Below are 288,358 nucleotides of genomic sequence, written 5' to 3'. Positions count from 1 at the left end.
ACTATATGTTTACTAACTGGAATTTAATTTAAACCTTAAAAAAATAGCTTTCTAAATAGTTATTAGAAATGATTATAAGCTCTTGATTTTGTGTTATTGTGTACATAGCAACAATGAAAATATTAGTGCTAAGAATTTGGCTGTAGATTTTCTTGGAAGCAATGATAAATTCTTAGTGTAATATTTACACTGTATTTAACTCTAGTGTTTTTGGCTTTTCTTTGTAGATAAGCAAGTTAACTAGAAATAACAATATAGTTTTTATTTTCTCTTCTATATCTTTTTTTAAAGTTTATTTTTGGCACAACAGTATTCATTATTTTTTCACCACACCCAGTGCTCCATGCAATCCGTGCCCTCTATAATACCCACCACCTGGTACCCCAACCTCCCACTCACCCGCCAATTCAAACCCCTTAGATTGTTTTTTAGAGTCCATAGTCTCTCATGGTTCACCTCCCCTTCCAACTTCCCCCAACTCCCTTCTCCTCTCTAACTCCCCATGTCCTCCATGCTATTTGTTATGCTCCACAAATAAGTGAAACCATATGATATTTGACTCTCTTTGCTTGACTGATTTCACTCAGCATAATCTCTTCCAGTCCCGTCCATGTTGCTACAAAAGTTGGGTATTCATCCTTTCTGATGGAGGCATAATACTCCATAGTGTATATGGACCACATCTTCCTTATCCATTCATCCGTTGAAGGGCATCTTGGTTCTTTCCACAGTTTGGCAACCGTGGCCATTGCTGCTATAAACATTGGGGGTACAGATAGCCTTTCTTTTCACTACATCTGTATCTTTGGGGTAAATACCCAGGAGTGCAATTGCAGGGTCATAGGGAAGTTCTATTTTTAATTTCTTGAGGAATCTCCACACTGTTCTCCAAAGAGGCTGCACCAACTTGCATTCCCACGAAGAGTGTAAGAGGGTTCCCCTTTCTCCATATACCCTCCAACACATGTTGTTTTTTCTCTTGTTAATTTTGGCCATTCTAACTGGTTTAAGGTGATATCTCAATATGGTTTTAATTTGAATCTCCCTGATGGCTAGTGATGATGAACGTTTTTTCATGTGTCTGATAGCCATTTGTATGTCTTCATTGCAGAAGTCTCTGTTCATATCTTCTGCCCATTTTTTGATATGCTTGTCTGTTTTGTGTGTGTTGAGTTTGAGGAGTTCATTATAGATCCTGGATATCAACCTTTTGTCTGTACTGTCATTTGCAAATATCTTCTCCCATTCCGTGGGTTGCCTCTTTGTTTTTCTGACTGTTTCCTTTGCTGTGCAGAAGCTTTTGATTTTGATGAAGTCCCAAAAGTTTATTTTGGCTTTTGTTTCCTTTGCCTTTGGAGACATATCTTGAAAGAAGTTGCTGTGGCTGATACTGAAGAGATTACTGCCTATGTTCTCCTCTAGGATTCTGATGGATTCCTGTCTCACGTTGAGGTCTTTTATCCATTTTGAGTTTATCTTTGTGTACAGTGTAAGAGAATGGTCGAGTTTCATTCTTCTACATATAGCTGCCCAGTTTTCCCAGCACCATTTATTGAAGAGACTGTCTTTTTTCCACTTTATATTTTTTCCTGCTTTGTTGAAGATTATTTGCCCATAGAGTTGAGGGTCCATATCTGGGCTCTCTACTCTGTTCCACTGGTCTGTGTGTCTGTTTTTATGCCAGTACCATGCTGTCTTGGTGATATCTTAATGAAATTAATTTTTAAAAAAGAGTCCTCCAAGTAATTTTAAAATCCTGCTTATTTTATTTGACATGTACATATTTAAAGGTATGTGTCTTAGATATGTTTAAAAGTATATGAAAATAACATATAAATTTTTGTGTTTTAGGAAAATTCACGAATTGTGAGGGTCAAAGTTATAGCTGGAATAGGCCTTGCCAAAAAGGATATCTTGGGAGCTAGGTAAGTATGTTAAGTTGGCTTGTAATTTCAAACTGCACTGATTGATAATTTTTTTTGGAACTTTGATGAGATGAATAATTGAATAATATTATTGGTAAATTATTGTGCAAAATGGAATAATTATATTTCCAACTGGTGTTTCCAATAAATTCCTGTGGCAATGGTGGGGGTTACCACATGGCAATGGTGGGGATTCTGGAAGGAATAGACCAAGAGAGTAGATTCCCAATCTGTGTCTGCTTGTCTGCTGACCTGAATCACACATGTGATAGCAGATTCAAAGCAACTTGGCTAAAGACAAAAGATCTGAATAGAGATAACAGTTGCTGTCTAAGAAACATGGTTGTGGTTCTTATCTAGAGAAGATAATTAATTGGATGATAAAATAAAACCAATAATCATTAGAGAAAAATTGCAGACTCCACAGTCTCTACAACTTGTAACGTCCAGGATATAATCCAAAATTATTTGATCTATAAAGAATAGGAAAATGGAACACATTCTCAGTAGAAAAAGAAAAGATGCTCAAATACATGTTTATACCTGATATTATACCACTAAAGATTAGAAATCTCAAGAATGAGATAGAAACTATAAAAAGTGAAAATTCTAGAACTGGAAATTATAATATTTGAAATTATAAGTCAGGTAGAATTAACAGCAGAATTCAGACAAAGAGGAAAACTTAATTGAACTAAAAACTAGATCAATAGAAATTATTTCTTAATAAACAAATGAGAGACATGGAACACCTGGGTGGGTCAGTCACTTAAGTGTCCAACTCTTGATCTTGGCTCAGGTCTTGATCTCAGGGTGGGGAGATCTCTGTCTTGTTTCTCTTCCCCAGTTCCTCCCATTTCTGAGATCTATAAGTAACAAACCTTGTGCTTCACCTCCTTTATGTGAGTCTATTAAAAGCACCTTCAATCAAAATGACCCTGGGCTTTCACTTCCCCAGAGTGGGAGCTCAGATGCTGAGGGAGCTTCCTGTCTAACCCCATGTGGGTGGTTTATTCCTCTTCGCTCAGTAGATCCTAATCTGCATATTCTTAATTTAATACACTAGCTCCAGGTCCTCAACACAGCTATGGACCTGTTTACTAAACTGAGTAAATGTTTAGTAGAGTGGTTCAATATTAAATGTAAGTAGAATAAAAAATTAAGGGTGTGTCTTATAATATCTATGTAAACCACTAAAAGTAATGTAAAGAATTATTGATAAAAAGCCAACAGACATTTTTAGATGAAATTCCCAAAAAAGTGAAATAATTAAATAAAAGCCTAGGAATGGAAGAATAAATGATCTAAATGATCCAAAAACAAAGGGAGGGGGGAAGAAGAAGAAGAATAGAAAAAGAATAAAAGAAGAAGGAGAAGAATAGAAAACCTGTTATAGATTGGTAGACCTAAATCTAATTGTACCAATAATAGTATTAAACATTTATGGACAAAGGTAAATATGAGGCAGAGGTTGTTAGAATAGATTGAAAAGCAAGACCCAATTGCATGTTGTTTATAAAAGATACATTTAAAAGAGACACAGTTAAGGAGAAATAAAATGGACCCAAAGAAATATGCCATGCAGACAGTAAGAATAAGAAGATGAAGTGGATTTATTAATATCTGATAAAATAGATTTCAACACCAGAAAGTATTTGCAGACATGGTATAACAACAAAAGAGTAACCAGGAGGCCATAACAATCATAAATCACAAATAAATTATAAAACAGTCACAAGAATGGACCTATGAATAGAGCTGGAAAATATATGAAATAACACTGGACAGAATTAAAAGGATAAATTAAAAAATTTCACAATCATAGTGGGGACATCAACACCTCTCTCAGCAATAGATGAAACAACTAGATTAGAAAATCAACAAAAGCACAAATTTGGACAATATTATGAACAACTTCAACATAAGGAACACTGTTTCTAACAATTGCACGTATACACTCTTTTCAAGTGGATGTTGTACATTCACCAGCATGGCCCATAAATGTATTATTTTTCTATTTCTGCAAGACTGATTACCGTAAAATTAGCTTAAAAGATCAAAAACTTATTATCTCAGTTTCTGTGGGTCAAAGCCCTTGCATGGTTTAGCTTTGTTGTCTGCTTCAGGGTCTCAAATAACTGCAGTCAAAGTATTGGCTAAGGGTATGGCCTCATCTGAGGCTTCTTTGGGGAAGAATCCACTTTCAAACTCATGTAGTTATTGATAGCATTCAGTTCCTTTCAGCTGCCAGATTGAGGGCTTCATTTTTGCTGGCTATCAGCCAGAGGCCACCCTAAGTTCCTTACTTAGGAACTTCATAACTTAGGAAGGTCATATGTATGACCTTCGTATGGCAGCTTGCAAGCTAACAACTTGCTTTTTCAAAGCTAGCAAAGGAGGGCATCTCTAAGCATAGATGGGTTACAGTCTTACATATAATCAACATACATTTTGTCACTTTTGCCATAATGTTTTGGTTAGAATACATAGGTCTTTCCCACATTTAAGAGGAGGATAACTCAAAGGGCATAAACATTAGGAGGTGGGGATAGTAGGAGCTGTCCTAGAGTCAGTCAGCCATAATATTGGGCCATAAAACAATAAATCAAAAAACTGCAAAATTCCCATTATTTTCAAATGCATATGGTACATTTCCCAACACACACCATTTTAGAACAAGTCTCAGGAATTTTGAAAACATTGAGATTACATAGAGGAAATGTTCTCTGATAACAGTGGAATTAAATTATAGGTAAATAATGTTATGATATTTAGAAAACCCCCAAATATTTGGAAGTAAAACAGTATTCTTCTAAATAATCTATGGGTCAAAGAAAAAACCACAAGAGAAATTAGGAAACATTTTGAACAGAATGAAAATGAAAATACAGCAATATCAAAATTTGGGGGATGTAGCTCGAGTAATATTTAGAGGAAAATATATAGTTTTAAAGTGCCTAACTTAGAAAAGGAGAAAAATCTAATGAATGATTTGAGTTATGATCTTAAAAAATTTGAGAAAGAGCATATTAAGTCCAAAGAAAGTAGAAGGAGGAAAATAATAAAGGTAACAGCAGAAATTAGTGAAGTAGAAAGTGCATAATGGTAGAAAGTAATCATTGCAGTCAAAAGCTTTTTTTGAAGGGGTCAATAAAAATTTTAAACTTCTAGCTAGACTGATCAAGAACAAAAGAGAAAAGGCACAAATTACCATAATAGGAATGAAAACAGAAGCATTGCTAGAGATCCTATGGAACAGAAAAAACAAAAAGGGAACCCTGTGCACAACCTCATACCTATAAGGAATTGTACACAACTTAGATGAAGTAGACAAAATCCTTGAAAGAGAGAAATTACCAAAATTAACCACAGAAGAAATAGAAAGTTTGAATAGCACTGTATTGAATAATATATAACAATATATGACAAGGTGGGCATTTTTCTAGGAATGTAAGGTTTATGCAACATTTTAAAAAAGAATCTATCAGGGTAGGATATAGTGGAAGTGCCTTCTTTTCCAGCCTCTTTGGTCTCAGCAACAGAAACAGGATGACAAAGGAAATGTCATCATTTAGAAAGCATCACAGTAAGATGTACTTGATATGCCACCACTGGAGCTCTAAGGCCTGCTACCTTCAGAGTCAACCTTTGGCAAATGTGGCTATCCTGTCAAGCAGAAGAGAAAGTATAACTAGCCAAGGCTAAGAGACGAAATACCACTGGGACCCGTTGAATGAGGCACCCAGAAATTGTATACCACAGACAGATTCCATGAAGAACAACAAGTAATCTCTGCTGGGGCCTCCAGTTATCCTAAGGATTTCAACAGTTAGTCACACAATAATAAATGTTCTGGTTTAAAAAAAAAAAAAATCAATCAGGGGCACCTGGGTGACTTATTTGGTTAAGCATCTGGCTCAGGTTAGGATCTCAGGGTCCTGGGATTGAGCCCCACATTGGGCTCCTTGCTCCGTCGGGAGCCTGTTTCTTCCTCTCTCTTCACCCCCACCCCCACTCATGCCCTCTCTTTCAAATAAATAAATAAATAAAATCTATTGATGTAATTCATCGTATTAATACAGTAAGAAAAAAAGACCATAGTATTACTTCAATAGATACAGAAAGTACATTTGACAAAATCCAACACCTGTTCATGTTAAAAAAAAAATCTCAGCAAGCTAAGAGTAAAATGTAAGATTGATTTAACATCCAAAGAGTAATCAAGTTCATCATATTAATAGAATGCAATTCATCATATTAATAGAATAAATGAAAAAATCATGATCATTTCAGTGGAAGCAAAAAAACCATCTGACAGAATTCAGCACACATTCATGATAGAAACTCCTAACAGACTAGGGACAGATGGGAATATTCTAAACCTGATTAAGGTTATTGTGAAAAAACCAATAGCTAACATCATTCTCAGTGGTGGCAGTCTGAATGCTTTCTACTTAAATTCAGGAATAAGACAAGGTTTTGTACTCTTATAGTCAATGCAACACTGTATTGGATGTCCTAGCTGTATAATGTGGCAAAGGAGAAGAAATTAAAGTAATTCATACTGAAAAGAAAGAAAACTGTCTTTATTTGCAGTTGACATGATCAAGTACATGGAAAGCCCTAAAGAGTCTACAAAAAATCTAGACCTAATAAGGTATAAGACCACAGGATACAAACTCAATGTACCAAAACTGATTATATTTTTATATACTATCAATGACCAATTGGAAAATAATTTTTTAAAAAATATCCATTTAAAATAGCATAAAAACAAAACTCAGTGGGGCACCTGGGTGGCTCAGTTGGTTAAGGATCCATCTCTTGATCTCAGCTCAGGTCTTAATCTCAGGGTTGTGAGTTCAAGCTCCACGTTGGGCTCCACACTGGGCATGGATTCTACTAAAACAACAAAAACAAAACAAAACAACAAGGACAAAAACCCTAAAAATATATTTAACAAAAGATTTGCATGAAAACTCTAAAACATTGCTGAGGGAAATCAAAGCTTTAAATCAATGGATAAATATGCTTGTGTTCATGAATTGGAAGATTCACTTTTCTTAGAGTTTTTTTTAATCTTTCTTCAAATTGATTAGATTTGGCACAATCCCAGTCAAAATCCCAGCATGTGTTTTTGGAGAAATTGATAAACTGATTCCATTATTTTTATAGAAAGTCAAAGGGCATGGAGTGAGCCAAAGCAGTTTCATAAAAGAAGAACAAAATTGAAGTTATGCTACTGAAACAGAGTGGCATTAGCATAAGAATAGATGTATTGTTCAGTGGAATAGAAGAAAAGAGTATAGAAACACATGCACACACACACACACACAGACGAATACATGGCTGGTTGTTTTTCACCAAAATGTGTTAAGGTAATTCAAGAGAAGGATAGTCATCGGTACTGGAACAACAGGTTGTCTCTATGGAACAAAATTAATCTCGTTCCTTACCACACATCATATAGAAAATTAATAAGAGCTAAAATTCTAAAACTTCTACATGGACACGTAGGAGAAAAATCTGTGCTCTACTGGGTTATGCAAAGATTTCTTGAATGGGACTTAAAAAATATGAACTATAAAGGAAGAAAAATGTTGAAATGGACTCATCTGGATTAAAAACTTTTATTTGCAAGACACAGGTAATGATAAGAAAAGGCAAGCCACAGATTGGGAGATAATATTTTCAAAACATATATTTGATAGAAGCCTTTAATTCATGATATATAAAGACTTCTTACAACTCCAAATAATGTATAAAATAGCTAATTAAAAAATGGACAAAACCCTTCTCAGACCTTTTAGTTATGAGTCAGAATAATAAGAAGTTGCTCTTAAAGTTTTTAAAACCATAGATGAGATTGTAAAGGGAAAACTTTGAGAACAAAAAGCCAATGGCAATACTTTGGGGAATGTCACTATTTAACTGGTAGTTGCTGGGGAGGAGCCTAAGAGAGAGACTGAGTGGGAACAGTTGGAATAGTATGAGAACAACCAGAAAGGGGGTGTGTCGTGAAAGCAAATGAGATTAGTTTCAAAGAGGAAGTAATCAGTATCAAAAATAGAGAGGACCAACAAAATAAGTGTCTGGAAGGTGTTAATTGCTTTAGCAAATTGGTGACTTTTAGAGAGCAGTTTCAGAGGAATAGGTAGGAAGGAAAGAGATAGAAACCAAATTCTAGGGCTTTCAAGAGCAGAGGGAGTTGAGGGAATGAAGAAAGGGAGCGGTTGGCTGTGTGGCTGAGAACATGGCCTTGGGAGCCAGGTGCTTGAGTGTCAGTCCTCGTCCTCGCACTTAATGCTTTCTGATCTGCAATAAGTTGGCTGACCTATCTCTCTGTACAAAAATAAAGACAGTAACCATGCCTACCTCATAAGTAGTTATAAGGATTCCAAGAGTTAATATTTATAAACTGTTCAGAAACAGTTTATATATTACTCTGTGCCTGGCACAGAGTGATTGCTATGTAAGGATTAGTCATTATTGTTATTAATATTATTGCAGATTATTTTCCTGGAAAGTTTGAAATTGGAAGAAAGACAATCTAGCTCACTCTGCTGGAGGAAGGAGAGGGAGTTAAGGCGTGGGGTGCGGTTTAAAAATGTGTTTATATGATTAGAAAAACCTAGGTCAGAAGAAATCAGACAATATGAAAGGAGAAGTGAAAACAGATGATAAAAGATTTCAGAGCAGGTGGGAGGAACATGCACAAAGAGGAACTGGCCTCAACCAGGGAGCGCATTGCCTGAGTCAATGAAGTTATGGTAAATACCAGCATGTATTTATGGTCTGATTTGCCAGCATGTAAAGTGGTCTGATGGCTTTGATTTTTGCCAATTAAAGTAAGAGGTAAGGTTGTATGAAGAAATGGGAGGAGAAGCTGGTGGAGGAGACTCATGAGTATTTAGGATCCTCAGAGGAATTGGAGAAATTTGACCATGGACAAGTAAAGTGTCTCTAGTCTTTTGCTTTGCAAAGTTAAATATCACAAGATTTTTCTTTTCCATGTCTCTTTGTAGAAAGAGTTACATTATTTTCAACTGAAAACACTTTGTCTTATTTTAATAAAAAAAAGAAAAAAGAAAAAGTTTACACCCAAGAGGTAACTTGGAACAGCCTGAGATCTTGCAGAGCTAATCTTGAGAATCATTAAATTGACCATCTTAACCCAAAAGAAGAAAGAATGTAATAAAAAAGGAACAAATTTTTAAAAATCTAAAAAGGTTGGAAATCATTAAATTAGATTAAAAGGTTTTCTTTCCAATTCTTTGTCTTTTTCACTAACACGGTACTTTAGCTTTTTAACAAGATGCAGAAATTACTATAATTATTTACTCCTGCTTAAGGAACCCTTCTGTTTAAGCATAGGAAATAATTATAGAAATTGCTAACAAGGAAAAATCTGTGATTTTTATAGTTTGAGCAATTTGAGTTTGGGAATAAGCAACAATTATTATTTTTTTATTTTAACAGTGATCCTTATGTGAGAGTGACGTTATATGATCCAATGAATGGAGTTTTTACAAGTGTGCAAACAAAAACCATTAAAAAGGTTAGACTTAGCAGTATTCAAAACATTTTTAAATATTTTGAAATTTTTATATGACAAAATATAAAAAAATTAGTTATACTATGTTTATTGTCTTTTAGACTTTGAATCCAAAATGGAATGAAGAAATATTATTCAGAGTAAGTATGTATTTAACTTCAGTAAAACAGAAAAAAAAATTTTCTCAGTAGGTTAGAATGATGAGTTACCATTTATAACATTCTAAAATGTATCTTATTAGAATTTCTCTAGACTTATAAAAATTTAAAAAGAGTTAAATCTAGGTATCCCCTTGATGTCATAGTCCTGGAATCACTTATCTTAAAAAAAAATGTATATAAGGTAACAAAGAGGTAAAAGACAATTTTAAACCTGGAATTATCTTACTCTACTTTAATTCTGATTTAGAGATTATATGGTAGTCTTATTCCAATTTAGCAGATTTCGATGTTTTCTCCTAAAGATCATACAATATTTGTGTCTCCCTGGTCATTTATTAAGCAGGCTGATCTGGACGAGAGATGGTGAGGGCCTACCACTGAATAGATGCATTTCTTCTTATACATCCTTCATTCACATTCCTGCCTTGGTTCGCCCTCAGCCTTCCTCCCTATAGCATAAGAGCAAACTCCAAATCAGCAGTTACTTCGGACTCCTCAGGAGGGCCCTCAAGTTGACAGTGCCTCCTTGTACTTGTTTGTCAGAGTCCTTGCTGATGCTGGAATCAACACCCTCCCAGCAGCGATAGAGAGGCATAACAGTCATCTCCCCTTCTCTGCTGGATCATTCCCATTTGTACATTCTGTCCTTTAAATGTCCTGCCTTGACCTCACAGTCCTCTTTAGCTGTGACTTACTTCTCTGTTCACCCGAATAATCAGTGTTCCTGAAAGAGTTGCCTTCCCCCATCATGTCTGCTTCTCTGATGCTTTCCTTAACCTACTCTAGTCTAACCCACACCCACATCATTGCAATAAAACTGCTCTTACTGAGGTGGCCGCTGACCTCTGTGTTGCCACATTCCTCTAATCTCATCCTAGTTACACGCTCAGCAGTGGTTGACCTAGCTGACCATGCCTGAAACACCAGCCTCTCCCGAGGCTTGCATGGTGCCACATCGGACTTCAGTCAGGAAAATGGAAGTCTCTCTTCTGTATTCCACATTTGGAGATTTTAAAAATTCATTTTGTTTTGTTTTAATAAAATGAATTGGAAGGGAAGGAATTGTTGAAGCAAATCTGAGAAGCTGTTACTGAAGATCCAGCCAATAGCACCAACTAGAGCGCTTCTGGTTTTTCTTATGTAGAGAAGGAGCTCTCCCTTACCCTATTTAGTATGGCATGAAAACAGCATTTTAAATCAGTTTGGAAATTTTGGGTTCTTGAGGAAATGGTATTGAGTCAACTGGATAGTCATATGGGGATAAATGAAGCAAAATTTCTTGCTTACTTTCACCAGAATAAATTCCAGATTTGGTAACCTCTGGTTTTGATTGCTTCTTTGGCACAAGTATTACTTAGGAGAGAATTCTAAAATTCCCAAATGATTGAGTGTTTTATTTATTTATACTTTTATTGTTATTTTACTTACTTTATTGTGTTTTTCTTAGAAATATATGTGTTTTTGATGTATTGAAGTTTTTTTTTATACCTCTTACTCTTTTTTCTTTCTAGTATTATCGGCTTTTACATGTCAAATAATGTTTAGCTGTAATAGGGATGGATGTTTATTTGTCTTGTTTCCAATTTTAATGGGAATTAATCTAGTAGCTTTTCTCCATTAAACATAGCTTTTTTTTTTATCATATTAAGGAGGTATTCAGCTATTGCTATTTTTTTCAAGACTCAAAAAAAATTGGACACTTCTAGTTTTAGCCGTGATGTAGTAATAGGGCACCAAACTTAACCTGATTCTATAAACAACTGTAAAGGTGTGAAGGATGTTAGCAGAATCCAGAGTCTCACAAAATAATATTCAACGTGAGTCTAAAATTATCTTACCTACAACAAATCACAGAAATGTGGCCAGTTCTCCAAAGAAGACAATCGATGGATGTCAATAACAAGATGAAGCAGACTTTGGAATTTAGTAGTAGAACAGCTACCAAATTAAAACAGCTGTTAGGACCATTACAGTTACGCTCCATGATGTAAACACTCTTGAAATGAATGGGAAGATAGATATTCTCAGTTGAGAACAAGAACTATAAAAAAAGAATGAAATAGAGATATTAGATTTTAAGAATATAATATCTGAAATTTAAAAAAATCACTGAATGAGCTCAATAGCGAAGTGAAGATAACAGTGAAAAGCATTAGTGAAATTGAAGATAAGCAATAGAAATTATCTAATCTGAAGAACAGAAAATAAAGATCGGAAAAAAAAAATTAGTAGAGCCTGAGGGTTGTGTGGACAATATTAATAGAGCTTACTATTTTGGGTCATTGAAGTCTCAGAAGGAGAAAAAGACATTGGTGGAAAAAGTACTTGAAGGGATAATGGCCCCAAATATCTCCAAATTTGGTAAAGGAAATGTTTTTACAGAGTAAAGAAATTCAGCAAAGCAGAGAGTATATGCAAAGAAAACCATGCTCAGACACATCATAATCAACCTGCTGGAACCAAAGATAATGAAGAAATTTTGAAGGCAGCCTGGAAAAATGGTTTAAGTAGCTGAAGGCTTCTCTTCAGACATCATGATGAAACAACATAATGAAGATAGCAAAGGAGGAAAGAACAATCCAATCAGAATTCTATAGTTAAGAAAAGTATCCTTCGGGAATGATAATGTAATAAAGGAATTCAAAACTGAGGAAAAATAAGAGAATCTATTGCTAGTAGACATACTTGAAAGAAAATGCTAAAGGAACATTTTTAGGCCAAAGGTAAATGGTATCAGAGGTAAATTTAACTTCAGAAATGAAGAAAAAGCAACAGAGAGTAACTATCAGTGATTATAATATATTATTTTCTCCTGTTGAGTAACTTAAAATATTTATGACCATTGAAAGCAAAAATTCTAACATTGGTGTGATTTATGTAGGCATAATACATATTACAACCATAACATAGAAGAGTGAGGATAAAACAACCTTTTTGGTTTTAGGGCTTCTATGTATTACTTAAAGTGGCTGGATATTCACTTTAAGTAGTCCACAAAAAGTTAAATAGCTATATTATAATCCTTAGTGCAGCCACTATAAAGTGAAAGAGAGATATAGCCAAAAAGGCAGGACAAATAAACAGAGCAAATTCATCAAGAACCTACAGACATAAAATGAATAATAAGGGATGCTCTGAACAACTTTGTGCCCATAAATTCATTAACTTAGATGAAATCAACCAATTCCCTTTAAAGATATATACTTTAAGAAAATAAAAAGTACCTGAAAAGTTCGATAACTCTTAGTGAAAATGCACTTGAAAATAGTTACAAACTTTCCAGTAAAGAAACCTTCAGGCCCAGGTGATTTCATTGCTGAATTCTGTCACACACACTTAAGGAATAAATAATTCTAATTCTACACAATGTCTTGCCAAAAATAGAGGAAAGAACATGTCCCAGTTCATTCATTAGGCCAGCATTACCTGATACCAAAACCAGTCAAAATATTTTATAAGAAAATAAAACCGTAGCCATTTTGTGGTAAGTTTACTAAATTAGGTCCCTTCCATCCTGAAAGGGCCAGTAATTTGTTCTCTGATTACTTCTGGGTGTGGATTTGCCTTTCTAGTCTGAAGAACCTCAGCCAGCACAACTGTCTGGGGGTTACAGATGCACGTTTTATAGGGCTAGAAATCCCCACAACATTTTCAACCATCCAGAGACCCAATTCATAGTGAAAGAGGTACCGGCATGAACTCTTGCCACATCATCCAGAAACAAGAGCCTCATAGGACACTGGAATGGCCTCCTGAAGGCACAACTGAAGCACCAATACGGAGGCAACAGTCTGCAAAGATGGGGAGCGAGTTCATTCACTAAACCAGAAACTGCAATATGAAGCTGTGTTTGCAGCAGAAATTATACATGGGCCTGAGAATAAAGGAGTAGAAGTAGGAGTGGCCCCATCTGTCATCATTTTCAAAGACCCACCGGAGGACTATATGGTTCCCAACCCTGGAAATTTGGGCTTTACTGAGTTAGAGGTCTGAGTTCCCAAAGGGAGCACACTCAGTCCAGGGGACAGAGTGAGTCTCATCAAACCACAGTCTTCGGCTGTTGCCAGGTCACACTCTGGACTCCTTGTGTTCGGTAACCAGCATGCAACTGGGGTTATTAGTTGGTTGAACTTGCATGCATAGTCAATGTCCAAAGTCTGTCTGGATTCTGCAGGGACCAGACTGGAGAATTAAATGAACTTATTGTAGGAACAACCCTCATATCCTTTAGGGCTTTGGCAGTGGTACTAATCTTTGACATTCCCACCAGGTTGCAGGATTTTTGTTTGATTTTTAAACAGCTTATTGAGATATAATTCACATAACATACAATGTACCCCCCCCCCCCAGAGGGTACCATTCTGTGGTTTTGAGTATAGACACAGCATTGTGCAAGCATCAACAAAATTAACTTTTAGAACGTTTTCATTAGCCTGGGAAAAAACCTCATATTCACCGGCTGTCACTCTCCATTTTTCCCCAGCACCTGCCCCTCTTCCCAGGGAACTACCAGTCTACTTTCTGTGTCTTAGATTTCCCTTTTTGGCCATTTAATATAAATTATTTCATATAGTATGTGGTCTTTTGTGTCTGCTTTCTTTCACTTGGCATAATGTTTCCAAGGTTCAGCCGTGTTATATCATGTATCAGTACTTCATTTCTTTTTATTGCCAAATAATATTCCATTGTATGGATAACCGCATTTTATATATCCATGCATCAGTTGACAGACGTCTAGGTTGTTTCTGCTTTTTAACTATTATGAATAATATGTGGACATATATTTTCTTTTGGAAGCATATACCTAGAAGTAGGATTGCTGGGTCATATGAGGAATTGCTGAACTGTTTTCCAAAGTGGCTGTCCCACTTTATATTCTCACCACCAGTATATGCATTTTGACTTTTCCACATCCTTGACAACACTTGTTATTATCTTTCTCTTTATTTCAGCCCTCCTAGTGGGTGTGAAATGGTATCTCATTATGGTGTTGATTTGCATTTCTATGATGGCTAATGATGTTGAACATCTTTTCATGAGTTTATTGGTCACTTGTATATCTTCTTTGGAGAAATGTCTGCTTAGATTCCTTGCCCATTTTGTAATTGGATTATTTGTCTTTTGTTTCTGAGTTGTCATAGTTCTTTATATTTCTAAATACAAGTCCCTGTCAGACACACAATTTGCAAAGATTTTCTGCCATTCTGTGGGTTGTGTGTTTTGATTTTATTGATGGTATTCTTTGAAGCACAAAAGTTTTTAATTTTGAGGATGTTCAGTTTATTTTTTCTTTTACTGCTTGTGCTTTTGTTGTCCTATCTGATCAATGTTGTTTTAGATTTATTACCTTGAGCAGAGAGAGGACAGTTTCAGAGGCCTGGACTTTGGCTTTCTTACTTTGATGGCTCTTATCCCACAAGCCATGGATTCAACATGGTGGTGGAGGTGAGAGGGTCCAAGTTCCAGTTTGTGAATTCCAATGTTACACTGGAAAACCAGGGAAATTACTACTGGGTGCATTCACAGAACCAGTGGCCTTGGTACAAGCTGAATATCAGGCAGGGCATTTCCCCAGGACACCACTAGAGAAACTTTTAGGAATTGAGCCACACCTTATGCCAAGGACAATACGTGTCCCACATTCTGTTCAGGATAGGGAGCTCCTTGACAGCAGGTAAGTATGACCTGCTAAAAGCTGACCACACATACCATCTGGTTAGTTTAGGTCCTCTAAGAAACAGGCACTTAGATGGGAATAGATGCACAAGAGGTTTATTGGACAAGCACTGGGGAAGGTTAATGAGGGAGGACACGCAGTTGGGAAGAGCCTTCGTATCATGATGCAGGCCTAACACTTGCAGGGAGGGGGAAATTGATTGGTAAGTAGAGCCCCACATTGCAACACAGTTCTGAAAAGGTCTTATCCAGGCTGACGGAGAGCCTCCCAGGAAAGATTGTCTATTAAGGAAATTCTGTGTTGGGCATGAATGACCAGGCTCTAGATCCTTGCTATGCCCAGTCTTTGGGAGTAGGCCAGGAGAACAAAATGGGTAGATTTAAAGGTGCATGGTCACCAGAGGCTGTCAATCAGTTATGTAGGTTCTCTTGAAAGAGATCTAGGAGGCTCAACTCTGGCTGATAGAATTGTGATACTTAAGGGTGCATACTGTAATCCTCAGAGTGGACACTAAAAATTAAAAGGTAAAATGCCAATAAAGGAAAGAAAATGGAATACCAAGAAATACTTGATTAATTATTTTTTTAAAAAGATAAAAGGGAATAAAGATAAATAGGATAGAAATAGAAAGGTGATTGTCATAAAGCCAACCATCTCAGTAAGCACCCCCCCATAAAAAGTACCTCCATTCAACAATATGCTCTTAACAGTAGACACACGTTGAATATAGACATAGACAGGTACAGAAAAAGATGTATCCTTTTAGCACAAAGCAAACCCTTGCCCCTCCCCAAAAAAGTCCTGGTGAGGGTGTATTAACATTATATAATTAGGCTTTAGGATAAAACATATTACTAGAGATAAAGAAGGACATTTCAGGAACATAAAAGGATTTAGTCATCAGGGAGACACAACTGATAAAAGAGCTTCAAAATTATAAAGCAAAAATTGACAGATATAGGGAATAAATTCAGAATAGTTGGAAGATTTTATCACTCCTCTCTCAATAGTCAAATAACTGGACAAAAATGTCAGTAAAGACATAAAAGCTTTGAGCAACACTATCAATCAACCCTCTTGGCATATATAGAAGACTACAGCTAATATCTGAAGAATATACATTCTTTTTTTTTTTTTTTTTAACTGTTAAAACCCTTTATTTTTATTTTTTTTTTCTTATTTATATTTTTATCCCCCAGTCTGTGGATGTTATCAGTTATAGTCTGTGAATGGGACATTCACAGCACTCATGGGCCATCCCCATATCCATAATCCCACCCCCTTCTATGGGACATTCACCAAGATGGGCCATATATTGGGCCATAAAACAAGTCTGAATACATTTAGAAGGCTTAAGATTCAACGTGTTCTCTGAAAATAGAGTTCAGTAATACATATGTACCTGGGAAATCCACAAATATTTGGAAGTTAAGCAACATTTTTTAAAATATTTTATTTATTTAATTGACAGAGCAAAACCTGGGGTGGAGGGTGGGCAGCAGGAGAGATAAGGGGAAGCAGACTCCATGGTGGGCCGGGACCCTGAGGCAGGACTCTATCCCGAGACCCTGGGATCACCACCTGAGCTGAAGGCAGGTGCTTAACTGAGCCACCTAAGTGCCCCAGGCAACAGATTTTAAATAAGCTACGGATCAAATAGGAAATCATAAGGAAAATTACAAGGTATTTTAACTGATTATTCAAGTGTAACATTATCCGATTATGGAATGAGCTAATTCAGTGCTTGGAAACAAATTTACACATTTAAGTGCTTATGTACAAAAGAAAAAAGATTTAAAGTAGTGATCTTAGTCTGTCTTAGGAAAAAAAAAAAGGTAGAGAGAAAGAAATAAGAATAGAAGTCAATGAAATAGAAAATGGATAAAAAGTCAAGAAAATAAAGGAAACCAAAAGTGGTTCTTTGAAAAGATTAATAAAATTGATATGCTATAGGTAGCACAAAAAAAGAGAGAAAACACAAATGACCACTATCAAGAATGAAAGGCACAGAGGTGCCTGGGTGGTTCAGTTGGTTAAGCGACTGACTCTTGGTTTCAGCTCAGGTCATTAGATCAAGCCCCACCTCATTCTCCCAGTTCAGCTGGGAGTCTGCTTGAGATTCTCTTTCTTCCTCTCCCTCTGCCCCTTCCCCTACTCTCTCTTTCCCTTTAAAATAAATAAATAAATCCTTAAAAACAGAATGGACATTCCATCCCACAGACAATAATAATAAAATATGGACAACTTTATGGCAACAATTTTTAACTTAGCTAAAATAGACAAATTCTTGGGACGCCTGGGTGGCTCAGTTGGTTGGACAACTGCCTTCGGCTCAGGTCATGATCCCGGAGTCCCGGGATCAAGTCCCACATCAGGCTCCCAGCTCCATGGGGAGTCTACTTCGCTCTCTGACCTTCTCCTCGCTCATGCTCTCTCTCACTGTCTCTTTCTCAAATAAATAAATAAAATCTTAAAAAATAAAATAAAATAGACAAATTCTTTAAAAGCCAAAAATATATCAAAGCCAGTATGAGTAGAAAGAGAAAATATGGATATCTGTTAGAGGAATTTAAATCATAATTAAAATTCAGAATTTTTTAAAATTTAAAATTGGAATTAAAGATCTCATTATTTTTAATGATCTTGATTTCCTTCTAGAAATAATAATTTTTTTAATTTTTTATTTTTTTTATAAACATATAATCTATTTTTATCCCCAGGGGTACAGGTCTGTGAATCGCCAGGTTTACACACTTCACAGCACTCACCATAGCACATACCTTCCCCAGTGTCCATAACCCCACCCCCCTCTCCCAACTCCCCTTCTCCCAGCAACCCTCAGTTTGTTTTGTGAGATTAAGAGTCTTTTATGGTTTGTCTCCCTCCCAATCCCATCTTGTTTCATTTATTCTTCTCCTACCCCCTTAACCCCCCATGTTGCATCTCCACTTCCTCATATCAGGGAGATCATATGATAGTTGTCTTTCTCTGCTTGACTTAGAAATAATAATTTTTAATAATTTTTTTAATAATAATAATTTCTTTCTAGGTGCTTGAAAATAAGTACTACTTTTGAATGACAGATGTTAACACAAAAATAAGAAAGAAGGCCATTTGTAAATGATAGAGCAGCTTAGTGTCTTTTACTGTCTTTTACTCATTATTTCTTTTACCATAATTTCACTATTACCAAATGTTCTAGCGAGCATTGCTTTACTCTGGGATCATAGGCTGCACATTTGTTTCCATCAGAACTTTGCAAATTTATTGCAACAACAACTAGATAAATCTGTGTTTAGATCAGTGCTAATTCATCACAGCTAGAATGGAACTGAAAACACATGGTGGTTTAGTATTTTCTGTACAAAGGACTCTATTATGTGTGGTCCCCTATTTTCCTCTTTGTCATTTATATCATTATTTATACATAGCACAAAATGTTTTTAATTGAATGTATTCACATAAAATATCTATAGAGATAATATATTACAGTCAAAACTTGGGTTTTGGGCATTTAACCAAGTGGAAATTGTGGCCAAAAGTTGAAGGGAGCCTTTATGTCTTTGAGAAAACACAAAGCCCAAAGAAAGTTTTTGCAGAGAATTGTTATCGGTAGATTAACAAACAGGAAAGGCTCCAAATTAAAGTTAATGCTTCACAGAAAATTATAGTAAAATCTGCATTTATAATTCGTTGCTCAGATGAGACTAAGGGAGGCAAGTTATGGGCAGGAAGACAGACTCTGTGAATGAGCACAGTTCCTGAGCATCTGGAAAGACAGTTCACTCCATTCCTCATATTTCCTTGGTGCTTGGTTTCTATCCTTAGTAATCATGCAGCACAGTATACAGTGGACCCCTGAACAGCACAGGTTTGAACTCCATGGGTCTACTTACATGCAGATTTTTTAAATAAATATGGTATAATACTATAAATGCATTTCTCTTATGATTTCCTTTTTTTTAAAAAAAATATTTCATTTATTTGACAGAGATCACAAGTAGGCAGAGAGGCAGGCAGAGAGAGAGGGGGAAGCAGGCTCCCTGCTGAGCAGAGAACCTGATGCGGGGCTCGATCCCAGGATCCTGGGATCACGACCTGAGCCGGAGGCAGAAGCTTTAACTCGCTGAGTCACCCAGGCACCCCTCCTTAAGATTTTCTTAATAACATTTTCTTTCCTTCAGCTTTTTTTTTTTTTTTTGAGATTTTATTTATTTATTTGACAGAGATAGACAATGAGAGAGGGAACACAAGCAGGCAGACTGGAGAGGGAGAAGCAGCCTTCACGCAGAGCAGGTCTCTGCGTGAGACCTATGTGGGACTCTCAATCCCAGGACTCAAACCCAGAAATAATGAATGACCTGAGCTGAAGGTAGACGCGTAATGAGTGAGCCACCCAGGTGTCCCTTTCCTTCAGCTACTTTTAAGAATACAGTATTTAATACATATAACATACACAGTAAACAACAAGTACATTTATTACCTTGATTTATGTTTATGTTATCCATAAGACTTCTGGTCAACAGTAGGCCATCAGCAGTTAAGTTTTATGCTTTATATGCTGATTTTCAACTGCACCCCTGACCTTCAAGTTGTTCAAGGGCCAGTTGCATTAACATAATGTGTATATGTTCACACATGTTCTGTAGGGAAATGTGGATCTCAAAATGTGGGAACACAGGGTCCTTCCTGTTGTGTGTATTGCACCATACTAGGTGAACTCTCTGTCTTTTTGAGTCTGAGGAGTCCCTTTCTGAGCATATTACTTGTTTGTTAGAGTGTCCTTTTCAACGTAGTAAAATTTTCTTTTTTTCTACCTGTCTGGTAGAGACCCTGGTTCTGGAAATCTGACAAATAAAAAAATTGTACATATTTCGTATATAATTATATATACATATATATAATAAGTATTATATATATTTTTAAGAGAAATAAAAATCACCCATAATTTAATTACCATAAAACCATCGCTGTGCAGTCTTCTGGTATTCTTTCCTGTGTGTTTTTTATCCATATATTTATACTCCTCCCACCTCTACAAACACACAAAAATTTGGTGTGATAGTTCTCTGTATTTGTTTCCAGGCACTTTCTGATGCTTGCTAGTGAGATGGGCACAGTCCCTCAACAAAGATCACTGTCTCCTATGGACCCCCATGAACATGTCAAAATAAATGCTGGTGTACTGAGCATTATGAAAGGGGAAACACCAGATGCTATGGAGCGAATATCAGGGAGATATTATGAATTTAGGGTATAAGGTCAGAGAGAGAATAGGGAATTTAGCCCCTCTGAGGAGGTGTACCCTTTAGGATGCTCTTGGGTTCAAGTAAAAGACTTGAAGTAACAACTAATATTGGCTTAAGCAATAAGCACATTTATTATCTCTAAACATAAGAATTAGACCTAGAGGAGTGGGGGTAACCGCAGCAGCTGAGCAGAGTCCTGTGTGGTCCAGCTTCTCTGGGACTCTCTTGGCTTTCTGTCCAGGTGACAGAATGCTTGCAGCAGTTCCGAAAGTCACAGCCTCACACAATGATGTCCATAGGTAGAAAAAGGAGAGTTCTCCCCCAATGTGTCTTTTGAAAAAGGGAAACACCCTTTCCAAAATTTCTCCCAGGAGACATTGATTCTTATCTCTTGGGCTGGAATTGTGTCATGTACTATTTCTCACTCCATTTTTGGTAAGGGGAATGGAATTCTGAGGCTTAGAAGAATCAAGATTCAGCCCCTGGGGGTGGAGAGTGACCATCTATCCCTGACACATATTGTCATCTACTATTTGAATAAAAACAGAATTCTGTTAGCTAGGAAGAAGTGGGGGACCCCCCATTAATAAAGCACTAAGTAAATTATGCTACATATAGTGAAATCCTCATTAGCTATTTGAAAAGAAATAGATGTATATGTATTAACAGAGCATTAGTTTCAAATTGTACTCATGGAGGAGCAAAGGCACAGAACATTGTATGTGTATGATGCACCTATTTGTGTAAAAACAGAAACAAAAAATGCTTTCTCATATGCTGGTATTTGCATAAAATACTTCTGGAAAGACATAAAAACTGCAGTATTTTCTCTGAGGACAAGGATAAGAGAGAGACTTATCATTCATTGTGTATCTTTTTTACTGTTTGGATTCCCCCCCCCCGCCATGAGTATGTATCTATAATTTATTTTTATATTTGTTGATGAAAGTAACTATATAGAGAAGGCGTGTTACATAAAACATGTAAATAAAAATGCCAAGATACTTTCAATTTATATAATGCTTTATTCTTATAAAATTGTCTTTCTGGGGCACCTGGATGGCTCAGTCAATTAAGCATCTGACTCCTGATTTCGGCTCAAGTTGATCTCAGGGTTGTGAGATTGAGCCCTGTGTCGAGCTCCGCGCTGGGCATGAAGCCTGATTAAGATTATTTCTCTTTTTTTCCCTCTGTCCTCCCACCCCCTCTCATACGCTCACTCTTAAAATAAATGAATAAAAATACCATTAACTTTTACACATCCATTTAATTTTTACAGTTTTATTTTAAAATGTACTTGCAACATATGTCCACACAAAAACTTGTACATGAATGTTCTTAGCACCATTCATCATTATAGTCAAAAAGTAGAAACAACCCAAATGTCTATCAACAGATGAATGGATACACAAAATAGGGTTTATACATACAATGGGATATTTTTTATCTCTAAGAAGAAATGAAGTACTGATACCAGCTACAACATGGGTGAACCACAAAAAAGTAGCAAGAAGCCAATTACAAAAGACCACATGTTATACGATTCTATTAAATGTCTGGAATCGATGAATCGATAGAGACAAAAAGTAAATTGGAAGTTGCCGGAGACTGGTGAGGTTGAGGGGAGATTAGGAGCAACTGCTAAAGGGCATGGGGTTTCTTTCTAAGGTGATGAAAATGCTCTAAGATCGTGACAGTAGTTGCGTACTCTATGAAAATACTAAAAACTATTAAATTGTACACTTTCAGTGGGTCAGTCATATGGTATGTGAACTATACTATATCTCAATAAAGCTACTTTCTGATATGTACCTGCATTGTGTTTTGTTTTTTTTTTTTCTGCATCCACCAGCAGAATTTCCAGGAACATTACTTCAGATTCTTTATGGACATTATAGAATAAATTGACATTTATATATATTATATATTCTATAATTCTAATTATATATTCTATAATTATAGAATAAATTGACACTTTGTTCTTCTTTGAATATTTAGTTAGTCCTCTGGCAATTTTTTTCTCTAGTATTTTATGCATTTATAGACTTACATACTTATTTTTTTTCCAAAAATTCTATCACCAGCACTTTAGTTTTTGTTTCTTCTGCTTTCACCTTCCCTATAAATAATGACCCTATAAACTCTTTTTTGTATGTATGACCATAGCTTTACTTCTATTTTTAATACATGTTTAAGAATTATCTCGTCAGGGGTGCCTGGGTGGTTCAGTGGGTTAAAGCCTCTGCCTTTCGGCTCAGGTCATGATCCCAGAGTCCTGGGATCGAGCCCTGCATCGGGCTCTCTGCTCAGTGGGGAGCCTGCTTCCTCCTCTCTCTCTGCCTGCCTCTCTGCCTGCTTGTGATCTCTCTCTGTCAAATAAATAAATAAAATCTTTAAAAAAAAAAGAATTATCTTGTAAAAATTCACACACAGTATAGAGATAGTATAAAGTATCATGAGAAATGACAGAGTCTAGTGCCCCACTTCCCCCTTTCTATTCCTGTTTCCCAGGAAAAAAAAAACACTTTCTGTTTCTGTTTGTTATTCTGGCCATTATTCCCATATTGCTGAATAAGCTCACGCATCCATATCCCAAGCTGCCTTCAAGCTATGACAGAGAAGTAAATAGCCAACTTATGTTTGGCCAATGGTTTGGCCACTCATGGGGCTCTAGGTTGAAAATAATTTTTCCTCAGGAACTTGAAGGCATGACTTCACGGTAACATTGTTGAGCATCGTGTTGCTGTTGAGAAGTCTGATTCTTGTTCTTTTGGGTTTGATTCTTTTCTCTTCCTCTGAAATGTTTCATAATTATCATAGTGTTTTAAAAATTTCACAGTGATGTGCCTTATGTGTACAGTTTTAAATTCCTTGTGTTGGGCCTTTGGTAAGCATTTCCGTTTAAAGACTGTTTCCCTTCAGCTCTGAAGACTTGTGCAAGTAATTTCTGTAATCATTTTCTTTCTTCCATATTATCATTTGAGGATTCCAAGTGGTTGGATGCAGAGTCACCTAGACTGATTCTTTCTCAGCCAGAATTCTTCATGGGAATCCGAGAACACACAGAAAATGCCTTGAGTGATTGTTTTTTCACACCTTTCAAGAACAGTCTTATTCAGTACCATGTTAAATGCAGAGAGAAATTAATAGATAACATACAGTGAGTGTCTTAGGAAGGGGGTCAGCAAACTTTAAACTTTTTATTTTATTTATTTGAGAGAAAGAGCATGAGCAGGGGAGGTGGGGCAGAGGCAAAGCAAGAAGCAGGCTTCCTGTTGAGCAGGGAGGCCCATGTGGGTCTCGATCCCAGGAGTCTGGGATCATGACCTGAGCCAAAGGCAGGCGCTTAACCGACTGAGCCACCCAGGCACCTCTAGCAAACTTTTTTTTTTTTTTAAGACTTTATTTATTTATTTGACAGAGAGAGATCACAAGTAGGCAGAGAGGCAGGCAGAGAGAGAGAGAGGAGGAAGCAGGCTCCCTGCTGAGCAGAGAGCCCAATGTGGGACTTGATCCCAGGACCCTGAGATCATGACCCGAGCCGAAGGCAGCAGCTTAACCCACTGAGCCACCCAGGCACCCTCTAGCAAACTTTTAAAAAAGACAGATAGGAAGTACTTTAGATTTATGGACCTGGAGGCAAAAATTGAGGCTATTATGTAGCTACTTATATATCCATTTAAAATGTAGTCGTTTTAAGTTTTTTTTTTTTTTTTTTTTTTTTTTTTTTTAATTCTTACCTCCTGGGCTGTTTAAAAAAAAAAAAAGCAGGTGGCTGGCTGGATTTGGCCTACAGCCAGAGTTTTCTCAACTTCTCCTTTAGGGCATTAGGGTTCCCTTCTTTCACTGAATTCTGAGGATTCAGAAAATCCTCTTTTTTACTTTCTCTCATACTTCTCAGCTTAGCTTTTTGTTCTACATTTTGAGATTTTTTAAAAATTTACTTTCAGCTGTTTATATTTGAATTGAACAGTCATTTTTACTTCCAGTGCCTCTTTGTTCTCTAGTTGTTCCCTTTTTATACTATCCTGTTTTTTGCTTTATGGATTCAAAACTTTCCCAAATATTTCTCATTACAGGTTTTTTTTTTTTTAAGTGTTTCCTTTTGCTCCATAAATCATCTGTTTTTTCCCTTTAAGCACAGTTTTTGTGTTTACACATCTGTGATCTCTGATACTCTAATCATACTTAACAGAGATACAATAGAAAAATCTCATGTTCCATATATGCAAGGCATAAACGTTCAACAATTCCATGCTACATTTTTAGTGTCCATTTATGTTTTATATATTATAACTGGTGGTTGCATTTTTTGTAAAACCTCTAGCTGAAATCAGATGCAAAGAGAAACTCTCTGATGATGCGTGTGTGTCTGTGTGTGGACCACCCAGAGGTGTGGTCCTACACGAGCATTCTCTCATTGGGATCACGGCATTGCTTTGAGTTCCCAGCTTCTTCTGTGCTGCTTACTGCCTTCATCCCTACTTCATCTGTCTGCTGGGGAGTTACTGAAATAGTCCACTTGCTGATGATCCTCATATTATCTTTGCTGTCCTGGTTTTACACCTCTTACAGACTCACTTACTATTCCTTCAGTGGGATCTCAGGAGGGAGAGGATAAATCTTCATGTTCAGGCGGCTGTTTTGAGTTGATATTCTCACCACACGTGTTAAAAGTGTATTGTTGCATTTACTGTGTGCCTCTCATATACAGGAAACAACACGATAAGTCTCCTACGGTGTTTGTAATTCAGTGGGGAAATAGCACATCTTCCCTATTAACTTTGATAAAAGGAAGATTGTAGTCAGTGTTGTAATAAGCTGAAGACAGAGGAGTCGAAGTGACTGGGGAGGTAAGGCTTTAAGGAGAAGCTGACATCTGAACTAAGGCTTGAACATAAAGCAGAGAAGGTGTTTCAAGGGGAGAGACCTTAGCATGTACTGAAGTGGAGATCCGAAGTCCAATGAGTGGGGAGTCATCTTTTCCCAGTGTGATCAGAATGTAGTATGTATGTATATTTGGGTTGGCAGGGGGACTGTCATAAGAGGTGAGGCTGGAAAGGCAAACTGGACTCAGATCATGAAGGATCAGTCCATCCTCAGTCATTGGGATGTCCTTCTTTAGGCCATTGGGAACGACTTTTGAGTAAGGCAGTAAAGATGGCCTAAACAGTCTTTTAGGTAAATCAATCCAGTTATAGTAGGAAGGATAAACTTAAAAGAGAATAGTTGGGGTAGCAAATCCTGTTAGGAAGGTTAATTAAATGCTAAACCAGGACAGCAGAGGCCGGATTAAATCAGACCTTCTACCTGTTTTCTAACCAATATTTGTCAGACTTCTACTGTGTCTGCCAGGTACTTTGATGAACCTTGAGACTTTTTTTTTCCTCAAAATGTTTTTTATGGTCTTTTTTCCCTTCGTATTCTCACTGGGACCATCTTGGGCAAAGCTCTCATACACACTTCATGCTCGAGTCCCTAGAGCCACAGTCTCTGTGGACTCCAGGGTTTCTCTCCAGCCTAATTTGTTTTGTGTATCACTGACAAAATAATATTTATGTATGACCCACATCATGTCATTTTTCCTTTAAAAGCTTCATTTTCTTCCCTACCAGCCAAATCACAACTCCTTTTCTGGATTTCAGTACCCTCAGCCTGGCTCTAGCCTAACTAATCCAAAAATTTGCCATTTTCTAATACAAAAATGTTATCAGTTTGATGTCCTTAGAGCTTGCTCATTCTGCCCCCATGTCTTTCCTCATGTCATCTCCCTGCTGGGAAATATTCTCTGTATTTTCTTCAAATTCTTCCATTGTTAAATTTCAGCTCAAAGTTCATCCCCTCCCCAAATTCCTCTATTTCTTCTTAGAAAAGATGATTGTCTTACACTGCTTTTCTATTTCCATGGTGTCTCATCTTTGACTGGGGCTTCCGTCCCCATAGTTTGCTCCATGGCCACAATGTGACTGTACGAGAGCCAGCCGTCCTGACCAAGTCAGGAAGAGAAACGCAAGGGGCAGCGGTAACATCTCTCTCTTCCAGCTGAGTTAGCCCCACTTAAAGAGCTCTCCCAGAAGCCCATTCAATGACTTTCAATAGGTTGGCCTCCTTGGTTGTCCCTGGAAAAAAGGGAATCATTTTTAGATAGACATATTCAGAGTGTCCATGTTGAACAAGGGCACTAATTACAGAGAACACAATACATAAAATAGAACGGAACATTCGATACTTTGATCTAGGTGATGATGACACAGCATGTGTATATAAAAAACTCATCAGGCTGTGGCCAACAGACACATGAAAAGCTGCTCAGCATCACTAATCATCAGGGAAATGCACATCAAAACCACAGTGAAATATCATCTCACACCTGTCAGAATGGCTAAGTAAAAAACACAAGAAACAACAAGTGCTGGCAAGGATGTGGAAAAAAGGAACCCTTGTGGGAATGTAAACTGGTGCAGCCATTGTGGAAAATAGTGTGGTTCCTCAAAGTGAAAATAGAATAACTATATGATCCAGCGATTTTACTACCCAAAGAATATGAAAATACTAATTCTAAAAGACATACGCACCCCTGTTTACTGCAGCACTATTTGCAATAGTCAAATTAATGGAAGCAACCCAACTGTCCATGAATAGATAAAGAAGATTGGTACACACACACACACACACACACACACACACACTAGACTATTAGTCCACTATTAAAAAAAAAAATGAAATCTTGCCATTTACAACAACTTGGGTGGAACTAGAGGGTATAATGCTAAGTGAAATAAATGAATCAGAAAGACAAATACCATATGATTTCATGCATAGGTGCAATTTAAGAAACAAAACAAATGAACAAAGAAAGAAAAAGAGAAAAATAGACTTTTAAATACAGAAAACAAACTGATGGGTACCAGAGGGGAGACGAGTAGGGGGATGGGTGACAGGTGAATTGTATTAAGGAGGGCACTTGTCATGATGAGCCCCGGGTGATGTATGGAAGTGTTGAATCACTGTATTATACGCCTAAAACTCTCTGTGCTGGGCACCTGGGTGGCTCAGTGGGTTAAGCCTCTGCTTTTGGCTCAGGTTGTGATCCCAGGGTTCTGGGACTGAACCCCACATCGGGCTCTCTGCTTAGCAGGGAGCTGCTTCCCCCTCTCTCTGCCTGCCTCTCTGCCTACTTGTGATCTCTGTCTGTCAAATGAAAAAAATTAAAAAAAAAAATCTCTTAACACTCTATGTTAATTATACTGGAATTAATGTTTTTTTTTTTTTTTAAAGATTTTATTTATTTATTTGACAGACAGAGATCACAAGTAGGCAGAGAGGCAGGCAGAGAGAGAGGAAGGGAAGCAGGCTCCCTGCTGAGCAGAGAGCCCGATGCGGGGCTCGATCTCAGGACCCTGAGATCATGACCTGAGCCGAAGGCAGAGGCCTTAACCCTCTGAGCCACCCAGGCGCCCCTGGAATTAATGTTTTAAAATAGAATACATGAGGAAAAATGAGCTAAATATTAAGAAAATAATAAAAATAGAAACATAATTGGAAAAAATTATAAGGATAAAGAGAATCCAAATAAACTGAATAAAGTTTATTGAAGGCAGTAAAGATGTTTCTTGTATGTTGCAGCCTAATATAAAAAAATACAGCTTTTTTATAGATTTAGTATTTTATTTATTTTTTTTTAAAGATTTTATTTATTTATTTGACAGAGAGAAATCACAAGTAGGCAGAGAGGCAGGCAGAGAGAGAGGAGGAAGCAGGCTCCCTGCTGAGCAGAGAGCCCGATGTGGGACTCGATCCCAGGACCCTGAGATCATGACCTGAGCCGAAGGCAGCGGCTTAACCCACTGAGCCACCCAGGCGCCCCAATACAGCTTTTTTAAACTTGGCATTGGATTACTTAGATATCTGGCTCTATATCAGGCTATGGAAAATATCAATAAATAAAAAAATAAAGACTGCATTTACTTTTAATAATTCTGTCATCACTAGTATGTATTTTGTATATTTTAATCCCCTTTTAAGAGATGTTTATTCCAATTGCATCTTCACTGTAAACAATAAGTGTTATAGATTGAAACTATAGTTCTATGTAATGCTTTTCTCCGATGAAATACTTTTTTATGTTAATACAATTACTTGTTTTCTTTTTGTATCATTTACTTCATATGTTTTGTTTTATCTTATTTTATTTTATTTTTACTTTGAGAGGCCATAAAACTTAGTAATTAAGAGCATGGATTTTGAAATTACTCAGGCTAGATTAAAAGTTCTACCTCTTGATTGTTCTGAAACCTAAAAAATAAGAAAAAAAAGTCATCAGGTCAATCAGTCTGTGTATGTAAGGTTAGTAAACTTTATTTATTTATTTAATTTAGGAAAATTAATGCCTCTCTCCCCCAGAGTTGTACAGTATGGTGACCTGGGCATATTGTCACAGGTAAAATTAGGATTGTGTTCTTAGAAGGACATATGGGAGAGTGGACATTGGCTTAGGTATGTAAATGTCTTTGTCACATGTTAGACCTTTTGCTGAAGGTTAATACTTTTAATATGGAAACCAAAATTGAGGGGCTTGGAAGGTTTTTTTGTTTTTTGTAAACTAAAGTTTTAAAATATCACAGTGTGTAATGTAATATATCGTAGGGGAAAAGTCAGTTTAAATGTGGGAATTTTTTATATGTCATCTTAACCTGTGGTATAAAAAATTGTTAAAGATTTTCTTTGTATTGGATATTTAGTAGATAGTAGCTTGATGTTGAAATATTTCAGCAAATGTGAAAGTATCAGCTTTGAAAAAAAAATACTGCATGCTAATTTTTACTCATCCTGTTAGTGAAAACTCAGTGTATACCTTTTGAGTGCTTGTGTCCTTTATATAGTAGGAGCAACAAATAGTTATATCAAGTCACTACTAAAAAGGATTCAGAAAACTAGTTTCCATAAAATCAGTATCCACTTTGGGTAGTTCTAACTTGATATATAAGAAGTCAGTAAATAAAATTTATCATAAGAAGTTAAAATACAATTTGTATTTTTAAATGCTTGCAAATATTTAAATAATATTTTGAAATTTTCTTTTATCCTATTTTAGAAAAAAAATGTAAAAATAAGCACGCAAATCCACTCTGTTGTTATGGTAGAACTATCAGAAAATGGGTGCAATAGGATTGCCCTGCCTTTGTATGACGTGTCTCCTGTAATTTAAAATACACCGTAAATAGAAGGAATTAGGAAATGGCAACATCTTAGGCATTAATTTCTCAGAGTCTAGGTTGATTGATGTTCACTTGTTTTTAAAGAAACTTTGTGTTTTTCTTACTCAGGTACATCCTCAGCAGCACCGGCTTCTTTTTGAAGTATTTGATGAAAATCGGTTGGTAAGTTATATTGTACTGGTGGCGAGAAACAGGAAGCAAGGGTCTATCTCAGTAGAGCGGCGCCTCGTGGGCTGGGAATCCGTGACGTGAGAGGCGACTTAAGGGGGTTATGGAGGCTCTGTGCGAAATGGAGAGATGGATGCAACTTTTCCCCTCTTTCCTGGTGCTGCTGTGTACCCTTCCACTTTCCCCCCAGGTACCTCTCTTTCTGTCACTTCGGCACAGATTGCAGTCTTACTCAAGGAAAGCTGGCCTCTTTGTCTCACCTTCCCTCACACTCATGCTCTGTGCTGTGGTGGGTATAACCAGGCTCAGGGAGCCCTCTCCCTGAGCAGATTTGCCTCATTCCCTCTCCCCACCTCCACTCTTCTACAAGGAAGACTGTCTGTCCCCTTCACACTGATAAAGTCTTCTAAAGAACAGCCGGCTCTTACCTAGGGGGATAAAAAGACAAAAGTAAGCGTGATTTTATTTTTATGAAAAGATAGTTCTAATTCCCGATTTCCTAAAGACTCTGTTTAAGTCCTATTGTTTTCCTAATTTTGTCTCTTAGGAATGCTATTTCAGATCTTCTTAGCATCGTACGTGTATATTTTAAACCTGTAAGATTGGAACATGAAGGTGTGAGAACAGTGTTATATATTCAAGGCATATCAGTTATTAAGAGACAATCATTCATTTTTTAGCTAAGAAAGAAACCAGATTTTTAAATTTGTTTTTAGTGTCAGACTTCACAACATATTTTTCCCCCTCAAGAAGCGATAACTATAGTAGTAATGGAAGATACTGCAAATGAAATCTATTAGCAATCGTAATAAGCCAAAGGGCTTCTTTATTGCCAAAAGACACTTCATCACTAACTGCAGTCAAACTTTTTAAGGCTGATTGACATGACAGATGTTGACATTTGGTTATCAGAATGGTCAGGTGCAGAGTTTTTTGTTTTCTGTTTGCATTTTTGCCTTTTCTATAGACTAGAGATTTTTTCCACCTCTGTCTCTACAGATCTTCTAGATGGGACCAGGTGAAATTTAGTATTTGTGTTTTTTAAATCATGAAATACACAAACAAGTGCATATAATATAAATCCTTACTTTATTTTTATTTTTTAAAAGATTTTATTTATTTATTTATTTATTTTTGAGAGTGAGTGAGTGAAAGAGAGAGAGAGAAAGGGAGGGAGCAGGGGCAGAGGGAAAGGGAGAAGCAGACTCCCTGCTGAGCAGGGAGCCCAATGCAGGGCTCCAACCCAGGACCCTGAGATTATGACCTGAGCCAAAGGCAGAGGCTTAGCCTATTGCACCACCCAGGCACCCCTAAATCCTTATTTTAAACAATAAGACAATCTGCACACTTATTACTCAACTTAAGAACTAGAACATTACCAAAATCTACAACCCCGCTTTGCCCTCCCCAGTAGCATCTCCTTGTCTTCCCCCACAAGTAGTGGCCACTGTCTGGAATATTGTGCTTATCATTGCTTTAAAAAAAAAAACTTGTTTATCATATATATATATATATATATCTGAGTAGAGTTTCCTTTGTATATTTTTGAATTTATTAAAATACCATCACTCTGAATCCATTCCTCTGTGACATGTTAACATGTGCCATTTAACATGTGCCAACTGTGTTGGATACTCTGCTATGCATTAGAAATACAGCTTTTCTCAAAAAGCAAGAAATAGAACAGGGTGACGTATGTCATACTAATCCTCTGACTTGTTGTTAGTCCTTGCAGGTATTTGAAATCTACATATCACCTGAGATGTTTTAGAAACTCTAGCCATTCGTAGAGTAACAGGCTTGCTTGTATAGCAGTTAATGTCCTGTACTACTATAAATGTCATTCATGTTTATTCCCCTATAGCATTCACAACTAAATTAAGAACACATCCTTTTCCTAGCCAATTCTCTTCGGAAATGTATGGTGAAGGGCACAGATAAAATTTTAAGCAGAAACAATTTCTTGTCCTCTGGAAAATATTTGTAATATACGTGTTAATTTGTTTTGGAAAAAAAAAAAGAGTAGGCTTATATCCCTCTTGTTCAGTCCATTTTAAGACCTACGGGTTATAAGCCAGCAGTTTGGGGATGGTGATGATGATAGTAATGGGACATTTCTGAACGTTGTGCCTTGAAATGAAGTCTACCCACCAATACGAAAGTCCGTGCTTCTTTGTCACTGACCTAAGAGATACACCTGCATACATTCAGCCTCTGAAGCTTCAGGAGATGTCTATATTCTGTATTCTGAATGGAGATAACTATGCTTCTCAGGTTTAGTGGTTGTATTGGTCAGGGTTTTCCTGAGAAACTGAACCAATAGGAGGAGATACACACACACAGAGGCAGAATGAGAGAAAGAGAGAGAGATCTTTTTCAAGGAATTGGTTCATGTGATTGTGGAAGTTGGCAAGTCTGAAATCTGTGAATTGGGGTGAGCAGGTTGAATATTCCGATAAGAGTTGATGTCACAGCCTTGAATCTGAGACCTGTAGGGCAGGCCAGCAAGCTGGAAACTCAGGCAGTTGTAATCTTGATGTATGTAATCTTGAAGTGGAATTGCTTCTTCTTCAGCAAATCTGCCTTTGCTCTTAAGGCCTTTAGTTGTTAAAGAGGATGACCACGTGATGGAGGGTCATCTGCTTTACTCAAAATCTACCGATTTAAATGTTAATCACATCTGAAAAAATACCTTCCTAGCAACATCTAGACTGCCGTTTGTCCAAAAAACTGGGCTAAAGAGCCTAGCCAAGTTGACACGTACAATCAATCATCACAGTGGACTTCGGCCTTCAGACTTCCAGTCAGTGATGAGGGTTATCCAGAGTCGGTCGATCATCGCATTGTTTTCTATGTAGATCATCAATAACCAAACTCCTCAGAATGTGGGGCCCTGAGCTTCAGTCTGATCCTCACATATTATTCATTTCATTCCAGAAGGTGAAATTCTTCAGGACTTGCATAGATTCCTCCCAGATGAGGGCCGTCACTGCTCTCCAGCTCTTCTCCACTTAAGTTTGGGGTTACGCTCCTCTTTTGGAATATCTGACTAAGGGGCTGCATTTTGCCGCCAGTTCTCCACTTACCTGCTGTGATGGTGGGACAGATCCCATGCAGTCCCAGCCCAGAGCCAGCGACACACCCTGTTGAGCCTCTCTAACGGTTGAAACTCAGACTGGCAGGCTGAGAAGTGCATGTGATTCTCTCACCTTCTTCTTCCTTGGCTGAAACCCTCTGAAAACTTTCAATCATCATTGAAAGTTGGCAGCTGCGGTCCTTTTTGATATTTCTTCAGAAGTGATAGCTGGATCAACTTAAAAAAAAAAATCCTGAAAGAAAGCTTTAGGCAGTCAGAGTAAGTGTGGTGACCATCCATCCATCCATCCATCCATCCAGATTTCTCTCTGGTGCTACTTTGTGCTTACTCGGTGCCCAGCACGAACCCAGGAAGATCAGAAGAAAAGTATAGTTATGGTCCTGGCACTCTGCAAGCTTGAAATCTAGTTGGGGTGCTTGAGACTGAAGCTTCTAGTGAAGCTTACCAAAGAGAAAACATTTATCTAGCCAAATACCTGAGGCTCAGTTATATCAACAACCAGAGGAGCTTTGCCTGTTAACTAGATGTTTTAGGCCACAGGCATGAGCAGTTAGATCTCATTAATTAGCCTCTTAGATGTGTTCCCTTCTTTGAGTTATGAGACCCCTAACTTAGTTGAGGAAGAAAAGCTAAAGTCATTTGAAGACAAGGTGAAAAGATGGAAACCCTTTCTTCTATAAAGAGAGAGGATTATAAGGGAATACTTACTGAAGTCTGTAAAATCCAAAAGGAGGTAGGTTATATAAAACCAAAATTACATAATAATTTTATTGCTAAGTTTACAATTATTGTACATATTCTGAAATATAGTACTATATCATCCTAGTCAGAAACATAATTTCATAAATTCCATATTTCTATTTCATCATATTCTAATTGATTAAAAATACTGTTTAGAAAATTATGATTGAGAACAGATCTATCTTAAGGCGTTTTCTTTTTTAAACAAAGTACAAGTATATGTTTTACATATTTACTTTTACTTAGAAAAAAAATCTTACTTAGAAAAATACAACTTGGGTGTAGTACCATGTGGTGTAAACAACTGAACTATTTTACTTTTTACTTTCCTATGAATGAGCCAGTATATATTTATTACTGGAGTTCCAGCTATAAAATTCAGGTAAGGGGTTTAAATATACCCTAGAGTATTATTTAAAAATAAATTTGTTTCTTTCAAATAGAATACCAACCTTGGTCTATGACATTTAGGGGAGAAATTAAAATATTAAACTTTTATTACCTAGTAAACTGAAAATAAAGTAAAGGTTAAATAAATACAAAGCAGAAAAAATATATATACAAAATCACAACCTCTAGGAGGACAAACCGTCTACTGTTCTCTACTGTGGGAGCTTTATCAGCAGTAGTAAGTAATTCCACCTCTAGGGCAAGCTAGTATTCAAAAATGTAAACAAGTATGTACTTTGTTTATATAAAGAAATGTGCCGCGCGGTTTGGTTTGTATTCTTTATAAATATCAAACAGCTAAGTGGATTGTTTCAACACACCAGTAGGGGCCAGCAAAGAGCTCTTAGAATTTTCAGAACAGAATTGGCATTGAGATATGTTTATTTGATGTGTTAAATCCTTTTTTGACTTCTTTACTTACCATACCACTCTCTTAAGTGAATGAATTGCAGAGACAGTGGAATAAAATATCTGGTGTGCTCAAACTATATTGGGGTATAGTTTTTCTGTCTAATCTGCATATATTTTTAATGGAATGTTTGCCTAGGCTATTTCTTGGCAGAGTTTTAATAGTCAAAATATAAATGGCATCATTTAAAGACTGTACTACTTGGCTGGAAAAGGCCTTAAAATTACAGGAGAAAATGCTTGGTGACAGCTTCTCTTAAAACTTTTCTTTCTCAGACCTATGCTCAATTTTTCAATAGTATTACTAGGCTAATTTTGTATTTCTATCCTTAAGCTTTCACTTTTCATAAGTAGTGTTTTGGAAGCTAAACTATTTATCTATCTGATTTAATGCGTCTGTTTTAATTCACCCCAAAGTTTTGGTACTTCCGAATTTATACGTCTGTTGAATTCACACATTAAAAAACAAAAACAAAAACAAAAACAGAATATATGCCTTTCTGCACTAACTAACTTGACGAGATTCCTAGTTTGGCTGTTCTTTGGAAATTCAATCCTTGATTTGATACTCAATTACATGGGGTTTCATTTCTACCAACTTCCTGTAATTCTATCCCTCTGGGTAAAAATATTAGTGGTCAAACTGCTGGGGAAAGTATAGGCGCTGTGATTCACATGGTTAAATGTTCATTTAGTAGAGCAGAAGTGAAAAAAACACTGTTTCAACTTGAAATGCTAGAAGATTGTTGTTCTTGTGTTACTCATTCATGCAAATTGGAGAAGGTATAATTGAAACAAGGTTGGCAGTGTTTGAGGCAGTGCGCTGCAGCTGAGCTCAGCTGAAAGGTCGCTGGAAATCAAGTGCTTTGTAAGTGAAGGCATTTTGACTACAAGCAATTCAAAATATGTGGAAACGTCAGTCCCAGGAATGGGTCGTCTTTTTCTTTCTATGATATCTGGTATCTAAGGTTTTACTTAGGAGAAAAACTGCTACTTCAGAGCTCTTTCAGGCACCACAAATGATTTTTTTCCTCTGATGCAGCCCAGCTGCCGCTAGCCTGTCTACCAACAGAGATCTTTGTTATGACTTTCAGCCCTTAACATGTTTGGAAATGAGAACAAATGGCACAAAGCTTACGATTGCACTTTGCAGCCCGAAGAAGCAATACTTACCCTTTGTCAGAAAGCTCCGGAGATGACTTGGAGAGCAGTGTTCACATGTGCTTCAAGAGACCAAGCCGGATTTCAACGTCTAACGTTGTGCAAATGAAGCTGACTCCTAGACCGACGGCACGAGCTCCGTTGATGCAGGGAAGCATTAAGACTCAGGAAAGACCATCTGTGCCTTCACCTGAAAATGTTAATAAAAAGAGCAGCTGTCTGCAGATTTCACTACAGCCAACAAGGTACAGTGGATGTCTCCAGCCTAGTAGTGTCTTAGCTGATGGGGAGGATGCTTCGTGGACGTGTGTCTTGAGGGACGGCATGGAGCACAGTGCTGTGGCTGAGAACGAACTGAACCCTGTGAGTGATGGTGACCTTGTGAGCAGTCCTGCCCTTCGCAGCCGTAGCCTTAGCAACTTTTCCACCAGTGAGAATGGGTCTTCCAGCAGCAACGGTAGTGATTACGGGTCCTGCACCAGTATCACGAGCAGTGGTTCCTACACAAACAGTACCATCAGCGACAGCAGTGGTTCTCCTTTTCCACCAACGGATGATCCTTTTTTGGGTGGAAATGTCCCTTCCGACGGCACCTCCAATAGAAGTGTGCCAAACAGGAACACGACTCCATGTGAAATTTTCTCAAGAAGCCCAAGTACTGTTCCTTTTGTCCAGGATGACTCGGAGTGTGGACTAGAAATTATGAAATTGCCAGTGAGCAGGAACTCAAAAATTCCACTAAAACGTTGTTCATCTTTAGTCATTTTTCCTCGGAGTCCCTCAAATACCCCACCAACTTCTCCCACAAGTACAGAGATTCTTCCAAGCAAAGGATCCTATCAGACCTCACACCAGTTTATCATTTCTCCTAGTGAAATTGCCCACAGCGAGGATGGGACTAGTGCTAAAGGATTTCTTTCCACAGCTGTCAATGGGCTTCGGTTATCGAAAACAATGTGTACTCCCGGGGAAGGAAGAGACATACGAGCACTTCACAGGAAGGGCTCATTACAAAAGAGAATTGCTGTTGCACGTAATAGTCCTAATCAACCTGCCTGTGAAAAGTCACCTGAAGGATATTCCTGTGTCTCTGTGCACTTCACCCAACAAAAAGCAACGACATTAGATTGTGAAACAGCAAATGGTGATTGTAAACCAGAGATGTCAGAAATGAAGCTTCCTTCTGATTCAGAGTGCATTAAGCTTATGCACAGGACATCTGCACATTTACCATCCTCTCAAAACATAGATTACCAAATAAATATCAATGGACAGTTGGAAAGACCAAATTTACAGATAAACAAAAACCATGCTGTTTTACAAAGAAGTATTTCATTGGGAGGAACTTACCCAAATGTTTCCTGTTTATCCAGCCTTAAACACAATTGTTCCAAGGGGGGACCATCACAGTTACTCATAAAGTTTGCATCTGGAAATGAAGATAAAGTTGATAATCTATCAAGAGACAGTAACAGAGATTTCACAAATGAACTATCTAATTCTTTAAAACATTCTTATGAGGTAAGTTTCCTTTGGTCTTTGGGTCTTGGTAAATGTTCATTTATACCAGAAAAGCTTTATGAAATATTTGGTTAAAATTTATTATGACTTAGCTAGCAAGTGTTTTATAGTCATAATCTTTGTATTGCAAATCTGAAGGACCCCCAATAGTTTATCAATCTGTTATTTTACCAGTATTGGAATATGTATTGAAAAGAAAGAAGAAATCTTTCCAAAGTGATTTAAGGCATGAAACATTTCTGTAGCACAAAAACAAGCTTTAAGTAATAACTTATTTCATAACATTTTTACCTTGGTATATTTTTTTCTTTAAGGAACATAGCATTTTTATGTCTAACTCCAGATTTTATTCCTCTTTCAAAAATCTTCATTCAGTATTCACCCCCTTTAATCATTGTGAAATAAGGTAAAATATAGAATGCTTATTTAAAATATTAAACAATAAAAAACCTACATAAAAATGTTGTCCCAAATGAACGCGAAGAAAATGTTTCTCTAAAATATGTGTATTTAGTAGAACATTGATAAAAACGATTATTCTGCATGTTTAAAGCAGAGGAAAAATAAATGGCATTTGCATTTGTATATACCCTTAACCACAGGAATTTTGTTTCCACCCAATTTTCCTTTAGCTACCAGTTAAGACTGCTTCTAAAATGTAACTCGGTCTTTCAACAATATTGAATTAGAAATTTTATATTTTTTGAATTTGGTTTCAATTGCTAGGTGTTTCCCATACTCTTCTAGTTACCTTAGTAATTTGTTATTTTGATAATTTTGTTTATTAGTCATTTAACTCTAATCATCTTAACCAAAATAGTTTTTTTATGTAATTGAGTCTTTCCCAAGTATTTGAACTTAACTAGATTTTCCAAAGTATTTGAACTTAAGTAGATTTTAAAATTTCTGTATTTGGAAGGTCTTGCCAGATTCCAGGAAATTAAAATTTTTTTCTGGCTCAACCAATTCTAGATGACAGTACATAATAGTTTAGGGGGAAAAAAACATCTTATCTGTTTATCTGTGTTTATATAACTCAGTATCTATATTTAAAATTTTTTTTTTTTTTACTTCTGGACAAGTGGCTTTAGGTAAATAAAATATTAAGTAATTGATAGTTTTCTCTCTTTTCAAATTTCATAAATGTAATTATTGTTGCCTAATACCCAGGTGTTAATATCAGCAACTACTTTACTGAAGATGAATAAAGATCAGATTTCACATTCTGATTGATATTTTAGGATAATTTTATTTATAAGACTTTTAAAGAAACTAGTTTTTAGAGAATGATAATCCATGGAACTGTTTTGCCTCCTGAAAGAAAACAATGAAGTGACATTATAAAGAAACATATTAATAATTTGCTAATTGAATTACATGTACCTTGTAAACTTATCTTACATTTAAGGAAATAAATCTGAAAGGAATAATTAAACTAGAAATATTTATAGATAAATGTATTTATAGACATAGCCTTAAAATAGTTGATTTTGTGGTAATATTATAGCTTGTTGTTAATGCTAGTAAAAAGAGGTATTTTTAATGTTTTTTCATAAAGTGTGACTAAATGCCTTTTGCATAGCAAAAAAAAATACACACTTTTATTGTTTTTTATTTAATGTAGGTAAGCTAACTTAAAGATTTTTTTTGTGACAGCCAAATGTCTAGCTTTGTGCACATTCTGTTTTTTGGGAGATTATTGGATTTTAAATAGTTCAGAAATGTGTAAGCTTCTGGAGAGCTTTAATTTGTTCCTCCATTTAATGTTTATTAAGCAACTCTACATAAAAGTATTGGTAAGCAATGCTGTAACCACTAAATTCAACATAAACTAGATCTAAATTGATCTAATTGATTGGTAAAGGCTTATTTTAAAAGGAAAATGCGAATGTTGTTTTTCCTAAACTTAGCAGTGGCAACAATACAGGGATTTTAGAAATAATCCTGTGTTTATCAATAATTATATATTAATCTAATTATAGTGGTGTATTGTAACTCATTTATAAATAAACAGCTCCCAAAATATTTCCCATGACTCCAGTTAGTCTGGGTTAGTATTCTGATATGCTGAGTCTGGATTCACATTTAACAAGTTGATATTAGAGTAGCATTTAGTAATGTCAGCTATCTGTACCAAGCAGCCGTGAAATTAAATCACTGCTTTGGTCAGGGACCCTGGTTTTTAAAGCCCTGAGAGTCTAGAAATTCTTTTCTTATGTGTTTAGCTACCAGTCTCCAGCAGCATAATATCCCGTTTCTAGCTCTCTATAGTAACCACTCATTAATGGCTAATGTTTTAAAATCTAGTGAGAACTTTCACCTGTATCTGCAACAGGGCTCTGTTCTGTGTTTACAACTTAGAATGAAAATGGGACTTTGTAGTCTGTGTGATAATGTTTATTTTATTTATTTGCTATCAAAGAACATAACAATAACTGGCATATGTTTCTTATATACACTTGCTGAAATACAATATTACTTTTGTAAAGGCTTGGGTAATGACATTTGACATGAAAGTAGCTAGTTGATGTTTTAACATTGTCTGTAATATTTTGTCAGCTCAGTCAAGAAATAGTTTTTATCTAGTTATAAAAATGACTCTTCAGTTTTCTAAACTCTATGGACAGTTTACTCAGTTGTTACTTTATTTTCTCCTGTCTATTGTTCTCTAAATCACCTATGTTGTTAGGATGCTCAGAGATTTTGTTATCCTATTATTTAAAGTACCTCAGCAGGGTGCCTGAGTGGCTCAGTGAGTTAAAGCCTCTGCCTTTGGCTCAGGTCTTGATCCCAGAGTCCTGGGATTGAGCCCCGCATCAGGCTCTCTGCTCAGCGGGGAGCCTGATTTCCCCTCTCCCTGCCTGCCTCTCTGCCTACTTGTGATCTCTGTCTGTCAAATAAATAAATAAAATCTAAAAAAAAATAAAATAAAATAAAGTACTTCAGCATTGTGCACAAGTTTGTACATGTCTTCCATTCTTCACATAGATGCACATTTTTATCCAAAAGTTTGGCTTTCCATTTTTTCTTTATGTTACAGATCTTTTCTTCATTTCCTGTTGCTTCATCCTGGGTGGGTAAATTGTTTAAGCCTGGTGTGGTAGAACTTTAAAAAACCCTTTCTCAATTATTTCAAAAGCCTTTAATACTAATCTCAAGATGACACATTTTAATTATTTACTTAGTTGTTCTTCTAAAATAAGTGTTTTAAATATGTATTTGTTTTAGTGTTCCATTATTTTCACAGTTCTGTTAATTTTAGCAGACTATTTAGAGACATTTGGTTAAATTTATTTTAAACAACACTTAATCTTTCCTATAAAAACTAATATAGTTTATAAATATTGACTCTAAAACTGTGATGCAACAATGTGAATGACCCATTTTAGAAATTTGTAAGAGATGTACACTTGTGAATGCATATCTCTTAGAACTGAGGAACTAGAATATTTTTTAAAAATTTTTTAGAAGATTTTACTTAGTCATTTGTTTGACAGAGAGAAAGAGATCACAAGTAGCAGAGAGGCAGGGGGGAAGCAGGCTCCCTGCTGAGCAGAGAGCCTGATGTGGGGCTCAATCCCAGGACCCTGAGATCAGGACCTGAGCCGAAGGCAGAGGCTTTAACCCATGAACCACCCAGGCACCCCCTAGAGGAACCAGATTATTAATCTCAGAGTGGTTCAGGGAGCTGAGTTGTTTGCTTCAGAAAACTTCCAGTTTCTCTGTAGATATGATTTCTTTAATTCATTCATCTGGCACACATTTGAGTGCCTACTGTTTGCCAGACACCGACCCAAGCCCTGGGAACAAAAGATAATAAAATACGGTCTCCTTGGGGGAGCTCCCATGCTAGTAATAGAGATATGCTGGTAAACACACAGAAATTCAGTCTAACGGGTGTGTATGAGAAGGTGAGAAAGGTGCAAGAGTACTCTTCTGGTGGAGAGGACCTGGTTGATAGAGGGAGACTTCACGGAGGTGGTGACATTTGAGCTGAGTCTCGGTAGGTGAGTTGGAGTTCACCAGGCAGAGAAAGCAAAGAGGGTGTTCTGGAGTAGAGATTCTCAGTTTCGGCCCTGTTGACATTTGGACTGGATACTTTTTCTTGTGGGAGTGCCGTCTGGTGCCTTAGGATGCCCAGCAGCATCTCTGGCCTCCACTTCTTAGATGCCCGTAGCACCCCTCTCTTCTAGTTGTGACAATCAGAAAATGTTGCCAAAGGTCCCCTAGGGGCAAAATTGATTCCTGTTGAGAATCATTGCTCCAGGCAGAAGCAGCGGCACGTGCAAGGCTAGCTGCTAGGGGATGTCATGAACTAAGAGAGAGGATCCAGGAGAAGGGCGGATTGAGAGGACAACGGAGAAATCCTGCGGTATTAGGTTCATGTATTGAGAGGGCGCCCCTGGGTGCTAGTGGAGATACAAGATCAGGGCTCCGGAGAGAAGCAAGGGCTGGAAATGTAGCTCGGGAGTGACAAGTAGAGTCAGGGCCTTATCTAAGGGTGAACCAAAAAGCATAAACGTGAGATGGGAGGGGGTGGTAAATCAGAATTCTGGGAACCACAGACTATGGGGGACAGCAGAAGAAGAGATGATCAGGAGACTAAGAAGAGCCACTGGAGAGGCAGAGAGGCCAGGAGGGCAGGAAGCCCAGAAGTCAAGGGAAGGTACAATTCAAGGAAGGCAGCATGCAGGACCACAGAACCCACGCGTCTGTGGCGGTTAAAAGGTCTGTGGGGACTTCAGCAACAGTGTGATCAGGGGTAGAGCGTGAAAGCCGGGCTGAAGAGAGAATGAAACAGGTGAGGAAGAGAAATATCAGTGTTCTAAAACAGGCATGAGTCAGTGTGGGCACGATATATACTGAACGGTTGGTATACAGAAGACATGGTGTTGGGTGGATATAAATGCACAAATTCTCTGTCCATGGGACTATTGCAACCTAGTCTCTAGGGGAAGACGGGGCTTCTAGTTCTCCATTCTTTTGCCTTTGAACTATAGTATAAGCAAGTATGAGCAGTGAAACCAGATCTGGAGATTCAGTAATCTGAAATTAAAGAAACAACATGTTAGGAGTGCAAACTTGACGCTGCCTGAGTAGTCCCAGCTCACTTTGAACAGTATCATTCTTAACTTTCTCCTCCTCTCTCCACCACCAAAAAGGGGATAAAACAAAAACAGAGCCTCCCCATAGGAAGCAAGTCAGGGTTACAAGGACGGTGGCTACAAACTACTCAGAAAATAGACGTCTCTGTCTTTCTGTCATGGGCTTCTTCTGGGATATGGAGCCCACCGTGTACTAGCTGTTGTGAGGCCTCCCCCTTCTAGACCCACGGTCCCTTTGCATTTGGGTGACAGTGAACAAGATAGACCAGGAGAGGACAGAACCAGGAGGCTGTTTGGGCAGAAGGGGCTGGGCACAGTCCCTGTGTGGGGCTGTGTTGAGGTCAGCAGGGTGGTTAGTAGGCGTGAATGAGTGCTAAGAAAGGGAACCAGTGATCTTGTCAACATGTCCAGGAAATACCTGAAGTATTGCTCAAGTGTGTGATTCTGTATTCTTTGTTTGCCCTGTGTGAGACTGGAAGACTATAGTCAGATGAAGACAGACACTTAGCAATGGAAGAAAGCATTTCAAGACAAGAGATGAGCCAATCTGTCCGGACATGGGAGCAGTTGTTGAAAAGCAATTTTACGAACCCTGGGATTTCACAAAGCTTCTTAGGTAGAACTAGAGCAGATCTGAGAACTTGAAAGGGCAAGTGGGTAGCTTGTTTTTATACCTTGCAGTTCAATTCTAGGGCTAGTAACACAAAGAACATCTTGACCAAGAGAATCCATGATCTTTCTAGTTAGGACCTAGATTTCTGTGGGGGTGGGAAGGAGGGGGAACATCAGGCTTTCTCTTGATTCAGGTGTGTTACAAAACCACCATACTGTGAAACATTGTGTAATATGCCTTAATAGAAAAAAATATTACAAAAAAATTATATCAAGGATATTGGTGGTACAATAGACAATCTCTTTAAGTTCAGTTGTTTGTTAAATACAGAAACATTCTGGGTGCCTGGGTGGCTCACTGGGTTAAAGCCTCTGCCTTCGGCTGAGGTCATGATCCCAGGGTCTTGGGATCGAGCCCTGCATTGGGCTCTCTGCTTGGCAGCAAGCCTGCTTCCCTTCCTCTGTCTCTGCCTGCCTCTCTGTTTACTTGTGATCTCTGTCTGTCAAATAAGTAGTAAATTAAAAATCTAAAAAAAAAAAAATTAAAAAAAATAAATACAGAAACATTCTTTACTGATTTTTTGTCTTTTGTCCCTCTTACAAAAGCTGAGTGTGTGACATTTTATGATATAGCTAAAATAATATTATCCAGGACTACTTCCTTTTTTCCCCTTTTTCTCTCAAATTTTTGTTGGCAAGCTGCCCTCTAATGTTTTGAAGATTGCAACTGGAAAATTCCTTAAGTTGTCAATTGGGCCAGTAATTCTCAAATTTTCATGCCCATGCACGTCTCCGGAGATCTTATTAAAAGGCAGATTCTGGTTCTATAGGTCTGGGATGTCTGAGAGTTCCATGTTTTTAACAAGCTCTGAAGTCATATCAATGCTGCTAATTTCTCAAACACACTTTGATGATATTCTTTTATGAGAACAATTTATAGTTGAAGTATCTGATGAGTCTTTCTCCCACTTTTACATACAGCAGAGCTACAGATATACTGTAGCCAGGGCCAAAATAATTTGCAATGGATTTTAAGTCTACTTAGGCATTAGACTCATTATTGATTGAGACCATGTAATATAGAAGAAGAGGTTGTTTGGACCAAGAAACATTCAAGGGCAAGATTGCCTACCTGCTTTATAAAAGAACTTTAATATGACTCTTGCAGAATTCTATTAAATTTTCCAGGATTACATTTTAGTTTCATTTAAGAATTTAAAAATATTAGTCTATAACATTTGTGGTTCTACTTAAGGAAAGCTCTTAAATTTATAACGGCTCTAATTCTGGTCTATGTTCTTTTTAAAACTGTTGCCTACATTAGTTTTTTTCCCCCGCTCTCAGCATGAGATTTGAAAAATTCACAATTGAAATATTATATATTTCTTAAATATTTTGGCTTTTTCAAGCGATATCGTCTATCTCCTTTATGAACATTTTGAATCTTTTCAATATACTTTCCTATAGCAGCACCAATTAGGGTACTACCAAGAATTTTTAAATCTTGCACTGGTTTGTGTAATGAATTGAAAAACCATATATAATCAGTGCTTACTTATTAACTATCCTTTTGATAGTTCTATAAGGAGAAAATTTAGAAATTCATTACATACAACTTTGTTATGCTTCTTAAAAGTATTTATTACTTCTCAAATATAAAGCAGGACATGAAAACTTAGGACTGTCCTCCCATTGGAGCATTTTAAGAAATCTTGGTAGCTGGTTTTTGTAGACTTTGTAGCTGCTTGTGGCTTAGCCTAAATTCAGGGAGCCTAATAAGATCTTAAACATTTCAGGTAAGAAGTGGGGAAACAGAAGTATAGCAAAAAAATAGTTAAAGATGGGGAGGTAGAAATAGATAGGCAAGCAAGCAGACAAGGAATTGTAAATTTTCTAGACTTAATCATGGGTAAACTTTTCTGGGTTCTACTTTACTGGGATGTAAGTCCCTGAATCGGGGACTTTTTGTCTTACTCATTGCTATATTCCCTGTACCTAGCTCAAAACTGACACTCAGTAAATATTTATTAAATTAATAACCAAAACAAAGGGACCCTTTAGAATGGTACAGATGACTGTAGAATCCTGATAGATGAGGGTGACCAGACAGCCTTGCTCAAACAGATCACCAAACTAGGATATTTAAGGGATGCCTGTAATGATGACTGGGAGCTACTTGACGCTTCAGCCTTCGCATGAAAGAGCAGCACTCTTAAATGAATACCTTGTCCCTGGGGTGGATGCCAATGGAATATTACGATCGTGACTCAAGGATTAGTTTCCACAGTGGAGTCTGATTCATAGCCTACATATTCCACTAACTGGTACCATAGAGCTATGTGTCTGGATGGAGGCTCAGATTAAGTTTTCTGAAAAGAAGATTGAATGGGCTAAAACTTTAAAGGGTATTTAAACAAAGGCCATTTGACCAGCTTTAAATTTATCATTGTTTAATAGAGTGACTTCATTCCAAACGATGTCAGAACTGGGTTCTCAGTCGTTCCTGGAGTTTCAAGTAACTGTTTCAGCCAAGAATGACCTTTACGTTTTTCATCAAGGCTGAAAGACAGAACCTTCTTAAAGAGTCATAGAGCTTAATGGAAACCAAAGTCATCTTCAAAGCAAATGAGTTTAACAAGTATTTATCAGAAATAGAATATGTGCCTGCTGTGAGTAGGAAATATAATTCCTGGCTTTGAAGAGTTTACAGTTTAGGTGAGAAGACAGCAGAATTTATTAAAAAAAAAAAATACAACTAGAGGACAATATAGTAGAGCATATAATAATGTCCATGTACCTACTTCAGGTAGGTGAGCACCTAAACTCTGAGATATGTGATTACCTATCTAATTTTTAACGAATTTAATTTTTTATCAAGATAACGTGCCTTTTTTAAAAAATAAGGTGTTACTTCTTTGAAAATTCCCTTTCTACCTTTTTCTCTTGTTCTTTCTTCCTAGAATTCCAGTGAGCCAAAGTATACATCTCTTGGATTGCTCCCATAATTTACTTTTCTCTCCCGTTTTCTGGTGGTTTTTGTTGTTGTTGTTTATTTGTTTGTTTGTTTTTGCCTCCTATTCTTCCAATTCTTTCTGGAAGATTTCCCCCCAAGTTACCACTTCTCTTTAATTTTAAATTTTGGTTATTTAAATTTCTAAAGTTCTTATTTTCTGGTGATTCCTATTCTTATTCTAGTTTCATAAATATAACCTCTTATTTCTTTGAAAATATTTTACTTCAGCTTTTTTTCTGTTTGTTTGTTTTCGGTTTTGTTTTTCTTTAAGGGTTGTTATGAATCCTGCATTGTCAATGGTTCTTATGGGTCATTTTGCTTATTGTTTTCTGTTTCTCTTTGTTATTGAACATTTTCCTTCAGGTGTCTGGTGAACCTTGGCTGTCTCTTCATATTTGAGAATGAGTCACTACTAAGTGATCTGGAGACTCTGTAATTGGGTGGGGCTTTTTAAACTGGTAGGCTTCATTGCTGGGAGACTTCTGACTGTTAGTATCTCAACGTTTTTTCTCAGAGTTCAGTTTGTTTCCTCCACAAAAGAAGCTTCCATGATTGCCAAGTTATGGTCCTTTTTTTTTTTTTTTAAACATAGGCTCCAACACAGGGCTTGAACTTGTGACCCTGAGATCAAGACCCGAGCTGAGATCAAGAGTTGGATGCTTAATCAACTGAGCCACTCAGGCTCCCCACCTAGTTATGTTCCCTAGCCATGATTAGTGATAAACTATGATGAAGGGGATTTCTTTAGATTCTTAAGCTGAGTTAGTTCAGTTTGGTAAACATCTTAAGAGTGATATTTACTTACCAAATCCTTAAGGTACTGTTAGTACCTCAATTAACTTACAGTAGGTGAGGTATCTGATTTTCATACCTATTGTCTGAATATACATTGTGTATATTCTAGAAGTGAAGATACACTTAGAAAGACTAAATTAAACATTCTTTGTAATAGAATATGTGATTTCCTTAACATATTTCCTAACCTTTTACATTCTTGGCAATCCATTTAAATGTAATACCCATGAATATCACCCTGTGGAAGAGAATAGACTATTAAAAATATGTTTGAGGAAAAGAAGAAAGAGGTAATGGTCATGGCCTCCTAGTGGAATATGATCTTGGATGCTTGCTGTCACTTGAACTTGAAACTTTAATTATGATTTTTTAAACTTTTTAATTTTTTATAATTTAAAAAATACTTAAATTTTTAAAATATTAAAAATAAAAATATTAAAAATTTAAAACCAAAACATTTTTTAAATTATGATTTTTTTTTTAACTAAGAAATCTTTTTAACCCTGTATCTGTGAGTCCAGGTCCTTTCTTATTGCCATTGTTGAGTGAAAATTAAGTGTGGGGATTATTATTTAAACATATTACTGGAGAACCAGTTTATCTTTCAAATATTTCTTTTTCTATTCTTTTGATTTGTGACCCAACATTTTTAGTTACTCTGTTCTTTCTGATTAATTTAATTTTATTTATTTTTAAAGATTTTATTTTATTTTATTTTATTTTATTTAAGATTTTATTTTAAAATAATCTCTACACCCTGCAGGAGGCACAAACTTACAACCCCAAGATCAAAGAGTCACGTGGTGCACCAAATGAGTCAGCCAGGTACCCCCTGATTAATTTTATTGATCAAATAACACATACAATATATTTCTACCTCCTTTAACACAGTTTATGAATTTTATTATGTTCTTTTTCTTCAGTAATTGTTATAAACTACCTACCTTTTGTTCAATTACATTTTAACTTTCATTATGGAAAATTTCAAACACACTGTGTGCCCCCAGTAAACTCCAGTTTCAGCTGTAATCAACATATTTCCAGTCATGTCATCCATCTTTCCCCTCCCTTTTTTCTCCTGGATTTTCTTTCTTTTTTCTTTTTTTCAGTAAATCCCATACATCATATAATTTTACCATAAATACTTCAGAATTCATCTGTAATGGATTAAGGACCTTTTAAATATATGAAAACTACAGTACAGTTTCACACTTAACAAAATTAACACTAGTTCTAAACTGTTTTGACTAGAACTCTACCTAAGTCATCGGGATCGTTTTATTAATGACATAGCTCAAGATGGTTACCTCTCCTTTAGCTTGTGTCTGCCTAAGTCTTCATCTCCTTTATGATGTTTATTTCACTTTGGGGCTGAGCATGTCTATTTACCATGGAATTTTCTGTTTCTTTAACCAGATAATTTTTGATAATATATTTGTTACCAATAAAATTGAGGCTTTCACTTTGGAACCTAAAACTAAAAGGTTATAGTTAGGACTTAGGACTGGAATTTATCACCTAAACTACACCTTACCTCAATTTTAAATCACTGCAAATCTGCATTTAGGGTTTAAACGTCTAGGATACCCACATTCTTCATCCCTGGGTAGAATGAAAATGTACACTATGATGAATTAGCTATATTAATTCCTCTTATTCCTCTTAATGCTTCTCTGAGTTTTAACTTCATATTTATGAAGTATGAAATTTATGAAACTTGGCAGAGTTACTTGAGGACTGAAAATTTCATGTCTGTTTGGCAGATAAATGGTGCTCAGTAAAAAGCAGCCATTATCTACCTTATAATTTGTGGTGAGACTACGTGAAGGTACATTGTAAACTGAAAAGTACCACATTGTGTAACATAATAATTGTTGTTTTATATGTATATAAAGTGAATCATATACACATTTAAGAATCCAGGTTAATAATTAAGTAATAGAAAGTGCATGAAAAGACCATATTAAAAAAACACCGTTAAAACAACAATAACAAAAACACTGTTGGGGGCACCTGGGTGGTGCAAGCAGTTAAGCATCTGACTCTTGGTTTTGGCTCAGGTCCTGATCTCAGGGTCCTGGGATTGAGCCACATGTTGGGCTCCACGCTCAGCACAGTCTGCTTCTCCTTCTCCCTCTGCCCCTCCCTCCTGCTTGCTCTCTCTAAAATAAATAATTAAAATCTTAAAAAAAATAATAAAAATGTAAAAAGCACAGTTCACCCTTGAACAATATAGGGGTTAAGGGTGCCACTCCCCCCATCAGTCACCGTGCAGTTGAAAATCTGCATATAACTTTTGATACCCCCAAAACTTTACTTATAATCTACTGTTGACTGTGGAAGTCTTGCTGATTGACAGCTAATTAACACATATTTTATATGTTATTTTTATATGTATTATATACTATATTCTTAAAGTAAGCCAGAGAAAAGTTGTTATTGAGAAAATCAGAAGGAAGAGAAAATACACTTATAGTATTGTACTGTATTTATAAAAAATATTCACATTTAAGTGGACCTGTGTAGTTCAAACCTGTGTTATTCAATGGTCAACTATAACACAAAAATACAGACTAGAAATCTGGGGAAGCACTTCTTCATAAGACTTGATCAAAGATCAAAATACATTTTTAAAGGAATATGGTTTTTCCAAAGCCTTATTACGAACTAAAACACAGCTCTTTTTTCTTAGACTCAATTTTGATATGCATATTCTTGGGGGAAAAACTACATCAATGCTAGATGTACAGAAGAAATACAGAAATAAATAAGAATTATACAGCAAATTCATGGCAGGAGATAAGTAGCAGCTAGAAAGTCCAATTTGTGGGCCACAAAGCTACTCTTTTTTTTTTTTTTTAAGATTTTATTTATTTATTTGACAGAGAGAGATCACAAGTAGGCAGAGAGGCAGGCAGAGAGAGAGAGGGAAGCAGGCTCCCTGCTGAGCAGAGAGCCCGATGCGGGCCTCAATCCCAGGACCCTGAGATCATGACCTGAGCCGAAGGCAGCGGCTTAACCCACTGAGCCACCCAGGCGCCCACAAAGCTACTCTTAATGTACAACTTACAGTTTTAAAGAAGCTGATCCTATCACCTTTTTTTTTTTTAATGCCACATTGAAAACAGTGATTTGGATACTATTTTAGTGACTTTATGTCATTGATAGAGTCAGCTTCTAGCCATAGATGATAGATTCTTTCTTTTCAGTTTGTAAACTAAAGAGTTCCAAATTGCCTCAGTTGGTGTTGTTTTTATTTAATGCACTTTATTTTTTGGAGCAATTTTAGATTCACAGCATAGTGAACAGAAGGCCAGGGTTTCCCATAACCTCCTACTCTGAAACATGTAGCCTCCCCCATTACCAACAGCCTGGGCCAGAGTGGAACATTTATTACAATTCATGAACCCGCACTGACACATTGTTACCCTCCAGAGTCCAGAGTTGAATTTAGTGTTCACTCTTGGTGGTGTACATGCTGTGGGTTTGGACAGATTATAATGGCATGTATCTGTGCACCATTACAGTACAATACAGAGTAGTTTCACTACTTTGCCTCTTCATCTTCCCTGGCAACCAGTGATCTTTCTTCTGCCTTTATGGTTTTGCCATTTCCAAAATGTCACATAATTGAAATCATACTGTAGGTAGTCTTTTCAGATTGGTTTCTTCCACTTAGTAATACTCATTTAAGTTCCTTCCATGTCTTTTCATGACTTGATAGCTTTTTTTCTTTTCTTTTTCTTTTCGTACCGAATAACCGTTCATTGTCTGAATGTACCTTAGTTTATTTACACACTCACCAATAGAAGGACATCGTGGTTGCTTCCAAGTTTTAGCAGTTGTGAGCAAAGCTGCTGTGAATGTCTGTGTGCAGGTTTTTATGTAGAGTTAAGTTCTCAGCTCTTTTGGGTAGATACCAAGTGCTGTAATTGCTGAGTCATATGATTCAAGTTTAGTTTTTAAAGAAACTGCCAGCTAACATTCTGAAGTGGCTGTACTATTTTGCAGTTCCATAGTCAGGGTATAAAAGTTCCTGTTGTTCCACATCTTTACCAGTGTTTGGTATTGCCAGTGTTCTACGTTTTGGCCATTCTAAATATGTGTGTAATGGTATCTCATTATTTTTGAAATTTGCATTTCAAAGCATATGATGTGGCACATCTTTTCATATGCTTATATGCCATGTCCATCTTCTTTGGTGAGGTGTCTGTTGAGGTCTTTGGCCCGTTTTTAAGTCAGGTGTGTTTTCTTATTGTCAGTTTATAAGCTTTCTTTATATATTTTGGATAGTAGTCCTTCACCAGATATGTCTTTTTCAAATATTTTCTCCCAGTCTGTAACTTGTGTTTTCATTCTCTTGACAGTGTCTTTAATAAAGTGTCAGTTTTAATTTTAATGAAATCCAACTTATCAATAATTTCTTTCATGGAACATCTCTTTGGTATTGTTTTTTTTTTTAAGATTTTATTTATTTATTGGACAGAGAGAGAGAGAGAGATCACAAGTAGGCAGAGCAGCAGGCAGAAAGAGAGGGGGAAGCAAGCTCCCTGCTGAGCAGAGAGCCCGATGTGGGGCTCTATCCCAGGATCCTGAGATCATGACCTGAGCCAAAGGCAGAGGTTTAACACACTGAGCCACCTAGGTGCCCCCCCCTTGCCTTTTTTTTTTTTTTTTTTTAATGTGAGTAGCCCATCATCCCAGCATCGTTTGCTGAAGAGACTTTCTTTTCTCCATTGTATTGTCTTTGCTTCTTTCTTTAAGGTCAGTTGACTTTTGGGGGATGGGGTAGCTAGGTGATGGGTATTAAGGAAGGCACTTATGAGCACAGGGTGTTATATTCACCTGATGAATCACTGAATTCTACCTGTGAAACTAATAATACACTATATGCTAATTAAATTGAATTTAAATAAATTAACAAAAAAGATCAGTTGACTATGTGGGTCTATTTCTGGGCTCTCTATCCTGTTTCATTGAACTCTGTCTGTTCTTTCACCGTTACCACGCTGTCTGGATTATCAGTTAAATAGAGAGGTGGTGTCATTCCTTAAATTTTGTTCTTGTTCTTTACTATTTTATTGACTGTTCTTTTGCCTCTCCAGTAAATTTTAGAATCAATTTTTTTTGAAATTCACAAAATAACTTGCTAGGATTTTGATTAGGATTGCATTAAACCATAAATCAAGTTGGAAAGAACCAACATCTTGAAAATATTGAGTCTTCCTATCTGTGAACATGGACTGTCTCTTGATCTTTTTAGTTTTTCTTCAAATTCATGCATCAGTTTTGTAGTTTTTCTTATAGATCTTATATTTTGTTAGGTTTATATTTAACTATTTCTGTTTGGGGGATGCTAAAGTAAATGATACTGTGGCTTTAATTTCAAGTTCTACTTGTTAATTGCTAGTATATGGGAAAGGAATCGACTTTTCTATATTAGTATTGTGACCTTGTGACTTTGTGAAAATTGCTCATTAGCTGCAGAAGTTTTTTGGTCAAGTTTTTTGGATTTCCTATAAGACAATAATATCATTTGCAAAGACAGTGTGATTTCTTTCTCAATCTGTATATTTTTTATTTCCTTTTCTTATTATATCAACCCGGACTCTCACTACAGTGCTGAAAGGAATGGTAAGAGGGGGCATCCTTGCCTTGTTCCTGATCTTAATGAGAAAGCTTCTAGTTTTTCACCACATTGTATAATGTCAGATGCAGGTTTTTTGTAGCTATTCCTTATCCAACTGAGGAAGTTCCCCTCTATTCGTAGTTTATTGAGCACTTTTATCGTAGATTGCTATTGGGTCTTGTAAAATGGCTTTTCTGCACCTATTGATATAATCTTATGATTTTTTTTCTTCTTCTGCCTATTGATGTGATGTATCATGATAACTGATTTTCAAACATTGAAATAATTTTCTACCTGGTCTAAATCCTACTTGGTTATGGTTATATTATTCTTTTCATACATTGTTGGATTCAATTTGCTATTGTTTTGTTGAAGATTTTTGTATCAATGTTCATGAGAGATAATGGTCTGTTGTTTTCCTTTCTTGTAATGTCTTTGTCTAGTTTTGGTTTTAGGGTAATTCTAGCTCCATGGAATGAATTAGGAAGTATCCCCTCTGCTTTTGTCTTCTGAAAGAGTTTATAGAGTATTGGTATAATTTCTTCCCTAAGTGTTTGGTAGAATTCACCAGTGAGCACATCTGGACCTGGTGCTTTCTGTTTTGGAGCATTATTAATTATCAATTCAATTTCTTTTATAGATATAGGCCTATTCAGAGAGTCTGTTAGTAGTCGTTTTAAGATATCACAGTTTGCATTAATAGCACAATTTTGATTTAAGTTAATTTTCATGTTTTATAATACTTGAAACATATCTTTATAAAAATCACATTATAACTTGGTTTTTATTTTATTTTGATCTTTAGGAATCAAATGATCTTCTATTATCTCTTTATTTTTTTAATGTCATTAACAAAAGATTACATTTACAAAAGATATCCCAGTGTGCCCATATAATTTTATATTCAAATGATTGGTTGGTAGTTATCAATAGGCTAAAAGCAAAGTTACTCAGCTATTATAATTTCATATTTATATAGTTTCTGTTTTGGGGATATTCATAAAAATTCAATTTTATATAGTTCATATAAATAATTTTATGCATCTGGTGGGGTTTAAAAAATATCCTTCTTATAGTTATCCTTCCCTTTACTGAAAGAAAGTATGTATTTGGCTCTTGGGATTTTTTTTTAACCTGCTAAAATTATTTTGGATATTATCCTGAATTAGCATTTAAAAAATTTATAAGACAGGTGGTGAAACTGCCGAAATATATTATACTGATAGAAGCCCATCAGATCTGCATACTCAATACAGGTAACGTAAGTTTTCCCAAGATTCACCAGGCTACAGGCACTAATGGAGACAAAATGATGGTTATAACCCAAGTTTCACTGATTAGGCCTTCTCGTCTGTCCACAAAAGATCCCTGGCAACTGTAAAGTACTCTTCACTATTTCTGGGGTTCCAAAGAGATGGCTACCATGCACTCTTGAACAAATCCAGTCCAGCTGAACACTGCTATTGCTAGCTTTGTATGTACAGGTATTGCCACTTTGGGGTACCACTGTGTCCCACTGGGCTCCTCCTTTTCTTAACGTGACTTATTTCCCAAAGGCATATTTACAATGTTTAACTCAACCTTTCCTTAGGTATGATAAACCAAACTGATTTTTTAAAAAAATGTAGTCATGATTCCAAATACAGTATGGTGAGCAGTATTTAAAGTAACTTTAAAGTAACTTTAAGCATTCTTAAAGTTATTCAGCTTTGGGGACATGTCTGAATTGCTGGGCAAGAACTAAAAGTAAAAGCTTAAAGCCAGAGAGTGTTGTTTTACTGAAAAATTTGCCAGAACTCCATAGTCCAATACAGTGGCCATTTACCACCTGTGGCTATGGAGATTGAAATTCATTGAAATGAAATCAAATTTTAAAATTCTGAACCTTATCGTAGTAGACATACTTCAAGTGCTCAGTGGCCACAAGTAGCTACTGGCTATTGCATTGAACAGCACAGATACACAGTACTTCCATTATTGCACAAAGTTCTATTGGACAGGGTTTCTCTAGAGCATTACATTCTGAGCCTCAAGCCATTGATACCCCTGTAACTTTGACTGTGCTCCAGTCTATTGAGGAAGGCACCTAAAGCTACACTTCTTGGTAGCTGTGATGGCAGAAGGAATGGAACCACATCTCAGTGACCTTATTTTTCTCCACTGGTACCTGCTATTTAAGTGAGGAAATTTAGGTTTTAAAGGAATCCATTGAGTTTTTATTTTCTTAAACAACAGTGACCCACATCCTTTCCTTTGGTCCTCTGTTTTCATTGATACATTATATTCATAAATTATTCATAAATTATTCATACAATTATACTCATAAATTGTATGAGTTTTTAACCCTCGTGGGGGTGTAACTTCAAAAACTTTATGGATCAGCTAAATTTACACTTGATCAAATGATCAGGTAATCAAATTGTAAGAATAATGAGTTTCTACTTCTGAAATATTTTCTAAAAACGTAAAAGAGATTATTTCAAAAGGTAGAAGATGTTAGAGAAATCATTTCTTTCTGCCAGTACATAAGTAGTCTTCTACCAAAGTTTACAAAAAATGAAGAAGAACAAGGAGGGAGGGGCACCTCGGTGGCTCAGTTGGTAAGGGTCTGCTTTTGGCTCAGGTCATGATCCCAGGGTCCTGGGATGGAGCCCCGCATCGGGCTCCCTGCTCGGCAGGAAGCCTGCTTCTCCCTCTCCCACTCTCCCTGCTTTTGTTCCCTCCCTCGCTGTGTCTCTCTGTCAAATAAATAAAATCTTAAAAAAAAAAAAATAGAACAAGGGGGAGGAGGAGAACAAGAAACATTGGGAATCATTTGATAATAAACTATTTTCTTTGTTGTTTAGAGATATTCTTGGGCCAGTTTCTTCAGGTCCTCTCTTAATATATTCATTTTACTAATAATAAATCTTTTGAAAGTATTTGCCAGTCACTGTACCTTGCTTCTGCTTATTAGTATTATTTGTCGATTAAGAAAAATACTACTGAAACTCTAGCAAGCTGATATTTTAAAGAATTTTTTTATTGTGAAATACAAAAGAAGACATCATCCCAACTTTTGATGGGCCAGTCTATGTGAGGAAGACAGGAGAATATGTAAAATGGTTTTAAATTAAGGATCAGAGAGTTGAAATGACTGTAGCCTCAAGGCTGCTTGCCTTGAGAGTTTGCAAGAGGTTCGCATCATTCAAGTAGTCAGAAAACTTTGATAAATCCTGAATTGTCACAGGTGTTCTCCAGACCTACTAATGCTAGCTGCTGTTTAATACAGTGAAGAAACATATGTAGATTTCAGATTCAGTTACCTCTAAAGGTGACTAACCTAAAATCTGGAGCAATTGGCCAATGAGCAAAATAACGACTTCCTGCTATGAGCCAGACCCTGGCAAGCCTCGCACAATGAGGCAAAGCTTAGGGATTATTTTTAATCTTCCCTTTAAGCATTCTTAAACATCCATAGGTTATATTTAAACTATTAAATGGGGTAGTTTCATCTGAATCCAAGTGTGGATTCCACCTCATGGATGTATTTTTTTAACTTGGTCATAGTATTAATAGGAAATTAGGGTTATAATCTCATGGAACTTGAATTACAGATTCATGCAAAATGTTTTATCTGTCAAGATTTATCAATTGTGTGCAGATTGCAAGTGGTGGATTCCATAGGCCAAGGGTGGGCGAGGGAATGGCTCATGGTCCCTAAAAGGCAGAAAAGGTCAGGAGCAGATGGGGAAGGCTAGAGACTGTGTAGGGAAGAGGTCATACTACCATTTCCTAAGGGAAACAGCCCCTTACAACTCAAAGAAAACTGGCTGAAAACCTTTTTCTGAGGCTGGAAATCCAGTAAATGATCCGGGAACATAGCCATAGTCAAAGCAGTGAAAAATACGGGCAGTATTCTGATCTGGAGCCCAAACGTTACCAAGTTATCACACTGGTGGCAGAAAACGAAATTCAGTTCCAGATTGAAGAAGGCAATCAAACTGTAGGGAGTCAAGCAGGCCATTTAACCCTTTGGATTTTTGCTCCAGCAAAGTTCAACCCTCTTGAAATGGGCAAGTGGGACTTTATCTATTGTCTGAAAAGGAAAATCTGAAACCATCTTCTCTGGGTGTTGTAGCATTTCCTGTCACATTGCTGATTTGGTTTCATAATGCTAGAACTATTAAGTAAGTTCTCCCCATATCATAGAGTACATCCTGTGGTCTCAATAGCTAGTTTTTATAAAGGAGGGAATAAGTGACATGAAGATGATATATTCTAGTAAGTCAGGCCATGTAAATTTTTTAAAGTAATTTAATAATTTTTTTTTTTTTTTTGGAGTAGAAGAGAACTGTTAATACAGATGTTAAAAGATCCAAGTAAAGTAGAAGTATAGAGGAGGAAATTAGCAATTTAATCTCATCAGGAAAAGCTTCATTAGAATGGCATTGAGCTGGGCCTCATACGGAGAATTCACACAGGCAGAGAGAGAAAAACCTTCCAGGAAACATAAGTGAGTTTGAGAGGGAGAAATAGAGGATTTGTTCAGCAAAAGCATAGCACTCTATGGGGGGTCTTCTATTAATAGACGAGGCTGCAAGGTAGATTGGAAATGCTGGGAAAGACCTAGCATTCCATGCTAAGGAATTTATAGTTCTTCCTCTGGACCAGTGTTTTTAAAATGTGTTCCTCCCCAGTCTGCAAGATAACCTCATATAAACCCATCCCATTGGGAAATAAGTTTGTATAGTACCACATGCTGTATTTCTTAGGCTGTCACAATGCACACTAGTGAAGTTCTAAAGTCCTACAGGAAATGAACTTTTGAGTTTTGTTTAACCAAATGTTTCCCAGGTCTGTGACCACCTTTGACCTCTTTTAGTATCCAGCAGATCTATGATTCTTAGGAACACACTGGGGAAATGATATTTATTCAATAGCAAGTCTTCGAAAGTTCTGAAAAGAACATTGTTATAATTAGGAAATAGATTTTTATTTTTGCAGTGTAAGCTAAAAGAAATGCAAGAAACTGACTCCTTTTGCTTCTTTTAGAGGAATTCTGTCTGTTATCTTGAAGTGTCTTAATTTACCTTGTGTGTTATCTCCAAACTGCCAAATCCATTTGGAAGTAGGCAGGATAGCAATAAATAAATTTAGATGCCCTGCTTATTCTTCTTTAGCTGTTATCATTGTTTATTCTTCCTGGTTTTCTTTAGAAATTAAACTGAACAGAGATGTGGTTCTCTCCATGTGACTACTGGATGACGTAGCATGAGTAACACTTGAGGACTTGTAAGAACTGTGAAAACCACTCGAGTGGACTAACTCAACTCAAATCCTTGGAAACTCTAGATTAAGGCTGGAAGCAGAAGCCTCTAGACTACTTCCCCAGGCACCCTGGCTTCCCTTGAGCCATTTTAAAGTGATGATTTTAATTCATCTCCTCCCACTTACTTGTTTTTAAATTAATATCAGAGATTTAGATTTAGAAATAAAGTCACTAGATCTTTCTCAACAGTAGAAGTCATCTACTTGTTTCTCATTTAGACTATAGAATTCTATCTGAGATTATTAGCTTCAGTCTCTTCAAAAGTTTACCCTTTTAAAAAAAAAAAAGATTTTATTTATTTATTTGTCAGACAGAGATCACAAGTAGGCAGAGAGGCAGGCAGAGAGAGAGGAGGAAGCAGACTCCCCGCGGAGCAGAAAGCCCCATGTGGGGCTCAATCCCAGGACCCTGGGAGCATGACCTGAGCCGAAGACATAGGCTTTAACCCACTGAGTCACCCAGGCGTCCCCAAAGTTTACCCTTTTTAAATTTCCTAATAGCTGGGCAGACAGTCCTAGAAAGAAAAAAGTAGTAACATAATTTATTGGAGCTCAGAAAGATGAATCTGTGTGTCTGTTTATTTTCAATCAAAAATCCATATTTTTTTTTTCTAGAAGGAAGAGCCTTGTCCCTTTTATCAGTTATCTAGTAGTAGGTATTTCCTGGTTAAACTATAACTTTATACGTTTAGTCCTCTTGTGATTTTCCTTTGCTTGGAAATATAAATTTGAAACAATGGAGAAAATTGATGAGCCTTTCGCCTTTTGTAAAGGGGACAGATAGTTGTAATAAATGCAAAACTTTCTTCTTATCTTCTATAGTTCTTTGGTTTAGAGGCAAGCAATATAAATTGCTTATAAAAGTATGTTGGAAATAAATAAATAAAATCTTAAAAAAAAAAAAAAGAGGGGCGCTGGGTGGCTCAGTTGGTTAAGCCTCTGCCTTCAGCTCAGGTCATGATTGCAGGGTCCTGGGATCAAGCCCCACACTGGGCTCCCTGCTCAACTGGGAGCCTGCTTCTTCCTCTCCCATTCCCCCTGCTTATGTTCCTTTTCTCACTATGTCTCTCTGTCAAATAAATAAATAAAATCTTTAAAAAAATAAAAAAATCTTAAAAAGTATGCTGGATATATTAAAGCTCAATTATGAAAATAATTATAAAATCCTGTTCAGGTTTGATAACACAGTCTGATTCCTGTTCTTGTCTGCTTTAAAGTCCTTCTTTAGCGTATTTTTTAAAAAATGGTTTTGTATTTGAAAATCCTCACAGTAAATTATAAGCTAAACTTTACAGCATGTGAAGATAGAGGAATGTATCCAGATAAATTGTCGTTTGTGATGTGTTATGTGGAGACCTCCACGGAAACTGAAATTCAGAGAATGGTTCAAACCGAAACTGATCTGGACAGTGGCCTCTCCTAACTTCTTACCCCCGCCTATTAGGTAAAAATCCCTTTAAAAATATGAGAGTTGCTAAAGGCTGTAGAACACGTGTAGCCAAATTTTCAAGCAGTATGAGGCTATTGTCAAAGAACAAGAACTGTGTGTGTCTTAGAGTTAAATCTAGCAGACAGGCTGGCTGGCCGGCTGGCTGAGCAGATTACAAGCATGGGACGTTGAATGTTTGCTTTAAGCAAAGACATCCAGTTTCCATAGCACTGTGATTTTATAGCCTAGATCAGATTATACTGTTTGTTTAGCTAACACCATTTCCCCCTCAACATACTAAAAAGATGGAATCAATAAATCTTGAGCTTCCAGAAAAACATTTAAAATAAGCAGGTCAGCGTGAGTCAGTGTGGAAGGAAGAAGGCAGAGGCTATACCCATGCAGCTCCAGTTGACAAGATCTGCACATGCTAGGAAATAGGAAAGCTCAAGTTAGAGTCATTTTTATGATCTTTTTAAAATTTATAACATCAAAGATATACGAATATATGTAGTATGGATTGTGGGGGAAAGGATGTTCATTAAAAATAAAAGTTAAAAAAATAATAATAATAGTTCTTTTTTTTTTTAAAGATTTTATTTATTTCTTTGACAGAGACAGATCAGAAGTAGGCAGAGAGGAAGGCAGAGAGAGGAGGAAGCAGGCTCCCTGCCGAGCAGAGAGCCCGATGCGGGACTCGATCCCAGGACCCCGAGATCATGACCTGAGCTGAAGGCAGAGGCTTTAACCCACTGAGCCACCCAGGTGCCCAATAATAGTTCTTTTTTAACAGAATTTTGGAAGCAGAAAATATATGGTCCCTCATTTTTTAAAAAATGCTATAAATGAGTTCGTTCTTAAAAGTTTTCCTTACTTGGATCGTCCTGGGTGGCTCAGTGCGTTAAGCCTCTGCCTTCAGCTCAGGTCATGATCTCAGGGTCCTGGGATTGAGCCCGCATCTAGCTCCCTGCTCAGCAGGGAATCTGCTTACTCCTCTCTGCCTGCCTTTCTGCCTACTTGGGATCTCTGTCAAATAGATAAATAAAAAATCTTAAAAAAAAAAATTTTTTACTTACTTTCCTCATATTCACATGAGCTTTGTCAAGATGTCAGTTTTTCATGTGTTCAAGAAAATATTTATCGTCTTAATGTAAATAATAGAATAAAAGTTTAAATTTACCTTATAGAAAGAGGTTTTAGGTTATTGTTTCAGCTTCAGAGCTTTTTACTCTCATCTTTTATGATCTGTGGAATATCTCTTGATCTCTTGACTTAATTTAAATATGATTAACAAGAGTTTGAACATTTTAATTCCTCCCTCTCTCTCTCCCTTTTCCTTCCTTTCTTCCTTTCTTTCTTTCAAGTAGGCTCCACACCCAGTGTAGAGCCCAATGCGAGGCTTGAACTCACAACCCTGAGATCAAGGCCTGAGCAGGCACCAAGAGTCAGATGCTTATCCAACTGAGCTACCCAGGCATCCCCAGTTTAAACATTTTTATAGCTATGAATTTATTTCTTTTTTTCTACCCACTTCAATTCATTTTTTTAGAGTTTCAGTGATCTACACAGAAGAGTCATGACATTCGCACATAGACAATTTGAATATAGCTGTATGAAGACAGGAGTTATTGGCACTGAGCAAGTTGTTGGCACTGTTGATTCAAATGCACACTTTTAATCTTGAATTTTTGATCTTTGAAAATTTATATGCGGTTTTGGCTCACTCTGGACACCGTTCCCTTCTGTAATAGCCAGTCAGTCACTGAGATCTGTTTCCACTTCAGATTAGTTCAGATTAATCTACTGTTATCTTTATTATTACACAGAATGAAAATTTTCTCAGGTATATATGCAATATAAAAAATAGAAGTTTATTCATTGAGGCATTGTTTATAACAGAAAAAAGATTAGAAACCATTGAATATCTTTCAATAGGGAACTAGTGAAATAAATTTTGGTATTCTATACAGTGGCATACTATATAGCCACAGGTAAAGTGTCTCTACACGATCTGATATCGGACAAAGCCCTAAAGATACTGTTGAAGAGAAAATAAAGTAAGATGCATAACAGTATGTCAAAGAAAACTCTGAATAGTTTCAGATCCAAACACACCAAACACACAAAAATAGCAACTACTGACTCTTGGAAAGACGGAGGGTAGAATTAGATAGTTGGGGGCTGGGAACCCTTTTCCTTTTAATTTTGTATCCTCTGCATGCTTTACCTTTGTCTTAAAATTACTTTAGAAGATCAGCTTGATTTAAAAAAAAAAAAGTGCTGATGGCTAAGTCTGCAAACTGAAACTATGATATATTTATATAAAGTTATTCATGTATAAAATTATTTTTATTCATGTATAAAATTTATTTTCATTAAAAAATATAATTGAAAGTAAAAGTTGGCTATTACAGCAAAAGAAACTTTGGCTATGTTGTTTAGCTTTGATTGCAAGGAAGTGAGTCTTCCTTTATTATTTTGCTTCATACATAGATTTGCCCTGGGAAATTATTTCTAACTTCAATTTAATGGAAACTTTTTAAAGGCAAGTATTCAGTATTCTTCAAAGCTGTGACACTTTGTTTTTAAATTTCTGATTTTTTGTAACATTGGGTTCTCTTAAAGCAGAAATTCAACTGCTATGCAGCCTTATCAAAGTTAATAATAGTCTGTCCTTCTAAACTTAGAGGCATCTATAATTGTAATTGAAGTTTTGTAAAAAGAGCAATTTGGATTTTTCTTTTTTTATATTCTAAAAATTGTTTTAAGAAACTGAAATTTGTATCTTTGAAATGTAAGAAAAAGTATTATTTACTGACAGAGCTGTGCCTAGTACAGATGGTCCTGCTTAAAATCACCTGCTGTTCTAAATTCTTACTCAGATTTCAGGTTTTTTTTTTTAAAGATTTTATTTATTTATTTGACAGACACAGATCTCAAGTAGGCAGAGAGGCAGGCAGAGAGAAAGGAGGAAGCAGGCTCCCTGCTGAGCAGAGAGCCTGATGTGAGGCTCCATCCCAGTACCCTGAGATCATGACCTGAGCCGAAGGCAGAGGCTTTAACCCACTGAGTCACCCAGGCACCCCAGATTTCAGGTGTATTAAAATTACTTATATTTTACTGAATGCAGATTTACTTTATAAAGTAAGCCACATACAGTTCAAATATAGGTAATAACTCTTGCAAGGAAATGCTTGATATTCAGAATTTGGAACAATTGGTTGGCTAGAGAAACATTAATGAACATCACAGACTGACTTGCTTTCATAGGAATGAATTCAAAACTATTACTTTTTCTTTGTAAATGGAAAAAGAACCCCTAATTGTCCTATATTTATAGCAACCATATGTCCCAGACTTTCCAGGATAATTCCCAGTTTCATATTCTCCATCTCTTCAGACCATGTATATTGACTTTTAGTTTGGAAAATTTATTCATTCTAATATTAGAAATATAGTTCTTTGGGACCTTTTCATTTAAGTAGAAGTTAAGAAACTCATTTCAGATCACTTATTTTGAAGAAGGAAGATGCCTTGCAAGAAGTTTTTAAAATTCCATATCAAAATTACTTGAGACAAGGAAATTTTCATTAAATGGGATTTTTGTTCTATGCTTTTGTTCACAAAATGCAGTCAGCAAACAAGGAACATGGAGCAATATATGGAACGAGATGGTTTCTTTCTGTTCCACAGGGACAGGCGCTGCTTCTGCAATGCACACTGAATCAGAAGGGAAGATTTCTAAGTTAAGAGACTTTGAGAAATAAGGAGCACAATAAGTACATGGAAAGCTGTCCAACGTCATTGCCTGTCAGGGAAATGCAGAAAGAATGAATGAGTTACTACTTCATACTGACTAAGAAAGCTGTATCAAAACGTTAGGTAATAGTAAGTGTTGTTAAAGATATGGAGAAATCAGGGCCCTCATACGGTGGTGGTGGAAATAGAAAATGGTATAGTTACTTCGGAAAGTATGGCAGTTCCTAAAAAGATTAAACGGAGTTACCACATGATCCAATGATTTTATTCCCAAAGTATATACCCAAGAGAAATGAAAACATGTCAGCACAAAAACTTGTACTTGAATGTTCATAGCAGCATTTTTTATAATAGCCAAAAAATGGGAACAGCCCAAATGTCAACCAGCTGATTAATAGACAAATAATATGATATATCCATGAAATATAATATTCAAATTCAAAAGGGAATGAAGTAGTGATACTTGCTACAATGTGAATGAACCTTGAAAACATTGTAAGGGAAAGATGCCAGTCATAAAGGATCATAGATTATGTGACTCCTTTTATATGAAGTGTCCAGTATAGGCAAATCCATTGAGACAGAAAGTAGACTGATGGTTTCTTAGGGCTAAGGCAGGGGCGGGGCGGATAGGGAGTGATAGCTAATACGTATGTATTTTCTTTGTGGAATGACAAAAGTGTTCTAAAATTGATTGTATACTTTAAGTGGGTAAATTGTATATTATAAGAATCTCAATAAAGGTGTTATTTGAAGAGGGAGGGTCTTTTACTCACTGTTGGAGACATTCTGTTCGATATCTTTAGCAATGGCTCTCAACCTGGGACAGCCACCCACGGGACATTTGACAATGGCAGGAGTCATGTTTGGTTGTCAAAGCTGGTGGAGGGGGGTGCTGACATCTAGTGGGTAGAGTCCAAGAGTGTTGCTAGGTCAGCCCCCACAACAATAAAATTATTTGGCTCATATTGTCAGTAGTGCTCAGGTTGAGAAATCCTGTTCAATATCTGTGTGGACTCCAGTGATGATTGACCACAACCATGTTTTTGAAGCCCTGAAAGATCATTAATTATCAATCAGGTAGATATTTTCTCTGTTCAGTTTACTAAGGGCAAGGCTATTCAGTAAGACAAAAACCAAAAAGAAAAATAAAGTGGTTTATTTTTTTATCTGGTAAATACTAAACTAAGTTAATTAGATCTTTCAGTTAACCAAAAAAACTTATTCCTCAGTCATTCTGGTTAGGATTTTACTATATTTTGTTGTATTTTACTTTCTCACCTATTTATAGCTTCTTAAAGCTCGGATTTACAGAGTGTGACATCTAGTTGCAATAAAAACAGGAAAAAAGAACCATACCATAGGACAGCCTTGAAGGTATAACTAAAAGCTAACTTGTCCATTTCAAAAATTATCATCTCAAGTTCTAAAATAGAAATACAGCCCTAAACTAACTAATTTACTAGGCTTCAGTCTCCAGGCATGCTCCTTTCATTGTATGAACCTGTTTGAAATGTCTACAGACTGTTTTATCAGAAGAGGAACAGGGGCCTCATTACAGAATCCAGCATTCCAAGTACAACAACTAACATTTATTGAATGCTTATTGCAAGCTGGGTATTATGCAAAGCATTCTGTGTATATTATCTTATTTCATTCTAACAAAATCCTATTAGACAGATCTGGTATTCCTGTTCTGGAAGCATCCTTCTTATAGCCATCCATCCTCCAGCTCCAGTATGCACTATTTTTTCTATAGATCTTACACTATTGTTATTCTGAAAGTTCCTTCCCCATCATTTGGGAAATCCTCTTTTCTCATCTCCTGTCTTGAATCTCCTGCATCTTCCCTTACTATGATGTACTCCCTTATTTTGGTGGAATGTGTCCTCTGTTACCTTACTAAGAACACCAGCATCTGAAAATCTCTTTATTTTATCTTCATTATTAAAGAAGATATTTTGGCTGGGTATCAAATTCAATGTAGGAAGTATTTTTCTCCCATTATTTAAAAGACATTATTCTCTTGTTTTCAGTTTTGTGTATAATCTGTTTTGTGTCTCTCTAGCTCTAAAAGCTTAGAATTTCTTTATATCTGATACCCTGAAATGTCACTCTGATATGCCTTACTGTGCATGTTTTTTCATGGATTTTGCCTAACACTCAGTGGGACCTTTCACTCTCAAAATTCATTTGTTTGAATTTAAGGGAAGTTTTTAAAAAATGCTTCTTCGAAGATAATTTCTTCCCTTTTCTTTTTTCTCTCTGGAATGCCTGTTATTTAGATGTGGAGTTAAATTTGTCCTGTAATTCCCTTATTTTGGCAAGAAGTCTTTTCTTTTGTCTTTTAGTTCTACTTTGTGAGAATTTTTTTAAACTCTATTTTCTAACTCTGTATCAAACCTTTGATTTCGGTTATATCTTTAATTCCCGACAGCTCTTTTTTTGTTCTCTAAGTGCTGCTTTTTTCATAACTTCCTATTCTGTTTGACAGATGCTTCATCTTTTACCTCTGAGAATGTTAATTATAGTTTTTCTGAAGGATTTCTCCTGTAGTCTGACATGATTCTGATTCCTCTGACTCACTTCTTTCTGTTTGTTTTATTTGGGTGAAGGCATTTAAGTCTCTGTTTTTCATGTTACAGACTGTCCTTAAATATTTAGTGGTCCCTAGCTGTTCATAATGTATAAGATTCCAGTGTTTATTGACTATTGACATGATGCACTGAGAAAAGTCCCAATATTACTTTTATGGTATTCTTGCAAAAAAATGCATAACCTAAATTCAACCATGAAGAAATATTACATGAACCCAAATTGATGAACATTCTATAACTGGACATTATTCTTCATAAGAGTCAAAAACATGAAAGACAAAAAGAGACTGAGGGTACTTTCCAGATTAAAGGGCATTAAGGAGACATGATAACTTAGTGCAGTGTGCAATCCTGAATTGGATTCTGGAGTAAAATTATTGGGATAATCAGTGAGATTTGAATAAGGTCTGTAGAATAGCTAATACCATTCCTGGTTTTTCATACAATTCAATAGTAAATGAACAATCTAATTCAAAAAACGAGCAGAGGATCTGAACGGACATTTTCCCAGACAAAACATACATATGGCCAACAGACCCATGGAGAGATGTTCAACACTATTCATCATCAAGGAAGTGCAGATGAAGACCACATCATATATCACCACACACCTGTCAGAAGGGCTAATATCAAAAAGACAAGAAATAACAAGTGCTGGTGAGGGTGTGTAGAAAAAGGAACCCTTTTGCTTTGTTTTTTTTTTTTTTTTTTTTTTTGTTTTTTTAAAGATTTTATTTATTTATTTGACAGAGAGAGATCACAAGTGGGCAGAGAGGCAGGCAGAGAGAGAGAGGAGGAAGCAGGCTCCCCGCTGAGCAGAGAGCCCGATGCGGGACTCGATCCCAGGACCCTGAGATCATGACCCGAGCCGAAGGCAGCGGCCTAACCCACTGAGCCACTCAGGCGCCACCTTTTGCTTTGTTAATGGGAATGTATATTGGTACAGCCAATATGGAAAGCTGTATGGCAGTTCTTCAAAAAATTAAAAACAAAATTACCGTATGATCCAGGAATTCCACTGCTGGGTACTTTTCCAAAGAAAATGACAACACTAACTTGAAAGTATATCTGTACCTCCATTGCACTGCAACATTATTTACAATAGCTAAACGGTGGAAACAACATAAGAGTCCATCAGTGGATGAGCAGATAAAGAAGATGGTTTTAATTGTATATATGGTTATATATATATATATATATATTTGGAATATTATTCAGCAAAAAATGAAATTTTATCATTTACAACAACATGGATGAACCCTGAGGGTATTATGCTAAGTGAAATAAGTCAGACAAATACCATATGATTTCATTTATTTGTGGAATCTAAAAAACAAAAAACAAACAAACTCTTGGATACAGAGATCAAATTGGTAGTTTCCAGAGGAAGGGGTTGGAGGTGAGTGAAATGGGTAAAGGGAGTCAAAAGGTATAAACTTACAGTTATAAGATAAATTAGTCATGAGAGTGTAATGTACACCATGGCAACTATAAAAAATACTGTATTGTGTATTTTAAAGCTGCTAAGAGAGCAAATCTTGTAAGTTCCGTCATAAGAGAAAAAAATATGTATGGTAATAGATGTTAAGTAAACTTATGTAGTGCTTATTTGCAATATATACAAATATTGATTCACTATGTTGTATAACTGAAAGTAATATAATGTATGTTTATTACACATTAACTTTAAAAAGACATGTAGACAGATACATGTAGGAAAACATCTGAAAGAAGTTTATTGAACAGTTAACCCTGCTTCCCTCTGGGAACTTGGATTGGAGGGACAAGGTTTTTCATAAGTTACTTTAAATACTTTGATAAATGTTATGGGTGACAGACACTGTTATGTACATAGGTTTTTATTTTTAACTAAAACCTTAAGAATAAAATGTTAAATATATGAAAGTGTTACTATTTCCTCTAAAAAATATTATTCCTGATTTTAATCATTGTGCTATGGTTATGTAAGATGTTAATGTTTGGGGAAGCTGACTACTGTTTTCTTCCAATTTTTTTTTCTCCTAGTCTCTCTCTTCCTCCCTCCCTTCTCTTTCTGGCACTCCAGTTACACACATATCAGACTGCATGAGATTTTTCCAGAAGTCTTCTTTATTTTTCACATTGTATAAATTCTCTTGGTGTACCTTAAAGTTCGTGGAACTTTTCTCCAGTCATATGTTAAGCCCATCCAGTGATCTTTAATTCAGATATTATATTTTTCAATCCTATATATATTTCAAAGTGTACATTTGATTCAATTTTATAGTTTCCATTTCACTACTGAAATTCCCCCTCCACTCATTCATTATGACTTTCTTTTCTTTTTTTTCTTTTAAGAATTTATTTATTTGTCAGAGAGAGAGAGAGAGAGCACCACACAAGCAGGCAGAGTGGCAGGCAGAGGTGGAGAGAGAAGCAGGCTCCCTGCGGAGCAAGGAACCCAATGCGGGACTCAGTCCCAGGACCCTGGGATCATGGCCTGAGCTGAAGGCAGTGGCTTAACCGACTGAGCCACCCAGGCGTCCCATGACTTTATTTTCTGTCTGCTAATTCCAAGATCCAGCTTATATTGCGGCCAATTTCTATTAATGACTTTTTCTTATGATACTGGATCACATTTTTCTGTTTCTTCACATATTTAGTAACTTTTTATTATATACTGGACAGTGTGTTTGGGAAATGATTGAGACAGTCAATTTTACCATCTTTCCAGGAAGAGTTGTCTTTTGTTCTAGCAATTTGTTAACTTAGCTGAAATCCAAATGCTATCTCAAGACCTTAGGTGAACAGCAACTGAAATCTATGCTCAGTGCTCCAGCTGCTGGCTTTCATATATAAAGTTCAGGAATCAGCTAAGAATTTGAGTGGAGTTTATGTATAGATTTGGAGGGACTTCTTTGGCTTCTGTCTTTCAGAGATTGTCCCCCTCACTTTCTAGTTAGGGTGTTAACCTCAAACTAGGTCTTCATACTCCCCAAATGAATAAGATGTCATATTTCTGCTTGAGTAATAATCATACCACCGTATGAACTGTCAAGTACTCTGAACTACTATCAGGTAAAAAGCCATAGAAATATGAATCCTACACAATACAGTTTCTTCTTTCAAAGATCAACTCCCCTCAGTTTCCACTTGCTTGTGGTAACTCTGTAGTGCTTTCAAACAGTTTTTATATTTTTTCAGAGTATATAATTATTATCTGCAAAAGGATCAGTCTAAAATACTCTATCCTGCCATTATCACAAATTGTACCATCTTCCATTTTATTTTCCTTTGATATCACGTAGGGTTAAACAACAAAAGACTTCTACATTTTTTGTGAATGATGACAGTAGCTCATCAATTTTTTTTCTTTTCTTTTTTTATTTAAAGATTTTATTTATTTATTTGTCAGAGAGAGAGAGAGAGAGCAAGCAGCACAAGCAGAGGGGCGATAGGCTGAGGGAGAAAGTGGCTCCACTCCTTGCTGAGCAGAGAGCCCTATGCGGGGCTCAATCCCAGGACTCTGGTATCATGACCTGAGCTGAAGGCAGATGCTTAACTGACTGAGCCACACAGGCGTCCCTCATCAATTTTTTTCTAAATACATACTACTAATCTTATTTTTTCTTCTTTTTCTTGTAGACAAGAGATGATTTCCTGGGTCAAGTCGATGTTCCTCTTTATCCATTACCGGTTGGTATAGATATCCATGATTTTAATATTTTTGTTTATTCTTTTTTTTTCTAATAAATACAGGTGCATAATATATAGTAAATGTGAATATTTTATTTATAAAATATATACTGCTATTATTTCTTGAGCATATTACTTTCTGAAAACTCATCTCAATTTTCCATTTTAATTTTATTTCCAAGATTCCCTTACCTGAACCAGAGTAAGAAATAGAGAGTTGCTGAGGTTGGTTGATGTTAGGAAAGCATGTCTGAGGAAAATAAGTTTGGAAATATTCTGTTGAATAAGTAGATTGGGGACAGCTTAGACTCACAGAAAGAACCTAGGACATTTCCAGCAATATGTGCATGAAACTGAATGTGGACCAAGCATATAACACCAATGAAGAAAGATAAGATTCAGGAAACATTTCATAACAAAGCACTGTTGGGCCAGGTTTCTGACATGGAGGTTGAGGGAAAAAAATAAACAGAAAGTAATGATAATACAGGTTGAATTTGGGAAGTCAATGAGGTGTCTCAAGTAGAAAAGGTAGGAAGAAAATCCATTTTGTTTTGAAAAGAGATCAGTTTGTTTTGGGCCGTAATGAATTTCAACAGAAAATAGGAAAAATGGAAGCCTAAAGTGGGCGGACGACAGAAATATAAAAAAATCAATTGTAGAGGAAGAGGCTGGAAGGATTGAGAGTTACCACGTCAGACTCACTGAGAATGATGGGCTGTCCATGTAAGCGAGATGAGAGCTTCAAAGGCCGGACCTTGAGCCTCGGTCAGTGTGGGTCAACTGGAGGAGAAGACAGACATGGAGAAACAGGAGAAAACAAACAAACAAACAATGTCATGAACTTAAGGAAAAGAATTCCAAGACCGAATGGGTAGTTAATGCAAAATGTAAGCGAGAGGTAAAGAGCATTAAAAGCAAAGGGTTGTTGAACTTTTTGTTTTATTATTATTATTATTATGTTAGGGGAGCTGTTGAACATGATAAGAAACAGTAATGCTTCTTTACTGTGTCAGTCTTTTGAGATATTTATTGGCTCTCCCTAGTCTTCAGAGATCATAAGCTTTTGATAATCTATTTAATCCAGTCTCACTTTCCAAGCCATTGACTTTTTTGTTTTCCTGGAATGGGCTGTATGCTCTAACCACGCCCACTTGCTGACACTGTACAGATTCCGTATTTCTTTGGGGCACCAACATGGCTAACCACTCTCCCTTGTTTCCCCTTCTTACCTCCATTGGCTCCTCAGTGCTCCTTCTCAGCTTGTTTGGTACTGAGGTGTGATGCTGCTGCAAGTCCCAGGGTGCAGGAAGGTGGAAGCCCGTCAAGCTACCCGCTATAACCATTTTATGATCTAAAGCCACATTTTTCTCACATCTAACTTCAGTACATGTTTTTAGTGTTGATAGATATCTCTTGAAAACCCACTGTTTTGTTCCAGACAGAAAATCCAAGAATGGAGAGACCGTATACATTTAAGGATTTTGTTCTTCACCCGAGAAGGTCAGTAAGTATAAAATAATAACATATTAATTTTTAAAATCTCATTATATCTTATAGTAGCCTCTTTGGAAATTCAAAGTTTAAACCTTTGTAAATAAGCTACTTCTAAATATGATTTTTTAAAAGCTTTACTGTTATTTCTGATTAAAAAGTAATATATGCACAGCACAAAATAATTCTGAAAATACAGGGAAGTATTTTTCATACTTCTTAGGAAAGACTTGTCCCCTAATATTTATCAGACTAAAAGGTGGAATTTTGTTACTGTTGTATTTGTTTTTATTTATTTGTTTGATTTATTTGTTTTATTTACGTATTTGTTTATATTGTTTTGTTATTTTAAAGTATATGTAATTTTATCATTTTTTATCATTGTTTATCATTTTATTGTTGTTTTATTTATTTGTTTATGTTGTCTTATTTGTTATCTTTAAGTGTGTATAATTTTATCATACTGTCCTTTTAAAAAATCACAAACATTAGTTCCACCAAGAGCAATATCCAACTTGACATACACAAAACCAATTTCAGAAAAACCTAACTACATCTTGCATATGTTAGTAAAAAATATTTCGGAAAACTGAAACATTTAGAGAAAATAACATGAGCAAAGACTTAGAATTTAAAACCTAAATACCATGTTCATAATTCCATTTTCCTAAACTGAATTATTTGGTTTAAAATTTTTAAGTTTTAAACTGTAAATAAAACTCCTTTTGATCATCTGTACCACATAGTCAAGTAAAATCTAGCGAAGTAACATATGGATTTACTGTCAAAAAAGTCACAGTCAGATTAACAAAGTATATCTGTTCATCTGTACAATATTTGCCCTTTTTTTTTTTAAACTAGAAAATACAATTGAAAGACACACTATGGGACCTTACTAAATTTTTTCATTTAAAGACATGTAATTGGGGCGCCTGGGTGGCTCAGGGGGTTAAAGCCTCTGCCTTCAGCTCAGGTCATGATCCCAGGGCCCTGGGATCGAGCCCCGCATCAGGGTCTCTGCTCAGTGGGGAGCCTGCTTCCCCCTCTCTCTGCCTGCCTCTCTGCCTACTTGTCATCTCTGTCAAATAAATGAAAATAAAATCTTAAAAAAAAAGACATGCAATTACTCTTTGTACTATAAATTATTAAGGCAAAATAAAAGGGACAGTACTATCTTAATATTTACTTTCTGCAAGAGATGTTATATATTTAACTGTAGAAGTCTTGGAATATAAATCTCTTTTCCTTCTTTAGTTTTAGACTGCTTGTGGTATCTGCATACCAAGAATAAATAAATATTTTTTTCTCTTATTTGATTTCCCTAGCAACCTGCTTTTCATTTTGTCACCTGCTTTCTTGTATCTTTATCTTTAAAAAATATAATTTACCTCTTCCGTCTACACTGGATTTCACTGCAAGTGCAGAAAAACTTTAAATCAGTAGAAAATGTACTGCTTTCTTGGATTTTCTGACCCCCATTGAATCCAAACCCACAGGCTTATTGTTTAGTTGAGAAGATGTGGAAGCACCTGGGTGGTGGCTCAGTTGGTTAAGTGGATGACTGGATTTTGGCTGGGGTGATGATCTCAGGGTCCAGAGGTCGAGCTCCAGGTTGGGCTCCCTGCTCAGCATGGAGCCTTGTTCCTCTCCCTCTGCTCCTCCCTGCCATTCTTCCTCCCCCCTCCCCCACTCTCTCTCTTTCTCTCACTCCAATAAATAAATAAAACCTTTTTAATAAACTCCTGGAACATACCATTATAGCGAAACTCTTGTAAAAACCATTATCTGAGCAAGTTTTCTGTATCCGTCTGTTGTGGCAACAAGTCAGTGTTCATTCCCCCTTAAAAAATGGAGACACAAGTCACATTAGTGGCCTTAGAAATAAGCATTGGGGATTCTATTGACCACTCAGGAAAGGTCCAGTTTCCAAATTCATGAGAACTGTACAAAGAACACCTGAGAGATGAGGTGGGGTGAGGAAGGGAGTAGCTCTTAAATAAAAAATAAAAGATGGGACTTTTTTTTTAATCAAGAAAGGAAAGGGGTAATGAGTTACATAGCTGATATCTATAAAAACCACCAAAATATCTATACAGAAAGTGAGGACAAGGAAAGACTTAAGTAAGTAGAATGCTAGAATCGGTGGGGGCAGTACCCAGACTTAAAATATTTTCAGTATTAACACCACACACGCAGCCTTTAGCTTGGACAACGCATTATTGAAAGAGGTGATACAAGATCCATTGTGGAAATCGAGTTGGTAAATTAATGTATGATAGATTCGAACAGCTGTCCAAGAAAGACAGCAGGCCTTGCACTCTACTCTTCTGTCATCCTCTGCAGTCTAACCAGATTAGTCTCTCCAGAGCATATCTCTGAGGATGCCTCTCCCGATCTCCCACATTTTCTGGCTTCACACTGTGTGCAAAGTAAAATAGACAGCTCTCTTGTTTCACACGGACCTCATCCTCTGAGTCATCCCTCCCTCCGTTGTGTATCCCGTGGGCCAGCCAAGCCGACAGTTGCCATTTCCTTCATTGATCACCTGCTTTCCCACCTGTTTCCTCATTTTTAGTCTTTTCTCTACTCATAGACTTTTCCCTTCACTGCCACAGGTCAAAATCCTCCCCATTCTGCTGGGACTCACTCAGATGCAACTGCTCCTTCACCTTCTCCCTGATCTGTCACTCACCCTTCCTTAGTATCTTATTTACTGAATAACTTTTATTTATATTTGTTACATTTTCTCCACCACTCACTCCTTTGCCTCTCGATATCTTCTGTCCTTGAGCTTGTCTTTGGGTCCGCTCTCGTAGCTAGTAGGTATTCAGTAAACTCTTGTTAATGGAATGCTTTTCTTCTTAAAGTTTTACGAATAATTATTTTCTTTTCTACAGTCACAAATCAAGAGTTAAAGGTTATCTGAGATTAAAAATGACTTATTTACCTAAAACCAGTGGCTCAGAAGAAGATAACACAGAACAGGCTGAGGAATTAGAGGTGAGATCTTATAAAATATTTGGTTCAATATTTGGTGAAAAGAAAATATCTCATTTCTTATTTTACTATACTCTGAAGAAAAAAATAACTTTATTCAATGCAGTTAATGTGTGCAATAAAAATGATTTACATGGACATTTGTTTATTTTACCCATTAAACATTTCTTCCTTCTAAGGACATTTCTGTAGAATGAATAGCCATTATTGAATGTGTTCTTAAAGGTTAGCAAATAGAGAATACAATGATTATAAATGAGAGCATTTATTATAATTAAGTCATTAACTTTCTGATTTTTTAGAGTTTTCTGAAACTATGTCCTATTCTCCTCCATAAAGTAAGAATACAGTTTACTCTTTGTAAGTCAAATATATGGAAACTTTGAGAAGACTTTACTAATTAGGAACGCTTTTATGAAATGTAATTCTGGCTACTTTTCCTCTCATGGCTGGGGTGAGGATGGATGGTCTCAGAGGAAAGGAGGGAATGGGGGAGGGAAAGAATGCATGTGATCTAATAAAATGCCGTATTTATCTGGGACAAAGAGAATTTAACAGTTTTCATGGATGACAGGACAAGTCAAGTATTTGGGCAGAGCTACATGCATCGAAAGTAAGGGAGGAAGAGGCAGAGAGCACGTATTTGGAGTAGAATTGGATGGGCATTTGGAGGCTGGAATTCTTGTCCAAAGCACTGCTACTAGTGAGCCAAGGGACAGTGTGAATTATTGAAGGTCTCTGAACTGCAGGCTCTTCTTTTGTAGAATGATAGTACTGTACCAGATGATCTCTTAGGGTTTCTTCTGGCAGAACAATTCATGATTTGAAAAGGGGACCCTAAAACACCTGCCTCTTGACATTCCCACTGAAGCAACATTTACTGAAGGCACACAGTATATTGGCACTAATTAGCTTTGAAGAGTTTTCTTGTCTGTGCCTTCTTCAACAGTCAAGCCTTTTTAGTTGAGGGTCTGATTAAGCTTCCAGAAGAACTGTAAAGGTGAGGGACCTCCCCTAGCACTGGGCAATACCTCACACACTCATATCTTTGAGAAAGAAAGCTTGAGAATAAGCCATGCTTTTGTAACAAAGCTTTCTGGGAATTTGTTAAGTAAGTTCCAACACAGGGCTTGAACTCAACCCTGAGATCAAGACCTGAGCTGAGATCAAGAGTCGGATGCTTAACTGACTGAGCCATCCAGGTGCCCCTCTAGGAATTTCTTAAATGCACTATTAAGATTTTACTTTATGTAAGGTTTTTTTTTTTTATTTAAGATTTTATTTATTTATTTGACAGAGAGAGATCACAAGTAGGCTGAGAGGCAGACAGAGAGAGGAGGAAGCAGGCTCCCCACTGAGCAGAGAGCCTGATGCGGGACTCGATCCCAGGACCCTGAGATCATGACCTGAGCTGAAGGCAGCGGCTTAACCCACTGAGCCACCCAGGCGCCCCTTTATGTAAGGTTTTATAGGTGAGATAAACACGACACCAGGTGAGGTAGGCACAAGGCAAGATTTATTAAAGGTGCCCTCCAGCAAAGTTTCAGGGCTCAGGAGAAGAGGAGCCAGGAAAGTCGTGCAGGGAGGAGGTGGGCACCCTCGGGCGAGGCTCCACGACTCTGGAAAGCGGAGTCAGGGAAGTCGCACTGGGAGGGAGTCGGTGGGGGTCTTTTATCAGGCCAAGGCAGGGCATGGGCTCACATCCATATATGGTAGTGTATTTGGTGGTCGGGAGGGTATGGGGTGGGGGGTCCTGATACTTCTATTTCCTGCATAGGTATCAGGTTACCTCTGGAGCCGTGACCTGGGCATATATCCCTTTGGCGGGAGAGTCAAGGGTTGAGGAATGGGGGGGAGGGTCTGGAAGACGGCGGCCCCGGAGGTCAGCGGTCATTTCTGTTGTTCCTCCTGCATTCCCAGAGCCACCGGCCCAACACTTTATGGGGAAATACATAATAATAGAAGGAAAGAAATTTTTTCTTTAATCACAGAATATAGTTAGCCCTTACTTTGGCAATCAAAAAACGTGGTATTATCCTTCCTTAAGTCTATATTTGCTTATTGGATTATATTTTCTTTTTTTGTTTGTTTTGTTTTTCTCTGATTTCTGATTTATCATATAATAATCAGTTTTTTAAAATTTTAGATATTTATGGGTCAAAGTTTCTCTGCCTGGCATTTTGGTGCACAGAGTATCTTGCATAATGGAATTCTGTTTGAAATGAAGGATACCTGCCATAAAGAAAGAAAATTCTTTATTTAGTAACTAAAAAAAGTTAACAGTATTTCATTATTTAGGAACCTGCTCCAAGTTTTGCCCACACACACATGTTATAGGTACCTCATTCACAGTTCAGTTTTTGTGGGTAGAGTTGCTTCACTTCATTTTGTGGTCTCAGGTCTCAATGTTTGCATTCCCTCAGAATGCAGCTTATAATTTTAGTAGTTGTAAGCATGTAGGAGTTTACTTATGAAAGGCCCTAGCAATGCAAACACATGAATCCATGCTTTTTATCTTCAGTGTAGCTAATGACCAGAGAAGTCTTGTCTTTGACATCCAGTTTATAACTGAATATATAAAATCCTACTCTTTAAAGAAAACAATTGTCATTTCCAAAAGAGACTCTCTCAGAGGCAACCTGTATTCCTTAGTACGTCAAAGTCTGGCTATCGTAAGTTATTATTTAACATTTGATTTTTGTACCCTTTGCAACTTTAGATTTAGTTGTATTATTTTGCAAGACTACCATTAATGTGTATTTTAGCTCTGAATGCTTTCTTTCTGTTCCTCTTTGACTCCATTAAGTTGTTGGCACTTGCATACTACAAGTTAGAAATTAAATAACATTCATTGATAATTAGAAAATTATTTTGTGAAGAATATTAGCTGATATATGTCTCAGTATATAAAAAATTAAAACTCAGTTTTTCTAAGCAATATTCAAAAGTACAACTGTACTTTCCAGAACTTGAAACAGGTTTTTAAAAATTAGGCCTCTAATTTAATTAATTTTTACCCTTCTCAAGTTTACCTAGATAGCATGCATTCACCAAGGAGACCTTTAAGAGAGAAATTTTTAAGAAGATTTTTTTTTAAAGATTTTTTAATTTATTTATTTGACAGATCACAAGTAGGCAGAGAGGCAGGCAAAGAGAGAGAGAGAGGAAGAAGCAGGCTCTCCGCGGAGCAGAGAGCCTGATGTGGGGCTCGATCCCAGGACCCTGGGATCATGACCTGAGTCGAAGGCAGAGGCTTTAGCCCACTGAGCCACCCAGGTGCCCCAAGAAGATTTTAAAGAAATAGTCTTGTGGTACCATTTTCCTTTTTTTTTATAATGATAATTTTTATAATCCTTTTAAAACAGATTAAAAGATTAAAACAGATTTAACCCTTTTAAAACAGATCCTTAAAACAGCAGTAAAAAAGGACCCTCTTACTAATAAATTTTACTAATCTACAGAAAAATTATCAAAGACCATAGTTTTAAAAACTTGGCCGTTTTTCAAGAGAGCAAAATATAAAAATTCAACTCGCATACTTTTAAAATTGAGACCAGAGAAATAACATTTGATTTAATATACACAAGGCTAATTTTTAAGTATGTAGATCCTGCATTATGATCATTTAAAGGAATGGAAAGGAGAGAGAGAAGGAAGGTAAACATGGCTAGATAGAGAAAGTAAGAGGATACAGGAAAAGGAGAGAAATAGAGCAATAAAAGAAAGCAAAATTAAAGAGATGTCAGTTCTGTAGAAAAGTCTGTAAAAAGGAAAAAAATAAGAGTAAGAAAGAAAGGGAGTGAATTTACTTCCCATCCAGATTCCTTTTTCCAGAAGAATTCGTTGTCTTTTCTCTCACCGCCACCCCCCCCCCCCAACCTCACCTTCTGTCCTGCCTCAGTCTAAAACTGATAGCTGATAACCCTCCCACCACACCAGCCAGAGACATCAGCCTTGCTGCAGAAACCGCTGTGCTGTTCTCCGGGCTGCTAGAAACATTCTCTTCCTTTCCAACTCTTCTCCCTGACCTTCCCTTTTCAGAGTTAACCTCCCACCTTCTAAGGTGAAAGGTAAAAGAGAAAAGAATTCTCTTCCACCTTCTAAGGCATCAACTGGCTGGCACACACAACTGTCCTTCAGCACTAGATCCCCACCCAGTGCCTCGAAAGAAAGTCTGTATATATTACATTATATTACATTACTTTTTTGCCTGTTATTATGGTACTAAATATTTTTCCCATTTTGTCATTTTTTCCCCCACTTTGATTTGATAGTTTTTGCCATGTACAAATTTGGAGGTTTTGTACTCAAATTTATCAATTTTCTCTTTTATCCTTAGCGGCTTGCCCAGTCTTGGAACATATTTTTTAAATCTCAAGTTTTGTTGTCATACATGTTGGTTTTACTTTGTAGCATTGAGACATGTTCAATCTGTAACATCCTGGTAGAAGGTCTGAGGCAGCACCCTACATAATTTTTTTAAAAAATTTCCCACAAATTTGAACTGAAGTCCTATAAATTTGAGTCTTTCTGGACTTTCTGATTCATTGTGTTGAACTGTCTGTGTGTGCAGTGGAGTATAATATATTTTACTCAGTAGGGTTAATTATTCCTTATTCTGTTTTTAGAACTGTGCTGGTTATTCTTGCTTGTTTGTGTGTCTATTTGAACTTGAGAATTGCCCGTTATTTATAAAAATCTGGAATGTAGGGGTGCTAGGTTGGCTCAGTCAGTTAAGCGTCCGACTCTAGACCTCAGCCCAGATCTTGATCTCAGGGTTGTGAATTCAAGCCCCAAGTTGGACTCCATATGCAGCCTGGAGCCTACTTTAAAAAAAAAAAAATCTGTAACGTAGTTTTATCTTAATCTTGGCCACTATACATACTAACTTGGGGAGAATTGACACCTTTGTTAAGACCGAGTCTTCCTATCCAAGATCATATTATGTCATTTCATTCAGCCAGTTCTCTTTTTATGTCTCTTTAGAAGAATTTTTAAGTTTTTTTCACTTATTTATTTCTGCTTTCCTAGCCGTATTGGTATTTAGTAGGACCTTTTACTGTTGCCTTTTCTGTTGGGAAGTTTCTTATGTAAAAACATGCCATGAACTCTTGCTACCCTTCCAAGTAATTCCTTGCCCTAACTACCCTAGTTTAAGCTTCACGTACCTCTGCCCCTCACTAGTATTAGAGGAAATTTCTAATGCCTTCCTGGCACTTAAAACAAATGAAATTTTATTTCTTTGACTATTTTATGACCTGATCAAAATGCCTTTCCATGATCCAGAAAGAGAAAAGTCAGATGTGAGAATCCTAATGGCTTTTCAGTTGCTAGAGAGTTCTTGTAGCGATTATTTCTAAATCCTTTGCCTTTCCCTGTCGTGCCCAGACATATCTGGGCTTCATCTAGTGTCTTTTTTTCAGGTCTCAGATAGTTACTGATTTCTACCATAACAAGGTGCTTTCTCTATGGGAAAGACAGTGCCTAATAAGACACAATTCTTGTCCTTCATTCATTTGCTTATAATTTAGAGAATAGCTCAAGGTTACATGAGTTTAAACTGTGTTTCTCAGTGCTTTTCATCATTGCTTGTTTATTTAAAATGTTTTCTGTCCTGGAGCAACTGGCTGGCTCTGTAGGTGGAGCCGGAGACTTGCTTTGGGGATTGCAAATTCAAGACCCACTTTGGGTACCGAGACTACAAAAGACTTTTTCCTTTTAAAACCTTTTTGAAGAAATGTTAAAGGTATCAAGCAAATTTAAGTGTTATCATTTTGCAGGGGAAAAAAAAATCGTTATTATCCTAAAATGTTTATATGATGATCTTAAAGGTTGACACTGTGCAAATTCTTCCTTGCATAATTTCTGGAACTGGATATGGTAAATCTCTTTTTAAATTTCCTCCAGCATAATTCATAAGGTTAAAAAAAAATCAAGCATAAACTTAATTGTTACCACTCTGTTTTTCAGCCTGGCTGGGTTGTTTTGGACCAACCAGATGCTGCTTGCCATTTGCAGCAGCAACAAGAACCTTCTCCTCTACCTCCAGGATGGGAAGAGAGGCAGGATATTCTTGGAAGGACCTACTATGTAAACCATGAATCTAGAAGAACACAGTGGAAAAGACCAACCCCTCAGTATGTGCTGGTGGCTTTCACATTTGTGATCTGAATACATTTTGACCACAAATTTTCATTCTGAGGGTGTGTCTCAAATGGATTCATAGTAGTATAGAGAGATCGATCAACGATAAAAATGTAAGGAGGATTTTTATGATCCGGGTCTTTAAAGATGCCCTGAGATCAATTTTTTTAAATGATTTGATAATATTCAAAATCATTTGAGTCATAAATGTCACCCTCTAATTGCTTCTTTATTTTAAATCGTTTTGTAGCCACAAAAAGATATGTTTTGTCTTTAGACTGTTTTAAAAAATCTTGGAAATTTTTTGTAGTTTGTTACTAAAACATAATAACGTGTTAATTTCTACAGTAGATCATTTTTAAATATAAATTACTTGTAAAATGTAAAGGACTAAATAACAAGGGTCTTTCGTTTTTACCAGTCTGGTCAATGCATACATAGTTTCCAATGCACACAGATCAAGGATAGAGTATCTTTGAGGTATTCTAATTTATGTCTTCTCAGTGACCTTTTTCTTTTATTATCATCAGACTGTATATTTATAAACATACATTTACAAATGTCCCATTACTTACATTTATTATCAAATACCCTTCCATTTCTCCTCCCTTATGGCCTTATGAAAGCTTTACTAGTCTTCTGCTTTTTGACAGACACTTAAAATTTTTCATATTCATCCATTAATTTCTAACTTTTGGCTTTTTATTTTGTGTCTGATACAGTCCAAGCACTTTTGTAGATATTTTCTGATCTCACATCTTTCCAGAGCAAATCAGTGATCCTGCTTCTTCGTGGCACAAAGGTGTCCATCTCTGTAGGGACCTGTACAGATCATAAAACTGAAGACACTAAAATTCTACAAAATTTCCTATTGCAGAGCTCAGTATTATAGAAAGCCTAACTTGAACAGAATCACATTTCTTTCACTATGGTTGATATCACATTCAGAGAGCCTAAATCAGGTATTTACGGAAAGAAAGGTCTGAAACATTCCTTTAGAATCATCTGTGAAAATTGTGCTTTCTTCAGCAGTAGCACATTAAGAATTGACCTTCCAACTACCCTGGGCTTATATGGCATTAAATAAATTACCAATAATTTTGTTATTAAATATTTGTATAAAATTCTTGATCTGATGGCCTGCTTATATTAAATGCAAATAGCTAGAATAATATAATAAACAGGGTAATGGGGTTCAGTCTGATCCACTCTAATGTGCCTAAACTCAGACATGTTTTTACTATTATCTTTTTTCAAGCCAGGCCTATTTCTGTTAATGATCAAAACCAGATACTATTTAATCTGGGATCTATTAAGTTTCTAATTACAATGTTTCTCACACGATATTTCATTTTGCTCTCTGAATTCATGCATGGGGAACTCTACTCTTAGCTTAAGATCAGTTGCAGAAAACATTACTCTCTGGTTCTGGAAGCTGTATATGTAACTCCTGAAGCTTCTTTTTTATAACCTCTCTAGAGCTACCTTAGATTTTACTCATATCGTAATAAGGCAAAATAATAACATAATGAAATTATTTATGAAATTCTCAGAAGTGCATTTATTCAACAAGTATTTTTGAGTGCCCTTACATGTCAAACATTACTGTAGGCACGGTGGTGAACTCAAATATCAAAGTCAGACGTGTTACACATTTTCACAAAACCTTCATTGCATGAGGTACTCCAAAGATACCAATGTGCCCATGACTTCATCTGTATGTGTTGAAATAGCCTTTGGCCCAAACCAGTGAATTCTGGTCTAAGATATTTTTTTAAATGATCACAGCCTCTTTGATGGTCATTTTAACGATCTTCAGACACAGGTGACAGTTCTTCTGTTCCTAATCCAGGGATAACCTAACGGATGCTGAGAACGGGAACATGCAACTGCAAGCCCAGCGTGCGTTTACCACCAGGCGGCAGATATCTGAGGAGACGGAGAGTGTGGATAATCGAGAGTCTTCCGAGGTAGAAAGATTTTTCTTGTTCTTGTCCATAGACACATGCTACAGCAATAGATTAAAGTATGTGTGGCTTAAGATTCTTCTGGTTTTTTTTTTAGAACTGGGAAATTATAAGAGAAGATGAAGCCACCATGTATAGCAATCAGGCCTTCCCTTCACCTCCAGCATCAAATAACTTGGATGTTCAGACTCCTCTTGCAGAAGAATTGAATGCCAGACTCACAATCTGTAGAAATTCAGCCACCGGCCAGCCAGTATCCAGCTCAGTAAGATGCTCTTAGATTTTGCTGTAGCTTCAGGATTTTATAATATATGTTTTATTTCACTGGGTAGCCAACATTTATAGGAAATTTTGTCTTTTATCACTGGTTTTATTGAGATGTAATTGACAGACCACATTGGATTGGTTTAAGGTATGCAACATAATGATGTGACATACATGTAGATTATAGCAAAATTATACCCACATTAAGTTCATTTAACATCCATCCCCTCACAGAGCTACAATTTTTTTTCTTCTAATGAGAGAAAAATTTTGTCTTAAATGGCATGTGATAATGTATTAGGGACTTTAGGACTTTACGGTACAGTCATTTTTTAAAATATCTCCACTCATAGTATGGAGCAGAATCATGGATAACCCACATGGTCACTAGTAAACAGCCGCTACATAAACCAGTGCCTTCCAGCCAAAGAGCCCCAGGAACACACCTGTCATTAAACATGTTGCGTTTGTTACTCATTTCAGCAAGGAGAACATATACTATGAGTGTCCTAGTAAGAGTATGTTAGAAAAGACTTGAAGGATTTGGGTTCATGTTAGGCAACTTTGAGGAGGGTTTAAGGAAGCAAGAGTGTGGAGCACCTGGGTGACTCAGCTGGTTAAGCATCTGACTCTTGACTCAGGTCTTAATCTCTGGTTCTGAGTTCAGGCCCTGTATTGGGCTCCATCCTGGGTGTGGACCCTACTTAAAAGGAAAAAAAAAAAAAAAGCAAAAAAAGCAGGGATGATTCAGTGATTGGGCGTCTCAAATCTTATGTATATCAAGGCTAAAATTGTAATTAGTAATAAAGCAGAAGTCACTCAGATTTGCCGGGATGGAGAGAGATTGTTATTTTGTGGCTTGGACAGTGTTCACATTTTTCTTGTGCGGCATGATGACAACGTGGTCTTGATTTGGTGTTGATCTGACTGATGAGTGCCAGGGCAAGTCCTGTGTGTCTGGGGAGACTTTGTTCCTCCTCGGTTATACCACACCTGTCACCAGCACACATGAGTGAGTAAGAGCTGATATACTTGGACTAAACAGGGAAGTAGATGGCATTCGATGAAATACTATGCTGCCATGAAAAGAGAGAAGTGACTTCGGGCTTGGGTGGGTTTTTTTTTTTAAGATTTTATTTATTTATTTATTTGAGAGTGCAAGAGAGAGAGTACAAGCTAGGGGTGAGAAGCAGAGGGAGAGGAGCATGAAGTTCGATCCCAGGACCTGAGATCATGACCGAAGGCAGGTACTTAACCGACTGATGCCCCTGTACCTTCTGAATTTCATACCGTGTGCTTATTAGTTTAAAAAATAATTTATTATTTTTAAAGTATTATATGATCATGGTTAAAAATTCAAGAAGTATTAAAATAAATTCAAGCAGTATATAAAATAAAAATTCAATCTTCTGTCTCATCTCTAACATGTGCTTCCTCAATTGCTATTCATGATTTGGCACATATTGTCCTAACCTTTTTTTTTTAAAGATTTTATTTTTATTTATTTACTTGACAGAGAGAGAGAGCAAGAGAGGGAGCACAAGCAAAGGGAACTGGAGAGTGAGAATCAGGTTCCCCATTGAGCAGCAAGCCCAATGCAGGGCTTGATCCCAGGATGCTGGGATCATGACCTGAGCCAAAGGCAGATGCTCAACAACTGAGCCACTCAGGCTCCCCATGTCCTAAATGTTTTCTATATATTTCTAAACATGTATGCACACACATACATATGTATATAATTTTTTTAACCTCAGATCATCTTTTGGTAACTTAACTCTTTTCACTTGTATCCTACATGTTGGACCATTTCAGTACATATAGATGTCCTCCTTTAAAATCAACAAAGACAAACCGTCAAACATCATTCTGTTGTGCAAGTAATTCTTAAGATATCTCACCAGTCTCCTACTGATAGATTTAGATTGTTTACAGTTCTTTGTTACTATAAACAATACTACAGTAGATATTTTGACTTAATTTATATGTATATGTTTTTGGTTTTGTTATTTAATAACATAAAAAAAATCGGTTAGTGATGACAGCATGCTTATAAAAGCACAGGGAAAAGGAGAAGGGACTTCTGGGGGACGAGTCATCTAGAATGTCCAGAGGGTGAGTGTTGAGGTGGGAAGTGCTGGAGCTGTGAGGGGTGGCCCAGTCCGGGAGCTCCTAGGCTCTGGGCGATGGATTTCATACTGTGACCCTGGTGACCCTGAGAGCTCACAGAAGGGCTCTGCACTCCAGAACGGTGTGACCGGGTCTGACTGTGGAGTGCTCCCTGGCCGCAGCGTGCCCCATGGAGGGCAGCTTTAAGGAAATCGGACTTGAAGCAGGGAAATCTGCAAGGAGGTTGCTGCCCTAACAGGCAAAGCAACAAATGATGAAAACTTGAAATTAAAAACAACAACAACAAAAAAAAAAAAAAAAAAAACCCAACTTGAACTAAAGTGCAAGCAGAACGTAGTTGAGAGCTAGGAAAGAAATGGAATGAGGAAGATCTGGTGACCGCCCTGCCTTTAAGGGACAGGAGAGGAGTCGGGGGATGGACTGGTACCTGACGGGAGCTGCTGCTGGACTCCAGCACTGCCCCCCAAAACAAGGAGCAGGATGGAGTGGGTATGGACAGGGCAAAGCCGAATGCAGTTTGGGGCACAATGAGGGGTATCCATTAGACATTCAAGAGAAAGTGTCCGTGGGGCTGCCAAGAGCCGGGGCGGAAGAGTGAGCCCCTGGGTGAAAGGTGCTGGCATTCTGGGGTGTGGAGAGCAGCTGGGTGCCCCTCCATGGTCACTCTTCCTCCTGCCCCATCAATCCCACCCCCATGGCCTTATCTGCCACTCAGACATAAATCAAAAACCTAAACCTATTGTTGCTCTTTTTTTTTTTTTTTAAATAAGAATCATTCCAGCAGAAGAGGCAGCTTACAAGCCTATACTTTTGAGGAACAGCCTACACTTCCTGTGGTGAGTTTTATTCTCTCCCCTCATTGTCAGTAAAAACAGGGAACTCAAGACTTTTTTTTTTTGAACACTGAATATGAACATTTGCCTGGCAGTGAGCCAATCCAGCACAGAATCTGGGTTCTTGGAGATGAACTTCAGGGGTAGGGGGTATGGGGTAGATAGGCTGGGGAGTAGCTAAGCCGGGGAGTATCTGGGCCAGGGAGTAGCTAGGCCGGGGAGTAGCTGGACAGGGAATAGCTGGGATGGGGAAAACGCGTCTCCTGTGGTAAGAAAGCAAGGCCTCCCGGTGACTGTGGACTATATGTGGGCTTGTCTGCTGAGGTCCTATGCTGGCTGGAGGTGGTTTGCTGGCAGCATTTGGGTTGAGACGGTGCTGTCCAGCAGCCTCAGCTCTGTACACAGGCATCGAGCAGCAGCATCTGCTCCATACATGAGGGGACTCAGTCCCCTGGGCAGGTGTGTTTGCCGGTGTTGGCAAGCTCAGGGGCCAGGTTGGATGGCGTTCTGCTCTCTCTTCCCGTCAGATTCATGTCCACGTCCACTGAGGCCTTCTGCGTCCTTTTCAATAGGGTTTCCAGCCGCAGCCTTGACTGGGGCCCAGACCTTAGCAGCCTCATGCCTGGACTCTTTACTTGCTTTTGGTTTTCCACCCTCCTCTCTTCCTGATGTAACTCTCATGACTTTGAGTTTATCTCTCCTTTACGCAGCCCAGACTTGTGTCTTATTCCCAGGCTCCCAGCCCCTTCAGCCTACCCTCCTTCTCACCCACCCACAGAACCCTCCTGCTGTCTTCCCCCCGTCCCTGCTTTTTCTTCCAAACAGGCTGTCCCCTTATCTGACAGTCTCCCTCCTCTGGCTCTATGTGCACACCATTTCCCCATGGAGAATGCCTCCTCACCTTTTTTCACCATTTGTAATTTTGAATGGCAGTCTATGCATTATTTTTGAAAAGTGGGGATTAGTTTTGCTTTTATGAAAGTTTCACATAGAGATGCGGGGGCTCAGAATTCCTTGAACCATTTGTGGCTCCTCCATCTAAAAAGATGGTGCTGTACCGAGAGAGGGACACAGTCCTGTGCTGAGGAAGAAGGGGGCAACCCACCCGTGCCATTGGCCTTGCCCGTCTGCGAGAGAGGAGATGGCATGGAAAGACGGCCCTCACCATCCTTTCTCTCCTGGTTGCGCTTGCCTGGCCTCCTCCATTAGGCTGGAGCCTGCCTAAGCAGAGATCTGTGGTTTTCTCCTACTGTGCTTTAGAATGTCCTCATACAAGGAAAATGTCACATTTTGGATTGACTCTCAGGCATTTATCCAAGAAGCAATTTTAAGTACACCAGATGAACACCAGAATCTAGAGATGATTTGTATTCATCTGTATATTACATGCACTTTAGTTTTTCTATGTACTAGAAAAGTTATTTCCATACCCTTCTCAATACATTGATTAGGCTTTTTTAACAGTTTTCTTTGAGGCATAATTTACATACTATAAAACCCCTTAATTTTTATGGGTACAAATACATGAATTTTAATAACTGTATACAGTTGTGCAAACATCTCCACAATCAAGTATAAGAACCCTTCAACCCTCCCAGAAAACTCCCTCCATCCAAGCACCTACTTTCAGCCCCAGATGACCACTAATTTACCTTCTAGAAGTTTCTAGAAGTTTCGTGTAAGTGGAACCATACAGGGTTGCAGTTTGACGTATCTGGCTCCTCTCCCTTCATATAACGTTTTTAGGATTTAGCCACGCTGGTGCATGTCTCAGTAGTTGATGATATTCTGTTGTGTAGATGTACCAACTCTATTTCTTTTATATACTCAACAGCTGTTGGGTGTCTGCAAAGCGGGGCAGCTTTAGTTCCATTATTTTGTAGACCAACAGCGCATCCTCTGTCAGCAATGTGCATCTACCTCTGTGTGTCTGTGGACAATGTAGCTGGTGAGCAGACCAGAGGTGCTGGTTTTTATGTGTAAGACACGGTGGAGAAATAGGCCAGACCTGGCGGAGTCTAATCTGGTTCAAAAGATGAAAGAAAGACCAAACCTCAACTGTTTTAAGTAAACCTGGGAATAACCAGACCTCTTTGTTCATTAGTAATAAATTCATAAGTAGCAACTCCCCAGCCCTTACAGAAGGAAGGCAGGGCTAACTTTTGACTCAGCACATACAGGTGATGAATTCTGTGGTTAGACCGCCCGGCTCAGGTCTCAGCTCTGTAGCTCTACATTAGCAATGAATCTGTTGGGCGATTACCCCAATTTTCTAAGCTTCAGTCTCCTTGTGAATAAACACGGGCTAGTAATAACAATGATTGCATTAAGATTTGTGCAGAGATTAAATGACATAATCTATGTGAAAATATTTAGTGTGTGGTTATTATTACTGTCATGTTTTATTCATGTTGGTATCGCTCACATCATTATGGTCTGTTCTGGTTTTTCTAAATGGGATGTGGTACACTTCATTTCATACACCTCAAAATATGATGTCAAAGTCTCTTCCTTTTATTTATTTTTTTAATTTTTTTTTCAGTGTTCCAAGATTCATTGTTTATGCACCACACCCCGTGCTCCATGCAATCCGTGCCTTCCTTAATACCCACCACCAGGCTCACCCAACCTCCCATCCCCCTCCCCTCCAAAATCCTCAGTTTGTTTCTCAGAGTCCACAGTCTCTCATGGTTTATCTCCCCCTCTGATCTCCCCCAACTCACTTCTCTTCCTTTTAAAGGGAGAGGGCAGTGAAAAGGGGAGGTGGTCCTTTTAAAACGATTGTTTCTTACTCGTATTCAGTTTTCCTGTTATTCTTCACTTCAGCTTTTGCCTACTTCATCTGGATTACCACCAGGTTGGGAAGAAAAACAAGATGAAAGAGGAAGATCATATTATGTGGATCACAATTCCAGAACAACCACCTGGACAAAGCCCATGGTCCAGGTACCATGCAGTCTACCTGTTAACTTACTTTCTTACGCAATGTACGCCATCGTATTCCTGTGGGAGCTGGTACAGCTATTTTGTGGTATACACGGGCTGTGGCTAGCATCTTCTAATCATTTGCTGACCTTGGGGCTCGCAGCTCCTACAGATCTCTCACGTGCATGATTACCACTTGCTATCATGTAAAACAAGTCCAACTGGGAATAACAGGATGGAGCAAATAATCTGGTCCATTGGGGGTTTTTTTTGTTATTTGAATGGTTAAGATCATTATTTCACGGAAAGATAATCTTAGTGATTAAGATCTGTTAAAGAGGGGCGCCTGGGTGGCTCAGTGGGTTAAAGCCTCTGCCTTCGGCTCAGGTCATGATCCCGAAGTCCTGGGATTGAGCCCCACATCGGGCTCTCTGCTCGGCAGGGAGCCTGCTTCCTTCTCTCTCTGCCTGCCTCTCTGCCTACTTGTAATCTCTGTCTGTCAAATAAATGAATAAAATTTAAAAAAAAAATCTGTTAAAGAAATTTGCCACAATGACACCTTGTGCTTGGTGACAACAAGTGTCTTTTGTGACATTTCCTTGGAAGTGTTTAGGAGAATGTTTAATTTATTTTATCACTGTTTCTCTGACTGAGAAGTTTTTTTTTTAACACTGGAAAGTACAGAGAACAATACAGCAAATACCCATCTTCTTAACACCCAGAATTTACCACCATTAACAAATTACCGTATCTGTTTCTAGATATTTTATTTTAAAAAAATAAAATCTTACAGGAGCACCCGGGTGGCTCAGCCAGATAAGTGTCTAACTTCAGCTCATGTCATGATCTCTGGGTTCTGGGATAGAGCCCCCCCCCCCCCAATTGGGCTCCTCACTCAGCAAGGAGTCTGGTTTTCCCTCTGCTCCTTCTCCCACTTACGCTCTCTCTGTCTCTCTCTCTCAAATAAATCAAATCTCTAAAAAATATAAAAAAATAAAATCATACAGATGAAACTAAATTCCTTTTAGCCAAGCACTTGCTTCCACTACCCAGAAAGAAGCACCGTCTTGTCTGTTGAATAGTCTTCCAGTCTTTTTTTTTTTTTTTTTTTTTTGCTTAAACGACTGAAACTAACTTTTCACAGTTGTGCAGGCTGGAAGGCTGAGCTCAGAGGGCAGCATTTTGGGTCCCTGAGGGCCCTCTTCTGGGCTGCGGACTTCCATCTTCTTGCAGTGACCTCCCATGGTTCTTCCAGGCTCTTTTATACACTTACATAGAGAGCTAAAACGATGCAGACGAGTGTTTATGTTCCTGTGCTTCAAGTTTTGCAAAGATGTCATGTTATATAATTCTAAATCTTTTTTTGTGTGTGTGTGCAACATTGTTTTAAAATCCTATCCATGTTGTCTCATATATGGATCCAGTGTGTTTCTTTTAACCACTGCCTAACATTTCATCAGATGAATATATTACATTTCAAGGATCCATTTCTGCAGTGGCTGCTTGTCACACATTTTGTTTGCCCAGCATCGGCAGTCTCTTCTGCGTGTGGAGAACTTCGCACTCTGTGCACGTCTGGGGCAAGCAGAGACAGCCTCCTCCAACTGGCACCGTGGCTGACCTTGCCACTGGGACACGGTCCCTGACTTTACCGCCTCCGCCCGGGATATCCGCAGCCAACTTGAACTGTTAGCCAGCGTCGTACCGCTCACGAATGAGCTGAGAAATCAGCTGAGAAAGTTCTTTTCAAAACAAAGTTTGACAAAACACTATCAGAAAAATGAATCTGCCTGTTGAGATCTATTTAGAAGGATGTGTTCCGTCTGCAGGTTAAGCTGCCTTTTAACCACAGCTCTTTGTGTGTTCTCTATCAAACATGACAACATGACTTACTCCATGTGCTAGGCCACAGCGGAGAGCAGTCAGCTGCCGTCAGGCCAGAGCTCGGCGTGCCCTCGACCCCAGGTTCGACCCCAGGTCCCCCCCGGCGACTCAGCGCAGCAGATGACCCAGCCGTCTGAAATGGAGCAAGGATTCCTTCCTAAAGGCTGGGAAGTCCGGCATGCGCCCAATGGGAGGCCTTTCTTCATTGACCACAACACCAAAACCACTACCTGGGTAACTTTAATACTCTCCTGTTTGAATTTAGAGCAATGATCTTAACTCTTAAGAGTTCCCTATAACCCTTAAATGTACATTAATATAACCTACATGTCCTTGTATTCATTTAAAGATACACTGAATTCATAATAGTATTATTTCTACTCAAGAAATATTTATGCCTATTTGTAATATGTTCAGGTATTGTCATGAAAGTATGTTTACTTCCTGTTTCATTTTTACCTCACTAGACATAAAACCTTAGGAAGATATTTGTTATAGTCTTTTACCTTTATATGTCACTTTGTAGTTCCAAAGTACTTTTGAATCCATATCTCATTTAATACCCAGAAAACCTTGGGGAGGCTAGGTAAAATAGTATTTTTATTTTAAGATAAGCCCTAAAGCTGTTTAGCAGTTGGTTCGCCACTAATAGAAAAGTTACTGAAAGTCAGCAACAGATGGCTAGATTTTGATTAATTAATTTATTTAAAAGACAAAAGTACCTTAATCAAACTAAAATGGTTTAATAAATTATTTAACAAAATAATATTAAAATAATAATATACAGAAGTGAACCCAAACAAATTGAATATTGTCCCTTTTCCCCCAACAATTTGAATTGGCTTTTATAACCTTTTTGAGCATACCTCCCTAGCTTTACAAAATGTTAATAAATCAACACCTTAACAGTTAAGTGCCAAGAAGCATGCCCAAGGCCTCAGAAATAGCACGTGGTCTAGTTTAATGTCCATTCATTTTGCAGTTTTTAGTTAGAGAACAGCCCCATGTAGTGACACAATCCCTGAAGAGTGGGGCAAAATTCTCTGAATGGTTTCTGTGAAGCAGATGATGAGTTAAAACTGATGGTACTCTGAGATCTGAGAAATGAATACTGTAGCTTGGGAATGATGGGTTTTAGACAGAGAAACTATTATTTCGCAAATGAAGCACATAAAATAAAAGTAGACTTTAAAAGAGAATGCTTTAAATACCAATTGGTGTTAGAAAATATAGTAATAGACGGACTTTCTTGATTTTTAAATTTGTGTGTGTTGTTGCTCACTTTATTTGCTCAACCAAAAAAAGGAAGATCCGAGACTGAAAATTCCGCCTCATCTGAGAGGAAAGACATCACTTGATTCTTCCAATGATCTGGGTCCCTTACCTGTAAGTTTATAGAATTGCTAGCAATCTAACTTGGCTCTCTCCAACTTTTTGTATTTTGGAATACAGTAGTTCCTCAACAAGTTTCAGTAAGCTATTATTATTATTAGTAGTAGTAGTAGTAGTAATTATGAGTTATTATTAAAGTGTAATGCCTTCTACTAAGAATGGAATAAGAAAATTAAGCGTATAACCAATGTCATTTTTCTACCCATACATCTAAAACCCTTTCCAAAAATAATTGAAATACATTCTTCATTATAGCCAGGATGGGAAGAAAGAACTCATACAGATGGAAGAATCTTCTACATAAATCACAGTATGTGCAATGTGATTTTTCATTACGTTATTTTTTGTAACATTGAACTTTGTGCAGGAGAATAAAGAACACCAATCTCTCTCCCTCTTCAGATATAAAAAGAACACAATGGGAAGATCCTCGGTTGCAGAATGTAGCAATAACTGGACCAGTAAGTCTCTGTATCAGTATGCTCCGACGGCATTGTCCTCTCACCCGTTTTGTCCAGGGTGAATGGTCAAAGGCATAATCCTACAGACCTTGAGAGGAAAGCACATCTGCATTTCTGTCCTCTCCCACCACCCCCACACCAGGTCTCAATAATATGAAAGGAGTATCTGTATAAGCTCATTATCTTGACCTCTGCAGTAGCCTCACGAGACTAGTGAGCCCTACAGTCAAATGCCAAGGCACTGGGCTGCTGGGCTCAGCTGGTACTTGCCATTGCCTGAAAAAGAATGTTGGCAATCCTCAGCAAATCAGAGAGGGGCCAAGAATGTACCAGGTCAGAAATTAGATGGCATGCAGTCAACTTCAGGGGCATGCTTGAACTTTTTGGTAGAAATTTCTGTAAATGCTGGTGTATAAAATACTCCTATTTAAGTATAAATATTATCATGTATGTTTATACTCCTTTTGAGTCAGGTGAAGTATAGGAAAAATAATTTTCTTCTTTATGTAGCTACTTGTTCTGTATTTTATTTTTGAGATTTTAATTGTTTTCTAATTCACAAAAAGAAGCGAAATGGAAAATCCAGTTCTTTTAGACTATTCTTTAGTCTCCATGTTTAGTCTTTTAAAATAATGGGTAAAAAAGGCAATTCCTCAGAGTTCAAGGAAAAAGTGCATTTTTCAAATTGTTCCCTTAATGGAGGAATCACTTTGAAAGTCTGTTTAGAAATGGAAATTTTCATTTCTAATATTTCTCTGCTTGGAAGAAATTTCCTGTTTCTGGCTTTTTGCATTTCAAGAACATTGCATGATGAAAATTACAGTCATGGGAATTGCTGAATACAATTTAATTTTAAACAGAGAAATTAAAAATTTTAAAGTTTTGTGTTTGTTTTTCTTCAAATTAAACTTTTATTTCCAAATATTCTCTTTTAATGTCTTTAACTTATGTTCATAAAATACCCAGAGGGGAACTTTTAAAATTGTTCCAGAATAAAAACAACCTAAACCTTCTTTATTTTTCCAAAATTTTCAACTCAAGGCAGTGCCCTACTCCAGGGATTACAAAAGAAAGTATGAGTTCTTCCGACGAAAGTTGAAGAAGCAGGTTAGTTATATTTACATTGAGTTCTTAGGAATGATTGTTACGTAGACTGAAAGTGTGGGAAATGCATTTTTAAAAGTAATAGAGAATTTCTCCTGTATTTTAACAACTTTGAATAGTTTCTTATAGGGAAAGGTGGCTTTTTTTTTTTTTAATTTTTTTGACTACTGGATGTTACATAGCATCAGAGACCACAGTTAGGTTGTGTCTTTCCTTGTTTTTCAACCTTATGCTATATAGAAAAATAGTATTAAAGTTTGCTTTTAATGCATCCTAATCTGGTTTCCTAGTGGGGTTTGTGGAGCTTAGGCTTGGTGGAATCTGAACAATCTCAGCTTATTCAATCCAGCCTCATCCCTGATTGTGTAGGACTCTCTGGATTCCTCTTCTGCGTGGACTCTTGTTTTCCAGTGGTAGTTATTCATGCTCCAACGCTTTTATAACATATCTGTGCCTAATTTGAAAATATGATTGTAATTGAAACAGTGCGCCTGTGTCTGTCTCCTTTTGCTTCTCAGATGTGTTCACTATAGTTTTTTTTTCCATCACCACAAATTTAATATTTGGAACTAAACTCATCATCTGCCCATCTATTTCATTTCTGTCGGTGATGACCACTTGGTGATGCCTTTCTAATTTGCGCACACTTTCCCCCTTTCCCCGCAGTTTAGGAATACTACCACTAGGTGGCTATATTGGGTTACACTTTCTTGCGTTCTAAGCCGGAAGGAAGCAGGCTTTTCCAAAGATTCAAGATGGTGGGTCTGCCACCCCAGAATATTTTCAACAAAATTTAACAAAATTTAACAAAAAATAAAATATAATGGTTTTTTAGTGCACATATTTTGTACCTTAATGAAAGCCTAAACTGTCAGCCACTTTTTAAAGCTCATCTTCAATAATAGCTTTGTGTTAAAATTGCTCTGGAAATCGGTTTTCTACTTCTTAAAGTTCTTTGGGATCTTAAGACTTTGCTGATCTGTTGGTCTGGTAAATATATTCACTCTTAATGAAAATATGCTGGTGGAATAGAAGCACTAGCTTCTCCATTTGCCATTCTGAACACTTACACACATTATAATATGTAATTGTTGATGTCTTCCCGGCAGCAGGAGATATGAAACAAAGCCTTCAGAGCACACAGAAACCACCATGAAAACAGTAATAGTTATTGAGTTCTTTCTGTGAACCAGACATGCTTCTTAGCAAGCTACATGTATTAATGTAATCTCTTAATGTATTAACTAAGGAGGGAACTATTATTATCATCTTCTATAGGTGAGGGTCTGAGGCACAGAGAGATTAGGTAATGTGATAGACTCCCATGGTTATTAGTGGCAAAGCCAGACAGGTGGTCTGGCTTCAGAGTCTCTGTTCTTAACCAAAAAGACATATATTGATGATTAAGAGAGAAACTGACCCAGAATGGAACAAAGGTATATAAAGAGAAAAATACATGAAATAATGTTTAAGAAACGTGGCGTTGCTCCAGAGAGAGCAAACTCGGGAGTATGGGGAAGAGGTAAGAACCTGCATTTTTAGTTTATCAAAAAGTCCCTAGTAGGATTTAAAAAAAAAAAAAAATCTGTATCTAGACACATTACAGCAAAAGAGCAGAACACCAAGACAGAATTAAAAACGTTTAAAAATCATTGCTACAAAGTCTTGAGTTGTCTTTGACCTTTTTCTCTGCCTTGTCTGTAGTATCTCATTTGTGAGGAATAAGGCGGGCTAATCCGTATGGAGCTCACCGCGAGCCAGATACAGAGGAAGCACATGAAATGCATTCTCCCCTGACGTTCTGTTTCAGAACGTCAGGGGACGTTACTGTCCCAATTTACAGATGAGGAAATTAAGCTTTAGAAAAGACACGTTAGTGGGGAGGCGCTGGGATCCTGACCCCACGGCTCCTGACCCCAGAATCCACACCCTGGGCCACTCTTCAGCCCAAACATGGAAGTCGCTTCTTCTGCCCTCTGCCTCCTCCATTGCCACTCCTCTCTGCAAGGTCTCTTTCAGGGTCCTTGACCAGCCTGCCTCTTGTTTCTCTTTAAAACCACCTGTTAGTCAATCCCTAGGAACAATTTGACCCTGTGGCTCCTGCTCAGCCGCTCTTCCCAGTCAGCATCCACGCTCCCTGCCCTCTGGCCCCAGACCACTCTCCCAGCTCCTCCAGTGGCTGCAGCTCCTTCCCTCCCTCCACACCCTCTTGCTTGTTGCATACATTAGACGCCCCTGCACTCTCTTCCCTTAGCCTGCTGCTCCTCAGTCCTTCGGTGCCTCTCCCTCAAGTCAGGACTTGTTCTTAAAGCCCCCTGGATCACCTCCCTTGCAGTTACTGGCTCAGTCTTTTAGGCCCCACAGAGCATTGCTTATAGCTTATCACTAGCAATTTGGTTACACTTGTAAGTCTCAGGATTGGTAATATTTACATTTGTTTCTCATCTACACACTGGATTATAAACTCCTTGAGGGAGGAATCGTATCTTAAACCACCATTCTTCCTCCCTTTTCTTCCCATCCCCATTACTGTAGCTCCCTAGCATGGAGCCTGAGCCAGAGCAGGTCCTGGTAAATGCTTGGCTGCCTGGGATGCCTCGTGTCTAGACTACAGTTGGTTTTCTCTGATCTTGGCTTTATTTACAATTACATAAGCAACAGAGGAAACTGCTTATATTGCTTATAAAAACTGTTTATGTTATCATGTTTCTGTAGGGCTTTCCATTTTCCCTAAATATACTAAGAATGCAATTGACATTTTTTTTTTCTTAGAAGGAACCCTCTCCTCTTTTGATGTGACGGAATTTTCTCTTACTGGTTTCCACTTGAACATTGCACACAAAGCACTCAAGAATAAAATATTCAGACATCTTTTATAAAATTTACGATATGATCTGTCTAAAAGCGTAGTTATCCGCATTTGTCCCATAAGCAAAGGATGTGCGAAATAAATTGAGACAGCAGAGACTGAGAACTCAGACTTCCTTAATTTTTGTCTTCACTTTCTTCACTCATAAAATGAGATTATATTGGTCGTTTCTTCCTCGTGTTGTTATGGGGAGTAAATGAGTTAACCTATTAAAATGTTGGGAATAGTGCCTGATACAGTCTGTAAATGTTAGTGCCTATAAATGAGCGCAGCAGGGTGGGCTCCGAGGAGGAAAGGTAGAGGTCAGAAAACCCCTGAACCCACAGGCAGACAAGAGAGCAGGCACTGGTTAGACTGTTGGGCACAGGATGGTCTTCCCTGGAACTTAATCTGTTAAGTACTGTTCATGCAATGCCTTTGCGTGAACATTATTGCCACTATCAATAACTGCTTCTTCCAGTATAGAAATCAGAAGCCTATATTATTATATGATTAGAGAAAAGGCATGAATTCTTTTATGCCATAGAGAAAATAATAGAGAACATCCCTAGTTACGTTTTCCCCCAATAAAGGGTCTTGGGCACAGGGTAGAACACGATGGTTTTTGTGACTATCTGGAGAAATAAATTTGCCTTTATGTCGAATTGATTTAAACCATAAGTCCCTCTTCTCTGGGTTTTCAGAATGACATTCCAAACAAATTTGAGATGAAACTTCGCCGTGCAACTGTCCTTGAGGACTCTTACAGGAGAATTATGGGTGTCAAGAGAGCAGATTTCCTCAAGGCTCGACTGTGGATCGAGTTTGATGGTGAAAAGGGATTGGATTACGGAGGAGTCGCCAGAGAATGGTTCTTCCTGATCTCAAAGGAAATGTTTAACCCTTATTATGGGTTGTTTGAATATTCTGCTACGTAAGTATTTTTACAATGGCTACACACAGAAAGAAAAAGTCACTGTTTTGAAAGTAACAAAGCTTCGTATGAAGCAAGGAAAGTGTACATTCCAGTGTGCCAGAAAAGGGAGACGATAACTAATGTTGTTTCAAAAATAACCTTTAAAAAAATTGTGGTAAAATATGCGTAACATAAAATTTACCATTTTAGCCATTTGAAGCCAGCGGCATTCAGTACAGTCACACTGTTGGGCAATTGCTCCCACCGTCCATCTCCAGAACTCTTTCATCATCACCTGAATCAGTACTCATGAAACGCTCACTCCTGTCCTCCCTATCATTCACCGTTCTGCCTGCTGTCTCTGTGAATCTGACCACACTAGGTACTTCGTATCAGTAGAATCCTATAGGATTTTTCCTTCTGTAACCGACTTACTCCATTCGCATAATGTCCTCAAGGTTCCTCCGTGGCACAGCAGATGTCAGAATTGTCTTCCTTTCTGAGGCTGAGTAATACCTCATTGTGCAAAGGGACACCCCGTTTTGTGTATCCATTCATCTGTTGTCAAACACCTGGGATGTTTCCACCTTTCAGCAGAAATGACTGTTTTTAAAACGTTAAATCCACTGTTGTCATGTGGTTCTAATCGAAGTAAAAATTCCAGGAAGAGGGAGCTAATTTGTAATTTTGTCATATTAAAATTTTTATATGAAATGTGGAGAGGAGCATTTAAATGTGGTTGTCTTTACAGGGATAATTATACCCTACAGATAAATCCAAACTCCGGATTGTGTAATGAGGATCACCTCTCCTACTTCAAGTTTATTGGCCGAGTAGCTGGAATGGCAGTTTATCACGGCAAACTGTTGGATGGTTAGTATTAAGCATAAAACATTTTTAAAGTATGATCTTACTTCTTCCAATTGGTAATCATTTTCAATATGTTTGATTTTTTGAAAGGTTTTTTCATCCGCCCATTTTACAAGATGATGCTACACAAACCAATAACACTTCATGATATGGAATCAGTGGTATGTCTTTTTCACTCGCAATGTAGAGAAAGCACAATTTAAGAAGCAACTGGATATTTTAAAGTTAGAATTTGATGATGAAAAAATGAACAAATGATAATGTTCCAAAATACAAATGGATATTTCCCCCAACATTCAAATACGAAAATTTTCTAACATCATAAAATTTTGAAAATTTTACAGTGGATATATGTGTATCCACCACCAAGATTCCATACCCGGGTTTCTTTCTGTACTTACTTTATTACCTACCTATCCATCAGCTCACCCATGTGTCCATCAATCCATCTTTTTTTTTTTTTTATGCACTTCAAAGAATATTACAGATATCAGTAAACTTCTCCCTAATTACTTCAATGTGCTATCAACATTTGGATTGTGATCTTTTATGATGAATGGCATATGTTTTCAAAATGACCGTCCAAAAGTGAGGCCTTGTGGTTAGGCCACTACAAAGAAACGGAAACCTAAGAATTAAATCCTGGACTATGGCTTTGCTGTGTGAACTGAAAAGCCTCATGTGTTGTATGTACATATGGATTCCAAGCTCTCTTCCTGGGGACCAAGGACATTCTTTATTCCTTCCTTGTGACATTATCAAGGTGGACAGTATAATTCCTTATGAATCATAAGATTTCACAGTTATTTGAGTTGGTTAATGGAGGTTCTGTATATAATTTGAGATTTTTCTTTAACTTGGGCCAGGTATAAATAACCACCTGCTTATAGCTACTTGAACATTTTATACCCAGTCTTAGCAGCCCGTACAAGAAACGCTCTAGGTGCTCCTGGGCATCCGTGGGAGTTAAGATTCATCTGGAAACTACTTTAGTTGACCCTTCAACTGGATGCAAAATCTGTATACCTCCACTGCCTCTACACAGAGCTAGGTTTCCAAATTGTTGGGCAAGTCCCACTCCACTGATTTATGCACTTTTACTCACACTTACTAGTCATCCTGCTCTTTTTATAATGCTTGTGTGTATATAAGAAAAGATGTCCTATTACTTTTCATCTTTGGTCCAAGTGTTCAGACTCTAGCATATTTTCTTTGCAGGTTCAGGTGTCTTTTTTGTGTACAGATTTTAAATATGCCATTTCCTCATCTAGGATAGTGAGTATTACAATTCTCTGAGATGGATTCTTGAAAATGATCCAACAGAATTGGACCTCAGGTTTGTCATAGATGAAGAGCTTTTTGGACAGGTTTGTAAACTTTGATTAATTAAAATGTACGTAAATTGTGAAACAAACGTTCCAACTTAAGTTTAGAAGTTAAATAATGCATATCCTTGACACATTTCTGTGCTCTATTTTTAGATTTATTTTCCAGTAACAAAAGCTGTCTCAGCAAGAATTTCTGCTTCCCTTGACATTTGACTCATTCCATGTTTATTTTAGTAAAACTAATATTTTAAATTTTCTTAGCTTGTGAATGGATTTAATTTAAAACACTGGGTTTCTGGTGTAACTATAATACATATATTTTTTTCCACTAAAATAACATATCAAGATATCATGCTTAATTTTAGACACATCAACATGAGTTGAAAATTGGTGGATCAGAAATAGTTGTCACCAATAAGAACAAAAAGGAATATATTTAGTAAGTATTTTGTTAGTAAGTATTTTATTACGTTTCGTATATACTTCACTGGAAATAATTTTGTCATTCTTTCTGGGAAGACTCTGTGTACCTCCTTTCTCTTTCTTCATAGCCAGAGTCTTAATGTTCTTTTTTCTCTTTCTATAACAATGCCATATTACCCACTTATATTCACTTTTTGCCTGGGCCTTACCTAGTCTTTATTTTTTGTTTCCAACTGGAATAAATAGACCTTAATTTTTTTCTTCACTCATGTGAAAAAGATGAATATTTTGTCTCTTTTTAGTCTTGTAATTCAGTGGCGATTTGTAAACCGAATCCAGAAGCAAATGGCCGCTTTTAAAGAGGTATTCATTTACTTTTGTTCATTCTTCTGTCATTTCAAAGTACAAGTCATAAGTTTCAAGTATTGGGGTTCATCATATCTGAGAATTAATAAATGACTTACTTTTTAAAACAGCTTTTAATTATATATTTTAAAAAATTCGCTTATTTGTCACAGAGAGAGAGATGAAGAGAGAGCACAAGCAGGGAGAGCAGGAGGCAGAGGGAGAAGCAGGCTCCCCACTGAGCAGGGAGCCTGATGTGGGGCTCAATCCCAGGACCCTGGGATCATGACCTGAGCCAAAGTCGGACACAACCTACTAAGCCACCCAGGCATCCCTATATTTTTATAATAAAAAAATATTTAAGTGAATAAGTGTTTGCTGTTAAAACTCAGTCATCCACGTGGCCCATACCGTTAATGTTGATGCTCCCCCTTCAGCCCCCGCTCCTCAGCTTTTCCCAGTCATGTCTCCTCCATCTTAAGTAATCTCAGGTGAACAAGGGTCCCCAGTGCCATAGGGAGAGTGGAACAGGCCATTTATTTTCCCACATGGGATCACACTATACATGCTGGTTTGTGACTTGGTTTCATTTCTTATCGAATATTTATTAGAGAACTTTACACGTCAAGTTGCATAACTGTCCTTCCATGTGGCTGCATTTTATTCATAATACAAACTCATAAGTTCTTTAAACTTCCCCCGTTGGTGGACACTTAGGCTATGGCCAGTTCACTCATTTCTTCTAAAATCTTCTGTTCAATATTTATCACGTACTTTTTCATTTCTTCGGTATTGAGCACTTGCTATAGATCTGGTGCTATGCAAGGCAGAAAGACATGAGTCCTGCTCTAGGGAGCAGAAAATCCAAAGAGTGACATGGACAGAGGCAGGCATGCAGTGCGTGGTAAGCACAGAGGAGAAATGGAAACCCGGGCAAGGAGAGGGTACAGGAAGGGCCAGGGAAGGCCTGGAGGGACTGGCCGGCTACACGGAAGCAGGCAGTGCAGTTCGAAGTGCTGGAGGTCAAACTGAGCTGAAGGGTGAGCAGGACCAGATTAAGAAGGACCTGTGTACTAAACTGGAAACAAAATGGAATTAGAGGTTTTTGCAGACGTCCAGTGAGGGGAAAGAAGGTGACAATAATATACGAGGACTCAGTTTACATTTTAGTCAGATCATCCTGGAAATGGTGTGTAGTGAGTTAGTGGTGCACAAGACTAGCAGCTGGGCTAGGCCGGAGGAAGCTACAGAGATCCAGGTGAGGAAAGGTCAGGGCAGGAACGAAGGTGGTGGTGGTGGTGGTGGTGGTGGTGGTGGGAAGACAGCTGTGTGTATCTGAATGGATTCAGCAGGGAGAGTTGTAGCTCGGGGTGCTTTAAGGGCTAGAGACTGGGGCGGGGGGGCAGCATGGATTTGGGGATCATCTGCCTATGTGTACTGGAGACGTGGACTCGGTAAGAAGGGAAATTGGAAAGAGTGGTAAGGACGGGAAAGTAGATGACCACTGTGAAGATGGGGGAGCACCAACATGGAAGGAGCAGACGGTAGAAAAGAAGACGTCAAAGGAAATCAGCCAATGCAGACAGAGACATGAGAGAGAAACCATCGGCAGCAGATGAAGTTTCAAGAACGGCCGTGTTTTCAGCCATCTCATAGTGCGGAGAAGACAGATGGGATACAGAACTAGACAGTGTTGATCAGAGTTCACTGCAAAGCTCTCTTTGCCTTTTTCCAGGACCGCTTGAAGGCAGCAAGGGCACAGAGGGCAGATGGTGGAGGATGGAGGCAGAGACAGGCCAGTAGGTGGGGTTTGGTCAGGAGTAAGAATAGCAGTGAAGAGAAGAAAGACAGGTTTGCTTTTTTGTTTTGTTTTTAAGGTAAATAGGTTTAAACAAATGTAAATGTAGAAAGAGTAAGCTAGGAAAGAGAAGGAGGTTCAGCGAGATGAGCCCCTTGGGGAAGCAGATGAAGCACAGAGAGAAAATGGCCCTTGTCCCCACTGCCATGGACAGGAGACCACAATGGACGTCACAGCCAACTGGTACTTGGGCATGCAGAAGGTTGAGGGAATTCCATCACCTCCTCTGTTTCTCTCTCAAGTAAAAGTTACCTGCTGTAAAGAAGAGATGACACAGAGGAGGGGGAAATGGCTGGGGAAATGTAGAGAGGTTTCAAAATGGCTGACTTGGGAATCAGTGGGAGAGAACAGATTATGGACACATACACGGTCTTGCCGATATTGAACTCTCGGTTGACCTAAGAACCCAAGACTGTGGTGGTAGGAATCTGTGTTCATGTGGGATTTCTCCAGCAGCCACCCAGAAGCTAACGTATAGGGCTGTTGAGAGCCGCTGCTAATTGGGTTTTTAAATACATTCTTTCCACTAGGGATTTTTTGAACTAATACCACAGGATCTCATCAAAATTTTCGATGAAAACGAACTAGAGGTAAGAAATACTCTTGTTTTCAAACGGGATTTTTGTGTCCATAATTTTTCTTGTCTACAGTTTGACATTTCTTACTGTGTAGCTTCTTATGTGTGGATTGGGAGATGTCGATGTGAATGACTGGAGAGAACACACGAAGTATAAGAACGGCTATAGTGTGAATCACCAAGTCATACAGTGGTTTTGGAAGGTAATTAAAAGCTTCTATGTCTGTAAATCCCTTTTCGACAGATTCGATCATACTTAAAACTAGTGCACTGCATAGTATATGTGTTTACCTTCTGGGTATGGCTCCAACCTCCATATGTATTTATAGATAAGTTACTGTTCAGAAAGTAGCAAATGGTGGGAACAGCCACAGTGGGCGCTCAGCCCCTTACCAATGTGGAAACTGTTGAAAAGAACTTGTAGTAACCTGTGGTGTGTTCCCTGGGACTCCTGCACGGCTCCTTAAATGTGACTTTCCATCTAATCAAGAAATGTGTATGTCACTCAATAATATCAGTAAATATAATTTTTAAAGAGCCATGAGTCATATCTAGGAAGATATTTTGGTCCCTTTATTAGGCTATGATCTCATTCTAGAGAGTTCCCATATAGCCTCAGAAATGAGGTTTTCAGGAACTTTGTAAGCCACCCACCAACACAAATTTAACTCACAGACACATGTACATGTAGTAACTGATCATGAAAACTCAAACTAAATTCTGATATCATATTTTTCAGGATAGTTCTGTTATTTTTTTCCCCCAGTGATATTCCTTAATGCTGTTTTTCTCTTACTCAGGCCGTTCTAATGATGGATTCAGAAAAAAGAATAAGATTACTTCAGTTTGTCACTGGTACCTCTCGAGTGCCCATGAATGGATTTGCTGAACTATATGGTAAGGTTTTCAACCATCATTAAAAAAATGGAGTGATGCCACTTGTCTTTTCCATTGATGATTAGTTGTCAAGCTTCTATCATTTAAACAAACACCAAGCTTAGTAAAAAAAAAAAAAAACTGACATTTTTAAATGATTGAATTAGATACGTGGAAGTAGGCCAGAATATATGTACATCTTGTAATTGGCTACCGGAGGAAAATACATGAAATGGCTTGAGTTACTTTCCATTCTTGAATTTTAAATGTAATTCCCACTACATATCCCATCACGGAAAAAGCACTGTTAGTAGGATGATGATTTAGGGCAACAGGCAACATCCCACAGAATGTTAGTTAAGTGTACAACAGAAAACAAAGAGTTCCATGGTAGAATACGTTTAGGACAAATACCAGACTAAACAAAATTGAGTAGATTTCTTTGAGACTTATTCAGAACCTTTTCTATGGAAAAAAAGGGGGAGGGTCCAAAACTTATTTGATCATGGACTCTGTACATATATATGAGTGCATGTGTGTGTGTGTGTGTGTGTGTGTGTGTGTTATTGGAGACTGGTGACAAGATAGATTCTTTCAATATTCAGAATAGTTACTATTGATGCAGTTTTCTATAAAGTGAAATTGGGCATATCCTAGCAAACTGTTTTCCAGTGGATATATCTCATAGCACTAGAGAGGTGTGTTTTGTAAAAAAAAAAAAAAAAGAAGAAGAAGAAGAAGAAGAAAGAAAAAAAAAAAAACCTTCAGTTTCTGATGTAGATCCACTCAAATCAGTTAATATCTTGTACTGGAATGACATCTACTTGCTTTTCAAGCTACTACAAAGAACAAATCTTTCAGGGAAGGCACAGCTCAGGTTGACGCCTCATGCAAGTTGGAGTCAGGAACAACTGTTGCCTCAGTAGCTGCTGAGCTGAATTTTTCATGCACGGAGAAAGCTGTTGCTGTCTGGTGGGATCGCTAGCCTTGTCGGTCTCCTTGGCAAACCTGGTCTTCTTAAGCTTCATGCATATTTTGCAAAATATGCAAAATATGTCAAGCAGTTGCCACCTCCCACCTAGAGTCCCCACGCACAGTGAGAAGAACAAGACAGGAGCTCTGCCTTGACCCATACACCCCTTCTTGATTAATTGTATTTCTTTGCATTTATCTTTTCAGTGGTTTTCCATGACTTCCCTTCCTTTTGCTTCTTCTATATTTTAGCCAGTTACAGTAGGGAATGTTCAAGGCAGGCCAGAAAGCCCTTTCCATGTCCAGCTCCACATCCTTCTAAGCAGTCCGGGCCTACAGCCATCCACTGACTGCATGAATCATTTGAAATTTGGGGGAAATATCTCACACACAGAGCCAGAGATGGCAGTATTAGAATATACTTCAAATTCTTACGCATTTTCAAAACAAAGTTGTTTCAAAATGTTAATATTATAATACTGTATTATCTAGCCAATAAAAAGGTGTAAGGTTTGTATCCGTTAACTTAAAGGAAGTTTTCATAGTGGATCATGTAGGTGAGTGAATCAAGAGGCGAGGAAACATATAATCCCATATACGGGAAACAATGGCAAAAATACTGAAATTTTAACTGTGAGCATAATCATGATGTGTGATGTGTGAAAAGCAGTGCTTTTTGAGAAAACTGTAATATTGAGAATATCCAGGATATTTAGTGCTGCTTCTGGCAATTACACTCCCACACATAATCAGATATGATTATAAGACTTGGGGAAGGTTCTACATCAGGTTGTCAGCACCAATTACCGGGGTGGTTAGAGAATGTTGAGAATTGGGGCAAGGAAGAGGTAAGTGAAAACTCCAAAGGAAAAAACAGCTTCTGAAAGTGTCTGTAATAAAAGAAAAATGTAGCGTGGATAACCTGATCACCTACGCATAAAATTCCGTATATATGCCCATGCACAAGACGATTCACAATAGAATGTTTACTCAGCTTTAATAATGGACTGTGAGGTGATTTTTATACCCTTCAGTATATTTTTCTCTGTTGCTTTAATTTTCTTGCAGTGAGATTAGATAATCAGAAAAAAAAAATTAAGGCTATTCTCAGTGGGACTGAAGAAAGAAAAATTCCTCGTTTTCTCTGTGTACCTATGAAGGAAGTGGTCACAGGGAAACACAGGGCTAGGAAACAGCAGAAGCCCACCGGCGGAGTGAGAGGGTGGCCACAGATCAGCTGATGGAGAGGAACCTTCCCTCTTGGGGCTGGACAATGAAGCCATCAAGGACAGGACAGCCTTCATTTCTTTTGAGTTTAAAGCAACTAGATTGGTTCGCTATACGTTTGAGATCTACATTGAGTTCTACATTCGAAAAAATGAGTTGTGAAATTCTAGGGACTTCTATAAAGAGTAAATGGAAGGAACTTTTCTTCCTTACAGGCTCAAATGGACCACAGTCATTTACAGTTGAACAGTGGGGTACCCCGGAAAAGCTGCCAAGAGCCCACACATGGTAAGCAGCTTTTTCGACCCTTAGAGAACAAGTTTTCAGAGAGTGAAACTCCTGTAACAGAGTCTAGGTACAGAAGGTCTAGCCTGCTCTGTGTTGTGTCAGTGACAGTGATGGAGGAGTTGGGGGAGAGGAGGCAGAAACAGCGATGCAGGAGCAGGTGTGTCTTTGCTGGCAGGCCTGGACTCAAAATCCAGGTAGCTGAACCTGGCTCATCTCAACTGTTGACCATGTGTTGCCCTCCATCACATGAAGGGGCCATCCCAAGAGAAGCTAGAACATTCCCTCTTGAAGGTTAAGATAACAGCGGACCCCAGGCATTTGGAAGTCAAGGTGGGAGTGAGGGGATCCCACCGAGAAGTCATGGGATGAGCCCATGCGTAGAGCCCAGTGCTGTTGCCTGCCTTCTCCGCTGGTGATATAATGCCTTCAAGAGTTGTAGGCAGAGCACATCAGGAATAGCAGTGGTCCTGTTGGCCACCATGCCACTTGCTTTGTCAGTGTCTGTCATAACCAGGTTCTCTCTGTTCTTTCAGCTTTAACCGCTTGGACTTGCCGCCCTATGAATCATTTGAAGAATTATGGGATAAACTTCAGATGGCAATTGAGAACACTCAGGGCTTTGATGGCGTCGATTAGATTCCAAATAACAATCTAGAGTGTTTCACTGCCACTTTTGGATAAGCAAAATCTTGACTTAAAATTTTCCAGGGCACTACTAAAACTTGGCCTTTGTTTCTTCCCAGATAGTGGGGAAAAAATCACATAAAAGCATTGGAAGAAACAGTATGACAACCTTCCCGTTATTTCATTCACTTAAACAATATGTTGCATTTACACGGCTGTTTCTTTCCATCTTTAGAGTTCCCACTCTAGGATTTAAGTCCCATGTGCCTGAAATAGTGAGTTTTGTCCGTGATATTTACCTCTTTTAAGTATTTGCCAGGCAGTTCTTTCTTAAACTACTGAAATTGTAACTGTGAAATATTTGTGACAAGTGTCACAATACATAAAGTGTCATGTGTGAAATGTTGGTTTTTGAGAAGGAAAACTGAAATTTGGAGAAGAATACTTTGATATTGATTAAACTACAATGTATTTCTTGCTGCCTACAGCTATTTATTATTTTGTAGACCTGCCTATTGCACCTTACTGCCAAGATTTTTGGGGAAAAAAACTTGGAAAGTGTGTTCCCTATCTTTGTAGTCCACTGACTCACTTGCAAAAACAAACAAAAAAAAGTTGTTTACTTCTTCATTTGTAAAAGCATTTGGCTTTTGTTAATATGTAGCTTTAGTAAACGAGGTGGTTTATAAGACATGTGAAGCGAATTCAGATTCACCAAGTGTGAAAAGTATTAATGTCTCCCTCTTGCCTGTATATCCTTTTGGTTCACTGGCATAGTCCTCTCTCCTTCCTGTTTAAGGTAAAAGAATTCCTTCTTCGGACATTACACTAAAGCTCTGCAGAGCAGTATTTCTATATATGCCTTGAGGAACTAAGTTAAATGTATAGTACTTGCCTTTACTAGTCATTCTTTACACTTGCACAATTATGTAGTAAATATATGTTTACAGGGTTTATTATGTTTACAGATTAAGCTAATTTCTGTAGTTGCATTTTTCTATTTTTAGTATCTCTTTAGTAAAAAAAAAACCAACAAATAATTTGTTAAAAATAACCAAAGAGTAGTTATAATGTGTAATTTGTATTAAAGTTATTACCATATTTCTTATGCTTTTTGAAAATACTGTTTACTATGAACACGATGTTTTACTATAAATCCAAAACTCTTTAGAAGAATGCTACAAGTAGAATCCTACTTGAACCAAATTGAAATACATAAAAATCACATGCAGGCATTCAGCAAATGTGTGCTGGATGCCTGCTGTCTGCGTATCCCTGCACGAGGCCCTGGGGTAAGAGCTGTCAGCTTCAAAGAAATCTAGCTCAGTTCTCACCTCAAGGAACTTACGGTCCTGTAAATTAATTTGTAAACAATCGAAAGTAGGGGTAAGCAGAAAGAGGCAAAAGAAAAGGTGTCCCATGCACATGCACAGGTAAAGTGTGCCAAGACTTGTATTTATATGTTTCATGCATATATTAGAATGATAACATAGAAAATGCTCTTGCAAAAAGTTAAAACTGTTTCTCAATACGATGTCTTGGCGGTTTAGGAATTATTGTAAATATATGTTATCAATCTTCTTATATACATGTGTATACTCGGAGAGTTGTAAAAAGTGCTTCTGGCTATTGGTTTAAGTTTGTGGGTGTAACACCATGGGTGCCTATAGACACCTGCTAAAGATCTCAAGTGGGACAGCAGCAGAACCACTTTCCAAACACCACATCTCCAGCACAGCCGAGGGAAAGTAATTGACAGATAAGTGTACCTTGTGTTTTACCTTCACCTGTGTTAATCAGCATTCAGGCATGGCCACAAGATACAGTACTAGTTTTATCACTTACCAACTGTTGAAACTGAAGCAACTTCCTTAACCTCTCTGGGCGCCTGTTCTTTCACCTGTCAAACGAGAACAATCATGCCCACCCTCGTTGTCAGGGAAGCTTGTTATAAGTTCCAGAGACACGCTTTGTAAAGTATGATAACAATCAGAAGATGCTTTGGCTGTCCATCAGATTTTGTCAAATCAGGTATGCACACTAGCTACACTCCCAAAGAGAATCTCTTTGTTTAAAAATAAATTGTCTGCTAATAGGCAAAAAAATAGGAACATCTCTGATATTGAATATGTGTGTGTGTGTGTGTGTGTTTATAGATACTATCAGAATTCATCTTCTCCACATCAGCAAAGTAATATTAATATGGGCCAATGCATTTTGAAATGTCCTCATTATAGAGAACTTAATGTGAAAACTGTTTTTGTTCGGACAGGATCGTAACCACGTAATTGTTTAAGTGTCATTTCTGTGAAATAGCAGAGCAGATCAGAGCTCAAGGCAAAATAAAGCTTTTTCAGCTGACTGATACTCACTTGGATGATCCTGTGACTCAGAACAAGGTGTTAATGAAACCAGACACTCCCCCCAGCTCCCAGCCACGGACCGTCATCCCCTTCGTCTCCAAGTGTGGGCTGGTGGTCTGGATGGAGCCTGTATCAAGCCACACAGCCTCTCATCCCAGATAAAAAAGTGTCTTAAATGCACTTGACAGCTGGAGAGTAAATCGGGTCATTTTCATATAGCAAGGATGTTTTATTTTTCTAGAAATTATAAGCACATAATTTTAGCCTATATTTTCTCTGTAATCAAACAAACTGTAACATAGACATGAAATTGTAAAACAAATGCAATGCATCCTAACCCAAATTTAAATATTTGTTTTCATTTTTTTATTTATAATACTGAAATTGTTCCACATAATTATCAAGTTAAACACAATTTGTTTTGATTATAAGTCATTTGACATTGTTAAAAATCTTCTCATATGGTGAATATATATATCAAGATTAATGTATCAAATTTATTGCATACTTTAAAGTATAAAGTCATTTTCAAAAATCTTGATACCACAAATAAAGTTCTATTCTAATAAAAACAAAAACGGATTCGTTTTTATTTTTGTTTCTTAAAGGTTCTCTCTTTTTAAAGATTTATTTATTGTAGAGAGAGCATGGAGGCAGGGTGGGGGGTAGTGAGAGAGGGAAAGAGACTGAGAGGAGCCAGATGCAGGGCTCAATCTCAGAACCCTGAGATCATGATTTGAGCTAAAGCCCAGTGTCAGTTGCTTAACTGATTGTGACACCCAGGACCCCCATGCCGACTCATTTTTAAATAGAAATGTTTCTAGGCCTGTATTCTGGGTGATATCTTCTGATCCAGTCCTTTGCAGCCATGTATGGAAGTCTCAAGACCATCTTGAATTTGTATCTAATGCATCGCCATGATTATTAAGCCATAATCCCAGATAATCTCTGCTTTACAAACAGGTCATATTCCGAACATCTGGTTGTTAGTGAAAGATCCAGAAGATAATATAATAACAAAGTTACAAATGGACTGGATTTCAGACTGGCTATTGCTCCATCAAGAGGCCAGCTTGTAGCCAAATCATTATTCATAAACTTGCTTCTACTAAAGAAGGAGTTCCAAGTACTAATTCAGAAGTAAGTATCTTTTCCTCCTTCCTCTAGGCACCTGGAAGTTTCACAGTTAGAAGGGAATCCCAAACTAATTCAAGCCAGCCCCAGGAAGGTTCCAGCCCCCTGTTTATGTTAAAAATCCAGACCACAGTTTTTAATCCTTGGGAGTCAGCCCACTTACCTCTCCACTTCTGCCCCTTCGGGGCAAACCAGCTCCGCAGAAATGAGCCCACACCACACCTCCCTGACTAGGAAGCCCTTGCTTTGCAGGCCATCAGGGACAGATGCATTCCTCTTTTTTTAAGATTTTATTTATTTATTTGACAGAGATCACAAGTAGGCAGAGGCAGGCAGAGAAAGAGGGGGAAGCAGGCTCCCTGCTGAGCAGAGAGCGAGATGTGGAGCTTGATCCCAGGACCCTGAGATCATGACCTGAGCTGAAGGCAGAGGTTTTAACCCACTGAGCCACCCAGGCGCCCCTGGACACATTGCTCTTATAAAGGACATTCAACTGAATGTTCGAATCTCAGGGCCTCACTACAAATAAAAGAGCTCGAGTAGACTGGTGTGTATTTTTCTTGACAGTTAAAGATTAACATTAAATTAGCTGCCTGTTTGTTTCTTCCAGACTCTTCATCTGCCAACCATCCTGTGTGGGCCCTCCATCCCACACCACTGCTTCGTTTCCAGGATGTAAATCTGATCAGGTTGCTCTGCTGAAGGACATCTGAGAGCTCCCCGGGACCAGAAGCCTGAAGCCCAGCCGGCTGGCATGAAATGCAGGCTGTTCTCGGCTCAGTGGAAGAGCTCCACCTTCCCTCCCAGCCCACCCTGTGCTCCCCCAAACTAGCCCCCTGGCTCTCCAGCCCCTGCTGGCTGCAGCCTCTTCTGCACCTGGGCTCCTGGCATCCTTCACCACTGTCCCCCCGAACCCCCCCCCCGCCTCCCCCACCGCCACCCTGTGTGCACCTGAGAGTCTGTCCTTTCAGACCAGGGAAAGGTGCTGAGGCCCCAGCGTTGGACTTAACGCTAGCATGAATAGTGCTATGTTTGCATCGTTCCCTCCTACAGATTTCTGGGCAGCTTGAGGACAACCTATCTTGTGTACATTTTTTTAATACGTGCATTTCCGAAAACAAATACTCGATGAATACGGTTTCTGTATACAACCCAGGCCCCATGTTCTGAGCACCGACAGTGTCCCTGGACTTGTGGGACAATATGCAGGAAGCTCTGTATGGAGGGGGACATGGGGGACTACATAAATACACTGCAGAGACCGAGCTTGATTGAGATCCTGCTGAGCATGGGGGGCTGCGGTAAACACTTGACGTGGATCCCACTGAATCTTCATAAAAACTCTGTGAGGCAGGTTTTATAGGCTCAAGAAGGACAAGCAATTCACCTGAGGCCACACAGCTTGTCAGTTCCATGGATTATGAACCACAACAAAATCAGGAAAGCTATGGGATCCAGCAAATTGCCATGCGGCGTAACAGATGACCACACACTTAGCACCTAAAATCAACACCCATTCATTATCTCAACCCAATAGGTCAGGAAGTCCCCATCGGCTCAGCAGGGGCTCTCTGCTTAGGCTCCTCCAAGGCCAAAATCAAGGTACCACCCAGCGGGGTCCCTATATGTTTCCATGATCCCTCAGGTTGTTTCCAGTATCCATTTCCTTGTGGCTATGGGTTTAAGATCCCCATTTTCTCACTGGCTGTCAGCTAGGGACCACTCTTAACTTCTAGATGCCACCTCCATCTTTAAGCCAGCAGTGAATGGTGTGTGGAATCCTCATGCTTGGGGTCCCCCTGATGTCCCTTTCTGCCACCGGGTAGAGAAAGTTCTCTACTTTTCAAGGCTCCCTTGAAGGAATGAAGCCCACCTGAATAATCTCCCCCTTTTGAAACGGACTATGCCATGAGCATAGCACCGTCAGGGAGTGTGAGATCTGCCATTCCCATTGCAGGGACTGGACACCAAACACTTGGAGGATATTACTGGAAATGCTGCCTCCCATACAAGGTAAAGAATAGCCAAAGCTTATGGAGATACAGCTTGAAAAACACTGAAATATATCTGATTTTACAGGGCACAGTTTAGTTTCCCATTCACGACTGAAGAAGTACCAGATAGATAAACGGATGCCAGTGTCCACTGGGAAGATTCAACTTTGGCAGCTGGAAATTCACAAATCAGTGTTCTCAGGTGAGACACTGGTTTCCTTTATTTTCAGTGGCATCAGGGTTGGATTGGCCTGAAATTAGATTCAGCTCATCCTGAGGAGCCTCCTTATTATATAAGAGAAATAAAAATTCATAGTTGATTTGTTTGAAGGGCTGGTATTCCCAGTAAAATCATGTTCAGGATGGTGAGGTAGGTACAAATGAGCACGGAGCTGAGAAGGGAAGAAAGGTGTTCATAGTCCAGAGCTGCTGATCACAGGGGGGCTTTTGGTCTCTGGAGAGAAGGGCAGGGGCGTCTGCAGACTCCGTGGTAACCAAAAGATCCTGTGCGGTCACCCACCTCTGGAGCACAGTTTTTTCCTCTTGGGAAGATAGCCGTGAGTCTGCGCAATTCCAATTTACATTCTCCTCCGAAAAATAACCAATGATTACGAAGGCAAACCCCGTGCCTTCCTGAGAGTTGTTTTTCTTTAACATGCATATTTTATAAATGAGAAACTCGGGCTTATTCTCTCAAACTAAGGAGAGGTGATGAGCACAGTAAACTAGGGATAATCTCAGTTTAAACAAATGGGATTTTCATTGACGCTAGACTTGAAAACACAGCCCAGATGAATGACTTTGTGAATACTCAGTTACTGGGCCTTAGCCCAAGTGTAGCATAAATATTCTTCCAGACTCGATGACAGCGAACTAGCTTATGTTTGACCCTCCAAAGACATGTCCAAGTTCTCAGGGATGAATGTGTAGCAACCAACTGGGTTTGCTTTCATAGGATTGCTGTTTATCGTAATGGCATAATGCTTGTGAAGGCGTGTTGATGTGTGATTTTTTAAGCTAGGAGGAATTCATAATGTTTTATTCTTGTCTACTTCTTAAAAAAAAAAAAATGTGAGGAGCAGAGAAAGAAAGCTCTATGAACTCAGTCACTGCTGGGACTCTGGAAATCTGTGGTTGTCCCCAGGACTCCATTTATATACCTGCCCCCTTGCCATCCGGGAACAACATGAATTGGAATTTGAGATTTATCATGAAGACCTCAAATTGCCAATTTAAGCATTGTCTGGACAGGAAAAAGGGAACATGCATCACATACTACAAGCCTTTGGAAAGTATATTTAAGACGTTTAAGAGCTCACCCGGAGCCAAGGTCTCATCTGCGCTATCCAGTAGAAACATAATGCAGGTGATGTGTAATTTAAATTTTCTAGTAGCACATTTTAAAAAGTAAAAAGAGATAAGTGAGTTTGATTGTAGTAATATATTTTATTTAACCCTATCTAGAGAGAGAAAAAGAGAGAGAGAATATTATCATTTCAGCACGCAAGCAATATAAAATTGCTGGTGAAATATTTTTCATTTTGGGGGGCTAAGTCTTTGGAATGCAGTATTCATAACATGTGCATAACAGCAGATCTCCATTTAGTCTGGCCACATTTCAAATAGCCGTATGTGGCTGCTGCTTCTCTACTGAACAGCACTGGAAGCAATGGGCCTAGGTCATGCTTCCACACAACGTAAGGGAATTGAGAAGCAGCTTGAAGTAGCTCACCCGGTAAGGTGCTAAATGAGCTCGTTTTCTCCAGGCAACTCCAGAGCCTTGGAAGAAGTTCCTCCAAGAGAGCTAAAGGCTGAAAACAAAGCAACATTCTAGACAGTTGCTCTGTGTCCATTCCCGATTTCATAGTTAGGAGCTTGAGGGTGGCGGTCTGGTTGAAAGGGGAACTATGTTCACACTGTGAGTGTACTGTTTCCACTTTGCCAGGGATGACTTGGGAGAAATCTGATGGGGACTTTGGGGCAGGAGACTAAATCCCCACATCACACTCGGAGACTGCTTTCTAGTGCTGACGTTATCCTCAGTGGTGCCCCATAGTGAAGGCCACGGAAGCTGGAGGCAGAAGCAAATATACAGGAATCATGGGAAACCAGCACCCACGGTGAAGCCCTACATCTGCGATCTTAGAAGAGCCTCACCAAGACCAGGACGGAGAAGAGAGTGGTTTATCAGGAAGAAACAGCCAGAAAGTTGGGGGTGGCAATAAGATTAGACAACTGGGAGGGTCAGGCCACTGCAGACAAGGGAACTCCACGGGGTCACGGGGGGTCACCTGGGAAAGAACTCCTCTGACATTGCAGGGGAGGCAGAGACTGTGGGAGAGACGTCTGTTTGTTTTTTCTGGTGCAAGGAGAAATAACAAAATGCGACCAGGAGGGCTAATAGGCTACAGATGGAGAACTTCTGGCTGAGAGCTCCGTCCAGCCGAAAGCTTTGAACTGGAACCAACCCTCTAATTTTCAGCAGCGCGTGTGGCCCATGAAACAGAAAGAGTGAAGTAAAACAAGAGACTCACCAGAGATAATTATGAGTTACTCCCAATGAGTAAAATAGCAGAGATTATATTGGACTGGAGAAATAGGGGCTTGATTGTAAAAGGCTAAGGAATCCCAATTTTATCCAGTCATCGATAGGGACGTTATTCAACAGGCCAGTAGCGTAGGATTCAGCATAAACGTAAGAGAGCTTGTTCTACCTACATAGGGGTAGCAAGACGTAGGGGCAGGTGCTGGTTGAGAGAACATTCCAGTGACACAGGAGAGAGACTACAGAATCTGAACCCAGGGTGGAGACGTGGGTATGGCGGGCAGTGGGAGGTAGAATTGTCCCCTGTTGTTGTGCAGGGAGGGACAAGAAGGGTAGACCGGAGTCTAGGCTGCACCTACTCTGATGTCCAGGTGGAGGCAACTGGGTGGGTCTCCTGCTCCAGGAACAGACTCAGGAGACCCATGAACTTTGCACATGGTGGTATCACAGGGGGCCCTTAGTCCTCGGCTGTGGGTCTGAAGGTGGGTAGAGATTTGGAGGTCAACAGCCAAAAAATTGTGAGCCTGTGAAGAGACCATATTACGTGTAAGGCAAGCCGGGAAAACGGATCCACATTACCAAATGCTGCTTCCGATAACTCTATTATACTTTGTAATTAATAGAATAAATAATTCCATTTGGATGATTGGGGGAAGACTATAAACAGTATAATCGGTAGTGTTTTTGTAGCCCAAACCCAGCTTTTAGATCTTTCTTCCTTCTCTGTTAGGTATTGCAGGACCCGTAAATATTGCCAACAGCTTTCTCCCCTGGGGGCTGATGCGTGCCCGACCCCCTCTCTTGCGCACGAGCGTGCACACCTGCAGCCTCTTGTTTGTCGATGATTGGGGCTCCCACTCCCAGTTTTCCCTGGGCCAGGCCAGATCTCAGCTCGCTGGCTCCCACCTGAGACCCTGCCGGTGCCTCCCCCTGCCGGGTCTGCTGCAGGGTAACATCCAGGTGCTGGCAGGCTAGAGCGGTGGCCCTCCAGCCTGGCCCCTGCGGATTAACTGCGCCACTGAGGAAAACTCTAGAAATGCACGAGGAAGCGTGAGTGGGTGGAGAAACTTAAACAGGCCGTAGGTCGGGCCCTGAGGAGGGAGGTGAGAACAGGTTCCGAGAACCTGGGGGAAATCTTGGGGGAGGGGAAGTGGAGGCTGAGCCAAGGAGCCTCGCAGAGCACAGGGAGGGTGAAGGGGGCAGGCGGCCCAACCGGGAGAGGAGCGGAGCCCGGAGCCCGGGTTGTCGCAAGAGCTACTTGGACGAAGCCTTGGCCACTCTGGGAGGGGGAGCGGGTAAGGCAGCAAGCTCTAGAGGGAGGCATGAAAGCCCCCCCTACCCATGGACCCCAGATGACCCTCAAGTAGGTGAGCGGCTACATCGGGTTTCCTCTGGGGACCCGCCTCCCCGGCAGGCGTGGTGAGGCTCGAGGGCCATCAGACATGTCCCCCCACACCCATTTGCTGATGTCTGAAATGATCTTAATACCAAGTAAGACCTTCCACTTCCCTACTTAGAAGACTGAAACGACAACCCAAAGGACGAACGATTCCTGACCCCAAATGAATGCGTAGTAGCACATAAGTGACTGAAACCAGACCTGTCCCAACGCTGACAGAGGTGGGGAAAAGGGACACCTCCCCTAGTTTGGAAAAGCGCCCTGAAATGAGACCTTGTGGTCCTAAAAGACCCTTATCCCCAGTCTCATCCATTTCTCCGGGGCAGTTTACCTGAAATCAATCTCAGACCCATAGAAACAGCAGGGGCAGAGCTCCTAGGCCGTGGTGGTGGTGGTGTTAGCCCAGTGTGGGCCACTCAGTTATTTCATCTGCCTGAGATTTCACTTGAGACTTTGGTGTAGACGTATTTCACAGATCTCTGTGCTGCAAAACACTTCCAAGTACTGAGTTCCTCAGAAAGCATTTATTATTCATGGGCATGAACTCAGAGAACAAACATGTGTACACCAAGAGGGACAGACATAAATGTGAGGTTTTCTTTAATTATCCTGGTTCCCTACTTAAATATAACAGGCACGACTCTTCTGTGAGTCTACAGAATCTTTTCCAGAGTGACAATAACTTTTTCCCTCTGACTCAACCTCTTTCTTCATCTTCTCGGCCTCTCTTGCCAGCACTGTGGGGATGGCCCCATTCCCAAGGCTGTTTGCTGGGTTACAGGGGCTTGGAAGTCTCTTCAACTGGTGGGACGCAGATCTTTTTCAGCCCTTTTAAAATGATCTAACATACATACGACTGTGGTCAACACAGCGACTTAGCCCCTGAGAGGATATTTTTTAATCCTTGACAAATGTTTGAAAGTTATCTAATTGTTCCCTCTCTTCCTAATTAGGACACTAGAAATTGTTGGAACCCAGAGTTCACTGAACCACTTTAGAGAGCCCCTTCCATTCAGATGGCACTTTTAATTCTCTTTATTGTATTTCTTGTTTATTGTCTGACTTTATTCAATGTCAGGAGAGTAGGTAGAGCAGGTGTCACGATTCTCACTTGATGGATCAAAAAGGTAAAACAAAACACAGCAAGGGTTTGCCTTTGGTCACAGAGTAAATTAGGAGCAGACTTGGATCTAGAAGTGAGGTCAGCCTCTTTGGGTGGTCCCCTGACCCAGGCTTGATATAATTTCAGGCCTGATGAGCTAGCTCCCCTGAATCTCACTACGCCTGACCTCCAGGTGAGTTTTGCAGGTACCTCCTCCCCCCCAGTATTGAGAGTATCAGTCACGGGTCCAGTACCTTCCTCTCTTCCAGACAGAACAGGTGTAGATAAAGGAGATGCAGGCCCTCTGTCCCTGTGCCAGAGGCTAAGGGGCGAGAAGAACGAACCAGATTTGCATTTTTTAATATCCCCTTCTTAGGCTTTCAAACTGGTACCAGTAGTAAATAATATTCTTAAAATAACAACTATCAGCAATGGATAAAATGTTCTAAATAGTTGAATATTACAACTGATTAGAAATCTAACATCTCCAGGTGTTTGGGCTTTACTATGGGGGGAGGGGCAGTGGGTAGGGAGGAAGGAGAGAGGCTTCCTAAGATCTCCCAGCAAGGGTGGCTGTGCCCTCAGATCTTGTTCTTTAGGTCTTGATCAGTTGTTTTCTGTCATTCTAGGTGCTCTGTGTTGAGAGTAAGAAGGTGTGAACTTTCGGGTCTACGTCCAATGCCTGGTTCTGTCATTACAAGGGCTTCACTGTCCTGGCTACCAAATTTCCTCTTTTTCCTCCTCCACGCTGTTCTGAAATTCTGTGTCTCAGGTCATTGACTCCATTGGTTATATCAGCCTTCCCCTCACCCCTCTTCAAGAGAGACACTCTTTCTCTTTCTCAAGAAATTTTATAGTTTAGGTGGGACAAATCTGGCTCCCCACAGAGCCCTGAGAGGAAGATCCAAGAAAGAAAATAATCCTGTATATCTGGTATTTCCTGCCTGCCCAAAGCATCCCTCTATAGCTGACATTGATAAAATTTCATCCAAGGCCTTGGTCAATCAGGCTACAGGGTTTTAAAACATCGCTTTCTATGTGAGACGTATTAGCACTTAAGACACTGGTCTTTTTTCTGCATAGAATGTGGCGTGTGCCGTCTCAGTTTTGCATGTCCTCATATTCCTAAGGATCCAGTACAGCCCCTCAAGTAATTGAAAAGCAATTTTAAAATAAAGTTTGACACTCCTGACAAACATAAAAGCATTCTTGAACAAATGGAAAGATACCTCCCGTTCTTGTACAGGATGACTCAACATTATAAAGATGTCCTTTTTCCTAAGTTAACTTAAAAATTGAATGCCGTATCAAAAAGCCTTTTTAGGCAAGTTGATATTGAATAAAGTTTGTATGGGAAAATAGAATGGCAAAAATAGCCAAAAAACACTTGAAAAAGCACAAGGGATGACTAGCCCTACCCGGCAATAGAATATACTATAAATCCTCTGTAATTTAAAGTCAGTAGAAGCTGTGGCTCTTGATCTTGGGATTGTGAGTTTGAGTCCCCGGTTGGGTTTAGAGATTACACAAAATCTCTCTTAAAACAACAACAACAAAAGTGTGGCAGTGCCACCAAGACCAATAGACCAGGGAAATAGAAAAGGAAGTCCCAAAACACACCCAAGTACATATGGAAATTTAGTAGACATTATAAAGGTGGCATCTCAGGGGTGCCTGGGCGGCTCAGGTGTCTGCCTTTGGCTTGGGTCATGATCTCAGGGTCCTGGGATTGAGTCCCTAGTCAGGGTCCCTACTTGGCAAGGAGTCTGCTTCTCCCTCTGCCTCACCCCCACATCCTGCTTATGCTGTCTCTCTCTCAAATAAATAATATAAATAATAAATAAAATCTTTAAAAGGCATTTCAAATCTTAGGGCAAAGATGGATATTTTAATAAACGGTGCTATTCATCATAGTCCCCCCCCCAAAAAAAGGTGGAAACCAAATGGTTTCTTTATATAATGAAATATTCAATAAAAAATTAACATTGATACATTCTACAACAATGAACCCTGAAAACAGCCTAAGTGAAAGAAGGCAGTCACAAAAAACCAGCATACTGTGATTCCTTTTATATGAAATGTCAAAATTAGGTAAAAACCTTAGGGTCAGAAAGGGGTAGTGGATGCCTGGGGTGGAGAAGAATAGGGAATAGATAGAAGGTTTGTTTTGGGGGTGATGAAAATGTCCTCAAGTGAGATTGTGTTGATGGCGGCAGAATTTTGTGGATCTGTTAAAACCATTGAATTGTATACTTGAAAGGCATGACTTCTCTGGTGTATGAATTCTATCTCAATAGAAATGCCAAATAAGGGACAAAGGACAATTGAACAATGGAGAAAGTTTTTTTTTCAGCTCTATGGGAAAAAAGTTAAGAGTCACTCAATGAGAGAAATGCAAGTTAACGCTGAGAAGCCACTTCTTACCTAGACGTTGGTAAAAACAACCAAGTATGAGGGTACACTGTGTGGGCTGTGGGAAGACAGGCACTCCCACATGGTGCTGGTTGGAATGCAAACTGTAGAGAATTAGGCAATACGTACCAGACGTGCCTACGCAATGTGACCCAGCAATACCACGCCTAGGAAACTATCCTGCAGGCATACTTCCAACAATGTGAAAATAGAGGTGCACAAGGTTACCCATTGCTGGGTACCCAGTTTTGCTGGTTACCCAGTATTGCTGGAAACTACAGACCTAAATGCTCATGCACCAGGGACTGGGCTATTACTCACCCAACAAGGAGAATGAAATCTTACCATTTGCAAGGGATGTGGATGGAACTCAAGTCTTGTGCTGATTGAAATAAGTCAGAGGAAAAACAAATACCATATGATTTCACTCTTATGTGGAATTTAAGAAACAAAACAGACAATCATAGGGGAAGGGGGGAAAAAAGAGGGAAGCAAACCATAAGAGGCTCTTAAGTATAGAGAACAAACTGAGGGTTGATGGAGGGAGGTGGCAGGGGGGGGCGGGGGATGGACTGGATGGTGATGGTAGTAAAGAAGACACCTGTGATGAGCACTGGGTGTTGTATGTGAGTGATAAATCTCTGAATTCTCCTGAAACCAATATTATACTGAATGTTAACAAGAATTTAAATAAAAACTTGAAAAAGAAAAAAAATGCTCACTCATAGGGGACTGATTGAATAAGCTACAGTTTGTCTACAAAATGGAATACTAAGCAACTCTCTACAAGAAGGAAGATCTCCATAAAAGTGATATGGAGTGATTTCCAGGATATACTGTTGAGTGACGTGCAAAAGAGCATCTATAGTATGCTGGCCTAAATGTAGAAAAGAAGGGATATAAGAAAAATATATGTAATTTTTTCCTTTGTACAAAAAAAGTACAGGAAAAATAAACCAGAAACTAAAGAGACAGGCTACTGTTGTGGGTTGAACCGCGGTCCTATCCTCTTTCCCCACAATCCTGGAAAGCTGTGCTGAAGTCCTAATCTCCAGTACATCAGAATGTGACCTTATTTGGAAACAGGGTCCTTGCGAATATAATTTGTTGAGATGTGGTCATATCAAGGTAGGGTGGGCCTTCAATCCAATGTGATGACTAGCATCCTTATAAGGAAGATGGCCCCGTGAGGAGAGAGACAGAAAGGGAGAACACCATGCGAGGGTGATGGCTGTGGTAAGGGTGATCTACCAGCCGAGGAGCAAAAAGATTGCTGACAAACCACCAGAAGCTAAGAAGTGGCCAGGAAGGATTCAGATGGATTACGGGACCGCAGCCCCTTTGACTTGGAACTTCTAGCCTCCAGAACTGTGAGATGATATGTTTCTGTCATTTTAAACCACTCAGTTTGTGGCACTTACAAAATGGCTGCCGTAAGACATATAGTTCCAGGGAGGGGGTGCTGCGAAAGGGCTTGAGAGAAGGGAGGAATGAGAATGGAGGAGTGGGGATGAGGAGGGAACAACATTCTCTGAATAAACCTTTTTATGAAGCTCTGGCTCAGAACCATACTAATGTTTCATATACCACAGGAAATTAAACATTTAAACTCAGCCAGGATGGGGGCGCCTGGGTGGCTCAGTCAGTTAAGCCTCTGCCTTTGCCTCAGGTCATGGTCGTAGGATCGAGCCCCGCATCGGGTTCCCTGGTCAGCAGGAAGTCTGCTTCTGCCTTTCCCTCTGTCCCACCCCACCTTCTCATTCTCTCTCTCAAATAATAAAATCTAAAAACAAACAAAAAACTTTAAAATGAACCAGGATATGCGAGAACCCAATGTGGCACCAAACAGTAAAGTATGAACCCAACCGAACTGAAAATGAACAATGTAACTACATGAAAGTGAGCAAGGAAGAAAAATGACCTAACAAAAATGACCTTGGCAAAAACAGTATTTTGATTGGAAACTATAAGTTTAAAGACACTGTGTATAAATAGTGTACTCTCGTTCCTATATGTGTTTCTGACTGTGGCACAGATTAGCTACTGGAGACCTGCTGGAGATACATACCAGCATTGAGCAAATAAATAAATACATTGTAGATGTTGAAGGTCAACAAATAAGTAAATACATTGTAGATGTTGAAAGTCACATTTCTCAAGGTCTGAGAAGGAAGTTACCAAAAAGAAAAGAGGAAGGCTGGAAGACGCTCTACCTTATTGTTTCGAATTTGGAGGAATTGTGATAAACTGTGTTTTGTGATGTATGTAAAGATAGATAGAGCCATTACTCTCCCATAAAAGGAGACAGGGCTCCTTGGAGAAATAGTTGAACCCAAAGCCAGGGCAGAGAAAATTAAAGATGAGCTGTACTTACAGAAATAAGTTGCTCAAAAACTGATAAGGCACAGGAGCCAACGTGAAGGTACCTCCTTTGGTGGAAGCTGGAACAAGTTGAGCGAGAAAATGATAGTATTGAATTATAACCCGTAGAATGAAATAAATTCCACGCATCTGTACTGATATAAGTAATTGAATAAAATACATGGATGGAAGCGTCTTCCTTACAGGAGAATTCCAATTAATATGAAAGAAATGAGAGAACTTGGACTTCGTGATTCGGCAAAGACCCATTGATGGATGCTAAAATGGGCAAAAGTTTAAAGAGCGATGCGAATTTGAAAAAGAAAAAAAATGTTCATTCATAGGGGACTGATTAAGCTATAGTTCACCTATAAAATGGAATACTAGGCAGCTCAATAAAAGAATGACTATGCAAATATTTGCGTGTCCTCAGAGTATCTCCCCTGTGATATTAATTACCAAGAAAAATTGTAACTTTGCTGTGGAGAAACCTGCAGACAGCACCTTAACCAAGTGACCAAGGTTGACCTCACCAGTGAGAAGAAGTCAGGTTGGTAGCCTGCAGCCTTGATACCAGGCACACTTGTGACTTTCTTGCCAAACACTTACAACTTCATTACAATAATGAGAAGACACCAGACAAACACAAATAGAGATGGTCTATAAAATAACTGGCTAGAGGCGCCTGGGTGGCTCAATCAGTTAAGCATCTCCCTTCGGCTCAGGTCATGATCCCAGGGTCCTGGGATTGAGCCCCACATCTGGCTCCAAGCTCAGCACTGTCTCCTCGTCCCTCTCCCCCTGCTCCTCTACCTGCACTCGCTTGCATGTGCTCTTTCTCTCATAAATAAATAACGTTTTTTTAAAAAACACTGTTTTTCTTCCATCTGCTATAAACAATATTCTTGGCTTCCTCTTGGCATCCCTACTTTGTCTTCCAGCTGGCTTCCTCTTCTTCCTTTCTCTTAATCCTATTCATCTGACTTTGAGTTTTGCATTTTGAAGATTCATAACGGTTACGTTTTGTTCTGAAACCATAATTTAGTCTCCCTTGTACTACCTATTGGTTACGCCCAGCAGCTGAAAACCAGTAAGCAACAATCATATTGTCATGACCAGGTAAATAGTGTTCATACTGATCTACATAGAGTAGATGCTATAATTAAAGTCCCTCTTTGGGTGCAGCTTTTTGTTTTCCTGGAATTTCTCATTAACTTTCTTTTTCGTTTCTTCCACTAATTATCATATTCCCAGTTATTTCAAAACTTCTAATAACTTAAGTATTCCATTAAGTTCCCATTTTCCTGGGGGTGTCTTTTCCGGGACTCCTGGCTTCCTGCTCCAGTCGATTTGCTCAAGGAATCTCTAGGGTCCCTTGACTCTCTCCTAGATTGGCCATAGTAATTCCTAGGTCTTACTTCTTCCTCAGTTTGATCCCTCCATTTCCAAAAGTATATATGAAAGTGAATTCATAAGAAAGGTTTTGACTGAAATCATTTCAGCTCTTACTTGCCTGAAAAAGCCTTCGCTTTAGCCTCATGTTCAAATGATAGTTTTATTGGATACACAAACGTTGATAATCTTTTTCCCCTAGAATTGTGAGGTCTTTGTCCCACTGTCTTCTGGGATTTACTTTGGCTATTGCCATTCTGACTCTTGACTTTTGATGGATATTCTGTTTTAGTCTCCTTTGAAGCATTTGGGTTCTTCTTCAGTCTTAGTATTGTGAACGTTGATGTTATATCTAGGTACAAATATATGAATCGATTTATTTGCCAGGCACTTAGTGGGCCATTTAAATTGCAATGTCACTCATTGGCATTGAATGTCATTCAGCATTAGATCTTTTTCTTAAATTCTTCCTTTCATAATTTCTTCCCTTCCATATTTTTGGCCCTTTTTTTCAGATACTCAGAAGATAGGAGCTTGGACCTCCTTGACCGGTCTTCTACGTCTTTTCTTTTTCTCTCTGATTGTGTGTGTGTGTGTGTGTGTGTGTGTGTGTGTGTGTGTGTGTGTCTTGGCATCTTATTTTTTGTGTGTGTCTTTGTGTATTGGTTTTATTTTACTTTCTGGGAGATTTCCTATATTTCTATGTTCTGAAACCTTTATTTCTGTGCTCTGTTAAATATCTATCTCAACAATCATGTTATTCATTTCCAAGACCTTTCTCTTGTATTTTTTCCTTTTTGAAATACACTCTGTTCTTGTTTTAAGGACATGATATCATCTCACATTTTTCTGAGGATATTATTTACAGATTTTTTTGAAGTCTGTTCCCTGAATTACCTTTGTTTCCTCTGGAGTCAATTTTTCTATTTGTTTAGCTTTTTCATTCATGTAATTTGAACCAACCATCTGGTGACCCTTGGATTTCTGTTCATGTTTAAGAATGAGGAATTAAGAAATTGTGTGACTGGGAGAGGCTTGTCATCCCGCTGATGACTGAGCAAGAAGCCAGCTGTCCAGAGGATGGTCCCAAAATGCTAGAATTGAGACGACTCTAAAGGTGCTCAACTTTGTTAGGAGAGAACTGCTAATTAAAAACAAAAATGTTAAGTATTTTTCCAAGAGAAAAATAACCTAGCTTCCAAGAGTTCTGCAGAGGAGAGAGGGGGAAATGGTGGGATAGGCAGGCCAGCTCACTTTCTTCTGGGCATGGCTTGGTGTGGTGACAATCCCCAGCCTGGGTTCACGCTCTGGTCCCTGCCCTGAGAACCTTGTGTGAGGCGCTGTCATATCACAGGACCCAGACTTCCTCTAACTGCAGGTCCCACTAGGACATCACCCCCAGTCTCTGCAAGCTCAGCTGGTAAAGGCCCATGCCAAGTGGTGTTCTCTGTGCAGCCCTAATCCCATAGAGCAGGGTGAGCTCTATAAATAGCAGCGGTGATTACAGAGTAACACTCCTTTTAAATGCTGGGACTTTATGGCTTTCCATTCAAAACAGTCCTGGCCCAGTGTTTAGTCTCTCTGGGGGGCAGCTGTAAAGGCCACCTTGTTTCACAGCTAAGGAGAGGTTACAAGGCAATTAAAATATTTTTGTCTCTTTTCTCTTTTGATGATTATTCCCATGCGGTGGCAGCTACTAGAGCAGTTCCTGCCTCCATTACCCACAGGGGAACTCGAGAACCTAGTGGCAGCCACAGGTCCTGACGCTGAGCTAGAATTAGAGTTTCAGTTTTAACCCTTCTGTTGGTTTTCAGAGATTGAGAAGTAAAACTCAGAAATGCTGGTGTCCCTAATAGTCCTAGCTAAGCAACTGTCACTTACTCTCCAGGGGTGCTTCTCCATTTAGGAATAGAGTAAATGCTTCTTGTACAGAGTAATCAGACGCTGTAAAGTCTGCATATGCTTCGGTCTGATAAATGCGGTAATTGCACAAATAAATGCACGTTCCAGCCACACAGAGATACTTGGGCAGAGACAATATTCCACGTCAATTAACTTTGAATGGTGATGAGCAACGATAATAATGTTGGTCATAAAAATTATCATCATATGGAAAGAACAGCTATCATGATCTTAAAATTGAGCCTGACATATACAGCCTCTTCTCAATGTTCACAAGTCTCCTTAACTCCTCAGGGCAGGCTAAGCAGAGGTCATTACCACTCATCATACAGATGAACACACATGGGCCTGGAGAAGTCCTGGCACTAGTCAGTGGCCAACGCCGTATTGGGCCCATCAGAAATCAACATCCTCCTTATAGTCCTTCCCCCTGAGGCCTGGTGGCCAGTGGGCAAAGGTCCATAACACAGTCCTTGCCACCCCTTCCAAGTATCTCTCTCAGAGTGAGGTGTTGGAGGCTGGGATCTGCACTGGCCTGAGGAATAGATGAGGGAGCAGGAAAGAGATGTTTTGGAATATGAAGGATTCTCCAATTCGACAGGAACAGATTCTACAAAACCCTGTTCCTTCTCTCCTCCAAAAGAGCAATTACGAAAAATATTTCCAGGAAGGAAAATATTATGCTAACTTAATACAGTTATGACTGCAGATCATTGAAGAAAAATGTCAGCACTGCTCCTGGTCCCCCGTGGAGGTGCTAAGGACTATGGGTGGTGATGCCAACAGAGTTGACATCTAAGACCAAAAGGATGGAGAGATGACCAGGTCCAGATCCCTTGTTTTACAGGTGGCAGCACTGAAGGGGTGGGGGTGAGGGGTGGGGCACAGTTAGTGAATTCTCCCAGTGATGGGAGATGGCATTAGGAAAGTAGCCAGCACAGAGCCAGGTACAAAGCAGGTACTTAAACATCAGTTAGGAAAGTGTTATGCTGCAGGCAACAGAGGGCTGGCTTTATAGGTGTGTTTTCCTCGCATAACAAGTCCGCGGTTGGGTGGTTGGGCCTGGGTGTTCCTGAGCCTAAATAAGAGAAGGAAGTCCTGTTCCTCAGGAGCCTATCTTCCCAGAGGCTGGGTGGGGTTCTGAGGACACAATGCACTGAGAGAAGGGAGACCTTTTGGAAATCATAAAACAAACCAAGCGTATTTAACTTAAAGGGGAGACCTGACCACTGTTGTGTAGATGACAACCTAGGTAGGTCCTATGCTGCCTAAGAGGTTAAAAATGGGATCAAGGAGGAATGCCTAGGTGGCTTAGTCAGTGGAGCATGTGACTTTGAATCTCAGGGGTCATGAGTTTGAGCCCCTGTTAGGGATAGAGATTATTTTTGAAAAAATGAGTCAGGGAGTGCAATTGTTGGAAGGCAAACTAATTCAACAGGGATAATTCTAATGATACGCACTTATTGAAAATACTGAGTTTTCTGGAGATATTCAAGTTGAGTAAGGAACTGGCGAGTAGTTTGTGTGTGGACAAGGTCAGGGCAGGGGGAGGAAGGAGGAAGGGGTACGATGCAGAGAAGGAGGGTTACAGCACTGGAGAAGAGATCTCCAAATTCCCTTTTGGAACAATTCATTTAACAAGTATCCACTTATTTCTATTTTGTTCCACACAGGAACCTTATTTTCCAAATAAGAAGCTGGCCTGACATTTGTGGAAAAGCTACCGGAGAGAACATGGTGTCTGATAAGTGTTATTTACTGACTGACTTCTCAGGAACCACTTACTTGCCTTCTGGAGATCCCATTCCACCACTCCCAGTGTCACCTTCCCCCTCCACACAACGGGCCTCTTTCCAGTCAGGTTACGAGGACCAGTGAACAGGGCAATATGCGTAGTTCAGTGGCAGCATTTTTTCCCAGATACACCGGAATCTGGGCTTAATAACTGTCCCATGTGATATCCAGGTGTCTGAAAGGCACTGGGAAGTACCAGAAAGGTAGTAGGCATTGATCTGCTGTCATTTGATTGGCTGTCATTTGAGACTCTCTGTCCCTCACTTCTTTCACCTGGAAAATGGGAGAGACTACCCTCTTCCTCATAGAGTTACTGTGAGCATGTAATGTGCTTTGTACGACAGTCAGCCCTTAGGATAGATTTAACAGATGTGGTTCATTTAGTTCCTCTGTCTTAGGTCTGCCCCTTGTTTTATGTCCCTATTTCCAGGTCCTGATTTCCTCGCCTGGGACTAGAACAAGCCCTATGATTTCTTCCAGCTCTGAACCTTCTGGGGCCCAAAACAAAATGGCTGCCTTGATCTCCAGCCTTCACCAGGGAGGTGGTCTCTGCCAGGAGGTGGCACCACTCATTCATGTTTCCAGCAGAGATGTGGGCTGACCATTTGTTAATCTCCCCTCAGCTTTGAAAAGGAGCCTGAAAACCGGCCTATTTAGCAGCTGCCTCCAAACTGACTTTTAAAATCATGGTGGTGATGTTTTCCGAATGTGACAGGATTTTCCACTCTTGTTCCTGGCACGTCAAAATCATCTTCCTTTGTACAGTCATCAGTATTTAGGAAAGGGGTAAAGAGAACTCTAATGAAGCCAACTTTGCCTTTGCTCAAAAGCAAAGCCGCAGATACTAAGGCCGTGCCATGGAATTGCACTCCCCATTGGCCATTTGCACGCTCTTCAGCGGGCACAAATGGCCACTTCTGCTGGCAATTGCCTAATTGCCACATAGGAGATCACAGATAGAATTTTGCAGCCTCAGATCTCTGGCAGCAGCCGGGCTGGAGCAGCCCAGAAAATGTGGTTTTCTAGTCTTCTTGGGTTACTGTGAACAGGATCAGTCTTGTGCAGGGTGAGCAGGACAGGAAAAGGACTTAACGCCAAGAGAGCCAAATTCCTAATTTTACCCAAGGCCAGTTATGGATATGTAAAGTGAATTTAAGATGAAAATTCCCTCACTCTCTTCTACCCTTTGATTTTTCTCAAGAGTGAAAGAAATGAAAGAAGGGAGGAAGGAGATGGAAAAGAGGAGACGGAGACAGGCAAAGAGAGACAGGTACATTGTTTTTGGTGAAATAGTTAACATTCAAAGAGTTATCTTGCCTTTTCCCTCCTCCGTAAATAAATTTAAGATTTAGAAAGTGAAGATAAAACCAGATTAACGGATCGTTGCTTCTAGCTTGTCCTATCTGTTTTATACATGTGAACTCAAAGCATTTATTTGGTTGGAGGCTGGAAAATTAGTGGGCTAAAATCAAATTATCCTGTGGATTGATTTTGACCTTTCGAATGTTACGTTGTCAAAATTTCTTCTCTGTACCAGCCTCAGCAGAAAATTTAGGATATCGGGCACCTGGGTGGCTCAGTGGGTGAAAGCCGCTGCCTTCGGCTCAGGTCATGGTCTCAGGGTCCTGGGATCGAGTCCCGCATCGGGCTCTCTGCTCAGCAGGGAGCCTGCTTCCCTCACTCTCTCTGCCTGCCTCTCCATCTGCTTGTGATTTCTCTCTGTCAAATAAATAAATAAAATCTTTAAAAAAAAAAAAAAAAAGAAAAAGAAAGAAAGAAAGAAAGAAAATTTAGGATGTATCCATTACGAAGAAGAAAAAAATTACTTTAAAACCCTATGTGGGGGGGGGGCACCTGGGTGGCTCAGTGGGTTAAAGCCTCTGCCTTCGGCTCAGGTCATGGTCTCAGGGTCCTGGGATCCAGCCCCGCATCAGGTTCTCTGCTCAGCAGGGAGCCTGCTTCTCTGCCTGCATCTCTGCCTATCTGTGATCTCTGTCTGTCAAATAAATAAAATCTTAAAAAAAAAAAAAAAAAACCCTATGTGGGGTGTCTGGGTGGCTCAGTGGGTTAAGCCTCTGCCTTCAGCTCAGGTCATGATCTCAGGGTCCTGGGATGGAGCCCGGCATCAGCCTCTTTGCTCCACAGGGAGCCTGCTTCTCCCTCTCTCTCTGCCTGCCTCTCTGCCTACTTGTTCTCTCTCTGTCAAATAAATAAATTTTTAAAAAATCTTTTAAAAAAAGACCCTATGCAAGATTTTTTTTTTTTAATCATCCAAAAAGACGATTTCTAGTTTATGGAGGAAAATAAGTGCCTAATTTCTTTGGAGGGGGATGAATGGTTCCAGCAAAATAGTTTCTTCCCTTGTCTCTTTTATTAGAGCTAAACCAATTATTTTAGATTGCTAGAGAAATCACATCACACACTGTCAAGTCTCGTTGATGGAGATGTAAATCTTGTTAGGTCGAGTAATTTTTCTTCATTACTAACTAACCAAGTACTTCATAAGTGGCTTTGGAGTTTACATTAAAAAAAAAAACCATCTTTTTGGTCTTTCAAGGTTTAAGAGGTGGAACAGGACCAGTGGGTTGTCAGAATGATGGCTCTGCCATGTCACGGAGATGTCACTGAGGACCATTGTTTCACTGGGTTGGGAAGGCAGGGGTTGCTTGGTAGGTCCCAGAACATTCCCTCCTGCTCTTGCCCCCACACCATCTGCACCGTGGGAGCAGGTGGCATGTGGGTGAGAGCGTGATCATGGTTTCATCTGTTGTTGCTTACGGAAAGAGAACTTGCCTGTTGAGCTTTTGGCTTTCTCCTGGTCTAATGAATGAGTCCTACTCTAAAATTATCCAGGCAACAATTATCCACCAACAAATGAACTCTATTAAAAGGTTCTGCTGCGGCTTTTTGAAAATGTCACCATAGCACGCCCAGTCCTTAGAAAATGCAATGCCTCTTCAGGCTTGCTTTAACACTTTGAGTGTGTGAATGCCTTTTGTGACAACGCATGAGAGGTGGAGAGTTTTCTGTTTTGAGAAGCAAACCCAGACAGATTTCTGACAAACTGGAAGGAGCTCCAGGTCTTATTCCCTTCTTTGAGACTTTCCCACAGTATGGAATAGGGATTAGGGGACCAATCCCACAGGCTTCTGTGAGAGGTAGCGCTTTACTAAGATGCATGTGAGGTGGGAAGGAACCAACATTTACTGGAAACACATTATGAAGGGAACATTTAACACATGATCTGAATTATCTCATTTAATCCTCCAGACAGCATATGAAGAAGGTTTTGTTATCCTGATCCTTAGATGAGGAAACAGCTTCATGAAGAGAGAAAGAGTGACTTGTTCTGAGTCACACTGCTTCTAGGTACTAGATGGGAAGTTGAAATCTAGGTTTGTCTGATCGACCCTGAGCTTTTTTGATAGTCCACGTGGGTTGGTTTGCTCTAGAAGTGTGGAATGTTCTTGTCCATCATTCTTTAGCGTTTACTCTGTGCTAAGCACTGCTTTAAGTTAGGACGCCGCGCACTGTGCTGACTGCGAAAAGAGAAACCGCCTGAACCTGGAGGAATGGGCTGGGGAAATGGGCACCAGGATGGGCCAAAGGAAACACCAAGAGCCCCAGGAGTGAGGCAGGGTGAGGTCGGAGGTGAGGAGGAGCAGGCAGCCTTGGTACCAGGGTTCCACCTGCACCAGAGCGTTGTTGCCGATGGACTGCGACAGAGCAGCCTGCAGTGCGGGAAGATGAGCCCTCCCCGTGCTTTCCTGCCCCAAATTGCCAAAGTCCCGGTAAACTATGGCCAGGAGACTGGGAGACAGTGCAAAGTCAGCCAGCTGAGGCAGGTTTTAGACTCACTTAAATGTCTTCATGGCCACATCCCCTCAAAACAGTGACGTTCTGGAGAGCTTAGCTTCTGCAGTTGAACCTGGCTTCACATCTCAGCTTCAACCGCCTTGCTATGTGACCTTGCACCCGAGTTTCTGCATCTTTCATAATAACTGTCTAACAGGGTTATCATAAGTATCCAATGAGATCATTCCCAAGATGTGCTTAGCATACTGCCGGCATGGTGTCAGCATTCTACACACATCTTGTCGAGGATTTTGCCTTCTTGGGGGCCCGTCTTCCCCTGACATTTCTGCACTAGACATTTCTGTCTACCTTCGGCCTGAGACCACACCCTGGGCTCTCTAACCTTCATCCGTCTGCTACTTGGTGGGGCTACCCTCCTAATTCTCCTCATGGCACCTCCAAAATTCCTTTTTTGTTTTTTAAATTATTGAGTTATAAGTGACATATGGCATTTCCCCAATCTTGAAAGAGGACTCACAGGCTGCTAGTCCCCAAAAGTAGGGACATGTATTTTGCATATTTTTGCACACCCCCTGTCCATCCTAGTGCCTGGCATAGAGGCGGTCCTCAAATATTTGCTGAATAAAGGCACAAATGTCTCCATTTCCTCATTATCCTCTCCCAGCTGATACTCTGCAACCCAGCTTCCGCTCTTGCCACTCTTCATAAACCTCTCCTTGCATAATGGCCCCCGACAGGATGACCAGAGCCAGGGCTTGTGTTTCCATCCTCTTCTGTCCGAGCTCTCTCCAGCCCATTCAAGTCTTTCGAATAGCCTTCCACTTTGCAGCGAAGAGTAAATGCACAACTGCTCCACGGGCACAGACCGGCTGCGCTCTCCAGCTCTGAGTCATGCACTCCGTCAGCAGGAGCCTTTGAAGTCCTCTGAGGTCACCTCTCTTTGATGGGGGTGAGTGACATAAGACAGTGAACATCCCAGAAGCCATCTTCCCTGATCTCAACAGCTGGAAACAATTTCTTCCTGCCCCGACATGCTGCACTAAGCTTTATCTGCGCTTCTCTAATGGAACTATCTCTTTCTATTTCGAGTTACGGTATTTATAACCATATCTGTGGCACCTGCTATGTGTGTACCCTTTGAGGGCAGGAACCGGGCTTTCTCTCATCCTCCTATCCTGCTCAGCCGCTAGCCTGGGGTCATACAAATGCACCAACTGAAAGAATTGTCAAAGGAAGAGGAGACCTTGGGTAACTATGAAAAGTCTGCCTGTGGAGAGTTTTGTCAAAAGCTTTTTCTCTCATGTTAGACTCAGTCAAGCCCCTCAGTGTACTCAGTGCTGGCCTGGGTATAGTAGAGGGATAAGATAGAGCAGAGAACTGGCTTGTAATCTAGGCGTGACAGGCAGAAATACATGCAGCACAGTTCAATAGCAATTCAAAAAAGCAAGAAAAAGAGCGACGAACAGTCTGGAAAGAACAAACGCATATTCAAAGCAGAATTCGTGAGTAGCGGCTGCACGCGCTCTGTGTGGGAGAGCACTGAACAGAGCTCAGAGGATGTGGCAGGGAGTTGGGGTGGTTTTCGAAGGGGGTCCGAATGATACTGAACTTTTTGATTACCCCCACTTAATTTTCCATAGTACAGGATATACATAGTACATCTATGTATAGATGTACTACATCTGTGTATAGATGTACTATGTATACCCTACGTAGTACACCTATGTACTACAAAGATGTACTATATCCATAGTACATCTCTGTACTATGGATATACAGAGATGTACTATGGATATACATAGTACATCTCACGCCCAGATGGCTCCAATGCAGTAGAATAGTCACGGGTAAGGGTCCCAGGTCAGCAGGACTTGAGTCTGGGTCCTGCATCTCTCACCGCAGCTTTGGTGGTCATTTTCTCTCTCTCACCCTAAATCCCTCCACTATGAAAGAGAAACAAAATGCCCACCTCTCAGGTGTCCTGTACTTATTTATCAAGCACTCACTGTGGGCAAGAAACTGTTCTGGATGTCAGGGATAGAGCAGGGAACAAAACACTATGTCCGCTGCCCTCATGGACCATGAAGAGGGAGATAGAGGTGAACTGCCAAGCACCATGCAGGGCCCCCAGCCATTGCTCTGTAAACGGTCAGCAGCAGGGTTAGCCCAAGCATCTGATGGGGCTGAGTTCTCAGTAAGTCGGCCCAATCTGGTTTCCAACCCACTTTCTGAAGCCTTCCCTGCCCTCACAACACGATCATTGCATGGTCTTCTATACACAGGGAACTCTTCTCTACACTTGCAACTGGCATCTAATCACAAACTGTTGTGATTTAAAAAAAAAAAAAATTTTATTTACTTAAGAAATAGAGCACAAGCAGGGGAAGAGGGAGAAGCAGGCTCTCCTCTGAGCAGGGAGCCCGATGCGGGACTCGATCCCAGGACCCTGAGATCATGACCTGAGCCGAAGGCAGATGCTGAACCTATTGTGCCACCCCAGTATCCCTAACTATCATGATTTTATTGACCCTCCGCTTGACTGGGCCTGTGTGGAGCCTGGGGGAAAAGAAACCTATGGGAAGGCAGATAAGGGGGTTGGTCTAGCTCAGCATCACCTTGGAAAGGCCAGAAAGGGAGACAAATTCTGACTAGTCTGAGACTGGATGGGATGGTGGGAGTCCTTTCTACATACACCCACCATTCAGGCAGAGCTTGGTCTGGACCTGCACACAACAGCCACAGTAGCAGTCTGACCCCGTGCCTGGCTTTGGGAGAGAGACAAGGGACACCCAACAGCGTCTGCTGGCTGGTGGTCCAGAGACACAGGGTCTCTGATCTGGCAGGTGCCATCCATCCTGGAGTAACGGAAGTTCAGTCCACACTCCAATATTTGTAAAATGTCTAAAGGTCACAGTCCTGCTTTTCCATAGAAAAGATTTCCAAAATGTAACCAGAACAAATGCTAATTGTCAGTAACTTAGAGCCTCTCCTACCAGTGTGAACCACAGCTGGGTTCAGGAGGAAGCAGGGTACCCTGCCCTGTCTGCTTCTTTCCAGGCTGCCGTTGGCGGATGCAAAACACTCATTGCCTGTTGAGGGTGAGGGTTTACTGCCGGCTCTCTCCACCCTTCCTCAAGGTCTCTACTCCCGCTGCTCCTGCTGCAGTGCTGGGTGGTCAGAAAAACAAACAGGAATTGCTACCATACTCCTTTGTAATCTGATTTGTTCTGGGTCGACTCTAGGCTTGTCTGAGGACAAGTCCGCACATAATTCCAGAAATCAGGTGACCTGGTCTTTTTTCCCACCACTTTCAAGTAAAGGGTAACTGATTCTATATTGCATCATTTGACCCATTCGACTCAAATCTTGGTCTGATTTTTCACAATAGGCTATATTCAGTTGTAGCGTGCGTGTTGGTTAAAATGAGGACCATACCTGTGATTCAGGGCATCCCAGGATGTCAATGAAAACCTGTTGAAAAATGCCATGTGTCTGGAATGTCATCACATGTCCTGAGATCTTGAATTTGTCACATCACCTCTAAAGATCTGAGTTTCCTTTTCTGCAAAATAGAATTGGTGTCCTTCCTATGATTTTAATTATCATTCATTCATTCATTCCCCCAAAGAGATCTTTTATCAGCCCCTGCTTCTCCAGGCACACTGCTCCCACTCCAATCACAACACCGTTACCTCATGCCTTCATGCTATCATCAGTCTCTCTGCTTCCCAGACCCCAGACTCCCCTGCTCTCCTCTGCCTACCCCTCGCACCCCCAACTCATCCTGGAAATGACACTCAGCCTTGTCTATAATCACATAATCTCCAGGGGTGCCTGGGTGGTACAGTTGGTTGAGCATCCGACTCTTAGTTTCAGCTCCAATCATGATCTCAGGGTCGTGAGACTGAGCCCCACGTTGGGTTCTGTGTAGAATCTGCTTGAGATTCCCTGTACCCTTCCTTCCGCCCCTCCCACTTGTGCTCTCTCTTCCTCTCTCTCTCTCTCTCTCTCTCTCTCAAATAAATAAATCTTTAAAAAGGGGAAGAAAAAAACACACTATAAGCTCCATGGGGGCAGAGAACTTCTCTATTTAATTCACTGCTGTGTTCCAAGTGTCCAGAGCAATGTTTAGTGCATTGTGGGTGCTTATGCTGCTTAATTGTGTATGTGAACTTGGCTGGGCTATCTGGTCCTGTTGCTTGCTCAAACACCAGTATAGATATTGCTGTGGAGGTATTTTTTTTAGATGAGATTATCATTTAAATCAGTATAATTTCAGTAAACCCGATCACCCTCCAGAATATGAGTGGGCCTCATCCAATCAGTTGAAAGCCTTAAGAGAAAAGACTGAGGTACCCGGAAGAGGAAGGATTCTCCCTCCAGACTCAAGACTTCAACATTAACTCCTGCCAGAATTTCTAGCCTGTTAGCTAGCTTGCAAATTTCAGACTTGGCAGCCCCCACAATTGTGTAAGTCAATTCCATAAATTCAGTCAATCAATCTTGATACATAGATAGATAGATAGATAGATAGATAGATGTGTGTGTGTGTGTGTGTGTGTGTGTGTGCACATAAATCCTGTTGGTTCTATTCCTCTGGAGAACCTTAATATACCAGAGATAAAGATTTATCAATTCTTACCAAAATGCTTTTGTACTATAAGACACTGTGTTTCCTGCTAAACAAACAAACAAATATACCTTCTCAGAATACATTAAACTCTGAAAATTCAGAAAGTGGAATAGAACTAACTTTGTCTAACCCAAAGATTTCTTAAGCATTTTAGATGACAGACCACAGGCTCCTGTCACACTGGAATGTGTACTATCCTCCCAAGGGCACTGGTGTTCCTTTGGAAAGCAATGGGAGAAGACTGAGATTAGCTTCCCACCACAATGCGGATAGGCAAGGCCCTTCACTATCAGGCTCCCAACAGCCCTCCTGACCTCCTCTCCTCTCCTTTCCTTTCCTTTCTTTCTTTCTTTTTAAGATTTTATTTATTTATTTGACACAGAGCATAAGCAGGGGGAGATGCAGGCTCCCCACTGAGCAGGGAGCCCGATGTGGGACTCAATCCCAGGACCCTGAGATCATGAGCTGAGCTGAAGGCAGACACTAAACTAACTGAGCCACCCAGGTGCCCCTCTTTCTTTCAAGTCATACCACCATCTCTCTCTACCTCTATTTCTCCAAAATACAGTATATCAAAACCTCAAAAGACTGGCATTCTCTGCTATTTTCTATGCCTGGGCCTTGGCTAATGCCTTTCTTTCTGCCTGAAATGTCCTTTTGTGGCCCTCTACCTTCACCCACTCCCCCACTCTAACTCAGTCTCTACCCAGTGAACATCTGTTCATCTCCTTAGACCTCTTTCAGATGTCTCTTTGTCCGGGAAGCCTTCCTGGATGGCCCAGCCCTCACCTCTCCCTCTGAGTGAGCCCTCTGTCCTGTGTTTCGGCAGCTCTGTTAGCAACCTTGTCCACTGGGTCGTAGCTACATGTTTCTATACTGAGCCCCTCTACCAGTGTAAGAGAGCATGCAGGGCAGAGAACTGACTTATTCATCATGTGACTAAATTGCACCTGTGGCTGCAGTTTTGTTCAACTGAACAAATAAGTCAATGGACATTGCTTAGTTCGAAAACTTCCCAGGTTTTCCTAAGACTCAACAGAGCATTTAAACTTCCCTGACTCTTTGGGTGCCTGGGAGTCTCAGTTGGTTAAGGGTTTGACTCTTAGTTTCTGCTGAGGTCGTGATCTAATGAGTCCTGAGAATGAGCCCCATGTCAGTTTCTGCACTCAACAGGAAGACTGCTTGATGATTCTTTCCCTCTGCCTCCCCCATACCACGCACATGCGCTCTAGCTCTCTCTCTCTCTCTCTCTCAAATCAATCTTTAAACGTCCCTGACTGTTAAGACCCTCCACCCATCTTCCACCCACCCTCACCCTCCCTCCCAGAGGGCAATGTCCATATCCATCAGCACACCAAGGATACTGCATGGTCACTCCTCAAGTCATCCGTCTGTTAGCGCAACAACTCCTTTCTGGAAGTTAGGTAAATTAAGCCATTTGCCTTTTACACCTGATTGTGAATTATCATGAATGTTGCCTTTCTCTCAAAATAAAGTCTGAGGAGAAGGAATTTCTGAACGATTTGCCATTCTGACTTACGAGAGCCTGCTCCAAAAAGAGGAGGGAAGCAGCTTTTCTAAATCAAATGGGCATATTTGTTTTTACCTAAAATGTCCTTGCTGGTTAGCATGGGAGCCCCTTACCACCTCTGAACCCGACCTTCTGGGAGGAGGCCCCCGTCTGCTGCTAGAGAATGGTGGGTCAGTACAACTAGGTTCCAAAACCCCCTTCTACCCGTGTACTAGCTGTGTGACCTCAGACAAGCCACCTAACCTCAATTTCCCTATCTGAAAAATGGGGATTGTAAGGATTATGCTTACTTTACAGAGTTGCGGTGTGCAGATGAGTAAATGAAAAGTGCTTGGAGGCGCGTCTGGCATGTGGAGCATGTTGTCTGTATGAACACGTCCTCCTTGTCCTCCGCCAGAGCACCCGACACTTAGAAGGCCCTCTCCGACTGTCCCTGGAAGAGGAGGAAGACATTTTTGAACAATGGAAGGGACACTTTGCAGATGTCCCGGGTGTGATGCATCTCTTCACTTCTCCATGAACTCAGCACTCAGTGAGAGGCTGTTACACACCAGGGAGGCCAGCCAGATAGACATCATCCTGACCTCAAGGGCCCTAAGGTCTAGAGGGAGACAAGTCTACAGCAGCACAAACCAGAGAAAACATATGAAGGAATCAAGAGACTGAAGAAGGGGAAGGAGAAGAGAGTGACCTCATGAAGGAGACAGATTCGAGCTGAGACCTGGGGGATGAGAACAGGCAGGGGTGCTGGGTGTTTAAGAAGAACTGATGGGAAGGAGAGGAGGCACGAAAACTGGAGCCAGTACTGAGATTTCACACCTTTGGCTAGGGGCGGGGCCTCTCTCCTCCTGTCTGCGTTCAGATGGAAAGCTTTCCTTTCTTTGGAGCCCAACGAGGTGGGGTCCCAAGCCCCCATCCTTCCTACTCTGGGGAACCAAGGTGGGAGTACTAGATATTTTCCATCCTGGAGATATCCATTTGCCCATTGCCAGGGGCCCCAGCTCCCAAGCCCGAAGCAGGAGATGGAGTCAGATTCACCTCTTTCCCCCTCCTTCTCCTCCTGGCCCTCTGCAGAGTGCTTTCCCCGCTGCCCAGGGAGAGGGAAGCCCTTCTTCTGTGGAGCTCCCTCCCTCCCTCACCTGCCTGGAGAGCTGGCGCCAGGAGGGAACCGATGGAGCCTGGAGAGGTTTTTCTAGGACAAAAGCACGAAGACACCAGGGAATGTACTTCTGACCATTAGGGGCCTCTGGCGGGGAGTTCTGTCTGCTACTCATCAAGCAGCCTTTGTCACCTGCTGCTGGGGGATTAGACCCGATTGGCTATTCTGCGAAGGTTATCCGTTTAAAATTCCTACCTGGCCCGAGGGCTGTGTTTTTCTGTGCTCCAGTCCTACCACAGATGTGGGATTTGCATGTGTGAATCCATTAGGGGACAGTGTTCCTTCCTTCGATTTCTGTGGGGCCTTCACTTTGAAAAGCTAAATCCAGGCTTGCAAATCATGCCAGGAGGTAACTGTCACCATCCTGACAACAAAGCCGATGGCTCTTGCGGTGAAACGGAAGAAATATTTTGAGAGCAGGCCCTCAGCTGCTTGTCACCAAACTGCTCTCCATTCACTTCCACCTCCCACCATTATTCACTGGTGAGGCGACGCACGTGTCAGGTTTTCACTGAACTCTTGTAAGTATATAGTATGGGACTATTGGAGTCGCTTCCAGAAGTGATCGCTCTCGGCTCTCACCCTATCTGCTACTGCATCACCGCGAACAAACAAACGAGATGCACCAGAGCCTTCAGAAAGTCTCCTCGTCTGGTGGAGGGTCACGGGGCCACCGTGAAGACCCGGGTTCCCTGCCAGCTGCAGGACCCTGGGAACGGGAGGTCCCAGCAAGATCTGGAAGACCCTGGAAAGAAAGCCTAACCGCTGTTCTCAGGTGGCCATGGCGACATCCGAGAACTACTGTGTTAATACTCCTTTCGTCCCTGTTTTTCTTTTGGCCTGCCTGTGTTTGGAACCAGTTTGTCTCCGCATTGCCTCCCGTGAGAAGCAGGCGTTGTGCTCACCACGCCTCCTCCACCCCACCCCCCCACCCCCGGGATCCTGAAATGACCATAATATGTGACTGTAGAAGGAGTCTGAGGGCAGAGCAGTCCTAGTTTGGGGTTGTTTTTAAAATAGGGGGGTGGCCACAAGGGTCCTTCCAGAGCGGGGCTGGGTCGGTGGTGCTGGGAAGAGGCTTTGCAGACAGAGAAATCTGTTTATCTTCACACTCCGGAGAGGCTATCACTCTTCCCGTGACAGCAGAGGGTACTGCAGCGAGCACATTCCAGGAGTGGAGATGTGTGGGCTCCTCGGCCGAGTGGCCTTCTCCTAATCAGCAGTGGGTCTCCGTGAGATAAAATGGGGCGAGAGCAGCAGGAAGCCTGTTCCATCTTTCCCCCTAGGTCTTCAGAAGAAACTTTGATCAAAGGAGAAGTGGTATTTGTGGAGAGCCGAGAAAACTTGAAAGAAAGTCACAGTGGGCATGGATATTTGTTTATATTTGTCTGGGTCCTGGGGCAGTCCGGCCTGCCGTCAGCCCTCCACCCCTCACCCCATCCATTCCCCTAAATGGATAGCTTTTCTAAAAGATAAACATTTTCTTATATTTCTATAATTTTCCCAAGCACCTAATACATTAATGATTTTATGGGCTAAGAAGGAGCTGTGATGGTTTATCTAGATTTTTATAGTTTTTAATATCTATAAAAATTTTAATATCTATAAAAGATTTTTATAGTTTTTAATATCTATAAAAATACCCTCTGTAATGTTCTTTGTCTCTCGGGCCTCCGAAAGGAAGGCGTGTGGACACAGACGGGATAGAGAGAAACCAAATGCACGTGTATGTGTGCGTGTGTTGGAGGGTATTTTTTTTTTTTTCCAGATCAAAGAGTTTCATTTGGTGTCCTTCCTTCTCTCCTCTTTCCTTCCCCTCCCCCCTTCATCCCAGATCTGTTTGAAAAGGACTCAGATCTCTTTTCCCACACACAGACTGACCTGATAGTAGAGGAATGAGTGGGGGAGGGGGGAGTGTAGCCAGTTCAGCACCCCTGGTCTCTGATCTAAAGGAGATCCTGGTAAAAGGAGACTGCGAGCCATCACTGTACACTGCAGAGGTGCAAAAAGTGAAAACAAAGGCCCCACTTTGATTTTAAGGACAAGACAGTAGTGGTATTGGTCTTCCTGCTTCACTCCAGACTACAAATGGTTGCTATGGATTGAATGTTTATGTTCCAGGCATTGTGTTAAGTATGTCCCAGGCTTTGTGTTAAGCACAAGGTATTTAATTTACAAGGCTCATTTATTGCTACTGGCAGTACTCTGGGATAGATATGATTCCTGACTTCCAGAGGAGGTTGGAGACAGAGCGATAGTAACTGACCCATGGCTGCGTAACTAGTAGACCCAGTGTTCATCCAGGTCTGTGTCACTTTGAACACCAAGCTCTTGGCCACTATGCAATAAACGTTGCTGGATGGTAATGTAGATATAAATCCAGTGCAAGGACTCCTCTGACAAGTGTCAGGTAATGTACTGTCCACTACAATGCAAACAGAATTAATAACATATGCCAGTAAACATGGAAGCCTTCATGAGCGCAGGACTGCAGCTTGGCTGACAGATGGAGATGTTATTGTATTCACCGTCGACTGTGGCACATCTGGAAGCAGAGGCGAGCCTTGAAATCAGATGTATTCCAGACCTGCACAGGTCCCCCTGCCTCCCCCTTGGAAAAACCTTTGCTGGGTCCTGCTGTGCCCTCCAGCTACGATCCTGTTCTCTCTCCCCTTTCCCTGCCAAACTCTCTGAATGAAAAATGGAGCCACTCATCATCCCAGTTCCTCCCCCTCACCCCCTGCACTCCGGCTTCCTCTCACTGCTCTCCAGAAAGCTCTGAAAGCTCGAAGAGGTTACCTGGGAACGACTCACTTCCAAATTCAATGACATTTTCTCCAACTTCATCCTCTCGACCTGCCCCCGGCATTTGATGCTGTTCCTTGCCTCCTCATTCTCCCTCGATTCTGTGATTCTACCCTGTCTGATCTGTTGTTCCTTTGATGGCGTCCACCGTGGCTTTGCCCCACTTCTCTTTCTTCTCTGTGCTGTGCTCTCTCCCAGCGACGTCTCCCGCTTCTCTCGCTGCTTCAGCTACCGTCTCGGTGGAGAAGATATCTAAGGGGATTCAGTGAAAAGAGAACACGATAGAACCCTGGCCGTTCCTCTCCATACCCGCTGGGGGGTCCCAGGGAAGCCATGTAATTACTTCCCTGAGCCTGCCTTCCCTTGTCAGTAAATTAAGGACAGCCACAGGTGCTGCTCAGGGTGCATGCCCTACATACGCCATAAAGTGCTGTGGAAGTCTTCGCTCTTGCTATTGTCATTACCTTTATTTTCTGACCTTCTGCTCTCAAAATAGGGCTCCTGTGCTTTTCCTCAAAATTTGGAGCAGGATTTCTGAAATTCTAGTACTATCATCCTATCCTAACGTGCATAAGTTCTGTGAGTTAGTAAAATATATCAATTGACATCCAACTGTGCAGACCCACCATGACAATTTTATGTCCTCTGCTCAATTGAACTCTGGCCGTCTGCCAGTAACCCTCCTGCGAGTTCTCAAGCTCAGTTCCAACAGGGACTGCTGCTAACCTCCTCTCTCTCTCTCTCTCTCCCTCCCCAACTTCCCATGTTCTGTTCACCAAAACAGAGAAGAGAGCATTTAAGTCTTGCTGTGAGAGAGACATGGTTCAAATCCCGACTCTGACTCTCAGTAGCTAGATGACCATGGGCAATGCATTTAGCCTCTCAGAGCCTCAGTTATTGGTTGAATTGTACCCCCCGCCCCACCACACACAAACACCAAAAACAAACACATTGACTCGGAATACAACCCATAACTCAGAATGCAACCTTCTGTGGAAATAGGATAGTCGCAAATGTAATGATTTAAAATGATGTCACACTAGAGTAGGACGGACCCCTAATCTAATATGATCAGTGTTCTTGTAAAAAGATGGGCCATGTGAAGGCACAGGGAAAACACCACATGAAGAGGAGGGCCGAGACAGGAATGGTGCATCGACCAGCTGGGGACACCAAAGACTGTTAGCATACCACCAGAAGCGAGGGGAAAGGCCTGGAACAGATTCTCCCTCACAGCCTCAGAAGGAACCAAGCCTGCCAACACCTGGATTCAGACTTCTAGCCTCTACGACTGTAGGACAGAAATTTCTATTGTTTCAGACATCCGGTTCACGACATGTTATTGCAGCAGCCGTGGAAAGCTAATTCAGGAAGATACTCACCTGGAAAGAAATAAGATAATGGATCAAATTGTCAGGTGGCTGCTAGCTATGCGTTCAGTCCCACGCCACCCTCCTGGTTCCCACACTGCCTGCCTTTACAGCTAAACTCTATCTTCCCTGTGGTCTAAGAGGGAGAGAGATGGCTTTCCCGTGTTTGAACCGAGGATCACCACCACCACCTGAGCTCTGGCCCTGATGTCTTCCCTACTCTGAAATCCTGCCGGCTGCAAATCTGCTTTTAGAAACTGCCGTGACAGCCAGAGACAAGCCCCACCCCCAAGACCACGCCCCCCATCCTCACCTCCGGTACCCTGACCCCTCCTCTCACCCTCCAGCCTACTGACTCAATTTCTATCACACCCTCCTGTTTCCACCAACATGAAAAGAGAACAATCCTTGGAATTTACAGCCTCCTTCCAACTCTCTCCCTGTTTTCTCTTTCCCAAAAAGCTGATTCTTCAAAAGTATGATCCAAATCAGTGAGTTTAAGGTCCGTTTCTTTGTTATGGACACGTTTGCCCACTCTAGCCTTTACCTCTCCAGTTTCCAAAACACTGTCCTACGGACAATAACATTCAAAAACAAAAACAAAAAAAGTGGTCTTGTATTCATTTTCCAACTTTTGGGAATGGGACAGTAATAGCTCTTCTTCTTACCCAACATTTGGCTCCTCCAGAGGTTAATTTGTTCTTTCCCCTGTCCTGTTCTCTCTTTTGCTGAACTTTTCAGACAGGGACTTCTGACTGTGGGGTAGATGCTTCTTGTGATTCTGTAAGGCTCACAAAGACCCCTCTGAGGAGTGGCTCTGGTGATCTTGGCCACAGCTGGTGGATCCAGGGGTATAATTCCGCCCAGGGTCCCTTCCTGGAAGCTTTGGTATCGAGGGGAGAGGGGACGAGCCTGGATGTTGCTGACACTAAGTCACATCTGTGGCAGGACTCTTGAGACATCAACTTCCACCACTCAAGTACCCAGAGTGTCCCTATGTTCTCTTCTTCTCAAACTAGAGTCATCTGATTCTTTCTTAACCCAAAGGAGACCTGACAGGAACTTCCAGATTCTGGGCCCACATTGGAGGAACTTAGAGGTCATCACTCCCATCCACACACATACAAAAAAAGCTGAGTAAACTGAGAATCAATAATTCTTCTTAAATCCGTCACAGAACTGAGGTCACTGGACAAATCCCTCCCCCCAAAGCTGAAGAGGTAGAAGGATACAGACAAACATGACGTACCAGAGTGGAAGGCCAGGAGCAGAAAACTCCATGGGAACCACTAACAGGTTCCCTTTATCTGGCATATTATATCTGGCTTTCAGCAAAATAGGACTACACATTCGCTTTCTTAGGTTAAGGTAGACAGGATTGGCTCAGGATGCTCAACCCCATTAGACACATTCTGGTTTCTACATGCTATCCACCTTTGGGCATTTCTACATTCTTTCATGTGTTCGATAGCTGCCAAGTGCCCACTAACTGAAGATTGCATAGTGGCCTCTGTGAGAAATATGAAACATGGGATCCCTACTTTCATGGGCCTTACAACTTGTTGGGAGCAGATTGACAAAAATAATGCATTATTCATGTTTGGCTATAATTTTCTGCTAAAGCAGAGGCACCAAAACCATGCTATGGACAATTAAGTTTGTGGATATTTGAGAAAGCGTTATAAAAGTCATGACATTTGCACTAGGTCTGAGAGGGTTCCAACAGACACAGATGGGGTAGGGTGGTGGCCCTGGGTGCCGTAGGAAATGAGAGTACAGGGGATTTGGGAGCAGAACATGAAGGACAAAGAATGGGAAAGGTCTGAAGGTTCAGCCTCTGGTGCTGTTGGGCCAAACTGGTGATTAAAATTAATCGGACAGATTGGTGTGAGATGACCTGGAAAGAGAAGAGACTGTTAGGGCGATCACCATACCAGATCACGGAAGTACTTAACACCCAAACTAGACAGAGGTAGAAGGAAAGAGGGGAGAGAGATACAAGCTCTGTGGGAGGTAGAAAGGCTGGGATTCATGGACTGAATCTGTGGGCCCTCAGGGGACAAAAGGAGCCAGAGATTCATTTGTTCACCCTACAACCTGCTCACCTGTGGTCACCTGCCACCCTTTGCCATGTCAGAGGGGCCCCCACAATTTCTCAGAGCCCCTGTGACAGGCCTGGGCTGCATCTAGAGAATGAGGTGCCCAATACCATCTTAGGGGAGGCATCCTTGACAGATACTCCCCAGCATCCATCCTACTGCCTGGGGAAGGCAGTGCAAGTGAGTAGCATGAAGCACAGCTGTTAAAAAGGAGAAGAAACTGTGGAAGCTCGAGAAAGGGCTTTTCTGAAGGAACTGTGTGGAAGGTGTGTGGTGGGGAGAAGAGGGGCAATTCAGCCCCTTGGTCTGTGAGAAGGGAACATAGTGGCTGATTTTGGATCTTCCCCTTAGCAACTCCTTTCAGAATACCTCTCTCTCCCCTCCAAGCCCTGGTTTGTCACTCCCACCGTTGACCCACATTGCATTTTTGTCACATCCCTCACTGTTAAATCACAGGTTTTCCAAACTGTAGGTGATCCTGTAGATCATAGGGTCTGATGTCCTTGCTTTAAACATGAAGAAGCTGGAGTCCAGACGTCTTAAGAAGCCATCCCCAGGCTGGGCAACTGGTCATAGGATTGAGCAAGTAACCCAAGAACATACCTTGACCTCTCCAGTTCTCAGTGTCATCATCTGAAAATGGAAATAAAAGCCGTACTTATCTCATAGGTTTATGGCTGGGGCTCAACAAGACTAGGGAGGTAAAGTGCTTGGAACCGTATTTAGAACATACAAGTGTTTGCTCTTGTTTACTGCTCAGATGTCTTTTGTTTTGAATAAATGTATTTTTTTAATTATTAAATTTTTTATTAACATATAATGTATACTTACCCTCAGGGGTGCAGGTCTCTGAAATGCCAGGTTTACACACTTCACACATTCACCATAGCACATACCCTCCCCAATGTCCATAACCCCACCACCCTCTCCATATCCCCCTCCCCCCAGCAACCCTCAGTTTGTTTTGTGAGATTAAGAGTCTCTTAGGGTTTGTCTCCCTCCCAATCCCATCTTGTTCCATTTATTCTTTTGCTACCCCCAAACCCCTGATGTTGCATCTCCACTTCCTCATATCAGGGAGATCATATGATAGTTGTCTTTCTCCAATTGACTCATTTCGCTCAGCGTAATACCCTCTAGTTCCACCCACATCATCGCAAATGGCAAGATTTCATTTCTTTTGATGGCTTCATAGTATTCCATTGTATATATACCACTTCTTCTTTATCCATTCATCTGTTGATGGACATCTAGGTTTTTTCCATAGTTTGGCTATTGTAGACATTGCTGCTATAAACATTCGGGTGCACGTGCCCCTTCAGATCACTACATTTGTGTCTTTAGGGTAAATACCCAGTAGTGCAATTGCTGGGTCATAAGGTAACCCTATTTTCAACTTGAATAAACATATTTGAATGTATATGTAATTCCTATGAGTGTATATATAATCCTTCTATTCAGATGAGAAATATTTGCTAAGTTACTACCATGTGCCTAGTTGCTGGGGATAGACTCTGTCCCTGCCCTCAGCCATTCCCAGGTCAGTGGTTGCTGGTGTAAGTGGGTCTGGAGAGACAGCTACAGGAGAACACTGCTGCAGGCATCCGGAAAGCTTTCAAGAGAAGATATTTGATCTTCTTTAAGGATGAGTTTGATCTTCTTTAAGGATGAGTTTGCCAGCTGGGGAAGAGAAGGGGGAGAGCCCCACAGACATTCCAGCCCCAGGGAACAGCCTGGCAAAGGGTGGAGCTGAGAAGCAGCGGTCAAGGAAGGCAGTTGTGGGAAAAGGCTACAGAGGGACCCTGGGGCCACATGGCAAAAGGTTCTTACAAGTAAATTGCAAGCTTCCTGTCTGTCCCTTAGGGGTTATTAGCATAGTGCTTAATTTAAAAAATGACTTGATTGATTTCTCTTTCCCCTGAAGACACACTGAGAAAATGGATTCACTCTGTTTCCTTTACCAACGTTCTATGTTTTTGATTCCCAAATCTACCTTGATGGTTCTCTTCTCTCTACCATGGGCTCTACATTGCCAGATGCCTGTGTGGTTGAAATACCAAAGATTCCCCCATCCCAGTATTTCCTGTCACAACCTCCAATCTTCTGCAGCTAGAGCAGAGGATATCCAGCGCCTTACTAAGTGGAGGGAAAACTTTTGACATTAGAGCAAACTTTCCCACTATTAAGCCAAGGTGAAGTTTTTCTGCTTTGGAAGGAGGCAAGTCCAGTTTGCACTGGAAGAAGACAGTGATAAAAATCATAGCAGGTAGCTCCCTGAAAAAGCACAGATTTTGCCCCGCCCAGCTCTTCCAAATGTGCCTGTGTGGGGGGGGGGGCAGTGAAAATTGACAACAGAAACCACAGATGGGTGTGGGAAAGCTGAAAGCAGAGGACACTCATTCCCCAGTCCTCTGGTAGACCCAACAGGTAGCATAGCCCAGAATGGATCTGAGCAGTTGGCCCCACAGAACACCAGGGTAGTAGAATCAAGGAACGAAGGTAGAAGGTAGAAGAATCAAGGAACATGACAAAACCAGGATGGTTCTCTTTGAGTCCTCCAGGAATTCTATCCAGTCCCAGGCAAAAGCAGGAGAGACCCCCTAAATTTCTGTTGAATAGAATTTACAGAAATGTAACTTTCCTTTTTTCAAAATACATCTGGGTTTTGGGGTTATCCACAATACCTACATTAAAAATTCAACTACAGTAAACTTTAAATTCACTGTGTGCCACATTTTATTTCAGTAAATGCTTCTTGGGCACCTACTAATTGCAAGGCATCCAGTAGAGTCCAGTGAAGGGAGGCAGACAGGCTAATATGTGCATATTCAAGGGGCAAGCAATATGTTGGGTCCCCAATATTGGGTCCCCCAATAATGGGTCCGTGATTAAAGGAGCAAGACTGATACAAAGCGAAAGTCAAGCAAAGCTTTAACTCGCACCAAGCATCAAGAATCACACTGACTGTCAAACACACCAGTCGGGGCCACCCCTTACTGAGAGGATGACCCCTCTCTGTTTCACAGACTAACTTTTATAGAGCAAAGGCCATGTGGTTGGGCCTGGCCACGCACAGGTGGCCAATGAAATTGTAACACACAGAGAAAGCTGCACAGTCATGCTAGGTGACCAACTGAATTAGTTTACCCTAATAGACATTTGAACCAGCCTATCACCTTGGTCAGAATTGGCACCCAAAATGTGCCCAAAGGGCGGGGCCCATACTCCTTGGTAGCTAGGAGACAGTATGTGCCCCCACTGATTGAATACCTCCATCTGGCCTGACCCACCCTTGTACTTGGACTTTGTTACTTGGGGCTGGTTTCCCGGACTTGTTTTTAAGTAAGTTCCCCTGGTGGTGGGGGAGGCAGAGTCAATTTAAGTTTTACAACAAAATGGCAGTTCAACCAGGGTGGGGCTACTCTGGCTGAATAGGCCCTTACAAACATAGGAGTGCCTGGGTGGCTCAGTCTGTTAAGCTTCTGCCTTTGGTTCAAGTCATGATCTCAGGGTTCTGGGATGGAGCCTTGCATCAGGCTCTCTGCCTGCTTCTCCCTCTGCCCCTCACCAACTCATGTGTGGGTGAGCACTCTCTCTCTCTCTCTCTCTCTCAAATAAATAAATAAATAAAACCATAAAGTACAAGAAACACAGAGGGGCATTCTGACTGACAGGAGGGAATAGTCTTAAGGGGTTGACATTGGCCTGGGCTTAGGGAAATGGGTAGAAAATCAATAGGGAAATGACAGGGAAAGAACTTCTGAGTGTTGAAGAAGTTGGCCAAGCAAAGAGCACAGGCTGGAGGGAAGGGTCCACAGGGGACTAAATGTCCCAAATCCTCATCTCACTCTTGATGCACTGGCACCTCCATTTTCTAAATCCCTAAGGTAATGTTTGATGCTTTCCTCCTCTCTCTTCTCCAGGCCAAACACTTTCAAGTCTCATTTTTCCTATAACAATAGCAATGAATATCATAAAAAAAAAAAAAGTTAAATGAGTAATAGCAACTACCATTTAGGGATTTAGCCTAATATGAAACTTTTAATCTAAACTATCTTCTTTACCCCTACAATAATTCTAAGAAGTGTTACCCCGTGCAAGAGATGATCTTTTCTTTTCCAATCCCTACCCTAACCCCAATAAGTGACTAAATAACTACTTAGATTCTTTTTCCAAGATGTTCTGTATGATCCAAAGTGTTTTTTGCCATGTACAGATGTTATTTTTTCTTGACAAAAATAATTTTAAATTAAGCTTCCAGAGTGATCTTGCCTTTAAATTTTCTTCTCCATCCAGTGATGATAATTTCTCATTTTTCTTCCTCAAGATGATTTCACACTAATATTTAATAAAGAAGCTACTCACTAATTCTTACCTGTATACCTCTTGACATTTGCTGCCTCCTCTGGGATTTATTTCAAGCCGTTTTCTCTTCCTCTTCCCTGGAATATCTTCCCTGACCTGTGCCCCCACCCGTGAAATCTGTTCATTAAATTATACCCATTCTTCAAGACCAGGCTAAATTAACTACCTCCTACATGAAGCCTTTCAGAAGTCTTCCCATCAGAATGACCCCCTTCCTCCCTTCCAGTCCCATGAGTGTTAACTCCTATAACTCGACAGTGGTTGTATGTGAGTTCTGTATATTTTTTTCTCTTCCACTGAATGTGGGTGCCCCCTCCAATCTTACATTTCTTCACTGTCTTATGCATCCTCATTGCTCACATTACAGAATTTTACTCATAAATATTTGTTTAATTGAATCAGATGTAAAGGAATCCAAATTTCTCACTCAGGTGCTCAGGGCCTTTCCTTCCCATGTTCTGTTCCTCCAGCATATACGCTAGATTTTTGTGAGGCCATGATCATTAACACAATCATTTCCTCTTCTTCCCCTGGTTATTTTCTCCTAAAATGGAGGCGGAAGGAACTAGATGAGCATCTGGCAGCCAGAACCGCCAGTATGCTTGCCGAAGTCCTCAACAGACAAACACCACGGGGTGTGTGTGTGTAGGGGGGGTGGATAGAGATGGGGGGAGGCTCTGATTTCCAACCTTTGGGTCAGCCTCATCTGGGGGCACCTTGATGCTATAGCCAACTGTGCTTTTAGGGACCTGAGATCACTCTGGCTGAAAGCCTAGAAAATATTCAAGTCAGACCCAGATCCCAGCAGACTTCCCAAAGAAAGATTAAGAGGAAATGAAGAGTTAAAGAAAATTCATGGTGAGGTCTTGCTGATTTCCTTTTCAAATTGATGGAGAGAGGTTAATGAAGAGGAAATATCCTTGAGTCAGTTAAGGTATAGGCGAGCAAATCACTGAATTTCTCTCTTTAGTAGATGTTTGTCCAAATGTGCTTTAAAATGTTCAGAAGAGGAAAAGATAGTATCTCTTTAATAAAAAATCATTGACCAAAGTATTACATAACTAATATACAAGCAAAATGCTCAACACAACCATATGCTGAGCATACACCAAGTGCAAAGTCTTAGGAGTTTAATCTAAAGTTCTTAAGTAGTTTGGGGCTGAAAGCAGAGTTAGTACTTAGGATAGGTGCCCAAAATGTTTTACTTACACACAGTGTGAGGGATAAGAGACATCCCATGTCCATTGGCCACCTTGCCAAACAGAAAGAGGCTTGAAACCCAGCATCTGGTTGTCCATGTGCCCCTAGGCTGGAAAGGTCAGCCAGTGAGTCAGTTTTCAAATCATGCTGGCTTTTAGAAAACAGCCATGCAGGGAGAGGCCAGAAAGAAGAGAAGGAGGGACAGAAAGCTGAAGCCTTTTAAAAGCTCTCCACAAAAGGCAAAGAGTTCTCCTCAACCAATCCTGACCTCTACTGACCTCCTAACCTTGTTACCTAAGGTCAGCTTAACACTTTAGAAATGGTCCTGGCTGGCTCTGTAACCTCTGTCACTCACAACTAACAAATATGTCTTTACAGGGGTCACCTTTTGGCCAGAAACTGGCAGATCCTTTCCTTTCAATTCATATTAACCAAAAGTCTCTTTGGCTTTTATTAAGAAATTCAAGCTGTCTAATTTGAAACAATTTCACTAACACAGGATGCTACAATAATTTTCAGTAAGAAAATTCTCTAAAGAGTCTAGATTAATATACATACAGTTTGGAAAACTGAGTACATTTCACATGGACACTCAAAAAATACACACAGTGTGTGTTTATGAAGGTATACTTTCATGCTGCTATTTAATAAGAGAACACAGGATGGCTGGAAACATAAATTTTAGGGGTTCAAATGAGTCTTGTCTTTGGAGGAATTGTCAACAGTTTGTATAGAGATACTTGGAGAGTAAGAAAAGGAGACCTAAATAAAGCAAACAATCATCCTTAATGATTCTCATCACACAGTCAAATGTTGAAAGACCAGCTTGTTTAGAGGGAGGAGTCTCCATGTCCAAATAGACAATGAAAAAGACTGTAGGTATTCAGCATAGTCATCAAGTTTCAATTTTATTCAAGGCAGGAGAGCAGTCAAAAGAAGTTATGCTTAATCCCCAGTCCTCAGGTTTCTCACATTTACTGTAAAGATATCTTATTACTCAAGAGATTTACTATTCCAAGATTCTCTCCAGTTAGTCTTCAAATTCAAATAAGATCCAAATTCAGCAAGTTTCCCTTATAAGAGTAGAGTTTGGTTCCAAGTTCTGGTCCTCAGACCGTCTTTCCTCAACTAAATTTATTCAACCATACTATGCTGGATGAGGAATTCAGAACCAAAAAAGCATAACCTCTGACTTTGATGAGTTCAAAATGAGGGAAAAGAGAACTGACCTGCAAATAAATTACTAAAATGAAGGACAGTGAGAGTCCAAGGAGTCCAGAAGAAGCCCAGAGGAGTGTGGGGGCAGCAGGGGTATGGTCAGAAAGGATTTCAAATGAACGGTGTGGCTCCAATATGGTCCCAATTAGCCTCACGTTCTGTATTCACATCCTATGTAGTTCTTCTGACATGGTCTCAGAGTTCATCTTTGTGATCTATAGAATATGGAGGAAGTATTGGTGTGTGACTTCTGAAGCTCGCTCATGAAAGACATTGCCATTTCTCCTTGGCTTTCTTGGATCAGTCAGTCTGGAGGAAGTCATTAGTCATAGTTTGAGGATTTGCAAGCAGTAGAAGAGAGCCTCATGTAGGGAGGAACTGAGGCCTTTCACCAAGAACCAACATCAACTTGATGAGCTACCCAGGAAATACATCCACCAAGCCCAGCTGACATCTCAATGGTAACCTCACAAGAGACCCTCAGTTAAGATGCACCTAAACTTCTAATGACTGCAGCAGAATAAGGACCCCCTCTCCAAGATGCCCCGGCCCTGTGACTATGTCATATTACATAGCAAATGGGAATCAAGGTAGCAGATGGAATTAAGGTTCTGACCTTAAAATAGGGATTTTATCCTGGATTACACCTGTAGACCCACTGTAATCACTCATCTTAAATGTGGAAGAGGAAGGCAGGAGAGACCAGAGCGATGCAGTGTGAGAATTTGACGGCTATGCTGGATCGAAAGGTAGAGAAAGGGACATGAGAAAAGGATGGGTTGGCCTCTAGAACCTGGAAAGTGCAAGGAAACAGATTCTCCCCTGGTGTTAGCCCAGGGAGACCAGTTTTAAAATTCATAACTACAGAGGTGGAAGATAATAAATCTGTTATTTCAAGTCACTGTGCTTGTGGTGATGTGTTGCAGCAGCCATAGAAAAGTAACACATTGACAGAAACTGTAAAAAGACAAAACATGTTTACTGTTGTTGTAGGACACTAAGTTGGGGGTAATGTATTGTGCATCAATAGATGCATAGAGAGAGAAATATATATATATATATATATATATATATATATATATACACTTTTAGAGAACAATAGAAGTATGATTTTCTTTGATATATATACACTCCACAAATAGGTGTGTAAACTTATTTGGGAGGGCAGGTGGATGTGAAGCTTCTTGGTCATCACAGACATGGAACTGAATACCTTTGCACTGATTCTGATAGTTCATTTGGAGGAAAGATTACATCAGATATCTTTCTGACCCTTTGGAAGCCAAGAAGCCTCTTTATATTCACAGAGAAAAAAAACCTGAACTCTTTTGAAGTATGAAATGTTTAACTGAACATGGAGCTTAGTTGCATATTATATATGCAAATATATTACTATTTACATTTATTGAGCATTTATTTACCACGTACCAGGTGCTCTGCCAAGCTGCTAATAAGTATCATTTCATTTAGTCCTCATAACAACTCCATCATGTAGATACTAATTATCATCCACATATTACAGGTGGCAACACTCAAGTTCGGGGGACTAAGCAACTTGCTTAATATCCTGAAACTAGGTAAATTATGGGAATAATTGAAACCAAGTAATCAGACCTAAGATTAAAGAATTCACTCTTAATCACTACAAGGACCATGGAGATAAAAGTAGAAGTTTGGAAAGAGAACTTCAAGTATATATTTAGTTCTTGTATATATTTAGTTCCAAATTAAGTGTAGTTTAATAGTTGAAATGACTATTTATTTTAGTCTAAGACTTGCGCTTCTGCTGAACTTAAAAAAAAAAAACCCTATTAGACAAAAAAAAAAAAAATTAGTGAAAGAAACATGGTTTTAACAACATTGTGAATTTTTGTTCTATCTTTGTGAGCATTCACATAACTTAGAAAGCCAGGGAAGCTAGTCAGAGACAGAAGACCAAAGCAAGTGATATATTTCTATCCTTAGACTAGGTGGGAAGCCAAAAGATACTTATTTGGTAAAATAAGTAAAGCGAAAAGATACTTAACTTGGTAAAATCAGAGACGGAGGAAAAGATTTATCATAGAAACCCTCCCTGTTTTCCGGCATCCAAACTGAAGAGTTTGTTGCATACCCGGCTCTCAACAATTGAGCCCTTACTTACCCTTGAAGTTAGACCTGTTTGTCAGCTTTGTATGCAGAGTATAACATTTTGTTTCAGTTTCTACGTCTTCTAATACACTAGCCTGGTTCCTCTCACTTGTCATTAGTTGTTTGTGTTTTTTGTCTTTTTTTTTTTTCCTGTGGATTTTCCATTTCTATACTCAGACTATCTCACTCCTTACATTCTTCACCAGAGAGCCTTTTTTCATTAACCTGTTCTTTTATCTAGAACAAAGAAAATGACAAATTGATCCCTAATCAAAGAAAATCACATATTTTGGGGTGTTTGGGTGGTTCAGTTAAGTGTCTGCCTTTAGCTCAGGTCATGATCCCAGGGTCCTGGGATCAAGCCCCACTTTGGGTTCCCTGCTCAGCAGGAAGCCTGTTTCTCCTTCTCCCTCAGCCTCCCGCTCCCCCTGCTTGTACTCTCTTTCTCTCATTCAAATAAATAAATAAACTATTTTTTAAAAAAATAAAAAAAAGAAAATCACACTTCTATCAATTTTTTCTTTAAAAGATAGAAAAAGAAAACCACCAAATGAGTTTTTGTTCACTGTTTTCGTGATGTATCTTTTTCCTTTTTTAAGATTTTGTTTATTTATTTGACATCGAGATAGAGAGCACAAGTAGGCAGAGCAGGACAGGCAGACGAGAGGGAGAAACAGGCTCTCCACTGCTGAGCAGGGAGCCTGATCTGGGACTCGATCCCAAGACCTGGGGATCATGACCTGAGCCGAAGGTAGACGCTTAACCGACTGAGCCACCCAGGTGCCCCTGGGATGTATCTTTTAAACATTTTTACAGAATAGCTGATAAAATATTGTATGAGATTAATTTTCTGAAAACACCTAATAAACTATAAAAATTATATTACTGGAAGGCTTTAGTATATAGTATTTGGTTTACTTCCTAGAAAATAACACTGCTTTCGAAATTTGTTTCATTATTACAAAAAGTTTAAATTGGGATAAGTTAGGCAAACAACTGAAAACAACTATTCAAAGTACAATTTTCTAATTTTTCTGAAGTCATGATCAGACAAACTTGCAGGCTAATAAAATATAGTAAATTGTTGCTTTCAAAAAAGTTTATAACTTAGAAAGACCCCATTGGTTGTGGGAATGATGAATGAAAAATAACCCATATCAAGGCACATGATGATGAAATTTCAGAGCACCTTTGATAAACAGATAATCCTTAAAACATTCAGAGAGTGGGGGGAAAAGCCCACATTCAAAGAAGAGAAGTCAGAATGTTTCATAGGACTCCTTAATGCAATATGATGCCAGAAGACAGTGGCTGCCTTTAAAGTTTTGAAGGACGATGCTTTTCTTTTTCTGTTTTTAAGATTTTATTTTATATTGAGAGAGAGAGTGGAGGAGGAGGGGCAGAGGAAGAAGAAGAGAGAATTTTTTTTTAAAGACTTTATTTATTTGACAGAGATCACAAGTAGGCAAAAAAGCAAGCAGAGAGAGAGAGGAGGAAGCAGGCTCCCTGCGGGGCAGAGAGTCTGATGCGGGACTCGATCCCAGGACCCGGGGATCATGACCTGAGTCAAAGGTAGAGACTTAACCCACTGAGCCACCCAGGCACCCCAAGAAGAGAGAATCTTAAGCAGGCTCCACACCTAACGCAGAGCCCAACACAGGGCTCAATCTCATAACCCTGAGATGAGGACCAAAGCTGAAATCAAGAGTTGGACGCTTAACTGACTGAGCCACCCTGGCACCCCTTAAAGATTTTATTTTTAAGTAATCTTTATATGCAATATGGGGCTTGAACTCACAACCCCTGGATCAAGAGTCACATGCTCTACTGACTGAGCCAGCTAGACACCTTGGGATGATGATTTTCATTCAAGAATTGTTTCTTGCTGGGCGCCTGGGTGGCTCAGTTGGTTGGGCAACTGCCTTCGGCTCAGGTCACGATCCCGGAGTCCTGGGATCGAGTCCCGCATCAGGCTCCCAGCTCCACGGAAGTCTGCTTCTCCCTCTGACCTTCGCCTCTCATGCTCTCTCTCACAAATAAATAAATAAAATCTTAAAAAAAAAAAAAAGAATTGATTCTTGCTGTACCATCAATCAAGCACAAAGAGTGAAAAAAATATTTTGAACTATTCAAGGATTCAAATAACACCTACCAAGTACCCTTTTCTGGAGATCTACTACAGGATATGTTTCCGCAAAATAAAAGAATATGTGAGAAAGAAGATGATGTGGGATCCAGGAAACATGGTTCCATCTCTGATGAGCTGAGAAGGAGAGTCCTAAGACAAAAGCTAGGCAGCAGGCTGCTAGAGTAAGCAGCCCAGACTGGAAGAGGGAGGTGGATGTTCTGGCCAGGAGGGGCAAGGTACACTGACCATTCATTGGCATTATGACTTTTAACTCTGTGCACATGTGTTACTTTAATAGCATTTAAATTAATATTTTAAATTATATCCTGTCTTGAATTGTTCTCTCCCCTACATAAACACATTCCTACCCAGCCAAGTCCCTCCAGCCCAGTGTTCATATTGCTGTTAACAGCCTATTTCACAGAACTTTGCAGCATCCGTTTATATGTCTGTCTCCACAGCTACGATGTGAGCTTTATGAGGGTTGGGGCTGCATCATTTCATCTGATTTTTCTCACCATCCAGCGGAGTGCCTGAGTAGATAGTATGTGTTTGCCTGGTTGAACCGGATACTGCTTAAGATAGCACTGGAAAGAAATTTCTCAAAAAGAGCATTTTGTATTGACATAATAGAGTTTCAAATCAGAGCAAAAGTCTATTTCAAACAACTAGCATTTCAAAAATATCCTCTCGACGTTAGTATTAAACTACCAACAGGCGAATTGTTTATATATCCAAAAGGTACTAATTCGTTCATTTAAATAGATATTGAGGGGCGCCTGGGTGGCTCAGTGGGTTAAGCCGCTGCCTTCGGCTCAGGTCATGATCTCAGAGTCCTGGGATCGAGTCCCGCATCGGGCTCTCTGCTCAGCAGAGAGCCTGCTTCCCTCTCTTTCTCTGCCTGCCTCTCCATCTACTTGTGATTTCTCCCTGTCAAATAAATAAATAAAATCTTAAAAAAAAAAAAAAGATATTGGATGTCCACTTTGTGCCAGAAAATCTTCTACTGTAAACCAGATAAAGTCTTATAGTGGGAGAAAAGAAATCAATCACCAAAAAAAAAAAAAAAAACCCCACCAGATGCAATAATGCTGGTCTGGGTAAGGGAACAGAGAAGAGCAGGGACAGGGCTGGTGGGACGAAGGCATGCTCTCTTAGATGGGGTGGCCAGCGAGGGCCTCCTCCACATCTCTGTGTCCCCGTTCTTCCTCTGCTGCCCTCCATCTTGTTAGGAAATAGGGCTGCCTTAGAAAACACCTTGTGAGTTTTTAGTCAGGATGACCCTGCACTAAATAAGATTCTTTAATCTTAGAGGTGGAGGAAGAGGAAGAAGAGAGGGCAGCTCCTCCTCCCTCCCTACACTTAAGGTGATTAAACAGAACCTCTATGGGACTCAGGAAAGGATTCCTTGCACCTCAAAAGCAGCACCTGTGAAGGAGCTGCTATGAAGCCTTAAAATTAACACTCCTTCACTAGTGCAAGAACTTTAAACTAAAAACAAGTATGCAGGGCTCTATTCCAACTTGGGTGCTACCATTCACTGAGTAATTCAGTAATGTGAATGGTTTACATGGGAATATGATTGCGTAGCGGCCATCAAACTAAGGGAAACTGTAAGACCCAAGCTCGAAAATGAAAAATTCTCCCAATTCTTAAAACATACATCATTAAGGAGGATTGATTTTTGTCCAGGAGTAAGTCATACCTACCCCTCCCAAAATACAGAGACATACGTTTTCATCTTGGAGAGTGAAGACATACCTAACTCCTCAGTCTTTGTTCACAGTTGTGTTGTCACTAAAAATGCTGCCTAAGAAAGTTGCTTTGTTATAAAATGAGTACTTACTGATAGACAGTATTTTTTTAAGATTTTATTTATTTATTTGTGACACAGTGAGAGAGGGAGAGAGAGAGCATGAGAGGGAGGAGGGTCAGAGGGAGAAGCAGACTCCACACTGAGTGGGGAACCCAGTGCAGGACTCAATCCTGGGACTCCAGGATCATGACCTGAGCCGAAGGCAGTCCCTTAACTGACTGAGCCTCTGGGTGTCCCAGATAGACAGTTATTTAAAAAAAAAAAGGGGGGGGGCAACTAGTAGCTTATTAAGTCATCAGTCTTAGTTATTTTAATTATCTTAATTAGAATTTGAACTTGCAGAATATAAATAAAAATGCTAGTCAAAGCAAAAGAATTAAAATCTACTGGTATGATGATGTATATCCCTACATTATTTACCTTTTCTTCTCTAATAGCCAAGAGGAAAAAAAAAAAAACTACTTTGCAGTGATCCAAAAACCTCTGGAAAACTTAGATAAACTTTAAAAAATTCTATATCTGTAATTATAGTCATTAAAACTCTTCTCCTTTAATCACCTTCACGTAGTATATTATCCTTTGGCAATGAGAGCCATACAATTTGTAAACTAGAGAAATTTGAATGTATGTTTGTTAGCTGGAAACGTGTGACTTAATCAAGGATCTACCGGTTTATGAGCTCCTAGACACAGATGGTGGACCACGTGGGTGTGGCCACCCAGGAGACGGTAAACAGCAATTACGAAACACTAAGTATTACTAAATACTACATAGTATCATTTATGATAGGAATAGAAAAACTAGCACGCTAATAGATAGTGACAGACTTCCCAGACTTGAAAGTGACAGACTTCAAATTTCCGAAGTGATACAAAATACATTTTCAATGAAATATTTAATTATTCACCAACTTAGGTCCTTCAGGAGTTGGTCAAGAAGATTATTGGTTTAGGGGCACCTGGCTGGCTCAGTCGGTGTAGTGTGCAGTTCTTGGTCTCAGGGTTGTGGGTTCAAGTGCCACACTGGGTATAGAACTTACCTGAAAAAAACAAAATAAAATCTTTAAAAAAATTGTTGGTTCCTAAAACCTGACTCAGTAAATTATAGGCTAGAAATTGCTACTATATCTCTGTGTGTGTATGTGTGTGTGTGTGTGTGTGTGTGTGATATCAACATTTCCCATGGCAGGGAGTGGAGAGAACTTGGTGCTCCTTGAAGCTCGGGCCTTGGAACCCAGGCCAGGTGAGCTGGAAGTGGGCAGACACGACTCAGAGCTTCTAACTGTGAACTTTCTCTACTTCCCCATCAGCCCCATTGCAGGCATCCCGACCACGCACTCTAGACACCACTCCATTCATCAGGAGACAAACGTAATTGTTCCTCCTTTTGAAAATTTGGGGTCCCCCTGGCCCACTGTGTGCAAAGCACTTTGCTAGGTGCTATGTAAAGGTGTTGAGGCATGGTGCGCTAGTTGAGGACAGTCATAAAAGATTTATGACTGTACTAAATAAAAGCTTAGCATGGGTGTGTCTAGGCATGGAGTGCTGAAGTCCCTTTAGACCCCTGGAGTGCCTCTAATGAAGCATGAAGGTGTTGGGGCCAATATCTAAGTACACAGTGTTCCCTTCCTCGCCACCATTTTCCTTTTTTTCTCACCCCCCAAGCAGAACGTGAGTAAGAACACGCACCTCTCCGGGGGCTGGGAGATCAGCAGCTAGGCAGTTTAGGAGATGCGGAACTTCTAATCTCACAGTCATGCTGTGAATTTATTCCACAGCTTGCACTTCTTTGGCCTAAATGTTTTCCCACCTCTTCTTATTGCTTTTGCTTTATAGATCGTCACTGCACTCTTCTTCAGATCCTCAAATCTCCCATTTCCTATTTTTTTTTTCCCCTTCAGCTGCATCAAGTGGCACTAGAAATAGAACTCTTTTTTTTTTTAAGATTTTATTTATTTGACACAAGGAGAGTAGAAGAGAGGGAACACAAGCTGGGGGGTGGGGTTGGGGAGAGAAGGAGAAGCAGCCTTCCCAATGAGCAGGGAGCCTGATGTGGGGTTCGATCCGAGGACCCCAGGATCATGACTGCAGCCCAGGGCAGACGCTGAACAACCGAGCCACCCAAGTGCTCCGAAATAGAACTTTTTAAAATGATAGATTGTTTGTTTGTTTGTTTGTTTATTACAGAGAGAGAGTGTGTGTGTGAGGAGGAGGGAAGGGACAGGGAGAGAGGAGAGACAAACCCAAGCAGACTCCTGGCTGAACGCAGAGCCCAGCAGGGGGCTGGATCTCACGACCCTGAGATTACAACCCAAGCCCAAACCAAGTCAGATGCCTAACTGACTGCACCACCCAGGCACCCCCAGAAATAGAGCCTTTATTTGAAGATAAGCTAAAGAGGATGGAATAATTAAGTTTAGATGCCAGAAGTTCTCTTTAGGCTTCCCATTGCCATGTTTTCATACATGCATTTTGCTTGTTATTTCTTCAATGCTTTGGAGTAGAACTCCTGAAACGAGAATTCAATTGGTCTTAAATCCAGTCTCTTATAGACTTTAGAACAGGATCAAAGACAATGAACCCAATGATATGTTGTTCTTGGTGTGGTTTAAAAAACAAATACACACGAAGCAATAAAGCATGGATCAAACAAGCCCAAACCTGAGTTCTGCATGATCCCTTACTGGTTGTATGACCCTACGCAAATTTCTTAACCTCTCCAAGATTGTGTCCTTCTCTGTAGAATAGGATTAGCTATTGCTTTTGCTAATATTATCATTTTGCCTCCTAAACATTTCACCCTCTTGGTTATTCTCTGCCTGCATGCTAGACTTTGTCTCTTAAAATGTAGTTTTCAGGGACACCTGGGTGGCTCAGTCATTAAGCATCTGCCTTTGGCTCAGGTCATGATCCCAGCATCCTGGGATGGAGTCCTGCAACGGGCTCCCTGTTCAGAGAGGAGCTGCTTCTTCCTCTCCAGCTCCTCCTGCTTGTGTTCCCTCTCTCTGTCTCTGTCTGTCAAATAAATAAATGAAATCTTTTTTTTTTAAGGTACTATTCAGGGGTGCCTGGGTGACTCAGTGGGTTGAAGCCTCTGCCTTTGGCTCAGGTCATGATCCCAGGGTCCTGGGATCGAGCCCTGTATCGGGCTCTCTGCTCAGTAGGGAGCCTGCTTCCTCCTCTTTCTCTGCCTGCCTCTCTGCCTACCTGTGATCTATCAAATAAATAAATAAATATTTATAAATAAATAAATTGGTAGTATTCAGAGATGAATATAATTTGACCAAAGAGGCACATAGTAAATCTAACCCTTCCTCGTCCTGGACAATATGTGTATCTATGAACACAGCACAGGTTTGCATTAGCATGACTGCAACCACACACATTGTTGGCTCAGTTGTGATTGACACCTACAAGTCTTTTTCCAGAAACTGCAGGTAAGTCAGGTTTCCTCATGCCCAACTCTGACTCCTGTCCATCAAATACAATTAAACTGGCCAAAAAATAGAAGTTTGTATTTGTCTCAGTTCAATTCCATTCTGTTTTCTTTTTTTAAATATTTTATTTATTTATTTGACAGATCACAAGTAGGCAGAGAGGCAGGCAGAATTCCATTCTGTTTTAAAAACAAGGGAGCTCTCGTCCATCACACAGCCCAGCTATACCAGTTGTCTGTGGTTTACTGGTCAGTGCCAAAGAGACAAACAGGCGGTAGTCTCAGGTAGACTGTGATAGAAGCATGGAGAGTATGCCAGTAAGAACCAGTGAATAGCGTTATTTCAGAGCATAAAATATAGAAGCTATATTCTATATAGAATATAGAACTCTTGGCTAATAAAAATGATCTTGTTAGAATCTGTTAGTCATTCTGCCTACCTCCGGCTACCACTTCCCCCTCTCTTCAACTTTTCACAGTACACTCAGGGTTCTACGAAGAAGGACTCTGAGTCCAGTAGACTTGGGGGAACACCATGCTTGCTTGTGTTAGGTACCTGCTGTGTGAAACAGATTAAGCTACTTAGCCTCCTGGAGCCTCTGCTCATCGGCAAAATGAGGACAGCAATAAGCCAGCCTATCGAGTTGTGAAGACGGAGATAAAGTTCTGAAGTGCCGGCATAGGGCAGATAGCAAAGAGTGCTCTAGAGGCAGCTGACCCCAGGGAGGCTTTTGGAAAATCATGGCCTGCAGGACAAAGTTCAAGCTCCTTAGCATGGCGTGAGGCCTCTTGGGACATGGTCCCCCTCTCCTCCCTCCACTCTTCACTGTGGTCTGGATCAAGCTATACCGACCTAGCCCTGGTTTCCTGAGTATATCGTGAACTTTCATACTTCAGGGCCCTACCCATACTTGACTCTCCGGAAGTCTAGCCACTATCCAGTCCAGCTAGAAAACTTTGACTCAGCTGCAAAATTCACCTCAGATATCAGCCACTCCGTGATCCATGTGTTAGGAGACCTTTCTTTGTGGTTCTCTAGAATTTCTGCCCAACAGAGAATAGCTTGCAAGAGAGATAGCAACTGCACTTTGTTCTGGTCTGTGTCTTCAAGGATGTTGGTATAGTGAATAGCTGAGGAAGACACAAAGAGTGTCTCTCTCTGGGACAGAGGGAAGCTGTGCTTGCTGCCCGTTATAAGTTTTGGGCAGCTCCTCCTCCTTTTCCTTCCCCCTCCAGCTATCCCCTCCCCCCTCCTCTCCTCCTCCTCCTCCTCCTCCTCCTCCTCCTTCTTTTCTTACTAAAGATTTGGGTTTCTTAAGTTTAGGATTCCTCTCCTGTAACACAATCTACTGTCTCTGTGAGGGACATTCGGCCCTCTTTATATGGCCCTGTGGGATCTGTGTGTGCTTAGGGAACTGATACAAAATTGCCGGTACTTTGGCTACTGCTATTGCCAGGAGCACTAAACACTCCTTCATCTCCGACCCAGGAGTTTTGTGTCTTTAATCAGTATCCACAAAATGGTGGTAGGCTAACTTTGCTCACTTGTAAGCAGGGTAAAATCTAAGACCTTTCATACCCCTTGGTAGCATGCTTCCTCCCTTCCTATCTCATCTCACTGTAGGGGTATACATTTCCTTCCTTCCTTCCTTCCTTTCTTTCTTTCTTTCTTTCTTTCTTCCTTCCTTCCTTCCTTCCTTTCTTTCTTTTTAAGATTTTATTTATTTCTCAGAGAGAGAGAAAGAGAGAGAGCGCAAAAGAGCACAAGCAGGGGAAGCAGCAGGCAGAGGGAGAAGTATGCTCCCCACTGAGCAGGGACACTGGGCTTAATCCCAGGACCCCGAGATCATGACCTGAGCCAAAGGCAGATACTTAATGGACTGAGCCACCCAGGCATCCCTACATAATTTTCTTATAATTGTATCTGTAACATCTGTCGATGCCTGGAACACACAGGACTTCGTTGAATGAGTGGATATTGTCAGCCCTCAGCAATTCCTTTAAGACTCGTCCCATTGCTAGTATATTTCCATGGGGATGCCCAGTGCTCTTGGCCCCAGTTCTAAATGTCTTGTGCTCTCTTCTGCCACAAACCCTTGATCACCTCTTCTTTCCTGCCCTGAAATGACCAATTCAGTTCTAATGGCTTATGAGTTACTCCTGGCTCCTGTTTCCTCTTTTCTGTTCTAGTAGCAAATCTTCACCAAAAGAGCCCCTCAGGACCTCTTTTTAGTTTCTACCATCCTAGACAACAATCAGGAATAGAAAAGATTTTTATTCTATCATGCAACTTATTGGTTACGCATTGTTTTACATGCAAATTCAGATAACTGTGTCCTCTGTCTTTTAATTCAAGCCAATGACATAAATGTAGACTAGGTAAGTTCATCTCCAAGGACACGATTTTGTACTACTCTCCCCAAGAAATTTCTCCCAATTGTTTTCTACCTATTTAAACAATATTTCACTACAATAATTTCTTCAGTAAGCAAGTATCTATTCAGTTCCTCTTAATTGCAAGGCCAGGGTCTTTCTCACTTTAAGGAAACAAAAGAGAAATCAGATATGATTTGTGCCCTCAAAATGCTAGTGATAGGGACGCCTGGGTGGCTCAGTTGGTTGGACGACTGCCTTGGGCTCAGGTCATGATCCTGGAGTCCCGGGATCGAGTCCCACATCAGGCTCCCAGCTCCATGGGGAGTCTGCTTCTCCCTCTGACCTCCTCGCTCATGCTCTCTCTCACTATCTCTCTCTCTCAAATAAATAAATAAAATCTTTAAAAAAATTAAAAAAATCTTTAAAAAAAATGCTAGTGATAAAATATGTATGTTATATGCCACAAAAATACTGTAAGGTTTTAAACAAAATAACATCTGTGCTGAGTCTGAAAATACAGATAAAATTTAAAGGGCTCTCAACACAGTGTGGAGATGAGGGTAAAAATAGTTTTCTAGGCTCGGGGAAGAGCTTCTGCAAAGGCTCAAGGTCAGGGCAATTCAAGTACTATCGGGCAATCATCAGAAGGTTCACTTTGGCCTGAGTGTCAGATACATTTAGGAAAAGATTGACTGTAAAGTGGTAATGGGAGATTGGGACTGAGCAGGGGGCCATTAGGATTAAGGCATTTGTTATATAATGAACACTTTGATATTTTACAGGCAATGAGGGGGCAGTGAAAGTTTTTTGATAAGAAGAAAAACTCGATCACAAGAAAGTTAACCTGGTAGTCACTATAGAAATGGATTGGAGCGTGGAAAGATGAGATTTAGGAGAAGTCGATTGAGAGCTGAACAATACCAGTGGCAGGAGGTACTGAGTGGAGAACAGATTTTAAAAGGTATCAGAGAAAGTTGACAACATGGAGCTCTTGAATGGCAGTGGATGCTTCAACAGAGTGTGATTTTGCATAATCCCTTTAACAACCAATCAGTATTTTTCCATAAGAATATCAAGAGATGTGGGTGGTCAGATGTCTTGTTGAAATATCAAGATGTGTTTTGCTTATCCATTATCCTTGACTTACATTGGTACATGTATTCCTAGCAAACACGGGCTTCTGACTTGTCATCAACACTCACTTTCTTATGCGTTTACAACCCCTCATTTTTTTTTTTTATTGTAAAAACAACCCACATTATATAAATTTCTTCTTAACAATTTTAAGTGAACAGTATTGTTAACTATATGTATGTTACTTTACAACAGATATCTAGAAATTTTTCATCTTGTATAAATTTCATACTCATTGAAGCATAACTCTGTCTCCTTCTCCCATACCCCCTGGCAACCACCATTCCACTTTCTGTTTCTATGAGTTTGATTACTTTAGATACCTTAGATTAGCAGAATCATACGTTGTCTTTTTGTGATGGGCTTATTTCACTTAGCATAATGTCCTCAAGATTCTTTCATGTTGTGGCATATGACAGGACCTCCTTATTTAGCGCTGAATAATATTATATATATTTATATTTTATATATAGATATTTATTAGATATATATATATTTAGTGCTGAATAATATTAGAGATATATATATATCAAAAGATAAATGGATAAAGTGAGATATATATATAAGATATATATATATGTATATATATATATTTAGCGCTGAATAATATTAGAGATATCTCTTATATATATATCTCACTTTATCCATTTATCTTTTGATGCACATTTAGGTTGGTTCCACATCTTGGCTTCCACATTAACAACACTACTGTGAATAGTGTTGCAATGAACATGGGTATACAAATACTTCCTCAAGATCCTATTTTCAATTCTTCTGATACACATCTGAAAGTAGGATTGCTAGATCATATTATAGTTCTATTTTTTATTTTTTTTGAGGAATCTCAATACCATTTTCCATAGCAGCTGCTATGGAATTTTATAATTCCACAAATAGTTACCACCCTCCTATGAAAAAAAATCCATTTCGGAATGCTTCTGATGGCAAAAATTAAGTTCATGGATGAGCGATTTCTGAAGTCATGAGACAATCATAGCATGTGATCCTTATCTGGGGCCAGGTCTTCTAACCAACATCGTAGGAGCTCAATAAATATTTGTTAAATGAAAAGTTGAACAACTCTAGACTTTTTGTTGTCTTTTCTCAATCTCTTGCTTCACAAACATATACAAATGGCCTAGGATTTCATGGAACCAGATTGATGTTCAGAGATCAAAGAGCTCAAAGATCATTTGATATAGCTCCATAATTTGATGGGTAAATTTATGTGATTTTCCACCCCCCAAACTTGGGACAGGTGACTTGAATATTTATTTAAGGAAACAGCATTCCTTTTTTTTTTTTTTTTTTAACTTACCCTCAGATTTCAGTTCTCAACTATCTGGGCTCTACTCATTTTAGCTTGAAAATAATTGTTCCTGTTTTAGAATGTGAAAGCAAAATAGAAATAGAGCTTAGGTAGTTGTTTATCTCAATGAGCTTGATCTTTTAAGGGGATAACTTCGGGAGATTAAACAACTAGACACTTCCTATCTCTTTCCAGACCAACATAGAAGCTTTTGAAAGAAGTCATCAGAGTCACCATCAATGTAATCACCAAACAAATTAATCAGATTCAACTCTTAAAAACTTAAATATTTAAAAATTAAACCCACTCTGAAAGGACAAAGATTTATCACTATAGGGAATATTTACTTACTATGTAATCATTATAATTATTTACAGAGCTATACACAGGCACTTTCCATGCATTATATCACAGCAGCCTACTGGTATTATATTGATGCCCATTAAAGAGATGAGATCTGAGACAATAAACAATTTGTCTGTGAAATGCTGAAATTTGGACCCTTATCTGTGAGAACGCAAAACACATGATTTTCATCACTGCAGTACTACCTACCAAATGCACGCTACTGTGCTGGAATCTACGGAGCATTTGAGGACTGTGTAACAAGGCCTTAAGTAGTTTATGCAACCTGGCACATGATATAAGACAAGTACTACAGATGAAAGAAAATGTACCTGGCCAAGAAGACATATACTGTGTTAAAGAAGTATGCTATAAATTCTGAAGCCAATAGGAATAGATGATTAAGGAAAAAAAAAAAAAAGGAAAGTAAGAAAGGAAGGAAGAGGGGCTATTGGGTGGTTCAGTCAGTTAAGTGGCCAATTCTTGATTCTGGCTCAGGTTATGATCCCGGAGGGTGGGGAGGATCAAGCCCCATGTTGGGCTCCACGCTCAGTGGGGAGTCTGCTTGAGGATTCTCTCTCCCTCTCCTTAACTCAAATAAATATTTAAGAAAAAAAGAAGTTTAAATTGAAGGCAGAAAGGATTATATAGTAGAAAGGGCAACAAACAAATCAAAACACATGAATTCTGGTTCCCAACTACTACTCACTAATGAGTGACCTTGGATATTCTGCAAGTTCTGCATAATATTGTATAATTACATCATCAGAGTAATTTTATTGACACCTAACATGAGACAGTAAATATATCAGAAAAGTTCCATAGGGCTGTTTAATCTCACTACATTATATATATTATACATACATATATAAATATCACATTTTTATTTCACATTAGAGCAATACTAGGTCCTTCTCCAATGCAACTCAAGGTGCAAAGCCATCCTGTAAGAATCAGAGGCTTCTATGATCAATTAAAATGTTAAAGGAAAGGCAAAGTGGCAATTTAGAAAAAAGTTCTTCCCCTGCTTTTTAGCTTATCCGTCCCCTCCCCCAGCCTTTATTTTTCTGATTTATTCAAGAAAGAGAGTATAAAAGCATCTTATTAGCAATTCTCACGCAGGAAATACGAGCACTTAGGGTCAATTGAAAAGAAACTGGGATAAGGGGGAGTCAAGAGGAAGAAGAATGTCATACAATTAGAGAATTTAGTTTAGCTTGCACACAGTCAAGAATGTCACGTAAATTTGTGTAAATTTATTAGATATTTAAAACATTCTTTATTTCATTTTATTACCTCAACATTTTCCCCTTTCCATGAACCTTTATACTGATGCTTAGAAATCCTTTTAATTCATCTAAATTTTAAGTAAAGTATTGGAGGCACTATAGCCAAGGGTTTTTCTGCTTCACGCGGGTTAAGATTGTTAAACAGGCTGATCCTTATTACAGAAAGCTTCCGGGGAAGGTAGTGCTGCCCTCCGAGCAGATGTTCTAAAACTGTTGACCACCCCCCCCCCCACACACATTTTTCTCATAAGGAGGGTTTTGGGAAAATGCTAAAGGCAGTGTGTTGATGACTCAGTGACAAAAGCTAGATTTCTGTCAGCAGCTTTCATTAAGGTTTGCATTTAGCCTGTGCCCTCATCATGTGCCATAGATTTAGTTTTGGATTAGCAAGTGCTAATCCACATGGAAATGATCTCTAAGATCCACATATGTTTAGCAATCTGATTACATTTTCAAATGTACCTTTTAACTCCTCTCGTTGTCCTTAATTTTAAGAGATGTGAACAAATTAATAACATTTGTGTCTTTCCTGGTCAGTTTAACTCACGTAGTCTAAGAACGCTTAGTTCCCCAAGGCAAGCTCAGAGAATTTAGAAATCTCCTGATCTCCCCTCAACTCTTAGGACAGGGCCCTTTGTGTGCACAGTTCTTAGGAATTCGAGAACTTGACTAACTTGAGCAACAGAATAAAACGTCTCCCCAAAAGGTGATTGTTGATTTCAGGGCACTTTTGGAAGCTGTTTTTAAGCCAGTGCTGCATCTGATGGGGGGGCAGGGAGGGCAAGAGCCGTCCCCAAATGTGGCACTTAGCACCCGGACATGCCTCCAGTCAGGCTGACAAATCTCCAAAGTGGGAATCGTCAGTTTTCCCTCCACAGGGCCTCGGCGTGTGAGGGAAGGAGGGGGATGGGCAGGGGCCATCAGGGGAAAAGTCTCCGGCCTTTCCACGTCTCTCAACACCATCCCTCCCCCACCCCGCCTCCTCCTTCCCCGAATCCTAAACAAGCCGGCGGGAGAGGGGCCCCGGGGGCAGCCTGGGCCGCGAAGCTCGGCCTTTGTGGCTCTGTCCTCGACGGTGGCGGGCAGGCAGAGGGGGCGGGGCCGCGGGCCGAAGACCCTCAGCCGGGGCTTGACCCCCAGGTGCATTGTCCGGCGGGGCCCGCCCCCTCCCCGCGGGGCAGCGCCAGGGCCGCCGCGGGGCAGCGCCAGGGCCGCCACGGGGCCCCCTCCTGGCGTCTCCCTCCGCCGGCCGCACCGACCTCGCGGTCCCCAGACTAGGGGCCAGATGTAGAAAATAGTCCCCAGGCCGGCAGCGGCGGCGCTGTCCACTCCGCCGCCCCCGCCCCCTCCAGCCGCCGCCTCACTCCGCCCCCAGGCCGGACTCTCCGGCCCCCCGCCTCTTGAGAGCGGGTGTCCGTGCGCCGGCCTCGCCGCGACACAGAGACCCGCCGCCGGCCGCGCCGAGCCACGCCACGCCACGCCACGCCGGAGCCCGAAAGGGAAGCCCAGGCTGCGCGCGTCCAGTAGCGGCGTGGGGAGCGCCCGGAGGAGAGGGCAGGCAGGCGGACAGCGGCTACCGGGCGGCCGGGGAGCATGCCCGCGCAGCCCCGCTGAATGGCGCCTTCTCTGCGACCCCTCGCCCGGCTGCGGCGGCCAGGGATGCTGCTCCGCGCGCTCCTGCTGCTGCTGCTGCTCGGCTCCGGTCCAGGTGGGCGCGCTTTCTTCTGCGTCTGTGGCGTTTGAGCAGGCGCGAGTGGGCTGGGGAGAGAGGAAACCGCAGGGCGGGGGGGATGCTGGGGGGACGGCGAGGTCCGCCGCGGTGCGCTGACCACCGGACCTGCCCCCTCCCTGCTGCCAGTCGGGAGCGGCTGCCGGAGGCGCGGGCGGCCCGCGGGCTGTGCGGGGGCGCGGGCAGAGCGGTGGGCGCCTCTCCCGGCACACGCCCCTCCTCGCTGCGCTCCGTGAGCCGCAGCCTGCAGGGCCGTGGCGCCCGCTGTCCACTCTTCCCCCTTTCTCCTCGCGCCATTGTCCGGGCTCGGGCCGAGTCCTCGCCTCCGCGGCCAGCCTCAGCTCCAGCTCCGCGCCGCCCGCCCGCTCGCTAGCTAGCCGGGGCCGCCGCGGCGCACGTGGCTTTATTTATATTGTTTCCTTAGTGGCAGCCTGGCCACGCAGGGGGCGCCGCGGTTTCCCTCTGCTTCCCCTTTTTGCAGTGGGGGTTTCCCACGCGTTTTAGGCCAGGGGAGAGAATAGGTGAACTCAGCCTTGGGGGCAGCACCCCTAGGGCCCCCATTTCCCCAGATCCGGATCTAGAGAGGAGAAGGACAGGGGAGGGGTGGAACTAGAGACAAGATGGGTTGGAAGGTGCGTGGCTGATTTGTGTTGGGGGGAGGGCGGGGAGTATCGGGAACGGAGGAGGCAGGTATAATCTTATGAATAGGAGCCCTCCTCCCCCGTACCTAGGTATTTTGGGGGCAGGGCCTGAGGTGTGTGCCACTGTGAAGATTTCTCCAAACTCCAGTTTAGCCTTGTGCAAAGTTGGATGAACTAATTTCTCTAGTTTGCATCTGCGCTGGTTTATCCTCAAAGAGATAAAAAAGTATAAAGTGGATGTGATGATTGTGAGGGGCGAGGAGGAAGAGTGTTCAGGAGAATGGGTTATTTTATTTATTTACAGGTTACAAACCCCGGACTTTCATCTTCTCTGGAGGAGTTAGTTTTCTGTTAACATGAGAAAAGGATCAAAGTCAGATGTGACTCGGAAACACAATGGGCGCCTTCCGGAGTGGTCCTCGCAGCGCGGGGCTGTTAGGGTCGCTCTCGTCGCCCTGGGCGTATATTAGAAGTCCGCAGCCCGAGCATGGGAGCATGCCTAGTGTGTGAGTTTTCCGAGGACCTGCCTTGATGAGAAACAGATCAGTCCCGGGAATTTGTAATCATGTATTCAGAACATCATAAGGAAAATGAAATATTCCCAAACTCCTAACACTCCCCAATCAGTATGCCAGACTTTACCTGACCTTTGCGCAGAATGCAGGACGTGACAGGGTATTAAGAGGTCATCAGATGTTTTCTCCAGGCAGGGACCAGGGCGATGGGCATGCTTAGATTAAAACGTTTCCTCTACTCTGATAAAAATGTGTATTGGGTGATTAAGCAATCTTCTATCCTTATTAGACAGTAAGGACCAATTAGTCACACTTTCTTCCAGCAGTTGGTAATTCGAAAGAAAAGAAAGAAAAAATAAAAGTTTTCTAATCTGATCACCCACTGAGTACAATCAGCAAAAGTTACCAGCGTTTCAAACTCTACAGTTTGCCCATTAAATACCCACCTTACTCTGCAGAAACTAAGTAAATGGATCTATTTCAAGGAGAGGAGACAGTCTTTGCTGTAAAAGGACAGATGGAAAAATGCAAACTTGTAATTTGTCACAAAAGATAAACGCACTTCCCAGAGGAGTAGGTGCCAAGGGGTCCAAAACACTTCAAGGGACAAGGAAATAAACTTGCTTGTTCACAGGGTTGGAGTTTTGCTAATGATTTCTTGTAAAATTAGACTTTTACGACTTACTCTGTTCAAGATCTTTTTGACAAGCTTGTAAAAGTAGCAAACAGCTTGTGCTCTTGAGTTTTCCTGATGATTTTGATACTCTAGCAAGGAGCTTGAGAACAGGATTCTTACAAGGGATAGATGATTATGAAATCTTCCCTATGCTTTTAGAGTAGATGTTGTAAAAGGTGATTTTTCTGATTTGCTGAAAAGGTTTGCTGAACTTAGATTGCTTTATTAAGGTGTTTATCAGTTAACTAATATGTTTGTTAAACTTTGTCGTGTTACATCCTGAATATGTTTTACAATTATGTGTTAAGAAATGATTTTATACTTGTAATTCTGGATATGCCTCCCCTCTCTTTTTCCTTATAGGAGTGTGGTGCTTTAATGAACTGTTTTTTATAAAAGAACCACAGGATGTAACTGTCACAAGAAAGGACCCAGTCATTTTAGATTGCCAGGCTCATGGCGAAGTTCCTATTAAGGTCACATGGTTGAAAAATGGAGCAAAAGTGTCTGAAAATAAACGGATCCAGGTTCTGTCTAACGGCTCTTTATACATCAGTGAAGTGGAAGGCAAGCGAGGAGAGCTGTCTGATGAAGGATTTTATCAGTGCTTGGCAATGAACAAATATGGAGCCATTCTTAGTCAAAAAGCGCATCTTACCTTGTCAAGTAAGTGTTTAAATTCTTCATTGTCTGACAGTTTTCATTGCTACATTTTGATGATTTTGTGATTCACTATGTACTAACCCTGAAAGTCACACAAACTTGAAGAGTTTTCCTGGAGACAGTAGCTGATCCTAAGGGCAAGCAAAAGACTGAGAAAGGGGCACCTGGGTGGCTCAGTGGGTTAAAGCCTCTGCCTTTGGCTCAGGTCAAGATCCCAAGGTCCTGGGATTGAGCCCCATGTTGGGCTCTCTGCTGGGCCCTTCCCTCTCTCTCTGCCTGCCTCTCTGCCTACTTGTGATCTCTGTCTGTCAAATAAATAAAATATTTTTTAAAAAGACTGAGGAAAAAATTAATGAGAATGAAAGTCAAGTTAAATTTAGAACACCTAAACCTGTAGAAGTAGCTTTATATAAATTTATAAGTGTTTCACGCTGTGAAAAGAGTTGGGTGCAAAAGTTTTAGCTAACACAACAAAAGTTTTAAAATCTCATCTTTCATAAATTAATAATCAAAATTTAAACATAAGTAGATCTTTCTGCTTTGTAGATGGCCCCTGATTGCTTAATCTTTCTTATAACCCAGCCTTCCATTTCTCAGAGTGCTTTAAGATCACTCATGTTGCTTTTTAATTGTAGAGAGGGCATTGGTCAGTAACTCTCAAGCCTTTGAAGTATTCCTAGTCTTTTTCTGCTGGGAGAGAAAGAGGTTAAGGCCATTTCCATATTATGTCTAATGGATTTAAACCAGATCTGCCCCCTTTATTCCAGTTGTCATAAAGTTTGCTGTCTAATGATTTCCTTTGTATTAACAGCCCCATCAGATCAGCCATTTGTCCAAGTGATCCAGTGCTTGGTGGTTGACCTGATAACTGTTGAGTGTAAAGATGGGCCTAGGACGGATGGGGAACTCCTTGTTCCCACTGAGGCTTTCCCGCGTCTTTGAGGGATCAAACATGTGACACTCCAGATGGCAATAGACAATGTAAACCTTTAAACAGTATCTTAAAAATAGTTTTTTAAAAAAGATTTTTATTTATTTATTTGACAGAGAGATCACAAGTAGGCAGAGAGGCAGGCAGAGAGAGGAGGAAGCAGGCTTCCCACTGAGCAGAGAGCTCGATCCCAGAACCCTGGGATCATGACCTGAGCAGAAGGCAGAGGCTTTAAACCACTGAGCCACCCAGGCGCCCCTTAAAAATAGTTTTTACAAGTCTCGTAGCTACATTCTTCTGTTAATCCACAAAAGATAGATTTTGTGCAATACTGACAAATTGATCATTTACAGAATGAACAATAGGAAGAGGGAGCTCATAAGATAAAGACATGATCTTTAAGAAGTAGTTTCTTCACCGTCTACACAACTGAAATTTAGAAAGCTATTGGCAGGGATTTTCTAGATGACTTTAACTATTATAACAGTGTATGGCCATATTTATGTCACCATCATAATAGTAATTTACTTGTGCAGTAATGATTAATTGTAGAAAATAAGTTCCAAGCAAAGATACTTATATACTGAAATATTTCAGAAAGGGAGAAAAGCTTCCAGTTCTAACCTCCCCCACCCCCAAATAACAAAAACCTGAGAAATTTTTTGATAAACTTTTTTGTTTGGCATAAATCACTAGCCAATAATCTTTTTGTTTTTTGGTTTTTCTTTGCTGTTTTCAGAATAGTGTGCTGTGGTGTGTGTGTGTGTGTGTAACATAACATTGTTGCGTAGAGTTGTAACTTTTTCACCTTTTCAGCATTGTGGGAAGCTTTTCATACCAGGAACTGTTGTTTGTATTTCTTTGCTGGAGAGGAGCAGAACAGAAAAGTGGAGGAGGGCGGATGGGCCTTGAAAGGATGAAGCATTTATCATGACCACACATTGTTTCCAGGACCTCCTTAGTAGCCTGACAAAATTCTAAGGCACTCAGAAATGCCTTGAAAACACACAGAGCTTTAAAGTCTGTGTAGGATAATAAGTGTTATTAACAGTGAAACAAATGTTAGTGTTGGCTTTTTGAGTATCTTTAGATTTTTCTAACTGTAAAAATTATGGATAATAAATATTAGATGTGAATAGTTTTGAAAGCTCTTGTGGTGAAGTTTTCATGTAATGAGTATCAAAAACTTTCTAGTGAGACTAGAACATTGGTGGCAAATGTCAATTGTATTCAGTTATAGGGACCACACTTTTCATAGGAACTCTGTAGAGATAACTTTGCTAGGAAATTACATTTAGTATTATAGATTTGAAATGAATACATAGTGGTTTTAGATTTTCCTTTAGAAACATGAGACTTCTTAGGGATTCTGAATTTACAAAGTTAGTTTGGGTATTTAAAAAGCAATGTCCGACAGTGATGTAGGCTCAAATGACTTTATCCTAAGTTCAGGGTAAAGATGTTATACATATTAAACAGGAAGAGAATAGGCATTAAGTGGACATTCTGTTTCGCTTAAAAAAAAAAAAAAAAAGCTTGTTCTCTTTCAGTTATTGATAGCAGCAGGGTGCAAGTATGTTCTTTTTATTTTTCTGATCAAAGATTTGCCAGCAAGCATATCTTTTGATTCAGAAGTGTAAGAGTATAGCATCTGAAAATCTTAAACTTTAATCTGTGCAAGTTTTAGATTTTTAACACGTAGGCAATCAAGTCTTGGTTTCTAAACTTAGGAACTAGAAGCTGAAAGTTGCACTCTAGGCAAGAATTCCATTATTCATGTGTAAATTAGGAATTCACAGGGTTAAAAGGTTAGAAACTGGCCAGGATGAGGTTTACCCTTGTGATAAAGAGCAGATGACCCTCATTCATTGGCCAAAGCTTTCATGTAGCTCTTCTGCAAAGTTAGTTATTGCCATGAATTGTTCTTGAGGAATGCAGAAATTCAAATGTGAACCGGCCTTTCCTTAAGTGTCACTTTGGAGCCTTATCTCCCAAGCACATCAGAGCCCCGCTGCAGGGACAAGGTTCCTCCCCAAAGGCCTGGAGGCTTGGCTTTCCTGTTGTTCATCCAAGCACAAAAGAATTTGTCTAACTTAGTTTTTCTAAGGCATCCCATTTTTAAAGGAAAGTATAGGGTTAAAGTAATATTTAGTTGTGTTTTTTTTTATTGATAGGCATTTTAGCCATTTTACATTTTCATGAAGTTAGTAGAGAAAGGAGAGTATGTGTGAGGCCCTTTTTCTAGTTGTATAGGATAGTAAGAATGGAAGATTAAGCTGTTTCCTATAAATTTCAGCATTTTTAGCTTTTGGCAAATCGAATTTCCACTTTCACGTACATGCTAAGTCTTCACTATGTAAATTATTTAATTTAAATATTTTAGGAGTAAGAAATAATCCCTGGACATTTTGATGTTCCTTGCATTCTTAGCATTAAAGTAAGATAAATTTCATAGGAAAGCACTAGTGTGGTAAAATGGTCTCATATTTCAACAAGTTTAAATTAAGATAAGAGACATTTGAGAGAAGTAGAGGAGGAGGCGGGGTGTGTTCTGTGATGTGTAAGAGACTGGCTGTAAGCTAGTGATTGAACAGGAAGCTAGTTTATTTCCTTTCCATAAAAGGTGGAAATTGAAGTCTTAGGATAGAGGGAAAGAGAACATAAAGCCAGCTTATATTTCTTAGGTATTTCAGGGTGCTTCATTTGGGTGAAAAGTAATTTTTTAAGTGAGCGTTAGCTGGAAGATCATAGTATTGTAACTATGATTTCCACCCCCCCCCAATTTTGAGGTTAGGTTTTGCATGTGTAAAGTTGGGGCGGGGGGGTGGGGGGTGGGGAGGGGGAGGAGGTAGTCTGTATCTATACCTTTACATAGCAGTAGTAATTCCCTTTAAAAGGATGTAGTTTGTTTTCCCTGAATAAATTTTTATCACTGCAATTTAAATGGAGATGAGACTTCAAGGCTTTTGTTGTTGTTGTAGTTAGATTAATGAAAAACTGTTCTATGAGTGTGGTTTGTATTTTAAAGAGTAAAACAGAAATTATAGTCCAAAATGAGTTAAAATATATTGAGAATATTTAATGACTCATGCTAAAAAAAAAAAAAAAAAAAAAAAAAAAAGGTGGGTGGTTGAAAAGAGAAAGATAAGAACTATGAGGCTATTAGCCTAAATTTTGAATTGTATTAGTGACCTAGGACCCAAGATGGGCAAGATTTTGCTACAGTGTCACTTTTTATTGAGATTTGTAGATGCTGTAAAGGGGAACATCTCTTACATCTGTGCCTGTTCACTTCAAGCTGTTAACAGTTACCTGCCCTAACTAAACAGTTGTAACACAAAAGTAAAAGTCGTGTGATTTCAGAAAAATAAGACAGAACTGAGGTATTTAGAGAGACTATAGATAAGGTTCAGATGATGCTTTCTGGGATCACAAAAAATCATCTTCAAAGAGAAGGGGTTATGTATGGTTCAAGAGTACATGTTTAACTTAAAAATTGACCATCTTAAAATTGCTTAAGTCAGGGAAGTAAAAGCACAAAGAGTTCTACAGGCTTATATACAATTATACTTGGTTCTTTAATTCTGTCTTCTTAAAAGGTTTATCAGGTACCTGATAATCTCTGGGTGATGGAACCAGTTTTTCCCACTTTACACTTGATTAGTGAGGAACATTTCTCATCTTCAGAAACCCATAACACTATCTCACTGTTTTTCATAGTTGTTGGATCTTTAATTTTATAACCAAGCAGGATCCACTGAGGGGTAGAATTATAATTTGCTTTAAGATGTATATAAATGTGTTTATTTCTGTTCAGCTCCTTAATGGAATATTGAAAGAGCATTTGGTATGGTCCTCTTTGTCAACTATCTCTGATTATTCTAAAGAAGGGGTCTTGCTTTCAGCACTTGTTTGCGGAGGGATTTGTTGTCACTGCTCCTGAATTTAACAGCTGGGCCTATTGATGGAGTCCAGAGCAATTTAAGAGAATAGCAAAAACAAAAAACAAAAAAAAAAAAAAAAAACAACCAACCAACCAAACAAAAAAAAAAAAATCCAAACCCAAACCAAAACAAAAACCAAAACAAAATCCAAAAAACAAAAAACTCCCTTAGCCCCCCACCAAAATACCAAATCTTTTAAGCAGGACTTTAAGTTTGAAGGAGTATTTCAATTAATAAATAAATACATTTGAGGTTACTCTTTGGAAAACCCTAATAGCCCTGACTACAATATTGAGAGAGAATTTTTATCTCTCACAGGCAGATTTGCTCTATAAGGATGGATTACTTTCAGCTTTTAAATTGGCAATGACTATATGAAAAATAATAATGTTTGGCATTTTGTTGATCATACTTGAATTTTTTAAAAAGATTTTATTTATTTTTTTGAGTGAGAGAGAGCATGAGAGGGGAGAAGGTCATAGGGAGAAGCAGACTCCCCATGGAGCTTGAGCCTGATGTGGGACTTGATCCCAGGACTCCGGGATCATGACCTGAGCCGAAGGCAGTGGCTCAACCAATTGAGCCAGCCGGGTGCCCGGATCATACTTGAATTTTTAAGAACAGCTGTGGTTATTGAGATGTTTTAAGAGAAGACCTAAAAATTGTACCCCAAATTTTCACTTACAGTCAGGACTATTTTAATACTTACGTGTGTCCAAACTCTTCAGTAAAGCATTTTTTAAGCTCATCATTTAAATTTGGTAAATAAGAGAGGAAGTAGTTGTAATGATACATTACAGTTGTAATGATACATAGTTGTAATCACTGAAGTAATGTTGGCAGTTGCCTTAACATGGGAATCTGCACAGAGCCAGCTCACAGTCAGCAACTGACAATGGTGATGGGCAAAAAGGGTAAAAATGTACAAAATTACCTTCAGTGTCTGTAGTTCTGAAGCCAAGTGAATCCCTCTAGGGATATGTATTGCAGAGGATGAAGGTGTCATCCTCACAAAGGTCTCTGACACTAATCTGACAAATACTTTCCTGACTTATACATTCCTTTTTTTTTTTTTTTTTCAACCTCTGGTTCTCAGAGACTGCTTTTGATGCACGTTAAAAGCCAAATTCTTATAGGCTGAATGGAAGGCATGAATTAAAAATGTTTATTTTTTCAGTTTCTGGAGGGTTTGCCCTTTTCTCATGTTTATGTATATGCATTTTTTTTCTTAATAGCTTTAGCATTTGTGGCTAGTTTAATCAAGTGACTGTTGGAGAATGCAATCACTGTTCAGGGTTTATTGTTCAGGTCCTTACTGGGCTTATTTCTTAGGACTGATGGAAAGGAAATTTTCTTTCTCTCTTTCTCTGTCTTTCTCTCTCTCTTTCTAGTAGACTCCATCCCCAGTCTAATGGGAGCTTGAACTCACCATCCTGAGATCAAGACCTGAGCTGAGATCAAGAGTCCAATGCTTAACCAACTGAGCCACCCAAGCGCCTGAGGGAAATTTTCTTTTAACAATTTACTTTATGATGATGAGCACTGGGGGTTATATGCAACTAATGAATCATTGAACACTACATCAAAAACTAATGATGTGCTATATGTTGGCTAAATTAAATTTAAAAATGGAAAAAATTTTACTTAATGAAACAATAGTAAATCAGTGATAGTTTGTTTTTTTATGATGCTACTTAACATAGACTACTTTTTCTAAATCATATTCTTTGGGAGTAATCCTCCAGAATGGTCTTTTTATTGTTACGGTTTTGTAGTCTTTTTAGTAATACTCAAAATGGGTCTCTTTGACTCCACCAACTTAAAAAAAATGATAATGCATTTTTACTGTAGGTTACATTTCTCAGGGTTTCTCAGCCTTGGTGCAATCAACATTTGGGGCTAGATAATTCTTCATTGTGGAAGCTGTCTTACGCAGTCTAGAATTTACATCAGCATCCCTGGCTTCTACATACCAGATCCCAGTCCCATAGCATGCCCTTCCCCAGTTGTGACAACCAAAAATGTGTTTTGGGAGGCAAAATGATACCTGGTTGAAAACTGTTGATGTTTCTGAAAGAGGTAGAAGTCCAAGTCCAAGAAGTCCAAGTGATCATGGGCCAAGAGTTATTTTAACTGTCTCTGTCTTATGCTTAGTAATCTGATTTTTTCATATTCATAGTGCTAAATGTATTGATTGTAGAACTATAACTATTTTTAAGTATTGGGAAGGAAACTTGATTTAAAAAATGCATCTGGGTCAGTATTTGTCTAATTGGAAATGATTTGCCTCTCCATTCCTTCTTCATACATGTGATACACTGAAACCTACTAAGAGCTCACCATTCTATAGGTCCCTTCATTTTGATCTCAGTATTTTAGATATTTTCTTGAGGATATCTAGTCAAAGAGTGAATGCAAATTTTATTTAACCCTGTTTAGTTAGTTAATTTTATTTTCTGGATGTCATTGACTCCAATGTTGAAAAAGATAGGAGAAATCTCCATGTGTGGTAAGTGGTAAAGAACATCTTTTGTGATGCTCTTCATGGAGACAAGTAAACCTGTATGAGATTAACAGCCCAGAGAATTCCATTTGGTGTGTGGTAGGTGGTTCTTTGGGTGAATGGTTAACAGAAATCTTTTCAGCTAATTCAATGGTACCATGGACTTATTTTGGTCAGAAACAACTTAACTTCCTCTAGATAATGATGTAAATAAAGAAGGTGGTGTCTTGAGAGGGCATCAAGAGGTAAGTGAAGGGAAAAGAATTAGACACTGCAGTATGCTAACTAGCACACAGAAAGTGACAGACAAGGTTATTATGAAATGCTCGTTTTAGATTACTTGGATTACTTAGGAGCAGTGGGCAGGGATTTCAGTCTTCATCTTTTTCAAGGTATCATTCTTTATGTTTGCTTTCATTTTGGTTAGGTTTTTGAGCTACTGAAAGTTAAAAGATTTTTCCTATAGGTAGTTTGGTCACCTGTTGAGGGCAGTAAGCCACTGGTAGCCCAAGTGGCAGTTGAGATGGATGAAGGAGAAAGCCAGATCTTTTAATGGGTGACTAGCACTGAGCATGGATGGTGGAACATTTGGCACCATGTGTTCTACTCCATAAAAGTGCCTTGAGTAGAAAAAATCAGTTCAAACTAGAAGAGAAAAATTGCACATTTCTTTATTTTGAGGTAAATAGTAGTTGTGTCAAAACAGAAAATTTAGTGTTCTTGTTTTCTTACTATAGTCCTTTCATAAAGAAATTATGAAATATTACCAGGTAACAATATCTGGTAAATATTCTTCCTTGCTGCTTTTTTTCCCCCTTATCGAGTTGCTGGGAGCTACAGTGGAAAAGCAGAATGACGAAAGGCAGGAGAACCACAAATCCATTACTTGTGATTTATATTACTATAGACAAATCACTTAATCATTCTGATTTCTACCTTGTGTTATCTGTAAAAAGGACAAAAAGGAGGGGGAATGGGTGTTGAGCAACACAGTGCCCTTATTTTTGTAATTCTATTATTGTAATTCTACATAAATGGCCAATAAATTATATTTTTATAAGACTGAATCTAATCACACATTATAAGAGAGCCATTTAAGTCACTGGGAAAAAAATTAAAATGGCTTGGCCATTATTTAACTTGGTACTTTTAAGAATTCATCCTCCTGCCATGAATCATAGGAGAATCAACTTCGGTGGGGGGAGTCTTAAACTAATACTGATAATTTGAGCTAGTATTATTTTTAAGAGTCAGAAAAATAAGTTACTTTAACTGGCACTGGGCAGTTCATAATTGTTGTGCTCTTTGAAGGTTAACATAGTACATGAGAGGTATAACTTTACAAATGTGTCTAGTTTTGCTAATTAATAGTGTATTCTGATGTTTATTGACTCAGTGTTTAAATGAAATAGTGCCAGTTTCATCTTAACAGTGTTTAGCTAATGTATTAGTATCTTAATAGAAATAGATTATACTGCCTTCATCCACCCACCACCAATTCCTATTAAGAATGATAAAGTTTAATTTTCCCCCCAGCTTTCAAACTTAGTTAGCTTGAGTCCCTCTGATTGGATTTAAAGTAACTCCAATTAAAATATTGACCTCAATGTGAACACATAATAGGAAAAAAATGCTTTGATGTTGGTATTACCATTTTGGTATTTCTTTTTAAAAGAGTGATCACAGCTTTTCTTAAACAATTTTCATAGTTAAATGTATTTACTGTTTTTTTTTAAAAATAAAAACAATTCACTTTTAATGTGTTTAAGAAAGTCACATTTCCATGCTCTCTTAATTAATACTTTTAATATTTTAACTGAGGGACCAATCTCAGTAAAGCAGTAAGATTTTAAAATAAAAAATTTTACCAAAAGCATTACTGAAGTTACCCCAGTGATAGAATGATTTCTTCAAAGCCTGTGAGTATCTTTACCTGGATGATTTACTACGTTTTAGAAGTCTGTGATAATACATGAAAGATAGTATACAGGCAGAAGAAACTTTGGGAAATGTGTTTAATTTTCAGTCCACCAGATGTCAACTTGGAAGCTATAATATTTGGGAGAGAATTTTATTGCTTAGCAAATGGTACATTGAGAAATTACAAGTTGGTCAATAGAGAAGTGACTGGTTTCTTATAGTAGAATTGACTCTTCTCAGGACAGAAAGAAGCTGACAATCAGAAGTTTTGCCCTGTTAAACAATTTTTGGAAGGGGATAATGTTAAAAAAAAAAAAAAAGAAGGAATAAGAGATAAAGAAAAAATACATTATTATTTTTCTGCTTATCTGTAAACTTTTTAGACTGTTAAGATACTGGCAAAGAACATTTTGAAGAGAAACCTTTAAAATTTTCTGAAACCCACAGTTAGTAGAGTCCTTGCTCCCTAATTTGACTTGCAGTATCATTTTGGCTCCTTCTAACATGAGTTAAGATAATAACTTGTAGTCTTAGAAATTTCTATTTGTAAATAAGGAATATGAAGCTGAAGGGAGATAACTGCCTTGCCCAAGGGCATAGCTACCAGGTCTGGGATTAGAGCTCAGGTTTGCTGATTCTAGTCATGAATTTGCAATGTTCAAGTAAAGTTTTTCTCCCATGTATTGTGTGGAAATGTGTCTTTCTAAATTCAAAATATCTCATCTAATCCAGAATTCAGGAAAAGAATTGTAGTGGGACTGATCCTGAGATTAAAGACACTTCTTTAATTTCTTAATATTTATTTAAAAAGTATTACTTTATCATTGTGGAACTCACCCTTTACTGTTGTATTTGTGTAAGACTTTGTTGTTGTTGTAGAAAATAGGCAGTTTTGAAACAAAAGCACTAATGTGTTTCTATTTTATCTGTCCTGTAACACTTCATGGAGTTTCTTTTCCTGTGTATGACCTCAATGCAGGGGAGAGAGAGCTGTAGCCAGTCCTTTTAGAGGCTGCATTTGTTGATACATCTGTACAAATGGAAGTTTGAGCTCAAGCAGTGATTTTCAAATGTTTCTTTAAATAACCTCCAAGGAATGAGGCTCTTTCTAATCAAAAGGTTGAGGGGCACTTGGGTGGCTCAGTTGGTTAAAATTCTGCCTCTAGCTCAAGTCATGATCCCAGAGCCCTGGGATTGAAGGGGGGGAGAGGGTACATCCGCTCTCCATTCAGTGGGGATTCTGCTGCTTCTCCCTCTGCCATTCCACCTCCTCTGCTCACAGGCTCTCTCTCTCTGCACTCTCTCTCAAATAAATAAAATCTTAAAAAGTTGAGATTTAAATAAATGGTTGACTATGTGTCATTATTATTACTATTCCTTGGAAGGAGGGACATAGTGATATCCTGTGTCTCTTGTGGATATATTTTTTTAAGTAGCAGTTTTATTGAGGTAGAATTCACATATCACAAAGTTCCCCTTTTGAAAGTTTATATTTCTGTGGGTTTTATTCCTTTATCACCATTATGTAATTGCAGAATATATCCACCACCTCAAAAAGAAACCCCACACCGCCCAGTTCTCTCTCCACCTATACCTTGCAACCACTAAGCTGATTACTGTCTCTATAGATTTGCTTATTCTGGACATGACATAAAAATAGAATTCTACAATATGTCGAGTTTTGTGTCTGGCTTCTTTCGCTTAGCATAATTTCAAGTTTCATACATGTTGTAGCATTAATTAGTACCTCATTTTCATGGTTGAATAAGATTCCATTATGTGATAAACCACATTACATTTATCTAATCATCTGTTGATGGATAATTTGATTGTTCCTTTTTATGGCTACTGTGAATAATTTTGCAGTGAACATTGACATTCAAGTTTCTCAGTCCCTGTTTTCACTTCTTTGGGCATATATCTAGGAGTGGAATTGCTAGATCATATGGTAATTCTGCATTTAGCCTTTTGGGGAGCCACCCAACTGTTTTCCATAGTTGCTGCACCCATTTTACATTCCCATTAGCAATGTGCAGGAGATTCAGTTTTTCCGTGCCCACACCAATGCTTATTATTTTCCTTATTAATATACTACCATAAGTGTGAAATGTTACCTCATTGTGGTATTGATTTGCATTTCCCTAATGGCTAATGATCTTTTCATGTCTTTATTGGCCATCTGTATATTTTCTTTGGAGAAATATCTACTGCCCATTTTTTGAAATTAGATCATTGAATTTTTTATTGTTGGTGGGTTGTAGGAGGTTTTTTTTTTTAAATATTCTGGATATTCATCTTATCAGTTATATGATCTGCAAATGTTTTCTGCAGTTCTGTATTTTGTCTCTTCACTTTTTGGATAATGTCCTTTGATGCATAAAGTTTTTAATTTTGATTAAATTTGATTTATTTTTTCTTTTGTTACTTGTAGTTTTGTTGTTGGATTTGATAACCCTTCAGCAAATCCAATGGTAGGAGTCTAGCTTTACACTTTTACATATGGTGAACCAGTTGTCCCAGCACCATTCACTGAAGACACTCTTTGTTTGTGATTGAATGGATTTGGCACCCTTGTTGGCATCAGTTAGCCATGGGTATATAGGATTTATTTCTGGACTCTCGATTCTATTCTGTTAGTCTATATCCCTACATTTTAGGTCAGTACCATACTATTTTGATTATTGTAACTTTGCAGTAAGTTTAAAATCAGGAAATGTGAGTATTCCAACTTTGTTCTTTCTTTTGACTTTTTTTTTTTTTTTGACTATTCATGGCCCCTTGCAATTCCATACATATCTCAGGATTGGCTTTTCCATTTCTGGATAAAAGAATCTTGGAATTTTTATATGGATTGCATTGAATGTGCAGTTACTTTGGGTAATATTGATATCTTAATGATATGAAGTCTTCCAATCCAAAAACAATACATCTTACTGTGTATTTAGGTCTTTGTTTTCTTTCAGCAGTGTTTTGTAGTTTTCAGTCCACAGTTCTTTTTAATAAAATTTACTCTTAGATATTTTATTCTTTAAGATGCTATTGTAAATGAAATAATTTATTGCTGGTGTGTATAAACACAATGGCTTTATGTGTGTTGATCTTGTACCGTGAAATTTGAATCCATTTATTAGCTTTAGTACATTTCTTATAGATTCTTTGGGATTTTCTATGTATAGAGTCATATTATCTGTGAATGATTATTGTTTTACTTCTTTTCCCCCACAATTTGGATGCCTTTTATGTCTTTTTCTTTTCTAATTCCTCTGGCTTGAACTTCTAGTAGAATGTTGAATAGTGTTCATTTCCTGTCCCTAAATTAGAAATATGACTGTTAACACTACAAAGACTGCATAACTGATGGGAAAGTGCTTAGGTGTGGTATATACAGGGTAAACAAGGATTACCTCAAGCAGTTTTGCAGAACTTGTCAAAAGTCTTACAACTCTTACCACGTGAAGAATATCACCTCTCCAGTAAATAAAATGTTTGCATTTTGTACCTGAATTGGGTGGTGGTAGAGTTGTTGTATATGTATTTTTCTAAAAGAGGCTAAGTTTCTAGCGATGTCAGGTTTTCATTGCTTTTTGGTAGGAGTTGTAGAAATAATACTCAACTGTGAAATGGGTTCTTAGTGTAAGTTTCCTTGTGCTCTTGAAAATCTTGGTCATGTTCACCTTTTTTGAGACTATTACCTCACTTGCACTGTGGAGGAATATTTGCTTTACCTGCTACGCAGAATATAATGTAAGAGGAGCCAAACTGAAAAGTAGAATACTCTTCTTAAAAATTATAGGAGAAAAGCTTTTTGTCTTTTCACCATTGAATATGGTGTTAGCTGTGGACTTTTCATAAATGTTATTTATCATATTGAGGAAGTTCCGTTGTATTTCTAGTTCTCTAGGTGTTTTATCATGAAAATGCATTGGCTTTTTAACTGCTTTTTTTCTATCAGTTGTGATGTCATATAGTTTCTTGCCTTGTTCTGTTAATGTTGTATATTAATTTTTTTTCTTTGAATTCCTGGGACAGATCTCATTTGGTAAATACAGTCTTTTTAATGTAATATTAGATCAAGTTTGCTAGTAGTTTGTTGAGATTTTCCATCTATATTGATAAAGATGGTCTGTTGCTTTCTATTTTCTCGGTCTGTAATTTTCTTGTGATATATATCTGCCTTTGGTATTAGAGTTGGGCTTATAGAATGGTTTAGGAGGTTTTCTCTCCTCTTCTGTTTGTTGGGAGAGTTTGAGAAGATTGATGTTAATTCTAATTTAAAAGTTTTGTAGAATTCATCAATGAAGCCATCTGGTCCTGGACTTTTCTTATTTGGAAGGTTTTTGATTAGTGATTCAGTCTGTTTACTCATTATAAAGCTATTGTGATTTTTTTTTTAAAGATTTTATTTATTTATTTGACAGAGAGAGAGAGAGCACAAGTAGGCAGAGAGGCAGAGAGAGGGGGGGAAGCAGGCTCCCTGCTGAGCAGAGAGCCCGATGTGGGGCTCAATCCCAGGACCCTGGGATCATGACCGGAGCTGAAGGCAGAGACTTAACCCACTGAGCCATCCAGGCGCCCCAAGGCTATTGTGATTTTCAATTGCTTTTTGAGTCATTTAGATAATTTGTGTGATTTTAGAATTTGTATATTTCATATAAATTATCCAAATTGTAGGTATACAGTTCATAATATTGTCTTACAATCTTTTTTATTTTTGTAAAGTTGGTAGTAATATCCCCATTTTCATTTCTTTGTTTATGTCTTTTTTTTTTTTTTTTTTTTTTTTTTTTGGTCAGTCTAGCTTTCTAATTACCAATTTTGTTCATCTTTTCAAAGAACCAGTTTTGGGTTCTGTTGTCTTTGTTGTTTTTCTAGCCTGTTTCATTTATCTTCATTCTAATACTTATTCTTTTTTTTCCTTCTATTAGCTTTCAATTTAGTTTTTACTACTTTTTCTAGTTTTCCAAGATGTAGTAAAGGTTATTGACTTGAGATAGTTTTTCTTATTTAATGTAGGCATTTACTGCTACAGATCTTCTGAGCACTGCTTCCACCAAAACTCTGTAAGTTTTGGTATGTTGCATTGTCATTTTCATTTATCTCAGAGTATTTTTTTTTCTTCTCCCCCTCCTCCTTCTCCGCCTCCTTCTTCCTCTCTTCCTGCTCCCCTCTTCCTTCCTTCTTTGACCCATTAATTCAGTTTGTTGTTTAATTTCCACATGTGTGTGCGTTTTCCACTTTTCCTTCTGTGCTTCTAGCTTCATTCCACCGTACTTGGAGAATATACCTTTTATGCATTTAATCTTTAAAAATGTTTGAGACTTGTTTTGCAGCTGAACATGTGGTCTGTCCTGGAGAATGTTCAATGTGTACTTGAGAATGTGTGTTCTGCTCTTATTGGGTATAATATCTTATATGTGTGTTAAGTCTAGTTAGCATACCGTGTTCTGTTCGAAACAGAAAACCCATATCGTTTTTCTGTATAGATGTTTTCTACCCATGGTTGAATGTTTTCCAACTATTATTATAGAACTCTCTATTTCTCACTTAAATTCTGTCTATATTTACTTCATATATATATTGGGACTCTATTTGGTGAACATATGTTTACAAATGTTATTTGCTCTTGATGAATTGACCCTTTTATTAGTATATAATGTCTTCCTTTGTCTCTTGTAACAGTTTTTGACTTAATGTCACTCTTGTCTGCTACTACTACAGCCACCCAGCTATCTTTTGGTTACCATTTGCATGGAATACCTTATCCAGTGCTTTCACTTCAACCTACTTATGTCATTGGATATAAAGTGAATCTCTTGTAGACAGCATGTTGTTAGATCCCGTTTATCTTAATCCATTCTGCCAGTCTCTGTGTTTTAATGGAGAATTTAATTTATTTACATTTAATATAGTCACTGAGAAAGAAGGATTTCTGACATTTTGCTATTTATTTTCTGAATGTCCTGAATGTTTTTTTTTTTTTTTGTCTCTCTTTTCTTCCACTACTGCATTCTTTTTGTGTTTAGTTGATTTGGGGTAGTGAACCATAGAGACTCCCTTCTTGTTTCATTTGGTGTTTATTTTTTAGATATTTCTTTGTGGTTACCATAGAGATTACATTTAATATACTGAATTTTAACTATCTAGTTTGAGTTGATGCTGTCTTATTTTCATTCTGCTCCTATGCAGTTCAGTCTCCTTTTATGTTACTATGATACATTACATCTTCATACATGTGTATCCAGTAAGATAGATTTATATTTATATAAGTCTATTTATCTTTTAAACTGAAAAATAAAAAGTGGTTGTGTAGAGGCACTTGGGTGGCTCAGTTGGTTAAGCATCTGCCTTCAGCTCAGGTCATGATCCCAGGTTCCTGGGATCGAGCCCCATGTCCAGCACCCTGCTCAGTGGGGAGCCTGCTTCTCCCTCTTTCTCTGCCCTCACCCCCCACGTGAGCTTTCTCATGCTCTCTCTGTCAAATAAATGATTAAAAACAAAACAAACAACCCTAGAGGTAAGGGCACTTGGGTGGCTCAGTTGGTTAAGTGACTGTCTTCAGCACAGGCCATGATCCTGGAGTCCCAGTATTGAGTCCCACATGGGCTCCCTGCTTCTCCCTCTTACCCCTCTCGTGCTTTCTCTCTCTCTCACACATAAAAAAATAAAATCTTAAAAAAATTGGAGGCATAAACCAAAAAATAGAATAATATTAACTTTAATATTTGCCAATTTAGATACATTTACTGGAGATCTTTATTTCTTTATATGGCTTTTAATTACTATCTACTGTCCCTTCTTTTCAACCTGAAGGACTCACTTTAACATTCTTGTAGGGCAGATCTAATGGAATAAGCTGCCTTAGCCTTTGTTTATCTGGGAAGTCTTAATTTCTCTCTCATTTTTGAAGGACAGTTTTACTGGATATGGAATTCTTGTTTTACAGTTCTTTATGTCATTTTAAATATGTCATCGCACTGTCTTCTGGCCTCTGGTCTCTGATGAGGAATCAGCTCTTAATCCTGTTGGAGGAATAATAAGTTTGTGATGAGTTTCTTCTTTCTTCCTGTTTTCCTGGGTCTTTTTTTGTTTTACAGCAGTTTGATTATAAATGTTTTTCCTTGTGGATCTCTTTTAATTTATCCTACTTGAAGTTCATTGAACTTCTCTGGTACATGGATTCTCTTCCTTCATCAAATTGGGAAAGTTTTTGGCCATTATTTGTTCAAGTACTCTTTGTGCCCATTACTTCTCTCTATTCCTTTTAGAACTCTCGTAATGTATATGTTGGTCTGCTCAGTGGTATTCCATATGTCTCCTGGGTTCTGTTCACCTATCCATCCCTTTTTTGCACATCTGTATGTTATTTTCTCTTGCATTTATTTATTTATCCATTTATTTATTTATTTATTTTTAAGTTTTTACTTAAATTCCAGTAAGTTAACGTACAATTTAGTGACTCAGTGCTTACATATAACACCCGGTGCTTATCACAGTAAGTGCTCTGCTTTTTCCCCCACCACCTATTTAACCCACCCCCCCTACTCACCTCTCCTCTGGTAACCATCAGTTTGTTCTCTATAGTTCAGAGTCGCTTTCTTGGTTTTCCTCTCTCTTTTTTCATGTGTGATCATTTGTTTTTTAAATTACACATATGAATTAAATAATATGGTGCCTGATATTTACTGGCAGGTAATAATAGATAATACCAACTGAGTAGGGGGAGGGACATTATCTATGCACTTTACATGTATTTAGTTTTTTTAATCCTTATAATCTTATGAAACACATACTATTATTTTCATTTTAAAGATTGAGTAACTGAGAAACTAGATTATTCATTGCCTGTGGCTATTATTTCTGTCTTTTCTTCCATGATTTTAAATGTTTTATTATCTTTTAATTTCCTTCAACTGTACCATTATCTCAGGTTCTCGAGGTGTCATCCTCCTTCTTTTCTGTGTCTGGTAATTTTTCCTTATGGCAGATTGTTTCCTTATGTGATTTTTAATTTTTTTATTATGATCTCATCTTTGGTTAAACTTAGTATATACTATATTATGAAAGTGTTTATTTCTCTTTGGTGCTCTAAGGTTTCACTGGTCATGAACCAATTTTGGGGCTAGTTCTTGGCTGCTCTGCATTAGTTGTATACATTTATATTCTACACAAGTGTGTGATATAGGTCAGGGTTTATATTTGTTATAAGAAACATTTCTTACTGAGAATAAAACCCCCTTATTCCTAATCTGGATGGTGAGTGAGTTTCTCCACTGATCCTTTCTACAAGTGCTTTCAGGTTCAGGTCTCAGTTAACTATGTTGTGATGGAACAAAACCGCTTCTACTTCCAGAAGCCTTTAGAGCCCATAGCCACATCTAGAGCATCATGGCATCAGGCCAAAGTTTACTGCTCTGATCTTGACCTTGAAATTTTGTTAGTCAGTGATGTTGTTTTGAATATGTACAGTGCAGCATTTCTATATATTTTTAGTGGGAGAGATCATCTTTGTTTTTTCTCTACTATTTTGTAGGAATTGAAATAAGGATGGGGTCCTGAAGAATTTCTTTGTACCTTAGACGCTATATGCCTCATCTTTGAGGACTTAGTTCCTAACTTCACGTCTCCGTATAATCCCGGTTCTCTTCATTTTAGTTTTCATCATCCCTCCCAACTGCATTTCTGTCTTTCCTCATTGTCTCATGTTACTAATGTCGCATTGTCTCATGTAATTAACATGTCCCTATGTTAGTTAATGGGATTTTTCAGTGACCTTGTGTGATACTCCCTTCTACTGCTAGAGCACCTAAGATACTTTGCACGTTGTAGACACTAAAATACTTGCTGATTGAGAATTTTGTGTTCAGGTTTATTTCTGACTTAGGACAAACATTTATTTCTTCGATAAATATTTACTGAAACCTACTTTTCTAGGTCCTGAGAATGCCACAGTTTATAAGGAACAGTCTCTGACTTGATTTGTTAGATGGAAAAAGGAATTCATAAATAGGTAATAACTAAAATGGTATGGTTGTGCAATAACAGAGTGTACTCCTAACAGAGTTGCATATGAGGTGTTTTTTTCTCTAACTTTTTATACTGAATTTTCAGATCTACAGACAAGTGGAAGGATAGAATAATGAACACCTGACTACCTTTCACCTAGATTCCTAGCTGTTAATTAACATTTGCTATGTTTACTTCATCTTTCTTTCTAAAAAAGTTGCAGACATCTTGAGACTTTACCTCTAAATACTTCTCCATGCATCTCTGAGTTTGGAGTATGGGCTGAAGGGCACTTAAGGACAGGTTCTTATGGAAGTGATGCTTAAGCTAAACTTAAAAGGAAAACTAGGGGTGCCTGGGTGGCTCAGTGGGTTAAGCCACTGCCTTTGGCTCAGGTCATGATCTCAGGGTCCTGGGATCAAGTCCCGCATCAGGCTCTCTGCTCAGCAGGGAGCCTGCTTCCCTATCTCTCTCTCTCTCTGGCTGCCTCTCCCTCTACTTGTGATTTCTCCCTGTCAAATAAATAAATAATTTAAAAAAAGCTTTAATAATAAAAAAAATTTTTAAAAAGGAAAACTAGATTTTAGGTAAATGAGAGGGATGGATAGTCCAATTAAGTTATAGTAGTGAGAAACAACATGGTATATGTGGAATAATAAGCTTTTTGGCGTTGCTAGAGAGTAAATTTCAAGGAAGCGGTGTCCAGATATGCAGTTGGAGACGTAGAAAGGATCCACTCATAGAAAGACATTATATACTGTATACCATGTTAAGGAACCTGGAATTTAATTTGTGAGTGATGAGCTGCAGGGGATTGGATTGGCCAGTTTTTGTTTTAGATTGATCCTACTGGAGACTGGGAGGAAAACAGAAGTCCCGTGAGCAGGGCGAGAGGCAAGGTGGAGGCTGTAACTGCAGCACAGTGAGAGTGTTTAAGGGACTGGACTGGAGCAGTAAGGAGATGCAGGAAGAAGGACTTGAGTTATAATTAGGATTAAAAATTGTCAGTACTTGGTAGATGTGGGGAATAAGGGAGGTGAAGGTAGTTCAGGATGATGTCAGTATTTCTAGTTTGGGTGACTTGGTGAATGGCGGTGCCACCAACTAAAATAGACAGTACAGGAAGAGGAGCCGATACAGGGATCAAGGTTATGAGTTTGGTATGGAAAGTGTTCATTTTAGGTGTCTGTGAGATGCAGAGGTAGAACTGGTTAGCAGGTGGTCCAAAGAACAGTTGGAAGCCAGGAGAGGCATGGCATAAAGATACTGAGTTGAGCATTACCAGTAATTAAGTGAAGTTTTTCTTTTTTTTAAAGATTTTATTGATCTATTCATCTGACAGACTTATATCACAAGTAGGCAGAAAGAGAGAGAGAGAGGAGGAAGCAGGCTCCCCGCTGAGCAGAGAGCCTGATATGGGGCTCAATCCCAGGTCCCTGAGATCATGACCTGAGCCGAAGGCAGAGGCTTAACCCACTGAGCCCCCCAGTTGCCCCATTAAGTGAAGTTTAAATCATGGGTGATTTTGAGCAGGAGGAGTGCGCAGTGCAAGAACCATGGTCAATCAACAGAGACGAAGGCAGTTGGTCAAGTTGTCAACAGGGTAGCTGGAAGAAACCAGGACAAGAGTACTAAATCACAAATGCCGAAGGAAAGGTTTCAAAGAACTTATTAAGCAACATCAGCTGCGTCAGAGTTTTGATAAAACAAGATTTGAAAAATAGCCTTTGTACTGGGCAATTAATAGGTCATTAAAGTCTTAGAGGATACACAAGCACAATTTTTAGGGACATAGGATTTTGCCTGAAACCTGACAGCAAGATAATTTCTCATTGTTTTAATATTGTCCAACATTATTGTAGACATTAGAAATAATTAGAATAGAAATATATAATTAGAAAATAGAAATTATGGGGCACTTGGATGGCTCAGGTAGTTAAGCATAGGACTCTATCTCTGCTTGGGTTTTGATCTCAGGGTTGTGAGTTCAAGCCCCACACCTAGTGTGGAGCCTACTTAAAAAAAAAAGATGTTAGAAATTACAAATAATACTACTATGCTATGATTTAGGAAAATAATACCATTTTATGTTTTCCTGAAACTTTTATCAATGTCATGGTGATTATCAGAAAATTTAGTTATTTAGTGTAAATGAAATAGCTAAATTGCTATTGTATTTTACCTGAAATAACTGTTACATATGTAACAGTTCTGCCTTGAGGAGTTCTGCCTTGAGGAGCATACTCTTTAAAAATAACAATCCATGAATATATGAAACCATTAGTAAGCATTCATTATTTATTAAACTTCTCTGTGCCATCTATTAATTTCCTTCAAAATATGTACTTCTAAATTTTAGCCTACTGGTTCCTCAGTTTGAGAGGGAAAGCTTGATTTTTAAAGAAACAAACTTTATTTTATCTTCTAATATAAACTTTGCAGATATTGTTAATGTAGTATAACAAATACCACCACCATTTCTCATTAGCCTGTAAATATTTGAAATATTTTATTAAAATCAATTAAAATGAGAAAAACAATCCCCCAACCTTTGTTTTTGGTACTATGATTTTTCTGGGCAATTCAGTTATTTAATTTTAATAAGCAATCCAACTAATATAGTGACTTAAAAGTGTGTATATTTGTAAAACCAGTTACATATGTATGCATGCATAAAATCATTTATGGAAAGTTATCTGATTCTTAAAAGACTTATCATCATAAATGCAGTATCTCCATATTTGAGGTCAAATGAAAATATTGCATTAAAATTTGCATGAATTTTACAAAGTGTTTTTCTTTTAAAAAAAGGGTTCATGTTAACTTTAAAATTCTGGGCATTTTCATATACGATAGTGAAAATTATGATGATTTTAAAAAATACAAAACAAACAACTTTCATCTTAATGAAACAGTAACATAGGTGTCATTAATAAGACAAGGACATTTGGCTCTTCAAACATATTGTGTCCAGCTACATAATAGTTCACTAGATTAAATGAAATTATTGATTTCTGCTTCATTACTGACATACATTTATGAGCAGTTTCTTCGGCATCACAGCACAATGTCAAAGGTCGTAACTTTCTTTCTTTGGAAGAATAAAAAGCTTTTAGATGGCAAATCCCAGAAACCTTCACTGTGGCCTTTTGCTTTTCCCTCTCTTGCATAGAATTACTAGAGAAGCATGGTTGAAAGAAACATCTCATAAATCAGCAGGAGAGAGCCTTTACCCCTATAAGGCTTTGTAAAATCATTAACTACTAGTAGAATTCCACTGCAGGATAATATTGTACTTTACCCAGATTTTGACAGTTTTCAATAGGAAGTGTTCATTATAACATGCCTTCTTGTGTATACTACTGTTTGTGTGATATCATTTATATTTTTAGTTAAAGCATTTTGTTTGAAATAAGTTAGAAAATTGCACCTGTATTAAATATATACATTTTCTACTTTCCTGTGAAAGCCAGGTTTCTAAGCATCAGGATGGACCACTAAAGAGTTAAGGATTTGGATGTTTCTGTCACTTAATTGTGTCATATCCCTATAGCCCTTGTAACAATGACTGGATTTTCCACTTTTCATTAAGGTGTTTTGTTTAAGTTGTTTCATCATGTAGCTAAAGCTACATCTTTTACCATCGCTAGCAGACCACTTTGTATGTGAATATGTTACTGGACATAAATCCCATCTGAGAGTGAAAAACTCTTTTAATTTCGTAATCACAGCTAGAGTTTTAGGGATTATCAAGTTTTACAAATATTCATACACAGAATATGTATTTTTATTACATATATTTCTGTGAAATTATTTTTTCTATGCTGTGTTGAAGTCAGCAATTATAATCCTAAGAATTTTCATAGCTTGTATGTTTTGATTAGGTAGATACAAAAAGAAAACAAGAAAGGAATAGGAGTGATTTTTTTTTTCTTCTCCTGGTAGGTTATTTAGAAAAAAAAAATTAAAAACTAGATTATACTGTATTCTTCTTTTTTTTAAGATTTTATTTATTTATTTGACAGAGAGAGATCACAAGTAGATGGAGAGGCAGGCAGAGAGAGAGAGAGAGAAGCAGGCTCCCTGCTGAGCAGAGAGCCCAATGTGGGACTCGATCCCAGGTCCCTGAGACCATGACCTGAGCCTCTTCAGAGTCCAGTCCGTTTTCAGAGTCCTTGCCTCTCACAAAAATAGGGACTAACTACTTGTTTAGTCGCTTGGATGAGAGAGGAAGGGGACGGTTCTGTAGTTGGCAGAGTAATTGTCATTCTTCAGCTCAAGGTTGTTTATTCTGAATGAAAGCTCAGTCTTAGTTAACAACAAACTGGGTTATTATGACCGATAACAAAATTTTATTTGGAGAATCAGCTGATCACCAGTCTAAATTCATTTATAAATTGGTAAATAGTATTTCTCTTCAAGGAAAGTGCTGTACTCTTTGATAGCTTTTGGACGGTATCTGAAAAATGAGATAACACAAACAAGTGTTGAGCATTTTAATAGCCATGCACTTACCGGATAATCTACCTATGCCTTGTCCAACATGTGCCAATTCAAAAGGAAATGAATTATTTACCTAAATGTTTTGCCACAAAGGTTTCCTCTCACTTGGAGTTGGTGTTAATTGATAGACCAAACCAAGAGCGGTTGGATTCCTTTTTGAGTTTTTTGACTGCCTTTATAGCTTAACCATTAGCCCTTTTTAATCTTAAAATCAATATTATTTTCCCCACAGACCTCTAGTTTGGATCCTTAGTACTCAAGGGTTTTTTGGGGATACTATAATTCCAGAGGACCCTGGATGTTTTGATCCCAAATCAAAGACGTTTATCTCTTCTTTTAAGGAAAAAGGGATTAGGAACTTCCTGCTGCTTTTGCAAACACTGAAAGCATCCTTTAGGGCTTGGAGTTGCCCTTAGGTCACTTTTACAAATGCTTCAAATACTCTGAAGGCCCCACGTCGGCTCCTAACTCCTGTGTTCTAGCTTTCAGGGATCTGGGCTGGAATTCCTAATAGTCTAATAGCTTTGTGTATAGAATCAATGAATCAATAAGATTAAAAACATAGTTGGGATTATTTAGAGAAAGTGTTCTTATCCCTGAAGGCAAGTGGAAAATTTCTTGATTAGCCTGAAAATTCAGATTTATTTTCTTACGGTTTTGCCATGGGCATGGCGAAAACATTCATTAGACAGGAAACAAATGTGAAAGCTTTGGCACTGAGGTCTTTGGACTGTCGTGTTTTGTTTCAGTGTATAGTCTGTTGTTGTAGCCTCAATTCAAAGTAGATACATTACTTAATAGTTTCTTTTTAAATGAAATGAATGTCAAGACACGATATTTTATTAAATGTTTTTGGTGTTAACATATTTTACTGTTTGAAGAAATGAGAGATAAATTATTAGATTAAAAGAAAAAATTACAACCCTTACATTCAATATTATTATGAGAGTATCTTATCTGTGTGTTACAAAGTTCTGCTCCTGAGAGGTTAAGGTACTTTGTAAATGTGTGTTTCTCAAAAGGCCCCTGTGGGGTCGCTATTTGAGTTCCTTAAACACAGATTTTTGAGGATTGTTCCTAAATTTTAACTTCTGCAACATCAAAGATGTTTCTATGTATTTTTAAGAAGCTGCTACTCAATTTCAATGCATAAACATTTTAGGTAGAAAAAGAAAAAAATGTGTATTATCTCTTATAGCTGTTTTGTATGTGTTTGTTTTTAAAGTATAAGCAGTTAAATGAGTTGAGTAGTCACAATCCAGACTATATCATGACAGCTGAAACAATTAGCTTAACATTTCAAAGCTTATGTGACACATAAGCAAGGGAAATAGTCTTCATTTAGAAACTTATCCTTACCTAAAGCCGCTCTTCCATTAAACAAAAGAGTAAATGCTTTGACATACTCTCTCTGTTCCAAATGCCTAACAATGATAGGTAAAATATAAGAATAGAAAACTTAAAAAGATATCCCGGCTCAAAAACAAGAGAAACATCTATGGAAACCAAAACAGAAGAGAAGTATAGAGGGTTAAGTGGCCTGACATGTTAGGCTTTTACCTAATTCTAGGTCAGGAAGGATTTAAAAATATTTATAAAAAGGCTAACCCATGAAGAAAAAAATAAATTCTATAGATTTTTTAAAATTGAAGACATGAATTTCAAAAAGACAGTATAAATTAGGAATAAAATGACAATAAAATGCAATTGGGGTGCCTGGGTGGCTCAGTGGGTTAAAGCCTCTGCTTTCGGCTCAGGTCATGATCCCAGGGTCCTGGGATCGAGCCCCACATCGGGCTCTCTGCTCAGCAGGAGCCTGTTTCCTCCTCTCTCTCTGTCTGCCTCTCTGCCTACTTGTGATCTCTGTCTGTCAAATAAATAAATAAATCTTTAAAAAAAAATATGTGCAATGAACCTAAATAACAACAATAAGCAGCTAAATACATAAAGAATTTCTACAAATCAATAGAAAGCAAACATCCTAGTAGAAAAGGTTTATTTACAGGAGTCCATTCACAGGAGAGAAAACCTAAGTACCTATTAAACACAGGAAAGTATGCGTAGCTCACTTGTAACCAGGGAAATAAAAACCAAGATACAATTTTATATCCACCAGATCGTCAAAAATATATGAATATATATTGATAAAAATATATATTTCCAAAGGCACCTGGGTGGTGCAGTTAAGCATCTGCCTTCAGCTCTGGTCATGATCTCAGGATCCTGGGATCAAGCTTTGCATCAGATTCCTTGCTCAGTAGAGAGTCTGCTTCCTCCTTCTCCCCCATCCCCTCAGCCCCACTTTTGTGCTCTCTCTCTCTCTCTCTCTTAAATAAGTAAAACCTAAAAAATATATATATATATATGTGTGTGTGTGTGTATGTATACATATATATATATATATTTATACCACCCACCATATATATATATATATACATACATATATATATTTATACACACACACCCCTTTCCTTATATACCTTTATATATAGGTATATAAGGGCACCTGGGTGGCTCAGTGGGTTAAGCCTCTGCCTTCAGCTCAGTTCATGGTCTCAGGGTCCTGGGATCGAGCCCCGCATTGGGCTCTCTGCTCAGCAGGGAGCCTGCTTCTCCCCCCTCTCTCTGCCTGCCTCTCTGCATACTTGTGATCTCTGTCTGTCAAATAAATAAATTAAAATCTTTAAAAAAATTTTTTAAAAAAGTATATATATATGTATATGTGTAAAAAAATACACCTTTCGAAATATACCTTATATATCCCAAATGATGGCAAAGAAAGCTGATGGTAATCTAACCTGGTAGAGCTGTTTTAGAACGCACCTTAGCAATATCTAGAAAAATCAAAAATGCATTTGCCCTTTGACACACCAATTTCATTTCTAGGAATATGTCAAAGAAAACTCTTGCCCATGTACATGAGAACATACATGTAAAAAATGCTCCTGAAGTTATTCTTTGTGATGATGGAAAGTTGGGAACTACTTACATGTCTATCAATAAGAGAATGGCCAACAAATTGTGGGGTATTATATACAGTGAAATGAATTCAATTAATTTCATTCAGAATTAAATGATTAAAGTTATATTTGTCAATGTAGATAAATGGGAAAATAAAAACATAGTTGAGCATAAGAATAAATTAAGGACACCTGGGTGGCTCAGTCAGTTAAGGTCTGCCTTTGGCTCAGGTCATGATCTCTAGGTCCTGCTCAGTAGGGAGCCTGCTTCTCCCTCTCCCCCTGTGCACCCCCCCCCCCACCATTTGTGCTCTCTCTCTCTCTCTCAAATAAATAAAATCTTTAAAAAAGTAAATTACAGAATAGAGTATGATGCCTTTGTATATAGATTGAAAGTATGCAGAGCAGTATATATCTTGTTTGTGAATACATAGATATTTGATGATAGTATAAAATATCCATGGGATTTACAAACACTAAATTCAGGATAGTAGTTACTTCTGGGAAGGGAAAGAATAAGATCATATCAACCAAATCTGTAATGTTTTATAGTCTTAAAAAATCTGAAGCAAATATGGCAAAGTGTTAATATTTGATAAAGCTCGGTGGAATATACAGAAGTGTTTATTGTATTATTCTTCCGTATGTTTGAAATAGTTTGAATAAACAATCTTTAGATGAGTGATTTAAAATGCATTTCTCTGGGGCGCCTGGGTGACTCAGTGGGTTAAAGACTCTGCCTTAGGCTTAGATCAGGATCCTGGGGTCTTGATGACTTGCTCTTTGCTCAGCAGGGAGCCTGCTTCCCCCTCTCTCTCTCTCTGCCTGCCTCTCTGCCTAGTTGTGATCTCTCTCTCTCTGTCAAATAAATAAATAAAATATTTAAATAAAATAAAATAGAATGCATTTCTCTATTTTGTCAGAGATAAAGTGATCTATTAGTGGCCTTCTGAAATTAAATTATTGTTGCTACAAATGTTTTTTGTTTGCTTGAGTTATTTAACAGCTTATATTTAAATTTTATCTTAACTGTCTTTTTACAATTTTTCTTACTCCAAGCCTTAACAATAACTTGAATTTGCATTAAATTTTATGATTTAAAAGGCTACTAATAATCTGGAGTAACATCTGCTGTGGTATACGTTGAAAAGTCAAAACCGTATCTGTGTTTGGCACCAAATTGGCTTATTTTGATACAGCATAGCCTTTGAGTTGTCAGTCAGATTGCCACATGGTTAATTCAATTTGGAAGGTAGCACAATTATAATAACCAGATCATGCACCATTATTCTGGTTGTCTGATTGGATGAACAATTAGAAGTTGAAACAGCTGCTTTTCAATTAGCTATTGTAATACCACTACCACCCCCCCCCCAGCAAAATGCAAGTCCACCTGAGATTTGTGAATTTGGTTGGGGCATGCAGCAAAACCGCATTCTGGTACAGAAAACAAGCCTCTCTCAGAAGACTAAAGCTATTGTTTGAGACGAGGGTCTTTGTCTGTTTTTGACCAGTGGTCAGTGAACTCTGACCAAGCATTTCATTTTACCATCTTGATCATAGTGTGGGTTGCTACTGATTGATTCATTAACCCTCTAGAGTTCACATTCTTATGTCAAAAACTTATCAGTGTAGGGAGAAAAAGATTCTATGTGAGCTTATTCATTTTATTTAAAAGGCTAGGTTGCAGTCGTGTGATTGACAAGGTTACTTTGAGGCCTGGGAATGCTGTTATTGTTCTCTTTTAATTTGACCCAGTCCAAATCCTATATTCAGAATCATTTGCCCTTTTTACCATTTCATCTCACTGTAGTCTCTCCCTTCTCTGCTGAGAGTTGTCACCTATTTCACTTAATTTTACTTATCACTTACATGTTCATTGAGCAGATGTTTTTCATGTACACACACACAACTGACCCTTGAACAACACCTGAACATTTGACCCCTCCACATTTGAGGCTCTGCATATAACTTTCAAGTCCCCCAAAACTTAATCACTAATAGCAGGAATACAAGCGATCACTTTTTACCACCGAATGCAATTTACTGGATAGATGATGTGCTCACAGGGAGGAGAATCATAATACATATTTTAAGTGGATACTTGCAACACTTTAACTCACCACAGTAGCAATAGGAGGTGACTGAAATTATTACAGTAGTACAGTACCCACTATAGTTAATTTTATGCAGTTATGATTTAACACTGCATCTATGTTTACATTTCTCTTTACTGCAAATGGTACCATGTGTGACTTATAAATGTTTGCATAAGTTTATATAGATTTTAACTTTTGTAATAGATTTGTATATATTTTCTGGTGGTAAGTGATGAATATACTAGCATCTACATAGATATTATGTATTCATTACACACATTTTTCTTAATTTTTAATCTTTAAAAATTTATTTATTTATTTATTTATTTGACACAGAAAGAGAAATCACAAGTAGGCAGAAATAGGCAGAGAGGCCAGCAGAGAGAGGGGGAAGCAGGCTTCCTGCTGAGCAGGGGGGATTGTGGCAGTCCGAGGGAGAAGCTGGCTCCCTCCTGAGCAAGGAACCCAATGCAGGACTTGATCCCAGGACCCCAGGATCATGACCCGAACCAAAGGCAGACACTCAACTGACTGAGCCACCCAGGCGTCTCCCTTTTTCTTAATTTTTTGAATATTTTTAGGCTACATGGTTTGTGAGTTGCCCCACTGTATATAGAGATATAAATAGCTACTAAAACTATTTTTGTAATATATAGACACCCACACATGTATGTATATATATATATATATATATATATATATATGAGTAATTACAGTGTAAGAGGAAAAAAAAGGTCCAACTATTGGACCTTTCCATTAGCCAGATCAGAGATGGATGTATAAGTTAGGGCAGTAATCATGAAAGCAGAAAAGAAAGTATATCAGTTTATCTATCACTGCATAACAAACTACTCTTAAACATAGTGACTTAAAACTATAATTATATATTATTGCTTACAAGTTTTTTTTTAATATTTTTAAAAAGATTTTTATTTATTTATTTGACAGAGAGAGAGAGAGATCACAGGTAGACAGAGCAGCAAGCAGAGAGAGAGAGAGAGGGAAGCAGGCTCCCTGCCAAGCATAGAGCCTGATGTGGGGTTTGATCCCAGGACCCTGAGATCATGACCTGAGCTGAAGGCAGTGCCTTAACCCACTGAACCACCCAGGCACCCCTCTTATAAGTCTTTTAAGCTGATCTCATCTGTATTCACTGGTGTGTCTTCAGTTGGCTGGGAGGTGTCCTGGGAGGAGGGGTGCTGGTTGGTCTGGGATGATCTCATCCCACATGAATGCTTGTTGGGTGGAGTGATGGGAGAGATTGGACCAAATGTCCTTCATCATCCAGCAAGCTCTTCTGAGTTTGTTCACATGTCTGTGGCAAGTTCCAAGAGAGTGAGGGCTTCTCAAGGCTCTGGCAGGAGTTAGTGTGCTGTTACTTCTATCCCATTCTATCGGCCAAAGCAAGTCTCAAGTGTAGCTCAGATTTGAGAGGTGGGAAGGAGCTGCAAAGTTACATTGGAAAGAGCATGGATATAGAAGAGTGAAGAATTTTAGCTGCTTTTGCAGTCAGTTTACTGCAGATGGGAAGGATATGCAAGAAAGTGGGGAAATGAAGATTTGGTGACTTCTACCCTTGAAGATAACTTGAAGATTTATGGCTTGTGTTTTTGGATGGTGATATCATTAAATTGTATTAGGAAGGTGGGGGTAGCTAGACAGGGAGAAAGTTTTAAGGTGCAGGTAGAGGAAGAAAGGGTAAAGAGTAGGAAAGAATAAGAACGAGTAAAAAGGAAAATGAGTTTAGTCCTGTCATGCCAAACTTTAGCTGTCTTTGGGATATCTAGATGGAGATGTTTAGTCATATTATTGGTAGAATTGAAGATTTTCCAAGAGAAAAATTTAAGTCTAGAAACACAGATATAGCAGTTATGAGCATATTGGGTGCCAGAAGTTGATGGGATTGCTGAAGAAAGAGATTGTGTGCAAAGATAGGAGGACTGAAGACACAGTCATCCTTGCACATTAGGAGAGGGTGAACAAAGAGGAGTCATCAAAGCAGGTCTAGGAAGTAGTCAGTGAGAGAACACAGTGACCTGGGAATCAGAAAGGAAGGAAGTCTCCAAATGAGGAAATTCCACTGTTGGAGATGTTCTGGAATCCGAATCAGCTGAGGATGGATGAGAAACCATTTGGTCCATTGCTATCATCATGATGGGGTTGAAGAATTAGTAGGAAATGTAGTGATGGAGGAGTGAAGTGGAAGGAAAGCCAGTGGGTATAGAAGCTAGCCCAGGAGACCATCTGTGTAGGATAGGAAACAACATGGGTGTCTTTGTAAGCCAGTGGCACCTAGGGATGAGGAAGAATTGGAAGATGGGTTATAAATGAATCAGGATCACAGAGGAGTGGGATGGGACGGACAGAATTCAATCTTTTATAGAGATACTTAATTTAATCCTCCCCACAACTTTGTGAAATAAATTTCTCACCCTTTTATAAATTAAGAAACTAAGACACAGAGACATCAAGTAACTTACAAAGTCACACAGCTATTAATTGGTGGACCTAATTCACTGTTTCTTTCTGAACCCTCACCATAAGATTTGTTTTTGATTTGTTTACTTGTGTTTTTAAAAAACATACCTGCTACAGCACCTTTTAGAGGGGAAGAGGCAAGTCCTTTGAGGGCAGGTGTAAAGTTTAACTTTTCTTTCTGTCTCTCAATGTGTCTTAGATAAAATTTGGGGGGTTTAATGTATTTTTAATCGATAATTTTGAATAGATAATCCGTATGTTTAAACTGAGCAGAAATCAACTAAATGCATGGAAATTTCCTAAAATTTCAGAAAATGAAACTTTTAAAAACAGAACTCCAACTCCACATCTTTCAAGTGTAATTATCAGAGAAAGACACAAACTAAGTTTTAATAATTATAGTGGTTTGGAGTTAGAGAATACTTTAGCATAAGGAAAAAAGCTCTACAAATAACAATTAGTTTGCAAGCAGACCTGTTTGACTCATGTAGTAGCTAATAAATTGTACATCTGTAATTAAAAATATTAAAGAGTTGCTATAATCAGTGTAAAATTAAGTAGCTTCCCATTAACACTAGTAAGAAATAATGTTTAACAGTTGAGGATGAAAAAATTGGTGGAGATGTTTATAATTTTGAATAGGGCTTTCTGGAACTTTTAAAGGCTTTTGAGGATACTGATTTCTATTTTTATTTTTGAAGTTACAGAAGTAATACATGCTACCCTAAATAGTGAAGTAGTGGAGAATAAATAAAATGCAGAGTTCTCCTGGATGTGGTTATTGTTAATGGTTATGTAGATTCTTGCAGGACTTTTTCTGTGTATTTATAAACGTGTTTGTGTCCATACATGCGGAGGTTTTTTTTTTTTTCATCAGTCATTTAGAACTTCGTTGAGGTATGATTGTGTGGTAAACTGTGTACATATCACAGTACATGACTTGGTGAATTTGACATATGTATGTACCAATGAAACCATTACTGTGGTGGAGGTGATGAACAGACTCGTCACTCCGAAAGGCTTCCTCGTGCTCTTTGTGATCCATCTTTCCTCCCCATCCACAGGCAACCATGGATCTGCTTCATGTTTCCACCAATTAGCTTGCTTTTTCTAGAATGTTATGCAAATAGAATCACATAATAGGTACTGTTTTGTCTGGATTCTTTCATTCAGTGTAAATATTTCGAGATTGATCCATGTTGTGAACTATCAATATATATTGATAATTCACTATTGTTGTTGTTGAGTAGTATGCGATTGTATGGGCATACCGCTGTTTGTTTGTTCATTCATTCATCACAGGACACCCAGGGCTGTTTTCCAACAGTTTGGAGCTATTGAAGCTGCCAGGTACAGATCTTCGTGAGGACTCTGAGTCCATTTTTCCTGGCTTGATACCTAGGGGTAAAATGGCTGGGTTGTATAGCAGATATACATTTAACTTTTTAAGAAACTGCCAAGCTATTTTCAAAGTGGTTGTTGTAATCCTCTTAGATTTCACTGTATGTTGATATTTAACTTTTTTTTTCACTTAATATACAGATACTTTGTTTTTGTTATTGGCCTCCTTGATACTATTGAATTTGATCACATCCTTGTAACCATAATTACAGTTATAAAGAAATTTAAACCACTGGTAAGTTCTTTTAGACCTTAAGAAAATTGCTAATTCTATAAACTACTCATTTTCCCAGATACTTTTTTAAGAATTTATTTGACAGTGCCAGCAGGGATCAGCTTGAAATAATCCTGGCATATTTACTCATAGACATATTTACTAATTTTTATTTATTTACTAGTAAGTATTAACAGAGTCAGCTGCAATACAACAAACTAAAAGGTATGAGAAGCTATTCTCATAATTGATAATTGTTTAGCAGTGGTTAGTAGACCAGTGGTTTGTTCCTTTGTTTTTTTTTTTTTTTAAGATTTATTTATTTTAGAGAGAGTAAGGTGGTGGGGAGGGAGGGATGGAGGGAGAATCCTCTAGCCTAGTCCCTGCTTAGCATGGAGCCCAATGCAGGGCTCCATCCTGGGTCCCCGAGATCAGGCCCTGAGCTGAAATCAAGAGTGGGCTGCTCCTAACTGATCTGAGCCACCCAGGTGCCCCTGTTCCTTTGCTTTTAAATTTTCTTTCCTTTTAAATTTTCTTTCCTTTTATTTGCACCATTCATTCCTTATCTCTTCCTTCTCTTTGTCTTTTTACTTGTCTTCTTGTCATGTAATATTTTTCCCATTTCTCCCTTTTTCTTTCCCCTCTTTCTCACTAACTGCTTTGCCTCACTTGTCTTTGCCAGCTTACTCCACCTTTCCATGGACATACATACAAACTCCTCCCATCAGCAAGTGTGTATTTGTGGGTAACGAGACTTCCCAGCTCTCTAAAGGGCTGCCCATCACAGAATGGAAGGGGTTGAAAAACACTACCTTTGTGGCCTCCAAGCATCGGTATATGTTCAAAAATCTTTCCAATGACTTGATGCCACTGATAATCGGGGTCTCTTGTTAAGCCCCGCAGAATGTTTACATTAGGCTGTGAATAGCACTCTACACAAGGCTGGGGTATCCAGCTCTACCACTGGTTCTGAATGTAGTTTATTCATATCAAAGTCATGATCCTTTTGGGATATCAATCTTGGGTCAGGTGGCTGTGGGGACTAACAGAAGCAGAAGTATCATAACTTCAGGATCACTATAAAAGATGCATTGCATGTTCGAACACACATACCTACATTTTTGCTGCTGTTACCAGTTTTATTATCTTTTTTTTTTTTTTTAACAGGGTCATGTTTCTTTAAGTACAAAATCCTTTCAGTGACATTCATTATATGCCATCAAAGAAAAAGTTAGGCTGTTTGGCTCTCTCTGTTGTCAATAACAGGCATTAAAAAGCAGATTTTACCAGTTAACTTTCTTCTTGATTGATTGTGACACTTGACAGCAGCTGAGGTAAGAGCTGCACGTCTCATTCAGCCTATTCCTGTAAACCATGTGCTCTTTTGATTTGGCTTGTTGAATAGAACATAGCGGATTTTTGTATGGCTGTGGTCCAGAATTCTGTGCTTTTATTCCTCTGAGCTAAAGGTCGCATATAAATTAGCAAAAAATTTCTAGGAGGATATATGCTTTGCTCATTTAAAGGATTATTTATGAGCAGCCAATATAACCTCTATCTCCCCTACCTAAGTAGTTCAAAGGCATTTAATGGGTAAATGAAGAGTGAGCTGTTTATGCAGCAGCTTAGAGTTTATGAAACCGTTCAGGGAGCACGATTGCATAAATTTGATTCAAATCACTAGTTGGGTATGATTAGACATACTTTTGTCCTATAGAAGGTACATTCTTGGTGTTTCAGATAACCTTGTATGTTACTCCTCTCAGCAGGAGCTTCTGTATTGATAAGGAAGACTTTTTTTTCTTAATTTCAGCTTTGTTGAGGAATAATTGACATACAAAATTATAAGATATTTAAAGTGTACATCATGGCGATTTAATATATGTGTATGTTATAAAAGGATTCCCCTCTTAGTTAATTAACATATCTACTACCTCACATACTTATTTTTGTTTGTATGTATGAAAACATTTAAGTTCTATTCTCTTAGTAAATTTCAATAATTTATAATAATTTATATTATTATTTTATTATTATTATATAATTTATAATAATTTAACTCAGTTTTATCAACTTACATTAGATCCTCAGACCTCATTAATCCTGTAGCTGAAAGTTTGTACCCACCACCGGGTCCTGACAGCCATGGAAACAGAGTAGAAAAGTAGGAGGTACTTCTATGAAAGTATGAAACAATCATTCTCAAATAGAAGAATCCAGTAGCAAGTAAACCATTAAAAAAAAAAACCCTCACATTTGCTTTGTACCTGCTCATAATCAGTCTTGCACATGGCTTTCAAATCTGACCATGTATATCTTTTGCTTCCGGTATTTTAGTAGCTTGTCATTCTCTTCAGAATGCAACCTTAAATGGTTACAACTGTACTTCTCAAATTTTAAAGTGCATGTAAGTCACCCGGGCATCTGTAAAAAAATGCTGATTGAACGTGGTGAGCTCCACGGTGGAGGCTGATGGATTTCAGATCAAACAAATTAGAGGGCTCCTCTAAGGACTAACCACACTTAGAGTAGCAAGGCATTGGAGCATAATAAGTTGGCAAGCCTCTTCGTCATCTGGTCAGCAGCCTTTGCCATCCTGTCTCCATGTCTCCCCCTCACCTCACCCCTTGGTTCTTCTGTACACCTCTCGTTTGGATTACATGGGATTTCGGTTCTCTGAATGTGTCTCTGCCTATGCTCTACCTTCTCCCTGAACCACTCATCATATTCCCTTGCTGCTTACTCATCCTTCAGCCTTCAACCACACAGGTCCCCTCTCCTGCAAAGCCTTCCCTGACCGCAAAGCATCCTGTGGGATTTGCTTTTCAGGAGAGATGTAACGTACTTGGATTTTGAGTGTTTTTAAAAGAATGGATGGATGTATTTGGAGTAGCCAAAAGGATCCATATTGGAGAGTGATGTAGAATGTTGGATAAATAATTGTACAATTAAATTGATGTTGGTCAAAAATAGGTAGAAAGATGAAGGAAAAAAAACTGTTGACCGAAGATCCTAAAGCCCTCATTGATGACTTTGGGAATAATGAGTATTTAATCAAGTGAAAGATTGGAGAAATATGTTTTTGTTGCTGCTTCCAGGAATTTTTAAAAGAAAAAAACTGGGAGAGAGCGAAACTGTGCTTTGTGTGTGAATATATGTTTCCCACTAGGAGAGTAAATTCACCAGGTGGGAAAAGGAATACTGCTGTAAAGTTCTGGGGAGCAGGGAGAGGGGACTCCTTACTTCCCTAAGGCTGCAGCTTTTGAGCGTAATTTAAAAGATAGTAACACCATATTGACTCCTGGCTCTACTATTTACTAATTCTATGACCTGAACAAGTGGCCTAACCTCTCAGAACATACTTCCCTACCTGTAAGTGAGGGTAATATTGCTTACTTGTTAAGGTTTATAGCAGTATTAAATGAGATAATATATAGAACACATGTTGTAAGTTAATTCTCTCTTCTCCCCTTTAGGGCTACGGGACCAAGCCTAATAAAAATGTGAGCTACAGTATTATTGAAAGACCTCATTATGTTGTAGACAGGCAGCTTAGAACTCTAGGTCCACATTATGAATTCACTTTAACAGGTTTATCTGATATGTGGGTATGTGTGTACTTTTTTTCTGTTATCAATGAAATAGGCTTTGTCTTTAATAGCTATTAGAAGATGAAAGACCTACCCGGACATTTTATAGTGATTGATTCCCAGTTTATAAATTGTATGTCATATATAGAATGTTTAGTTGGTGTGATAAATTGTGATTACATAAAATTTAATGAATTGTACTGCATAACAGGCGTTGACTGAATATCCACTAAGTGTGAGGTGATTAAGAGGAAGAGAAAGGAAAACCAGGCCAATCATAATCTTAGAAAACGATATATCAAACAGCTGCAGAAAAGAATACTGAAAGTTTTATTAAAAAATGACAAGGTACTAAAACTCTGGAATTGAGTTTGAGGAGATAATCATTTGGGAGAAGCAAAAACAATCCTAGTAGAATCATTTCTGCTGTAGTTTTGACAGATTATGTATTTTTTCTCATTATAAATTTCTACTTGGATGAAGTTGCTAAGTGACATGAGTTCTGTTACAAAACCTCACTCTGCTTAATGCTTTCTTGATCCTTCTGGTTCTCTGACTGATGCAAAGTGTAAAATTGCAAGGAATGTTCTTCCTGCACAGTTGAGCTATTAAGCAGAACTAATTCTTTACGGAATGACAACAAGGCCTACGAAAGGCATCTCTTGGATTAGGCAATATAAGGCGAACACTTGGCAAACGGCTGAAGGGCAAGTGGCCTTGGTGAAGACAAAGCAACGGCGCTTTTTCTCTTCTCCTTGAATTCATAGGAGCCACACAAGTTGAACAGCTTTGAAGCTGGATAATGTGGCTTACTAGACATGTTTTTTCTGTACTGTTTCCTGCTTGTTTTTGCCAGCAAAGGGGCCAAGAATAATCACTTGATAAACGCATTAGCATGTTCCACACACTTCTGTGACCACACGCGATTGCTGGGAAGACAGATAATTTGAGAAGAAGAAAATCCCAGTTGGGGACATCTTTTAAAGTAAGATCAGATTTTACTCCCAACTAACAGGATTCTGTCTAGATTATGAGAGTACCATATGGAGACTGATTATTTAAAAAAACTTTTACCTCCAGATTAAGTAGTTGGGAAAGGTGAAAGGCAAAGTGAGTAGTGCCGTATTTTAATTGTGTAAGTTCTAAAAAGCAAGACCAGGAATATTAGTAGTAATTTTATGGTGGTTAAAACATATTGGTCACCTGGGTGGCTTTTGGTTAAGTGGCTGCCTTCAGCTTGGGTCATGAATTTGGGGTCCTGGGACTGAGCCCTGTGTTGGGCTCCCTGCTCAGCAGGGAGCCTGCTTCTCCCTGTCCTGCTGTGTTCTCTCCCTCTGTCTCTCAAATAAAAATAAATAAAATCTTTTACATTGAAAACCGTTTTTATTTCAGTGGATATTTTTCCTATTGGCAGCCAGCTCCTATTTATTTTGCTTGGTGTGTGATTTTCCTTGTTCTTAATTTCTTCCTTAAATTTCTACCAGAACAGACTCTTTCTCTTGGAGCATCACATTTCTGCATCTGCTTCTGGTATTCTTATGATCCAGTCCTGAGAAGCCACCCCTGTTGCCTGTCACTCTCCAGTTGGTGCTGATCTCTTGAGGATGGACACCATGAGTCCAGCAGAACACAGGCCAAAGGATAGCTAGAAAGGACTGTACTTCAGTGATAGCTGAAATGTCAGGAGAAGTAGCTGTGGCTTCAGCATTGCAACCCTCATTCATGGGACTCTTTCCATCTCTGTTTTAGGAGAGCAGAAGTATGGCTGTGGCACAAGTGTGTGTGCAACACAGTGCACTTCTGTCTAAGCATTCAGTGGTGCAGTTTAATCCTGAAGGAGCGCTTGGATGTTCAGTGGTCTTCGTCAGACATGAATTCCAAAACCCTGTCACCACTCTAGAAAATGTTTCACATGTGAGGTTCTTTGGCTCAAGCCAGTTGGTTTTAGGACCTAATTTCTAAATAATTTCAAGCCTGGTCTGATGGGATCTATGTCAGGCTGAATATTATGTGACTTCCCAAGACAGGCTCAATGTCAGGGGGCCTGGGAACTGACATCTGGAGTGAATGCCGGGTCAGTGTCCTGCGAAAGGTCCCCACCAGAAATGCAGCCCTGCAGGGTGCAGCTGGCTGGCATCAGGAGCCCGGGACTGTGCTGGGCTCCTCAGGAAGGGCTCATTTTTTCAGGTGCATGCTTGCGTGTGTGTGTGTGTGTGTTCACATATGTATGTGTGATGCCTTACTGACTCCCTAATCTTCTACTCTCCCAGCAAAGGTGTGACAGTTTTCCCCTCATTTCCATAGGAAGGGGAATAGGAGAGCTCTAGGTTTCTTACCTCCTTCTGTTCCTTAGGAGCATAGATCCATTCCTATTTATTAGGATAAATATTTGTTTACACTTTTCATTATGGCATACTAAAGATAATGTAAACTTAGTTTCAGCCTCATGTGGTCCTTCAGAGTGTGTTGCCCACATTCTACTGTGTATACCTTCCAGATGATGGAGATGGTGAGGGAACTGAGTGTACCTTCGGTATATCTTACTCATTTGTGTATCAGCTATCTGTCGAGTGCTCTTTTCATCTCTGTGCTCTGCCAAGAATACAAAGATGAAAAGACACAGGCCTTGTCCCGTGAGTAGGGGCACAAAGTTGAGCTGATAAAACAATGGAACAAGCAGCATACTCCCAAGATCTTGGGAGTATAAAAGAATTCTGCACTTGGGAAAATCAAGTGTGACCTCACAGAACAAGTAAAGACAGTCTGCAGGAGTTGGCTTGTAAAATTTATGTGTGTTACCATCTTGCTTAATTTATAATTCTTTATTAAGCATAACTAGAAAATTAAAAGCCTTTCTGTTTTCTAAAGAACATAGCCTTCTTTGAAATTTATTTTTTAATTTACATACTTAAAAAATGTAAAGCTGATGGGGCACCACGGTGGCTCAGTCAGTTAAGTGTCTGATTTGATCCGGGCTCAGGTCATGATCTTGGGGACCTGCCTCTGGCTCCATGCTGTGCTCAACAAGGATTCTGCTTGAGGATTCTCTCCCTGCCCTTCTGCTCCTTCCCCCCCACTCACACGCTCTCTTGCTCGCTCTCTCTCAAATAGATAAATAAAAATCTCCTTTTAATGACAGTAAAGTTTACTTTATTGGGTCCATAGTTTTGTGACTTTTGACATATGCAAAGGCGTGGAACCATCACCACAATCAGGATAGAGAAGAATTTCATCGCTCCAAAGCATTCTTTCACTGCCCATGTAGTCCTACTCCTCTTCCCCTAACCCCTGCAGCCACATTATCTTGCATTTTCCAGAATGTCATATAAATGATGTGGGCTCTTGGGTTTTGCTTTCTTTATGTAGCCTAATGATTGTGTTAATTGCTTGTTCCTTTTTATTGCTGAGTAATATTCCCTTGTATAGATTTACTGTGGTTTATCCATTTACTGGTTGAAGGATGTTTAGGTGTTTAGGTAGCTTACAGTTTGGGGCTGTTATAAATAAAGCTTCTGCAATCTTTCTTGTGTAGGCTTTTGTGTGAACATAAGTTTTCATTTCTGTTGAGTACTCTACTTAAAAAGGAGAATGCTCTAAGTGCCTGTGATAAGTGTTTAACTTTAAGAAGCTTCCAACTTATTTTCCAAAGTGACTTCGAATTTGCATTCGCACGAGCAGTGTATGAGGGTGCCCGCTATTCCACACCCTCAACAGCACTTGGTGTTGTCAGTGTTTTTTATGTGAGCCATTCTTTTAGGTGTGTAGTGGTATCTCCTTGTGGTTTTAATTTGCACTTCCTTATGAGTATAACTAATGAGGTTGATCATCTTTTTAGTTGCTGTTCTACATTTTCCTTAGTAAAGTATCTGTTTGTATCTTTTGTTCCCTTTTAACTGGATATTTCCTAATTACTGAATTTTGAGAGTTCTTTATATATTCTGGATACAAATACTTTGTTGGATATGTGATTTACAAATTTTCTGTCCCAGTTTATGGCTTGTCTTTTCCTTCTTTTAACAGTGGCTGTTTATTTATTATTTTTTTTTAAATCAGGAGCAGAAGTTTTTCTGTTTTGTTTGATGGAGTCTAGTTGATAAATTTTTTCTTTTCGCGGATTGCATTTCTGGTGTCGTATCTAAGAACACTTCACCTGACCCAAGGTCACAGAGATTTTTTTATATTTCCCTCTAAAAGTTTTATACTTTAATGTTTCACGTTGAAGTCTGTGACCCATTTTGAGTTAATTTTTATGTATTTACATGAGAGAGAGAGCGAGAAGGAGCGAGGAAGGGAGGTGGGCATGGGGAAAGGGGAAAGGGAGAGACTCTTCAAGCAGACTCCCCACTGAGCCCACACCTGACACTAGGCTCAATCTTAGGATCCATGAGATTGTGACCTGAATCAAAACCAAGAGTCAGATGCTTAACCAGCTGAGCCACCTAGGCACCCCTTGAGTTCATTTTTATGGAAGGTGTAAAGTGTAAGTCAAGATTTGGGGGTTCAGTTGCTTAAGCACTATTTGTTGAAAAGACCATCCTTTCTCTCTTGAATTGCTCTTGCAACTTTGTAAAAAATGAATTGTTTTGGTTTATTTCTGTGGTCTTCTGTTCCTTTGATCTATGAGTCTGTCCTTTTGCCAATACCATTGTTCCTTGATTATTGTAGGTTTATCATAATTCTTGAAATTCTGTCTTTAGATCAAGCAGTGCAAATGCTCCAATTTTGTTCCTCCTTTTCAAAATCATTTTGGCTATTCTAGTTCTTTTGCCTTTCCACTGACATTTTATCATAGGGTGTAGCTTTTTATTCTATATGTAAGAACAGGTGTGGCCTGGGAAATTGTCTGTCTTTAGTCTTCTGTGACTTCTTTCTTCCATATATTTTGTACCCAAACTTCTTTCTGCTGGCTACTTAATATATTTATGCCACTTTGAGGCTTAAGAGTTCCCTGCTGCAGACTTGACAACACCCTTGAAAATTCAGTTCTTTTTGGGAACTGGAAATGCCTCAGCCTCAGTAAGTTTGCCATTGAAAATTATGGATAACTTGGAACATATCATTGAACATTGAGATCATCCATGTTGGATCTTTTTTTAAGGCTACAGTGGCTATAGCTGGTCCAGTAATCTCTATTAGCTCCATGAATCTTGTGTTTTCAAGTTCAAGGATGGATCAGGGCATACTGCACTGTGCCTCTTGGAAAGTTCTTTGGGGGTGGAAGGAATGTCAGTGATGGTTGAGAAAAACACCACCATTTTTCTTTTTTAAAAATTAGCATTATTGATATATAGTTCACATGCTATTCAATTCACCAACTTAAAGTATATAATGAAAAGAATACTTGGTATATTCACTTGGGGCACCTATCACCAGTCTAATTTTTGGACATGTTCATACTCCCTAAGAGAAAGCTGGGTAGCCATAAGTAACCATGCCTGTGGTCCCCCCATCCTTCCCACACCCAACCCTAAGCAACTGGGTCCATTCTTTGCAGCTCAGCACTTAGGCTGGGGATCAGAGTCGAAGAATGAATGGAGAAGGGCACTACCATTCTGTGTATGAGGACACTGAGAACCAGGGAGAGCTTACTTTTGACAGGTCCTACAGCTCATTCATGACAGAGCTTGGAAAGAATACAGGCCCCTGACCTCAGTCCAGTCCTGTTTCTCGATTTGCATTGCTTTCTGCCCCATAGCTAAGGTCCATTCATACCCCAGCTCAGGAGCCCATTCATGCCTGTAATCTTATTCCCTCCTCAGAAGAACCTGTGAAGTAGAGGGCACTACCTCAAGGGAGAATCTGATCTATGTGTGTTAAAGGCAGTGAGTGAGTGAGCCGAGACCATACCTTAGAGCTCCTGACTCCGGGATCTCTTCTTTGTACCACAGCGACCTCTGTGTCAGGGATTTAGCTTCCAAGAGCACAACATACGCTGCTGGAATAAGTGTCGTGGAAGGCACCTTTGAGACCATGAAGGTCATTCAACCTTCCACCCAATTTGGAAATCTTTTACCATATTCTTTAGGGTGAGAAACAAGCAGCAACTTTTACATTGATTTTTATTACTCATAAATATTTATTACACATTTTTAGTAGTTACCTACATATGCATTCATTTATTTAATCAATCAATAAATAAAATTCTCTGCCTCAGTCTTGCTTGTCTCCTAAAACAATTATCTTTGGCTGCCACTAAAAATGTTTTTTGAGTTCTCATTGAGCTGTTTTTAAGTTTTACAGAGAGGTAAAATGTCTTTGCTTAAGTTTTTGCTTTTTTCATAGTCCTGTGGACTCACATCTTTTGCTCCAGTCTGTGTGCATCAGCATTGGCCCATGCCACTCTATTAAGCCCAGCATTGTTGTCAAGTGCTAGCTCTTTGATGCCTGCAAAAAAGAACTTTGGTTGGCCTGCTCGTATTTTATTAGGAATAAAAGAAATCATGAGAGTGAATTCCACCTCTCCAGTTGAGTGATCATAAGACTGTTGTCAAAATAATTTTGTATCTTTTTTTTTTTCACTTAGTATGACACAAACGTTTTCCTGTGTGATAACATAGTCATTTTAAGGTCTCTGAGTTCCATTAATTGAGGATTGAATAGTGTCCATAGGCATTTTATTGTTACTGTTATACGTTAACCTTTTTTGGTACTGTATTGCCAATAGCAGTGTGATACGAGAATGTTTGTTATCTTGCACTGTTGGAAAATTTGCCCCTTCCGGTCATACTGGTTCCACCTCCCAAACATCTCTATTCTGTCCCCATGTTCCCTTCCCCAGTCATTCCTCCAGTCCAGAGCATAGTTACTATTACAGAATGTCTTCCAGAGAAAAAGGAATATGGAAATTTGAGAAGAAAGAGTGAGAGAGAGGGACAGAGGTAGGAGAGAAGGAAGAAATTGAGGAGCAAGGAGATTGTGTTAGTGGCTGGACAACAGAAAGTCAATGATTATAATTTTTTCTCTAAGATGAAAATTGACGGCCAAGTGTCAGGTAAATACAAATATGCCAGGCATCTCTACAGGGACACACTAGGCATTATGTTATGAGTAAACAGTGATAAAAACAAGTCTTGAGTGGTAAAAAGTTTAAAAAAAAGTGTCTGTGGGAGAGGTGAGTTTTTGTCTATTCCAATTTAGTTCAGTGTCCATGTTCAGAACCCTAGAGGAGTCAGCAGCCTCTTCTTTCTTCTGTTAGTTGAGTATTTCCCCCAAGGAGGGTTATGGTTTCTTTCTTCAGGTGTTTTCTGGTCAGGTGCACTGGATGAACTATATTTGCTGTGCCCCATTTTACCTGGTACTATAGTAACCCCAAATGGTGGGCCTCCCTGTGTTCTCTGCCCCTGCTTCTCTCACTGGTAGTCTCCTTAAAGCTTTCAGAAGTTTCAGCCGGCAGCCCGCATGCATCTCCCCCTCCCCTCCCTTTCTCCTTTATGTACCTATATTTATGGGTCCTCATGGTTGCCTAGTCTTGAGAATCAGGCAGCCATGCATTCTGACACAGTCCTCCCCAGTTTAGGTCAGTTTGTTTTGAACCAAATCCATGAACACTATCTGCATTATGACTTCTTCTCTTAAGATACATTTCATTCCCAGGGCCATCCGTGTGGCTCAGGCAGTTGAGTGTCTGACTCTTGATTTCAGCTCAGGTCATGATCTTAGGGTCATGGGATTGAGCTCTGCGATCAATCTGCTTGAGATTCTGTCCCTCTCTACCTGCCCCTTCCCCTACTCATGAGCATTCTCACGCACACGCTCTCTCTCTCTCTCAAATAATAAATCTTTAAAAAAAAAGGGGGGGGGGATAAATTTCATCCCCAAGGAGGTTCCTGATCCCTGCATACAAATACAGTTGACCCATGAACAACATGGATTTGAACTGTGTGGGTCCACTTATACATGGATTTTTCAGTAAATATAGTATAATATTGTAAATGCGTTTTCTCTTGGTTTTCTTAACATTTTTTCTTCTAGCTTTGTTGTAAGAACACAGTATATAATATATGTGTAACATAGAAAAAAATGTGTTAATCAACTGTTTATGTTATCTGTAGGGCTTCTTCCAGTCAACAGTTGGCTACTAGTAAAGTTTTTGGAAAGTGGAAGTTTTTGAGTGCACTGGGAGGTGGAGGGAGGGGTCAGTGAGCCTAAATCTTCCACGTTGTTCAGGGGTGGACTGTACACCTGCGGCTCTTGTCTCCATCCCCACCCTGTCCCATGGCACTCCACCCTGCCCCAGTAGAAGGAAAGAATTAGGTGGCTGGAGTAATTCCAGAAGAATGACAGTGACAGAAAAGAGATATACTGATAAATTGGCTTGGCTTGAGTTCTATACTACTTTTTAGGATGGGAATATTTAAGTATGTTTATAGTCAGAGAGGAAGAGACTAGTAATGAGGGAGTGATGCAAGAGAATGGGAATAATAAATGGAATAGGGGCCCAGTGATGGTCATCAGGGAAGGGATTGAGAGTACCAGGAGAGAGCTAACCTGGGTACTGATTGGAATCGTTACTTCTTCCTCAGAACTGGGAGCGAAGGGAGAGAAGCAAGATGAAGAGGGAGAGATTCTTAGGTGGTAAGGAAGAAAATTTATCTCCAATACAATAATAGGGAGAACTGAAAATCATTTACTGCCTTTAATGTTATGGCCACTGTGCTAAGTGCTCTGCATGCATTTACCTTCTCTAATTTTAAGAACCCTATTTTTCATAACCACGTTTTTAAAAGAAGATTTTATTTATTTGTAAGAAAGGGAGGGAGTGCACAAGCAGGCAGAACAGCAGGCAAAGGGAGAAGCAGGCTCCCTGCTGAGCAAGGAGCCCAGTGGGGGTCTTGATCCCAGGACACTGGGATCAGGACCTGAGCCTAAGGCAGACGCTTAACAGATTGAGTCACCCAGGCGTCCTTACATAACCACATTTTTAAAAAGATTTTATTTTTTAAAGTAATCTTTATACCCAACAGCTCAAATTTAGCAATCCCCAGATCACTCTACAAACTGAGCAAGCCGGGCACCCCTACATAACCACCCGTGTTTAAGAAGAGTAATTTGCTCAGGGTTAACTGTAGGGAGTGCTCTAGCCAAAATTACCATAATCTTCTCAGAGAGATAAGAGTCACAGTTTTCTGTTGCAGATAGGAGGGAGGTGGTAACGTTCATTTGAAGTTCACTCTCAAGAAATCTCTGTTGAGTACCTTTTGTATGCAGGGCACTGTTCTGGCCCTTGACAACACATGGACATATAAGACATGTTGTCTGAACTCAAGGAATTTATAATCTAGGATTCAAGTAGTTAGGAACCTGAATAAATTGGAAAGTTAGAGAATTCCTAAAACCAGTTATTAAGAAGAGTACTGTTGAACAGCAGTGAGTGGCCCGCTGACAGAAGGGGACTTGAAGAGCTTTGTGTCACTCTTTCCAGTTAGAGAACTTGAGTGTGGGGAGAACCATGTCTGGCATTTGGCAGGACAGGGTTGATAAAATAGCAAAGAAACAGAGAATTCTCAGGTGTTATTAAAGGTGTCTTTTAACATGGATACAGTAGAACTATACTGGAAAATAATCTAGTCTGGAAATCTTACATGTGGAATCTATTTCTAAAAGTCCCTGCATTCCAGCCTTGTTAAAAAGTTTCTAGACTTTATTTTGTTTATATTTATTTTGACACATATGGGTAAACGAATGGTTACCTGATCAGGTTTTTACCTCAGTAGGTAAAGCAGCGGTTACCCTGATGCTTTAAGTGATGGATTGGGTCTCTGGGTTTACTTGCTCTTCATTTGCAGGTCAGTCTTCAAGTTTGAAGACTCAAAGTGAATTGGAGGCGATGAGGTAAGAAGTCACAGCTCCGTTTGGATCAGTAGGGTCTGGGATAGACAAAAGCATGATTTGAAAGATCAGTGTCATAAAAATCAACTTTAATGTATAAACACTCCATGATGGACTTTGAAATTGTACCCATGGGAGAGTCTGAGATAGAAATCTCCCTGTGTTCTTGATGAGCTTACAGGTTGCCTCAGGCTACTGATAGGTGCCTTAGACCCCTGGAAACAGCACAGAGACACTGGAACGTGACTACTGGCCATGCGCCCCTGCCATTTAGGACTCCCCACGGAGGGGGTGTGGCAGTTGCAACTGGTGCCATCCTCGACCATCTCAGGCCCCTCAGAACTCTGGCTGATCTACAGCCTTAAGGACACTGGTGTAATCCCTGCATCAAGATTCTGACCCACTGAAGAGTATTCTGTTGAGTGAAAGAATATTTTAAATTAGATTTACAAAAGAAAATGATGTTTTTCTTAAACTAGGGAATAGTCTGTGAACTTATTAATTTATTTTTTTACTCTGTCTTCTGTGAACTTACTTTAAAGTTATTGCATGGCTTTACCATTTCATACTGTGGTTCCATAATTTTTAGTTGGTTTTAAAATCAAAATGTTTTAAGTATTTTTTTTTTAATTCATTGCAACCTTTTGGAAGCCTGAATGGCATCATTTAATATGATAGTCCTGCATTTCCAGTGTAGAAATGTAGATATATTGCTTTCTGATCAAATAAAGGTTTGGAGAACATTTTCCTCTTAGCGTCTTTGATCCTTTTTTTTTTTCTGACTATAAATCATAGAAGCAAATGATTAAGTAGACAGGTGGAGAGGAGGAAGTCACAAATAAAATAGGCACTTACATTTATTGTGTTTGCAGGGTTGTTTTTGAGGATGGCACATGTTTCTTGAGACCTTGTTTCTTACCTATTTTATAGAGCTCTGGCCTCTTAACAGCACTGCTTTAATGACTTCTTGTGGGGTTCTTGGTTTATGTTAGCACTGGCTGTGGAGGGAAAAAAGAGGTCAGGTTTCACAAGAAGGCCGTAGACTTGTAAAATCATACCTAACTGGTAGAAACAAAGTCCATGTCAAGGAGAAAGCCAAGATTTGCATAAGAACATAAGATGTTTTGCCATTTAATGTCCCCCTTAAAAAAATCAAAATTATTCCTGAAACCAATATTGCACTGTATGTTAACTAAAATGTAAGTAAAAATTTTTAAAAATACGATAAAAAAAAAAGGTGAGAAAAAAATCAATATAGAAAAACACTTGTTAGAAAGCAAAGTTTAAGACTATCATGATAGAGATATGCATATTTACATATTCTCAAGTTTCTAAGTTTTCCTGTAAAAGTTTATACAATTTGTTGAAAAGTAGCTATTATTCAGATGTTCTTTTTCTTGCAATTGCCAGATTGAGGGCCCTTGTTGGGTTGAGAATCAAGCATCCATAGCTCATAGGTGATGTCTGCCCAAAGAATGAAGTTCAAAGTACTAAAAAGAGGGCAGATAAAATTAAAGTGAGGGATTTTCTCAGATAGGGGAATAATAGCAGAAAATTTAAGCAGGCAAAACTTTCCATTCCATGCCCCATATAAGTAATAAAATTTATTTTAAAAATATTACTTTTTCTTAGTTACATGTATTGTAGGAAAAATGTAAATTAAAACAAATTATCATATATAATTCTTCCACTAGAGATCTGAACTTAATTACCTATCTTCTTGTAGTCTATTCCCTATTACTTCATTATTGAAGTAGGGGATTTTATCCTCTACAAAAAATTGACCTGTACACATGAAAAATAGGAAAATTATTTGTTTCTCTCCATTTTATGTTTCTTTACATAAAGTCTACAGTGTCTAGCTCAGTAGAAAAGAAGAATTTTAAATCTTAAAATACCCCTGACTTTGTTAGGGCTTTAAAGTTTATTTTTATTGCGTGATGGTCACTAACATCCTTTGTTTGCCTTTCTGTAAGTCATCATTCTGAAAGTAAAAGCAGTGTATTCACAGCAGGACATCCTGTTACTGTTACCACCTCCAGCACCACAACCAAGGTTACTAGGTGCCCAGCAGTGCCCGAGCACACACTCATGTTGTTCTGTGTGTATATGTGTACATACATGTATATGTGTGTGTCATTTAGTATTCTTACAATAACCTTGTAAAGTATCATCCCCATTTTACTGAGGGATGCTGAGGCTTGTGGTTGAGTAACTTCACAAGGGCATGTAGCATGAGTCTAAAGCTGTGATTTTAACCCAGAGCCATAGATTTTAATATCTGCATTCTTTCTTTAAAAAAAAAAAAAGATTTTATTTATTGATTTGAGAGAGAGAGAGAGAAAAAGCATGCACAAGTGGGCGGGGTAGGTAGAGGGAGAGGGAGAAGCAGACTCCCCGATGAGCAGGGAGTTTAACCCTGGGCTCAATCCTAGGACCCCGGGACTCCAACCTGAGCTGAAGGCAAACTCTTAGACAACAGAGCCACCCGGGCATCCCTAATATCCGCGCTCTTAACTGCAAGGATGTACTGCTTTACTGCCCTCCTCTGTCTGCCTAAATTATGTCCTGTAGTTTATTTAGATTTTATTCCTGATTTTCTTTAAACCAGCTAAGGCTAAGGTTTTGCCTTAGCTCTCTACTTCAGTTTTCTATTGCCTTAACTTCCATCATCAAGAAAAGAGCATAAGTTAAATTGGAAGAACAGTGAACACTTTGTTTCCTGAGCTCATTCCAACAGAGCTTCAGAAATAATAAATTCTTTTCTCTGCTAATTTTACATGTTATACATTGCTATTTTTGTAGGTTGCTGTTCTAAAAACTCATGGATGTCTTTCTTCAAATCTTTTTAAAGATTTATTTATTTATTTGACATACAGAAATCACAAGGAGGCAGAGAGGCAGGCAGAGAGAGAAGAGGAAGCAGGCTCCCTGCTGAGCAGAGAGCCCGATGTGGGACTCGATCCCAGGACCCTGAGATCATGACCCGAGCCAAAGGCAGAGGCTTTAACCCACTGAGCCACCCAGGCGCCCCTCTTTCTTCAGATCTTAATGACAGCCTGACATCTTGACCACCTGAACCAGTTAAAAAATCAGGATGGATAAGTATTTGAGGTTTATATTATTAAGCCCTGGTCTTTTATTTTATAAATTTTATAGCTTCCCAGTCTTCCTTAATATGTTGGGTTTCTTCTCATTCTGAGGAAATGAGAGTCTGTAATGGTGATTCGTCAGTGCATCTGAGCTCTTATTTTGTGTTCCCTGTATAGGTACTATACTGTACTCCAACCTTCCAGGCACATAGCCCAGAAACCTCAACTGTTGGATCCTTCCCTCACTTTCCCTTGAATACCTTATGACCAAATCATGGTGTTCTGTGTATATCATCTCTTATATGTGCTCTCTCTTCCATTCCATAATCTCCTGCATCATTCAGGCCCACAGCCCATCTCTTGTCTACTGTTCTGATAGCCTCTTAAATGGTCTCCCTACGTCTAATGGTTCTCCAAGTATTTGGCTTTCTGATGTTCAAATGTATGTGAACTTAGAACTAGGAGAGTAAGAATGTAGGAATAGCTAGCAATTCCCACTAGGTAAATTGTTTTTCAAATAGAGTTTAAACTTTTTAAAGATTTTGTTTATTTATTTATTTCAAGGGGAAGAGGGGCAAAATGGAAGAGGGAATCTGAAGCAGACTCCATGCTAAGTGTGGAATCCAACATGGGGCTCAGTCCCACGACCCAAGATCATGACTGAGCCGACATCAAGAGTCAGACGCTCAACTGAGCCACCCACACACCCTTCAAATAGATTTTTTTAAAAATATATTTGATTTCTAAAGAAATATTAGACCGAGGTAGTAGACTCAATTTGCATGCACTCCTGTCTCTTATCTTTCATGGGTTCCTAGAGATAGAGGTTCTCCTGCTTGTGACGGGAGCCTTCGCTTGAGAATATTATCCTAGTATGCAGGGGTTTAAAGGTGTTACTGTGTTTTGGAAATTTATGATTTTAACACATATTCTTTTCCAACTCGAAAGTCAATGCATATTAACTTAGAGCAGTAGAATTGCTTGGATGTAGAACCAGTAATTTTCATCTTCAGTAGGAAGGTTGGGGATCTCACGAGAGGATTTGCATTGGGTGTCCAGAGACTGCTCCCTAGCTGCAAAACCTTGAGAAAGGTGCTTAATTTCCTTATGCTTCAGTTTCTTCAACTGAAGTGTGGGGTAATAATGTCTGTGGGGTTTAAATAAATTATATAATGTGTTTAAAGCACTGCCTGCCAATAAAATATGTTGGACTATTGTTATTTCTATCATTATTATAACCTCTGTTATGTGCTTTCATAATGCTTGGTGTTTTTCCCTGAAAGCATTTATCACAGTTGGAAGTTGTATGCTGGCATAGTAATTTAGGTGCATGCCTTTCTGTATCATTAGACGAAGATCCTTGAGGGTGGTGCCTCTGTTAGTTTTGTTCATTATTGGATCCTTGACACCTAGAATATCCTAGACACTGAATGAATGTTCGTTGAATGAACGAATGAACTTAGAAGAGATTACTGTAGCCTAAAGTATTTCTAAAATAGGTGTAATTAACATCCTTTTCTGGACTGGGGAGATAGTTCATCTGGCCCATTAGTGATGAATAATTACATGACTCAAAGCCTGCCAGCATGGGTAAACTACAAACTAAATGAATAGTGTGATTATACAGATAATGGGATTGATACTGTGTGACTTGTGGAAATCAAATGCTTTATGTCACAGTTATAATGTGTATCTCTAATTGCAGAGATATTCAGTGTTTTTTAAATATAACTACATGAGAGTGACTTTTTAAATACTGCTGCATGCTTACCATATAAGCAGTTTGGTTTGGAGTAATTGATGTCAAACTACTTTTCCTTTGTGCAGAAAGGAGCCAATAAATCTGTTTATTGAGAATGTACTCATCCAAAAAGAATTAAAAATATGTAGTTGGCATAAAGAAAGCTATTTGTTCCTTTTGATGTAGCAAGGATATATACATTCACTTTTTCTGAAAATTCGGCTAGGCAATTTAAAGACTTAGAAGGGGGGTTTTGTTGCTATCATACAGTGTTTTTGACATTTAAAATTGGAATCACATTTTTTGTGAGATTATTCCTTTTTTGTTTTTTAGCAGTAATGGGTTGACCTATGGAAGCCTTTGAATTAGTAGATGGAAGCTGCTTGTGAGCCCAGCACATCCATATCACATACTTGTATACATTTAGAGGATGTTTTTGAAGCAGGGAAGAGGAACAGTGGGAGTAAGAAGACCAGATAAGGGACTTTCATCGTGGTTTCAGTGAGAGATGTTAGGAGAGGAACACAGGAGTGGATCTGACATGTGTTCAGGAGTTAATATCAGTGGGAACAAGTGAATGAGAGTGTAGAAGAAGGAATTAATAGTATCTAGCTCAGGTGAGTATCTGGATAGTTGTGTGATAAACTTAAGTAGAGACCCAGACTTGGAGGAAATAAGAGGGTTTCATTTTGGACTTGATGAGTTCGAACTACCTTTTATAAATTCCAGGTGAAGGTGTCCAGTAGCAATTAGAGCCATGAGTATGAAACCCTGGGGATGGTGATCTAAGCTGGAGATGTATTTTGGGGAATCAGCTGCAAGAAGTAGATGTCACTGAAAACTGAATGTGGATGGAATCCCCCAAAGAGAATCTGGGGAGAGAAAAGAGCAGGGAATCCCTGGAAGGAAAGGCAGAGGAGGAGGAGGGAGCACCCTGGAAAAGGGAGACTGGAAGGAGGAATCAGAGAAATAGATAAGACAGTGTGGAAGAAATAGGAGTGTGCAATGTCATTGACACTGTTTCAATAAAATAATAGGGGAAGAAGGCAGAGGAGATGTTCAAGATAAAATGTCAGAGAGGAAGAAGGGGAGGGGACTAACATCAGTGACTCTTTTTAGAAAAGTTTTAATGCCATGGGGAAGAGAGAGGGTGGATAGCCGCTTAGAGGGTTACATGCCATAAAGAGATGTCTGGAGTTTTGTTCTTTTTGTGTTTTGAGATTTGGGAAAATTTAATCACTCTCATAGTTGGAAGGAAGGATCCAGGAAAAGAATTTGAATATGCAGGCGAGAAAGAGAGAGAAGCAGATACATCAGGTTCCCAGAGGTGAGGGAGAAGAATGGGGTTGGCCCTGAGGTGGAGGAGTTACAGACACAAGGATGGCAACTTATTTTTATTGTGGAATCATGAATGCCTCATTTTTCTTTCGTCTCAGAGGTACTCATGAGAGTTCCAAAGGGTATTGTGCTTGGTCTTCTTTAGGAAAAATCATTTTCCCAGCAGGTTGAATTTTCAAAAGGGATCAGAGAGTGAGAAATGTTAAATATAAAGGTGTTTGGGGGATTTAAAAGATTCCCCCCCCCCAAGAAATCATGGACAAGGTGAATATGGGATCAATAAGAGAAATTAATGCTTCATCATCAGGCATATCTCCTTCTGCATTAAGTCTGTTACAAAATCATCCATCACATGATACACTGGAGAAATAAGAGTGAAAAAGGCAGATGACAGTGATCATGAAAATGGTTTTGACTTTGTTATCCACTGACAAAAGTGGTGTGAGAACCACTGTTCTTGAGGAAGCAGAAATTTTTGGTTACATACACCCATAAGGTATTACTCTACCCCCATCTGCTTTTTGGAAGTAGATGTTCCTGAGTATTTTCACCATTATTATCCACTGGCTTTGTCTTATACTCTAAAGTCTTGTGATCCATTTACAGATCAATAAAAGTAAGGCTAAGGCAGAATATGTAGTCTTCTGTCTCTTTTTACCCTTCTCAGTCTAATGAAGTGTTAAGTCATGTAGACCTTATGCCCTCTGCTTTTCTTCATGACTTCGCACTTTGTTGATAAACTGTAAGCACACACACGCATATGTATGTATGTATGTATGTATGTATGTATGTATGTATGTATATTGAACTGGTCTCTGCAGAGCGGGGGAGTAAGACCACCATTGGGGCCCTTTATATCCTGAAAAACAGTAGAGGGAAAGAAAACCACAGCGTTCTCTGGAGTCTGGACTCTATCAAAATGGAAAAGCGTGGACACTGATGTCTGGCTCCTGGAGGCCTGCCTAGAATGAGAAAGAAGAATTATCTCTAGAAATATCAACACTTGGAGATTTATCTCCACTTAAGAAATACATGAGACTAAAAATAGTCTCTTGAGTCTCTCTACCTTTAATTCGTCAGGCACACACACACCATTTGTCTTCATTCTCTCCTTTCTCATTCGGCTTCATCAATACCAGGATCATCTGATTCCAAACACAGAGTGACGTGTCTGTGTCCAGTGAGAACCGAGTCTTTGTTTCCATTGAGATATCTGTAGAATCTCACCATTCTCACCGCCACCACCGGGGTCTGTCATTCCTGTTTAAACAACCTATTGGTCTTTTGACTTGAGGCTCTCCTTTTTCCACTCCATCCTGCATATCCATGCCTGGCTGATTTCGCCCAAACACAGCTATTATCAGAACTACTATTGTCTTTGCTTAAACATTTTCAGTGATGTCTTAATTTGTGTCATGGTACAGATCTGTTCTATCTCTAGTCTCCTTCCCCTTTCACATGATCCCTTAATCTGAAATATTCTGCAATAGTTAGTTCTTGCTATTTCCTTACAGTCCTGTAAACAGAGGCTACACATTTCTTCTGTGCTTGCTTCCCTGTCACCTGGAATGTCTTTTTCCCCCCTTCCATCCCAACCCAACTGAATCTTCAAATCCAATCTCTGTAAATGGTTTTTACCTGTCTAATTTGTCTTTCTTGATTTCCCTTTTCTCTGAAATATAGTAGTATGTGAAGTTCATACCACACAAAAACGGTATGTGATTACATATCATTAATTGTTTATTTTGTTTCAGTTGTATTAATTTTTTTTTTCAAATGGGTTATAAGTTTCTTGAGAACTTATTTAGAATTTCATCCTGGTAAAGACCAGATTCCCTGAGTGAGGCCACGGTCAGTTGTTTTTCCAAAATCATTGTCTAAACTATCTTTGTGCTGGTTAAGCTGGGTCAGTCTTTTGTCTGGGCAGGAGTTCAAGTCTGATATCTAGCATAATGTTATTTCCAAGTATAGTACAGTGTAATAGTACCTGTACTTATTCTAAATTTGTAAACTTTATCTTATAGCGATTTCTACATTTGAAGTTCAGCCGATTTCTACTGAGGTCCAAGAAGGTGGAGTTGCTAGATTTGCATGCAAGATTTCCTCAAACCCTCCTGCAGTCATCACATGGGAATTAAATCGGACAACTCTGCCTGTAACTATGGACAGGTAAATGCAGCTTTTTGTCATTGGAGATGATGCAGGAGTAATGAAGGTGTCGTGAGATTTACAGGGGTAAAACCATTATGGAGCTTATTTTCATTTACAGTAGTGATTACCAACCTCTTTAAGACATTTCAAACTTAAGGTAACAATTAGATCATCAGTCTTTGGTACATAGGGAATAATTTCCGAGTTTTGGTTTAGATCATAATTCAAATAACCTACCTTACTGCTTTGTTACTTTCCTCAAACAACTTTTCCAGTCATAGGACTACCTGAGCACCTGCTTTGCCGCCCAAGGATTTAGGAAACCAAATTAGACCTCCACTGTGGCTATAGCACTCCTACTTTGGGGGTCTCCCATATGCCCTGGTAGTTGCCCATTCTGTCTCCACCTCCCATTTCTGGTCTCCTCTGGCCCCACCACACACGCCCCCAGTGATCTGCAGGTCGAGGTTTAAGGATCAAGAACTTCATAGCAACTTCATAAAGTCTGATTTCTGTCCTCATGAATAGCAGTATTCCAAAGTAGGTAAAAATAATTTGCTAAAATGGTAGGATGCTGAGATGGAAAACGTTATTCAAAAAAGCTTTTTTTTTAAAGTAGATTCAGGTATATCTTGGAGAATACATCTATTTTAATAGGCAAGACATCAGAATTTGAAAAAAATCATACTAAGCTCTAGACCACCAGTTATATAAGCTATAATGTCAAATGTAACTTGTATAAAATCAGACTGGTAGATTTCACAAATCACATACTGCGTAGTTATGCATGTTTCAGAGAGCTGTAGTAACCCAAATGAGAACAGTTGCATCAAGCTAATATTTTAAATGGTCTTTAAAGTATTGCATTGTCTGGCACTTTAAAAAAGGTTGAATGTATTAATCATAGAATACATGTTAAAATATAAAATCTCACTTCAAAGAATTTAATCCCCTTTCTTCTTTTAACAGGATAACTGCCTTACCAACAGGAGTACTGCAGATCTATGATGTTGGCCAAAAGGATGCTGGAAATTATCGTTGTGCTGCTGCTACTGTAGCCCACAGACGTAAAAGTATGGAAGCCTCTCTGACAGTGATTCCAGGTACCACGTGGAAGAGACTTCAGCTTTTATTGGCCCAACTATTTTTCTTTTGTGGCTGTAATAGTATGCCATAAAGTAGTACTGTAATTTCACTTAGATTATTGTTATCTAGTTGGAAATGGTCGCTTTTATCCTTATTGGGCACCTCTCCTTTCACAGGCCAGCTTGTTTTAAGTTACGTCAACATCTTTAAGAAAGAATGAATATTTGTTTTGTAAAAATATAAAATGTGAAAAGAGAAAAACAATTATCCATTTCCACCAAAACTATCCATTGTCAATAAAGATGTATTTCTAGTTTGGTATTTTTTTGCTTGTTGTTTTAAGAAAAATTATAATTTGTGTTTATAAAAATGATACATGGTTATTATAAAGATTATATAATATCTAATGTCTATATATTATATGTAATATATAAATATAGACATAATATATATAATGTAGGCATATTATATGTCTATAAAAGTATAGAAAGAAAAACCTTTACATTAAACAATGTAAAAATATACAGATAGAAGTTTAAAAATATCTCCACCTCCAATACCCAGAAATTATCATTGTTAACTTTAAGTGAACATAATTTCTATATTTTGCCATATGTGAATATAGTTAGAAGGGAAACTAGCCAAAGAGATGAAGATGCAGAAAAAAATATGTGTCTTATTAAAATGGAATTACATATGTATATATATACTAGTTTTTATTTTTAAATAATGTAAATTTACTTGAATATAGTGGAAGAAAATCTGGACTGAAGACATTGTTGAACTTCATAAGAATGTTTGTTTTTCACAAGTTTCCTAAAAGATCCTTGGAGATTAAAAAAATCTCTTTGGAAAAAAATCTCTTGGAGATTAAAAATTATATTTTTAACACTATGTTTTAACATCAGGTAGTATCTGTTAGCTTTCTGGTATGAAAGATTAAAGACAAAAGCACTCCAACACTTCTTCTCCCCACTGTCACATAAATTCTTAACAAGATTAGTGAAAGGATTAAATGAATGTTTGAGCCTCAATTAAAAGTGAATGATACGGAAACAACTAAATGTCCGTCAACTGAAAAATGGATAAATAAAATGTGTTCTATCCATGTAATTAAAGTCTTTTCTGTTATTATTACTCAGTAAAAAATGAAATACTGGTACACATTGTAACACAGATGAATCTTGAAAACATTTGCTAAGTGAAAAGAAGCCAGTTACAAAAAAGACCATAAAATATATAGTCCCGTTCTTACGAAATGTCTAGAACAGGCAAATCTAGAGAGACGGAAAGATTAGTGGTTGCCAGGCTGGGGAGAGGAGATTGCTAATAGGTGTGGTGTTTCTTTATTTTTGGAGTTCTAAAATTGATTGTGGTAATAATTACTCAACTCTGAAAATACTAAAAAATCATTAAAATATCACCAAAATGGTGACTTATTATGTGAGTTATATCTCCCTAAAATTATTTCCTAAGTGAATAACTTAAGGATATTTTAACTTGTTTCACTTATTATATCTTATTTGTAATTTGTTCTCATGTTGTGCCTTTTCCTCCTCAAAGCTAAGGAGTCTAATTCCTTCTACACACCAACCATTATGGCAGGCCCACAGAACATAACAACGTCTCTCCATCAGACGGTTGTTTTGGAATGCGTGGCCACAGGAAATCCCAAACCAATCATTTCTTGGAGCCGCCTTGGTAAGTTTTCTCAGGGAAAGAAGTCTTTAAACTTTCTTCATTCTAAAGAAACTGATAAAATGTTTATTTTATTTGCAAAACACATGTTTGTCATATAAGTAGCTTTTAACTTAATGGCATTTCAGTGTGTAGAGAAAAGGATTTTGTGTAGCAAATTTTATGCTTTTTTATGGTATGATTGGATAGTGATCTTTTGACATAATTTTAGATCTTATGTTACATTATTTTCACTGAAGTATTCTCTTGGAAATAGATCACAAGTCCATCGATGTCTTCAATACTCGGGTACTTGGAAACGGTAATCTCATGATATCTGATGTCAAGCTGCAACACGCTGGAGTATATGTTTGTCGGGCCACAACCCCAGGCACGCGCAACTTTACGGTTGCCATGGCAACCTTAACTGTCTTAGGTATGTTCTATTTCATTCTGCATTCAGGAGAATCTTGTATTTTAACATTTATTGTTTTATCTCATTCATTGCTTACTTATGCCTTTCTTGAGTTTTGTAGTGTTGATATGAAAGTTGATATGAAGTACTGTAATCCAACAATGAATTTTAGGAGAAAATTAAAGCCCTGGGTTAAAACATAATTATCATGCCTCCTGTTTGCCTGCATACCATTATGTTCCTTCTTATTTAAGCATCCCTTTTATGTCTTTGTTTACCCACCAGCAAATCCACATATCCATTTACCAATCTAAAATTTTATTCTGTTGGTTGTGGGTACTCACAAGTGGCTGTATATTATTGGGCTTAGTTAAGGTGGACTATAGTGGATATATTTTTAGCGTGTTGACACAGAGGTTCTCAATAGGAAAAACCTTGGGAGAGTGAACATCTAAATGAGCAATGCTGAGAAAAGGCATCTGGATAGATATATGTAGAGCATAGATAAGAGGCTCCGACTGTTAAATATTTTCAAGGATGGAACTTGAGTCATTTGCCAGACTCTTCCTTGACTGTTTGTATGATTCCTGTTTTGGGGACATGGAAATTTTTTCCTTTTCTTGTTTCTTTAAAAATAGCTCCACCTTCATTTGTTGAATGGCCAGAAAGTTTAACAAGGCCTCGAGCTGGCACTGCTCGATTTGTATGTCAAGCAGAAGGAATCCCCTCACCCAAAATGTCATGGTTGAAAAACGGGAGGAAGATACATTCAAATGGGAGAATTAAAATGTACAACAGGTAGGCTATGCTATTGTGCTACTCTTTTAGAGAACATATAATGGCTTTCATAATTGTTATGTGAACTGGTTGTAATACCAAATATCAAAATTATCTTGGTATTTTAAACTAATATAAAAGAGAAGTTAAGATTATAACATCAGCACGCCCTAGATTCTTCTGTGTTTTATATGGATCATGGAAGTGATAGATTATAATGAAATAAATGATGGACAGTCCCCTAGACTTGGGTACTCATCCTGATAAGCAAATAGCTAAGTTACTAGCAAGCATATTATGCCTTTGCAGTCTCAGTTCCTTCTTCCTTTATGGATAAAAAGAGAAACATTAAGCTCAAACTTAATGATTTTAAGAACTCCTTTTTATTAGTATAAATATGAATCTTCTTGTAACATTGCCAGATGTTTAACAAAACTTTAAAATTTTTGTTTATCTGAATTTATGTAATGTTGCAAAGTTACATAAATTAGATGCTATTACAAAGTAATATACTTTCTTATAAAAGCCAAATTTTAAAAAAGAGGTTAGTCACTCACCTAAAGCAAACAGCATTTGGCTATCACTATTTCTTAATTAAACTCAGAAAATAAGAGTAATTTTAAGCAACTCAGATTTTTCAGTAGGGTTGACTACACAGTTTTTTGTTCTTAGTATAAACTTTTGCCACTTAAAATGAGAGTGAATTTAACAATAGTTTATATATATTTTTACATCATTCTTAGCATTTTTCATAGAAGTATTTTTTTCTTTCTTCAGTAAATTGGTAATTAACCAGATTATTCCTGAAGACGATGCTATTTATCAGTGCATGGCTGAGAACAGCCAAGGATCTATTTTATCTAGAGCCAGACTGACCGTAGTAATGTCAGAAGACAGACCCAGCGCTCCATACAATGTGCATGCTGAAACCATGTCCAGTTCAGCGATCCTTTTGGCTTGGGAGAGGCCACTTTATAATTCAGACAAAGTCATTGCTTACTCTGTGCACTACATGAAAGCAGAAGGTAAGCAATTTGAGGAGTATTTATCTTCAACTGCTACTTCTTGTCAGTAATTTCAGTATGAGTGACATCTTACAGAATCCAGAAAAAATTTTTTTTCTGAATGTCAGTTCTATAGTATTTATCTCTTTTAGTAAAATAATCTATCACCCACATATCAGTTTTTGCTAAATGTTCTTATTATTGTATACCTGGTATATATATGTATAGTTTAAGATTTTTATGTTTAGAAATAAGTACTATCTCTGCCTGCTGAAAATGACAGTGGTGGAGTGATGAATTTCATTCCAGCCAAGATATAAATTCTTTAGCAATTAAAGTATGCAGTTACATAGGAACACTGGTGTAACTGGTTCAGAAAATAATATGGGAAAAAAAAAAGAAAAGAATATGGTAAATTATGGTCACTATAACATGTTATTTTTAAGGGGGGGAAGTACACATTATCAGATCTCCATAAGTTGATTTTATATGTTTTGAATGCTTCCTGAAACCATTTAGAACCTTAAATATTGAACAGGACTGTCTTTATTGATATGTCATTTCTTATATAAAACTAGAAAATCAGATCTGCCTTAAAATTTTTATTCAGAACTATTAATTCTATTTTTTGCCCTAGTATTTTCTTTTGGAAAAAAAAAAAAATTGGAAAAGGAAAGCTACTTAGAAATCCTAGAGCTTTCTCTAGTGATCTCTCGTAGAAACCACAGAATTTACAAGTTTTAATTGTGCACACAGTCCAGATTTTATGCAGTAGACATTAAAACAAACCTCAGCACCCCAAAATGATGGTATGATAAAGTTGTTCATAGAAACAGGTGGTTTGTTGTTGTTTGTTTTTTGTACTTTGAAGTAGTATTTTGAAAAGGAATATTTTGAATTTAAATCAGGAGTTGTGTTAGCAAGAAGAATGAAAGTCTAACTGAGCCTGTTGGAGTATGTTAATTCCCTTCTTAGTGATTTAGGAAGGTAAAAGGAATGCTGGTTTTGGTGGAGACCACTCTTGTTCGCTATTATGGTTGTTTCATTAGAGCCTCCACATGTGGCTCAGTGGTCTATTCAAGGACAGAACAAGGCTTTTTAATTCGAACTCAAGGACCTTGTTTGGTAGGTCAGAAATCGTACTATGCAGTTCCTAATTAACGAGCCATTAGCCAGTCTGTTGTGAAATGGCTGTAATCTTGTCTAATTAAAATGCTATCAAGTTAATTCAGAAATGTGGGAAAACTTAATAGTGGAATTTGCCTTCTGTTTTGTTTATAAATCCAGTGTGGGGGAGAAGGGCCTTCGTCTTAGAGCATTTTGATGAAGTTGACGTGCATTTACCGTGAATTGTTCTCAAAGCACAGGAGCTGCCTTTGCACTTTACAGATTTGCGCCATAGGAATTAAATCCCACAAAGACAAATTCTTTTCTGTACCTTGCCATGCATATTTTATAAAGAATTGCTGAGAATTTTTTTTCCCCTCTTTGGGGGGGAAAAAAAGTTCGTTGTGGAACAAAGTGTTTTGAAGCACATTCCGTGCCTCCCAGTTCTTTTGCTTTCAGTATAAATAAAAAGAACAACTTGTGTCAGTCAAATTTAATAGAATCTCTAGGGCCAAAATGAGATCTTTTGCAGGACGACTTTTGGTTTGGTTTGTTTTTATAAAGCGTAGAGCCATTACATTCCCTACTGTCTCTGCATTTACGTATAAAAGAAAAAGGAAGGCATGAGTTAAATCAAGTAAAACTTAACACCTTTTGCAGGACAACTGTTGGTTTGGTTTGTAAAGTGCAGAGCCATTACATTCCCTACTGTCTCTCCATTTATATATAAAAGAAAAAAAAAGGCATGAGTTTAAGCAAGTAAAACTTAACACTGTTACAAACTACAGAGTTCTGCAACTTTAAGCTCGCTCTTCTGTGTTACTTCTGTACATTGTCTCTGCTATGGGTTTTGACTGGATTTTAAAACAAATACAGAAGAGATTAATTATTTTCAGTTTCATTTATTAGGGAAGAGTTCAAACTAATTTGTAGCAAGACATAGTTACTTTTAGAAATCACTTTTATTTTCTAAGGGTCAAAAAAGTTAGCAGAGATTGGATCAGAGAATCAGTGTTTCACAGTAAGGGAAATTGGTCACTTTATTGTTTGAATATTCCTAATTTTTAAACGCTGATACTTTAATCTAGGTTTAAATAATGAAGAGTATCAAGTAGTCATCGGAAATGACACAACTCATTATATTATTGATGACTTAGAACCTGCTAGCAATTATACTTTCTACATTGTGGCATATATGCCAATGGGAGCCAGCCAGATGTCTGACCATGTGACCCAGAATACTTTAGAGGATGGTAAGAAAACAGTCTGTGTCATTTAAGTATGAACATCAATATGTTTAATCCATTTCAATGAATAAATGTGTTTTAAATTAGAGAAAATATCTTCTTTTTGGTTAAAAAAAATAATAAAAACAGGTGTGGTTACCAGCAGGGTAGTTTGCCATTTCAAATTTGACCCTCATTTTTTGACAGTAATGTGATATAGGTAAAGAGTTTTTATAACTGATAATCTGTAACATAAATTTTAATAAAATTCTTGTATTATTGTTTTTCTTCAAGTTTCTTAGTTTAAATTGTAAGGATGACCTTTTAAAAAATATTTTTTTGACATTGCAGATTTTTTTTAAGCAAGTGGAACAAAATGTAAAATTTTCTAAGCATGAGTAAATATGAGTGAATATATATAATGAAGAGAGGTCAGAGGTCTTAGACTTCTGAAACTGGGAGTTTTTGAAATTTAGTAAACTGTTGATTAAAAAATATTCTTAAAAAATCAGCAGTCTATTTTTAGGTATAATATATCTATTCTGCTTAAGGAGGAAAGTAATAGTTCAGTTCAGTAACAGACTCTGGGTTGGAAGTTGAGTGCTTTTGAGAAGCAGGCCTCCATATATTCTTATAATGGTAGGAGATCCCATTCCTTAGGAAAGTCCTGAGACTGATTCTCCGCCTGATTCTCTCTCTCCAGGAGCTCTCCAGAAGGCCCATTTTTATACCCTTCACTGGGAAAAGGGAATGATTTAACATACGCTTAATTATACTGCTTTCCTCTACAGGTATTTTCCATCCTCACAGAGTGGTCCACTTTTAGTTTTGAAAATATTTTTTTAAGATTTTTTAAAAAAATTAGAACAAGAGAGAGAGAGCACGAGTGGAGGGGGGGCAGAGGGAGAGAGAGAAGCAGACTCCTTGCTCAGTGAGGAGTCAGGGGGTTTGATCCCAGGACCTTGGGATCATGACCTGAACCGAATGCAGACACTTAACCGACTGAGCCACCCAGGTGGCCTTCAAAACATTTTTGGGTAGATAATTTTCATATCACTTTCTTTGTTCATTTGGTCCCAGATCTCTTACTAATATCTCTATTATGCCCCTTACTTAGATGCTTTTAAATTTAGAGTTTGATGAAATGAAAAAAAATTACTAATCTGGATGCTCAGCTCCAAATTCAGTTTTCATTAAAGAGTCTGTTCTGTTTTAGGGGTGCCTGGGTGGCTCAGTAGTTAAGTGTCTGCTGTTGGCTCAGATCATCATCCCAGAGTCCTGGGATCGAGTCCCACATGGGGCTCCCTGCTCAGCAGGAAGCCAGCTTCTCTCTCTCCCTTTGCCATTCTCCCTGCTTGTGTGCGTGCTCTCTCTCTCTCTCTCTCAAATAAATAAATAAAATCTTAAAGAAAAAAAAGTTTGTTCCATTTTAGAGTGAATCACAGTCTCTATGACCTCTCGAGTTCTCATCACATTTAACTTCTGACATGTGTATCTAAGGTGAAACACGGGCTGGGGAGGTGTGCTCTTTTGGGGCTTCTGGGGGTTTCTTGGTATATGAGGTGTATTCCTCCCTATATCCTTGAAGAAGAGGAGTCTGACCATGGCAAGCCACTTGTTAAAGCCTGCCAATTCCAGTTAAGTTATAAACTCAAGATTTTTTTCTTTTAAACCTTTTCTTACTTTGTAACTGTTTTACTTATTGAAGTTTCATTGTCTTTTCTGAATAACACAGACTTCTAACCCTGCTTTTCCCGTTTCTGCACCAGTTTCTCCTCAGTTCCTAACCCCATACTTCTCAGATGAAGGTGTGTGGGTGTCTCAGGAGCATAGCAGCCTGCAGTAAATACAAGTAACAGTTCTCTCCATTATGTCGTGTAATCCCTACATAACGCGGGATAGAAGAAGTTTGGTTATAGAAGACATAGTAAAGTACAGGGAGTAAGAATGTGGGCTTTTTCAATCTAACTATGCTCCTTCACCAACAACCTGTATGACCTTGGGCAAGTGAATTGACCTCTTTGTACCTCAGTTTCCTGAACTATAGAGTAGAAATGATCATGGTACTGCCTTTGGTTTTTGTGAGAATTCATGAGTTCATACACATCAAGGACTGAGAAAGGCTTAATAAACAGACTTTCCCTTTTCTACCTATTAATTCATTCGCACATGAGTTCATACACATCAACGACTCAGGAATGCTTAATAAATTGATTTTCTCTTTTCCACCTGTTAGTTCATTCACGCAACAAATATTCATTGAGTACCTGCTATCTGTTATTCATTATTTAGTAGTTGAACAAAAGAGACAAAAACTGTCCCTGATTTGATGGACTTTACTTTCTAGTGGGAGAGGGGGCAGAGGAACAATAAACAAGATAAACAGTCCATTACGTATTTATGTCCTATGTGGGATATTGATAATTATCTAGGAGCAGGAGAAAAAAGCAGGGAAAGGGAGTATGAAATGTGGGGAGGATTTGAGACTTGAGACAGGGTCACCCAAGAAGGGCTTACTAAGTAGATGACATTTGAATGAAAACCTGAAGGAAGTGAAGGTAGCGAGGCAGATGACTGGGGGAGGTGCCGGCTCAGCAGAGGAAATGGACATTGCTAACGGCTGGAGAGCAGTAGGAGATTAGGGCACAGAATTCATGAGGAGCCAACCCTGTAAGTACATAGGGCTTTGTTTGAAGCCACGGGAGGACTGGAGCTTTTACTTTTTTTTTTTGGGAAAGATTTTATTTTTTTATTTATTTATCACAGAGAAAGCAATGGGGAGCAGTAGGCAGAGGGAGAGGGAGAAACAGGTTCCCTGCCCAGCAGGGAGCCCTATGCCAGGCTTTTACTTTCAGTGACACTTTGCTTTCTTTGGTTCTCTATGCTTGATCCTTCCTAATTATTTTTCCTTCATTTTTTCTGGTTTGTGATCTCCTCACCTGAAAACCTCTGCTAAGGCTGATAGTATCTCCCCTTTATTATGTTGTGTGATGCTCTTAAGAGAATTCAGTAAATACTGGTGTGCTGATTGACAGTTTTGACTCTAAATATTCATAAGCATCCTGTTTTGTTGCATGACTAGTTCCGCTGAGGCCTCCTGAAATCAGTTTGACGAGTCGAAGTCCCACTGATATCCTCATCTCCTGGCTGCCGATTCCGGCCAAGTACCGACGGGGTCAGGTAGTCCTCTACCGCCTGTCCTTCCGCCTGAGTACTGAGAATTCCATCCAAGTTCTGGAGCTCCCGGGGACCACACACGAGTACCTTTTGGAGGGCCTGAAACCGGACAGTGTCTACCTGGTGCGGATTACTGCTGCCACCAGGGTGGGGCTGGGAGAGTCGTCTGTGTGGACCTCACATAGGACACCCAAAGCTACAAGTGTGAAAGGTAAATCCCAAAATGCTATTGAGGAAGAGTACTTTTACTTTTTTGAAACTTCTGTGAAATCAAAGTTATGTTTAAATGGTATTTTATGAAAGAAAATATTCCGTAGATCATGGACTTCAGTGAAAGTAACTTTCAACTTTTTGTTGCATAGTCCCTTTTGACATAGAGATCAATAGTGTGTAAAACCTTTGGTTACGCTGTCAGTGAGCTCAGCAAATTCTTCATAGGTGGCTGAGTCCAGATCAAACTGAATTACCAAAAGTTGTATATTAATAGAGACCTAATTAATATTATTACCATATATTTTTTTAAATCATCCATTTATTTATTTATTTATTTATTTATTTAATGATTTTATTTATTTGTGAGAGAGAGAGAGAGCAAGCATGAGAGGAGAGAGGTCAGCAGGAGAAGCAGACTCCCTGCTGAGAAGGGAGTCCGATGTGGGACTTGATCCCAAGACTCCAGGATCATGACCTGAGCCGAAGGCATTCGCTTAACCAACTGAGCCACCCAGGTGCCCCTAAATCATCCATTTAATAGAAAGACCATAGACTAGGAAGTCCTAGACCCTCTTCTTTTAATAATGTGAAATGTAACATGACTGGGGTTTTTGTTGTTCATTGATTAATAATAATGCCTGTTCTACACAGAGGATTAATGAATGGTCAAAATTAGGAAGTCCTCATTGTCTCTTTAAAAAAAAAATTCAAGTATAGATGGTATTGTGTTCCTATTTATATACCTTAGGGGTTTTTTAAAGGTAGTATTTTATATTTTTAATTCTGTCTCAAAGTTTAAATATCATTGTGGAATTTTGAAAATTAAAGTATGATTGCTTGGAATCGCACTTTTTTTTTGCAGCTGTTCATTTAAAAAACTGGGTGTATTTGTATGAGTTGTAGATTTTTTAATGCATACATTTCCGGTGGATTTTTCTAGCCCCTAAGTCTCCAGAGTTACATTTGGAGCCTCTGAACTGCACCGCCATTTCTGTGAAGTGGCAGCAAGATGCGGAGGACACAGCAACCATTCAGGGCTACAAGCTGTACTACAAAGAAGAAGGGCAGCAGGAAAATGGACCCATATTCTTAGATACCAGTGACCTTCTCTACACTCTCAGTGGTTTAGGTGAGTGAGCCCATCCTGGGCTTTCGTTTTTTTTTCTTCCTCTCTGAACAGCTGGGAAAGAGTTTTTGGATATAAGGCAGAAGAACTGACTTACTGGTAAAAAGGGAATTGCCCTTATCAAATCACTGTGTATGTCCTACTGCTGGAGTCCAGGCTGGCCTTTGACTCACCATCATGAGCAAACTTTCCAGTGGTCAGATAACCATGTTATCTTTCCCCTACTTCTGGGCATCCACTTTCTTTCTGCAGTTCACTTCTGGTAGAATGAGAACTGATCAAATATGGTGAGTATATGGTGTACATAAAATAGTAGTATCACAAAAAGAGCAGAAAGTAGGCAACGATTAACTTAGAAATTGCCTGAGAGTGCTAATATATAAATTATATATATATAAAATACATATTTAAATTATGTATAAAATAATGCTCTTACAAATGACCCATGCCGCTGTACATATTTATTTTTATAGCTGTGACACAGAAACACTAGAGAAAACACATTCAGCCTTGTGTTTGGGTTTATCACAATTGTGAAAGACACCATTTTATTCTCTATTCGTCTTATCATTGCTGAGTGAAGAATTTCATCATGTGACCATGTTTAATGGAAAGTAAGGAAACTTATGTCTACAATAAGTACCTGGGTATAAACGGATAGATACTTAAGGTTTAAATGCATACTCTGTTAGTTCTTAGTTATTTGTTAAAGCAGCAACTTTACTTAGGATTCCCAACTAAATTGCTGCTGAATTGTTACAGCACCTTCTGCACCTAGTGGAATCTTACAGTGCTCTCCGGCTTTCCCCCTCGCAGACTACCCTTTGGAGTGCAGAAAGGGAAGAGGTGGGAGGACCCCACTAGGGAGAGCTCCATTTGCTTCTTTCAGGCCTGTGAAAACAGCAGGAGTCCTGAGACCCTGCCGGTGAAAAGCAGTGGTGGGAGTCTGTTTTTAGAGGCAGGCAGGGACATGCGACCCCATCCTCCAGTTCTTTACTGTAGTTTTCCAGATGGCATTTTGCTTCTAATCTTATTGTCTTGGATGTTAATTTAATCTGCATTTGCCTAAATAAATTTCACTATTGATCCCTGTCACACAGTTTTATAAATGATGAGGAGAAGTTACATATGTTCCAGGCTGACCTTCCTTAAAACCAAGGACTCAGAGGTGATGTTAGCCCAGCCTGTCACCAGAGTCAGGAGCACATATTCCTAGCTGAGGTTTCTCAGTATGCTCTTACTTTCTATGTTCATATCCTTTATTCAAAAGAGTTGCACTACGTTATCAAGTAAGAAACAGGATTTGGAAAAAAAAAAAAAAGAAACAGGATTTGGGACAATAGAAAAATCATACATCAAACTCAGTATTTCCAATTCCTTCACTGTTAAGGAAAAAAAAATAAGTAGAAGATACAAAAAGTAAGTTCATGGAGCAATCTTCTTGAACACACATAGGTAGCTTGTTTTAAACAAATGAATAATGTATTGGGAAGAACAGAGTAATGCTCTGCTTGTGAAAAGTTTGTAGAAACATCTTATTAAAACTTTGTCAAGGGGCGCCTGTGTCGCTCAGTGGGTTAAAGCCTCTGCCTTTGGCTCAGGTCATGATCGGACCCTAGGATCCCGAGCCTTGCATCAGGTTCTCTGCTCAGTGGGGAGCCTACTCTCTGCCTACTTGTGCTCTTTGTCAAATAAATCTTTAGAAAAAACACCAAACACTTTGTCAATTAAAACAATGTTTTGGGGTGTGCCTGGGTGGCTCAGTCGATTGGGCATCTGCCTTTGGCCTGGGTAATGATCCCACAGTCCTGGGATGGAGTCCAACATAGGGCTCCTTACTCAGCGGGGAGCCTTCTTCTCCCTCTTCCTCTGCTGCTGCCCCTGCTGTGCTCTCTCCTTCTTTCTGTCAAATAAATAAATGGAATCTTAAAAACAAAACAGTGCTTTAAAATTTAAACATTTTCTATAGGTGCATATAAATATAGAGAAGACCCATTGATCTTTGTTGAAATTTTTTATAATCTCTAGCTAATAGCTTTTAGTACTACGGACTTTACTTTCCTCCTGTGTTTTAAAAATAAATCACATCTGTTATAGCCTGTGTTTTTATGTTATAAAATCCATTGTGTATCCATGTGTTTTGGGTAACCCAGCTTAAAATCACTGTGTAATGCATACACTGGGAAATTATTTTGTTATAGTCAGTATGCCTCTCTGTTAAAATAACTCCATGTTTCCTGACTGTGGAATTAGACTGAGCAGTTGGGGTAATTGCAGTGCAGGGTAACAGGGGACTCCATCTCAGCCTTGGGACTTTCTTTGGATAGTGGATTCCACACCTCTGGAGGTCCCAAGCCAGGGCTGCAATGGGTTGACCAGCAGAGATGCAGTTGTATAGATCTAAGTATTATATGGCTGTTGACTAGCTCACCTTTAAAATGCTTTTTAATCTTGAGAGCTGTAGGGTCTGTAGAGTCTTCTTTTTTGGAAAGACACTGTTGAGGCCTAGCCAAGCTTACACTAAGTTGAATGTGTGTAACCCACTGAGCAGGCAAGTGTTAAGAGCTCTCACTCCTTCCCTTCTTACTTTCAGCTATTGGGAGGGCAGTATGTTCTGTTAACTGGACAACTGACCATCTGTGACCATTTTTAGCAAGAGCATCTGGCGGTAGCTGCCTGTTTAACAGAGAGTGATGTGTGCAGAGGGCAGTAGGTTAAGGGAACCCTATCTGTGTCTTGCATGGTGAATACTTTCTTTCACAGAGCTTTTGTACATTAAAGATGCTCTAACTAGAACTAGATTCACTAAGTAGGCTTGGAAATGTAATTTAAATGCTTCTCTTTGCTAATTCAGTGTCAATTTGAGTAGCAAACTGATGTCTCAAAATTTCATTTTCATACTAATCCCTTCTCTGATGCCCTAATACACTTCCTTTTGTTACTTCTGCTAATTAAGTTTTCAACTAAAAAGTATGTTATTGGGACACATTGTCCTTGGTAACATACAGTTCTTTGTTTCCAAAAAAAAAGAAATGAATTTGTGTATTTCAATTCATTTAACAAGAATTAACAAATTATTTTTCTAAATAAGACGTTGTGGTACTAAATGAACAGATTTAACAGATGTGACCTCTGCTCAAAACAAGAAAAATTAAAACAAAAGACACTAACTTGATTTACTTTCTTCCCGAAGTTCTGATTGTACTTAGTAATTAAAGTTGTTTGACAGCATTTTACACTAAACCCTCAATGCTCAGTTCAGAGATGTAGAATGTTTTGTTTTTAAAATGGCTGAAAAGATTATTTTGTCCTTATTAGTGTAATAGAAATAATGGTAGAGCAGTAGAGGTATTTTGATGTTGCTGGTTGTTCTAGTTTAATGATTTTTAAATACACAGTTTGCTTTTAATTAGAAATGGTTTGGTGGTTGGGAAAAAAGCATTTGGCTTGTGATTAAATGTTTATGTGATTTGTTCTAAATTGTGGTTTTTTTGAGGTTTTCTTTAAGATTTGCATCTTTGTTGTGATGATTTTCATTCAGTTTTTCCTCCCTTTAACACTTCTCATGTTTACCTTTTTAAGTGGAATTTTAAAACATTCATTAAGCTTATCACACAATAAATAGAAGCAAAATTAATAGCATACTTGTATTCCCTAATAACAGATTGAAATAATTTGGGGTTTTTTAAAAAAGATTTTTATTTATCTATTTATTTGACAGAAATCGCAAGTAGTCAGAGAGAGAGGAGGAAGCAGGCTCCCTGTTGAGCAGAGAGCCTGACATGGGGCTCGATCCCAGGACCCTGGGATCATGACCTGAGCCGAAGGCAGAGGCTTTAACCCATTGAGCCACCCAGGTGCCCCAATAATTTGGTTTTTTTGTCTGTTTATTTCAGAAATTGGCTTCAAATTCTGAAGTTAGTTTCTAATTGCAAAGAGAACTATTTTCATAAGCTGTCAGAAACCTCTTAATTTTTCAGTATTTATATAAAAAGGGGAAAGGGGAGATTATTTAGATGGTCCTGTTGTTAGTTTAGCGTTTGGGACACTGATAATCTTTAGCTTCTATTTTGCCAAAGAATGTGTACTATTAACACTTCACAGCAAGCTTGATTAGTGACCATGAGATTCAGTAGCAATTACAAAGATCCAAAATATTTAAAGTCAGTAATGTTCCTGGATTCCTTGTACACCTTCAAAACTTACCGATCTTTTTTTGAGAAATCCAAAATGGAATTCCCCTAACTGGGGGGAATAGGAGGCCAAAAAAAAACCCCAAAAAACAAAAACAAAAAAAAAACAATTCCTGAGTGACAAGTAGTTTTAGAGTCCCTTAGCCAGTTTGTATGGAAACATGGTAAAATTAAGTCGGATTTCTGGGTGTTATCCTTTACCATAACCAGAATAGGATTCGGTTGATCTGAGGAAAGAAAATCAAGAGGTACTACTGGTGAGCCAAACTCATGTAGCTGGAGGAAGTTGTAATCTTTCCTTTAGTCAAGAGAGGACAAGATTTTGTGGCATAAAAGAGACTACTTTTATCAGAGAGGGTTCATTGTGAACCTCACTATAATAGTGATTTTGTTTTGAAAAGAACTAGAATCACTCAGTTTACGAAATATGGAAGTCACGTTTTAAGGCAGGCCAAAGTCTTTTCAGAGACTCTGTTCCCTCTTTCCTCTCACACAAGGAAGCCTTAGAGAACATTCAGAAAAATCTTTGGCAACATGCTACAGGTGAAAATCCTTGTATTGTGGCTGTTTTTTTTCAATTTTCTTACTGCACCCCTTAAGATAGAGTAAAAAACTACACCATATTTTATAAACAAATCTTCCCAATTGTGTATAGTTTCCAGTATATCTTAGCATACTGACTTTTAGCCTAAAAATTCCTTTCAAATAATTTGGTGGCTTGATTTCAACTACTATCTCAAATATCACTATAGATGCCAGGATTCTAAAGTAACATATAATCAACGTAGGCATCATGAAGCACTCTGCCCAGATTAGTGTTGACTTCACAAAGTAGCATTGGTTTCTGTGAGATCAGTTTGCATTTGTTTGTTAACAGATCATTTTTAGGGATTGGTGTAGAAATTCCTGGACATTATTGCTGTCATTTACCACAGGCAAGATCACTGGGGACATACCTCACATTTTTTGCCTCTCTTCAGTTCTTCCTATGCTTTATAACTGTTAAATTCCACTTTTAGTAGAAATAGTTCCTCTGAACAGTGTCTGATTGCACTCTCCCTTTCCTTCCTTTAAAAGAATTACAAAATAAATTCATTTAACTCACGTGAATAATTTTGGAAACCACTTACTCTGTAGACCAGAAAACTGACTGACAATGTGGGAGTACAAATTATAACAAAGGAAACATTGTAAAAATACTGTATTTTACTTATTTCTCTATTACTTATATTTTAAGTTACCCTTTCTTGTGTTTAATCTATTATCTAGCCAAAATGTGTTGAAAATTCAATGCAGATTTTAAGAAATATTCAACTATTTTTTCTTAATTTACTAGGAGATCAAAAACTTTTTAAATATTTCTACAGTATCTGAACATAGCACATATAAGAGCTATTTAGCTCAAACTTTAGAATCTTAATACTTGAAAAATTTAAAAACCAGTACCTCAAAAGAATGTACCTCAAAAGTACCTCAAAAAGATGCTCAAAAGAAAACAGAGCATCCATTTCTTTAAAAATCCTGTTACTAAAAAAAAAAAAAAAAATTACTGTTATATTATGACAGTAACAAAGGAAGGGACAGATTTTCATTTGACAGTTTGCAGCTACCTCCATTTAAAGACAAAATATTTATAGACTTGTGAAACTGTATGAACTATACAAAGCTTACGGTGCTGTCATCTGGTGATCTTTCCTTAAATTCTCTCTCTTGAATGAAAGGTTATCTGCCATTCTAAAATATTTCTGATACTCCTTGGACGAAATTGGAGATATGTCTCTTTCCATTTGGAAAAATCTTCCCCAGCTTTTAAGTTTCAACCCTCTGGGAATCGTCTTGTGATCTCAGATGGTGTCAGTCATTCCCATGGTACATCATTTATAATGCCCTATTATAGGAGGCACTTGGCACCGATAGCTAAAAGAAAAATAGCTGTGAAGTAAATTTCATGTCTGTTGCCTGACATTAGCTCTGTAACTTATTAGCAAATTAAATCCTGGTTATTTGCCTAATCTTTTTAGGTAGTGATAATAATAATAGTAATAGCTATTTTAAAATATTAGGAAGTTTAAATGAAATAATGTATATAAAAGTTAACATGGTTCCTAGAAAACTGCACTGTAAGTCCTCAACAAATGTTAGCTGTTGTAATTGTTTTTAAAATTGTTCTCCTTCTAGGATGGAGTCTGGAAATCTATATTTAAAATTTTTTTTCATGTGATTTACTGTGATCAGTAGATTTGGAAACCAGTGCTCCTTGAACTTTAGTATCTACACCCAGGGTCTTGTTAAAAATGAAGATACTAATTTAATAGGTTTGAGTGGAGCCTAATAATCTTTGCATTCCTACCCACTTGGAGAAGCAACATCTATACCAGGGGTAGGCAGACTTTTTCTGCAGTGGAATGGATAGTAAATATTTTAAGCTTTGTGGGTGTTATAGACTGAATATTCATGTCCTCATGAAAGTCATATGTTGAGGCCCTAATCCCTAATGTGACTGGATATGGAAAGATGGCTTTGGAGTACGGGATAACTGTTAAGTGAGGTCATAAGGGTGGGGCCCTAATGTGATAGACAGGTGCCCTTATAGGAAGAGGAGGAGACAACAGAGCTCTCTCTACCATGTGTGCAGGATCTCAGTGAGAAGCTGGTTGTCCACAAGTCAGGAAGAGAGCTCTCCTCAGAAACTGAACACTTCCACGACCTGATCTTGGACTTCCCAGTCTCCAGAAGCAAGAAATTAACTTCTGTGGCTTAAGCCATCCGGTCTATGGTATTTTTGCTATGGCAGCCCCAGCAGACTTATACAGTGGGCTGTAAGAGATACCACAAGTGTTCCGTCCTGCCACTGTAACACAAAGGCAGCCAGAGGAAAAATGCATGGATGTGGTTATGTTCCAATAAAACTTTATCTGTGGACACTGAAATTTGAGTTTCATATATTTTTGACATGTCACAAAATACTATTATTTAAAATTATTTTCTGATCACTTCAAAATGTAAAAACTGTTTTTAGCTAGCAGGCTGACCCAGAGGCAGGGGACCATATTACTATATGTTGGCAATTCCAGGTGTAGACTCTAGTTATAGTCTTTGTTTTGAAGTCTATTTTGGGGGGCGCCTTGGTGGCTCAGTTGGTTAAGCATCTCCCGTTGATGCGGGTCATGATCCCATGGTCTTGGGGTTGGGCTCCCTGCTCAGTGGGGGCCTGCTTCTCCCTCTCCCTCTGCAGCTCCCCCTTGTGCGTGTGTGCTCTCTGTCAATAAATACAGTCTCTAAAAGAAATAAAGTCTATTTTGTCTGATATAAGTATTGCTACTCCAGCTTTCTTTTGACTTCCATTTGCATCGTAGGTGTTTCTCTACCCCCTCACTTTCAGTCTGCAGGTATCTTTAGGTAGTGTTTTTTGTCTTTTGCCAGGTGTAGACTCTAGTGTTGTTGCTCTTGAAAATGTGGTCCCAGGAACAGCAGCAAAATCTAGAAGTTTTGGGTTTCCCTTGTCCCCTCTCCTGCCAGAGCTTCTGAATCAGAATCTCTGTTTTAACAGGATTATTTCGTGATTGTATGTACACTGAAGCTTGGGAAACACTGGTCTGGATGACTTGGTATATATTTTTCTAAATAGTGAATATTCTTTATAAAGTTAATAGATTTTTAGGGTTAGTTTGTTGCTTTTGTTGGAAATCTTTCAGAATTTGTTTTTGTGCTTTCTGAGCTCCTATATAGCTGACTCTCCTGATTGTCAGGCCAATTATAGTTTTTAATTATTGTAGCCTTCCCCTAAGTCTACTTTCACTGCACTTTTTATTGCATACTTTGTTTCAAGTCTATCTCCCCATACTCCTCAGCTTTCACAGGGAAAGAAACATGGCCTTTCATGGGTATCATCCTTTAATCGATGCATTTTTTTTCCCCCAGACATCCAGGAAGTGGATGAATCCCAGGCTCTCAGGTATAATCTTCCAGTTGAGGCCCTTCCTCCCTGTGTTTTGTCTGTCACTCAGTGCTCATTGACAAAGTCCTTCTTTCATTCTTAGATACTTACAGAGCTTACTGTATGGCAGTCCCTAGTTTAGGGACTGCCATATATATTTAATGTAAACATGGTTATAGCATTTGTGTCTAGGAGGAAGACCAACAAATAAGCAACTAAAATACCAGGCGACGAACTCTTTGACAACATTCTGCAGGTGCTTCTGACCTATTTCAGGGCTGGAATGGGGGTGGGCTTCCAGGAAGAAGTAACATTTAGGTTGAGATTTAAGGGTGGGTAGGATTAGTCAGGCAAAGAGGCAGGGGCAAGTACAGGTTAGGTGGGACCTAAGAAAATAATGTGTAATAACATAAAAATAATGTAAAAGTATATTAAATAATGTAAAAGTATATTATCGATATGGGGCCTTGGACTTACCCTGCAGGTAGAGGCTCCATTAAAAGTGAAGGGTTCTGAAAATTAAAAAGTTCTCACAACTTTGTGGTAAATCTGCTTTGAGAAGAGGGTGTAGCAGAAGCCAGGAGATACTCAGGGACTGGTGAAATTCACGTGGGACGTCCAGGAGGTGTGGAGACCAGGCTCTGGAGTAGATGAAGCGTTGCTGTCTGACAACAGTGTGCGGCAGGCACCTGGGAGACTGCCTGAGGGAATTTGGGCTTTTATCTTAAGGGCAGCATGAAACTGAATCATTTTAAGCAAGCTAGTGACCCAATTAGATTTGTTTAGAAGTATCTTTCTGTTGTAGTGTGTAAAATATAATGTGGAGAAGTAAGACACGTAGCAGCTCAGAACTGCCTACTGCCTGAAAGAGGTTTTTGTGAGTTTTCTTTTTCACTTTCTTTCTGATTCAGAGATAAGCCTATATTCCATGTTTGCTATGGTCCTGTTGCACGTGGCAATTTTTGTGCACACAAATAAAGATTTCTTCAGAGAACAGCATATTCTGCTGCTTTTAATCAATTTATACTTGACTTTTGGGAACTACAGTCACTGTGTAACATATCTATATATACATATACGCCTCCACCAAAACAGTAAATTTGGAAATTTCTTTGTGCTGACCCTCTTCAGAAATCAAAGTGTTAAGGTAATATTGTTCCCATATCTAAAAATACAAACCCTACTGTTTTATAAAGGGAAAGATTGTTGGATCTTTGGTTTATGGTTGTCTTAAAGTCAGCTCCATAACTGTGTTAAAGTGTTTTAATTCTTCCTCCCTTTTCTTGAGTCAGCTCTCAAGACGCATGTAGTCACAAATCTAATGGTGTATTCTGTGCCCCCTGAGAATGCCTAATTACTCTTGATTTGGTACATTTCGTTTTAGGCAACTGTGATTGCCAAGTTAATTAAATTTCATGTTTTTAAATGAACAAGGAAGTAAAGGAAATATAGCTATGGATTCCATAAACATAAACCTGTAATATAAATTGTTCTTCGAAGCCACAGCGTAAATCCAGGAGCATTTATAAGTCACTCAAAAGAAGAATATTTTGAACTCACTCAGCTGCTACCATTGAGCTTGAGGATAGGCTTTTAGAGCTACAATACTGTTTACAAAGCCCTGGTTAACACTGTGTGAATACAGTGAGTACAGTGTCTTATGGAACTCAATAGATTTCAGATAAAGAGACTTCTATGCTTTCTTGGTGGTTCTTTTGCGCCCCTCCTAGAAGGCTTGTGACACAGAAGCTCAGTGGCCTTGCAAATCAGGAGATGAACTCAAGTTAAAAGTTACTGATAATGGGCTGCAGTTACCATTAAACTAATATAAATTAATTACCAGTAAATCAGTCACAAAATTGAAATCATCCTCACAACATACAGCTTTGGCTTGTGTGATTGATTTCTTCTGCTAACACCTTCTGAAGACCTTGCCTAGAAGATAGTGCTAAATAAAAAATGCAAAATTTCTAATTTTAGGATTACACAATATATATTTTTCTTAGAACTTAATGTAAATCTACTTGGTTTAATAACATGAGATTGCTATCTATACCAATGTTATTGCCATTTCTTGTTTCATAAAATTTTCATATTAAAGTTTACCTAGCCTAATTATGGATGTTAAGTTTATTTTCTATTATTGTTAAAATTTAAAAATTAGTATATATTGATTGAAAGCACATACTGTGTCCCAGGTTCTGTATTGGGGACAAGGAATATGGACATGAGATGGCATGTCCGCTTCCCGAGTATTTAAGCTCAGCATGAAGGACCTATTAGTCCCCATAGGAGAATGTCCTAATAGACAATATTGAGATAGAACACAAAAAGGATAAATGACTTATTTATGACTCACACATGACTGCATGTGTGAGAACGGTTTACCTAGGAGAGAATGGAGGAAAGTCACTCTAATAATAGGAAGTTATAAGGTACAAAATAGAAGATCGAAGAGGTGGCCTGAGTGGTATATAATGGGTCACATGCGTAGGAGTTTAGAAGTTGTAGGAGTTTGAAGCTGTAGAGTTAAATAGAGCCATGTCTTAAAAGCCCTGTGGACGTTAATAATTGATTTGGTGTTTGTCCTGCAATACAGTAATGAGGGGCCATCAAAAGTTTTTTTTTTTTTTTTTAAAGATTTTATTTCTTTATTTGACAGAGAGAGAGATCACAAGTAGGCAGAGAGGCAGGCAGAGAGAGAGGGGGAAGCAGGCTCCCTGCTGAGCAGAAAGCCCGATGCAGGGCTCAATCCCAGGACCCTGAGATCATGACCTGAGCCGAAGGCAGAGGCTTTACCCACTGAGCCACCCAGGCGCCCCAAAAGTTTTTAACTGAGAGTATAACATGGTTTGTTTTAGAAAGATAAAGTAATGACAAGGTCTAGGATAGGTTTAGAAAATGCATTGAGTATGGGCCAGGGAGGGAGTTACTGAAGACAGGAAATCAAGATGATGGGTGTTGAAGTAATCTAAGAGGATGAGGGTGTGAGCTAAGATGGTAATTTATTGGAGAGAAGGAAGATACAAAGTTGTTTGGGACTCACAACAGTCATGGGGCGCTTGGGTGCTTCAGTCGCTTAAGCATCCAACTCTGAATCTCAGCTTAATCAGGACTTCACTGATTACATGTGGCCTGATGGGAGGCCTTCAGATATAAGTATCGGGGTCACACCTAAGGGATCTATGAAAAGATGCTCAACATCATTAGCCATTAGAGAAATGCAAATTTAAAATTTTAAACTGCAGTAGGCTACCACTACATGCCTATCAGAATGACTAAAAATTTTTATTTATTTTTTTTAAAGATTTTATTTATTTGGGGGCGCCTGGGTGGCTCAGTGGGTTAAAGTCTCTGCCTTCTGCTCTGGTCATGATCCGCGGGTCCTGAGATTGAGCCCCACATCGGGCTCTCTGCTCGGCAGGGAGCCTGCTTCCTCCCCTCTCTGCCTGCCTCTCTGCCTGCTTGTGATCTCTGTCAAATAAATAAATAAAATCTTTAAGAAAAAAAAAAAGATTTTATTTATTTGTTAGAGACAGAGAGAGAGAGAGATCACAGGCAGAAGGGAACGGGAGAGGGAGAAGCAAAGGCAGACACTTAACTGATGGAGCCACCCAGATGCCCGAACTGAAAAATTTTAAATGCCAAGATGACCAATAGCAAGTGCTGCCATGGATGCAGAACACTGGGAAATCCCATGCATTACCGTAGGAATGCAAAATGGTCCAGCCACTCTGAAAAACAGTTCAATGCTTTTGTTGTTTTTAAACTTAAACACGCCTGTACCATATGACCCAGCAGTCACATCCTAGGTATTTACTCTAGAAAAATGAAAACTTATGTCCACACAAGAACCTATAACACAAATGCATGGCTCTGTTCCACCCCAAATACTGGAAGCCATGAATGTCCTTCCGTGGGAGAATGGATGAACAACCTGCAGTATATTTGAATGGTGGAAACACTCTCAGCAATGAAGAGCGATGGACTGTTTGCTGTTTGCAACAATTTGTAAGCGGATCTCAGTGGCATTATATGGAGTGAAAGAGGCTAGTCTCAAAGGTTATATTCTGTATCATTTCCCTGATATGACATTCTTGGAAAGTCAGAACTAGATTAGTGACTGCCGAGGATTAGGGGTGGGGGGCTTAAACTTTATTACAAAGGGAAGCACAGAGGGGTTTCTTGCTGTGATGGAATTCTGTATCCTGATTGTGGTGGTAGTGGACAAATCTGTACATGTTAAATAAAACTGTATACCAAAAAGGTCCACTTAAGTGTATCTAAATTTAGAAAGTAAAATAGAATACTGGGTTTTGAGCTAAATTGCCAGGATTTGTTTTTTTTTTTTTTTTTTTTTTTTTTAATTAGCCTATAATGTATTATTTGCTTCAGGGGTATAGGTCTGTGATTCATTAGTCTTACACATTTCACAGCACTCACCGTAGCACATACCCTCCCCAATGCCCATCACCCAGCCATCTCTCTCTCACCCCCCTCCCTCCAGCAGCCCTCAGTTTGTTCATGAGATTAAGAGTCTCTTATGGTTTGTCTCCCTCTCTGGTTTTATCTTGTTTCATTTTTTCCTCTCTTTCCCTATGATCCTCTGCCTTGTTTCTCAAATTCCTCATATCAGTGAGATCATATGATAATTGTCTTTATCTGATTGACCTATTTTGATTAGCATAAGACCTTCTAGTCCCATCCACGCTGTTGCAAATGACAAGATTTCAATTTTGATGGCTGCATAATATTCCACTGTATATACATGTACACATCTTCTTTATCCATTCATCTGTTGACAGACATCTAGGCTGTTTCCATAATTTGCCTATTGTGGACATTGCTGCTATAAACATTAGGGTGCCTGTGCCCCTTCGGATCCCTACATTTCTATCTATGGGGTAAATGTCCAGTAGTGCAATTGCTGCGTTGTAGGGTAGCTCTATTTTCAACTTTCTGAGGAACCTCCATGCTGTTTTCCAGAGTGGCTGCAACAACTTACATTCCCAAATGGCCAGGATTTGAATTCTAGCTCTCTACCCACTAGTGTCAAGTCACTCTATCTTTATGATCCTCACCTTGCTGTAAATGTCTAAGATGTTGAGGAGGATGATGATGATGATGATGATGATTTAAGTAGGCTCCACACCAGCTTGGGGCCCAATGCAGGGCCTAAACTCATGATGCTGAGATCAAGACCTGATCTGAGATCAAGAGCCAGACTCTTAACCCCCTGAGCCCACCCAGGCTCCTCCGGGTTTTTGAGAATTAAATGTGCTAGTGCGTGTGGAACCCTCAGCACACTGTATGGTACAAAGTAAGTGCTTGGGAACTAGTTACTCTATATAAATATGATTACAGAGAAGAAGAAGTTGGAATGATTCCCAAGAGCTTGGAGTGGACGGCACTTTAATTGGAGTAAGACTTTCAGGAACAAAATCAGGTTTGGAGAAGTGGCAGATACTGAGTTGAGTTTTGATCACGTTGGGTTGAAAAGATCGGTGTCCTAGGGGAGATGTCTGTAACATCTTAATATATTTAGCGTTCAGAAGATCCAAAATGGTGAGTCTGTGTACAGCTGGGAGTTAAGTCTTCATACTGAGGCAGCCCTTCTCCGAGAGACTTGGCATCTCTCTGGCTTAGCTGCCTTGAAAGAAACTGATGAAAAACTTGAGCAGGAGAAACCTCTGTCAGCATAACTGTAAAACAAAGGACATTAGGTCATTTTCAGGGAAGTGAGACACATCCAACAAATCCCACTGAAATTCCTCTTACTCTGTGAAACTTTGAACAGTCTCATTTTCTGTGTTAATCACTGTCAGTCCAGTCTTTTTTTTTTTTTTTTAATTATCTTCCTAGACCTCAGGAAACTGAAATTCTTTCTATGATTTCCATATAGATAAGGTCATACATAATCTCATTTTGGTGCAATTCTGAACATTTATCAGTTTCTTTTCTGGCCACACAAATACAGAGGAATTCTAAATAAGGAAGCAAAGAAGATCCAGTGAATCATTACTGCTATGTTACAGGAGAAATACAGTTGGCAAATTCCAAACCAAATCTTGTAACAAATTACAGAAGCTGTTTTACACTGCAATAGCAATACTATCATAATTTGCATTTTTGCCTCTGAACTTCAGAGGATTGTAAACAGCATTAAAATGACAATGTCTCCTGAAAGAATAAATACCTTATATTCTTCTGCTGTATATTGTACTGCATCAGTTGTATTAATGGCATCCTATGGGATGTTATACCTAATAATTCTGTTTCTCTTTTTAAGGAAAATCATTTGGAGAGACAGAAGGAAGGGAGAAATAAATGCTTGTATTTTGTTACATTATTTTTTACCATCTTAAAAAAAATGAGCTTCAACTTTCCATATCAAACACCAAAAAATAATTTAGAAAAGAATTTTGATGGTTTTTCCTGGGCTTTTATATTCTTAGTCTTGAATAGTCATCACCTTTGAAAATGCTCTAAAACATGGAAAGCTCTGTGAGAAACATTTGTCTTGTTATTAAATGCAGTGTAATTTGTGAACAAAAACGATGCACAGCTACCACTTTTTTTTTTTTCTTTTTTTAAAGATAAAGCCAATTTGTTTTTTTTTCCCCAGGAACGAAATGGATGCCTTTGCCTAAATGGTCATCACTTTTGGAGGCTTGAAGTTGTTTTACGGCTTTCGCAGCTGTGGGACAAGTTTTCTAGCAGACAATGGGTGGGGAGGGGAGTTCAGTTGCATCTGGTTTCTCTTTGTAGAATGCCTGAAAAGTTGATATTTAGTGGTTTCTTGAGAAGGCAGTTTATCTGTAGAAGAAGAACGTTTTTTAGTACCTAAATTAGTTTGCTCTGATTGATACGCATTCGTTTTGTTCTCCTGCTTAAAAAAAAAAGAAGGAAGGAAAAGAAAAGAGGAAAGAAAATCATCTACCCTAAAACTACATAGCACAGATAACCCTCTGACCTATGGCGTTGGGTAAAGATTTAGAGTACTTGTGGAGCTTCATTCACATGCCTGACTGAAAAGAGCCTTAAATAAAGTATAAGGCCCCTGTGGAGATGGAGAAAATAAGCAGGATAAGGAAGTTACATTATTTCAAGTACCAGTGTGTTGCTTTATTTTTACTAGTCCCTAAAGTGAAATACCAATTGGGATGTGTTTCCAGTTTTGAGTCTGATGTCACTTAAGTTTGGGGTTTAATGTTAGAATAGTTTGAGTCAGGGATGCTCTGGGCAGATCATCCTTCTCTGTCTCTTTTGCCACCAGCAAATATCCCTACCTGCTGACCCCCCTCAAATTAAATTTCATTTGAAATATTTTTCCTTTAAGGAAAGCAAACAACAGAAGACTTAAAAAAATAAAAAAGTACTATCAAAATATGGGCGAGGATGAGAATTACCAGTTGTGTAGCTCTTCATATGTTAAGTTAAGTTTTTCTTCAGCTATAAAAAATAAAAAGTATTATTCGCATTGTTTGTCTCCAGAAAAAGTGTTTTGATTGGTTCCAAATGACACTTCAAATTAAGATATTTGGAGAAACTTTAATCATTTATATCTGATGACGCTGACATCTGTTTCATGGCTTTTAACTAAAAGGCTTATATTGAACATTTAACTTAATGTATCTTTCTTCTAAAATATCCCGTTGTCCTCTATAGCACTTTGTATTTATATTTTGAAGCTTATTTATTAAACTAATTTTATGGTTTTATTTCCTAATTCTTTTCTAGATGTGCTAATAAACTCCCATTAAAATGGTGACAAATAAAAGCAGTATTTTCCTTGGTCTTAGGAAGATACTCAGAGCCATCGATCAGCTCTTGATTGTTTTATAGACCAGAGCTTTCAAATGGTACTTTTTTGAATGATGGAAAAACTTCAGTAAGCTTTTCATTCTCCTCTTTTTAAAAATCTGTAAACATGGCAAAAGGACATGAATTACGAACAGTTTTCCTTATAGAAGGAAAAACTCATGGAGAAAATTAAATCAATACTGTCCATTAATCATACTGCTTGTCAGCCCTCAGACTACTCTGGAAGTTTCTGGTGAATGTAAAGAGTCTTTAGATGTGTGAGGTCCTTAAAGATCTAAGTAAGTTAAAGGAGAGTAGGTTTTTTTAAAAAATACCACCATTAGCACATGAAAGAAACTTCAGGGTGGATAGAAAAAAAATAGTTGTAAAGTAGTAATTATACTTGTGGGTTTTGTTTTGTATTTGCTTTAAGCCTGTTCTTTAAAAAAAAAAAATAGTTCATGCAAATAAAAATTTTAGTTTTGCACTAATTATGTACTCCATGGGATAGAAAGGGAGCTGCAAGATAGGCCATTACTAGAGGAAAATATTTTATACCTTAGCCTTTAAAAATATTTGTGCGTGTTTATTTTGTAATGTGATAGTATATCGGGGCAGCCATATGTGTATATGCTATAAATAAAAGCTTATATGTTATGAGTATACACGGTAGAAGAATATTTTACTAAAGGGAGGTAAAATAAAGTTTTAGAGACCGTTGTCCTAAAATTTTGAAACAGGTATTTCTACGTAACTACCCAGTTATGAAGCCGTAATATCTGGAAGAGAAAATAGACATTCATAAAATCACCAGAAACTGTAATTACAAACCTTAGTAGGCCCTGTGATGGTGAAGCAGAGGGAGTTATAAAGACCGTGTTACAAGGGACAGAAGAGCTTGAGGGTGGAGGTCAGGGTAGACTTCCCTGAGGAGCTGATATTGTATTGTTATCTGAAGGATACCAGGTTAACTAAGTGAAAAACCCTGATGGTATAATGAAAGAGTTAAAGAAAGCATGGCATAAACATAGTTATAGACTAATCATCAGAACAGGCTAAATCCTGGAGTAGCTTACTATTAAAACAATCTGATTAATCAATTGATTAGGGTAAACTAGTGTGATAACATAATCCTGAAGACTTTATTGGGATTTTTACACGTTTTTTTACTCTGTTTTCAAACAGGTGAAACCTTGAAGGACTTTGTATAACATCCCAGAAAATGTAGGCTGCCCTATGTAGGTGGAGGCCTCTTGTATCAGCTGAGATAGCTGACTCCATTGACTCTTCTCTTGATTTATTACAAAAACTAGAGCTGTTCCTTCAGCCGAAGTCAAAATGGCATCTTGCCATTCTCAGCCTGCCAGGATGTTAACAATAACTTAAGAAACCCGTAGAGACAGTAGGCAGCACATTTTGCCTGATTACCATAGTGTGTCCATCTTCCTTGGTAGATTGTGTAACGTAAATACATCTAACAAGTCATTATTTCAGATGTGCATATCTCCTGCTTCCTTTTCCTAGAAAGATTGGGAGGAGTGACTCAGTATGGAAACACAAAATTCAACAACAACAACAAAAAACAAATAGGTGATAGGAGTCTCAGTGTTTGTAAGGGTTTGGGATTAAACAACTACTACTAATAGTAGGAATGTAAATTGATAACACAGCTTTTCTAGGTGTCACTGGGTAACACCACAAGGGGGGGGCTGTAAATATACATACTGCTTCTTTCTTTACACAGCAATTCTGTTAGTAGACACCTGTCATGAGAAAATACTAAAGAACACACACATTTAAGATTTATTTTATTTTTATTTTAGAGAGAACAAAAAAGAGAGAGAGAGAGTGAGCAAGCAAGCAGGGGGAAAGGGAGAGAAGCAGACTCCCCGCCTAGGGCAGAGTCCTGAATGGGGTTCAATCTCACGACCCTGTCATTGTCACCTGAGCTAAAACCAAGAGTTGGCCGCTTAACCAACTGAGCCACACACGCATTTAACCATCAAGATGTTCACTGTAATGTACAGGATCATTTATAATTGTGAAAAGCTGGAAGAAACCTAAATATTCAATTACAGAGCTTTAGTTAACCTCTATGTGGTACATCCATACAATTTGAATAAATGTGGACATTGAAAGGAATGTTTTAGAAGACTATTTAGTACCATGAGTGGTTATTCACAGCATATTGAATGAAAAAGGCAGTCTATAAAATACAAAAAAATATTCAGTATGTGTATGTGAGTAGAAAAGGGAATTAAAAAAAAAAACCCTCATGTTAAAAGTGCTTGTATCTGGGTGCTGGTATTAGGACATTTTATTTTTTATTTCCTCTTTTTGCTTGTCTGAGTTTTATAAACTTTCTATAACAAACATTTGATCCTAATGAGAAAAAAGCATTTTTAAAAATTTTGAATGTATCTAGATGAAGAAATCGGAGGAAAGATAAATAAAAGTTGGAAAATCGGTGAAACCAGGATATTGGCTTCTTTAATCACATGCTGTAGGGTTTGTACAGTTGCTAGAAATGCCTGTGAGCTTTCTTGCAACCAAAGCAAACCACAAATTCTGCTAGCTTTGGGGCACAGGGTATTTTAATTACTAGAAAAAAAATTATACTAATTAAGTTCCAAAATACAGTACCTCCAGAAAAACTCTCTATGTTCAAATTGTTGAAGATTTTTTATGAATTTATGTACTGAACACCATACTAATACTTGACAATGACTTAGTGTATTAGAGAAGATTCCTGTAGTTTCTAGGATCATTTGACAAGTTATAGGCTTTTGGGTGATCTACAGATATTAGTGGAGGAAACAATTAAAATAATTTTTTTGAACTTTCACCTTTCTCCATCTGGATGGCCAATTAGGATTGTTTTTGGTATGTTTCCCTTTCTTTTCTTTTCTTTTTCTTTTTTCTTTTTTGTTTCCCTTTCTTGAATACATTCCCATTCTTTTCATAAAATGACCTTTTGTCTCAGAAGAAAATCATGACAGATGGACCTTAACTCTGACCCAAAAAACTATAGAGACTACATTTTAAACCTCTGAAAACGTCAAAAAGTAAGGAGACACTCTGATTTTGCTAATGCACATTTCTGTTCTGAGGAATTACAAGGATTGTTTTTATCGTATTCTCTTTCCTGTGTTGACTCAGTGGCATATTTGTGTGGCTCTGGTTCTTTGTACATTTTATTCCCATGCTGTGTGCGTATTAAAAATTGGCATTCCAGTGTGACTCATTGAGAATTTTTTAGAAAAGAAATCTGTATTTGTATTACTTATGCAAAAAAATACCAGATAGTTCTAGAAATCTTTCAAGAATCCTAAAAATATGTTGGTGCTTTTTTTTTATTGTCCTCAGTGTCAGGGAAAAGTTCATTTATATGGATAAATGTAGATAAATAGATAAGATTGGGCAGTGAGAAAATTAGGCCTTTCTGAGGTTAGGAAGGCTTTCAAAACCATAATATCCCCCTTCCACAAGCACTGTAACAAATTCAAAGTTCAAAACAAATTCACTTGCAAAAAATAGGGGTTTTAAGGTTTATTTCCCTGAAGAAAAGAATCTATCTTACAGCCATAATTTAACTGATAGAGTAGACTTACCAAAAAAAGAAAGTGTTTAATCTGAATCTAATAACGAGGAAACAAACAGATACAGCCAAATTGTGAGTTGGTCTACAAAACATCTGCACTGGATTCTTTGAAGGTGTCATTGTTGTGAAAGATAGGAAGAGGAAAGGGAGCAGTTCTCCGCGAAGGAGATAGGACAGGCAGTGTGCGATCTTCCACTGGGCCGGGAGGGAGGGAGCAGCTACAAAGGACATTTTGGAAGTAATTTGGGAGACTTAGAAATGAGTTATATATTGGATAAAAATTGCATTTTTGCTCAATTTGTTGAATGTGATCATGGTATTATGGTTGTATAGGAGAGACTGTCCTTGTTCTCAGGGGAAGCATGTCCACATATTTAGGTGTGACGTGATGATTCAACAAAATAAAAGTGTGTGTGTGTGTGTGTTTGTACACTTGCACATGCACACACAAATAAGAGAACACAGTAATAAAGCAGATCATCAAAATGCTTAAAAGAAATTTAAAGTTAAAAAAATGCCTTGCTTTGTTTTTAAGCTTTAATCAGTATCTCCAAATTAGGATTGGTTTTACAGTGACTACACACATGGTTAAAACAATAGCATTTCTGAAGTAACGGATATTGAACACAAGAAACCTGAGATCTTCTATGTTTTATTTATCAGAAAATGCCTTTTGATTTGATTCTTCATGCTCAAATTGTTTGAGATTCTCTATTATACGTGTTGAAAACCATCTTAAGATATACTGAATACTTTCCAGGACCCCAATGATTTTCACTGTCTTTGAATACCTGACAGATTTAAGGTTTATATAGAATTGCAGTAGGCTGTTGATAGCCAGTTAACATGGTAATGACCTGTCCCTACTAGTACCACAGAGCTCCCAACATTCCCTTATCGGCTAACATTAAAATCGATTTCAGAGTGATACATTGGGAAAGTTTAAATAAGTTGTTGTAACATAGTGTTTCTCGTGAATTCTAAAGGAGGCATAAATAAATAACAGGACCGTGTTTATCTCTGTGATTGAGGACGCTGATATTTCACTGGCTCGAGTTTCCCACTTGAGAAGAAATTTAAGATTGGTTTCAAGCTGTCTACCTGCATCTTTCCCATCTTGTAAGCACGCTTTTAACTGCCGAGGGCTGAGATTGGGAGGAATGGTTATCAAACCACAGATGTTTTTGCAATGAAACTGTGCACCTCCGACCAAGTCGCTGTGGTTCAGGAGATGATAGATGGTATTTCCATGTTGCCTTACAAAAGGGTCAAAATGGCATGGCCAGCCCATGACAGTGAGACAGAGAAATGTTAGTCCTGAAAGGAAATTTATTTCATGGCTTCGGGGGAAGTTTGGTTGTCGTGAATAGGCTCTCTCTGTCAGTCTATAAAAATATTGTTTGTAAGGCAGTGATGTATGTGGGACAGACAGTGTAAGTGTGTTGGCAGACAGAGCAGCTACTTAAACAAATGCTAACCCAAGTACCTTATCGTAAGTCAAGTCCTGGATGTTTTTAGGGTAAGGATTGTTTGTGATAGAAATATCAATATAATTAAAGTAACTTATTCTGCATATCCCCCCCATTCTAATTTTTTAATCTTACAATTCTGAATTTTTATAATCAGTCATTATTCCATTATATTCACTTTTAAGTAATTCAGGAACATGAATGTGGACCAGCTTTATTAGTACTGTTCACATACAGCTCTTATAAATTTGGAGACAGTTAAGCCACTGCCTTTTTCTCTTCCCTACCCCATAGGAGATAACAGCCACCGGCATAAATCCATTAACTGATTATGTGGTAGAGAGACTCAGTGGCTGTGCTCTCTCAATTTGCAAAATTGGACCAGTGAGGTATCTTTTTTTCCACAGAGATTCACAAACAGAAAGGAGTATCATAAGAAAAGAACATAAAAGATTAAAAATGGTGTTTGTGAGAGGTTTGGTTTTGCAGGGTTTGGATGTAAATGGGATTCATTTGAGGCAGTGTTCAAGTAGAACTCTTCAACACCAAATATTTCTTATCCAGACAACCTCAAGTAATGCATTTGTCAAAAATGAAGAATACTTTTTACAAGAAGTCTTGAAAGCCTGATAGATGTATAAAAATGAAATCACATGTTCAAAAAATAACATGACCAAAATATTAGTGAACACAGTATGATTGAAAAAGCCATTTGCTTCTGGATTTTGCAAAAGCAATCTGAGTTTTGTGTGTGTGTGTGTGGGGGGGGTGTTGTTAAAAATAGGGATTATGAGTAGGGTTTGCTTATTTTGGTAGGAAACTGATTCTCAAATGTCACATGCAAAGAACTTTCTTTTAAATTATCCTAAACTCCGTAGGAGAAGGGATGTTTTCGCTGGGAGTGAGAGTTATTTGTCTTAAGGCTCTTCAGGGGTGCTGAACAAAAGGCACTGAGTCATTTCAGGTTTAGACAAATACTCTACCATCAGCTTCCATAGAAACTTGTTACACAGAACACAGGGAAATTTAGGGAGTGAGGGATTGCCCCCTCCCATCTACTGTTGTGTCTACTGTACACTCAGATATTCTGTATTATTACAACAGGTTTATAACATTTTGGCATAGTGATCATTAACAAAAATCCTTTAAATTTATAATGGATATGAAAGATGTTTATCCTTCACAATCCTATATGGAAATGCAGTTTATAAACAGAAGAAAGAAACTTTAATCTGCACTTTAAGTAAAATTTACATTCTTTTAGGCAAAAAACCTATTTTTAAGTCAGTATACTCACACGTTTGGGTCAGGCATTGTTTTAACCATCATGAATTAACCTTTTCCATTCTAATGTACGTCTGATGATAGAAGACAAAGAAATCACTGGAAAGAAGCCTGCTTTTCTAATCTCTCTCATTGGGGTTTCTCTCTCAGAGAGGAGAAAACTACAGTCTAACGACGTTTGGATAACATTGTTTGCATGTGATTTGTGTTTTTGTTACTGTGCTTAAACACCCTCTTTAAACGCAGAGTATTTCACTCTGCTTGCCTTTCCCACCCATCCCCCTTAGCATTTTTCCTGCTCCTCCGCGGCTGGACCAGACTTGACCTGGCCCCAGATCCTGTGTCAGAGGCCATGACCCAGGTGTCGGAGCAGTCATGCTGTTGGCCTCTTCTCTGAATAATTATATGGGGTGGGGGGTATTGTGTTGGAGGGACAGGCTTGGGGGCAGTGCAGTCACCCCGGCTAGCCAGACCAAGGGGCTCTCTAGTCAGACCACAGGGGAACAAAGGCCCTGAAAAGGCTCGCACAAAACCGTGTAACACAAAAGATTAAATTAAAAGTGGACATTGGGCCAGATACTCAGTTTCATCCTTCAGAATCTCACCTTTCTCACTGATTCTGAGTACTTCCTAATTTAACATTTCCAAACTTTACATGTGGTGATATTATAGCAGCAAACTTTCAGATTGTTACTTACCTCTGTATAGTCTAATTAGTTTGACTTCTTGAATGCTTTATAGCCATCTTAATGGCTTTGTGGTTAACATTAGCAAAGCTTCCTACAGTGGTGTTTTAAGCGAATAATTTAAAGCAGTACATAGTGATTTTTAAAGTAAGGCTTTGTGTTTTCTTAAGACATTTTACTAAACATGTTCCATGTCTAAATCAAACCAAGTGGCAGGAACTGTCCCAAAGTAGATATAATTGCTTTATGTTTCTTTTGGTCCTTGGAAGACTTTCCCCCCACCACCTGAGAAGTTTTCCTTAGAAGGATATGGCATAAGACTCATTAAGTCTTATTTAGATTTGGATTTTAGAAATGATGTCAGAGGAGGCTTTATAGATGTAAGGTAAAAGTTTTCTCATGGTCCCTGACCTCAGGTGTTTTCTTAGTTTTATCTACCTTGACCTGTCCACTCCAGCCCTGCTCTTTTCAAGGGTTCTGGAGTGTCACCAACACAGCAGCTAAAGGAAACAAAGGACTGGTTTTCATGACCCCAATAATATCTCTTTTTTTTGTTGGTCCATAGCTAAATACTTTGTAATTAATAGTTTTCTATTATGCATTTTCCAGGAAACCAAACTTCTAGAAGTATTAGTATTACAACAAGGAATCCATAAAGTTTGAGTCGATGTCTGTCAGTTTTGCCATCTGAGTTCTAATTCTTTACTATCTTATTATTACCAAAACCATTCACAATAGAACAGGTAGAAATATAGGAAGCAAAATAACCACAAATTCTACCTTTTAGACCTAAATACTACTGTTAACACTTTGGTACACATCAGAAAATAATGCATTTCTACTTTCATTCTCCTTTATCACTCTATTACCAGTGTTACCACATCCTTGGTGCTTAAATCCATGTTTTCTGCTACCCCCAACACCCCCACCCTTTCCTGATGAGTTTATTCTGTTAAAAGACCTAGATACCAGATGTCACTTTTATCCTCCGTGACGTCCCTGTAGCCCTGGACATCGTCTTCTCATGGCTCCCGTGATCCCTTCCCGGTTTTCCTCATGACTCCTTAACACCACTTCCCATCTCACACCCACGTCTCTAGTCCCTGCTGGTACCCTGTCCTCTGTGTACTGGACTGCTGACTGTGGATCTCTGTCCTCACTACCAGCTCAGCCCACACTTTCTCACCCATGGTCAGCTCCCCTTGACTTACTCCCGCATCTCTGATGCCATGTGTCATTGGCTCTGCATCTCCTCTACCATTTCTGTTGGTTCACCCAGGCTGGACACTTGGAGCTGTCTGACGGATGAGTACCTTCTCTCAACAATTCCATTTACTAAAGCCATCTTTTGTGTCTATATAACAAAATCCATGCTGGCTCGCCTGGTTCTTAAACCTGAGATCTACCCACAGCCTAACTTTTCTACGTGACCTTCACTCATGCACTTACCCATCTCTTCCCTGTTACTCATCCCTGATCTACATGTTCCTGTCCTCAAGCCTTCCCTTACACTCTTCTTTGGCCTTAATCTCTTATGTTCACATGCACTACTTCCATGAAGTAGTAGAAGTACTTCCTCCTTCATGCAGTAAAAAAACTACCAGTAACTTTTTTCCTTCTTTTGAATTCCGTTAGTCTTAACACATCTCTTCACAGTAGTTATTCCTGTCTTGCACGATATTTACTTGTACTTTGTCTTAGGTTCCCTGATATACTGTTACCTAAACAAATTTGAAGACAACCGATAGACTTCAACTTGCTAATCCTAAAGACGAGGAAACTGACTTCCAGGGGACTGCATTTGCAGCCACAGAGCTACTAAACCCAAGATTCAAATCCAAATCCCCTAATGGTCAAAGCAGCCCTCTCCTCTGTATTTACTTACTTAGCACTGGAAAGCACCTACTTGGTGTGCATTTCTAAAAGCAAGTTACAAATATAAATCCATCAAGTCCTCATTTTATAGATAAGGAAACTCAATTTTTAAACCAAAGTAGTCTGGTTCCAGAGTCTATCCTTTAGTCACCATGCCAGCCTGCCCTTCTGCCTGAGAGGGAGCAGGGAGCAGGGGTCATGTGATGCTGCTAGTAATTATTTTCATTACTAAAGGTATTCTTATCGGTATATTATTGTTACAGAGTGGCACTCTCGGAGATACTTTGTGTGGATTAATTCATTTCCTCTTCCTAACACCCTTGAGAGGTAGATTGTTATCATCATCATTACCCATCTTACAGGCAGTTTTAACAAAGGTATGGAGGGTGAAAATAACTTCTGCAGGTTGCGCAGTAATGACCCAGCTGGATCAGAATCCAGGAAGCCTGGGGCATCTGAGACATTCGCTGTTGTGCTAGACTGTCTCGTAGCTTCCAAGTAGTGCTGAGTCATTAGGAAAGTTGTCTTTTGTTTGTCTCAGCCTTCTTCTCTGTAGAGGTCAGTTGACAAGAGCAATGATATAGCTCACAGGGTTTTTAAACTCCATGGGAAATATTTATATATATGACAAATACGGATTCAAAGCACCCTTCTTCTTTTCACTGCTTTGCATTTCATGCAGTCCTTCTTTTGACGAAATTTAAGCAATTGCCATATGTCATGGTAGCTCCCACCTTCAGTAGATGAAGTGGGGCCATCTCTTGGTACAGGCACACAGATGCCATCTAGTGGTAGAGAGGAGAAGTGCAAGTTACTGGGATGAAACCCTGGAAGACCTGGGTTTTCTGCTGTTTTGTGGTCTTTGGGAACATGTTGCAAAGAAAATTAGGTATATTATACCAAAGCTTTTGTAGGTTATTTAGGATGTATAAAGATACAGTTAATTCACTATTGTTGTTAAATCAGGTACTTTTAGAAAGGAATTTAGGTCCTTGATTAAGACCTTTGCATTGTAGAGAATCTGATTTTATTGAACTTTTTTCTTGTTCTCATTGCAGTCATTGAGAGTAATAAACACTGAATTGTTAAAACTGGATGTAATTAACAATGAATGAATTTGTTGTCTCCATCTGCTTGCTCTTGCTAATGCTAGCTCTCAAACTTCCATATTTCCATTTCATGAAACAATCTACTGTTCTTCCATTAGGGAAGAAATCTGTTATGTTGTTTTCTAAAACTTTCATATCATCAGCGAGTTTTGTTAGACGATGAGACATTATTGAATGAACATGGAAGACGTGGGCGAAGGTGGATTTGAAGCTGAGAGGATTATACACCATGTGACATGGTTGCCAAAACAGCAAGCTTTCTTAGTGGCTATAAAATACAGAGCACAGCTCCTTCAAGCATGAATACAAGGCAGACACACACTTGGGAGCCTTTGCCTGCTCCACAAACCAAGGAACATTAATGAGGACAGAGAGCAGTTAGAGCTCAGCTTTAGTATTTGCCAACAGCTCACTTACTGACATTCTGAATTCCAGACCTTGGTTGCATGAATGAAACATCCTTGATGGGTTTTTTTGCCATGATTCCAAATTTAAGTGTATGGTATTTTTGGTAGTACCCTTTCTGTTCTCCTGAGCAACTTTGCTCATTATAATAACAACAATAATAATATTATATCTCTACTAATTATAGGAACTATACAAATTCCTTAATAGCCATGCTTTCATTTAATACTCTTAAAATCCCTGTCAGGGATTATTTGTCTATTTTCCAAATGAAAGTAAGCCAGGCTTAGAAAACTAAAAAAAATATACTCTCAAGGCTATACATTTAGTAAATAGTATTTACAGAATATTCATTTATCAGTCTGTACTCTGGTAGATTGAAATTAAAAGCACAAGTTATGGCTTTCTTTTTTAAAAATTTTATTTCATTTTTTAAAAAAAATTTAAGTCATGTCTGCACTCAGCATGGGGCTCCAACTCACAATCCCGAGATCAAGAGTCATACGCTCTTTCAGCTGAGCCATCCAGGCTCCCCAACAGTAATGGCTTTCTAACTGCTGAGTCTTTCATATAGTATCTGACTTTTGGTAGGCATTTGGTAAATGTTATTGGATACCTGTATACTCTTTCTTGGCCAGTCAGACTTCTAGTTTTGATTTCTCCTCATGTGAAAACAAAGTCAAGTGGGAAAGTTCGTGATGAGAATGAATCAGAAAGGAAAGAAGGTGAAGCAAATCCTAGAGCGGAGGAGAAAAGAAGAAGGAGTGCTACCATAGCAGTGTTTGAGGAAGGAGAGCTTCATTTTTTGGGGCAAAGGTTGAGTCCATAATAAAGGTACAGGTTAATTTGGTTGGGACCACAGTTATGGTAACCTCAGCTGACACTCACTAGAGTTTGTGTTCAATTAATTTGAGCATATTTCCTGGCCTTCCATCTTTATATATTGCTAAATCTTTAAGTTTAACCATCAAGGCAAATACTACCTAGTGGAGCCGTCACTCCTGAGACCTTTAAGAATTAGCCCCAATGAGCGATTTTTATGCTCCATGTGTTGAGTTTGGAAGGAAATGGGACCAACCCTCTCCCCTCTTTTTATTTCTCCTTTTATCCTCACTGGGTTTTGGGAAGTCCTGAACAATTCTTTGTGGCTGCTTTTACTGACTCTGCTGTTTTCCCCATAAACCGCATTGCCTAAGTCTGCTGAGTCCCATGTAACCAAGCACCACAGACGTGGCAGTCCTTGACTCAAGAAGGGCTGTTAGCAGGCCTTGGAAACTATATGTACAGGGTCCCTGTAGCATTTCACAGTATTGAGGCTGAGTCTCTGCTTTGTCCTTTATGCACTGGAGGGTTTTCTCAGAACTCTAGAGTTTTAGGACTTGTGCTCTTATGCTGAGGTACATTATCTGTGCATTTAACTATATTGAATATGTTGGTCCTAAACTCTGATTTCTTACTCTGTATCTTTAATTTTGTTAATTGTATAGCTTTTTTTTCTTTCTTAGCTGATTACTCTTGCCGTCTGATAGTGCTCCTTTTAACATTAGCCCAGGGCTCTGGTCCCCTGGGTCCAAGACATCACATCTCTAACAAATTGGTGCATGAACATGAGTCTTATTGCTCTGAGGACTCGATTAACCAACCAAAATAATGTCACTAGATTTTGAGGCTGGAGTCCTATTTCTCGGAGCCTGAAAGGAGCACATGGTAAATGCTCATGTCCCACTGCTGCTCAGCTTGGCCCCCAACCTGGCACTTCAATTTTGTTACACGAGATTCTTTGAAGAGCATAGTCGATCACGTGAACGTTAAATGGGCTTTCCTCTCCTTTATTTTTTTCCCACTAAAATGGTTTTAAAAATTATCCTGACCCTTGTTGTACTTCTTGTGTATGGATAGAACGGAATCTCATGCACCTGATATACTTGATTTGCCAGCCTCTGATGGTTTGCCTTTTCCTGACCTCATAGAAACGTGCAGGCAAAGGAGCCCAGCCTGGGAGGTCGTTGCTCCGGCGACTTGGATGATTTCCAGATGGGCACCAGAAAAACTGGGCTGTTACCATGCTGAGTAGGTTGTACAGGGGCTAAGCGTGCTTTCCTCTCATTGTCTCAGGACACAGACGTTGCTTCTCGTCAACCAGAAAAGGTTGATTTGGGGTTTAAAATTTAAGCAGCTCATTTTTCAAAGATGACGGGAAAATGAAGAATCAATTTTAGGACTAAAAATAAATAACCGTTCCAGAGAAATATTCATGAAGTGTTAATTGATTATTTGCACAGTGGAAAAAAAGATTAATCTTTCCACCCATACTCATAACCTCATCAAAATCTGCTTTCGGTGAGAGTGGCTATATCTGTGTCTGGCTCTCTGACGATGCGAGCTACTTGGGACAAACTCTGTCTCATCCCTCGTCTTCTGTATTTCCTAATTCCTGGTGCAACACCCCACACTCGGTAGGCTTTCCTAAAGATAAGTTTCTGATTGAGTAGAGACAGAAGAAAGAAATACATTTGAAGAACTCAACGACAGAGAGCCAAATGAATTCCATTTGTACCCATTCAGAGGGAGTATTTGTAAGACAGCACTCAGGATTCAGCTGCCTCATGAGTTCAGCAATATGTTAAGAGGGAAGAAAGATGAACACGTTCAAATTAGGTTGCTGTTAATCTGAACAGAAGTCCTTGAATCTTAGAATTTCAGTGCTTACTGTTGGAAATCATCTGAGTAATGAAGTCCAAATGTATTTCTGTGTTTGTTTTCTGTAGTTATTTTACAAAACGTTTAAAAATATTTGTTTTAGAATTCATTATAAAGAGACAAAGTTACCTACTATAACAAAAGCACATGTGATAGAAATATCAGCAAGTCCTTGGTTTAGTTTTGTGTAGCACTAGACATGCTACATAACACTGTGGTACCACCGTTTATAGAATGGGAAGAACATTGATAGAATTTTGTGTTACTCATATATCATTTCCTATAGTATAATTGAATATTAGCCTTCCTACTTCCTATCTAAAAAGTATAGAAATGTCCTAAGTTGTATAAATTTTTTTTTTGTTCTTGTGATTTTAATTTTGTTAAAATGAATAGAAATTCGTTAAAAACAAATAAAAAATTTGTATTTTAGGACATTCTTTTAACCCATTTTAATATTAAATAATAGAATATATCAGTTTTTAAAATATGGAGACTCTCAAAATTATTTTGGAAACTTTAACAGACTTCATATTTTATTTTTGAATTTTTAAAGCAATTTCTACATCCAATGTGCAGCTTGAACTCACAACCTCGAGATCAAGAGTTGCATGTTTCCCCAACTAAACCAGCCAGACGCAGCCCTATTTTTTGGATTTTTAAATGTTTAAATTCACTCTAGAATTATTTTTATCCATTTATTCTAAGTTTTTGCACATTGGATATATCTTTCAAGGATTTTTTTTTTTCTTATGAAGTATTAGATCTATTTACACATTTATTATTATTTAGAGAAATGTAATACAGAAATATATTAAAGTTAGAAATATACCATATAGTCCAGCAGCCCCACTTCTGGTTATGTATCAAAAGGTAATGAAACCAGTATCTTGAAGAGATAACTGCACCCATGTTCATTGCAGCATTATTTGTAATAGTCAAGATATAAAACCACCCTAAATGTCTGCTGCTGGGTGAATTGACAAAGAAAATATGGCCTATACACACGATGGAATATTATTCAGCCTTTAATAAGGAAGGCAATTCAGCGTTTGCACAACGTGAATGAGCCTAGACAATGTTATGCTAAGTGAAATAAGCCAGATACAGAAAGACAGTTACTGCATGATTTCAATAATGTATGGGATCCCAAATAGTTGAACCCAGAGAAGCAGAGAGTAGAACAGTGGTTGCCAGGGCCTTCAGGGATGGAGGATATGAGGAAGTATTGCTCATGGGTACAAGGTTATACTTAGGCAAGATAAATAAGTCCTGGAGATCTGATGGACAGCATGGTGATGATACTCATCGATACTGTATTATAAACTTGAGCTTTACCGAGATCTTGTTTTTAAGTACATACCCACCCAAAAATGGTTACTGTGTGAGATGATAGGATATGTTTGTTAGCTTGATTGTAGAGATCACCTCACAATGCACGCATGTGTCAAACATCATCTCATATACCTTAAATATATACCTTAAATATATGTTCATCAACTATACCTCAGCAAAGCTGGGGGGAAAACACATTATTTCTCAGTAGTATTTATTTTTGTCCCAAGCAAGTACTCGATAATTAAATGTTATCATAGTTATATTTAAATGTATTTATATCATTACACTTCTCAAAATATGTCCTAAAACATGTCATTTAAAATTTATAACTAGGGGTGCCTGCGTGGCTCAGTGGGTTAAGCGTCTGCCTTCAGTTCAGGTCATGATCCCAGGGTCCTGGCATAGAGCACCCTCATCCGGCTCCCTGCTCAGCGGGGAGCCTGCTTCTCCCTCTCCCCCTGTCTGCTATTCCACCCACTTGTGCTCAATCTCTCTGTGTCAAATAAATAAAATATTTTCAAAAAATAAAATAAAATGTGTAACTTTATTTCCTCAAAAAACTGAAAAAATTTTGTGTATATATCCAAGGGCCTTTGGGTTTCCTATTTTGACAGTTAATGAGCACCAGTAGAGGGAGCTCCAGCTCCTCTTTCTTGGTGAATTTAGCTGTTGGCCTGAAAATGGGTTAATGGAAAGGGTACACATAGAAATAAACTTCAGTAACACATGGTTGTGAAACTTTTTAAAGTTACTAAAGGATGACAATCATAATTATCTTTACCTTTGAGGGGGAGAATAAGCTCACTTTGATTTCCCTTCTTAAGGTAGCTAAACCTCCGATAACTAAACAAAAAATTTCTGTATAGTGAAACGTCTTAGAAGTGACCCCTTAGGCAATCTCCAAGGCTTTTAGGATCAAGAATCTATCTCTGGTCAGTTGAGGAGGAGGACAGAGAGTATTGGTGTTAATGTTATTGTTTGAAGAAAGGTTAAGTAAAATTGTAAGTAACTGGTAGTTACAGTAGCAATGTCACACGAAGGTGCATTGCTGAGTCACTATGTAGGCTAGGAAAAGGAAAAATATCTCATTTTATTTTAAACTGTTATGTATCCAGAAGATTTTTAAACCAAACTCTGCAAAGGCTCTGGAGGGCTGATATCTAGAGGCCTGGACCAAATTATTACCTGTCAGTTTCTTTATAGACCCCAGAAGAAAGTACCACGTGAGGCTTCTGGCTTACAACAACATAGAAGATGGCTATCAGGCAGATCAGACAGTCAGCACTCCAGGATGCGTGTGTAAGTAAGGGTTATGGTAGCACATTTCACTCTGTATGGCGCACAGGCCTTGTTCTTCATTTCCTTCTGTAAATTTAAGTTTCATTACTTCTTGGAATCCTTGGTGCTTTTCTATCTTCCATGGCACCTACCATAGTTATTTTGAACAAGTACATGCTCAGAATAAATATTTAAGTGAGGTGTATTTAATTATAAGAACCTATTTTACTTTTGCAAACAAAAGACCTTCAGAAATTTAACTGGGAAAAATAACCCTGAATACCTATCTGCTCTAATCTTGAGGCTATTTATTTCCTTCCAATTACTATTCAGTTTTACTGGTGCTAAGACCTGTTTGGTTTTATTGCTACTGAAGAGGGTGTCAGTTTAGTTTTAAGTCCATTGCTGGCCTTCTGAATGTCTTGGGCTAGTAGTCTGTCTTCTTGGTGCTTCTCTTTTATAATCTAAGTATTGATATTTGATTCCTTACCTGATGTATGGAAGAATTGCTCAGAATTGAATGATATACATCTCTAAATGTATCCCTGAAAACTCTTTAATGAAAAAAAGGACCTCAAGTCAACTAGTAGGGTGGGGAATTGTGATTTTATCATTTTACCACTTTCTATAGTAATATGCGGTGCAGTAAATTAACATGGTCTTTTTCAATAGCTGTTCGTGATCGCATGGTTCCCCCTCCACCGCCACCCCACCATCTCTATGCGAAGGCTAACACCTCATCTTCCATCTTCCTGCACTGGAGGAGGCCTGCGTTCACCACTGCACAAATAATCAACTACACCATCCGCTGTAACCCTGTTGGCCTGCAGAATGCTTCTTTGGTTCTATACCTTCAAACGTATGTAGCTTCTGTTAATAGTGGTTTTCTTTGCTCTTTTGCCTACTCGCACTTGTTTCTTACCCTCTTGGGCCAGCATGACATTTAGCTATGAAAACCTGTTTCTGGACTTACCTTACTTATAAAATGGCTGGGAGTTTTGCATCTTTGCCATATTCAGTTCTGAAAACTACATCTGACTTTCAGTTTCTATAAATTAATATTATTATTTTTTTTTTGGTTCCTCAGCCTCATGCAACAAGATTAGGCAAGAAGGTATTATTACTTCCAACTGGTTAAACTTAGCATGTTTAAAGGAAAAAAAATAAAAGACCACTTTCATGCTGGTATAAAAAAATAAAGCTTATTCTGGTTTTTTGGATATAGTTAGAAAAATGCCCATCATTATGGTTTAAAAGAATGATACGACTTTCAGTATTTTAGAGGAAATCCCTTTGTATTGGGATATTTCCAAACTGCTATTCTAAACTATATCATAGTTTCTGAGAGGCAATTTGTAGGCTAATTTCTATAGGATAATACCAAATATTATATTTTAATAGAGGAAATTTTTTAGTCTAAAAAATTGTTTTTAAAGAAAATGAGGTAATAATAACAGGATACTTCCCTGAGTTGACTGGAAATACTGATAATCTCTTAGAAACAATGTACTACCGGCATTACCAACTTTGATACTCACTTTATAGATCAGAAACTCACATGTTGGTTCAAGGTCTAGAACCAAACACCAAATATGAATTTGCTGTACGACTGCATGTGGACCAGCTTTCCAGCCCCTGGAGCCCCGTTGTCTACCATTCAACACTTCCAGAAGGTACAGGCATTTATCTAAATGTTTAAAAAATAGATATGTCCTTTAAGAGCACCTGGTGGCTCAGTCGGTTGAGCATCTCCCTTTGGCTCAGGGCCCTGAGATTGAATCCTGTGTCAGGCTCTCTGCTCAGCAGGGTGTCTGCTTCTTTCTCTCCCTCTGTCTCTCTACCTGCTCATTCTCAATCTCTCAAATAAATAAATAAAATCTTAAAAAAAAAAATAGAAATGTCACTTTAAAGAAGGTACTACCTAGTTACTACCCAGATTGGCATGTATGCATTTGTTTTGTTTTTTAACTTTTGAAATGTATTTTCTTTTATTATAGTAAATGTTTATTCCTCTCACTTTATATATTACATAAGCCAGTAGGCTTAAATCTAATGTCTCTTTGGGGAACCACTACATTTTCTAAAATCAGGTGTGCTGTTCAAGACTGTACCCATGTAATTTAAAATGGAAGTAAATGAATAGTGTATTTAATGATGTTGGGAGCCCATTTAAAAGTAATGTGTGTGATGGCTTGAGGCTATGCAGTGTGGTGGTTGGGATATCTGATCAAGCACCCTTTCTGGAGCTTCTCTGTGCTACTCACTAAGGTATTTCATGTCTGTGGACCTGCATTTCTTTTCTCTAGAATGAGGGTGAAGAAGTAGATGATCTATGTAAGGACCCTCACAGCTCTAGTCTGATTATGCTGAGAGAGAACAAAGGAAAGACACTGACTTCAACAAGCATAGGGCCTCTTGGCTATGTTCTGTATTTGATGTGGTGCCAAAACCCAGCTCTTTACACTTTTAGCTCCTACTAAATATGTGGTCAACTAAAATCCCAAGACTTGACTGCTTTCGCAGGTATAAAGACTTAGTCTAAGGTCTCTCCTGTGAACTCACTGATTCACAACTTTTTGGAGAATAACTAAATGTTTTGGTCTCAGAAGTATTTTCTTCAGTGGCTTCCTAGATCAAGTGAAATATATATTCTGTATGTTTTTTAGTAAGAAATGTAGTTTAGATTCAATACCTAATGGTGGTGTTGCTTGTGGAATTGTAAACCTTTCTAGTTATCAGGTGGGCAAAACAATTATCAAAAGCTCTCGGAATTCCTACACAATTTGACTTAGTAATTCTCCATTTAGGAATCTACCATATCCCCCCCTCTATTTTTATGTTTTAAACATTATAAAAATGAAATTAGCTCTCAGAAAAAGAAGAAAAAATAGTGTTTTACCACTAATGATCTGTAAAGGCTGTGATTCTGAGATGTTTTGATAGTGGTTTCTAGTTTTTTACTCTTTTCCCTGAGTTTCCAGCCTATTAGCCAGGTATTTGAGTGTTTATCACCATTTAATCCTAGTAGTAACACAGTATTTCCTTCATGTGTGCGCAGCACCGGCAGGCCCACCCGTTGGAGTAAAAGTGACATTGATAGAAGATGACACTGCTCTGGTTTCTTGGAAACCACCTGATGGCCCAGAGACCGTGGTGACACGCTACACCATCTTGTACGCTTCCAGGAAGGCCTGGATTGCAGGAGAGTGGCAGGTCCTACACCGAGAAGGTAAATATGAGCATAAAGGATCCAAGAGGATGAACAGTAAGATTACGGATGATAAGGAAACAAACAGAAAGAAGGATCTAGAGTTTGTTTTTTGAATTTAGGAAGTAACAAATTATAAAGGATTTGGGTTTTTATTAGCAAAGCATTGGGAAACCATCACCATATTTTGAGCATGAGCATATGATTCACATTCCAGGAAGATCACTCTTGACTGTTGTGACTAGAATGGGTTTGGTGCAGGAGGGTTGGGTCAGAATAATGTAGAATCTAAGAAGTGACTGTAGTGGCCCAAAACTATAGGCCTGGATTAGGATATGGAGGCTTGAGATGGAAGGAAGAGGATGGCCAGATGATAGTAGCTTAAGTAGAGAAAGAAAGCAAGCAAGGAAAGAAGAATTGTTATAGACGACTACTAGATTTCCAGTGGTTGTGTGTCTTGCAGTGGAGTAGCAAATGCTGGATGAAGATCTGGTTTAAGGGAGCATACGTTTGCACTAAAATGGTCCACATACAAATAAATTGGCCCACATGAATATCAGGGTCCCACTTAAGTACTTACTTTAAACATGCATGCTGGGAAAAGAACAGTTTGCTAAGCAATTAAAAGCTTTAGAAGGATTTCAAGAGGGTAATTTTTTGGCCACCTGCATATTCTAAACACTTTTACAACACTAGACATTTGTACCTATATTTCACCTTTTAAAAGGAATGTTTACCTAATTAGGATGAACTTTAAAGATATGAACATAATATAAAACTTTCTATGCAGTTGTAAAACACATAGTGACTTTTGTTGGAATTTTAATAGTCCTATATTCATGTTTTTTATTATGCAGAAGCTCTACCAAGTAATACTTTCTTAATCCCTGAACAGACTTGAAAGTGATAAGTACTTGCCAGCAATACAATTTTATATTTGTATCAGTTACCTATTGTTACCTAACAAACCACTTTAAAAATTAGCCATGGTATTTTCTCACAGTGTTGTGAGTCAGCAATTTGGACTGGGATCAGCTGGACACTTCTCTTAGTCTCTCCTGAGGTCACTCATGAGACTGAAATCATCTCATGGTTTCAACAGAGTGTGAGTAGTTCAAAAACAGCAAGAGTGAGTTCCAATGCCAGGAGGAGAGGGAGAGGTTGCACATACAAAGCTTTGCAAGCCTCTGCTTGTATCACTTTGCTGATGTCCCACTGGGCAAAGCAAATCAGGTAGGGAAACCCAGAGTTAGTGTGGGAGAGGATTGCCCAGGGGTGTGGATAGATGGAGGCATGATTTATTTGCAACTATTAGTCTTACAGACTACCACAATATTCTTAAAATGTACAATTCACTTTTAGTTAATTCCAAAATGATTTATTGACACCTTTGACCCCGACTAACCTGATTTATCACGTGAGTGCTTCTTCCCTTTAGCTCTTCATTTGTACCTGCCTAAAAAGAAACAGTATTTTGTTTTGTCCTTTTAATGCATTCATTTGTCAGTTTCAGACAAGGCTCAGAAAACAACATTTTTCCTCATTGGTGACCCAGTAGTGAAATGGATTGTAATTGCAGGTTTTTACACTCCTATAAGAATTGCATGAAAGGGGGAAAAATCCATTTTTGTTATTATCTTACTTTTGTGATTTTAAGAAAAATTCTTAGCAAAAAACTATACCATCTTGTACATGTCCTTTTTTATGGCTAATGCTAGTACTTCATAGAGGACAAAGTGAACGATATAGGTAAAAATAGTTGAGGTGTTTTTTTGGGGGTTTTTTTGAGAATAAAAAACATAAAGGATTTGAGTCACCCACTTTTATTTTTATTTTTAAGATTTTATGTCTGAGTAGTCTCTACACTCAGTGTGGAGCTTGAACTCACAACCCCAAAATCAAACCCCAAAGGAGCCAGACAGGTGCCCCTTGAGTCACTCACTTTTAAACCAAAAGCAAAAAAATACATCATGGCATTTAAAGAAAAAAATAAAATGTAAAATGGTCTTTAATGTCTAATTATGGCAACTTTTGGAAAAGGTAAAAGTGTAGAAAAAGATGAGGAAAGAAGAAGGGGGAGAATATCAGTATTTCTTTCCTATGGATCTACTAATCTTCTATACAGGTTTTGCTTATACATATTTATGTGTATAATTAATTTACATATTTATTGACAAATGGAATAAGGGAAAGCATTTTTAAAATGTTCCTGATGACCAGATGGTATCTGTGGCTAAAAGCATGCATGGTTAAAATGGTTGAGCAGTGATGTGACATGAAATTATACTTGTATGTAATTTGAAGTGAATCAGAAATTAAGTCTTTACCTTCCTTATATGTAGTAAATTAGCACAAACTAGCCAATTATTTTAAAATCTAAAAGGCACTATATACAATCTTGCCCTATATACTGCAGCAATTCCTGAACTCTAGTCCTCATAGCATGAGTTTCCCACAGTTGTAAAGACGCTCCTTCTTAACAACAACAACAACAAAGTTATATGACTAAACTTAGCCTAAATAAATATGCCATTTCCTCCTATTAGAGATGTACATTGGACATTAAAGTTCTTCAGTAAAGGAATTTAACTCAACATTAGCCAAGTAAATCAGAATACCAATAGTAAGGAACATACTCATTAAATGAATGATTGAGTGATTACTGTGTGCCAGGCTTTTTTCTAGGCATTGGCAATACCACAGTGAACAAAACAATGTTCCTTCCCCCATTGATGCTTGTATCACCAGTAATATACAAACATGTAGATATTCAGGTCGTGTTATAAGTGATATTAAGAAAGCTGGGGAGGGAGGAGTCAAGATGGCAGAGAAGTAGCAAGCTGAGACTGCTTCAGCTAGCCGGAGATCAGCTAGATAGCTTATCTAAAGATTGCAAACACCTGAAAATCCATCGGCAGATCGAAGAGAAGAAGAACAGCAATTCTGGAAACAGAAAAACAACCACTTTCTGAAAGGTAGGACCAGCGGAGAAGTGAATCCAAAGCGACGGGAAGATAGACCCCGGGGGGAGGGGCCGGCTCCCGGCAAGCGGCGGAGCAACCGCGCACAAAATCAGGACTTTTAAAAGTCTGTTCCGCTGAGGGACATCGCTCCGGAGGCTAAACCGGGGCGAAGCCCACGCGGGGTCAGCGTGGCCTCAGGTCCCGCAGGGTCACAGAAGGATCGGGGGTGTCTGAGTGTCGCAGAGCTTGCGGGTATTGGAACGGGAAAGCCGGCTACAGAGACAGAGCCGACAGTAAGCTCGCAGCTCCGTGTTACCTTGAACCGGTCGCAGGCTCGGTGAGCTCGGAGCGCGGCCGGAGGTCAGGCAGACGGGAGTAACTGGGCGCGGTTCTCTGAGCGCGCACTGAGGAGTGCGGCCCTGGGCTCTCGGCTCCTCCGGCCGGAGACCAGGAGGCCGCCATTTGTATTCCCGTCCTCTGGAACTCTACGGAAAGCGCTCAGGGAACAAAAGCTCCTGAAAGCAAACCCGAGCAGATTACTCACCCCCGCCCCGGGTAAGGGCGGTGTAATTCCGCCTGGGGCAAAGACACTTGAGAATCACTACAACAGCCCCCTCCCCAGAAGATCAACAAGAAATCCAGCCGAGACCAAGTTCACCTACCAAGGAGTGCGGTTTTTCAATACCAAGGAGAGCAGCAGAATTCCAGAGGAGGAGAAAAGCCAAGCACAGAACTCATGGCTTTTTTCCTGTGATTTTTTTTTAGTCTTGCAGTTAATTTAATTTTTTTCTTTTTCATTTTTTTTTTTTTTTTTTTCTTTTTCTCGCCTTCGGGTAAAATTTTTTTTTTTAACTGTTAACTGTTACCTTTTTCTTTTTTTTAACGATTTTTTTACTAGTTTATCTAATATATATATATATTTTTTTTTTACATTTTCTTAGGTGTTTTCTTTTTTTAAAAATTCTTTTCTTTTCTTTTTCTTTTTTTTTTTCTTTTTCTTTTTTCTTTTTTTTTTTCTTTTCTCTATCCTTTTTTAACCTCTTTTTATCCCCTTTCTCCCCACTCACGATTTTGGATCTCTTCTAATTTGGTTTGAAAGCATATTTTCCTGGGGTTGTTGCCACCCTTTTAGTATTTTACTTGCCCCTTCATTTACTCTTATCTGGACAAAATGACAAGACGTAAAAATTCAACACAAAAAAAAGAACAAGAGGCAGTACCGAAGGCTAGGGACCTAATCAATACAGACATCGGTAATATGTCAGATCTAGAGTTCAAAATGACAATTCTCAAGGTTCTAGCCGGGCTCGAAAAAGGCATGGAAGATATTAGAGAAACCCTCTCGAGAGATATAAAAGCCCTTTCTGGAGAAATAAAAGAACTAAAATCTAACCAAGTTGAAATCAAAAAAGCTATTAATGAGGTGCAATCAAAAATGGAGGCTCTCACTGCTAGGATAAATGAGGCAGAAGAAAGAATTAGTGATATAGAAGACCAAATGACAGAGAATAAAGAAGCTGATCAAAAGAGGGACAAACAGCTACTGGACCACGAGGGGAGAATTCGAGAGATAAGTGACACCATAAGACGAAACAACATTAGAATAATTGGGATTCCAGAAGAAGAAGAAAGTGAGAGGGGAGCAGAAGGTATACTGGAGAGAATTATTGGGGAGAATTTCCCCAATATGGCAAGGGGAACGAGCATCAAAATTCAGGAGGTTCAGAGAATGCCCCTCAAAATCAATAAGAATAGGCCCACACCCCGTCACCTAATAGTAAAATTTACAAGTCTCAATGACAAAGAGAAAATCCTGAAAGCAGCCCAGGAAAAGAAGTCTGTAACATACAATGGTAAAAATATTAGATTGGCAGCTGACTTATCCACAGAGACCTGGCAGGCCAGAAAGAGCTGGCATGATATTTTCAGAGCACTGAACGAGAAAAACATGCAGCCAAGAATACTATATCCAGCTAGGCTATCATTGAAAATAGAAGGAGAGATTAAAAGCTTCCAGGACAAGCAAAAACTGAAAGAATTTGCAAATACCAAACCAGCTCTACAGGAAATATTGAAAGGGGTCCTCTAAGCAAAGAGAGAGCCTACAAGTGGTAGATCAGAAAGGAACAGAGACCATATACAGTAACAGTCACCTTACAGGCAATACAAGGGCACTAAATTCATATCTCTCAATAGTTACCCTGAATGTGAATGGGCTAAATGCCCCTGTCAAAAGACACAGGGTATCAGAATGGATAAAAAAACAAAACCCATCTATATGTTGCCTCCAAGAAACACATTTTAAGCCCGAAGACACCTCCAGATTTAAAGTGAGGGGGTGGAAAAGAATTTACCATGCTAATGGACATCAGAAGAAAGCAGGAGTGGCAATCCTTATATCAGATCAATTAGATTTTAAGCCAAAGACTATAATAAGAGATGAGGAAGGACACTATATCATACTCAAAGGGTCTGTCCAACAAGAAGATTTAACAATTTTAAATATCTATGCCCCCAATGTGGGAGCAGCCAACTATATAAACCAATTAATAACAAAATCAAAGAAAACACATCAACAATAATACAATAATAGTAGGGGACTTTAACACTCCCTCACTGAAATGGACAGGTCATCCAAGCAAAAGATCAGCAAGGAAATAAAGGCCTTAAATGACACACTGGACCAGATGGACATCACAGATATATTCAGAATATTTTCATCCCAAAGCAACAGAATACACATTCTTCTCTAGTGCACATGGAACAATTCTCCAGAATAGATCACATCCTCGGTCCTAAATCAGGACTCAAACCGGTATCAAAAGATTGGGATCATTCCCTGCATATTTTCAGACCACAATGCTCTGAAGCTAGAACTCAACCACAAGAGGAAGTTTGGAAAGAACCCAAATACATGGAGACTAAACAGTATCCTTCTAAAGAATGAATGGGTCAACCGGGAAATTAAAGAAGAATTGAAAAAAATCATGGAAACAAATGATAATGAAAATACAACGGTTCAAAATCTGTGGGACACAACAAAGGCAGTCCTGAGAGGAAAATATATAGCGGTACAAGCCTTTCTCAAGAAACAAGAAAGGTCTCAGGTACACAACCTAACCCTACACCTAAAGGAGCTGGAGAAAGAACAAGAAAAGAAACCCTAAGCCCAGCAGGAGAAGAGAAATCATAAAGATCAGAGCAGAAATCAATGAAATAGAAACCCAAAAAAAAAAATAGAACAAATCAACGAAACTAGGAGCTGGTTCTTTGAAAGAATTAATAAAATTGATAAACCCCTGGCCCGACTTATCAAAAAGAAAAGAGAGAAAGGACCCAAATAAATAAATCATGAATGAAAGAGGAGAGATCACAACTACACCAAAGAAATACAAACTATTATAAGAACATACTATGAGCAACTCTACGGCAATAAATTTGACAATCTGGAAGAAATGGATGCATTCCTAGAAACATATAAACTACCACACAACTGAACCATGAAGAAAATAGAAAGCCCGAACAGACCCATAACCAGTAAGGAGATTTGAAAACAGTCATTAAAAATCTCCAACAAACAAAAGCCCAGGGCCAGACGGCTTCCCGGGGGAATTCTACCAAACATTTAAAGAAGAACTAATTCCTATTCTCCTGAAACTGTTCCAAAAAATAGAAATGGAAGGAAAACTTCCAAACTCATTTTATGAGGCCAGCATCACCTTGATCCCAAAACCAGACAAGGATCCCACCAAAAAAGAGAGCTATAGACCGATATCCTTGATGAACACAGATGCGAAAATACTCAACAAAATACTAGCCAATAGGATTCAACAGTACATTAAAAAGATTATTCACCACGACCAAGTGGGATTTATTCCAGGGCTGCAAGGTTGGTTCAACATCCGCAAATCAGTCAATGTGATACAACCCATCAATAAAAGAAAGAACAAGAACCATATGATACTCTCAATAGATGCTGAAAAAGCATTTGACAAAGTACAAACATCCCTTCCTGATCAAAACTCTTCAAAGTGTAGGGATAGAGGGCACATACCTCAATATCATCAAAGCCATCTATGAAAAACCCACCGCAAATATCATTCTCAATGGAGAAAAACTGAAAGCTTTTCCGCTAAGGTCAGGAACACGGCAGGGATGTCCATTATCACCACTGCTATTCCACATCGTACTAGAGGTCCTAGCCTCAGCAATCAGACAACAAAAGGACATTAAAGGCATCCAAATCGGCAAAGAAGAAGTCAAATTATCACTCTTCGCAGATGATATGATACTATATGTGGAAAACCCAAAAGACTCCACTCCAAAACTGCTAGAACTTATACAGGAATTCAGTAAAGTGTCAGGATATAAAATCAATGCACAGAAATCAGTTGCATTTCTCTACACCAACAGCAAGACAGAAGAAAGAGATATTAAGGAGACAATCCCATTTACAATTGCATCCAAAACCATAAGATACCTAGGAATAAACCTAACCAAAGAGACACAGAATCTATTACTCAGAAAAACTATAAAGTACTCATGAAAGAAATTGAGGAAGACACAAAGAAATGGAAAAATGTTCCATGCTCCTGGATTGAAGAATAAATATTGTGAAAAATGTCTATGGCTACCTAAAGCAATCTACACATTTAATGCAATTCCTATCAAAGTACCATCCATCTTTTTCAAAGAAATGGAACAAATAATTCTAAAATTTATTATGGAACCAGAAAAGACCTCGAATAGCCAAAGGGATATTGAAAAAGAAAGCCAACGTTGGTGGCATCACAATTCCGGACTTCAAGCTCTATTACAAAGCTGTCATCATCAAGACAGCATGGTACTGGCACAAAAACAGACACATAGATCAATGGAACAGAATAGAGAGCCCAGAAATAGACCCTCAAACTCTATGGTCAACTAATCTTTGACAAAGCAGGAAAGAATGTCCAATGGAAAAAAAGACAGCCTTTTCAATAAATGGTGCTGGGAAAATTGGACAGCCACATGCAGAAAAATGAAATTGGACCATTTCCTTACACCACACACAAAAATAGACTCAAAATGGATGAAGGACCTCAATGTATGAAAGGAATCCATCAAAATCCTTGAGGAGAACACGGGCAGCAACCTCTTCGACCTCTGCCGCAGCAACATCTTCCTAGGAACAACGCAAAAGGCAAGGGAAGCAAGGGCAAAAAATGAACTACTGGGATTTCATCAAGATCAAAAGCTTTTGCACAGCAAAGGAAACAGTTAACAAAATCAAAAGACAACTGACAGAATGGGAGAAGATATTTGCAAACGACATATCAGATAAAGGACTAGTGTCCAGAATCTATAAAGAACTTAGCAAAACTCAACACCCAAAGAACAAATAATCCAATCAAGAAATGGGCAGAAAGACATGAACAGACATTTCTGCAAAGAAGACATCCAGATGGCGAACAGACACATGAAAAAGTGCTCCATATCACTTGGCATCAGGGAAATACAAATTAAAACCACAATGCGATATCACCTCACACCAGTTAGAATGGCTAAAATCAACAAGTCAGGAAATGACAGATGCTGGCGAGGATGCGGAGAAAGGGGAACCCTCCTACACTGTTGGTGGGAATGCAAGCTGGTGCAGCCACTCTGGAAAAAACAGCATGGAGGTTCCTCAAAATGTTGAAAATAGAACTGCCCTATGACCCAGCAATTTGCACTATTGGGTATTTTTACCCTAAAGATACAAATGTAGTGATCCAAAGGGACACGTGCACCCGAATGTTTATAGCAGCAATGTCCACAATAGCCAAACTATGGAAAGAACCTAGATGTCCATCAACAGATGAATGGATCAAGAAGATGTGGTATATATACACAATGGAATACTATGCAGCCATCAAAAGAAATGAAATCTTGCCATTTGCAACAACATGGATGGAACTAGAGCGTATCATGCTTAGCGAAATAAGTCAAGCAGAGAAAGACAACTATCATATGATCTCCCTGATATGAGGAAGTGGTGATGGCAACATGGAGGGCTTAAGTGGGTAGAAGAATAAATGAAACAAGATGGGATTGGGAGGGAGACCAAACCAATAAGTGAAATCTCACAAAACAAATGAGGAGGGAGACAAACCATAAGCTCTTAATCTCACAAAACAAACTGGGGTTGCGAGGGGGTTTGGGAGAAGGGGGTGGGATTATGGACATTGGGGAGGGTATGTGATTTGGTGAGTGCTGTGAAGTGTGTAAACCTGGTGATTCACAGACCTGTACCCCTGGGGATAAAAATATATGTTTATAAAAAATAAAAAAAAAAAAAGAAAGAAAGAAAGCTGGGGGGTGGGGTGGGGAGAGACAGAGTGATGGAGGTAGTAAGGTTAAGCCCTCTTGGAAGAAATGTCATCTAAATAGAGCCATGTGAATATTGGAGGATGTGCAGAGGCCCTGAAACAAAAGTATGCTTGCACGTTAGAGGAGCAACAAGAAGGCCAGGGAGGCTAGAGTGAGGGGAAGTACAAGCAGTAGGAAATCAGTGGGGAGGAAACCAAGAGCAGAGTTTTTAGACCACAGATTTTATTTCTAAGAGAGATGAAAGACACTGGAGACTTTGGATCAGATTTTACATTTTAAAAGGATTACTTTATCAACCACCCAAAAAACTGATGATTATAAGTTGGTAAGTGTAGAAGTTGAGAGACCACTGAATATACAGGTGTCCACGTGAGAGTTAGTGGGCATTTGGACAAGGGGTGATAACAAGGAAGGTAAAAGAAGCTAGTAGAACACAGTTTGAAAGAATGGCCTACAAGGTTTGCTGCAGATTGATGAGAAGTGTAAGGGGGAAAAAAAGCTGAATTGACGGGGGAAATCAAAGGTTTAGTTTTTAACATGTTAAATTTGAGATATGTCCTAGATATCCAAGTGGAGAGGTTTGATTAAGCAGTGGGAGTGTTAAGTTCATGGGAGAGGTACGGAAAGGTATTCTAGTGGTATAACTAAGTGGATGATTTTTTAAGACTTTGGAACTGGAAAAACAATCACTTCCAGAATGTAGACAGAAATAAGTTCTAAGATCGCATTCTGGAGCACTTCTCCAACCTCAGAATCTTAACCCCCGTGCTTTTTTATCCTCAATGAACACTCCTTTGGTGATAGATAGCTCATATTTTAATATAAGTTCAATTGGCAATTTCCTGAGAATTATCTTGTCCAAGCATTATGCCAGCCACCTTAAGCTGTTCAAATGTGAAAAAAATTTCTGTCCTCCTTCAGAAGAGGAAGAAGGGAGAGTCAGAGGTGAAGAGGAAGACTCACTTTCATTGAGTATATATACTTATGGTCGGAGACTTGCCAATGGTAGTTTATTTAATCCTTTATAAAAAACTATTTGAGGTGGGGAATTATTGCCCCCATGAGGAAATTAAAGTTCAGTAATGTGCCCCAAGTCACAAATTACTTTGTTGGTAGCATGCCAGCATTTGATCAGCATTGATCCAACACTGAGGCTATTGTTCTGTCTGGTTTCTGAAAACTCCTAAAATAAGCTGAAGATTCAGACACATATGAAAGGCAGGGGGCTGGCATCAACACAGTAAGTGAGATTGAGATAGCATGCTGAGTGAATAGAAGGACAGGCAGATCACTTTAGTATTTGGGAACTGCTTTGAGTGAAATGCTTTTTTTTTTTCCTCATAGAGGAGCCAAAGTGTTAGTTTCCCTTTTTTTGTGTGAAAGAAGACTATGGAAGGAAGGGGAGCACTTGCACACATCCACACAGCTCATCTGCTTATAGAACTTAAGAAATTCTTTGAGGCACCTTAGCTGGCTCATCAGTTAGGTTTCTGTCTTTGGCTCAGGTCATGATCTTGGACTTCTGGGATGGAGCCCTGCATCGCAAGCCTCTCTGCTCAGTAGGGAGCCTGCTTCTCCCTCTCACTCCCTCTCAAATAAATAAATAAGATCTTTTCAAAATGAAAAGACTTTCAGTTTCAGGTAGGGACTAGTTTTTGCCAAGCATTTTTAAAAATTAAATGTGAAGTATTCTATGCTAAAATGGAAACTCAGTTTATTTATGTAACTCTTGTGAGGAAATTGAAATGTTCATCCTTCACATCACAATACATCTTTGATTTTAATTCACCTGTCTGAGAACATGGTAACTGTACAAACATTCTTCGTGATTCTAAGTAAGGGTCAGTTTGTTTATTTAACAGCTGTGCATTCAAGTAGCTCACACTCTATTCAGGCCAAGCTGAAACCAGAGAACATGAAAACAAGCCATGTTCAGCCCTCACATAGCTGCTTGGTTGAGTTGCCTTACACCATGTGACCTCCCAGGTGGCCTCTGAATCATGACCTGAGCTTTGAGATTACCCCACATTTCACTGCATAGTGAAATATACGCTAGCAAGTGTAAGAGAATAGTCCAGTCTGACCTGGAAGGGGACTGCTACAAGCTATCGTAAGTTCTTCAAAGCTATTGCAAGGATGCTCTGAGTTGGGGAAAAAGTGAGATGATGTCACCTGAGGGAAGCTAGGCTCTCTGTGAATATCGACTCATGAATGGCAGTCCGTGCCAAAATAACTTTGTGGTTGAATTCTGTTACACCTGCGTTTCTTAACATTAGAGTTCATTCTTAGGGTGGGAGTCTCTTTTGTAAGAAAAGTACTTCAGGGCTGTGGGCAGAACCAAGAGCAGAAAGACCCCTCAAGGAATAGCAGTACGCACATAGGAATCCTTCTTAGCCCATCATGCCAACAGAGAAAATGCCTTTGATACCAAATATCATATATAAATTCTGGTGACGGTGACTTTGGAGAGAAGTAGATTCTGGGCAGATTACTGGTGGTAGTTTTAGTAGTTAATCAGAGGTCCAGATCTTCAACACTCTGAGATTCCAATATAACATTGGCCTTTTCCTTTTTATTTATTTTCAAGAAATTTTAGATAATGATGGACCAGCAAGAAATATATTCATACTTCCAAAAATAATTGTGTTGTTTCTAATTTAAGAACAAGATCATTGGCCACACTGATTACCATAAGTAGTTAAAACATTTCTTTTTTTTTTTTTTTTTTTTTTGCAGCTGCCATGAACATGGTATTCCTTTTATAATCAGAAGAATATTTATTAAATAAAGGGTCATGATGGTGTGTTTTTGAGAGATGAATAAAGATAAGTTTTACTTAACTAGTAATTGATCTATTTATAGGGGCAATAAACCATGGCTCTGTTAGAAAAACCTGGTGGCAGGAAACGTGTACATTGTCAAGATATCTGCATCTAATGAGGTGGGAGAAGGACCCTTTTCAATTCTGTGGAGCTGGCAGTCCTTCCAAAGGAAACCTCTGAATCTAATCAGAGGCCCAAGCGTTTGGATTCAGCTGATGCCAAAGGTCTGTATGCCGTCCTCATTGCTCTTTCTTAGATCAGTGTTCCTTCCCGCTCTCCTGCACTGTACTGCTTCTCTCCCCACGGCAGCGGCATCCCTGCACTTGGTTTCTTGAATTGTCGCTGGCGGTGCTGTCCGGGATGCTGTGGGGCTACAGGCCGTTCCTGGCACTTTACAGGGGAAATAGACCTTACCTCCGAATCAGCTCCGTTTCAGACCACTGTGTCCCAGTTACTCCTTGTCCCCAGACAGACGAGCCACGGGGTCCAAAAACTGACGGCAGGAGGCTTCCAGGGAGGTTCCATGAAATAAACAGCTGTGCTGGTTGTGGTGTTTAAGCAGAGAGCATGGTTTTCATTAAGAGTTGTTACCACATAAAAACAGCCTTTCCGGAGAGAAAGTTCTCTGTCCAAAGAGCAGTTGGAAGTAGTGTCTTTAAAGAGCCACCCTCACTCCAGGGCAACTGTCCTGGGCCCGAAGGAAGCCAGGACCCCCCCCTGTGGTACAGATCAAGACCCCTTCCTTTCCTTCTCTTCAGGGGGAGTTCCCTGGGAGCTTTAAATGGAGGAAATGCCAGCTGAACTCAACAGGATTAAGGGCTTATAGCTCCTCAGATGAGAGTCATTCAGTGCCTGTGTGTGTGTGTGTGTGTGTGTGTGTGTGTGTAGGGGGTGTTGAGAGAAGAGAGAAACAGGGAGAGGGAGAAAGAAAGAGAAAGGCAAGGCAGACAGGTTTAAAAGCATTGCAGTGAGGTAACGGGGGCAAGCTCCCTTATCATGGCAAAGGAGAGCAAGTCATAGTCACTTCTTCAAAATACCTGCTGCTCAGAGTGTCTAGGGACGAGCAGCATGAGTGTTACCCAAGAGCTTGTTAGATGTACAAAATCATGGGCTCCACCCCAGACATAGTGAATCCGGATCTGTATTTTAAAAACAGACCCTCTAGTGGTCGTGTGCACATTAAAGTTAGAGGAGCACTGCTATGTAAATGCAGAAAACACAGGAAACTCATCTTTAATATGCAGATCTGCTTTTAAGGTAGCAGGACATGAAAGCTGCCCTTTGGTTCAAGGAAACCAAAGCATTAAAAAGTTATTAACTGATGTTCATGTTTTGATACAATAATATGGTATTTAGAACTCATATTTGGAATCTTCAATATGGGAATATAACTGATCTTTGAGATCACTGATAAAAAGAGTAATATGTGTCTTTTCTGCTTAGACACAGATACAGTAAAAAATTCTCCCAGGAGAGGTAGAAAAATTATAGAAAAGCAAACAGCTATCTTTGACTTAAATGGGATCGTTTATTTTTGTGATTGATACTGAGTTAATGTGTTTCTGTTTCTAGTTTATTCAGGCTACTACCATCTGGACCAAAAATCAATGACTGGCATTGCTGTAGGCGTTGGCATAGCCTTGACCTGCATCCTCATCTGTGTTCTCATCCTGATATACCGAAGTAAAGCCAGGTGTGTTTCCATTGCTAGCCATGCTGAGGTGGTTAAAAAAACATTTAAATTACAGTAACTATGAGAAGCAAATTGAAATCAAGTGCTTTCTAGAATAACTGGGATTTTCCATTTTAAAATAATGTTACTTGAGTTCTTAATTGCTATAGAGATGTGCTCACTTTTCTATTTGAAAAAATTACTGTGCCAATAAAATGTTCTTAAATGAGGCCCTAGTTTCTTCTTCATTTCCTTTTTATTTTGAGAAGTACAAAGTATATCCTTTGGTTTCTTTTTTTTAAAATGGCACACTTAGTCGGATGCTTATGCTGATTGAGGAGATTTTCATTTCTTACTGTCTGGAATTTTTCATATCTAAGCAGTCTTCCGTTGAGAGCTCCTCCCTTATTTCCATAGGACATATGTTTGGGATTCTCCAGACATGGGGTTAAAATAAATGTAATAACTAGGGATTTGTCCTCTGGAAAACTCTGTTAAGCGGTCTCCTTTGTAGTTTGACTTCAGCTAAATTCTCAGCATTCAGTAAGTGTTTGTCTAATTCTGACCTTTTATATTTTGGCTCTTGCTTTCATTTATTTTAAGGTTGTTTACTGTATTTAATACAAGGTCAGAAACACACTATTTTCAGATAATCCTTATCACTAGACTCCCTGCATTAGTATTGACTATCGAGATTTATTCTTTCTGTATGGTACTTGTGTATAAAAACATACTCAGGAAACATACTCTATTAAAGAATTCTAACATCTTTTTATATATTTAACAGCTTAGTTTTGCTGTACAGGTTTTCTCACTTGAAGACATATTTTTATAAAATCTTTCTGTACAAATAAAATATTTACGTACATTGTTTTAGTGTTGTTTAAATCTTCCAGAAGTGCTACTGTAAATTTGCCATCATTAACTGGCAAGTGAGTTGTTATGTTAGTGTGACATTCAGGCAGACTTGAGAGAGAACCCGTAAATCTTAAAATTATAATTTCTGTGTAACTGTGAAGTAAATAACAGCAATAATTAATAGTACTTTGTAAATATTAAGGTTTTTAGTAAGTGTAAAAAATAATTTTCTGTAAGCAAATATTGGGGCTAAAAGAAAGACGTGTCCTCAAATCATAAAAGTTTGCGGGAGTGAGTTTGAGGTAAAAATCTAATACTCAGTTTCTAAAGGTATTTGGGAAATAAGCATTGAAGAACTTCACTGTTTGCAAAGTCGTGATTATAGGCCAAATTTGGTACATTTGTCCAGATCTCCTGTAAAATTGGAAGATTTCCTTTGCTTGCAATATTTCAGGAAGTCATCTGCTTCCAAGACAGCACAGAATGGAACTCAGCAGTTATCTCGCACCAGTACCTCTCTAGCCGGTGGAAATGAAGCTGGAAAGAACCTGGGGGGAGTTGTAGAACATGAAGAATCCTTAATACCAATGATAATGCCAAACAGCTTCGTTGATGCAAAGGTACTCTGAGCTGAGATACTGATCTGCTGTGTAATCCTTCCCTCCGTTCCCTTCCCATCTCACAGCTTGGTATGTGAGATTTGCTTACTAAAAAATTGTATGTTGAACATATTACATCCATATTCTACTTGAGGGAATACAAAACAGTTTCACCCAGATCCTTCCTTACATAATATATATGGGGAGATAAAGATAGGGATGGATAAAAGATAAAGAAATAAAAGATTAAAGAGATAGAGGGGGAAAAAAATGAAAAAACAACATAAATGCAATTAGATGGGATTATGTAGAGCTAACATGTTTTTAGATAAGAACAGAGGGTCATTAGTCTATATTTACTACAATTTGGATTGCCCTGTATTTACTCAGTGGGCAATTTTTTTATTAATCCATTTTCATACTTCATTTGATTTTTTTTTTACTGCCATGGACATTAGAACATTCCCGGTATAAACTATGTTTTTAAAAATTAGACTATCTAAATAGATGTTTCAAGATCCTTCCTATTATGGCCTGAGGAAGTTGGATACAAGAAAGATGTGTCATTGGATGATGATGTTACTTCATGTCCTACTATATGTAAATAATAGTACAGAGATAAGCATTAGGGACACCAAATGAAAATTATTTTTGGTCACATTGCAAACATTAGATAGTGTGCATTATTATAATAGCTCTTTGCAGCCAATGTGGTGTAAACGAGGTATCCACAAACTGTAGCCCATCCCAGGCCAGCCCATAGCCTGTTTTTTTATATGAGCTAAGAATGTTTCTCACCTTTTTTTTTTTTTTAAATAAAAAGATTTTATTTATTTATTTGACAGAGATCACAAGTAGGCAGAGAGGCAGCAGAGAGAGAGAGAGAGAGAGAGAGGAGGAAGCAGGCTCCCCTTTGAGCAGAGAGCTCGATGCAGGGCTCGATCCCAGGAACCCTGGGATCATGACCTGAACTGGAGGCAGAGGCCTTAACCCACTGAGCCACCCAGGGGCCCCTGTTTTCTCACCTTTTTTAAAGGGTACTTTGAAGGACAAAAATAAAAGAGAAAATGAGATATAGGCCATATGAGGCCCGCAAAATCTAAATATTTTACTATCTAGCCCTTTACAGAGGAAGCTTAACAAATCCTGGTCTAATCCTTCCTCTCCAACCCTTCCCCTAAAATTTAGAATAACAGAAATACAACAAAATTTCAGGAAGTTTTTTGGTACTAAATAATTTTTTAAAGAATTTATTTGTCCAAGAGAGCTAGCTCAAGCTGGGGAACAGTAGGCAGAGGGAGAAGAGGCTCTCCCCACTGAGCAAGGAGTATGATGGAAGGCTCAATCCCAGGACTCTGGGATTATGACCTGAGTTGAAGACAGATGCTTAAAACCGACTGAGCCACCCAGTGCCCCTGCTATTAAATTTAATATAGTTATATTTAACAAATGCAAGCTACTCAAATCTAGTACAGTGTAATATACTATATATATTATGAGTAAGTAATAATGACTTTCATTTCGTTGCTCCTGTTGTCTTTTGTTTTGCAACTTGATTTTAGCTTTTATTTTCTGAAACCAGTGTAAGCCATTCCACTTATTTTCCAGTTAATCTAGAACACTGGAACCTAAAAACTTCCAAATAAGCATAAAAGTACTAAAGCACATTGGGGTTCTCTATTTTAACTACCTTGGAACTACCTTGGGCATGAGAAAGGATTCGGAGAATCAGAGAAGCAGGGAGGGAAGACCATGAGGAGAAAAAGAGAGAGAATCTTAAGTGAAAAGAGGCCTTTTTGGAGTGGGGATCTGTATAAAGCAGATAAATCAGGTCTCTCTCTGTGTCCTTGGCTTAGCCCAAGAGCTGATCTTCCCATTTATTGCCATTTTGTTGAGCAAACATTGCAGGACCACGTTTTTTTCT

General features: G+C 39.0%; 2 protein-coding genes across 6 annotated transcripts in view; both read left to right on the top strand.

Moving 5' to 3' along the window:
* Positions 1–108,360, top strand: part of NEDD4 (NEDD4 E3 ubiquitin protein ligase) — a 124,178-nt gene extending 15,818 nt beyond the window's left edge. The window contains exons 2-29 of one of the 5 annotated variants that reach the window (XM_004779214.3): positions 1,852–1,925; positions 9,405–9,483; positions 9,582–9,620; positions 29,894–29,947; positions 69,205–69,255; positions 70,697–70,758; positions 73,647–73,749; positions 79,717–79,883; positions 81,743–81,860; positions 81,955–82,122; positions 85,019–85,084; positions 87,908–88,027; positions 89,912–90,124; positions 91,196–91,276; positions 91,538–91,592; positions 91,685–91,743; positions 92,785–92,850; positions 96,400–96,629; positions 97,363–97,484; positions 97,572–97,642; positions 98,753–98,848; positions 99,175–99,248; positions 99,535–99,595; positions 101,966–102,025; positions 102,108–102,215; positions 102,813–102,909; positions 105,303–105,375; positions 105,909–108,360. In XM_004779214.3, the coding sequence (XP_004779271.1) occupies positions 1,852–1,925; positions 9,405–9,483; positions 9,582–9,620; positions 29,894–29,947; positions 69,205–69,255; positions 70,697–70,758; positions 73,647–73,749; positions 79,717–79,883; positions 81,743–81,860; positions 81,955–82,122; positions 85,019–85,084; positions 87,908–88,027; positions 89,912–90,124; positions 91,196–91,276; positions 91,538–91,592; positions 91,685–91,743; positions 92,785–92,850; positions 96,400–96,629; positions 97,363–97,484; positions 97,572–97,642; positions 98,753–98,848; positions 99,175–99,248; positions 99,535–99,595; positions 101,966–102,025; positions 102,108–102,215; positions 102,813–102,909; positions 105,303–105,375; positions 105,909–106,011 (2,670 nt within the window). In that variant the 3' untranslated portion in view covers positions 106,012–108,360. Of the gene's footprint in view, positions 1–1,851; positions 1,926–9,404; positions 9,484–9,581; positions 9,621–29,893; positions 29,948–35,743; positions 37,332–69,204; positions 69,256–70,696; positions 70,759–73,646; positions 73,750–79,716; positions 79,884–81,742; positions 81,861–81,954; positions 82,123–85,018; positions 85,085–87,907; positions 88,028–89,835; positions 90,125–91,195; positions 91,277–91,537; positions 91,593–91,684; positions 91,744–92,784; positions 92,851–96,399; positions 96,630–97,362; positions 97,485–97,571; positions 97,643–98,752; positions 98,849–99,174; positions 99,249–99,534; positions 99,596–101,965; positions 102,026–102,107; positions 102,216–102,812; positions 102,910–105,302; positions 105,376–105,908 lie in introns of those variants that run through there. The other 4 variants (XM_004779212.3, XM_045067543.1, XM_013049282.2 and 1 more) reach the window with 4 other exon arrangements.
* A 59,230-nt stretch (positions 108,361–167,590) lies between these two features.
* LOC101687903 (protogenin) lies at positions 167,591–286,479 on the top strand. Its single transcript, XM_045067459.1, is given in 20 exon segments — positions 167,591–168,263; positions 170,480–170,782; positions 224,349–224,493; positions 225,445–225,578; positions 227,125–227,262; positions 227,516–227,674; positions 228,292–228,451; positions 229,208–229,455; positions 231,630–231,794; positions 234,850–235,155; positions 236,098–236,286; positions 267,887–267,982; positions 268,634–268,820; positions 269,507–269,634; positions 271,020–271,190; positions 272,461–272,483; positions 283,371–283,440; positions 283,443–283,529; positions 284,878–284,998; positions 286,290–286,479. Coding segments are annotated over 20 exon segments (3,099 nt in total). The 5' UTR covers positions 167,591–168,169; the 3' UTR covers positions 286,465–286,479.
* Positions 286,480–288,358: the final 1,879 nt, after the last annotated feature.

This window comes from Mustela putorius, unplaced genomic scaffold, assembly GCF_011764305.1.
Source record: "Mustela putorius furo isolate JIRA1106 unplaced genomic scaffold, ASM1176430v1.1 tig00003896_pilon_pilon_pilon, whole genome shotgun sequence".
NCBI lineage: Eukaryota > Metazoa > Chordata > Mammalia > Carnivora > Mustelidae > Mustela > Mustela putorius.
The sequence above is the reverse complement of the archived record's forward strand: the minus strand, read 5'-3'. Positions and strand labels throughout refer to the sequence as shown.